This window comes from Capricornis sumatraensis, chromosome 3 (genome assembly GCF_032405125.1).
Source record: "Capricornis sumatraensis isolate serow.1 chromosome 3, serow.2, whole genome shotgun sequence".
Lineage (NCBI taxonomy): Eukaryota > Metazoa > Chordata > Mammalia > Artiodactyla > Bovidae > Capricornis > Capricornis sumatraensis.
In genome coordinates, this window is record NC_091071.1 from 134,467,531 (window position 1) to 134,755,888 (window position 288,358).

General features: G+C 39.0%; 5 protein-coding genes and 1 pseudogene across 5 annotated transcripts in view; 2 read left to right on the forward strand and 4 right to left on the reverse strand.

Moving 5' to 3' along the window:
• The first annotated feature begins 15,998 nt into the window (after positions 1–15,998).
• On the forward strand, positions 15,999–49,755 carry STRADB (STE20 related adaptor beta). Its single transcript, XM_068968181.1, has 12 exons — positions 15,999–16,192; positions 20,070–20,164; positions 23,665–23,745; positions 39,825–39,924; positions 43,449–43,570; positions 44,499–44,607; positions 45,447–45,570; positions 46,622–46,793; positions 47,094–47,198; positions 47,362–47,606; positions 48,568–48,610; positions 49,075–49,755. Exons 2-12 carry the CDS (start codon positions 20,153–20,155, stop codon positions 49,216–49,218), a joined length of 1,257 nt encoding a protein of 418 aa, XP_068824282.1. The 5' UTR covers positions 15,999–16,192; positions 20,070–20,152; the 3' UTR covers positions 49,219–49,755.
• Positions 49,756–56,130: 6,375 nt separating this feature from the next.
• C2CD6 (C2 calcium dependent domain containing 6) lies at positions 56,131–178,442 on the reverse strand. Its single transcript, XM_068969131.1, has 19 exons — positions 178,206–178,442; positions 163,611–163,697; positions 163,014–163,065; positions 161,550–161,695; positions 156,805–156,927; positions 149,606–149,650; positions 148,621–148,689; positions 146,661–146,740; positions 139,015–139,161; positions 129,806–129,911; positions 126,077–126,143; positions 122,526–122,569; positions 120,980–121,273; positions 99,055–99,109; positions 91,710–91,768; positions 63,209–63,283; positions 61,112–62,187; positions 58,585–61,075; positions 56,131–56,421 (listed from the first exon to the last, which is right to left on the reverse strand). Exons 1-19 carry the CDS (start codon positions 178,440–178,442, stop codon positions 56,131–56,133), a joined length of 5,544 nt encoding a protein of 1,847 aa, XP_068825232.1.
• A 2,140-nt stretch (positions 178,443–180,582) lies between these two features.
• On the reverse strand, positions 180,583–212,923 carry TMEM237 (transmembrane protein 237). The gene is made up of 13 exons (XM_068968796.1): positions 212,906–212,923; positions 211,417–211,448; positions 210,815–210,825; positions 209,859–209,915; positions 206,811–206,948; positions 201,079–201,199; positions 199,311–199,468; positions 196,931–197,054; positions 196,456–196,647; positions 195,074–195,147; positions 194,313–194,406; positions 193,767–193,888; positions 180,583–182,161 (listed from the first exon to the last, which is right to left on the reverse strand). The coding sequence occupies exons 1-13, from the start codon at positions 212,921–212,923 to the stop codon at positions 182,100–182,102; spliced, it is 1,203 nt and encodes a 400-aa protein (XP_068824897.1). The 3' UTR covers positions 180,583–182,099.
• Positions 212,924–215,309: 2,386 nt separating this feature from the next.
• Positions 215,310–260,553, reverse strand: MPP4 (MAGUK p55 scaffold protein 4). Its single transcript, XM_068969282.1, has 21 exons — positions 260,466–260,553; positions 259,306–259,427; positions 257,829–257,906; positions 254,666–254,746; positions 252,684–252,815; positions 251,185–251,266; positions 249,562–249,647; positions 247,563–247,634; positions 246,916–247,112; positions 243,718–243,782; positions 241,806–241,823; positions 241,116–241,154; positions 238,997–239,017; positions 235,037–235,051; positions 233,902–233,943; positions 233,227–233,397; positions 231,722–231,802; positions 228,175–228,268; positions 227,683–227,791; positions 226,388–226,522; positions 215,310–215,501 (listed from the first exon to the last, which is right to left on the reverse strand). The coding sequence occupies exons 1-21, from the start codon at positions 260,551–260,553 to the stop codon at positions 215,310–215,312; spliced, it is 1,920 nt and encodes a 639-aa protein (XP_068825383.1).
• Positions 224,569–224,632, forward strand: LOC138077276 (U6 spliceosomal RNA; annotated as a pseudogene).
• A 9,716-nt stretch (positions 260,554–270,269) lies between the features above and the next one.
• The window catches only part of ALS2 (alsin Rho guanine nucleotide exchange factor ALS2), a 59,750-nt gene continuing 41,661 nt past the window's right edge, over positions 270,270–288,358 (reverse strand). Inside the window, exons 18-34 of the mRNA XM_068969245.1 lie at positions 288,199–288,358; positions 288,013–288,078; positions 286,927–287,025; positions 286,004–286,168; positions 284,338–284,449; positions 284,027–284,104; positions 281,782–281,915; positions 280,691–280,855; positions 277,158–277,275; positions 275,819–275,976; positions 274,863–274,985; positions 274,168–274,344; positions 273,414–273,459; positions 273,135–273,196; positions 272,394–272,543; positions 272,208–272,304; positions 270,270–271,558 (exon numbers count right to left, since the gene is read on the reverse strand). The exon at positions 288,199–288,358 is cut by the window's right edge and continues 43 nt beyond it. Of these exons, the coding sequence (XP_068825346.1) occupies positions 271,520–271,558; positions 272,208–272,304; positions 272,394–272,543; positions 273,135–273,196; positions 273,414–273,459; positions 274,168–274,344; positions 274,863–274,985; positions 275,819–275,976; positions 277,158–277,275; positions 280,691–280,855; positions 281,782–281,915; positions 284,027–284,104; positions 284,338–284,449; positions 286,004–286,168; positions 286,927–287,025; positions 288,013–288,078; positions 288,199–288,358 (1,949 nt within the window). The 3' untranslated portion in view covers positions 270,270–271,519. The remainder of the gene's footprint in view (positions 271,559–272,207; positions 272,305–272,393; positions 272,544–273,134; positions 273,197–273,413; positions 273,460–274,167; positions 274,345–274,862; positions 274,986–275,818; positions 275,977–277,157; positions 277,276–280,690; positions 280,856–281,781; positions 281,916–284,026; positions 284,105–284,337; positions 284,450–286,003; positions 286,169–286,926; positions 287,026–288,012; positions 288,079–288,198) is intronic.

A 288,358-nucleotide genomic window follows, 5' to 3' on the forward strand; every position in this document is an offset into this window, starting at 1 on the left:
ATTTGGCAGTAAGGAGTTCATGATCTGAGCCACAGTCAGCTCCTGGACTTGTTTTTGTTGACTGTATAGAGCTTCTCCATCTTTGGCTGCAAAGAATATAATCAATCTGATTTCGGTGTTGTTGACCATCTGGTGATGTCCATGTGTAGAGTTTTCTCCTGTGTTGTTGGAAGAGGGTGTTTGCTATGACCAGTGCATTTTCTTGGCAAAACTCTATTAGTTTTTGTCCTGCTTCATTCTGCATTCCAAGGCCAAATTTGCCTGTTACTCCAGGTGTTTCTTGACTTCCTACTTTTGCATTCCAGTCCCCTATAATGAAAAGGACATTATAGATATGCAGATGACACCACCCTTATGGCAGAAAGTGAAGAGGAGCTAAAAAGCCTCTTGATGAAAGTGAAAGAGGAGAGCGAAAAAGTTGGCTTAAAGCTCAACATTCAGAAAACGAAGATCATGGCATCCGGTCCCATCACTTCATGGGAAATAGATGGGGAAACAGTGGAAACAGTGTCAGACTTTATTTTTTGGGGCTCCAAAATCACTGCAGATGGTGATTGCAGCCATGAAATTAAAACACGCTTACTCCTTGGAAGAAAAGTTATGACCAATCTAGACAGTATATTCAAAAGCAGAGACATTACTTTGCCAATTAAGGTCCATCTAGTCAAGGCTATGGTTTTTCCTGTGGTCATGTATGGATGTGAGAGTTGGACTGTGAAGAAGGCAGAGTGCCGAAGAATTGATGCTTTTGAACTGTGGTGTTGGAGAAGACTCTTGAGAGTCCCTTGGACTGCAAGGAGATCCAAGCAATCCATTCTGAAGGAGATCAGCCCTGGGATTTCTTTGGAAGGAATGATGCTAAAGCTGAAACTCCAGTACTTTGGCCACCTCATGCGAAGAGTTGACTCATTGGAAAAGACTCTGATGCTGGGAGGGATTGGGGGCAGGAGGAGAAGGGGACAACAGAGGATGAGATGGCTGGATGGCATCACGGACTCAATGGATGTGAGTCTAAGTGAACTCCGGGAGATGGTGATGGACAGGGAGGCCTGGCGTGCTGCGATTCATGGGGTCGCAAAGAGTCGGACATGACTGAGCGACTGCACTGAACCGAATGGGCTGTAGTCCGCCAGGCTCCTCTGTCCATGGAGAGGCAAGAATACTTGACTGGCTGGCCATTCCCTTCTCCAGGGGATCTTTCCAACCCAGGGATCAAACCCAGGTCTCCTGCACTGCAGGCAGACTCTTTACCGTTTGAGCCACCAGGGAAGCCCTTTTGACTAAACTAATGGCTATAAAAAGATAAAAAAACAATTATAGGGCTTCAAAGATGGATAATGCAGAGTAAATGGCATGATAGAGTTTGTGGTTTTCCTGTTCTCTTAACCAAAAATGAGGGGAAACACCTCAAGCAGAGGCATTTTATATAATAGATTCTTCAGGGACCAAAAGACGTATGATACTTGGAGAACCAAATAAATCCTTCCTTAACAAATCAGAAAGCATTTTCTTTCAAGGTTGACTGGTAAAATTTAGGTAGTAGATTAAATCAAAAGGTACCATCACCTGAAAATCTACAAACATTTCACATAAGGTTAAGAAATAAACGGAACAGATATAATCATGCTGGCAACTTAAGAATATTCCTGTATAATCTGCTCTTCCAGACTTATCTTCAAATGAAACAGCCAGGAAGACACCTTGAAACAGACTTTCATAGAGCAATGAGGTAAATTCAAACTTTAAACACAGAAATTCAAGGAGAGGTTAAAAAATCTATGTCATTTCTTTTTTAAAGATTTTTACTGGAGTATAGTTGATTTAAAATATTGTGTTAGTTTCAGGTGTACAGTGAAGTCAATCAGTTATACATATACATACATATCCACTCTTTTTAAGATTCTTTTGTGTCCTCATTTCTGTCTCCTCTGACAATAAAATATAAATTTGCTTTTGGTGGCTTTAAGATGATCCTAAATCCTTCAGTTATTTTAAACTTAACTACTTAAAGCCTTTTGAAGTAAAAAGTTTTCAAAAGCTGCCACAAGAAAAACCATAGCCAAGACAGCTCTTCAGATCAATGAAGTAATCAGTGGGATGCACAAGCTTACTTGACCAGGAATAGGGTATAACTTAAAATAGGGGTGAGTGACAGTCAGGACAGAATATTTCTCATAAATATATTTATAAACATATATAATTCTAGAATTCTGCATATCTAAAATGTAACAATTTCAATAATATAATTCTACTGCACAAGAGACATTCAAATTATATTATGGTTTAGACATAACAGTCATTATTTTCCAAATCAGTTGTTACGGTCAACTCCAGGACTTTGAGATAAGATTACCTTTTGAGGGTGAACTGACATGTAGTGGATGATTTTGATTTGCTGTGAAATTCAGGAATCAAATAAGAACAAGTACATTTTTTTGGGGGGTTGACTATTGGCTATCTGCAACACAGATAGACCATTAGATTCTGAGTTTGATGCCTACAGTAACAAGGTGGCTGAGGAAATTCAGGAATTCTCTTCCTCCATCTATCTTTAATAGCTAATAATCCAAGTTCTTCAGGATTTTATCATGGAAAAAACCCTCCTCTCCTTTATCTCCTCGGAAATTGCATCTGTTTCTAGGACTTACCTTCTAATTATACAATAACTGGTCCTGAAGGCCCTATTTTCAGCCCAAATTGACATTTCTTAGCTTTAAACTGAATTTCTAAATATCAACTTATAATCAGCATCATAAATTCACCACAGTGGTGGTTTACATTTGCTTTTAGAAATGAGTCATCTGATCCCAAAGTTGGCTGTATTTACAATGAAGCAAAATGACCTGTGTTTCCAAGTCTATCATGATTTTTTTATTAAGACAACTCCAAATATGAGACTGATTTCGCCTTTAAATGGGCTAGTACACAGTATCAAGAAAAGAACACAAACATGTTACCATAAATTGGGAATACTTCTGTTTCTTATTCTGAGCTGCTAAAGATAGTAAGTGAACAATAGATCAAAATAAATCCTTATTCCAAAAAATTAAGTCCACCTCTATCTTAATATTTTGCAAATGGCAGGCATTCAATAAACGTCTATTAAGTGAATGAATCAATCTGTAGTCAAGGTACATCTCTGCAATCTGCAGTAGGGAGAAAACGGAGCCACACGAGAAACAGAGGACTGGGAGCATTTGAAAACGGAAGGCTTTCTTAGCCCAGTTTACAAAGATCTGCATAGGCCTCTCCTGGGTTTCCGTAAGAAATGTGAGCATTTAAGTAGAGCTTTATCAGTTAAACCCATCAGTTACACTGAAGTTGAAAACATCCCCTAGAGATGGGTTTGACAGCAGTATGGCAAAACACCACAAAACCTTTAATACCTGTATCCCCTGCTTCTTGAAAGTTGACTTTACATCACTTTGCTTTTATGAAGACCTACATAAGTACCTGTTTTCACAAACAAAAAAAATTCAAAGAGGATCTGCTTTTATGAAAAAAGGCATTTGTTTTCCTGAGAACCATTACAGAGGCAGTGGGCATCCCAGGCAGTGAGCGGGGCACCGTCCAGCTCCTTCCCAGGGAACTACATTCAGCATCTCATCATCTAGCCACTATGGCTTTGAACTGTGTTTGTGACCATCTGTGCTTCATCCTGATTTATTCTGTGCATCTGTTAGCAAGATGTGTCCTAAGGTAACTGCTTCACTTTATTCCAGCTTTCTAAAAGGTTTCACACGAGTACTCTACTTTCTGATATCAGGGGACCCTTGTATCCAACTCTCCCACAGCACCCTCATTTTCTTCTCTTAGAAATATTGATAATAAGATGTTTTCCCCCTAAAGTTAATACACAGTAATAAGAAAGGTTCAACAAACTGCAATGGGCCGGGAGAAAAGTCCTTAGACTAGAATAGAATAAAAAGAATTTGATGATGCAGGGGCATAACTATGACCAGCAATTTATGGTGACTATGGTGATATGTGGGCTTCCCAGGTGACAGTGGTGGTAAAGAACCCGCTTGCCAATGCAGGAGACATGAGAGATGTGGGTTCTGTCCCTGGGTTGGGACGATCCTCTGGAGGAGGGCATGACAACCCTCTCCAGTATTCTTGCCTGGAGAATCCCATGGACGGAGGAGCCCAGCGGGCTACAGCTCATAGGGTCACAAAGAGTTGGATACGACTGAAGCGACTTAGCACGCACACACATGGTGATATGCTCCAGGATTACGAGCTTCTAAAGACTTCTTTCTCCCTATGCTAAATGGTCTCAAGTGGCTGATTTTTTTGAGCTATGAAATCCACTTCTAATCTTCTCTTCTCCCTCACTGGGAGGCTATCAACCTTTGCTGCCAGTGTGCCTCTCCCTTTCTAACCTGCTGCTGGCTGAGACACCAGATAACCAGGTTATCAGAGAACCCAGAAGCTGTCTGCTTGAGACTGAACCCTAGGACCTGTTTTTTGACCCTTGGCTCACTCTTCAAGCACCTCTTTTTTCACCCCTCCAGCACTAGGGCTTTAGCTGGCTGGCTTCTCTTCTTTTGACACTGTTGCCAAGTGCTTTTCTCAACCCGGTGCTCTTTTTTCTAGGCTGGCTATGAATATGTTCTGTCTTTAATCTTTACTGTCTCCTCTGAAAAGCATAGGTCTGTCTCTTGTGAGAATTTTACTATGAATCACTACAGAGAAATACAGTGGAAACAAGGAGAAAATGGTTCAGGAAATCTTATAAAATCTCTATTGTGATTTTGCTACTTAATCAGTGTTTACTGACTGCTCTACTTGGATACCCCCAGCAGACTACATGCTCAATTCTTTCCTGACTATACTACAAGCTCCTTGAATGAAGCTATTTTACTTTTGTATGCCCCAAACCAAACTGACACACAGTATTCTTGCAGTACATGCCCAAATATAACTTAATGGTTAAAAATGTCAACACACTGAATTAAAGATGTAATTGAATGAACAAAATTGATTATTGGTACATTTCAATCCAACATCAACTAAATGAATTGCTTGGGAAAGCAAAACCAAGCTAAGATTCAATATTTGAAAGAAAACACTATATTTGCTTTATGAAAAACTCTGTATAAGAGTTTGTTGGTAAACAGATGATTTTTCATCTTCATAGCAATAACACAGTACCCACTTTCCTTGTAATAACTAAAAAGAATGAGTTGTCAGTTTTGTCAGAAAGCTAAACCTGAACCTTTGACTTATTGCTTAGTTTTATCATGTTTTCCACAAATAGCATTTTCAGCTGTTTATGAACACATTTAAAATGAGCCCTGTATCAAACAAGAAATACTGAGTATCTTCTTTAAAAACAGCTACTAATATAAGTCTCATTTGTAATCTTTCAATTTTGTGACTAAAAATAAAACAAAGTCACACTCAGTGCTTTAGCCTGCTGCTAAGTCACTTCAGTCGTGTTCGACTCTGTGCAACCCCGTAGATGGCAGCCCACTAGGCTCCCCCGTCCCTGGGATTCTCCAGGCCAGAACACTGGAGTGGGTTGCCATTTCCTTCTCCACTGCATGAAAGTGAAAAGTGAAAGGGAAGTCACTCAGTCGTGTCCGACTCTTCGCAACCCCATGGACTGCATCCTACCAGGCTCTTCCATCCATGGGATTTTCCAGGCAAGAGTACTGGAGTGGGGTGCCATTGTAGCTAAAAAGAGGAGAATGGTTGAAAGGAAATTTGTTTTTTTTATGGTGTTAAATTATGTGCTTTAGGAACAGTAAGTAGTGCCATCTCAGAGACACTGTAGCTGGTTTCCAGTCTCCTCTTCCTTTCCTTCAGACAGACTGTTCTTTCTTAACCAACAAGCTTTCCTTTGTTTTGATTTATATCACTAGCTGAATAACCCCAAAGCACCACACAACATGGTGTGGTGTGAAATGGAAGACTATGAGTGAAAGCAATTAAGAGCTGAAGGCAGCGTTTTGGCACTCAGAACCCAAACATGTACTTACTTTCCACAAGTGATGGATTTTTGAGAAATCCATTTTCGAAGCTGACATACATTTTGATTGTAAAGAAGAAGTTAAGTTCTGAAAAGATCACAGCACCTTGTGGGGAAAGGCTGTTGCAGGTTCTTCAGCTACAGACATCACACCATAAACATGCCCTCTGTTATCCTGTTAAACAACAATTCCATATCATATCTGTCTCAGTCTTCTCTGAACCCCTATCTGTGTTCCATCTCTTTCTCATTCCTCCCACCAATAAACCCACATAACCTGTAGTAGCTGTCTCTCCAAACTCTGAGAATTTAGTACAAGCACAATGCCAACCATACATTTACACACTTGTTGATGGCAGTGCAAATTAGCAATCCTCTAAGAAGAGGAACTGTGTGGCTGGAGGACAAAAGGGGGAAAGAAACTTATTTTTCATCATTTCCTTCATTTCAACCCATTAAAAAATAATGAAACGTACATTACAAGTCTCTCCTCCTGCGTAAACTGTTCTACTGGTTATCCCTATACTCCATTAGCTTCACCTTCTTCCATGGCCTATTATCATGCCCCAAGTCTTCCATTTCATTAAAAACAGATAAAATAAAAATTTGAAAATCTCCCTTCCCCAAGACTCTGAGGTCCTTTCTAGCTGCTGCCCTCTGTCCTCAGCCAAGTTTCTTTGCAGAGTATTCACTCTCATGTTCTTCCCCTCATCTCTCATTGTTACCTCAACCCCACTACAATCTGATCTTTCCTGAAACCAGTTTCCCTTCAGTTGCCAATAGTCTCTGCTAACCAATCTAATCTACCTTCTTAGGTGTTATCTTGGGTTACCTCTGACTCAATATTACTGACCACTCCCTCCTTGAACTTTCCTCCTGTGGCTCTCCTGGAGCCTACAATTTTACAATGAATGCTCTTTCTCAAATGCCTCCACTGGATCACCCAGCTCCCTTCTTTTGATCCTTAAATGTTGGTATTCCCCAGAATTCCAGTTTTGACCATGTTCTCATTTTTTTTTTTCCATGTATCTTTGTACAAACCATTCACCACCACAGATTAAACCATCTCTTTCATGTTAATAACTCCCAAACAGGCTCTTCAGACCAGACTTCTTCCTGAGTGCCACTCACATTTCTCACAGCTGATCATGATCCAAGAAGTGACCCACGGAACCACAGATACCTCCTTTCTCTAACCTTGCTGCATTAAATCCATTATCAATCCCTGTGTAGTATAATACCTATATATATATATATATATTTATATATTATATATATATACACACACACATATATATATCTCAAGTGCACTCACTTCTCTTCATCCTCTCTTCCACCATCCTAATTCAAGCCATCATCATCTCTTAGAATATGAAGAACCTAACAGACTCTATTCTTAATCTCCTCTGTATTCTCCAAAAGACAAAAGAATAAAGCTTTAAAAATTAAACTCCTTTAAAAAAATATTCAAGGATGTCCATAATCTACAGAATAAAATTCACGCTTCAGATGTCCAAGGTCCAGCCCCGCCTGGCCCCTGACTACTACTGTTCCCTCATCTTGCACCACTCTCCTCCTTGCTCATACTCAGCCACAGGCCTTCTGTCATTTCCTTCCACTTCCTCATCACACTGTCTCCTCTCTTGGGCCTTTGCAATTGTTCACGGTAACCAGAATACTCTTCCCTCTTCTATTAACTACTTTTACCAGTTCACCTGATCTAAAGTAGACTCCCTGCCACCTTTATTTTCTAACTTTGCATTTAATGTTTCTTTCACAACATGTATTCCAATTTACATCCTGGAAGTCCTCTTCCAGACAGGAAGGAGAAAGGTGCTATCTTCTCCTTTTCCTCTCACTTGCTGACCAGGATGGATATATAATAGCAGGAGCTCAAGCAACTCAATAAATATTTGTTGTTGAAATGAACTATTAACTGAACCTGGTGGGTGAATTCTTTCACCACTAACTTGCATAACTATCAACTTCATTGTTATACAACATAGTGTAACACTCTTAAATTAGACTCTATTTTATCTGAACTATTCCTTCATTCTTCATGACTTGTCAGAAAGCTTTCTAAAGAAAAAGAACTCGCAGTTTGGCAAGCTGACAGAGATATATGGATAAGCTTCAAAGACCTCAGTGATCTTTACAGCATGAATTAGTTCCACTTCTATACCACAGGTAGACTTTGTATGCTCATTTTCTAGCATGAATAAGCCATAATACAGAGTGTAATTAATCAGAATGTCCCCAAGGTTATGTGAGTCAGTAATAAAGCTACAATAAAGTCAGAACATTACATATTAAGAAGCCAGTTATAAAAGAAATTTTAATAAAAGGATCACTATTAACAACTGGTCAACAAGCTGCTTATTGGACTGCTTTCAATAAATGCTGCTTGAATTAAACTACAAGTACTGAAAAGAGATAAAAAGTAATATACAACAGTCTCCGTCTTGAAGGGAAGATAAAGATCTAAGAACTCTAATGGGAAGAGTTCTAATGAGCTCCATGATCTAGATTAGATCTAAGATTTGATGATTTAAGAAATCTGAGAATATAAGATAACACCACCAGATAAGAAATAAGTATTTAATGAGTATTGGAACAGAACTGTTATATAGATAGTGAGTGGGGCGAGTTCTTTTCTAGCTGAAGTGGCCTGGCTTCACACAGGAGTAACATTTAGTACAGGGCTACTCAAGGAACACAGGGTTCCTCAAGGATGGAAAGATTTCAGTACCGAGAAAGGGGTTGTCTGGTAGGCAAAGGTTAAAGAAAAGGAGGCCCCAAAGCAAACAGCAGACAGAGCCAATTTGGCAGCAGTGTGAAGACCAACTGAAGTGGGAATGATTATGAAGAAGGTACTTGGAGTTTTAAATTAGACTAGTTCAGATTAGGAAGTGTGAACTTGATCCCTCAGAGAACAAGTTTCTTTCTTTTTTCTTTTTTTCTATTAAAACTTTTTTTTTTTTCCCTACCATGAAACAATATTTTTTGGTCAGTTGGTCACATTTGTGTTCTAACTCTTTTTTTTACACTAATTTTTTATTGACATACAGTTGAATTACAATGTTAATTACTGCTATACAGCAAAGTGACTCAATCATACATATATGTATATTCTTTTTCATATTCTTTTCTGCTATGGTTTATCACAGGATACTGAATATAATTCCCTATTCTATACAGTAGGACCTTTGCTGTTTATCCATTCTATATACATATCAGTTTGCATCTGTTAATTCCAAACTCCCAATCCAAACCCTTCCCACCTCCCTCCGCCTTGGCAACTACCAGTCTATTCTCTATGTCCTTGATTCTATCTGTTTCATAGATAGTTTCATTTGTGTTGAATCCAGATATAAGTGATATCATACGGTATTTGTCTTTCTGACTTAATAGGACAATCTCTAGTTTCATCATGTTGCTGCAAATAGTATTATTTCATTATTTTTTATGGCTGAGTAGTATTCCACTGCATGTATATATCATATCTTCTTTACCCATTCACCTGTCAATAGACATGGTTGTTTCCACACCTTGGCTATTGTGAATAGTGCTGCTATGAACACAGGGGTGCTTTTATCTTTTTGAATTATAGCTTTGTCCAGATGTATGCCCAGAAGTGAGATTGCTGGATCATATGATAATTCTATTTTTAGTTTTCTGAGGAATTTCCATACTGCTTTCCAGAGTGATTGCACCAATTTATATTCCCACCAACAATGCAGGAGGGGGAGCAGGTTTCTAAGTGGAAAATGACATTTGAAAAATAAATTTGGAGTCAGAATATAGGATAAATTTCAGGAATGGAGAGATTAGAGGCAGAAAATTAAGAAATTTTATTATTATGCCTGAGTTATTGTAATAAAGGCATAAACTATGTATATAGAAGCAGTAAGAAGGATGTGTGCAATTTGTGAAATGGTAAAATAGGACTTAACTGTTAAGTAGGGATTAGATTAACTTTATCCTCTCCTAAAAGATTATTACTTCTAATATACACCTCAATCACTTGGTTTAAAAACCTATACAATTTTCCTTGCCCCTCACTCTCTAAGACTTCTCTTTCTCAGACATTTGCTATTGTCTGTCTCCCATCCCCTAAACTGGCCTCTCCAACCACATAATATATTCCAGCCAAAACAAAGGAGTGTATTTATTAGTTCCCTAGACACACCAGGAAATTCCCAAACCAATGACTTTGTTCATGCTATGTCTTCTTTAACGTCCTCTCCCCATTCTATGTATCCAAAGTCTAGACATTATTCACATCTGAGGTCAACGCTACTTTTGCTATCTAGCGCTCTCAGAAGCCCCAGCTCAGAGCAAGCATTGCCTCCCAATACTCTTCATTTTCCTCTAAAACACTTTTTTCAAAAACCTTACACTTGTTCCTTATTTCTTCTGACAAACTGTACTCTCCATGGCAAACATACCCAATTTATTTCCTCCTCCTTTCATACGTAACTGAAGATCTTAATAAATAATACATGGCAACAGTAATGATCTTGATAAATAATATATGGCAATTATATATGGCTAAAAGCACAGACTCTGAAGACAGCCTGTTTGAGTTTGAATCTTAACACTGCCGTTTATTAGCTATGTGACCATGGGTAAGTTACTTAGTCTCTCTGTGTTTCAATATCTTTATGCATAATGTAGAGATAATAACAGTAGATCATGGAGAAGGAAATGCCAACCTACTCCAGCATTCTTGCCTGGGAAATCCCATGGACAAGAAGTCTGGTGGGCTATAGTCCATAGGGTCGCAAGGGTCGGACACGACTTAGCGCCTAAACCACCACAGCAAGAGTAGATATTTCATAAAGCTGTCAGAGGACTTGGCTTAGAATAGAATAAGTACTATAAAAGTGTCTATTAAATACAGTGGAAAAATACTAAATATTCTCTGATAGGTGAGTGAAGCTTTATTTACAGAAAGCAAAATGTCAAAAGCAAAGCCAGTCTCTAGGTACAAAATAGGTATATACAGATTCTTCTTAAATCTTATGTATGCCCTAAGGGTTAGCTGTGCCCTTTTAAATCTTCCTCATGTTAACAATGGTCTTGTTATGTCAAACAACTTAGTTTGACATTTCAATATTCTGAGAAAATATTTAGTTCAGCTTCCTATGACAGTAAGACACCCAGTTGATCTTCTTGCCTCCAGTCTTACCCTCTTTAATCCATCCTTCCATGGCTCACAGAGTATCTTTCTAACATGCAGACTTAATGTTTTCCCATGGCTGCAAATCCCCTCCAGTCTACCTCCCTTAGGATAAAGTTTAAAATCCTTAGAGTCTCATACACATTCATCCAAAATGGCCCCTGCCTCGTCTTCAGAATCATCTCTCAACACTTTTTTACCATGAAATCTAATCACCTGGCCACACCTCAAAGACTTTTTGTATATCATTCCTTTGTTAGAACATCTCTTCATTCATTTGCTAGGACCACCATAACAAAATACCGATGGATAAAGAATCCGCCTGCAAAGCAGGAGATGTGAGTTTGATCCCTGCATCAGGCAGATTCCTTGATGGAGGAAATGGCAACCCACTCGAGTATTCTTGCCTGAAAAATCCCATGGATAGAGGGGCCTGGCGGGCTATATAGTCCACAGGGTCACAAAGAGTCAGACATGACTCAGCAACTAAGCACAAGCACCAGCTAGGTAGCTTTAACAACAGAAGTTTATTTGCTCACAGTTGTGGAGGCTAGAAGTCCAAGATCAAAGTATCAGCAAGACAGGCTTCTCCCGAGGCTTGCATTTGGCTGTCTTCTCGAAGTGTCCTCACGTGGTCTTTTTCCTATGTGCACATGTTCTCAATGTCTCTTTTGTGTCCAAAGTTCCTCTTTTATAAAGATACTGGTAAGAATGAATTATACCCTAAAGGTCTCATTTTAACTTGGTTACCTCTTCAAAGGCCCTATCTCTAAATATAGTCATATTCTGAGGTTATGGGGGCTAGGGCTTCAATTTACAAATTTTGGAGAAACACAACTGAGCCCACAATAAGGCCTTCTTTTCTTTGGTCAGGCTAATTCCTATTTATTTTTCCAAGACTGGCCCAAGTCTTCCTATCCAGGAAGATTTCATTGCCCTGTCTCTGTGTTCCCACAGTACTTCTGTGTGCTGCTCACTCATAAACACACTATCCCAATTGTCTCTTTCCTTCTTCAGATTGTATTCTTTCAGAGCAGAGAATAAATCTCTAGCACTTAGCACAGTATCTGTCCCATTGAAGAGATTTACTAAAGATTTGATTATTTAGGGAACATAGAAGAAAGAATATGAGCTTTGAATAAAGCAGGCATGAGTTCAAATCCTGGTTCTAATATGCACCTATGATTTTAAACAAGTCACTAAATGTTGATCTTCCATTCTATATAAGGTAGTTATAGACATAAATGACTTAATTATAATAAAAGCATCCATTTTTAGGGTTGGTAGATAGTAAGTGAGTGAAGTTGCTCAGTCGTGTCCAACTCTTTGCAACCCCATGGACTGTAGCCTACCAGGCTCTTCTGTCCATGGGATTTTCCAGACAAGAATAGTGGAGTGGGTTGCCATTTCCTTCTCCAGGAGATCTTCCCGACCCAGGGATTGAACCCAGGTCTCCTACATTGTAGGCAGACGCTTTACTGTCTGAGCCACCAGGGAAGCTGGTGGTACATAGTAGGTGCTCACTAAACATTAGAGTACAGATTCTGGGATTGCCTGGGTTTGAGACCCAATTTCCCCACTTAGTAGCTGAGTGACCTCGGGTATGTTAACTTCCCCTCTGCTTCAGTAGCTTATCTAAATAAACATTTCTCACTGCTAATGTGGGGATGTTTACTATTATATGATCACTTAAAATCTGAAAAAATATGGCTGGATATCATGAGTAATTTAGTTCCTTCAATTATAGTTATTTTAAATGTGAATATTACTTAAACGCCTCAGACTTCTTACCAACCACACAAGATAGTAACTAAAGAGGTTTAAAAACTGGTATGGATGATATAAGTAAAGATCAAAATAAACATGAAATAATAAATTTTCATGTGTCTCATTCCTTATTTTGGTGTTTAAACATCTTGGGTATTGAAGTAAAAATCTTAAACAAGTTTTTCTATTCTCTGTGACTATGGATGTTAATCATTTGTAATAGAGAATACTACTTCCTGGCTCAAATTTTCAATTTCAGAACCACTAAACCTTTGAACTAGAAAGGCCAATCCTATCAAGGCTTACCTAAGTAAACAGGTGGATTTGTAATGGGCTCTTAGGGTCTTAATGCAAAGCTCTGCAAAGGACAGGCATTGCAAGCAGAGAGAACACCTGGTTCAAAAGTACTAAAGCAGGGTTCAAGAATTATTCTAGATATTCAAGGTATGTAGTAGGAACTAGTATTAGAAAATAATGCTGGAAAATGCTTTTTAATCATCCAACCTTTGAGGTCAGCAATTTCTGAAGTAGGTAAAGGTTATCTGACCTATAACTTTGAAGTAAGGCAGATCTAGGAATGAATCTCCATTTGTTACATAAGCACAGTTTTAGAGCCTTAGATTATGCAAGGGGGTTATTACAGTGATTAACTGATCAAATGCACATAGAGCTCATAACTGAGATGCCTGGCTGACTGGGAGGTACCTAGCCACACAGTGAACCCATGGACTGTAACCTGCCAGGCTCCTCTGTTCATGGAACTCTCCAGGCAAGAATACTGGAGTGAGTATCCATTCCCTTCTCCAGGGGAATTCTTCCTGATCCAGGAATCAAACCCAGGTCTCCTGCATTGCAGGCAGATTCTTTGCCATCTGAGCCACCAGGGAAGCCCCATTAGTGATTAATGGATCAAATGTATGGAGAGCTTATAACTGATATGCCTGGCTGATTGAGAGTAATCAAATGTTTGTCTTTCTCACACCTGTAATCATATGAATAAACACCTGCAAAATAACTTAAAACCATCTTTCACATAGTATGTACTTGCTGAGTATCTGAGGCTTACTGAAAATGACTTAATTTTAAAAACAGAAAGCTGGCCAGTGCTTTCCCCAGCCACCCAGGCAGCCTTCTAGCTAGAGCCCCCGCCTCCACATCTCCTCCAGAAATTGAGTCCCGATCATCCTGCTCACTCTGCTGCAAGAAATCCAGACTTTCAGGGAGAGGAGGGAACATCAAACAGAAAGTCTGCAAGGACATATTCTCATCAGGAAAAACTCTCCCCAAACTGCAGAGCCTCAGGTCAGGGGGTAGGGAGCGTGGGATGACAGAGGCTCCTCTGGTCAGCTAGGTGAGGTGAAGAAGGTAGGTGGGACTTTCAAGTTTTGGAAACACCTTGGAATCTTCCCCAAGTAGCTGCCAACAGGTCTCCCCTTCACACAGACTGCTGCTGCTGCTGCTAAGTCACTTCAGTTGTGTCCGACTCTGTGCGATCCCATAGATGGCAGCCCACCAGGCTCCCCCGTCCCTGGGATTCTCCAGGCAAGAACACTGGAGTGGATTGCCATTTCTTTCTTCAATGCGTGAAAATGAAGTTGCTCAGTTGTGTCTGACTCTTAGCGACCCCATGGACTGCAGCCTACCAGGCTCCTCTGTCCATGGGATTTTCCAGGCAAGAGTAATGGAGTGGGGTGCCACTGCCTTCTCCATCACATAGACAGAAGTCAACAAAAAAAGAAATCTGCCTGATTAGAAGATAAAACAACAGAAAGCTGGGATAACGGCTGAGATAAACAAGTGTCTTCATCCCTGGCCTTTCTCCTCACCAGTGTCTCACAATTTCTTCCCAAGTATCACCACACCAAGCAGAAACATGCTATTTGGAGATCACTGTAGCTCAGACTTCCAATTCTATAGCAAAGATTAGAAGTCCAGGGGAAAAAAATCACTGAAATAGATAAACAAAACTGGAAGAATTCATTTCCTTTTTTACCCTATAGTCCATTATTGCTTGATGAATTTCCAGTGAAAAGTTAGTTTTCGACGCAGAAACTGCAGGCTTAAATAAAAGGTCCTTGTGCAAGTAACTGAGTTCACGACAATTATAATGACCTAGAAATCTTTTAAGTGTTTAGGAGACTACCTTTACTCTGGTACTAAAAGGACGTAGTCTAATATCCATTACTTACGCTTCAAACTGAAGGCAAGCGTCTTTCTTTTAAAAGACGTGCGGTGTCCGGCTCAAAATCAATTGCAAGAAAAGCCCAACTCAACACAGAAAGAGCTCTTTTCCACACCCTCTCGTCTCGCTCACATCACAGATGGCAACCAAGGCTTGAGATTTAACATCCAGACACTAAAGCGGCTCATCGGTCAACGATGGGGCACCAGGTGGGTGCTGTCCGGCACAGGATGGGATGCTGCCAATCCTGAGAGGTGCACCTCGTGTGAACCCCGAGGCCAGAGCCTAATGCCCATCACTTAGCACTTACACTTGGGAAACCACCCGCTTCCCATCGCGGGGCTGAGACAAGGGGAAGACCCAGTCCTCCGATACCCCAATTCCGGGGTCCGCGCGTGACCTCCGAGAACCGGGAGGAGCGCGGGTAGGGGAAGCTCCTCCGCCTTCAAGGGAAGATGGCAAGGGCAAGTTCGGGTCGTAAACGGAAAGATTACTCACAGGAATGACCCGGCGTCCTCCATCCAGCGCCCAAGCTCCCTCAGGGAAAAGTCTCCAATGAAGCGGCAGCTGGAGAGCAGCAGCCTGGGCGGCCGCCGCTGCCAAAAACTATCTGGGCGTGGCAGGGACGGGCGGGCAACTTCACAACATCATCATTCAGCGACTTCGGTTTTGCAGCGACGCCAGGTCAATGACAGCCCCCACACAATCGGGGAAGAGAGGAGGAGACCCATTCTCCCAGCAGCCTGCACGGCGCCAGCGCACGACCTGCTGGGAATTGTAGTTTAATCTAGGCCACGCCCCTTAACTCGAAGGCCACGCCCCTCCCTGCTGGCCCTGAAGCGGGAGGCGGGAGGCGGGGCAGCAACCCTGGGGCCGAAGTGGGGCGAGTCCAGTCCCGGCGGGCTGCGGGGGTTTGGGGCAGAGTTCCAGGCCCACAACCCCAGTCCGGGTCGCACCGCCTCCTTGGCTCCGCGGCCCGCGCTGGGAGCGGGCCTTGCGCTCTCGCTTTGCCCCTGGGCGGGCCGGGCGCCCAGGCCCCGTACCGCTGGCCGCTTGAGGAGAACCGCTGGCCGTGGTCGCCGCCAGGGTAATGAGGGGAGGCCGGGCAGGGAGGGGAAGGGCTAGGGGCCGGTCGCGAAGTGAGGGAGCGCGGCTGAGTCCGCGCGCGCCTCGGGAAGCTCGAGGCTAGAACTCGCCGTCATACCTCCAGCCGGAGCCCGGGCGGCTGGCGGAGCCGTGGCGGGGATCCGGCTCCGCCTGAAGAGCGGCCCCTGCGCCCCGCGCAGCTCCGGTTCTGTCCTGCGTCCCGGGCCGAGCGGCGGAGAGCACCTGCGTGTGGGTAGGCTGCGCCTGCTGGGGTCGGCGGCGCCAGGTGCGCGGGTCCGGCCGCCCACGGTGCTCTCCCGGTTCCCAGCACCCCCAGCCCTGCTCTCACCTTTGGCCACACTCACCCACGCGTGGCATTCCCAAACACGAGACGCCCTCCGGCCCCGCTCCGTGTGCCACCTTCTCCGAGTTCGCTACAAAGTCCCCCAAAGCAGGACTCGCAAGGAAGCTTTTATATAATTGAATGCAAGCTGTGTTTTCTCCTCGTTAGTTAAGTTCAGGATTGTGTTTTTCCTTCGTGGATTTGTTGTGTCAAGCACCTTTTCCCTCAAAACGCGATTGGAATTTGTGACAGCGCGTACCTAGCAAAAGCCTGGCCCACAGTAGGCGCTTAGTAAATATTTTTTGAAAGCTTGAGTCTCGATGCTAAGTTTGGAAAATTCTACCTAGTTGTGCGTCGCTATAGTTAAGATTTTATGGGTTCCCAGCATCGCTTTGAAAAGTACAGTAATTTTAAGGCTCCACAAAGAGTTGCTACTGCTAGGTCACTTCAGTCGTGTCCGACTCTGTGCGACCCCATAGACGGCAGCCCACCAGGCTCCCCCGTCCCTGGGATTCTCCAGGCAAGAACACTGGAGTGGGTTGCCGTTTCCTTCTCCAGTGCAGGAAAGTGAAAAGTGAAAGTGAAGTCGCTCAGTCGTGTCCGACCCTCAGCGACCCCATGGACTGCAGCCTTCCAGGCTCCTCCGTCCATGGGATTTTCCAGGCAAGAGTACTGGAGTGAAAATCGGGCTTTTTTACATTCCCTGTAACAAGGGCCTCTGTTGGATGATTAAAGTAACTCAAAACCCGAGTTCTGTAATTTGCACATTCTGATTGTTTCAGAAAGTGTTAACCTTTCAGATTAAAGTTTTCAGAGGAACCATTCTTCATTCATTCTTCATTCAGATAAAGTGATTCATTTGATCTGAATCACCTAGAATAAATTTATTTACAAAGCTTTTTCCTGATTAGCTTTTTAGATACAAGTATGAGAGATCACAGTGATGTACGTGTGAATACATTCAGAAATACAAGTCTCAACTATGAATTTTTTTAAAAAGATATTCATACCTAGTGAAAGCATGCAGGAGAAAATTATAACAGCAAATTTGCCCCCTTCCCCCACCCCTTACCGGGGGCAACTGCTGCCTTGACCTCAAAATGTCTTATAAAATTATCTCTTAATAGTCTGTCACATCTGAAGCAAAATCCTCTGGGATTAAGCCCCGTACAGGGGCAACACCTTTAGTACTAACAGTTTTCACAGATTGTGTGTTTCTTCTGAGTTTCCCTGAAAAATAGATAATGTAGTTGGAGAAGGCAATGGCAACCCACTCCAGTACTCTTGCCTGGAAAATCCCATGGACGGAGGAGCCTTGAAGACTGCAGTCCATGGGGTCGCTGACACGACTGAGCGACTTCACTTTCACTTTTCACTTTCCTGCACTGGAGAAGGAAATGGCAGCCTACTCCAGTGTTCTTGCCTGGAGAATCCCAGCGACGGGGGAGCCTGGTGGGCTCCCGTCTCTGGGGTCGCACAGAGTCGGACACGACTGAAGTGACTTAGCAGCAGCAGTAGCAGATAACGTAGTTAAAATTTTTTTTGTTTAAGAAAGAACTTACTATTATTATGTGGAAAAAGTAGGAAACAATCATGAGAACTAGGAAATTCAGTTAATCACCACATCTCTAATCTTGGCTTGTGGGAATGTATGCTGCAAGTGGTCTGGACCTTGTTTGCCTGGGTCACTAGTGAGTGTCTCCAGTGCCCAGCACAGAACCTGACCCATGACAGCCATTCATTAAACACTGTGGTAAAAATACTTGATTGTTTCAGATAGCAGTGTAATTACTTTCTGCATGTGAATGGTTTCTTCATTTACTTAAATATTTTTTTAGATTACTAGAAGTAAGAATTTTATAGAATCAAAAGGTATGAATGTTTTTATGGTTATCAAAACATTGCCAACTTTCTTTCCAAATGAGCCCTACCATTTGGTACTGCCAACAGTAATAACTGTACCTTTCAGAGCATCTTCTTAAGCTTTTATATGGATACAGTATTTGGTAATTCTAACCACTTTCAGATGAAGCATTTCATTTGATCTGAACCACCTGGAAACTGGGCAGGGCAGGTGTTACATTATCCCTTTTGTAACACAACAAATATCAGTGCCTTATATTTATAATGAATGGCAGGAGACAAAAATAATCAAACCCTGTCAGGGCCTCCCCCCAACACACCCATTTTTACCTTTGGTCTGTAGTGAATATCATGAACAAATTGACTTCTTTCCTTAACAATAAAATTAGATGCTGGTCTATAACTTCTGTGGTTTACAAAATCCTTTTCTTTGCCATTTGTTCAGATGTTTGCAGATGCCTTGATCGAACTTGGGAATTTCATTAAAATGAAATAATGAGTCACAATTTAGGTGAAAGAGAAATTGGGTAGGTGTAAGGGAATACCTCTCACTAGGAAGTTTAGAACATTGCCACCCTTTCTATGCAGAAAGATCTGGGAAATTTTGGTGGTGCTTTTGTAGCTTCTTGAATGTAAATCTAGTAAGTTACTAGAGGTTTAAAAACCTGTTTTGTAGCTTCTTGAATGTAAATCTAGTAAGTTACTAGAGGTTTAAAAACCTCTGCATCTGTTGGAGTCTTCATAAACTATTAAGATTAATATGCCATCAGTGAAACTGGACAGGAATTATTTGCATAATAATCAGCATATTTTTCATATCTGTCAATAAATTCCAAGAAGAATGGAAATGAGCACTAAGAATCATAAGGTAAAAAAATTCAACCTACAGAAAATATTTTCACATGAAAACTGAAAAAAAAATTTGTAAACATATGGCAAGAAGAAAATGTTATTAATTCCTAGTCTGTTACTAATCCTGATTCGTTCCCAAATTTGCTAAATTTGGGAAATTTAGTGACCCTAAATGATTTAATAGGTAATGAATTGATAAGGAAGCTTTGGAAGATTCAAAGTTTACTTATAAGTAGAACTATTGGAAATTCTTGGGCATCATTTGTAGTAAAAGTGGGCCCCAAATTGCCTTTTTGTATTGTTTTTACATTTTGCTTAGGGTTCTTGAAAAAAGTAATACAGATAAGGAAGAACAGATGCAGGTAATCAAGGCTTTGGAAATATTCAGAACCTCCTTTCAACTGCACTTTGCCTTTGTGATGGAAATCTGTGAAAGTCAGGCTCTTTGCAACCCCATGGGCTACGCAGTCCATGGAATTCTCCAGGCCAGAATACTGTAGTCGGTAGCCTTTCCCTTCTCCAGGGGATCTTCCCAACCCAGGGATTGAACTCAGGTCTCCTGCATTGCTGGTGGATTCTTTACCAGCTGGGCCACCAGAGATGCCCAAGAATACTGGAGTGGGTAATATCTGATATCTCTTGTGATATCAGGTCCGAAATGGCATTCGGTAAACAGAAACGCTCTTTAAGAACACCTTTCAGAAACGTCGGTAGTCCTTGTGTCAGGGAACAGCTGCCCAAATAGTGGTGGGTTTTGGCAACTAGATCTTTAAGGAATTGTTATGTAAATATGTTATTTTGCTTCTGTTTTTCATACTAGGATATTTCAGTGTCTTGAAGATTAAAGCAGAAATCTTTGGAGTAGATGGATTTTTGTTACTTTCTGTGAACTAAAGCGATTCAATGTCTCTTTTGGTAAGTTTTTATAAATGTGGATCTAATTTTGTATCAACAGAGTAGTTAGATATTAGTGTAAAGCCATAAGAGAAGGAGTAGTCTGATGGAATATTCTTATGCTCTGAGATGTTATTTTGATCTGAATGACTTCTGGTCTTTAAACATAAGTTAAGTTCTCACTGAGTTTTTGTCTCTTTAAAAAAGAGCTTCTCCTATACTTTTCAGATATACTCCCTCTATTCCTTTGTCCCATACACACTTTTTCTCATACATTTACTATCCTTAGTATTCCTCTTCCATCCAGCTTTATTCTTTAAATCTTTCAGAAATCCCTTTTTACAAATTACCATTTGACTAAAGGTGTTCTTGCCTGGAGAATCCCAGGGACGGCGGAGCCTGGTGGGCTGCCGTCTATGGGATCACACAGAGTCGAACACGACTGAAGCGACTTAGCAGCAGCAAGCAAAACAGTATGAAAAATAAGCCCCTTGACTTAGCAAGACAAGATACATTTGGATCAATGTATAATATGATATATAGATACTAACTTGGTTTCTGTTTTGTATGAAGTTCATGGTATCTAGTCTAGATTAAGTAGTTTTAGGACTTCCATTGTGTCTTAATATAGAATATAATACTTTATTTGAATATTTAAATTATTAAAGCAGTGATCTTTTAAAAAGTGGTGGGTGCATATGTAATTTTCAAATACTTTAATATATCTCTCTTAGTCTTCAAAATTGTTAGTGATTGGTGGTATAATCCTCATTTAGAGTTTGGTCTAAGATTGCAAAGAATTAGAGGCAAGGATCAAACTCATATCGGCCAATTCACTCCATCAATTGCCAAATCTGAGAGGCAGGACTATGAAGTTAGGAGACTATATTGTTGGTTATTTGGAAAATATAGAATGCATTCACTTTGTGTTTAAAGTAAAGTTTATGTACCTAAAAGGGGAGCTTTATATATCTGGAAAATATATTGAGGTGAAATATTACCTCATTTTTCTAAAGCAAGATCTGCAGACTTTTTCTTTAGAGGGTCAGGTAGGATTTGTGTGCTATATGATCTCCATTAAATTACCCTTTTGTTACCAAAGCAGCCATAGGCAGTATGCTGCTGCTAAGTCGCTTCAGTCATGTCCGACTCTGTGTGACCCCAGAGACGGCAGCCCACCAGGCTCCCCCGTCCCTGGGATTCTCCAGGCAAGAACACTGGAGTGGGTTGCCATTGCCTTCTCCAATGCATGAAAGTGAAAAGTGAAAGTGAAGTCGCTCAGTTGTGTCCGACTCTTAGCAACCCCATGGACTGCAGCCTTTCAGGCTCCTCCGTCCATGGAATTTTCCAGGCAAGAGTGCTGGAGTGGGGTGCCATTGCCTTCTCCGTAGGCAATATGAGTTAAATGCAAATATCTATGTTTCTGTAAAACTTTACACACTAAAACAGGTGGTGGGTCAGATTTGATTCATGGACCATAGTTTCTGCTCTAAAGGATTATCTAAGATTTAACAATTTTATGTCAATTTGTAAGTTGGATGAGATGTAAAGGGGTATTTGATAGATGAAGATCCTGAGGTTCAAAGGGCTATGTGGTTGCCTAGGTTTCCAAATTTGGGGGGAAAGACATCTTACTTAATCTATTATTTCATAATAATGGATTTTTTTGGAAAAATAGAATTTGATAGTGGGTCATTTATATTTGTTCAGTTTGTTAATAATTTCAGTTTCTATTCTTCTTGCAATGATGAAATATTTAGACTCTTTTGAATCAAAACCTTCATGTTTTCTCCTCAATGAGATATTTGTGCAACTCAGATAAAGTTAAGGAAGGATTCTTCCCTGTTCAAAGTTTACTGTCTGTTTAACAGGTAGGAAATGGTGTTTTCAAAGGAGCAGCAAGTAACAAAATTTCACACTCTTAGAAAAAAAGCAGGCGTTCAGCATAAACCATGTTGTTTGCACAAACAGTTTAGGCACCGTGATCCATTCTTATCAAAGAATGGTGGGAACCCTCCCAAAATCCGAGTTCCTAGATACCAGCCAAGTGTCAGCCTTGCAAGCAGGCCTTTCCAAGGATAGCAGTTTTAGGCCTGCTATGTTAACCCTTTTTCACACAAAATATTAATGATTATTGTGAAAGATTCAGAGTAAATGTTGGAAAATATATTTAAGTACCAAATAACATATAAATGACCTAACTGGTGATTGTTTTTTATATGAACAACAATAGTATCTTCAAAAACTGTTTTATTATAAATTTTATTCATCCTATACAAACCAATAGAACTTTGCAAAGGAAATGATTCTACAGCTATCTAGGTACTCTTAGCTCCTGTTCTTTGAGGGCACATTTAACATAAAATGATGGGGATCTATTTAAGATTATTGTAGTAAGATCAATAATATACATACTATAGGAATTCAATTTAATCAGTAATTTAGGCTAACAGAAAATTATTAATTTGATTAGTGAGATATTATGGCATATTTTTAGAGAAAGGATTTTGGTTTGATTAAGTAACTGAAACCATTAAGTAGACATGGATGGATTTATCTTAAAGACTCAGTTGATATTATACTTTAGTAGTGAAAAGTGAAAGTGTTAGTCACTCAGTCATGTCTGACTCTTTGTGACCGCATGGATGCCCACCAGGCTCCTCTGTCCATGGAATTCTCCAAGGAAGAATCCTGGAGTGGGTAGCCTTTCCCCACTCCAAGGGATCTTCAGGACTCAGGAATCAAACCCAGGTCTCCCGTATTACAGGCATATTCTTTACTGTCTGAGCCACCAGGGACCCAATTATACGTTAATGTTCATATAAAAATGAATGTTCATGAGATGCTTGACATTAATTAAAAATCTCTTTCATATAGCTTGTTTATACTTTTTTGGGGGGCACATTTTCTTCCTAAATAATGTAACATCAGCTTCACATTGCTAACATGTTGAGGTGTTACATTTCTTTATTGACAGTATGTGATAATAAAACCTTGAGTTAAAATGCAGGAAAATGTAAATTGTGATAATGGAACTAAGTTTCTTAATTTGATTTGAGTTGGTTAGAGATCTTTATCACTTTAGAAAACAGCATTGGTTCCAAGTATACTCAATATGTGGTTTAAATATAGATAAACATGGTTACTACACCTGAGGGAAAAAAATCTGAGGATCAAGAAAAATTATATGAGTACAACAAAATAATCTCTAGCTAAACACTCAGAAGAAAACTGCAAAGATGATGAAAAAGTTAAATACTAGCACCTGCAGTAAGAATGAATAGGTATTTCCTCCAGGGTCGAGAGCAAGAATCAGAGGTAGCACCAAGTAACACTACAGCAGGTATGAAGTTTGTCTTCTGCATACCCAGCTGCTTCTCCCTTCTCCCCCAGTATGAATCTTGGCTCCAGTTCAGGCTCCTGCATGTTGCCCCTTCTCTCTGTTCCTCACTTTGTATCCATGTGCCACCCATACAGTGTTTTTGATTTTTCACTTATTTAATATATTTCTGACTTTACAGGATTGTTTCTGCACTTCACGAACACAAGTTGAATCACTCAGACCTGAAAAACAGTCTGAAACCAGTACCCATCAAAATTTGGTAAGAAAATGGTTGAGTACAAATGTTCTTCTTCTGCCTCCTGTAATGCTATTTTATAGAATATAATTTTTAGTTCTCCTTTATCTCTTTTTCTTTTCTTCCTACTCTTTTTCCTACCTCTACTTAAGCTGTTCTCCAACAGTCTATAATTGATCTCTGCTCTTCTGCCTAAACAGACTCTCCCTAAGCAGTCTCACAGGCTCCTGTGGTTTCAGTTGCTCAGATTTCAGATTGTCTACAGGTACCTAAGGCTATCCTTCAGGTTGATAGGGGACCTGGTCATCAGGCAGGACTGATGATTCTCAAATTTTTACTGGCAGCTTTGACTCTTTCCTGGGTATCAGATGTGTCTATAGAATACCTCTGGCTAGAGTTTTGAAAGCTATCTCTATAGCAATTTGAGTAAAACCTTAATCTTCTCTTAGACCTCACTGACCTATTGAATTTCCAGCTTTGGCAAATGAAAATCCATCTGCTAAATCACCCTCACTGGGAACTTTGTAGTTATCCTCACACTGGCTCTTCCTTTGCCCTCACATCTAGTTATATACCAAGTCTTTGAAATGCCCATGAGTCCATCCCCTCCTTCACCTGATCACTGTTAATACTCAGATCTCATCATCTCTCACCTGGACTATTGTAGGTAAACTCATTGCTTGTAGTTTCCTAGTCATACATATAACCTCTTATGATCTCCCACTTAGGTCAGTATTCAACACTGTTGCCTGAACAGGCCTGTTTGTGCCACTTTCCAGCTTTAAAATTGCCATTGATTTCCTAAATCCTGTGGGATAAAGCCTAAATTTCTTAATGTGGTATAAGGACTTTTAATGGTATGGAATATGTCTGATTTTTGAGTTTCATTTATTATTACTGAGTCTTAGCACATACTTTTATTTCTGCTTGAAATACCCTTTTTGATTTTCTGCCTCTAAAATTCTTCCTCTTGCTTAAAGAGTTGGCTCAAATATCACATCTGAAGCCTTTGCTCTTGTATCTTTAATTCTGTTATGCTCCTGCAGATCTTAGACATCCTCATAAAAAGGCATTTACTATATTAATCTCACAGTGATTGATGTATATGTCTCTCCACATGAACCCGCCAAAATAGGCATCCTGTCTTCTTTATCATCCCTGGGTAATAACTGATACATTAAATAATATTTAAAGAAACATGCTAATAAATAAATGTTTCTCTGGGATCTTCCACCTTTAATCTCTAAATCTTTATTATATAATTATTTCTATAAAATAGAACCTGCCTTGCAAATACCTTAGCCCTACAAAATAGAGTGATCTTAATTAGTTTTGTTTATAAATTTATCCTGATCTTATCTTCAGTTGTCATTTTTGTCATTTCACTTTTTACTCACTAATACTTTTAAGTCTTCTAGTTACATACCCTTTTGTACAATAGAATACAGTATGCGGTCCTAGTTTTCATTCAAGTATTACCCTTCAGACTGAGGTAGAGTTTAGAAAGTAAAGTGTCTGTTGTTGACTCTTTGCTGTTACCAAGAGAGATGCCTAGAACTCAGGGAACTTCCAGAAGTGCTGCTTTTTTTTTTAACCATTTTTAAGTATATAGTTCAGTGGCATCAAATAATTCATAATATTGTACAACCATCACTGCTCTTCATCTCCATAACTCCCCACCTCTTGGAAACCACTTTCTGTCTCTGATATTTGACTACTCTAAGTACCAATATAAGTAATGTATTTATTATTTTCTGACTGAGAATTTTCAGTTAGCATAATACCCTCAAGGTTCATTGGTATTGCAGCATATTGCAGAATTTCCTTAATCTTTAAGGTTGAATAATTCTTCATTATATGTGTACACTACATTTTGCTTCTTCATTTATTTGCTGTTGAAAACTTGGGTTGCTTCCACATTGCCGCTCTTGTGAAGAATAATGCTTCTATGAACATGGGTATACAAATCTCTTTGAGATTGTGACTTCAATTCTTTTAGGTACATACCCAGAAGCAGAATTGCTGGATCATATGGTAATTCTATTTAAATTTTTTGAGGAGCCACCATACTGTTTTCCATAGTAGCTGTACCATTTTACCTTCCCACCAGCAGTGCATAAGAGTTCCAGTTTCTCTACATTCTCTCCAAAACTCATTATTTTCTGCTTTTCGATAACAGCCATTGTAAAGGATGGGAGTTGGTATCTCATGGTAGTTTTGATTTGCATTTCCCTAATGATTAGATAGGGCTTCCCTGGTGGCTCAGAGGTTAAAGCGTCTGCCTGCAATGCAGGAGACGTGGGTTCGATCCCTGGGTTGGGAAGATCCCCTGGAGAAGGAAATGGCAACCCACTCCAGTATTCTTGCCTGGAGAATCCCATGGACAGAGGAGCCTGGTGGGCTGCAGTCCATGGGGTCACAAAAAGTCGGACACGACTGAGTGACTTCACTTTCAGTTTTCAGTGATTAGATAAGAAAGGCAATGCCAAAGAATGCTCAAACTACCATACAGTTGCACTCACCTCATGTGCTAGTAAAGTGATGTTTAAAATTCTCCAAGCCAGGCTTCACCAATATGTGAACTGCAAACTTCCAGATGTTCAAGCTGGTTTTAGAAAAGGTGAGGAACCAGACAACAAATTGCCAACGTCCACTGGATCATGGAAAAAGCAAGAGAGTTCCAGAAAAACATCTCTTTCTGCTTTTTTGACTATGCCAAAGCCTTTGACTGTGTGAATCACAAGAAACTGTGGACAATTCTGAAAGAGATGGGAATACCAGACCACCTGACCTGCCTCTTGAGAACCCTATATGCAAGTCAGGAAGCAACAGTTAGAACTGGACATGGCGGGGGGCAGGGCAGGAGGGGGCAGTCCTAAGATGGTGGAGGAATAGGATGGGGAGACCACTTTCTCCCCCACAAATCCATCACAAGAACATTTGAACACTGAGTAAATTCAACAAAACAACTTCTGAATGCCGGCAGAGGACATCAGGCACCCAGAAAAGCAGCCAAAAGAGGTAGGAAAAAATATAAAAGATAAAAAGAGAGACAGAAGAGGTAGGGACAGAGATGCGTCCCAGGAAGAGAGTCTTAAAAAAAGAGAGAAGTTTCCAAACACCAGGAAACACTCTCGCTGGCAAGTCTGTGACGAGCCTTGGGACCTCAGAGGGCAACATAACCGGGAGGAAAAATAAACAAATAATTAAAACCCATAGATTCTGTGTCCAATGGTAACTCCCAACAGAGAAGCAGTGCAGATGCCTGCATCTACCACTAGCTGGGCAGGGAGGTGCGGGCTGCGTTGCTTAGAGTAAGGACTGGGCCTGAATGCCCTGAGGGCAATCTGAGGGAAGTAACTTGAGATAGCAAACCAGACTGGGATAGCTACCCCACGGAAAGCCCTAACCTAAGACACTGCCAGGCCCTACACACAACAAAGGGCTGAGCAGAGCTAGCTGGTTGCGAACCAGCTCATCCCCCGCAAGAGACAGGTGAGGGCAGCCAGAGCCGGAAGTGGGCAATTGCGGCCCCAGAGAGGCGTCATCTACCAAACTGCAAGCAGGCTTCTTTGCTAACCAAGACTTCTTGGGATTCTGGATGGTCAAATCCGCCTGAGAAGGTGCGTTGGTTGTACACCTAGCAAACCGAGCGGCAGGGACAGGGGAGGTGATAAGTTACAGCAACCACGCTCACGAAACACCTGGTCACCTGAGCTGCTCAGACCTGGGAAGGGCACAAAACGCAGGCCCAACTGAGTCTGCACCTTTGAGGAAGTATCTGAGTACCTGAACCTGAGCGGCTTAGACCTGGGAAATGCATACAACCCAGGGCTGGGCTCAGACAGTTCCCAGCAGAGCAACCTAGAGCCTAAGCAGTGTAGACAGGGAAAGCACACACGCCGTGAGCAGGGGCAAACCCAGTGTGGCTGAGACACTGTGAGCACACGCCAGTGATATTTGTTTGCAGTGTTCCTCCCTCCCTACAGCACAGCTGAACAAGGGAGCCTAAAAAAGTGTCCACCACCGTCCCCTTGTGTCAGGGCAGAAATTAGACATTGAAGAGATCAACAAACAGAAGAAGCCAAAACAGAGGGAACTGCCTTGAAAGTGACAGATGGAGAAGTCTTGAGCCTACTATAAGAATAAGACTGAAAACCAGAGACAAGAGGCTTAAGTCCAAATCCCGAGAACACCAGAAAACTCCTGACTCCAGGGAACATTAATCGATAGGAGATCATCAAACGCCTCAATACCTACACTGAAACCAAGCACCACCCAAGGGCCAACAAGTTCCCGAGCAAGACATACCACATAAATTCTCCAAAAACACAGGAACATAGCCCTGAGCTTCAATGTACAGCCTGCCCAAAGTCACTCCAAACCCATTGAGATCAGTCAGTCAGTCAGTCGTGTCCGACTCTTGGCGACCCCGTGAATTGCACCACGCCAGGCCTCCCTGTCCATCACCAACTCCCGGAGTTCACTCAGACTCACGTCCATTGAGTCAGTGATGCCATCCAGCCATCTCATCCTCTGTCGTCCCCTTCTCATCCTGCCCCTAATCCCTCCCAGCATCAGAGTCTTCTCCAATGAGTCAACTCTTCACATGAGGTGGCCAAAGTACTGGAGTTTCAGCTTTAGCATCATTCCTTCCAAAGAAATGCCAGGGCTGATCTCCTTCAGAATGGACTGGCTGGATCTCCTTGCAGTCCAAGGGACTCTCAAGAGTCTTCTCCAGCACCACAGTTCAAAAGCATCAATTCTTCGGCGCTCAGCCTTCTTCACAGTCCAACTCTCACATCCATACATGACCACAGGAGAAACCATAGCCTTGACTAGATGGACCTTAGTCGGCAAAGTAATATCTCTGCTTTTGAATATGCTATCTAGGTTGGTCATAACTTTTCTTCCAAGGAGTAAGCGTGTTTTAATTTCATGGCTGCAGTCACCATCTGCAGTGATTTTGGAGCCCCCCAAAATAAAGTCTGACACTGTTTCCACTGTTTTCCCATCTATTTCCCATGAAGTGATGGGACCAGATGCCATGATCTTCGTTTTCTGAATGTTGAGCTTTAAGCCAACTTTTTCACTCTCCTCTTTCACTTTCATCAAGAGGCTTTTTAGTTCCTCTTCCCTTTCTGCCATAAGGGTGGTGTCATCTGCATATCTGAGGTTACTGATATTTCTCCCGGCAATCTTGATTCCAGCTTGTGTTTCTTCCAGCCCAGCGTTTCTCATGATGTACTCTGCATAAAAGTTAAATAAGCAGGGTGACAATATACAGCCTTGACGTAAACCCATTAACATCTCATAACTGATTACTGGACACTTCATTGCACTCCAGAGAGAAGAAATCCAGCTCCACCCATCAGACACGAACACAAGCTTCCCTAACCAGGAAATCTTGACAAGCCACCTGTCCAACCCCACCCACAGGGAGGAAACTCCACAATAAAGAGAACTCTACAAACTGCCAGAATATGGAAAGTCCACCCCAAACACAGCAATATAAACAAGATGAAGAGGCAGAGAAATACCCAGCAGGTAAAGGAACAGGAAAAATGCCCACCAAACCAAAGAAAAGAGGAAGAGATAGGGAATCTACGTGATAAAGAATTCTGAATAATGATAGTAAAAATGATCCAAAATCTTGAAAACAAAATGGAGTTACAGATAAATAGCCTGGAGACAAGGATTGAGACGATGCAAGAAAGGTTTCACAAGGACCTAGGAGAAGAAAATGGCAACCCACTCCAGTGTTCTTGCCTGGAGAATCCCAGGGACAGGGGAGCCTGGTGGGCTGCTGTCTGTGGGGTCGCACAGAGTCAGACATGACTGAAGCGACTTAGCAGCAGCAGCAGAAGAAATTAAAAAGAGTGAATATATAATGAATAATGCAATAAATGAGTTCAAAAACACTCTGGAGGGAACCAACAGTAGAATAATGGAGGTAGAAGATAGAATGGTAGAAATAAATGAAACAGAGAGGAAAAAAGAAAAACGAATTAAAAGAAATGAGGACAATCTCAGAGACCTCTGGGACAATGTTAAATGCCCCAACATTCGAATCATAGGAGTCCCAGAAGAAGACAAAAAGAAAGACCATGAGAAGATACTTGAGGAGATAATAGTTGAAAACTTCCTAAAATGGGGAAGGACATAATCACCCAAGTCCAAGAAACCCAGAGAGTCCGAAACAGGATATACCCAAGGCAAAACACCCCAAGACACATATTAATCAAATTAACAAAGATCAAACGCAAAGAACAAATATTAAGAGCAGCAAGGGGAAAACAACAAATAACACACAAGGGGATTCCCAGCTCATCTTTCAATAGAAACTCTTCAGGCCAGGAGAGAATGGCAGGACATACTTAAAATGATGAAAGAAAATAACCTACAGCCTAGATTACTGTACCCAGCAAGGATCTTGTTCAAATATGAAGGAGAAATCAAAAGCTTTACAGACAAGCAAAAGCTGAGAGAATTCAGCACCACCAACCCAGCTCTCCAGCAAATGCTAAAGGATCTTCTCTAGACAGGAAACACAGAAAGGGTGTATAAACTCCAACCCAAAACAACAAAGTAAATGGAAACGGGATCATACTTGTCAATAGTTTCCTTAAATGTAAATGGGTTCAATGCCCCAATCAAAAGACAAAGACTGGCTGAATGGATACAAAAACAAGACCCCTATATATGTTGTCCATATATAGGGGACATATATAGGGGTCCATATATATGTTGTCCATATATAGAGGTCTTTCGAGAGACCCACCTGGAAACAAGGGACACATACAGACTGAAAGTGAAGGGCTGGAAAATGATATTCCGCGCAAACAGAGAGCAGAAGAAAGCAGGAGTAGCAATACTATATCAGATAAAATAGAGTTTAAAACAAAGGCTTGAAAAGAGATGAAGAAGGACACTACATAATGATCAAAGGATCAATTCAAGAAGAAGATATAACAATTATATATCCACCCAACATAGGAGTACTGCAATATGTAAGACAAATGCTAACAAGTATAAAAGGGGAAATTAACAATAACACAATAAAGGTGGGAGACTTTAATACCCCACTCACACCTATGGATAGATCAACTAAACAGAAAATTAACAAGAAAACCCAAACTTTAAAGGATACAATAGACCAGTTAGACCTAATTGATATCTATAGGACATTTCACCCCCAAATAATGAATTTCACCTTTTCTCATGTGCATACGGAACCTTCTCCAGGATAGATCACATCCTGGGCCATAAATCTAGCCTTGGTAAATTGAAAAAAATTGAACTCATTCCAAGCATGTTTTCTAACCACAATGCAGTAAGATTAGATCTCAATTACAGGAGAAAAGCTATTAAAAATTCCAACATATGGAGGCTGAACAACACGCTGCTGAATAATCAGCACACAGAAGAAATCAAGATATGCATAGAAACGAATGAAAATGAAAACGCAACAACCCCAAACCTGTGGGACACTGTAAAAGCAGTGCTAAGGGGAAGGTTCATAGCAATACAGGCATACCTCAAGAAACAAGAAAAGAGTCAAATAACCTAACTCTACACCTAAAGCAACTGGAAAAGGAAGAAACGAAGAACCCCAGGGTTAGTAGAAAGAAAGAAATCTTTAAAATCAGGGCAGAAATAAATGCAAAAGAAAGAAAAGAGACCATAGCAAAAATCAACAAAGCCAAAAGCTGGTTCTTTGAGAGGATAAATAAAATTAACAACCATTAGCCAGACTCTTCAAGAAACAAAGGGAAAAAAAATCAAATCAATAAAATTAGAAATGAAAATGGAGAGATCACAACAGACAACACAGAAATACAAAGGATCATGAGAGACTACTATCAGCAATTATATGCCAATAAAATGGACAACTTGGAAGAAATGGACAAATTCTTGGAAAAGAACAACTTTCCAAAACTGAACCAGGAAGAAATGCAAAATCTAAACAGACCCATCACAAGCACAGAAATTGAAACTGTAATCAGAAATCTTCCAGCAAACAAAAGCCCAGGTCCAGACAGCTTAACAGCTGAATTCTACCAAAAATTTAGAGAAGCACTAAAACCTATCCTACTCAAACTCTTCCAGAAAATTGCAGAGGAAGGTAAACTTCCACACTCATTCATGAGGCCACCATCACCCTAATACCAAAACCTGACAAAGATGCCACAAAAAAAGAAAACTACAGGCCAATATCACTGATGAGCATAGATGCAAAAATCCTTAACAAATTCTAGCAATCAGAATCCACCAACACATTAAAAAGTTCATACCTCATGACCAAGTGGGCTTTATCCCAGGGATGCAAGGATTCTTCAGTATCCACAAATCAATGTAATACACCACAGTAACAAACTGAAAAATAAAACCCATATGATTATCTCAGTAGATGCAGAGAAAGCCTTTGACAAAATCCAACCACCATTTGTAATAAAAACCCTCCGGAAAGCAGGAATAGAAGGAACATACCTTAACATAATAAAAGCTACATATGACAAATCCACAGCAAACATTATCCTCAACAGTGAAAATTTGAAAACATTTCCCCTAAAGTCAGGAACAGGACAAGGGTGCCCACTATCACCACTACTATTCAACATAGTTTTGGAAGTTTTGGCCACAGCAATCAAAGCAGAAAAAGAAATGAATCCAAATTGGAAAAGAAGAAGTAAAATTCTCACTGTTTGCAGATGACATGATCCTCTACATAGAAAACCCTAAAGACTCCACCAGAAAATTACTAGAGCCAAGCAATGGATACAGTAAAGTAGTAGGATATAATATCAACACACAGAAATACCTTGCATTCCTATAGAATAATAGTGAGAAAATAGAGAAATTAAGGAAACAATTCCATTCACCATTGTGACGAAAAGAATACTTTGGAATATATCTACCTAAAGAAACAAAAGACGTATATATAGAAAACTGTAAAACACTGGTGAAAGAAATCAAAGAGGACACTAATAGATGGAGAAATATACTGTGTTGATGGATCGGAAGAATCAATATAGTGAAAATGAGTATACTACCCAAAGCAATCTATAGATTCAATGCAATCCCTATCAAGCTACCAATGGTATTTTTTACAGAGCTAGAACAAATAATTTCACAATTTGTATGGAAATGCAAAAAAACTCAAATAGCCAAAGCAATCTTGAGAAAGAAGAATGGAACTGGAGGAATCAACCTGCCTGACTTCAGGCTCTACCACAAAGCCACAGTCATCAAGATAGTATGGTACTGGCACAAAGACAGAATATAGATCCATGGAACAAAATAGAAAGCCCAGAGATAAATCCATGCACCTATGGACACCTTATTTTTGACAAAGGAGGCAAGAATATATAATGGAGAAAAGACAATCTCCTTAACAAGTGGTGCTGGGAAAATTGGTCAACTACTTGTAAAAGAATGAAGCTAGAACACTGTCTAACACCATACACAAAAATAAACTAAATGGATTAAAGATCTAAACATAAGACCAGAAACTATAAGACTCCTAGAGAAAAACATAGGCAAAACACTCTCTGACATAAATCACAGCAGGATCCTCTATGATCCACCTCCCAGAATATTGGAAATAAAAGCAAAAATAAACTAATGGGACCTAATTAAAATCGAAAGCTTCTGCACAACAAAGGAAGCAAGGTGAAAAGACAGCCTTCAAAATGGGAGAAAATAATAGCAACTGAAGCAACTGACAAAGAATTAATCTCAAAAATATACAAGCAACTCCTGCAGCTGAATTCCAGAAAAATAAACAACCCAATCAAAAAATGGGCCGAAGAACTAAACAGACATTTCTCCAAAGGGACATACAGATGGCTAACAAACACTTGAAAAGATGCTCAACATCACTCATTATCAGAGAAATCCAAATTAAAACCACAATGAAGTATCATTTCATGCCAGTCAAAATGGCTACTATCCAAAAGTCTACAAACAATAAATGCTGGAGAGGGTGTGGAGAAAAGGGAACACTCTTACACTATTGGTGGGAATGCAAACTAGTACAGCCACTATGGAGAACAGTGTGGAGATTCCTTAAAAACCTGGAAATAGAACTGCCATATAATCCAGCAATCCCACTGCTGGCATACACACCGAGGAAACCAGAATTGAGAGAGACACGTAAACCCCAATGTTCATCACAGCACTGTTTATAATAGCCAGGACATGGAAGCAGCCTAGATGTCCAAAAACAGACGAATGGATAAGAAAACTGTGGTTCAGTTCAGTTCAGTTCAGTCGCTCAGTCGTGTCCAACTCTCTGTGACCCCATGAATCGCAGCATGCCAGGTCTCCCTGTCCATCACCAACTCCCGGAGTTCACTCAGACTCACGTCCATCGAGTCCATGATGCCATCCAGCCATCTCATCCTCGGTCGTCCCCTTCTCCTCCTGCCCCCAATCCCTCCCAGTATCAGAGTCTTTTCCAATGAGTCAACTCTTTGCATGAGGTGGCCAAAGTACTGGAGTTTCAGCTTTAGCATCATTCCTTCCAAAGAAATCCCAGGGCTGATCTCCTTCAGAATGGACTGGTTGGATCTCCTTGCAGTCCAAGGGACTCTCAAGAGTCTTCTCCAACACCACAGTTCAAAAGCATCAATTCTTCAATGCTCAGCCTTCTTCACAGTCCAACTCTCACATCCATACGTGACCACTGGAAAAACCATAGCCTTGACTAGATGGACCTTAGTCAGCAAAGTAATGTCTCTGCTTTTGAATATACTATCTAGGTTGGTCATAACTTTTCTTCCAAGGAGTAAGCGTCTTTTAATTTCATGGCTGCAGTCACCATCTGCAGTGATTTTGGACCCCAAAAAAATAAAGTCTGACACTGTTTCCACTGTTTCCCCATCTATTTCCCATGAAGTGATGGGACCGGATGCCATGATCTTCATTTTCTGAAGCTTTAAGCCAACTTTTTCACTCTCCTCTTTCACTTTCATCAAGAGGCTTTTTAGTTCCTCTTCACTTTCTGCCACAAGGGTGGTGTCATCTGCATATCTGAGGTTATTGATATTTCTCCTGGCAGTCTTGATTCCAGCTTGTGTTTCTTCCAGTCCAGCATTTCTCATGATGTACTCTGCATAAAAGTTAAATAAGCAGGGTGACAATATACAGCCTTGACGTACTCCTTTTCCTATTTGGAACCAGTCTGTTGTTCCATGTCCAATTCTAACTGTTGCTTCCTGACCTGCATACAGATTTCTCAAGAGGCATGTTAGGTGGTCTGGTATTCCCATCTCTTTCAGAATTTTCCACAGTTTATTGTGATCCACACAGTCAAAGGCTTTGGCATAGTCAATAAAGCAGAAATAGATGTTTTTCTGGAGCTCTCCTGTTTTTTCCATGATCCAGTGCAATTTGATCTCTGGTTCCTCTGCCTTTTCTAAAACCAGTTGAACATCTGGAAGTTCATGGTTCATGTATTCCTGAAACCTCGCTTGGAGAATTTTGAGCAATACTTTACTAGCATGTGAGATGAGTGCGATTGTGTGGTAGTTTGAGCATTCTTTGGCATTGCCTTTCTCTGGGACAGGACCTTTTCCAGTCCTGTGGCCACTGCTGAGTTTTCCAAATTTGCTGGCATATTGAGTGCAGCCGTTTCACAGCAGCATCTTTCAGGATTTGAAACAGCTCTACTGGAATTCCATCACCTCCACTAGCTTTGTTCGTAGTGATGCTTTCTAAGGCCCACTTGACTTCCCATTCCAGGATGTCTGGCTCTAGATTAGTGATCACACCATCATGATTATCTGGGTTGTGAAGATCTTTTTTGTACAGTTCTTCTGTGTATTCTTGCCGCCTCTTCTTAATATCTTCTGCTTCCGTTAGGTCCATACCATTTCTGTCCTTTACACAATGGAGTATTACTTAGCCATTAAAAAGAATACATTTGAATCAGTTTTAATGAGGTGGATGAAACTGGAGCCTATTATACAGATTGAAGTAAGCCAGAAAGAAAAACACCAATACAGTATACTTACGCATATATATGGAATTTAGAAAGATGGTAATGATAACCCTGTATGTGAGACAGCCAAAGAGATACAGAACAGTCTTTTGGACTCTCTGAGAGAGGGTGAGGGTAGAATGATTTGGGAGAATGGCATTGAAACATGTATACTATCATATGTGAAACGAATCACCAGTCCCGGTTCGATGCATGATACAGGGTGCTCGGGGCTAGTGCACTGGGATGACCCAAAGGGATGGTATGGGGAGGGAGGTGGGAGGGGGGTTCAGGATGGGGAACAAATGTACCCCTGGGGCAGATTCATATCAGTGTATGGCAAAACCAATACAATATTGTAAAGTTAAAAAAAAAAAAAGGCTTTGGCATAGTCAACAAAGAAATAGATGTTTTTCTGGAAAAAAAAACATAAAACTGGACAGGGAACAACAGACTGGTTCCAAATAGGAAAAGGAGTACGTCAAGGCTGTATATTGTCACCCTGCTTATTTAACTTATATACAGAGTACATCATGAGAAACGCTGGGCAGGAGGAAGCACAGGCTGGAATCAAGATTGCCAGGAGAAATATCAATAACCTCAGATATGCAGATGACACCACCCTTGTGGCAGAAAGTGAAGAATTAAACAGCCTCTTGATGAAAGTGAAAGAGGAGAGTGAAAAAGTTGGCTTAAAGCTCAACATTAAGAAAACGAAGATCATGGCATCTGGTCCCATCACTTCATGGGAAATAGATGGGAAAACAGTGGAAACAGTGTCAGTTTTATTTTTCTGGGCTCCAAAATCACTGCAGATGGTGATTGCAGCCGTGAAATTTAAAGACGCTTACTCCTTGGAAGGAAAGTTATGACCAACCTCAGTTCAGTTCAGTTCAGTCGCTCAGTCGTGTCCAACTCTTTGTGACCCCATGAATTGCAGCACGCCAGGCCTCCCTGTCCATCACCAACTCTCAGAGTTCACTCAAACTCACATCCATCAAGTCAGTGATGCCATCCAGCCATCTCATCCTCTGTTGTCCCCTTTTCCTCCTGCCCCTAATCCCTCCCAGCATCAGAATCTTTTCCAATGAGTCAACTCTTCGCATGAGGTGGCCAAAGTACTGGACCAACCTAGACAGCATATTAAAAAGCAGAGACATTACTTTGCCAACAAAGGTCCATCTATCAAGGCTATGGTTTTTCCATTGGTCATGTATGGATGTGAGAGTTAGACTATAAAGAAAGCTGAGTGCAGTATTGATGCTTTTGAACTGTGGTGTTGGAGAAGACTCTTGAGAGTCCCTTGGACTGCAAGAAGATCCCACCAGTCCATCCTAAAGGAGATCAGTCCTTGGTGTTCATTGGAAGGACTGATGCTGAAGCTGAAACTCCAATACTTTGGGCACTTGATGCAAAGAACTGACTCATTTGAAAAGACCCTGATGCTGGGAAAAATTGAGGACAGGAGGAGAAGGGGACGACAGAGGATGAGATGGTTGGATGGCATCACCAACTCAAAGGACATGGGTTTGGGTGGACTCCAGGAGTTGGTGATGGACAGGCAGGCCTGGTGTGCTGTGGTTCATGGGGTCGCAAAGAGTCGGACATGACTGAGCAACTAAGTGATTAGTAAATGATTAGTGCTGTTGAACACCTTTTCATGTGTTTATTGACCATATACATGTGTTCTTGGAGAAATGTCTGTTCAGGTTCTTTGCCCTTTTTTGAATTGGGTTGTTGGTGAGTTTTATTTTGTTTTGAGTTTTAGTTCAATTTGTATTCTGATTAACCTCTTATCAGAAATATTACCTGCACATATATTCTTGATCCATCTTGAGTTAGTTTTTTGGTAAGTACGGTCCAGCTCCATTCTTTTGCATCTGGATGTCCAGTGTTCTTAGTAATGTTTGTTGAAAATACTAACCTAACCCTATTAATTGTGTTGGCACACTAGTCAAAGTCATTTGACTATATATATGAGGTTTGATTTCTGAGGTCTCTGTTTTGTTGCCCTATATGTCTGTCTTTTCTGTCATTACCACATTGTTTTAAGTACTGTAGCTTTGTAGTAGATTTTGAAATCAGGAAGAGTGAGTCTTCCAATTTTTTTTCAAGGTGTTTTTGCTATTTGAGGTGCTTTGCATTTTCATAATATTAAATCTTACAGTCTTTGAACATGAGGTATGTTTCCATTCAGTAATGTCTTCTTTAATTTCTTTTGGCAGCATTTTGTAATTTCCATTGTACAGGCCTTTCACTGCCTTGGCTAAGTTAATTTCTAAGTACTTTATTCTTGTTGATGCTATTATAAATGGTATTGTTTTCATCACTTTTTTCTAGACTATTCATTAGCCGAGTCTTGAATTTTTAGGAAATTATTTTAAAAAGTTTGAGAAGGACAAGGACACTGCTATGATTTTTGCTTTTAATTCTCTAACTAGTTATCAAATCAAAAAGAGTGCTGAGGTTAAAAATGATTTACTCTTAGTAAACCTATTTTGTCTTCTTGTGACTGCTAATGTTGTTTTCTTAAGTGTCCATAACTGTGTATGTAGTAATTTGATACCAGACCTTACTGGGCAACAGCATCAAGCTTTCCCTTTTATAATTTTTCCCTTTTCTCAAAATTGAGTTAATGTTTGACTGTTTCCATTCTGGTTTCTCACCTGAGTTCTACTGTATTTGTAGACTTAATATCCTAGATGTAATAGGATATTTGATCTGGAGGTTTGAACCTATTTAAAACAATCTGTTTTGGTCTTCAGCTACTTAATTACAAATTAAGTACATCTTCTAGTTTAAAGAAGACTGTTCCTTAATGGAATTGATGGATGCAAAGTAGAGGTTTATTAGCCTGATTTCAACCCATCATCTGATAATCTGATGCCAAATTTTTTCTAGTAGTGAACTGTAAGTCTCAATTCATTCTGTGCTCTAGCCTTCCTGACAGACTTACAACTTATCACTTTGAATTTTTTTTAAATTGCTATATGCTCTTCATTCTCTCTCTTATAGTGTTCTTTAAATCTGAGTTTAATAAGACTACTATTCTAAAGAAATTGAATTGGTTTTTTAGATTTCTTTCTTCATTGGGATTATTTCCAGTCATATGGTAGAATTTCTTTTTTACAGCCTTTTATCCCTCTTGAAGACTATTCACCTTTATTCACCTTTTGCCAGGCTCTTATAATTATATTCTGCTCTCTTAAAAGTTTAGGGAACATGTAGAATCAAATGTAAAATGTGGTCAGCAGAATTCCTAGTACATAGTAATGTTATTTCTAACTGCTTTCTTCATTCTCTTTACCTTGGAGGTAGTAACAAGATTCCTGCCACCTGCTGGTGCCTATAAAGGCTAAGTGTCTTTTGGAAATCCTCTTGGCTATCATATGACACCAGTGGTGCTAGTCGCTTCTTTCTCCTGCATGCATGTTATTTTACTGCCCCTGGGATCTGGTGCAGACTTAGGACTCTTGACTCCATAGTACCCTGTGAAAGGCCTCAGTAGTACTTGGTCATTAACTCAGGACTTCTATACTCTATTCTTTTCTCCCATCTCTTGAGGTTTATCTTTATTTCTGACCTCCCTTCTGATTCATCTCATCTTGTGAAAAACTTCTTCAGCTTCTTTTAATAAGCCACGGTACAGAAATTGTTCCTTGACTGTTAACATCTCCACTAGTTGAGCAGAATAGCTGTATGTGTAATGATTGTAACTGGCAACCACTTGAAGCAAGAACAGCAAAATAGGATATTTTTCATAGGTCTTTACATCTCTTCCCTTGATATATTTGTTAGATACCCCAAGGGCTCAACAGCCATTCTTAGCAGCTCCTGACAATGCTTCCTGAAAATTGAGCTGAAAAGTGTTCTTCACTACCTATAAATCTGCTTCTCTAGCCCTACCCTGCTTCACAGGCTGATAGGCATAACTTGTTAGCTATTGTGAATACTTTTTGGATCTTAAAATAGTCTCTTAAGCCACCTTTCAGTATCTTCCTAATGAGCCCTTGTATGTTTGAAAAGACAATATCACTATTTTATATTGGAGTAAGGGACTCAGTTGCGGCACCAAAAAAGTTTATACCTATTTTGTTTTCATATTTTCAAAACAATGCAGGTTGATGAGCCAACCCTTTCCTTGCTGCCTTCATCCACTAGAGCCAGTGAAGTGATCTGTTCCACCAATGTTTCTCACTATGAACTCCAAGTGGAAATAGGTAATAATTCTACAGTGCAATTATTTGACTCATCATTAGAAATGAAATTGATGACAAATGATTATTTTGTAAGCAGTCTTTTTCTGTTGTTACCCACAGCATAAAACTAAATGTTAATTGTGTCAGTCAAATGGATCTATTAATTTTATTTGTCCTAAAACAGTAGCCAGATTTTTTTCAAGATTACCTTCTAGAATTTTTACTTTTTCACTGAAGTACTTGTAGAGGAGGAGGACACTGAATAAGTATTTGTTTGTAGGACAAATACTTATTTGTATTATTAGAGGTTTATTTGTACTTATTAAAGGTTTCCTACTTTATTGTAGGAAACCTCTAATCATTTGTCTGAATTAAATCAAATCATGTAAATCTTTTCAGTCACAGTCCTTTAACCAAATTACTTTCTTTTAACTTAAAACCTTACCTAAAATTCCATTTGTAGTAGAAACTTTTTTCAGTTAGGCTTGGAACAGGCTGAGTTATCGTTTATAGTCTTATACATGTGAAAATTTTTTTGACTATTCAGAAACATCTGTTAAGCACTGCAAAGAGGTACTGTGTTAGGTGCCAGGGATATAAAGCCATGTAAAACACTTGAGTTCACATCCTCTCTGGGAAGATAAACATGAAAGACAGCTTTGTCTTATGCACTGGAAAGTACTATAGTAGAGCTATGCTAAGCATTATGGAAACAGAGAAGATGGAGCATCCAACTGTTCATCTTGACTCTTCTAGGAGTCAAGGAAGATAGCAAAAAAGGGGCTGGATCCTGAAGCATGAGGGAAAGTTTACTAAATATTCTAGTCACGGATTTTGTTCAAACAACAGAAAGAAGTCTTGACTACTTAATCAAAGAAGGAATTTTTTGAGCAATATTGCTAACTCACAGAATCATTGGCTAGAAAAATAAACTTGGAAAAAGCCAAGAGAAGCTCTGTGACTAAAACCACAAGAAGGGTCATAGCATAAGAACAGTCTTGCTAATGTATATGAGTAGGTGCTTTTACCACCAGACGTTGGACCCCACTGGGGAGTTCCACACTTAACTGAAAAAAATTTCTACTAAAAATGGCACCCCACTCCAGTACTCTTGCCTGGAAAATCCCATGGACGGAGGAGCCTGGTGGGCTGCAGTCCATGGGGTCACTAAGAGTCAAATACGACTGAGTGACTTCTCTTTCACTTTTCACTTTCATGCATTGGAGAAGGAAATGGCAACCCACTCCAGTGTTCTTGCCTGGAGAATCCCAGTGACGGGGCAGCCTGGTGGGCTGCCGTCTATGGGGTAGCACAGAGTTGGACACGACTGAAGCGACTTAGCAGCAGCAGCAGCAGGTAAGTTTTAAGTGAATTCTGACTGCTCCTGCTTCCTTTGTCGTTCACTTCATCTTCCAGTTGACTAAGCTTAGATCATTGACCCTCACCTGCTAGGGTCAAGGTGACAAAGAATAAGGATTTGACTTTTTCTACAATAAAATAGCACTGGTAGAAAATGCTCCCCAAATTAGAAAGGACTTTCAGATGATGTCAATAAAAAAAGATTAAAAAAATACTCCAGTAGGTGACTGAGGAAGGACTATCAAGGTGGTTGCTCTGTGCCTAGATTCAGGAACAAAGAGAACGTAGGCAGTAAGGAGAGAAATCTGAAAAATAAATGGATACATCTGAAAAAGGAGGTTTGGAACATATTGTGGAAGACCTTATGTGGGGTGTACTCTGTGCTCGAGAGACATTGTGGAATAGTGATGATGATAATAATAGCATCCAGTAGGCATTAGGCTGAACATTTTGTATGAATTTTTTTCATCTCACTTGTTTACTCCTCCCATTTAATAGATGAAGATACTGAGACTCTGAGAATTTAAGTAATTTGAAAGCAGACTTTTGTCCTTGTAAGGTCTGAGCTATCAGCTGCTGCACTGTAGTACCTTTCTTTTGATAAAACATTAAATTTAGGACAACTGGCAGCAGTTCCAGGCAATAACCTGAAAGAGAAGATCAGTGGTTTAAAACCAGAAGTATTATCCTCATCACCTGAGTATGAATCCAGTGTATGAATCCCATCACCAGTGTATGAATCCCATCAGACCTAATGAACCAACATTTCTGGTGAATAGGACCTTGGCACAGGCTTTTGAAGTAGCTCCATCAGTGGTTTTGGTGCAGTGCTGGTTCAGAATGTACAGCAGGTGAGGAAGTCAGTCTATCCGGAGAATAAGGACAGGACTTGGGCAAGTGCTGATACTGGGGAGAAAGGGATGAACCTCAGATTAACTTCACTTCAACAATAAAAGTGGCAGAATTTGGTGACTGGAGAGAGGGAGAAAACTAATATTTATTAGATGTCTGTTAATAGATTACCATTCTAGATGTTTTTAGTTTAAAAACTAATAGCAACAAATGTGATAAGTATGTAAAGCAACTGCAGTTCGTACACATCGCTTGTGGGAATGCAAAGTAGTTCAGCCACTAACACTTTTGGAACTTCTTATAAGGCTAAACATACGTGATCCAGCAATCCTGCTTGAAGGTATTTGCCAAAGAAAAAGGAAAACATGTGTCTACTTAAAGAATGTTTTTGGCAATTTTATTTCTATAGTCACCAAAGACTGAAAACAACCCAAGTATCTTATCAACTTATGAACAGATAAATAAATTGTGGTATGTACATTTGATGGATTATTACTCTGCCAGGCTCCTCTGTCCCTGGGATTTTCCAGGCAAGAATACTGGAGTGGGTTGCCATTTCCTTCTCAAGGGGATCTTCCAGACCCAGGGATCGAATCTGGGTCTCCACACTGCAGGCAGATTCTTTTACCATCTGAATATTGGAGTAGATTGCCATTCCTTTCTCCAGAGGAACTTCCCAACCCAGGGACTGAACCCTGGTCTCCTGCATTGCAAGCAGATTATTTACTGTTTGAGCTACAGGGAAGTCCTATTATTACTCTGCAATAGAAAGAAATTAACTACTGAAATATGGATGAATCCTAAAAGCATTATGCTAAGTGAAAGAAGCCAGACCCTAAAAAACTGTACTCCTTATGATACTATTTACATAACAAACAAATTATATCAGTGGTTGCTGGGGACTGGGAGTAGGGGATTGCTGAGTAACATTCTGTTGTTGGAGTATGTCATGACTTGTTTATCAAGTCACAGTACTAGCCATTACAATAGGTATATAATGGTATACTGTGTTTAATTTGTGCTCCTCTATCTTGAGCATTTTTTCATGTGCTTATTGGCCATTTCTTTTCTACTTTTTTGGCTTGCCTGTTTAATCTTCTGCCTAATTTTTAATTGGGATGTTTGTCATTTATTATAGAACTGTAGGAGTTCTTTATGTGGTACCCTGGATGTGAGTCCTATCAGATACAAATATTGTTAATACTCTGAGTCAGTGGCTTGCCTTCTCATTTTCTTATTAGTGTTTTCTTGAAGAGCGAAAGTTAATTTTGATAAAGTCCAGGTTATCAGTTTCTCTCTTTGGTTTTTAACATGAGTTTTACATCTGATTTTAGGAAGGGGATTTGACAACTTGACTTCTGTCCATCTTGCACGGCATACCCCTACAGGAACACTGGTCACTATAAAAATTACAAATCTGGAAAACTGCACTGAAGAACGCCTAAAAGCTTTACAGGTAACAATACAAAAAAAAAAAAAAAGATACGTCTAATTTAATGTCTATTTGAGGGGATACATTTGTAAGAACTTTTCTTTTTCACAAATTAGTAGTTCTGTTAGAAAAAGGTAGATCTCTTTCTTTTAATAAACATAAAATTACAGAATTGGAAAGAAAGGAAGCCAGATCAATGAAAGAACAAATAAATTCAAACTTTGGTATCTACTGTAAGTTCCTTCAAATGAATGTCATATTTGAAACTCTGGTCTGAAATTAATTTAAATATCCCCCATCAGTCCAGTCACAAATAATAGGAAAATAGAAAAAAACAAAAGCAAACAGTTTCTTTTTCATACAGCTAAGTTAAATTAGCTTCTGAATTGATAAATTTTAACAGATCGCATTTCAGGAATATTATAATACTATTTCCATTGTCACTAATCATTTTTGATATAAAGAGAGAAAGGATTTCATTTTGATATTATCTCAATTTTTAATGTATTTAACATATTTGTGCACATGTACATTGAACAGAAAAAGATTGGAAGAAATTATACTGAAATATTAACAGTGGTTCTATCATTTAGTGTTAGAAGGGACTTTTATCTTCATGTTTTAATGTATTTTTAAAATGTTTCTATCATAAGAACACAGAACAGTTATTGAATATGACCTCTGTAGTCAGACTGTCCTACTTTCGTTAATTATGTGCTCTTGAACAAATTTTCTATCTTGTTTTTAAATATTCTCTTCTATAAAATGGGAATTATAATGCCACATACTCTGTGTAAGTGGCTGTGAGATTGAAAGACATGACAGTACAAGAACAGTGCTTAGTACTAAAAAACTCCATTATTAGTACTAATAAGCTGCCACTGCTGTTATCTTCATCATGAAGAAAAAACCATTGTTTTTAAATGTCTTGTCTCTTGTGTGTCTATACTAGAAAGCAGTGATTCTATCCCACTTTTTCCGGCATCCCAATATTACAACTTACTGGACTGTTTTCACTGTTGGCAGCTGGCTTTGGGTTATTTCTCCTTTTATGGCCTATGGTAAGAAAACTCATTTTAGGTAAAATAACTCATGGTTTAGCCTGGATGATGTAATTATAAGGATGAATGTGATCTTAGATTTATGGTTTACTACTTTTAATTTATAAACCTGGCCAATTCTAGATTTCATGATATATTTCTATATCTGGTTCACGGTGAATTTTAGTCTTCAGAAAAAAAGGTAGAATGGCTCTCATGATCAGTGAAACCACCACTGATTTCTCCAAGAAATCCGTGCCTTTGAACAAGCTGTCTTTTTTCCCTTGTTTCCTTTCTCTCTCTCAATGAAGAACTGCTATTTTTCTTCAAGCAGAGGTAGTTTTCCTACTTGTGTACACCATCCCTGTCTTTGTTTCTCTGCATTTGTAAACTTATTTAACTGCATTGTAAACATCTGTGTATCTGTCTCCCTTCTCTGGATTTGAGCTTCTCAAGGGAAGGATCATGTATGTATTTTTCATTTTGGTGTCCCCAGGTGCTCATAAAATACCTAGCATAAAGTAGTGTTCAGTAGGTGTGTTGAATAAATGGATTTTAGAGGTTTGATTCTTTTAGAATGCTTTTGTGGATTGCCTGTGGGTTTAAAAAAATATATATTCTTACACAGTATGTATTTTTTCACTAATATTGAGTATTATTAATTCACTGTCCTAATCTCTAGCATGTCATTAGAGAAGTCTTTTTAAAGATTCTTGAAGGGAAATTACCTTTGCATAGGAAAATGGTTAGACTCTAAAATGTAGCATGTGTGTATGTGTTGATTGTTGATAAGAACATGTGAAAAATAGAAACAAAGTCACTTTTAGGGTTCATCTGAGGATTTCAGGGGTCTTTTTTAGGTTCAGCAAGTCAACTCTTGAGGACTTACTTTCCTGAAGGAATGAGTGAAACTTTAATAAGGAACATTCTCTTTGGAGCAGTGAGAGGGTTGAACTATCTGCATCAAAATGGCTGTATTCACAGGTATTTATGTATTTGTACTTTACAAAATGAAAGAATTTGAGAGGAAGAAATATTTTAGGGAGCTTTTAGGAAGAAACAGTTGAGTGTTAAAATGAAGGATAGGAAATTTGCAAATGAATATTGGGGGAGGAAAGGACCAGTAGTTAAAGTAGATGCTTACATTTTATGGTTCATTCGCCAGAAGTGTTCAGGCCGCCTCCTCTCTGCCAAGTGCTTTGCTCAGCACTGGGTGGAATGCCTGCCCTCTGTTGAGCTCAGGTCTCAGTGATGAGAGATACAAGAACCTGCCTGTTTCAACTATAAGCTGTGAGGAGTGGGATCCTAGTTAGCTCTTGTGTTTGTTTTTTTCTTAAGCAAATAAAGAGCTTCTTTACCTGCTTTTCAGCTTTATGTCATGTTTATATCGTATACAGGTGTAACTAAACCTTTGATTTCTTAAGTGTTTTTGTATGTAGCACATTGAGATTATCATACTAAATATCAGTTCTCTAGTTGCCAAACTGTAGGTACCGAAGTAATCGGCTGAATGTTGAAAACAGTGCTGCCTCTGAGATATTTGGGAAATTTGTTTTCCTTTTTAATTAAGTTACTTTTAAATAAGCTTGTTTTCTTATTGTTTATTTTACCTCCTTAAAGCTTTTTTTCTTACTGTTTATTGTTTCTTAGCAGCATTCTGGTTAACTGAAGATTTCTAACAGACAGTATTCTAATTAATCAAGCTTTTATTATACTTTACCAGACTATTGGCCATCCTGCTCTATTAGTTTCCAATTTTCCATGTTTCAAATGAAAAACAAGGCTCTTCAGAATTTATTTGACAAAGGAAATTTTTATATTAGACATGCCTTTATAAATTTTGTTAATACCATCAGAGGCTATCTTTTATTAGATAATATTACATTTAACTTTAAATTATAACTTCATGCTTAAATATTATTTTGTAAATAGTATTTAATTTCCAAGGGAATATATGAATTTATTCTGACCATATTTCTATTCTTTCTTTCTTGGCCAATTTCTTAGTATTTAGGATTGTTTCTTTTTGTTCTAGGAGTATTAAAGCCAGCCATATCCTCATTTCTGGTGATGGCCTAGTGACCCTCTCTGGCCTGTTCCACCTGCATAGTTTGGTTAAGCACGGACAGAGGCATAGGGCTGTGTATGATTTCCCACAGTTCAGCACATCAGTGCAGCCGTGGCTGAGTCCAGAACTGCTGAGACAGGTCAGGTGTGGCCATTGCATTGGGTTGTCTATGCGTCTTAAGTGTTTTCTGAGTTTGACAAAAGGACAATTGTGCCCTTATATTCAGACTGATGAAAGGCCTACTGCAAGACTGTTTTATTCTTTCTTGTCAAAATTATTCTGTTAGGAATTTTTAAATGTATACCAAATATTAGGTGTATCTTGATTTCTCATGAGTTTTTTCTATTATTATTCACCATCCTTTGTCAAAAAAGAGCATATGTATATAACTTTTTAAAGGATATTTACACTAAAGGACTTCAAATTAATTGTTCTATAGGATTTACATGGATATAATGTAAAGTCAGATATTTACAGCGTTGGGATTACAGCCTGTGAATTGGCCAGTGGGCAGGTTCCTTTCCAAGACATGCACAGGACACAGGTAAGTGCTGCCAAAATTCCTGAACTACTTTCCCTTCATGAGATCCCTTACAGTCTAGATAATTTCTTTTAAACATCTTTTAAACTCTTAGGATCCTTACTGTCATTGTTATTGTTTTAATATTTTGCCTGAAAAAGGTTGAAGGAAAATTTTCTTCTTTTAGATGTTATTACAGAAACTGAAAGGTCCTCCCTACAGTCCATTGGATGCCAGTATTTTTCCTCAGTCAGAATCCAGAATGAAAAATTCGCGGTCAGGTGTAGACTCTGGGATTGGAGAAAGTGTACATGTCTCCAGTGGAACTCGCACAGTAAATAGTGACAGATTGCAAACACCTTCCTCAAAAACATTCTCTCCTGCCTTCCTCAGCTTGATACAGCTCTGTTTGCAACAGGATCCTGAGAAAAGGTAATACTGGTCAGATCTAAATAGCATAAAACATCCGTGTTTTATAAAAGTTTATGTGATATTTGCTTCATGCCAAATTCAAATCTTCTATCAGTCTTTTTTTCAAAAAACTATAGACTAGTCCAGAAAATACCAGTGCCTAAAGCAAGTAGAAACAGTGAAGAAATGCGAAGAATACTAGGTTTGAAGTCAGAATACTTGGGCTTCAGTCTCCACTGTATCATTTCCTAACCGAATCCCCTTACAAAAATCAGTTAATGTTTTTGGACATTAGTTACTATGCTTATGTTAAGCCATTTTAGAAACTTCCAAGCAGTACAAGAGTGTTAGTTGCTAGTATTAAAGTAATTATTATCATAGATAACTATTAGCATTAATATTTTAGAAATAAGGTATGTGTCATTTTTTTTTTTTTTAGCTCCTTAATGCCTAGGATAGTTTGTTATAATTACTTAGTGCCTAATAAATGTTAAGTCATGGAGTGAAAGTGAAGGTCACTCAGTCATGTCCAACTCTTTCTCCAGACCAGAATACTGGAGAGGATAGCCTTTCCCTTCTCCAGGGGATCTTCCCAACCCAGGGATCGAACCCAGGTCTCCCACATTGCAGGCGGATTCTTTACCAGCTGAGCCACAAGGGAAGCCCAGGAATACTGGCGTGGGCAGCCTATCCCTTCTCCAGCAGATCTTCCCAACCCAGGAATTGAACCGGGGTCTCCTGCATTGCAGGTGGATTCTTTACCAACTGAGCTATGAGGGAAATCATGGAGTAGTTGAAGACAATCTCTAGAATTAATTAGTCAAGGTTGAAGCTAAGAATTGGGCCTCTTTATATATATTCTTTTTCCTTTCAATTTTTGTATATTGAGTTTTATAGCTTTAAACTTATGTTCTAACAGTTTAAAGCAAAATATCTACATTCTAATAGGTTCTTTTTTATAATTTTTTCAAAAAAATTTCAGGCCATCAGCAAGCAGCTTACTGTCCCATGTTTTCTTCAAACAGGTGAGCTGATTTATCTTTGTTGTCTAGATGTTTCTTAATACTATTAAAGTCACATCATTTTGTTAGCTTAATAGGACAGTTTGGTTACTGAGATTCTTAATAATAACTTTCTTACAAGGTATAATTAAAAACAAAACATTTTTGTAGACTTTCTAAAATAAAACAAATGGAATATCATCACGTGTTACTTTATTCTAAGTTTATATTTTGATTAATTTAGAGGTATTTTTCTATATTGGCTAGAAATGATGGAGGGGCAAAATAATTCTGATAAAAATCAGTTTATTTGGTTAGTACTACTTCTTGTTTTCAGATGATCAGAATCAAAGGCATGTTTAAGTGAAAATACCTAAAACGATTTAAACACTTCTAACATGACTTCTTTAAAAGTTATTTATTAATTTTTAAGAAATTAATGTATTGAATTTATGTGCCTTCAACCTTATTTTGAGTTTATTTAACAGATGAAAGAAGAAAACCAGAGTTCACTACTTTCACTATTGCCTCCTCCTTGTCACAAGCCATCAATATCACTGTCTCCAGCATCACCTTGGACTGAGCCAGAATGTGATTTTCCTGATGAAAAAGACTTAAACTGGGAATTCTAGGGCTGCCGGATCCTTTTATGTCCTATATACTTGACACTTTCTCCCTGCTGCTTTTTCTTCTGTATTGCTAGGTACAAATACTAGAATTATACTTGAAAATACAGTTGGTGCACTGGAGAATCTATCATTTGAAACCACTCTGTTCAAAGGAGCAGGAGTTTATAGCCCGTTCGGTTAGCTCAGAGTGCTCTGACAACTCCAGGGAAACTTTGGAATTATTACTGTAACTACATTTAGTATCATCTGTGGATGACAGATGACATGAAAAAAAATTCTTCCCCAAGCTGTGACTAACTCTTTTTCGATCTCTCAGTATGATTTTTGAGCCAGTTAAATTTTTCAGCATTTTGCTGCCCTCAGGGGAATGAGCCCGCAGAGGACAGTGCTTCTAAGTACATTTTTTACTTCCAGATCCTAGCCTTTTTGATCAGCCATTGTTAAAACAACAGGGTTTTATCCTGGCATCAAACCCTTCTCTGTTAGAAGGGAAAATGCTTATACTTTCCCACTTTCTTCTGTTAATATTTCTGTTAATATCAAACTGAGCCTCACTCACATTAAATGATTCACTTGAAATACACACAGAAGTTGTAATTTGCTTTTTTTTAAAGGGGCTAAAGTAACACTTTTCTACTTATGTAAATTATAGGTCCTAAATTCATGCACCCCATAGGAGCTCAATAAAGATTTATTGAATTGAGTTTATACTTAATAACTTTGTGTGGTTTGACAGAGCTAAAACATTCTAATTTGTTTTGCCAAGGAAAGCTCTTACTCAGAGAAATAGATATATAACTCTTGAATTGGGGACAACTTGGTATTTGATTCAGTGGAAGCAGATCTTCCAGACCTTTATATGATTATTCTTGCCCCTGTAGGGGGTACAACATATAAGGACATAGAGAACTTGAGGTTTTACCTTATTAGCCAAAGGGGATATGGTGTCTTAAAGGGAGTATGTATTTTGGACTGTGATAAGTTGGGTTTACCTCAATTAGCAGATTTTACTTGCACACACTTGACATTACATTAAAAATTATTTTTAAATGATTGCTTTAAGACTTGACACTAATGAGATAAATAATATACAAATGAATAGTTAAAAACACAAACCTTTTCATGTTTATTGGCCAGTCTCCCTCAAGAGTGTTTGGGGTGTTACTCCATCAAGAAGGCTCCAAGACTTGCCAACGAGGAGGAGAGAGAGGAGACAAGTACCAACTGAGGCCTTGAGGTGGGGCTGTAGTTGGGGTGGGGAGCTATAGTTCATTTCACTAACCATCTAAATTCCCCTCAGCAAGAGACACAGGAACCATAGAAGAAATTCTCCAAAATCTGTGTGGAGAGTCAATATGTGTACTGCAAAAGGTGACTGGAGGCCAAGGTACAGTGCCTCTCAGTTTCACTGTATTAGGGTTCTCCAGAGAAACAAAGCCAGTGGATTTTTTTTAAGTATTAAATATAGTTGACTTACAATGTGTTAGTTTCAGGTGTATAGCAAAGTGATATATGTAATTCTCTCTCTCATGTTCTTTTTCAGATTCTTGTCTAGTATAGACTAAGAGATATTGGATATAGTTCCCTGTGCTCTACAGTAGACCCTTATTGTTTACTTAGATATAGCAGTGTGTATCTGTTAATCCCAAACTTCTGATTTATCCCTCCACCTACTCTACTTATCCCTTTGGTAACTGTAGGTGTTCTGTGTATTTATAAGGGTTTTTTTTTTTTCATTGGAGGATAATTGCTTTACAATGTTGTTAGTTTCTGCTGTACAATAGTGTGAATCAGCTATATATGTGTGTGTATATAATCTCCTCCCTCCCACCCCAACTCCCCATCCTACTCCTCTAGGTCATCACAGAGCTTAAAAGGAACAAAAAAGGAATGAAATTGAATGAGATTGGGTCAGTTACAGTGATGTGTATGACCCTAGAATCTGTCATACAGAGTGAAGTAAGTCAGAAAAAGAAAAATATTGTATATTAATGCATATATATATATATATATATGGAATCTAGAAAAATGGTATCGATGAACCTATTTGCAGGGCAGAAAAAGAGATGCAGGCATAGAAAATGGACTTGTGGACACATGGTGGGAAAGGAGAGGGTAGGACGAATTGAAAGAGTTATCACTGACATACATAATTACCATGTGTAAAATAGATAGCTAGTGGGAAGTTGCTATGTAACACAGGGAGCTCAGCTCAGTGCTCTGCGATGACCTAGAAGGGTGGGATGGGGCATGGGGTGGGAGGAAGGATCAGGAGGGAGGGGACATACGGATACTTAACAGCTGATTCACGTTGTTGTGCAGCAGAAACTAACACAATATTGTAAAGCCATTATATCCCAATTAAAATAAATTTTTAAAAAATTGCTAACTTTTTTAGTTAATGATTTGGGAGAATAGCATTGACACATGTATATTATCATATGTGAAACAGATCGCCAGTCCAGGTTCAATGCATGGGACAGGTTGCTTGGAGCTTGTGCACTGGGATGAACCTGAGGGATGGGATGGGGAGAGAGGTGGGAGGGGGATTCAGGATGGGGAACACATGTACACCCATTAAAAAGAAAAGAATTTTTAAAAACAAAAAAAAATGGTTAACTTTTTAAAAAAACAAAAAAAACATCCCATAACCAGTTAAAGCTATGGTTTTTTAGTAGTCATGTACAGATGTGATAGTTGGACCACAAAGAAGGCTGAGCACTGATGCTTTCGAACTGTGGTGCTGGGGAAGACTCTGGAGAGTTCCTTGGACTGCAAGGAGATTAAACCAGTCAATCCTAAAGGGAATCAACCCTGAATATTCATTGGAAGGGCTAATGCTGAAGCTGAAACTCCAATACTTTGCTCACCTGATGTGAAGAGCTGACTCATTAGAAGAGACCCTGATGCTGGGCAAGATTAAGGGCCGGAGGAGAAGGAGGCGACAGAAGATGAGATGGTTGCATGGCATCGCTGACTCAGTGGACGTGAGTCTGAGCAAACTCTGGGAGATAGTGAAGGACAGGGTGCCGGGGTCCAGCCCCGGTGGATACAGGGAATTCGAAGGGTGGACGGAGTCGGCGAAGAAAGACATTTATTTATTAATATAAGATTGGATTAGGAAGAAATAGTGTAGTAGGAAGATTAAGTGGAGAGAAGAGGCTGATTAACTTGGGTTACGTGGAAAACCAATAAAGTTCCAGACAAGGATCTTGCACCATCTACGTTAGGCCGCCGGCGCCCCTTTGAATATCGGAGAGTGCCCCGCCTTGGGCTCTCTCTCTTACGGATCTTAGAAGCCGGGACAAGTAAGTAGACATAGTGAGCCTCCACGCCCCAGATGGGAATTCAGCCTGAAATTAGAGTAAAGAGACATGGGGGAAACCAGTCCAGCGACTGGCTCTCCTTCTATTGTCCTTCAAGGCCTTTTATACTTCTGATTATACATGGAGATCAATGGGTAATACAAAATTATGTAGCGTTCGCAGCTCAGACTCTTTCTGTATATCTTTTTGTATACAAAAGGTCTCAGGTGATTTACATTATCTTCTGGCCAAGAGGCTTGTTAACACTTTTTGGCTCTCTTCCTTAATGAATGTTAATTTCGTTTCCCCTGAAGTGTTTTTCTTTTATCTGCATCTCCTTAAAGTGCTAAAGTTAAATCTCTATAGAACAAAGGCAGTGGGTTATAACAAAGAAGATACTTAACTCAAAGATCTAATGTTGCTAATACCAGGTCTAATACTTGTTTTTCTATATACCAACTATATCTAAAAATAAAGGATATGAAAACTTGGCAGCAAGTATTGGCTCAACAAATGAAACTTTTAATCAGTCCTATTCTAATGATTTTGACTCTTCGGAAGCCCCTACATTCCTAGGATGTTTTAAGCTTCCTGTGCCTCCTGCGGTCAGGAGGCCTCTAACGGTCAGGTACGCAGCTGTATGAGTCCTGCAGGCAGGCTAGAAAGCCATCAGAGGGGTTTTTGGATTGAAACACTCTTTCAAATGCAGAAGACTAAAGCCCTGAATTGACTTTTTCCAGAGAATGTCAGAAGAGTGGAAAAGCAGGCAGATTCTTATTTTTTGGGGGGTGGATGCTCAGGAAATTCCAGGGGAAAAACCTGAGGTCTAATTAGCCTTGCCATCAGAGCTCTGCCACATGACCTTGTCACGGGTGGAATTCCTCACGCTGGCTCCCGGTCCATGTGGTCGCGAAGACTCAGACACAACTGAACAACAAAAGAAGTAGATATGGTAATTAACAGCCTCACCCTGAGAGTGAATGCCTTAAATTTTTTTCCTGAGGATCCTGGAATGCTGTATCAGTTTTTTTTTTCATCACTGTTATAACAAATTAACACAAATTTAGTGACTTCAAACAACCACAAGTTTATTATCTTACAGTTCTGGAGGTTAGAATTGTAAAATGATTTGGCAGGGCTACATTCCTTCTGCGAGCTCTCAAGAATTTGCTGCCTTTTCCAGCTTCTAGGATAGCCTATCTCCAGATCATTAATCACAGCTACAGAGTACCTTTTGCCAAGGTAACATGGTCACAGGTTCCTGGGATTAGGTTGTAGATATGTTGTTGACTGGGGGTAAGGGGGGACAGTTATTATTCTGTTTACCATACATGACCTCATCTTGGTATCTGCTTTCTGAAGGATCCAAACTAGCCCAGCCACTTTGGCCAAAATGTCCCCCCATGAATTTCTACAGTACTTTCCCCAACAACACTTGTGACTCTAATTCTGTGTTTATGTCCCCAGTATACTGAGTATGTCTTGAGAACATTGTCTTATTCATGAGTATATAGTGTTTAGCAAAATGTTTGGCATTAGACATTTAATAAATATTTAAGGGATTCTTTGAATAAAGGGCATAGGTCTTCTGCTTTTGCTGTTTTTTAAAAAGACTTGAAAAAAATTTATTTCCATGGTAGGAGATTTTTTATTTATGTCACAGTATTGCCATTAAAAGTTTAATGAGGCAAAGCGATTTGAGATTTCCATCTAGTAAGTTATTTCCTCCTTTACTGCAAGCTAGTAGTAGAGAAAGTCACTCAGTCATGCCCGACTCTGACTGTAGGGACTGTAACCTGCCAGGCTCTTCGTCCATGGAATTCTGCAGCCAAGAATCCTGGAGTGCATAGCTGTTCCCTTTTCCAGGGGATCTTCCCAACCCAGGTCTCCTGCATTGCACTTGGATTCTTTACCGTCTGAGCCATCAGGGAAGCCCAAGAATATTGGAGTGGGTAATCTATCCCTTCTTCAGGGGATCTTCCCAACCCAAGAGTCAAACCAGGGTCTCCTGTACTGCAGGCAGACTCTTTACTGGCTGAGCTACCAGGGAAGGCCTTACTGCAAGCTAGATCAATGGTTTTCTCCATAAGTGTTTAGTTGCCTCTTAGCTGTCAAATACATTTCTCCATGCTTCCCCTGCTCTGCCTCACTGGAAACTACACGTCCCATGCTCCCTCACTCCCAGTTTCCAGGACTTCCCTGATGGCTCAGACAGTAAAGAATCTGCCTGCAACGCGGGAGATCCAGGTTCGATCCCTGTGTTGGGAAGATTCCCTGGAGAAGTGAATGGCAACCCACTCCAGTATTCTTGTCTGGAGAACTCCATGGATGAGGCTACAGCCCATGGGGTCGCAAAGAGTTGAACATGACTGAGCAGCTAACGCTTTCAGAGGGCAGAAAGAGAGAGAACAGTTCTCACTCCTTGCCCCACTCCCCTGTTTCTTGTGGTGTCTCTCACTGGTTGTATCTTCTTTGACTTCTGGCTTTAGGACTTGGGTCATAACACTTCTTCCTGATGTCCTGAGGGTGGTATTTTCTCCTCTTGCCAATCTCTGGATTGCCACATCATCCCTTTTAGTTTCTTAGCCTTGTTTTCCATTACCCATGAAACCAATTCCCTATGTTCCTTCTACTTGGAAGATCCAAGGGTATTTGTGCTTTCCCAGTCATACTCTGATTGATACATGCACTGGCAACTTTGAGAATTGTTAGAAATTCTTGGTCTCCCTCCCAAAATTACTACTTTGATTATGCTATTAAATGAGTGATCAGGGAATTAATGTTTTCTATCAGCAAATTCTATTTGAACTCCATAGACTTTATGATTTATGGTAGAAAATGGAAACTGACAAAAATTCTATAAATTGAAATTCTTACTTTTCAAGAGTAAACCAAAGTTTAACAATATTCAGACATTTTATTTGGTAAGAATAGAACCAGTCTCTTGGTTTAAATCCTATGGTGATTAGCTAGATACTTTAATGCAGTTTCTGTTTTATACAGTTTCTTCCTGAGTTCTGTGTTATCAAAGAGGCCGTTTCATAGTCAAAGTTAGAAAGTCACTCCAGTGTATTAGATGCCTCAGGTCTTAGTACTATTAAACCTGTTTTTTATTATCTTTATAGTATAAAAAGTTGTAGTATCAGATGATATTGAAATTAATAGATGTTCTACAGACCCAGGGATTTGCATATTATTGAATCTAGAGCTCAAGAGTTAAAGTATATTCATACCAAAGGCTAAACTGCAAATAGAGACCCTGAAACTGGGTGATCAGGGATAATTTAGAGCATAGCAAAGATTTGGGAAATAAGAGAATAGTGGAAAGGGGAAAAGCTGGGAAATAAAACTTTACTAATGAATACGTATTTCTGAGTTTGTTCCCTAAGGTTCATAAACAAAAACACATTTACATCAAAAGTGTTTCTTTTTCATTTTAATTAAAACAAAATGGTTCTAACAAGATGAAATTTGGTTACTGATTCCTATCACACAAAAAGGACTGATCTCCAAACCATTTTGCTAATTGGAGAAATGCTATTCTTTTGGCCTCACATATCATTCTGAACTGTTTAACATTTGGATAATATCACAAATGAGCGAACATTTTTCAATATTCTCTTTTAATTTTTTTTTTTGGCCGCATTTTATGGATTTCATACTCTGGGATTGAATCATTTATATGAACTAAGCCTGCTGAAACCATTCGAGGACTTGTAAATTTTCCAGTGTAGCTTTCTCCTCTTTTGTTAACCTCTGGAGCAGTATATGGTCTTGCAAAGCGTTTGAACTGATTATGGCTATCATCTGGGCTCTTTTCTAAAAGCCTTGCTCTTGATTTTGCATTTTCAAGATGCTTAAATGAAGTCACATGTAATTCCTCAAATCTATCCGAACAATCCTAAACATTAAAATAAAAGATCAAGTTGGTGAGTTAGATTTCTTAAGAGTACATTTTAGATTCACAAGGACTAAAGTTTATAATATCAATAATGAATGAGAGCATTCAAATGTTTTATAGATGGTCCCTAAATCCAGACCCTACATTCAACACCTGCCATCAGATACCATAGAAACCATACTTTAAATAATCTTATTGTTTCAAAGAATCTGTTGTTTCAAAAGAGATGCAAGATATGAGCTGGAAACCAGAAATCTTAAAGGAGCTGTCTTCAGGGGTCAGACTCCTAGGCAAAGCCAGCCCTCCTTTAATTCTCTAAATTAGCTCTTCCCCAACCCCAAATATAAATTATGAACTCATTTCACTTTTTAAATCGTCTAAACATTCTTTTAAAATTAACACTTTCTTTGATATATCCATACACACACATGCAGAGCTCAGCATCAATATGGTTACGTTTATTGTGATTTTTGTTGTTATTCAGTGGTTAAGTCGTGTCTGGCTCTTTGCAACCTCATGACTGCAGGATGCCAGGCTTCCCTGTCCTTCACTATCTCCCAGAGTTTGCTCAAACTGATGTCCATTGAGTCTAAAATGTTAAAAATTTTTGTGTATATTCTAAGACTAAACAAATTTTACATTTAAGAAAGTAACTGGAAGGAAATATGCCATAATAATTTTTTTTTAAATGATGGTTGTTTTAGGGTGGTGGGATTATGGTCTTTGTTTTCCTCTTTCTTCAAATCTGTATAATATGATTATATTAAAAATATAATAATCTATAAGTACCCATAGGAGCATATGGAGTTATTAGTCATTTCTCGGATTAGCATAAACTTTGCAGTTTGAGCAGTTTGTCACTTAAAACCTTGCACCCCAAGGGAATGGCCACCCCAAGGGAATAAGCCTGCTTTGATCTGGTGAGAAGGTGGGAGTAGATTAATACAGCTGGCAAGTAAGAATTTAGGCAGGACCAAGAAGAATTAGGGCAACCTAACACAAACGTAAACATAATTTCTTATTTTGTTTGGAAAAGTGATATTAAAGATTCCACTTATCTGAAGGAACTTCAGAAAGTCTTCCCTCTCCAAAAACTATGAACACCTTTTACTTCCTTTTTCCTATACATGCACACACACACTCATTAAATTACTGAATTTAGAAAAGAGAAATCCAAAGTTGAGAGAATAAGCTATGTTGATAATATTTACCCTGCGACTGATTTGCCTTACTATTTACTAAAGCTAATAATTTGCTTTCTATTTTCTCATTCAAAGATAGTTATGCACGTCAAATTATCAATATTATGTCATTTTAGAATTTGTGTTTTCCCAACTGTGGGTCATGCCTATTTATATATACTAACAGAGAAGAGCAATGTTCCAGAAAATTAAAGTAAGTCCCTTCCATTCCTAGATTTTAACTCTGCTTTTGAATGGTTTGTATAAAGTCAGGTAGCAGAGGTACCTTCCTAATTGCTTTATGTTAGTATCAAAAGTAGATTTGAATTCCCATGGTTCTCAGCACAAGGCAGAGGGGTGGTGATGGAAAAAAGAAAAGAGTAGAAGCTAAATTAAACTGTAATTCATAATTCAAGAGACCAAATTCTGCATATCTCTAAGGCTTAGAAGAATAATTGGCATGTAATAGGAGCTTCATATTTGTTTTAAAAACAAAGAAAATTAAGTGATCTGAAAAAAGACTATATACTTATATCTGCATGAAAAGACAATCCCAGCCTTTCTGTAGTATACAGCCACTGCCCGTGGTTGCGCAGGTTGTGGCTGGATAACAGCCCCTGGCTGAGGGGTCAGTCAGGGCTGAAACAGCTGGTCTTCCATACACATAACTGTGTACCCTGCTCAGGCTGTGTTGGCCTGGAGGAAAGAGTACTTTTTTCTAATTCATGATCTGGGGCAAGGGGGTCCCTTTTATCTATTTTATACAAAGGCACTAAGTATGTTAACAGTCCCTTGATTTTCTAACTACCTTTTGAATGAGGCAAGGTGATATCTGAATGTCAGAATTTTTTTAAATTTGAAGGTCTGTATATTTTAGGGCAATTAAGGTTACACACATACTTGCATGAAGACACATACACTCTATGTTATCTAAAGAACTTTGCCAAATAAAGAAATAAAAGACTTAGAAAAATATTATTACATGTGTAGTTTTTCTTGCAGTCCAATGAAGCAATGTCCTTGGAACAGATTTTCTTAGATGGATTCCTGTGCTGGGCGGTATAGTTGGTAATACATTAACTATCTTGTTAAAAGACTTTTTTTGTTTGCTGACACGATCTCTTTCTTTTCGGACCTTGGGCTTTAGATTTTCTTTCTTTAGTACTTCTGGGAAGAGAGATGGTTTTGAGTTTTTCTCAGCTACCAAAATTTTAAGCAATTGTGATTCAGGCACCCAGGCATATTTTTCGTTGCAAAGTTCGTTTGGTTTGGTGTAAAGGGTTTGTATTTCTTCTTTGTAATGTGCAAATATTTCTAAATGTTGTTTTTTATTATTGTTATTATTTCCTTTCAATCTCTGACGATGCTGGTCTTCTAACTTTGATTTCTCTCTAGCCTCTGAAATGAGGCAAGTTAGATTATTATTTTGCCTGGAAGGAAAAGTGCATTTGTTTACATATTCCTCATCTTCATTTGGCATCTTGCAATCAGGAATTCTTTTTGGTGACAATACTGCTTCAGGTTTTTCCTGTACCATCACCTTATAGGTATTATTGTGATCCTTTTTGTCAAGAGACTTCATTTTTAGTGTCTTTTCAAACCAAGCCTTTGATTGAGTTGTTTTTGATTTATCACTCCAATTATGTTGGTCTTGAGTCTCTGTTTTAAATTCAAAATTTTCTTCATGAGGAAACTGCATGAAACCATGTTCTTTCTTTTTTTTATTGGGCACTGTGTCTGTAAGTCTTTCTAAAGACTTATTTAGTGGAATCACCTGAGTGTTTTCGTTGGAACAGGGTTGGACTTTAATTAATCTCAGTGTTTTAGCTTCTTGAGAATGTCTTTTCTGTTCCTGAATAATTGGTGGATTTTCTTTACTATTTTCTAAGGAAAAAACTTCTTTTTCTTCCTTTTTGGTCAACTCTGTTTCTACAAGTCTATCCTCAGGAACTTTTTGTAAAGTGGTTTTCTGAGCAATTTTTGAATATTTATTTTGCTTTTCTGAATGCTCCGCCACAAACTGATTTTCATCTCTTAAAGACAAATCTGGTTTTATACATTTTAGTGGTGTGGAACTAAAATTAACCAAATTTATGTGCTGGCTTATCCCCTCTAATTGCCTTTCTGTGATTAGTCCTGATTTTGACAGTTTTTCTATAAAAAGGCTCTGGAGGTGTTTGCTTAAATCAGCTTTTAGATCTAAGATTTCATTTTCTGATAAAGCTATAAGATAGCTTTGTAGAGATTTATTTAAGGGATATTTCATGTTTATTTCAAGTCTACTGCCAAAACTCCTGCTTAAAGTATCTTGTCCTAACTCCTGGAAAGATACTGAGGCACTTTGAGCTCTTAGAGAAGATACTTTTGAGCACATAGGGTCAGATTCTTTCTCTTTAAATAAACTGTTGTCTGAAAGGTTTTTCAGGAAATAGTTTTGGAGAATTTCATTTAAAAAAGATCTTAGTTTTATTTCCAAATGTTTTTCTATGAAATGATGATTAAAATTATTAACAAAAGACATGATTTCTTTTACAGTTTCTGAATATTTCTCCAGAAAAATATTTTGTCCTTTTGGTTCTACTTTCTCATTCATCAAATACAGATTTTGGTAGATTTTTGGTAAGTCTTCTTTGGTGATATGTCCTGATTCTGAAAGCTTTTCTACCAGGTAATGCTGGACATGTTTACTTAATTCAGATTTTAAATTTTTTATTTCTGACTCTGAGAGTTCTTCTAGAAATATACGCAGCTTTGGATTCAAAACAGGTTTTCTGTCCAATTTATCTGCTTTATCAAAATTCTCTTCAATTTCTTCAAGGTCTTCTGTCTTATTTGGAAAAGGATGTTGAATTAGTCTTTCTAATTCTTTTTCTGGTGGTCTGTTTTCAGATTGATTATATTTGAAAAAAAAGTTAAATATGTTTTTCAAAAAAGACTTTAACATTATTACATCACAGTCATTAAATTTACCCATTAATGAGGTACTTAAGTTTTCTAAAGTAGAACTTGTATCATTTTCTTCTCTATCAAGTCTCTGACCATTACTTGGCAAATCTGATTTTTTATCTGATGTCAACTGGTATTTTGAATCATGTGGGGATGTATTTTGGCCTTTGTCTATGAATTCAACTCTTTTAAAAGAAGAAGTGGTTTCTTGGTGAATGATGGCTGAATTCTGGTCTGAAAGAGGTTCTGCTTTGCCTCTGATTTCTGAATAATACTCTGTGGAATCCTTTGGCTTTTCTTCAGCAAAAGATGCCTCTGTATCCAGCAGAAAACCTTTCTGGTATTCTTTATCTAATTCTATAACTTTGATTATCCCTGATTCTAAAAGAGCATCTACAGGAAATGCCTGTATTATCTGGCTTATAACAGAATTGGCTGGTGGAAACTCTGTTTCATTATTGCTTTCTTCATAGTGGGGAACTAGAACACTGGGAGAGAGCGGACTCTCCCACGCTGTGGGTAACTGCCTCTGCGAATCTGTCTCCCACGCTGGGGATAACTGCCTCTGCGAGTCTATCTGTGTTTCACTCGCTCCTTTCACTCCTCTCGCCAACTCTGAGAAGATCGGTGCAGTGAATATTTGCTTTATAACATAATCATATACAAGGCCATTCAAATCTGGTTTGGAGCTAGATATTTCACTTTTTGAATGTTTCTTTTTGAAACTACTCTTTTTTTTAATTGGAAAATCTATCTCACCAGGCTGTAAGTGTTTTTCAGAGACAGGTTCCTCTTCTGCCTCAGGAGAGTTTCCTGGTCTGCCTTCTGAAAGTGAATCTGGGGGAATATTTTTAATTATTTGACTTAAAAGTGACTTTGAATTTAAAATGCCTCCTTCTGAAAGCCGATTACTTAAATCTTGAATTTTTTCAAATACTTTATCTTCCAAACTACTTGGTTGTTCATCATGGATAACCAGAAGTGGAGAGCTGTAACTTTTCTTTCTTGCTTCATGGTCCATAGAAACACCTGGTGTAGAAAATAATCTATCTGAAAGGTCTTGCAGATTTTTACTTAAAATTGACTTGAGCACCATTGATTGTTTTAAATTTTCTATGTGGGAAGTAAGACTTAATGATTTTGAGAGGCGACATTTATGTACATTTACTTTTCCAGTCACTGATGAGTCTCCCTGAAAGTCTGGTAAAGAAACATGTGGTAGTCTTTCTTGTAACATATTCTTAGTGTCTAAAGTCTTTATTGTGGTGATACTAGGATGATGAGCTAAATTATTCCTAGTGTCTAGAGTCTTTATTGTGATGATACCTGGATCATGGGCCACATTATTCTTAGGGTCTGAAGTCTTTACTGTGGTGATACCAGGATCACCAGCTAACTTATTCTTAGTGTCTAAAGCCTCTATTGAAATGATGTCAAGATTATGGGGCCAGGTTTTACTAGCAGATCTTGCAGTTTTTGAATGTGTTGGGTAAGGAGGATCTTGATCTTCATGCTCTATAATCTCTGCACTGAAAATATTTCTACATTTGAACATATCTTGGTCTTTCCTTTTTTGAACTGACACTTTGTTGTTTATATTCTTTAGAAAAGGATCAAAACCATTCTTGATGTTGAATTTCTGGAATTACAATATTTAAAAAAAGGTAAGAAATTCTGAAACATTTGAAATTTATAATAAAATTTCTACTTAATTGTCTTTGAGCAATCTTCCAATTTATTCATCTTCCTACCTTTTTACCAAGAGAAAACCAACTTTAATTATTTAAAAATATTTAAAGTTGGAATAATAATGGGAATCATAGTGCAAATTTTTCAAATTTCTAATTCTTATACCATGTTGTGTTCAAGAGCTTTTTGCTATCTGAAAGATTTTGAACACTTAAAAGGCACTCATCAATAGTTTTTCTTTAAGAACTCCATTTCCAGTGTTAGCTGAATTTGCTTAGACAAAAGCTAACATAATCTTTGTCCTATCCATATAAATATTTTAGTAGCAATAGGGGTAACTTTATTAAAATGCAAATCAAGTAATAGATATTCCATTAAAAGTATTCTCTAAAGATTGATTTGGGGAGCATAGATCATTTGAGAATTTAAACAATGATGTCCTTAGTATGTTACAGTAGAATCTTGCTGTTTGATTAATATCATATATGCCTCCCTCAGAAATTGTAGAAAACAGTACAAAAAGTTCCAAAGTACAGTGAAATGTCAGTGCAATAGTTACAGGCAATTTTGTAGCTCTGAGATTAGGCTATTCTATTATTGAAATAGCCTTTCAAAATGAAGTCTCTTATTCAAACTCTTTGTTCATACTCCATTATTCAATTTAAAAGGCAAAATGTGAAATAATCAACCTAGTATTTGTTTTAGTTCATATGGTTTTCAAATGTTAATTGATACCTAGGCGACAGCATCAGAATCCCTCTTTTTTTTTTAAAAAAATACAAATTCCAGGCTCCATTTCCAAATTGAGATTTATTAGGTCAGAGGTGGGACCTGGGAATGTGTATTTTTGTAAAGATAGGTGAGTGTTTCCAATGGGTAGTCTGGTTTTGGAACCACTGAATTACACAAAGTATTAGAGAAACCTATTATTAAGTATAATTACTATTGGGATAAGAAAACTCAGGACTCACCTGATATGCTGGTTTGAATTCTGTATACTCTGGTTTAAAACACGGTGAAATGTATTCTTTCGGTGAGAAAACCACCTTATAAAAAGAGAAGTTTTAATTTTAGACTGCTTGTAATGAAAGGATATTTCCCAAGATAATTTTACTCATTCAATAGTTATTAAAGACATTAAACATTTTAAAAAATAAATATTTTCCTCATAACTACTGTAATTTGCTAATAATCAAAAGAAGTTTATATCAGACATATATAATAATCTTCACTTCCCTGACACTACAATACTCTATTGAATCTGTAAAACCAAAATAATGCTCAACAACTTTAAGCAGAAACAAAAGTAGAAAAGAAAACAGAACTGTTAAAACAAATTTAATCTAGTTTTAAAAGGCTGGTGCACTGAGACGACCCAGAGGGATGGTATGGGGAGGGAGGAAGGAGGGGCATTCAGGATGGGGAACACGTGTATACCTGCGGCGGATTCATGTTGATGTATGGCAAAACCAATACAATATTGTAAAGTAATTAACCTCCAATTAAAATAAATAAATTTATATTAAAAAATAAAAGGTTGTGAAATGCTTTAGATAATAAGTGGCATCTGATATTATATTGAGACAACAATTTCAATGACTCTCAACCTGTAATTGTTACATAGGTAACTACTGCCTAAGGAAACACTTTATGCTAAATCAACGTGTTCAAGAAAATTACAGAAACACTGAAGTTTTGGAGATGGAAGACACTTTGGATGTGTGTGTGCTCAGTCACATCCAACTCTTTGTGGCCCCCTGCTCTGTAGCCTGCCAGGCTCCTATGCCCATGGAATTTTCCAGGCTAGAATACTGAAGTAGGGTGTCATTTCCTATTCCAGGGGATCTTCCCAACCCAGAGACTGAACCCACATCTCTTGCATCTCCTGCATTGGTAGGCAGATTCTTAACCACTAGCACCACCTGGGAAGCCCAGAAGACACTTTAGATATAATCAAGACCTACTCTCTGTTTTACACAAGAATCTGCAGTTGAAGTTATTGCCATAAATTACCAGATTAAATCCTAGGCATTCTAAATTTTCATCCGATGTGCCTACTACCGCACAATGAAAACTGCAGTGTAAGACAATGGTGCTTTGAAAATATCATAAGATGCATGTACACTTCCAACTCATTTAGAGAAAATGACACCATCTCTTTGCAGAACACCCAGGGCTGATCTCTTTTAGAATGGACTGGTTGGATCTTCTTGCAGTCCTATGTAATAGGCACATCAAATTTAATGTATACATAATAGGATTCTAGATTACCTCCCTGCTCTCCGCCTCCCTCAAAAAAAAAAAAAAAAAAGGCAAAAAAAACACACAAAACCTTGGCTTTTCTCTATTTTTCCTCATCTCAGGTAATGGTGCCATCTCTACTGAACTGTTAGACCAGAAACCTGTGTCAACCTTTCTTTCTTCCCCTTCATGTGTAAGCCAGCATTAAGTCCTATGGCTACTGCCTTCAAAATATATTAAATATCCAATCATATCCTACCACCACCTACTACCCCTGCAGCACAAGTCACCATCATCTCTTCCCAACAAGAGTCTCTTAACTAGTCTCTTGCTCCCTGTGACACAGACTGAGAGTTACTTTCCCAAAATACATATTATTTCAAGAACCTCAACTTTTTAGGAGCAAAAATGTCCCTTACTCAAAAAGCTACATCTTCCAGCCCCCTTTAAAAGACAGGAGTGGCCATGTAACAAGGTTCTGGCCAACTACATATAACTAAAAACTGTTGGAAGACGCTTTTAAGAGTATATCTTAAAACAGAGGCAGACTGAGCTGACAGGTACTTAGTCAACCTTTATTCCTTTCTTCGTGCTATCTGGAACACATCGTGATTCCTAGAAGTACAGAGTTCATTTAGTGTTACTCTATACTAACATGCATATGCTGACAATAGATTCCAAAAAGAAAGGACATGTGGGTCCAGGATGACATCATGAAAACCACTGCACTACTATTTAAGGCAGTGTTTCTAAATTTTTGTTTATAATTCTTAACTGATTCAACAACTTCCACACATACTGAGTCTATTCATCCACAATGGAATGAAGCTAGAAATCAATAATAGAAGGAAACTGAAAAAATAACAAATATGAAGAAGGTGAACACTTGTAACCATAAGTACACTCAGTGTCCAGAGCTTGATTTACAAATATTCTCTAGTAAAATAACCAGGACTCCATGTAGAAACTATTGATATTATGACTGGGTAAGAAAAATTCAATATAAGCCTGGAACATCATAGAGCACTAAAAACTATGAATATGCTCAAAAAATAAAAGGACAGGGGCATGTCACTGGGACACAGGACACACTGAAAGTCCCAATGGCCAAAGCCGGAAAAATTAATACAACAAAATAAATAATACCATAGATTATAATCCAATGTGTATATGTATGTATGTGTGTATATATATATATATATACGACTATACTCATGAAAATAAATAATATAAATAAATGAGGAAAACAAATCTTTCTCACAGAAGAATTAAGACATGTAGATACTCCCCCATCCAAGAAGTAGAGCTTAATTCTGGCCCACCACCCACCACCCTCACACATACACCCTTGAGGGTAGGCTAGAGTTAGGGACTTACTTCAAAAAATCTGAACAGTGAAAGCAAAAAAAACAGTAACTGCACAGTGGAGAAACCTGGCAATCAAGACCTAAACGAGGTGGGGGGGGAGGGGGCGGTCCTAAGATGGCAGAGGAATAGGACGGGGAGACCAGAAAGGCAGGCACCCAGAAAGGCAACCCATTGTCTTTAAAAGGAGGTAAGGACAAAAGATAAAAAGAGACAAAAGAGTTAGGGATGGAGACCCATCTGGGGTGGGGAAGGAATCTTAAAAGAGGAGAAGTTTCCAAACACCAGGAAATCCTCTCACTGGCGGGTCTGTGGGGAGTTTTGGAATCTCAGAGGGTGACATAACCAGGAGGAAAAAAAATAATAATAAAACCCACAGATTAAACGCCTAACTGCAACTCCCAGCAGAGGAGTAGCCCAGATGCTCACGTCCACCACCAGCAAGCAGGGGCTGAACAGGGAGGCCTGGGCTGCATTGCTTAGGGTAAAGACCGGGCCTGAATGCCCTGAGGGCAATCTGAGGGAGCTAACGTGAGATAGCAACCCAAACCATGGGATAGCCAGAGAGGAAAAAGAGAAAAAGAAAAAGGGGAAAGAGAGAGAGAGTGAACTTTCCCATGAAAAGCTCTAACCTAAGGCACTGCCGGCCCTCTTACAGAACAAAGGACCGAGCGAATACCACAGGAGAGTTAGCTGGCTGCGGACCGGCCCATCCCCCGCCGAAGGCTGGGAGGCAGGCAGGTGACAGCCAGAGCCAGAAGAAAAGGGGCAAACTCGGCTCCAGAGATGGCATCCCCTACCAAACTGCGAGCAGGCTCCCACTTGCTAACCAAGTCTTCCTGGGGTCCTGGACGGTTGACATCCATCAGGAGGGTCGCAGCCAGAGATTAGCAACCCAGAAGAGACACACAACACACCTGTGATCCTGCTGTACACCCAGGAAACCGAGAGGCTGGGACTGGGAGGTGATAAGATGCACCACCCAGCTGGGAAGATTGCGCTTGCCAAGCACCTGGTTGCCTGAGCTGCTCCGACCTGGGAAGGGCACAAAACGCAGGCCCAACTGAGTCTGTGCCTTTGTGGAGTACCTGAGAACCTGAACCTGAGTGGCGTAGATCTGGGAAGTGCACGCAGCCCAGGGCTCGCCTTAGGCAGTTCCCCCACAGAGCAACCTGTAGCCTGAGCAGTGTAGACTGGGAAAGCACACAAGCCGTGAGCGGGAGCAAACCCAATGTGGCCCAGACACTGCGAGCACTCCCCACACACGCCAGTGATATTTGTTTGCAGTGTTCCTCCCTCCCCGCAGCACAACTGAACAAGTGAGCCTAAATAAATGACCACTTTTGCACTCTTGTGTCAGGGTGGAGGTTAGATACTGAAGAGACTTGCAAACAGACAAAGCCAAAATAAACAAAGAAGAGGGAATGGCTTTGGAAGTCACAAGTGCAACAGCTTAAAACCCTATAGTTAGCACTGGCATTGGTGCTACAGACCTTGAAAAGAAGTATAAGGTGGAACAAGGAACTATTTGAAACTGAACTGACCACACACTGCCCTCAACAGCTCCAGAGTAATTCCTAGATATATTTTACTATTATCATTGTTTAATTAAAAAAATTTTTTTTATTTTTAAGTTCTTTATTACTCCTTTAATTTTCATTTTTAAAACCTTCTATTACCTTGAAAAAAAGACCCTATTTTTAAAGAAGATTTCATATTTTTTATATATAACTTTTGCAATTTTCTTTTTTTATCTTTTAATATTGTATTTTTGAGAGTCTAACCTCTACTCTAGATTTTTAATCTTTGCTTTTTGGTATTTGTTATCAATTCTATACCTTTAAGAATCCAATCTTCAGTACCCATTTTTACTTAGATGTGTGATTACTGATTTGATTGCTCTCTCCCCTTTTGACTCTCCTTTTTTCTCCCCCAGGTCACCTCTATCTCCTCCGTCCCCCTTCTCTTCTCCACTTACCTCTGTTAATCTCTTTGCGTGTTCTAAGCTATGGAGAAAACTTAGGGAACTGATCACAGGCTAGACTGGTCTCTCTCCTTTTGACTCCCGCTCCTGGTCACATCTCCTTTCTCCCTCTTCACTTCTCTATGAACTCCATGAAGCTCTCTGAGTGTTCCAGACTGTGGAGAGCAAATAGGGAATTTATTACTGGCTAGACTGCTCTCTTCCCTTTTGATTCCCCCTCTTCTCCTCCTGGTCACCTCTATCTCCCGCCTCCCTCTTCTCTTCTTCATGTAACTCTGTGAACCTCTCTGGGTGTCCCTCACTGTGGAGAATCTTTTCACCATTAACTTAGATGACTTATCATTGAAGCTGTGTGGATGGAGAAGTCTTGAGGCTACTATAAGAATAAGATGGAAAGCCAGAGGCAGGAGGCCTAAATCCAAAACTTGAGAACACCAGAAAACTCCTGACTCCAGGGACTATTAATCGACAAAAGCTCATCCAAAAGCCTCCATACCTACACGGAAACCAAGCTCCACCCAAGAGCCAACAAGTTTCAGAGCAAGACATACCAAGATAATTCTCCAACAAAGAAGGAACATAACCATAAGCACAAAAACACAGGCAGCCAAAAGTGACACCAAACCCATAGACACCTCAAAACTCACTACTGGACACTTCATTGCACTCCAGAGAAAAGAGATCCAGCTCCACCCACCAGAAAACCAACGCAAGCTTCCCTAACCAGGAAACCTTGACAAGTCACTCATCCAACACCATCCACAGGAAGGAACCTCCAGAATAAAGAGGAACCACAAACTTCCAGCATACAGAAATTCTGGCCACCCCAAACACAGCAACCTAAACAAGATGGAAAGGCAGAGAAATATTCATCAGGAAAAGGAACATGATAAAAGCCCACCAATCCAAACAAAAGAGGAGGAGATAGGGAGTCTAACTGAAAAAGAATTCAGAATAATGATAGTAAAAATGATTCAAAATCTTGAAAACAAAATGGAGTTGCAGATAAACAGTCTGGTGACAAGGATTGAGAAGATGCAAGAAAAGTTTAACAAGGGCCTAGATGAAATAAAAAAGAGTCAATCAACAATGAATAACTGAGATCAACAGCACTCTGGAGGGAACCAACAGTAGAATAACTGAGGCAGAAGATAGGATAAGTGAGGTGGAAGATAGAATGGTGGAAATAAATGAAGCAGAGAGGAAAAAAGAATTAAAAGAAATGAGGACAACCTCAGAGACCTCTGGGACAATGTTAAATGCCCCAACATTCGAATCATAGGAGTCCCAGAAGAAGAAGGCAAAAAGAAAGGCCATGAGAAAATACTTGAGGAGGTAATAGTTGAAAACTTCCCTAAAATGGGGAAGGAAATAGCCACCCAAAACCAAGAAGCCCACGGAGTCCCAAACAAGATAAACCCAAGGCAAAACACCCCAAGACACATATTAATCAAATTAATGAAGATCAAACACAGAGAACAAATATTAAAAGCGGCAAGGGAAAAACAACAAATAACACACAAGGGGATCCCCGTCAGGATAACAGCTGATCTTTCAATAGAAACTCTTCAACCCAGAAGGGAATTGCAGGACATACTTAAAGTGATGAAAGAAAAACCTACAGCCCAGCTCAGATTACTGTACCCAGCAAGGATCTCATTCAAATATGAAGGAGAAATCAAAAGCTTTACAGACAAGCAAAAGCTCAGAGAATTCAGCACCACCAAGCCAGCTCTTCAACAAATGCTAAAGGATCTTCTCTCAACAGGAAACACAGAAAGGGTGTATAAACTCGAACCCAAAACAATAAAGTAAATGGCAACGGAATCATACTTATCAATAATTACCTTAAATGCAACTGGGTTGAATGCCCCAACCAAAAGACAGAGACTGGCTGAATGGATACAAAAACAAGATCCTTATATATATTGTCTACAGGAGACCCATCGCAAACCTAGGGACACATACAGACTGAAAGTGAAGGGCTGGAAAAAGATATTTCATGCAAATGGAGACCAAAAGAAAGCAGGAGTAGCAATACACATATCAGATAAAATAGACTTTGAAATAAAGGCCGTGAAAAGATACAAAGAAGGACACTACATAATGATCAAAGGATCAATCCAAGAAGAAGATATAACAATTATAAATATATATGCACCCAACATAGGAGCACAGCAATATGTAAGGCAAATGCTAAAAAATACGAAAGGGGAAATTAACAGTAATAGAATAATAGTGGGACACTTTAATACCCCACTCACACCTATGGATAGATCAACTAAACAGAAAATTAACAAGGAAACACAAACTTTAAATGATACAATGGACCAGTTAGACCTAATTGATATCTATAGGACATTTCACCATAAAACAATGAATTTCACCTTTTTCTCAAGTGCACATAGGACTTTCTCCAGGATAGATCACATCCTGGGCCACAAATCTAGCCTTGATAAATTTAAAAAAAAATTGAAATCATCTCAAGCATCTTTTCTGATCACAATGCAGTAAGATTAGATGTCAAATACAGGGAAAAAAAACTATTAAAAATACAAACATATGGAGGCTAAACAACACACTTCTGAATAACCAACAAATCACAGAAGAAATCAAACTATGCATAGAAACAAATGAAAATGAAAACACAACAACCCCAAACCTATGGGATTCAGTAAAAGCAGTGCTAAAGAAACAGGAGAGAAATCAAATAAATAACCTAATTCTACACCTAAAGCAACTAGAAAAGGAAGAAATGAAGAAGCTCATGGAGAGTAGAAGGAAAGAAATCACAAAAATTAGGGCAGAAATAAATGCAAAAGAAACAAAAGAGACCATAGCAAAAATCAACAAAGCTAAAAGCTGGTTCTTTGAGAAGATAAATAAAATAGACAAACCATTAGCCAGACTCATCAAGAAACAAAGGGAGTAGAATCAAATCAACAAAATTAGAAATGAAAATGGAGAGATCACAACAGACAACACAGAAATACAAAGGATCATGAGAGACTACTATCAGCAATTATATGCCAATAAAATGGACAACTTGGAAGAAATGGATGAAATCTTAGAAAAGTATGCCTTCCCAAAACTGAATCAGGAAGAAATAGAACATCTTAACAGACCCATCACAGGCACAGAAATTGAAACCATAATCAGAAATCTTCCAGCAAGGAAAAACCCAGGACCAGATGGCTTCACAGATGAATTCTACCAAAATTTTAGAGAAGAGCTAGCACCTATCCTACTCAAACTCTTCCATAAAACTGCAGAGGAAAGTAAACTTCCAAACTCATTCTATGAAGCCACCATCACCCTAATACCAAAACCAGACAAAAATACCAAAAAAATGAAAACTACAGACCAATATCACTGATGAACATAGATGCAAAAATCCTTAACCAAATTCTAGCAACCAGAATCCAACAGCATATTAAAAAGATCATATATCATGACCAAGTGGGCTTTATCCCAGGGATGCAAGTTCAGTTCAGTTCAGTCACTCAGTCGTGTCCAACTCTTTGCAACCCCAACAACTGCAGCATGCCAAACTCCCTGTCCATCACCAACTCTCGGAGTACACCCAAACCGATGTCCACTGACTTGGTGATGCCATCCAACCGTCTTATCCTCTTTCGTCCCCTTCTCCTCCTGCCCTCAATCTTTCCCAGCTTCAGGGTCTTTTCCAATGAGTCAGCTCTTCACAACAGGTGGCCAAAGTACTGGAGTTTCAGCTTCAACATCAGTCCTTCCAATGAACAACCAGGACTCATCTCCTTTAGGATGGACTGGTTGGATCTCCTTGCAGTCCAAGGGACTCTCAAGATGCAAGTATTTTTCAATATTCACAAATCAATCAATGTGATCAGATCAGATCAGTTGCTCAGTCGTGTCCAACTCTGCGACCCCATGAATCACAGCACGCCAGGCCTCCCTGTCCATCACCAACTCTCGGAGGTCACTCAAACTCACGTCCATTGAGTCGGTGATGCCATCCAGCCATCTCATCCTCTGTCGTCCCCTTCTCCTCCTGCCCTCAATCCCTCCCAGCATCAGAGTCTTTTCCAATGAGTCAACTCTTCGCATGAGGTGGCCAAAGTACTAGAGCTTCAGCTTTAGCATCATTCCTTCCAAAGAACACCCAGGGCTGATCTCCTTTAGAATGGACTGGTGGGATCTCCTTGCAATCCAAGGGACTCTCAAGAGACTTCTCCAGCACCACAGTTCAAAAGCATCAATTCTTTGGTGCTCAGCTTTTTTCACAGTCCAACTCTTGCATCCATACATGACCACTGGAAAAACCATAGCCTTGACTAGTCGGAACTTTGTTGGCAAAGTAATGTCTCTGCTTTTGAATATGCTATCTAGGTTGGTCATAACTTTCCTTCCAAGGAGTAAGCATCTTTTAATTTCATGGCATCACCATCTGAGGTGATTTTGGAGCCCCCAAAATAAAGTCTGACACTGTTTCCACTGTTTCCCCATCTATTTCCCATGAAGTGATGGGACTGGATGCCATGATCTTTGTTTTCTGAATGTTGAGCTTTAAGCCAACTTTTTCACTCTCCTCTTTCACTCTCATCAAGAGGCTTTTTAGTTCCTCTTCACTTTCTGCCATAAGGGTGGTGTCATCTGCATATCTGAGGTTATTGATATTTCTCCCGGCAATCTTGATTCCAGCTTGTGCTTCTTCCAGCCCAGCGTTTCTCATGATGTACTCTGCATAGAAGTTAAATAAACAGGGTGACAATATACAGCCTTGACGTACTCCTTTTCCTATTTGGAAGCAGTCTGTTGTTCCATGTCCAGTTCTAACTGTTGCTTCCTGGCCACAGGACTGCAAAAGGTCAGTTTTCATTCCAATCCCAAAGAAAGGCAATGCCAAAGAATGCTCAAACTACTGCACAATTGCACTCATCTCACATGCTAGTAAAGTAATGCTGAAAATTCTCCAAGTCAGGCTTGAGGAATATGTGAACCATGAACTTCCAGATGTTCAAGCGGGTTTTAGAAAAGGCAGAGGAACCAGAGATCAAATTGCCAACATCTGCTGGATCATCAAAAAAGCAAGAGAGTTCCAGAAAAACATCTATTTCTGCTTTATTGACTATGCCAAAGCCTTTGACTGTGTGGATCACAATAAACTGTTGCAAATTCTTCAAGAAATGGGAATACCAGAACACCTGCCCTGCCTCTTGATCATGATTAGACGAGCACATATTGGGAGACATTATACAGGATACTTGGCCAGAGCTCATCATGATTTTTGAAGTCATGAAAAGAAACAAAATCAAGGAAAAGCAAAGAAAATGTCGTAGACCCAAGGAGTCTGGGAAGACATGACAACTAAATATAATGTGGTGCTCTGTACTGAAACATGGAACAGAAATAGAATGTTAATGGAAAAAATAGTGAGACCCAAATAAAATCTGGATTTGGGTTATTAGTAATGTACTGATGTTGGTTTCTTAAGTTTTGGCAAATGTACTATGGTAATATAAGATGTTAACAATGGGGAACAATAGTGTTGGTGATACTGTGGAGAAAAAAGAACCCCTATGCACTATTGGTGGGAATGTAAATTGGTGCAGCCATTATGGAAGTCAGTATGAGTTTAACTATTGGGCTTCCCAGGTGACACAATGGTAAAGTATCTGCCTGCTAATGCAGGAGAAGCAAGAGACATGCAATCAATCTCTGGGCTGAGAAATCCCCTGGAGTAGGAAATGGCAACTTGCTCATTTTCATGCCTAGCAAATTCCATGGACAGAGGACCCTGGTTGGCTACAGTCCATGGGGTCATAAAGAGTCACACATGACTCAGTGACTGGGCACATATACACACACACACACATGGATTTAACTATGGGGTGGTTAAAAATAGTTACCATATGATCCATCAATCCCACTTCTGGGCATGTATGTGAAGGAAATGAAAACACTAACTTGAAGAGATATCTGCACTCCACATTCACTGCAGGTTTATTCACATTAGTCAAGACGTGAAAATAACTTACGTGTCCATTGACGAATGGATAAAAAAAAGTAAGAAACTATTGGTTTACATGCATGGACCTAGAAGGCATTATACTAAGTGAAATAAGTCATAGAGAAAGACAGATAGACATTTTCTCACTTACATGTGGATTCTAACTAGTCAAATGGTACAAACTCTATGCTATAAGATGAATAATACGTTCTTGGATCTAATGTACGGTATGGTGACTATAATTAGCATTACTGTACTATATATTTGAAAGTTGTTAAAAGTGTAAATTTTAAATGTTATCACCATACTCACATATGAAGGTAAATATATAAGGGGATGGAGGTGCTAAACTTAATGCGGTAAACATTTTGCAATATATACATGTATCAAATTATCATATTGTACACCTCACACTTACATATGTTATATCAATAATACCTCAATAAAGGGGAAAACAAAATGAGGGAAACAAACCAATGTACATTGGTGCAGCCACTGCGGAAGTCAGTATGCATTTAACTATTGGGCTTCCCAGGTGGCAGAGTGGTAAGGAATCCACCTGCCAATGCAGGAGATGCAAAAGATATGGTTTCAATCTCTGGGCTGGGAAGATCCCACCAGGGAAGTACCTCTAAATATTTTTACATCAAATTACATGGTCATCCTTGTTGCCACAGAGGTGTAGTGTCAAGTTTGCCAAATATACCAACAATTAGAGTTGGGGCAGACAGGATATCCTTAAGAAGGGTTACTGACAGACAAAAACCTGTTAACTATATGGACAATTAATAAATAGCACTGAGACAACTATCTATCCATTTCAGCAAAATTATCAATAGATCCTTACCTCGTACCAGAAACATCAAATATAGATGTATTAAATATTTAAATATAGAAAGTATACACAGAAAATCATCTAGGAAAATGCTGACATAATCTTGGAGAGGGGAAGGATATTCTAAACAATAGAATAGCCATAATAGCCATAAGGAAAAGCTGCCAGATTTGACTACATAAACATTTCAAATTTCTATAAGGACCATGAAGAAGTAAAAACAAATGTAGATAACAAACAGCATAGATAACAAAGTGTTGTTATTCAAAAATAAAAAGCATTTTCACACATAAATAAGCACAGACACAACCCAATTTGTAAATAAGAGCAGAGATTATAAATAGTCAAATAACAGAAATACAAATGGGTAATAAGCACATGAAAACTTCACTCATTAATTCTCAGGAATATGCAAATTAAAATACCAATGAAATATTATTTTTGTGCATCAAATTAACAAAAACAAAAATGACCAGGCTGTGAGATAATGGATATTTTCCTACATTTTGGGTAAATAAGTAAATCTGGTTTAAAGGATACTCTTGCAGTTATCTATCAAAAGTAAATATGCTCATTCACTTTGATCCAACAATTCTGCTTCTCACATTTATCCTATCATATACTTGTACAGGTGAAAAAATAATATATACCATTTAGCAAGTGACTATTATGTTCTAAATCCTTTAAATTCTTTGAAATATTTGATAATATAATCATTTTGCAAGTGAAAACTGAAAGTCAGATGTAAATTGCCTAAATTTATTTGACCATGGTAGTAGAAGAATTTGGGTTTGAACCTAGGTATTTCTTCCTGTAAAATCCAAGCTCTTTTCCCCATATACTAGTTTCTTATTCCTAATTCTCTTACCATCACCAAACACTGCCTTTCATTGGTAGGTAAATTCCCTCCTCCCTGCCCCTACCTTTCTTGAATCCTGACCTTTGGGGAAATGATTTCACATTCTGTCACTGTCAGGGTTTAGATAGAAATTTATTATACTATATTTAAATAATCTTAATTTAGGAAGGGACTCTAAAAATGTGAAGGAACTATTGAAAGACTGTCACCTGAATCAGCTGTGAATTGAAAGAGATGTTAGTCCTTTCCAGTTCAGATAAGCATTCCAGAAGTTTGTCTCAAAATACAGCATTTCTTTAACACATTGTCTACCTTGGTTCATAAAAAACTCTTCTCTGAACTTCAAACTTCAAAGTTTATTTTACCGTAGAATTCTGAAGATTTTGTGACTTGTTGATGAAGCAATTAGCTTAGACTTTAAGGAATTTGTTCTAGAACTCCAGCTTTCAATTTACAATCCTGTTGCCTTAGGTGATAGATTCTTTCAACTTTCTAAGTCTGTTGATTTTATGTAACCTATGTTTTACAGGTTACCCACTGAATTTATCTTGTTTAACTTAATTTAGTTTTATCTCTCATACACAGGTGTGACTATCACCCTTAAGAAAAATATTTAAGGTAAGTTTTTTCTTTTTTAAACATTAAACTTTATTTTGAAATAACTGTAGATTCACACAGTTGTAAGAAATAACACAGAGAGACCATGTACCTTTCATCCAGGTTCCCTCAATAGTAACATCTTGAAAAACTGTATAATGTCAATATCAATCAGGATAGTAACATCTTATACAATTAAGATGTAGAATATTTCCACAAGGATCCCTAATGTCCTTTTATAGTCACAGCCATTTCTTTCCTGCCTCCATCTCCTACTTAAGGCCTGGCAACCACTAACCTGTTCTGTAGTTTTATAATTTCAAGAATGTCATATAAAAGAATTCATATAGTATATATTTGAGGATTGGCTTTTTTTTCACTCAGCATAATTCTCTGGAATTTCATCCAGGTTGTTGTATGTATCAATGTTCCTTTGAATTGTTGAGTATTATTCCATGGCATAGAGGTAGCACAGTTTGTTTAGCCATTCACCAATTAAAGAATATTTGTGTTGTCTCCACTTTTCGGCTACTATGAATAAGGCTCTATGAACATTTTGTTCAGGGTGTTTGTGTGTGTGTGATTGTAAGACTTAATTTTTCTAGGATAAATGCCTAAGAGTATAATTGTTGGGGTACATGGAGGTTGCATAGTTAGTGTTTTTGAGAAACTGCCAAAATGTTTTCAGGAGTTGTTATATAATTTTAGATTCCTATCAGCAATTTCTCCACATTTCACCAGCACTTAATTTTATTACTGTTTTTTATCTTAGGTAAGAGACTTAGGACAAGGTTTGGTTTTGTTTGCCCAGGGATGTCCCAGTAGCTTCAGCACTTCTTCTTGAAAAGGCTATCATTCCTCCATTAAATTGCTTTTGCATCACTGTTGAAAATCAGTTGGGTGTAATTTTGTGGGCCTATTTCAGGGGTGTCTATTCTGGTCCATTGATCTTTGTGTCTCTCTTCTAGTACCACACTATCTTTACTCTTAACTACTGTAGCTTGATTACTATAGCTGCTGCTGCTGCTGCTGCAGCTAAGTTGCGTCAGTCATGTCCGACTCTGTGTGACCCCATAGACGGCAGCCCACCAGGCTCCCCCGTCCCTGGTATTCTCCAGGCAAGAACACTGGAGTGGGTTGCCATTTCCTTCTCCAATGCATGAAAGTGAAAGGTGAAAGTGAAAGTGAAGTTGTGTCCGACTCTTCGCGACCCCAGGGACTGTAGCCTACCAGGCCCCTCCGTCCATGGGATTTTCCAGGCAAGAGCACTGGAGTGGGTTTACTACAGCTAGTAGGCCTTAATATGGGTAAAGTGATTCCTCCCATTTTCTTCTTTTTAAAGATGACTTTAGCTACTCTAGGACCTATGCTTCCTATATAAATTTTAGAATGGTTTTGTCTATATTTACAAAGAACTGGTATTTAGATAAAAATTACATTAAATCTAAAGGTCAATCTGGGAGAACTGACATCTTTACTATGTTGAGTTTTCCAACTCATGAATATGTTATGTCCGCAGGACTGCGGTTTTTGTGCTTCTAATGTCTGCCTCCCAGTGGATGAGGCTTGTCTAGAGACTTGTACAGGTTTCCTGGAAAGAAGGGCTGGTGACTGTTCCCTGGTGAAGCTGGGTCTTGTTCCCTAGTGGGCAGGGTCATGTCTCAGGGCACGTCTAGAGGCAGCTTTGGGTTCAGAAAATCTTTAGGCTGCCTGTCTGTGGATGGGAAGGGCTGTGTCCCTATCCAGTTTGTTGTTTGGCCTGAGACATCACAGCACTGAAGCTTGTGGTCTATTGGGTAAGGCCAGATCATGGGACCAAAATGTCAGCCTGGAAAACTCATGCAAATGAATGTTCTTCGATATATCTACCATCAGTGTCTATATCTCTGTGGTGGGCCACAGCTGCTCCCTTCCTCCCCAGGAGACCCTCTAAGACCAGCAGGTAGGTCTGGCCCAGCCTTGTCCCAAATTACTGCTTTTTCCCTTATTCTTAGTGTGTGTGAGATTTTGTGTGCACCCTTTAAGAATGCAGTCTCTATTCCCTAATCTTATGGAGCTTCAGGAAATCAAGCCCCACTGACCTTCAAAGCCAAATCCTCTGGGGCTTCTCTCCTTGGTTCCAGACCCTGGGCTTGAGGTCCTAACATGGGGCTCAGAACTCTCCTGGGGAGAACTTTTGTAATATGATTATCTCCAGTTTGTGGATCACCCACCTAAGGATATGGGATTTGATTATATCCACAGTCTGCTTCCCCTACCAGTCTCACTGTGGTTCTGCTCTTATGTATTCAGCTGTAGAAGGTTATTTTCTGGTAGGTTTTAGTCTTTTTCAGTGATGATTGTTCTGCAGATTATTTTGACTGGTATATTCATGAGAGGTGGTAAGCTTAGGGCCCTGCTACTCTGCCATCTTGGCTGCTCTCTCCCAACCATGTCTTTTAAATCAGTTATTATTGACATGTTGGGACTCCAGTCTGCCATTTAGTTATTTTTTTCCTGTTTGTTTCCGCTATTTCTCATTCTTTTTTTCTTTTTTCTTACCTCATTGTGGGTTATTCGAATATTTTTTAGGATTCCACACTGATTTATAGTTTTTTAGGGTTTTTTTTTTTTACAGTTTTCTTAGTGATTGTGCTAGGTATTATAACATATTCACTTATTTCAATCTACTGGTATTGATATTTTACCTCTTTGAGTGAAGTATAGAAATCTTACTTCCATTTAGGCATTTTAATCATCCCAACTTTTAAAAAATAATTGTCCTATGTATCTCCCCTACTTACATTTCACATCTGCAGATTATTTTGGTCAGGAGGTCGTGTTATAATCTTTGATTTAATGATTACATATTATTTAAAAACCCATGAGAATTAGAATAGGCTATATTTGCCTATTCTGCTGTTTCTTTGTTTCTATAGCTCCAAGCCTTTTTCTGTTATCATTTTCTTTTCTTTTAAAGAATTTCCTTTAGGTATTCATTAGGGGTATGTTTGCTAGCAACAAATTCTCTTAGTTTTCCTTTGTCTAAGAATATCTTCTTTGCCCCATCACTCGTGAATTATTGCTGGGTATAGAATTTACAGTTGCCACTTCTTTTCTTTTCATACTTGAAAACTATTGGGCCACATCCTCTGGTTTCCATGATTTTAAATGAGAAAATCACTATCATTCAAATAGATATTCCATGGTATGTTTTTATTCCCTATAGATTTCACTGTTTCCCTCTGGCTGCTTTCAAGACATTTTTTCTTTAATTTTTAGAAGTATAATGGTTGTGTGCCTTGAATTTCTTTGGGTTTACCCTCTTTGGGCTTTGGTCAGCTTCTTTAATCCATAGGTTTACGTTTTCCACAAATGCTGGGGTGTTTTCAGCCAATATTTATTTGAATAATTTCACCTTATCCTTCTCTTTCTCCTCCTTCTCCTCCTCTCTCCTTTTCTTCTAGGATTCTAATGAGTATCAATATTGTTATTGACAATATTGACAACTCATATTGCCATATTGCTATTGTTCTACAGATCCCGGAAATTCTGTTTCTTTCTTTTTTTTTTTCAGTTTATCTTCATTCTGTTGTTCAGATTGGTAAATCCTACTGATATTTTTTCAAGCTCACTACTTCTGTCCTCTATTATTTCCACTCCACTACTGACTCGAATTGATGACATTTTAATTTTGCTTATTGTTTTTTTAAAAAAGCCTGGAGTATGTTTTTGGTTTCCTTCTATAAGGCTGTGTTAGGCTCAGATGATGGATTCTCCAGAAGCTAAGAAGACAGAGGCAATAAGAAGCTACACTTCTAGTGAATTTAGAGGATGGATATCTGTTGGTGGTCAACTTCCACGTAATTCAGGTGTAGGAAAAAGACCTGAGTGATAGAAGGCTCAGAAAAAGGCCAGTAAAAATAGAGGACTTCTGAAATAAAAATAAGATTATTTCATATTGAAGTCCTTTTTGAACAACTGGTCTATGGTAGCCTTAGAAAGTGCTTTCTTGGACAACTGTTATACTGTTAAGGTATCAGTTAATAGGCCTAATGATGATAATATTACTGAATTAAAGTGACATCAAGTTACTAGGCCTGTGGTTATTAGAAGCACTGAGAGAGCTCCTGTAAGGGGTCAGAACTGGGACTTACTATGTGATATGGGTTTGAAGGGTCATTGTGTGTTGTCATATAAGCAAAGACTTACTAGAAAGGTGAATATATAAGCTTGAATTAGGGCAATGGCAAATTCAAAGGCAGTAAGTAAAACAAGGATTGTTGTTGTTGTTCAGTCGCTCAGTTGTATCTGACTCTTTGTGGGTCCATGGGCTACACACCAGCTTTCACTATCTCTTGGAGTCTGCTCGAACTCATGTCCATTGAATTGATGATGCCATCCCACCATCTCATCCTCTGTTGCCCTGTTCTCCTCCTACCCTCAATCTTTCCCAGCATCAGGGTTTTTTCCAGTGAGTTGGCTCTTCACATCAGGTGGCCAAAATATTGGGGCTTCAGCTTCAGCATCAGTCATTCCAATGAATATTCAGGGTTGATTTCCTTTAGGATTGACTGGTTTGATCTCCTTGCTGTCCAAGGGACTCTCAAGTGTCTTCTCTAACACCACTGTGTGAAAACATCAATTCTTCAGCACTCAGCCTTCTTTATGGTCCAACTCTCACATCCATACATGACTACTGGAAAAATGATAGCATTGACTATACAGACCTGCCGGCAAAGTGATATCTCTTCTTCTTAATACACTGTCTAGGTCTGTCATAGCTTTTCTTCCAAGGAGGAAGCATCTTTTAATTTAATGGCTGCAGTCACCATCTGCAGTGATTTTGAAACCCAAGAAAATAAAGTCTATCACTGTTTCCATTGTTTCCCCATCTATTTGCCAGGAAGTGATGGGACCAGATGCCATGATTTTTGTTTTTTGAATATTTGACTTTTAAGTCAGCTTTTTCACTATTCTCTCTCACTTTCATCAAGAAGTCCTTTAGTTCCTCTTCACTTTCTGCCATAAGGGTGGTGTCATCTACATATCTGAGGTTATTGATATTTCTCCCAGCAAACTTGATTCCAGCTTGTGCTTCATCCAGCCCAGCATTTCACATGATGTACTCTGCATATAAGTTAAATAAGCGGTGACAATATACAGCCTTGATGTACTTCTTTGCCAATTTTGAACCAGTTTGTTGTTTCATGTCCAGTTTTAACCATTACTTCTTGACCTGCACACAGGTTTCTCAGGAGGCAGGTAAGGTGGTCTGGTATTCCCATCTCTTGAAGAATTTTCCAGTTTGTTGTAATCCACACAGTCAAAGACTTTGACATAATCAATGAAGCAGAAGTAGATGTTTTTCTGGAATTCTCTTGCTTTTTCGATGATCCAGTGGATGTTGCCAATTTGATCTCTGGTTCCTCTACCGCTTGTACATCTGGAAGTCCTCAGTTCATGTACTGGTGAAGCCTAGCTTGAAGGATTTTGAGCATTACCTTGCTAGCTTTTAAAATGAGCGCAACTGTGCAGTAGTTCGAACATTCTTTGGTATTGGCATTATTGGGGATTGGAATGAAAACTGACTTTTCCAGTCCTATGATCACTGCCAAGTTTTCCAAATTCATTGACAAACTGAGTGCAGCACTTTCACAGCATCGTCTTTAAGGATTTGAAATAGCTCAGATGAAATTCCATCACCTCCACTAGCTTTGTGAATAGTGATACTTCCTAAGGCCCACTTGACTTCACACTCCAAGATATCTGGCTCTAGGTGAGTGTTCATACCATTGTGGTTATCCAGGTCATTAAGACCTTTTTTGTACAGTTCCTTTATGTATTCTTGCCACTTTTTAATACCTTCTGCTTCTGTTAGGTCCATATCATTTCTGTCCTATTGTGCCCATCTTTGCATGAAATATTCCCTTGGTGTCTTTCATTTTCTTGAAGAGATCTCTAGTCTTTCCCATTCTATTGTTTTCCTCTATTTCTCTGCAATGTTCACTTAAGAAGGCTTTCTTATTTCTTCTTGCTATTCTTTGGAACTTTGCATTCAGATGAGTATATCTTTCCTTTTCTGCTTAAATATTATGAAGGCTGTGGCATTACTAATATTTGGTAGTGCTAAAGTTGTTCCCCCAATTAAATGAATTAATAGATGACCTGCTATAATATTAGGTGTTAATCATACAGCAAAGCCTATTGGTCAAATAAAAGAGGAACTGGTGTTCCTTGCAGTAAAAAATGGCAGAAATTTTGGGGTTTTGCCATAAATTCTGCCAAAATTCTGCCATAAAATTTTGGTTTTATGGCAGAAATCAGTAATTACATTTCCTGCTCACAGAGGGACTGCTAGATCTAAACTTATTAACAGTTGTATACATGTGTAAATGAATGTGATATGAGTCAATATATCTGTTGATCCAATAAACAATAAATATAAGGATAACTGATATACATATTAGTGTTATACATATTATACTTATACATATATTAGTGTTATATGTATATACATTAGTGTATACATTAGTGTTATATGTATACTAATGATATACATATTATGTTCAGGTCTGTTCTTTGTGGTTGTGAATAGCTATTATTTGTTTCAATGTAAGTTGGACTAATCATTGTTGAATAAAACCATGCAGTGTTGATTAGTGAGTTAGCTGTGGGGAATAAAATACTTGAGAATATAATGATTGATACAACAATAAGAAGTTACATTATTGTTGGGTTAATGAAAGAGGCAAATAAATTTTCATTCATTTTGCTTCTCAAGGGTGAGTTGTTTTTGCATTTTAGTATATTTTTACTTCTTGGTTTGAAGTATATTTTTAAAATTTTTAGTTGGAATGTAATGATTAGGACTAGAATTTTTGATAAAATAGATGTACGGCAAAACCACTATAATATTGTAAAGTAAGTAGCCTCCAATTAAAATAAATAAATTTTAAAAAGAAAACAATAAAAAAATAGAAATAAACCATGGTGATGTGTCTAGTTGTGGCATATCATTAAGGGGAGAGTTAACACCCAGTCTTTAACTTAAAAGTTTAATTAGTTTTTTAATGAATTTATAATATTGATGAAGATCATTTCTCAAAGTATTTCAATGGAACTAATTCAAGGACAACAGTCATGAAACTGTGGTTTGATCTACAAATTTTAGAGCATTGTCCATAATCTAGGGTTGCTTGTTTTACACATCCTGGAGTAGCATCTGTTTTTAGGCTGAAAGAAGGAACAGCTCAATAGTGCAAAACATCTTTGGAGGAAATTAATATTTAGATTGTTATCTCTATGGATAGTACTACTTGGTTATCTATTTCTAATAATTGCAGCTCTCCTGGTTTTAGATCTGACGTATGAATCATATATGAAAGTCTTCACAGTCCGTTTATTCATAACTTCAATATCATTGGTGTCCTATAGTTTTTATAGTCAGAAAGGGATTATTTATTTCATCTGTCATATAAAGAATTCATAGTGATGGCAAGGGAATTAAAATTAGGATAATGACTGCTAAGATTGTTCAAACTTTTTCCACTTCTTGTACATTTATTGTGCCTGTATGTATTAGCTTAGCTGTTAACATGAGTGAAATAATACATAGGACTAAGGAGCTAATTAAAAATATGATTATTAACGTGATCATGGAAGTGCAGAAGTTCCTCTATAACAGGTGACACTGCATCTTGAAAGTCTCGTTGGGAAGGATATGCCATAGAGGTATATACAATTTCACCTACAACTTCGACAAAGTTATGTATATTTTACTAATATTGCATTTATTGAGAAAGACATAATGGTGTTGGCTTGAAACCAGTAAAAGAGGGCTTGATTCCTTCCTTTCTTAGTTGTTTTAAACTAATATAAGTGGGTTCCTCAAATGTGTGATATCATAGACATCTATGTAATCATTCTGTTTGCAGTGGTTAGCTCTCTCATTTTTATACAAATGCTTCTCAGATTATAAAAGTTGTAAGTATCACTGCTGTTAGTGAAATGAATCAGCCTATTGATGAAACAGTATTTCATGTTGTGTATATATTGGAGTAGTAAGAATATCATTGTGATATTCCAGATAGACCAAGGAAGTGTTATGGGAAAAAAGTTATATTTATGCCTACAAATATAATTACAAAATGAATTTTTGCTCATGCTGTGTTAAGTGTGTGGGAATCAATGTCTGAAGCCTCCTATAATGGCGAATACCACTTCTATTGATAGGACATAACGGATTTGTGCAACTACCTAATATGTATCATGAAGAGTGGTTTCTAGGGATGAGTTGGCTAAAGCAATTCCTATTAAACTACCTATTATAAAAAGGAGAGTAAAGCCTAAGGCTTATAATATAGCAGGGGATCATTTGATATTACCCCGTGAAGAGTTGCCAATCAGCTAAATACTTGTAGACTTCCCTGGTAGCTCAGACCGTAAAGCGTCTGCCTACAATGTGGGAGACCTGGGTTCAGTCCCTGGGTTGGGAAGATCTCCTGGAGAAGGAAATGGCAACCCACTCCAGTATTCTTGCCTCGAGAATCCCATGGATGGAAGAGCCTGGTAGGCTACAGTCCATGGGGTCACAAAGAATCAGACACAACTGAGTGACTTCACTTTCACTAAATACTTGTACTCCTACAGGAATAACAATAATTATAGTAGCTGATGTAAAATATGCACATGTATCAACATCTGTGCCTACTATAAACATATGACTCTTAAGAGTCCCTTGGAATATTCATTGGAAGGACTGATACTGAAGCTGCAGCTCCAATACTCTGGCCACCTGATGCGAAGAGCCAACTTGTTAGAAAAGACCCTGATGCTAGGAAACATTGAAAGCAGGAGAAGAGAGGACAGAGGACAAGATGGTTGGATGGCATCACTGACTCAATAGACATAGTTTGAGCAAGCTCTGAGAGATGGTGAAGGACAGGGAAGCCTGGCATGCTACAGTCCATGGGGTTGCAAAGAATCGGACATGATTGAGCACACAACAACAATAAACATATGATTGGCTCATACGATAAACCCTAAGAGATATCATAGCTCATACTATGCCCATATACCCATATATTATGCCTCAAAGGCTCTGTTTTCCTCAATAATAAGTTACAATATGTGAGACTATTCCAAATCCAGGTAAGATAAGAATATAAACTTCAGGGTGACCAAAAAATCAGAACAAGTATTGATAAAGAATGAGGTCTTTTCCTTCTGCAGGGTCAGAAAAGGTTGTTTTTAGATTTTGGTCTGTTTATAGTATAATTCTAGTGCTAGTGTTGGCAATGATAATAATAGTATACAGCTATAATTAGGAGAGATCACACAAATAATAGTGTTTGAGGTATAGGGAGTGCTTTTATGTTTATAATTGTGGTAATAAAATTAATAGCACCTAGAATTGTAGAAACACCTGCTAAATATAAAGGAAGAAAAAGGTAAGATCAACTGAAACTCCTGCATGAGTAAGGTGTTCATCTAGAGGTGGGTATACAGGTCAGCCTGTACCTGCAACCAGCTGCAAATAAGAGTAAGAAAGAGGGTGGAAGTAGTCAGAAGCATATGCTGTTCATATGAGGGAAGGCTATATTGTGTGATCCAATTATCAGTGGAACTAACCAGTTTCCAAAGCCTCCTATTATCACAGGTATAGATGATATACCTATGAAGTCTGTGTGTGTGTGTGTATTAGTTGCTTAGTCGTGTCTGACTCTTTGCAACCCCATAGACTGTAGCCCACCAGGCTCCTCTGTTTATGGAATTCTCCTGGCAAGAATACTGGAGTGGGTTGCCATTTCCTTCTCCAGGGGATACCTATGAAGTATATCATATATAATGAACAAAATTATTACAAATGTGTGGGCTGTTAAAATTACATTGTAAATCTGATCATCCCCAAGTAATGCTCTCAGTTCAGTTCAGTTCAGTCACTCAGTCGTGTCCAACTCTTTGTGACCCTATGAATCGCAGCATGCCAGGCCTCCCTGTCCATCACCAACTCCCAGAGTTCACTCAAACTCACATCCATCGAGTCAGTGATGCCATCCAGCCATCTCATCCTCTGTTGTCCCCTTCTCCTCCTGCCCCCAATCCCTCCCAGCATCAGAGTCTTTTCCAATGAGTCAACTCTTTGCATGAGGTGGCCAAAGTATTGGAGTTTCAGCTTTAGCATCATTCCTTCCAAAGAACACCCAGGACTGATCTCCTTCAGAATGGACTGGTTGGATCTCCTTGCAGTCCAAGGGACTCTCAAGAGACTTCTCCAACACCACAGTTCAAAAGTATCAATTCTTCGGCGCTCAGCTTTCTTCACAGTACAACTCTCACATCCATACATGACCACTGGAAAAACCATAGCCTTGACTAGATAGAACTTTGTTGGCAGAGTAATGTCTCTGCTTTTGAATATACTATCTAGGTTGGTCATAACTTTTCTTCCAAAGAGTAAGCGTCTTTTAATTACATGGCTGCAGTCACCATCTGCAGTGATTTTGGAGCCCCCAAAAATAAAGTCTGACACTCTTTCCACTGTTTCCCCATCTATTTCCCATGAAGTGATGGGGCCAGATGCCATGATCTTTGTTTTCTGAATGTTGAGCTTTAAGCCAACTTTTTCACTCTCCACTTTCACTTTCATCAGGAAGCTTTTTAGTTCCTCTTCACTTTCTGCCATAGGGTGGTGTCATCTGCATATCTGAGGTTACTGATATTTCTCCCAGCAATCTTGATTCCAGCTTGTGCTTCTTCCAGCCCAGCGTTTCTCATGATGTACTCTGCATGGAAGTTAAATAAGCAGGGTGACAAGATACAGCCTTGATGTACTCCTTTTCCTATTTGGAACCAGTCTGTTGTTCCATGTCCAGTTCTAACAGTTGCTTCCAGACCTGCATATAGGTTTCTCAAGAGGCAGGTAGGTGCTCTGGTATTTCCATCTCTTTCAGAATTTTCTGCAGTTTATTGTGATCCACACAGTCAAAGGCTTTGGCATAGTCAATAAAGCAGAAATAGATGTTTTTCTGGAATTCTCTTGCTTTTTCGATGATCCAGTGGATGTTGGCAGTTTGATGTCTGGTTCCTCTGCCTTTTCTAAAACCAGCTTGAACATCTGGAAGTTCGCGGTTCACGTATTGCTGAAGCCTGGCTTGGAGAATTTTGAGCATTACTAGTAATTACTTGGAGAAGGCAATGGCACCCCACTCCAGTACTCTTGCCTGGAAAATCCCATGGATGGAGGAGCCTGGTGGGCTGCAGTCCATGGGGTCGCGAAGAGTCAGACATGACTGAGCGACTTCACTTTCACTTTTCACTTTCATGCATTGGAGAAAGAAATGACAACCCACTCCAGTGTTCTTGCCTGGAGAATCCCAGGGATGGCGGAGCCTGGTGGGCTGCTGTCTATGGGGCCGCACAGAGTCAGACACGACTGAAGTGACTTAACAGCAGCAGCAACAGTAATTACTAGTAATGCTCTAGGTTGACTTAATTCAGCACTAATTAGTAGGTTTTGGCAGTACCCACTGTTCCAGCCCAGGCACCAAATAATAAATACAGGTGGCTGATTTCTTTATGATTGATTGAGAATAATCAGTGGTTTATGAACACATGCAAAAATGGCTGAGTAAGCGTTAGATGGTAAGTCTAAAGACAGAGGTTGAGTCCTCTCTTTGTGAAGTCCTGAACTCCAAATTCAAAGAAACTGCCTCAATTCTGCAGGAGCTTTTCCTGCCTTTTTCCCCCCAAGTGGCAGAAGTAGATAGAAGCCAGTTGACTAGAGTATTTTATTGTTGTTTAGTTGCTAACTTGTGTCCAACTCTTATAACCCTACAGCCTTTTATAACCCTATAGCCTGCCAGGCCCCCCTGTTCACAGAATTTTTCAGGCAAGAATACTGGAACAGATTGCCATTTCTTACTCCAGGGGATCTTCCCAACCCAGGGATCAAACCCATGTCTCCTACATTAGCAGGCAGATTCTTTGCAACTGAGCCACCAAGGAAGCCCCAAGACTATTTAGCTGTTTACTAAAATTTTGTGGGTACATAATCCCAGTAATCTCATGAGGATTTAGCTTAACTAAAGTGTTTGATTTGCATTCAATTGATGTAGGATAGAGCTTTACAAGTCTTACTGTACAGGAATTAAAGAAATTATATGTGGTTATAGCTTTGAAGGCTCTTGGTCTGTATTAACCTAAATTCCTATTCCAGTACTGAAAGGATTGGTGTAAGGGCTAAAAGTAATATAGACATTACAGCTATTCTTGGTAGAAAAGTTGTTTTGTTTTATATATTCAAATGGTCATTTTACTTTTATGTTATTGACTGATGGAACTATGGTTAGTAATGTAGAATATGTAAGTTGTATGTAGAAATGCAGGTAAAGTAGTTCTATGGTGGCTAATAGTGTAGGTAACATAACGTGCTTATGTTTGTTATTTCTTGAATAATTACTCTTTGGGGTATGAATTCTGATAGTGGCAGGATGCCTCCTACTGGTAATAGAATGGTGAGGATAAGACTTGTAATGATGGGTATTTTGTTTCATGTGTGTGATAATGATAATGCAGTGGTGGCTGAGCTGTGAATTAGTAATGTGAATATAATGACTGTTATTATAATGTAAATTAGTAGGCTTAGGGTTATTAGAGTTGGATTATGTGATAGCTGTTATTCTTCCTATGTGAGTGATTGATGAATAAACTATGATATTTTGTAGTTGGGTTTTATTCAGTCTGCTTCATCTTTCAATTATGACTGATAGTGTGGATATGATTAGTAAGCTTAGGTTAATGGATGGTATAATTTGGTATAATGTGGATAATGGTACAAGTTTTGGTTTTATTAATGGAGTTAAGCCTGCTGTTAGTGAAATGTCCTGTGTGATTTTAAGTACTCAGAAGTGGAATGGGGATAGTCCTAATTTATGACTAGAGCTATTGTTATGATTATTGATGCTGTTGGATTAAAAATGTTTACACTGGTTCATTGACCACAATATGGTAGGCTATTTATAAGTAATATTGATCTGATGGCCTGTGTTAAGAGATATTTAGTTGATGCTGCTATGGCTCGTGGGTTAAAGTTTTTATTAGAATAGGAATGACAGCTAATATATTTCGAATCCAGTTCAAATAAGTAATCAGTATGAACTAGTTATTACAATTAGGGTCCTTGAAATAATGGTTAGTAAGAGAATGATAAGATAATGGGATTTATTGGTAAAGGAAGGATATAAACCAACATTTTCAAGGTATGGGTCCAATGGCTTATTCAGTTGACCTTACTATAGAATATAGTGAAGTGTGGTGGCAGGAAGAATTTTGAATTCTTAAGGGTAGGTTCAATTCCTATAATTCTAGAAATAAAATAATTTAAACTTCTATTATTTACTCTGTCAAAGTGACTCTTTTTCAGACATATTTCTTATGTTTGTAGAGGGATGTTTGATGTTATGTTCAGTAGTGAAACGTGTCATATACACAAGGTTAGTGTTAGTTATAGAAAGTTTTTTCAAAGTAGATGTATGAGTTGGGTGTTGAGAATCGTGGGTATTAATAGTAGTGTTTTGATAATAAAATTAATTGTATATAGTTCTGGTGTATGGGGATTATGGAATGTTCCTAGAAATAGGACTGTTGTGAAAATGTTTATTATGATGGATGTTGGCATATTCTAATAGGAAAAATATAATGAATGTGCCTGCTGCATAGTCTATGTTAGAGGCAGATAAAAGCTCTAATTCTCCTTATGTTAGATCAAAGGGATTCAATTAGTTTCTACAGAATAAATACAATTTATTGAAATAAATTATATTATGGCTAGAGGTCATGATGTAAAAATCAATCATAGATGTTCTTGTGATGCAAGTTGAGAGGGTAAAAGATCTATTTACTAAAAGGACTGATAAAAGGATAATTTCTAGTGTTACTTCACACGAAACTGTTTGTGCCACTGCTCCTAGGGATCCAATTAGAGCATATTTTGAATAATAAGCTCATTCACCTCACAGAATAGAATAGATGGCTAGGTTTGACACAGCTAGTAAGAATACCCCTAGATTTTTGTTGATGAGAGGATAACGAATAGGTAGAGGGATTCATATGGCTAAGGCTAAGGTTAGCGTTAAGATGGTAGAATAATAAATATGGAGATAGATGTTGTATCTGTCTCCATGTTTATTAAATGGAGATTTAAATATTTAAATAGAGATTTAAATATTTATTTTAATAAATTAAGTATTTATTAAAATAGCTGGTCATAGTTGTTCTTTAATGAACAGTTTGATTGCATTGGCAATGGGATATAATATACCATATGGTCCAATAATGTTTGGTCCTTTTTGAAGTTACATGAGACCCAAAACTTTTCTTCAATTAATATGAGAAATGCCACAGCTAGAAGAATTGGGCCAGTGAGTATTACGATGTAAGTTACAAACATTTAGTTAGGGAGAGGAGTTGAACCGTGGTTATAAAGGTTTAAGTTTTATGCAGATCCCTAAAAAATCTTGGTTTTGGGTAGTACATTTATAAAATAATTAAATTAAGATTATATCATTAATAGATTTTAAGATACTTTTGTAAAGTAGAGCTTGTTTCTCTTGTCCTTTCCTACTAGAAGAAATATATAATAGAAATCCAGAAATTAATCTGGATTTACTACAGTCTGAACTGAAACTATGTAGGTAGCTGGGCAGAGATGGTCTATGCTTTCCTGGTGCTACTGTGAGTTGCCTAGTAAAACAATTTGGGAGAGGCAGAATTAAACAGTATAACTTGTTAAAATTAATGTTATATTTATTTATATTGCTTTATAATAATTTATAAGTTTATAATAAACCATGACATAAGTAAACTTTACTTATAATAAGGTAGTAAATTCATAGCGATAGAGTATATGCTTTCTTTTTTTATTTGAATGATTTTCACCAATAGACAGCTTTAATGAAAATATTTTACTCATAGAATGCTAAAATCTTTCCATAAGATGTAAGTAAACTTTAGGTTATTTAGGTGGAAAGAACTTTTAATATAATGAATTAAGTGCAATTATTCATATAAATGAACACTTTTTCTCTTGTCTGTACTCAATTCTTCCTGAGATGATTGTGTTAATATCTTGATTAATTTAGTGAGTCTTTTATCTAGTTAATCCTATGGTTACCATGGTATTATATACTTTTCCATTTCTCTGCCTAATAATTGTCTATTTAAAGGTATTTATTTTATTTTTTTAACATAATTAAGATTTATACAATTTTCACAAAACTAGGATACAAATTCTATTCAAGTTCCCAAGACTTTATCAAGACTCTGATGCTGGGAGGGATTGGGGGCCGGAGGAGAAGGGGACGACAGAGGATGAGATGGCTGGATGGCATCACTGACTCGATGGACGTGAATCTGAGTGAACTCCGGGAGTTGGTGATGGACAGGGAGGCATGGCGTGCTGCGATTCATGGGGTCGCAAAGAGTCGGAGACGACTGAGCGACTGAACTATACTGATAATAGTATATGCCTTTTGATGACAGGATACACAGTAAATATTAATTAATTCAAAATAATATAAAATGTTAACAATGAGTTTTAAAGGATATATCAATATGCTTACTGATTTTCCTTTTCTATTTGTATTTTTTTGTCCACAGGCTTTGTCTTGCATTAACTCATCTGAAAAAGAATGAAAAAAATCATATAATTAAGTCAGCACTTGTGGTATTTGATAAACATGTTATTCACACACGTCTCTAGTGACTGTGTAGTACAACAGTTAAGGGAACAGGCTCTAAGCCGGATTGCCTAGACTCAGCCTCTGCAACTAACCAACCACCTAAATTTGGACATGTTATCCTGCTTCACTCTTTCTCAGTTTCCTCATCTGTCAAAGGGTGATGATCCTCTCTCACAGGGTTGTGTCATTTAAAGGCTAAAGCATCTAACACTGTGTCTGGAACATAATAAGCACAAATGAATGTAAGTTTTGCTGTTAATTTTACCATCATTGTTGTTGTTGTTCAGTCACTAAGTGGTGTCCGACTCTTTGAAACCACACAGACCGCCCAACACCAGGCTTCCCTGTCTTTTACTGTCTCCCAGAGTTTGCTCAGACTCATGTCCATTGAGTTGGTGATGCTCTCTAACCATCTCATCCTCTGCTGCCCACTTCTCCTTTTGCCTTCAATATTTCCCAGCATCAGGGTCTTTTCCAATGAGTCAGTTTTTTGCATCAGGTGGCCCAAGTATTTGAGCTACAGCATCAGTCCTTCCAATAAGGGTAATTTCCTTTAGGATCGACTGGTTTGATCTTCCTGCAATCCAAGGGACTGTTGAGGGTCTTCTTCAGCACCACAATTCAAAAGCATCAATTCTTCAGTGCTCAGACTTCTTTATGGCCCAACTCTTATATCCTTACATGACCACAGGAAAAACCATAGTTTTAACTAGATGCACCTCTGTCGGCAAAGTGATGTCTCTGCTTTTTAATATATTGTCTAGGATTGTCACAGCTTTCCTTCCAAAGAGCAAGTATTTTTTCATTTCATGGCTGCAGTCACCTTCTACAGTGATTTTGGAGCCCAAGGAAATAAAATCTGTCACTGTTTCCACTTTCTCCCCTTCTATTTGCCAGAAAGTGATGGGACTGGATGCCATGATCTTCATTTCATGAATGTTGAGTTTCAAACCAGCTTTTTCACGCTCTTCTTTCAACGTCAAGAGGCTCTTTAGTTCCTCTTCACTTTCTGCCATTAGAGTGGTATATCATCTGTATATCTGAGGTTGCTGATATTTCTCCCAGCAATCTTGATTCCAGGTTGAGATTCATCCAGTCTGGCATTCCACACGATGTACTCTGCTTATAAGTTAAATAAACAGGGTGACAATATACAGCCTTGTTGTACTCCTTTCCAAGTTTTGAATCAGTCGGTTGTTCTATGTCTGGTTCTAATTGTTGCTTTTTGACCCCGCATACAGGTTTCTCAGGAGACAGGTAAGCTGGTCTGGTAGTCCCATCTTTTTAAGAATTTTCCAGTTTGTCGTGATCCACAAAGTCAAAGGCTTAAGTGTAGTCAATGAAGCAGAAGTAGTTTCTCTGAAATTCCCTTGTTTTCTCTATGATCCAACAGACATTGGCAATTTGATCTCTGGTTCCTCTGCCTTTTCTAAACCCCATTTATACACTTGGAATTTCTCAGTTCATGTACTTCTGAAGCCTAGCTTGAAGAATTTTGAGCATAACCTTACTTACATGTAAAATGAGCACAACTGTACAGCGGTTTGAACATTCTCTAGCAGTGCCCTTCTTTGTGACTGGAATGAAAAATGACCATTACTCTTTCTATTCTAACCCCTGACACACCGCACCCTTAAGTTTGTCACTTAGTAACTCTACTAATTTGAATAGAATTGTTAAAATGCATGCATTGTTTTTAAACTTAAATGTCAACATACACTGTACTTGCACTGTACTTTATGTACGTAAAAGATTGTTTTGTAATCACATTGTAGTCAATATATTGAATACTTCTACTTTTCTGGATCTTAATGCCAGTTCAAAACATGAAGTAAAAACTAAAAAAAAAAATCACTTTACTCTAGGTGATTCTGAATATTTTCTGGCTGTTATGCACCTTATCACATATATGCCTGCTGCTGCTGCTAAGTCGCTTCAGTTGTGTCCGACTCTGTGCGACCCCAGAGATGGCAGCCCACCAGGCTCCCCAGTCCCTGGGATTCTCCAGGCAAGAACACTGGAGTGGGTTGCCATTTCCTTCTCCAATGCATGAAAGTGAAAAGTCAAAGTGAAGTCACTCAGTCGTGTCTGACTCTTTGCAACCCCATGGACTGCAGCCTACCAGGCTCCTCCATCCATGGGATTTTCCAGGCAAGACTACTGCAGTGGGGTGCCATCGCCTTCTTCCCATAAGTGCTTGACAATGTTTAAAAGATCACTTTTATTAATCCTTCTTGGAGCCTCACTTTACCCTATCCTCTGGCAGTCATTTGGGTGATCTTCCATCATACATTTGCTATACAAACCCAATTCTGTAAAGCTGTGTGGACACACCCTACATTCTAGATACCTTTCATGAATAGGTCTGTATTTCCTCAATTCATGACACTAGAGAAGATTCTTACATAATAAACTTAAAGAGCTTATAAAAGCATGGAGTGGAACAATCACGTTCTTCTAACTTGTGGTAGTATGCTGAAATATATGTACATACATATCAGTAGCCAGAGGGTATCAATGAAAGCAGCTGCAAAGGAACTGGGCTAGCATATGTCTCTAATTTGCTTAAAGATAATGATCATGCAAGGAATTTATTAGCAAGAGGGCTATGTGAACTTACTAAATAAACTCTTTAATATATATTGCATTTTATTTTATATAATGTATCCATAGAAGAATTAGGTTAATTATATAAGACTAATCTACATGAATAAACTGAAAAGTGTAAAGCAAAGTATAACAAAATCATATAATATGTATTTAGGAATTGAATCATTTTTAAAAGACACTATTCACATATAAACTTAGAAATATAGAATTTTAGAAAAATTGGAGACTCAATAGTCTTAAAACCATTTTTCTCATTTTAAAAATGAGAAAAATCCAGAAAAGTTAACAACCTACTCAAGAGCAAACTGGAGTGAACAATACGAAAATAAGCCCTGTTTTGCTCCCTAAGCATTTACTTTTTAAAAGATATACCATAGATGCGCTTTCTAATTCTGTTTGTTCTTTCCAATTGACTTGGCACTGCTTATAAAGACTCTTCACTCCTCAGGAGATTGGACCACTGGCTTCTTTCACAGACTTCTATTCCAGAATTGTCAAATGACTCAGCGATTCAATGCCTCAGTTGCTTCATCTATAAAACTAGGATAATAATGTCAACCTAACAAGGTTGTATGAAGACTAAATAAATATATGTGAAATGTCTACAAAGTTATGAAGATTATAAGGCAATATAAGGTAACTGCAAGGGGGTGGTATCTAGTTTCGTTCTTTCACTTTTAAAATGGAAAAATCAAGTCTTTTATAAGATAAACGGTTGCCTAAGTTTCCAGTAGTCATTTATGGATGTGAGAGTTGGACTGTGAAGAAGGCTGAGCGCCGAAGAATTGATGCTTTTGAACTGTGGTGTTGGAGAAGACTCTTGAGAGTCCCTTGGACTGCAAGGAGATCCGACCAGTCCACTCTGAAGGAGATCAACCCTGGGATTTCTTTGGAAGGAATGATGCTAAAGCTGAAACTCCAGTACTTTGGCCACCTCATGCGAAGAGTTGACTCATTGGAAAAGACTTTGATGCTGGGAGAGATTGGGGGCAGGAGGAGAAGGGGACGACCGAGGATGAGATGGCTGGATGGCATCACTGACTCGATGAACATGAGTCTGAGTGAACTCCGAGAGTTGGGGATGGACAGGGAGGCCTGGCATGCTGCGATTCATAGGGTCGCAGAGTTGGACACGACTGAGCGACTGAACTGAACTGAAGTTTCAGAGCAGATGGTGACTGCAGCCATGAAATTAAAAGATGCTTGCTCCTTGGAAGAAAAGCTATGACCAAGCTAGACAGCATATTAAAAAGCAGAGACATTACTTTGCCAACAAAGGTCCATCTAGTCAAAGCTATGATTTTTTCCAGTAGTCATGTATGGATGTGAGAGTTGGACTGTGAAGAAAGCTGAGCACCAAAGAATTGATGCCTTTGAGCTGTAGTGTGGGAGAAGACTCTTGAGAGTCCCTTGAACTGCAAAGAGATCAAACCAGTCAATCCTAAGTGAAATCAGTCCTGAATATTCATTGAAAGGACTGATGCTGAAGCTGAAGCTCCAATTCTTTGGCCACCTGATAGGAAGAACTGACTCATTGGAAAAGGCCCTGATGCTGGGAAAGATTGAAAGCAGGAGGAGAAGGGAACGACAGAGGATGAGATGGTAGGATGGCATCATTGACTTGATGGACATGAACTTGAGCAAGCTCCAGGATTTGATGATGGACAGGGAAGCCTGGCGTGCTGCAGTCTATGGGGTTGCAAAGAGTAGGACACGACTGAGCAACTGAACTGAACTGAAGTTCCATAGCTAATCAGTTTACCCCCTCATCAATATTTTCTATTACTTGATACATTATTTCTCCCTTTGAAGAAATAGTTGGAAGTATTAATAATGAAATAAAGAGCTTGCTTTGCTGTTCTATCAGATTTACTCCAAAAGTTATTTTATGATTAAAATATTCCAAAGGATATTAGAATTAAAGTTTTGGAGGAATCACATTATGGGTTTCCAAATATCCTAATCTTCCAGGATGTTTTATTACTCCTGAATGTTATTCCAAATGGTCATTTTTTCTTCTAGGATAAATAATAATTTAGGTGTACTTTAAAATTTTCCTGACGTTTAAAGTATTCCAGACACTGACATACTATGTTCTAAAGTAGTTACCTGTACCACAATATATGTTCTTAGAATTGTTATTATTGTGTAGAACATATATACGCATGCATATGTATTCATATGGATAAATGCAAAAACATATATGGCTAAAACATTAATTTGTAATAATTTTCATTTCACCACATCAACCACTCAGGTAAGTCAAATTTCCACTTTGGAAACTTTCTTCTAAAATTATACTTCTTAATCACAATTTCATCTGGTATTTTCCCTGTCTTTTTTAAAATACATTTTTTCATCTTCTATTTCTCCATAAGTTCCTAATTGGTGAACACTCTCTACAACTCAAGGATGCTTTCATGTTACAATAAAATGTTCTTGCTTGCTCATCTTCTGTCAAGTGTTTGAGTTATATTCTTATTCTCTCTTTATTTTAATTAGATTTCTACAGTCTCCTCTGGACATATATTCAGTTATTACACAGTCATATAACTGTCCCAATTGTTAAATATTAAAACATTTCTGTTGTTATTGTTGTTCAGTTGCCAAGTTGTGTCTGACTGTTTGTGACCTCATGAACTGCTGCACACCAGGCTCCTCTGTTTTCCACTAAATCCCAAAGTTTGCTCAAATTCATGTCCATTGAGTCAGTGATGTTATCTAACCATCTCATTCTCTGCCACCCTCTCTTCTTTTGCCTTCAATCTCTCCCAATATCAGGGTATTTTTCAATGAGTCAGTTCTTCACATTAGGTGGCCAAAGTATAGGAATTTCCCATTTCCTTCAACCCCAGTATGGCACAGCAGGGGACTTCCAGAACTTTGATCCAACAGCATTGTCTAATCTAGTTGTTCCATGCTTATGCTGTACTGGTTGTTAAGTATTTTGATTATTCAGTTCAGTTCAGTTCAGTCACTCAGTCATGTCTGACTCTCTGCAATGCCATGAACCACAGCACACCAGGCCTCCCTGTCCATCACCAACTCCCAGAGTCCACCCAAACCCATGTCCATCGAGTCGATGATGCCATCCAACCATCTCATCCTCTGTCGTCCCTTTCTCCTCCTGCCCTCAATCTTTCCCAGCATCAGGGTCTTTTCCAATGAGTCAGCACTTCATCAAGTGGCCAAAGTACTGGAGTTTCAACTTCAGCATCAGTCTTTCCAATGAACACCCAGGACTCATCTCTTTAGGATGGACTGGTTGGGTCTCCTTGCTGTCCTAGGGACTCTCAAGAGTCTTTTCCAACACCACAGTTCAAAAGCATCAACTCTTCAGTGCTCAGCTTTCTTTATAGTCCAACTCTCACATCCATACATGACCACTGGAAAAACCATAGCCTTGACTAGATAGACCTTTGTTGGCAAAGTAATATTTCTGTTTTTTAATATGCTGTCTAGGTTGGTCATAATTTTTCTTCCAAGGAGTAAGCGTCTTTTAATTTCATGGCTGCCGTCACCATCTGCAGTGATTTTGGAGCCCAGAAAAATAAAGTCAGCCACTGTTTCTACCGTTTCCCCATCTATCTACCATGAAGTGAAGGGGCCAGATGCCATGATCTTTGTTTTCTGAATGTTGAGCTTTAAGCCAACTTTTCCACTCTCCTCTTTCACTTTCATCAAGAGGCTTTTTAGTTCTTCACTTTCTGCCATAAGGGTGGTGTCATCTGCATATCTGAGGTTATTGATAATTCTCCTGGTAATCTTAATTCCAGCTTGTGCTTCTTCCAGCCCAGCATTTCTCATGAGGTACTCTGCATAGAATTTAAAAAAGCAGGGTGATAATATACACCCTTGACATACTCCTTTTCCTATTTGGAACCAGTCTGTTGTTCCATGTCCAGTTCTAACTGTTGCTTCCTGACTTGCATACAGATTTCTCAAGAGGCAGGTCAGGTGGTCTGATATGTGCCTATCTCTTTCAGAATTTTCCACAATTTATTGTGATCCACACAGTCAAAGGCTTTGGCATAGTCAATAAAGCAGAAATAGATGTGTTTCTGGAACTCTCTTGCTTTTTCCATGATCCAGCGGATGTTGGCAATTTGTTCTCTGGTTCCTCTGCCTTTTCTAAAACCAGCTTGAACATCTGGAAGTTCACGGTTCACGTATTGCTGAAGCCTGGCTTGGAGAATTTTGAGCATTACTTTACTAGTGTATGAGATGAATGCAATTTTGATTATTACCTTCTCATTTACTGATATGTCAAGTATGTCTTCATAATGATATCACAGAACAATTCGTTGAATTAGAAAAGCTTCTTCATTAGGTGTATAGCCAGAATGTAAACACAGAGAAATGTAATAAATGGCTTAGCAATATTATAATGCGTGTAAAATAAATATTATCTAGGATCTTTCAGCCATTTGTATTTTGCTTTGCTTGATTTCCCACTATACTGTAATTCCATATTTTTGTCATGTCAGTAATCACAAACATCATAATGTAATTAATATTTTGAAAAAAATTATTGATAATTGTTTTACATGAGTTTATGTTCTCAATTTCACTAAATATTTGAAAATTACAAGTATATATACAAATAATAACTTACCTAAACTACAAGGTCTACTTAAATTTTCCTTTGTGCAACAGTAAGAAGATGAACTCTGAAGTAAAAACAGACCAGAGAAGGTGAACAGAAAAAATAAGTATCAATATAATGTTTAAACTTAGCATTATTGATAGCTATAAATAATAATAAAATGAGATCTAGTGTTACCATTTGGCTTTATCGTAAATAAGCAAAATAATTCATTGATAATTTAACAAGTACAATAGAGGTAGTGAGAGAACTTGAAACATGGTAATAATAGTTTATTGAGATAGGAAATGGCAAACATCACAAAAAGTACATGATACTACTTTGTATATTATTGACCTCTTTTTATTCCCCTAAGCCCCAGGAAACAAAAACAATAACTTAAAATAAAAATCAGTTCAGTTTAGTTCAGTTGCTCAGTCGTGTCCGACTCTTTGTGACCCCATGAATTGCAGCACGCCAGGCCTCCCTGTCCATCAGCAACTCCCAGAGTTCACCCAAACTCCTGTGCATCAAGTCAGGCATGCCATCCAGCCATCTCATCCTCTGTCGTCCCCCAATCCCTGCCAGCATCAGGGTCTTTCCCAATGAGTCAACTCATAGGATTAGCATAAAATAAAGCATATATTAGAAGAGAATGCAAAAGTGATATCATAGAAAATGGTAGATTGCTCAAAGAATTAGTCCGTTCACTGAAACAAATATAATAAACTGTCAAAAGGTTGAAAGATGAACTAATTCAAACTTCATAATTCAATACAAAACTTAAAGCAACCAGGGACTGGTTAATGAAAAAAAAAAGGGCAGTTAAATTTTGGTGTTTTAAGAAATCAGTCAGGTCATTAACTGGATGCTGAGATACTGGAAGAAAGACTTTGATGACTGACCACAAATGACAAGGAATACAGTGTTTGCAAAAAAAAAAAAAAAATTTGGATGGTCATTAAAGAAACATGTGACCAAAGCCCCCAAAAGAAGAAAACAAAAAACAAAACAGGACTTCTCTGGTGGTACAGTGTTACAGGCAGAGAAAGTCTGCCTGTCAATGCAGGGGTCATGGGTTCTATCCCTGCTCTGGGAAGATTCCACATGCTGTGGAGCAAGTAAGCTCATGTGCCACAACTACTGAGCCTGAGTTCTGCAATTACTGCAGCCCATGTGCCATAGAGCATGTGCTCTGTGACAAGAGAAGCCACTGCAATAAGAAGCCTGCACGTTGCAACTAGAGGGTAGCCTCTGTTCGCTGCAACGAGAGAAAGCCCACACAGAGCAAGAAGACACAGAGCAGCCAAAAACCAATCAATCATCAATACCCTAGAGAAAGAGGAGAATTTCTAGCTACAATATAATATTTAGCTCAATTTTCAACAAAAAATTACATAGCATACTAACGTATAGGAAATTACAGCCCATTCATAGGAAAAAATTTAATAGAAATGTCCTGTGAAGAAGCCCAGATATTGGACTTAATAGACAAAGATTTTAAAAGCAAACTTTCTTGAATATGCTCAAAAAGCAAAAGGAAAACATGGGCAAACAACTAAAGGAAATTGATAAAAAAAATATGAACAAAATGTAAATAAAGAGATAGATATTATAAAAAGGAACCAAATAAAAATTCTGGATCAGAAAGTACAATAACTGAAATGAAAAACTCTTGAGAAGTTCAACAGCATATTGTGCAGATAGAAGAAGGAATCACTGAATTGAAGATAGGATAATAAAACAGTTGAGCCTGAAAAGCAGGAAGAAAAAAAGAATGAAAAAAATGACAGAACCTAAAGGACCCTGGGGACAACAGTCAAGTGTACCAGCATACACATGGGAGTCAAAGAAGAGAGAGAAAGAGTCAGGGAGAATGTTTGAAGAAATAATGGTCAAATATTTCCCAAATTTAGTAAAAGTCATGAATATACACGTGCAAAAAGCTCAACACATTTCAAGGATAAACTCAAAGACATATATATACTAAGACACAGTAAAACTCTGAAAAGACAAAGAGGGAACTTGAAAACAGTAAGAAAAAAACTGACTCATCATGTTGTAAAAACTCTTCAGTTTTTGGCTGTAAAATTAACAGCCAAATTCTTGTCAACAAACCACATTAGTAGAAAGTGGAGAGAAAAAGACCATCAACCAAGAATTATATAACAAGCGAAACCATCCTTCAAAAATGAAGAATTAAGACATTCCTGGATCAACAAAAGTTAGAGGAGTTTGTCACTATTATTTCTTTGTTACAGGAAATCATAACGGAGTCTCTCAGGATAAGAGGAAAAGACACTAGACAGTAACTCAAGCTTATATTAACAAAGAACTCTGGAAAAGGTATCTATGTAGGTAAATATAAAAGCCATCATTATCATACTTTTGGTTTGTAACTGCTAATATTTCCTACATGCTGGTTACAACACTGTATTAGTTTTAAGTATACATAATGCTTTTATATATGTATATATTATAGAATGATTACATAATTTTAGTTTACATCCATCACCACATATTTATAATTTTTTTCCTGTGATGAGAACTTTTAAGATTTATTCTCTGCCACTTTGAAATATACTCATTGTATTGTTAACCATAGTATACATCACAAACCAAGGACTTATTTATCTTATAACTGGGAAGTTTGTACTTTCTGACCACCTTCACCCATTTGACCCACCTCCCAAAATGCACCTCTGGCAACCACCAATCTGTGATATCAAAAATAATATACTTATGAATAAATTTAATCAAGGAGGTGAAAGTCCTTTACACTGAAAACTGTAAAACACTGAAAGAAAGAAACTGACAAAGACACAAGTAAATGGAAAGATAGCTAATGTTCATGGATTGAAAAATCACTATGGCTAAAATGTCCAACTAACCAAAGTGATCTATGGAGTCAATTAAATCCCTGTATACTCCAATGACATTTTTCAGAAAAACAGAAAAAAAAAATCCTAAAATAATGTATGAACTCCAAAGGACCCTGAACAGCCAAAGCAATCTTGAAAAAGAAAAATAAAATTGGAGGTCTCACAATTTCTGATTTGGAACTGTATTACAAAGCTATTTTGTAAGCAAAACAGTATGGTACTGGCATAAAAAAAGACCAATAAAACAGAATAGAGAGCCCAGAAATAAACTGCCACGTATCTGGCCAACTACTATTTGATAGGATAGCCACAAAGTCTCAGTGGGTAAAGTATAGTCTCCTCAATAAATGGAGTTGGGAAAACTGTATATCTCCATGCAAAAGAATAAAACTGAACACCTATCTGATATCACTCACAAAAAATTAGCTCAAAATGGATTAAAGGTTAAAATATATGATTTGAAAACATAACACTCCTAAAAGAAAACTTAGGGAAAAAACTCCTTGAATTGATCTTGGCAATGATATTTTTAAAAAATATGACCCCAGAAGCAAATGCAATGAAATAAAAAATAAACAAGTGAGTCTAAGTTAAACTGAAAGCTTCTGCACAGTAGGGAAACAGTCAACAAATGAAAAGGCAATCTAGTAATGGGAGAAAATATTGCAAACCATACATCCCTAAGGGGACTAATAGTCAAACTGTATAAAGAACTTATACAACTCAATAGCAAACAAACAAATAACCAGATTTTTAAAAGGGGCAAAGGAAGATGGTGGAGCAGAAGGACATACGTGCCTCTCCTCCTGAGAAAGCACCAAAACTGCAACTAGCTGTTGACCATCGACAGGAGAATGCTGGAATCCACCAAAAAAAGATATCTCACATCCAGAGACAAAGAAGAAGCCACAGTGAGATGGTAGGAGGGGCGCAATCATGATAAAATCAAATCCCATACCCACCAGGTGGGTGGCCCACAAACTAGAGAACAGTAATAGCAAAGAAGTTCTCCCACTATTGTAAAAGTTCTGAACCCTACATCAGGCTTCTCAGGCTGGGGATCCAACAAAAAGAACTGGGAATCCCCAGGGAATCTGAACTTAAAGGCCAGCAGGATTTGATTACAGGACTTCCACAGGACTGGGGAGAAACTGAGACTCCAACCTTGGAGGGCACAAACAAAATGTTGTGTGCACCAAGACCCTGAGGAAAGAAGCAGTGACCCCACAGAAGACTGAACCAAAACTGAACCAAAACCTGCTGGTGCTGGAGGGTCTTCTGTACAGCTGTGGATTGGCAGGGGCTCACACCAGGGACAGTGGCACTGGCAGCAGCAGTCCTGGAAAGTCCCCTTTGGTGTAAGTCCTTTTGAAGGTCACCATTAACCCTACCAGAGAGCCAGTAAACCCCATGGCTGGGTTGCCCCAGGCCAAACAACTAACAAGATTGGCCCTGCCAACCAGAGCAAGACCCAATTTTTCCCACCATCAGTCCCTCGCACTGGGACACTTACAAAAGCCTCTTAGCCAAAAATCACAACCCCACAGCGGCTAGAACAAAAACCACATTATGGAAAGTTAATCAGGATATTGCTGCTGTTGTTCAGTCACTCAGTCATGTCCTATTCTTTGTGATCCCATGGACTGCAGCAGGCGAGGCTTTGCTGTCCTTCACCATCTCCTGGAGCTTGCTCAAACTCATGTCCATTGAGTCAGTGATGCCATCCAACCATCTCATCCTCTGTCATCCCTTTCTTGAGCCTTCAATCTTTTTCCAGCATGAAGGTCTTTTCAGGATGAAAAAGCAGACAGTTATGTCTCAGATAAAGGGAAAAGATAAAATCCTAGAAAAACAACTAAATGAAGCAGATATAGGCAACCTTCCAGAAAAAGAACTGAGAACGATGATAGTGAAGATGATCCAGGATCTCAGGAAAACAGTGGAGAAGATGCAAAAAATGTTTACTACAAACCTGCTTTTGAACTGTGGTGTTGGAGAAGACTCTTGAGAGTCCCTTGGACTGCAAGGAGATCCAACCAGTCCATCCTAAAGGAGATGAGTCCTGGGTGTTCATTGGAAGGACTGATGTTGAAGCTGAAACTCCAATACTTTGGCCACCTGATACGAAGAGCTGACTCATTGGAAAAGACCCTGATGCTGGGAAAGATTGAGGGCAGGAGGAGAAAGGGATGACAGAGGATGAGATGGTTGGATGGCATCACCGACTCAATGGACATGGGTTTAGGTGGACTCCAGGAGTTGGTGATGGACAGGGAGGCCTGGCGTGCTGTGGTTCACGGGGTCACAAAGAAACTGACATAACTGAGCAACTGAACTGAACTGAACCAAAAGAACTAAAGAACAAACAAACATAGATGAATAATACACTAGAAGGAATCAACAGCAGAATAACTGAGGCAGAAGAATGGGTAAATGATCTCGAGGACAGAAAGGTGGAAATCACTGCTGCAGAACAGAAAATAGAAAACAGATTGAAAAGAAATGAAGACAGCCCAAGAGACCTCTGGGACAACATTAAATGCACCAACATTTGCATTATAGGGGTCCCAGAAGAAGAAGAAAGAGAGAGAGGACCTGAGAAAATGTTTGAAGAGGTAATAGCTGAAAACTTCCCTAACATGGGGAAGGACATACTCAACCAAGTACAGAAAGCACAGAGTTCCAGGCAGGAAAACTTCAAGGAGGAACACATGGAGACACACGGTAATCAAACTGACAAAAATTAAAGACACAAATAAAAGTATTAAAAGCAGCAAGGGAAAAACAACAACATACAAGGAAACTCTCATCAGGTTATCAACTGATTTCTCAACAGAATACTCAAGCCAGAAGGAAATGACATGATATATTTAAAGTGATGAAAAGGAAGAAACTTACAACCAAGAATACTCTACCCAGCAGGACTCTCATTCAGATTTGAGGGAGAAATCAAAAATTTTCCAGACAAGCAAAAGTTAAGAGAATTCAGTAGGTATTGCTTTTTCTCTCCAAAGCTCCAGATGTGTTTCTGATGAGCAGTCATGTTTAAAAACCACTGGACTATATGATGATCTTTTACTTTTATCCAGTTTGTTTCACTTTTTCTATTTCACATTCAGTGCTCCCATTTCATTTAGTTTGTTTTCCAACTTCTCCATCTCTTCTTTTTTCTTTTTGATGTCCTTTATCAAGGCTTTATCAAATGTATTAGAAAAGCTTTTGCATACATATATATAAATAGTATGTGTAATATATATATATATTTTAGAAAACTTACCAACTTTTGCCTAACTAAAAAATTTATGACATTTTGATTCCACTTGTTTGACGGGTATGAATAGAATGCTAGATTTCTAATTTAAAAAGTTAGATATGCAACAAGCAACAGAGGTTTACTGTATATCACAGGGAACTATAGTCAGTATCTTGTAATAACCTATAATGGAAAATAATCTAAAAAATAATATATATGTGTGTGTAATATATATATATGTATAGTATATACATATATATAATATATACATGTGTATGTGTATAAAACTGAATCACCTTGCTGTACACCTGAAACATTGTTAGTCAACTATACTTCAATAAAATATACATTAAGAAAAAAAATAAAAGGGGGCAAAGGACCTGAATAGACATTCTTTCAAAGAAGACATCCACAGTCAACAGGGGAAGTGCTCCAATTACTAATTTCATGCTCCAACATGAAAAAGTGCTCCCATTACTAACTAATTACAAATCATCAAGGAAATGCAAATCAAAACCACAAGATCACCTCATAACTGTTCAGTTCAGTTTAGTTGTGTCCAACTCTCTGTGACCCCATGGACTGCAGCATGGTAGGCCTCCCTGTCCATAACCAACTCCCAGAGTTTACTCAAACTCATGTCCATTGAGTCAGTGATGCCATCCAACCACCTCATCCTCTGTTGTCCCCTTCTCCTCCTGCCTTCAATCTTTCCCAGCATCAGGGTCTTTTCCAATGAGTCAGTTCTTCACATCAGGTGGCCAAACTATTGGAGCTTCAGCTTCAACATCAGTCCTTCCAATGAACACCCAGGGCTCATCTCCTTTAGGATGGACTGGTTGGATCCTTGCAGTCCAAGGGACTCTCAAGAGTTTCTCCAACACCACAGTTCAAAAGCATCAACTCTTCGGTGCTCAGCTTTCTTTATAGTCCAACTCTCACATCCATACATGACTACTGGAAAAACCATAGCCTTGACTAGATGGACCTTTGTTGGGAAAGTAATGTCTCTGCTTTTTAATATGCTGTCTAGGTTGGTCATAACTTTCCTTCCAAGGAGTAAGCGTTTTTTAATTTCATAGCTGCAGTCACCATCTGCAGTCCTTTTGGAGCCCCCCCAAAATAAAGTCTGCCACTGTTTCCACTGTTTCCCCATCTATTTGCCATGAAGTGATGGGACCAGATGCCATGATTTTTGTTTCCTGAAAGTTGAGCTTTAAACCAACTTTTTAACTCTCCTCTTTCACTTTCATCAAGAGGCTCTTTAGCTCTTTGCTTTCTGCCATAAGGGTGGTGTCATCTGCATATCTGAGGTTATTGATATTTCTCCCAGCAATCTTGATTCCAGCTTGTGCTTCATCCAGCCCAGCATTTCTCATGATATACTCTGCATATAAGTTAAATAAGCAGGGTGACAATTACAGCCTTGATGTACTCCTTTTCCTATTTGGAAGCAGTCTGTTGTTCCATGTCCAGTTCTAACTGTTGCTTCCTGAACTGCATACAGATTTGTGCACATCAGGATCCAGGGACCCCACAGAGACTGAGACAGAACTGTGTCTGAGCATCTCCTGTGGAGGTGTGGGTGGGCAGTGGACTGCCACAGGGACAGGGGCTCTGGGTGCAGCAGATTTGGGTATGGCATAAGCCCTTTTGGAAGTGGTCACCATTAACCCCACCATAGAGCTACCAGAACTTACATAGGACTGGGAAATAGACACTTGAAGGGCACAAACAGAAACCTGTGTGCACCAGGACCCAGGAGAAAGGAGCAGTGACCTCACTAGAGACTGACCCAGACTTGCCTGTGAGGGTCTAGGAGGCATGGGTTGGTAGCGGGCTGCTGCAGGGTTGGGGGCATTGAGTGTAGCAGGACATGCATGGGATCTTTTGAAGGAGGTTGCTGTTATCTTCATTACCTCCACCAGGTAAATAGCAGGGAGGGAACACAGGTCCATCCATCAACAGAAAATTGGATTAAAGATTTAATGAGCATGTCCCTGCCCATCAGAACAAGACCCAGTTTCCCCCTCAGTCAGTTTCTCCCATCAGGAATCTTCTATAAGCCTCTTATCCTTCTCGATCAGAGGGCAGATAGACTGAAAACCACAATCATAACTGTTAGACTGTCTCTTATTAAAAAGACAAGAGTTCACACATTTTTCAAGGAGGTAAAGAAAAGGGATTCCTTATGCAGTGTTGGTGAGAATGTAAATTGATAACAACTACTATGAAAAACAGTATGGATGTTCCTCAAGAAATTAAAAGTAGAGTTACATGATCCAGCATTCCCACTGCTGGCCATATACCAGAGTTTATAACAATAGATCAAAGAAATATGTGCACTTTAATGATCATTGCAGCATTATTCACAACAGCCAAGGTATGGAAACTACCTATATGTCTATAGAAAGATGAATGTGTGAAAATGCGGTATCTGTCTCAAAAGAATATTATACAGCTGTGAAAAATAAGGATATAATGCCACTTGTGACAACATGGATGAAATCTGAAGGCATTATGTTAAGTGAAATAAGTCAGATAGAGAAAAATACTGTAGATCTTATTTGTACTGTAATCTTAAAAAAAAAAAAAAAAAGGCCAAGGTTGCAGAAACAGAAAGTAGAATGGTAGTTACCAGCAGCTAGGGTTTAAGGGATAGGGAAATGCTGGTCAAAGGGTTCAAGACTGTAGTTATAAGATGGAAAATGTTCTAGAGTATAGCACATAATTCTGCATACAGCATAGTTACTATAGTTATTAACAGTAATATTGCATTTTATACTTGGCATTTGCTAAAAGAGTAAATCTTAAGTTTTCCCACTACACACACATGCAGGTAACTCTGGAAGGTGATGGATATGTTAATTAACCTGATGATGATAATTATTTCACAAGGTATCCTTATATCAAATCATCACATTGTATACACATTGTGCTGTGCTTAGTTGCTTAGTCATGTCCAACTTTTTGGACCCTTTGGACGGTAGCCCACCAGCCTCCTCTGTCCATGGGGATTCTCCAGGCAAGAATAATGGAGTGGGTTGCCATGCCCTCTTCCAGGGGATCTTCCCAACACAGAGATCAAACACAGGTCTCCGTCATTGAAGGCAGATTCTTTACCATCTAAGCCACCCAGGAAGCTTGTATACATGTTAAATATATACAATTTCGTTTGTTAATGAAATCTCAGTAAACCTGGAGGAAAAATTATCATACTTAATGGTGTAGTGATGAAAATATTCTAGATCTTCATATAGTGAAATATACATGATCAAAACTCATTGATTTGTCCATATAAAATTGGTTATATTTCATGGTATGTAAATGTTATGGGTTGACTTAGTCTCTAAAAAAGATTTGAGATACAAAGTCCCTCAAAAAAGTTCAAAGCCCCAATAGCTAGAATGTACCCTTACTTGAAAATAGAATTATTGCAAATATAATAAATTAAGATGAGGTCCTATCAAAATAGGCTGGATTGAACATTGAACATAAGGCTATTGAACATAAAATAGCCTTAATTGAACATTTTTGATATCTTCATAAAAGGAGAGACACACACAAAGAGAAGATGACCATGTGATAACAGAGGCAGAGAGTGGCATGATATGGTTATAAGCCAAGGAATGCCGAAGATTACTGGCCAGTACCAGAAGCTAGAAACAGCAAGGAAGCATTCTCCCCTATAGGGTTCAGAGAGAGCCAGACCTTGCTAACACCTTCGTTTCAAACTTGTAGTCTCCGTAACTGTGGGACAATGTATTTCTGTTGTTTTAAGGTATCTATTAGTTTGTGGATCATGACAAACTGTGCAAAGCTCTTAGAGAGATGGGAATACCAGACCATCTTACCTGTCTCCTGAGAAACCTGTATGTGAGTCAGGAAACAACAGTTAGAACACTGTATGGAACAACTGACTGGCTCAAGATCAAGAAAGGAGTATGACAGGGCTGTCTTCTGTCACCCTATTTGTTTAATCTATATGCTGAGTGCATGATGAGAAATACCGGGCTGGATGAGTCACAAGCCGGAATCAAGACAGGTGGGAGAAACAACAACCGCAGATATGCGGATGTTACCACTCTAATCACTACTACTACTCTGGCAGAAAAGGAAGAGGAACTAAAGAACCTCTTAATGAGGGTGAAGGATGAGAGTGAAAGAGCTGGCTTAAGACTAAATATTAGAACAAACTAAGATCATGGCATCTGGTCCCATTACTTCATGGCAAATAGAAGGGGGGAAGGTGGAAGTAGTGATAGATTCTCTCTTTGGGGGCTCCAAAATCACTGTAGACAGTGACTGCAGTCATGAAATCAGAAGACGGCTGCTTCTTGGCAGGAAAGATATGACAAACCTAAACAACGTACTGAAAAGCAGAGACATTACTCTGCTGACAAAGGTCTGTATAGTGAAGGCTATGGTCTTCACAGTGATCACGTACGCTTGTGAGAGCTGGACTGTAAAGAAGGCAGAATGCCAGGAATTGATGCCTTTGGACTGTGGTGCTAGAGAAGACGCCTGAAAATCCCCTGGACAGCAAGGACATCAAACCAGTCAATCTTAAGGGGGATCAACCCTGAATATTCACTGGAAGGATGCTGAAGCTCCAGTATTTTGGTCATTTGAGGCAAACAGACTCATTGGAAGAGTCCCTGATGCTGGGAAAGATTGAGGACAGAAGGAGAAGAGGGCATCAAGGGATGAGATGGCTGGATGGCATCACTGATGCAATGTATGTGAACTTGAGCAAACTCCAGGAAATGGTGAGGGACAGGAAGGCCTGGCATGCCGCAGTCCATGGGGCTGCAAAGAGTTGGACATGACTGCGCAACTGAACAACAACAACTACAATGGCATCCCTGGGAAAATAAGAAGAATTGATGCTTTTGAACTGTGGTGTTGGAGAAGACTCTTGAGAGTCCCTTGGACTGCAAGGAGATCCAATCAGTCCATTCTGAAGGAGATCAGCCCTGGGATTTCTTTGGAGGGAACGATGCTGAAGCTGAAACTCCAGTACTTCGGCCACCTCATGTGAAGAGTTGACTCATTGGAAAAGACTCTGATGCTGGGAGGGATTGGAGGCAGGAGGAGAAGGGGACGACAGAGGATGAGATGGCTGGATGGCATCACCGACTTGATGGATGTGAGTCTGAGTGAACTCCGGGAGTTGGTAATGGACAGGGAGGCCTGGCGTGCTGCGATTCATGGGGTCACAAAGAGTTGGACACAACTGAGCGACTGAACTGAACTGAGGAAAATAACAGAAATTAATGTTATAATTAGTAAAATCATAATTAGGAAATCATTATAGTAATACCTCAATAAAGTTTATAGAAAACAAAAGAAAAAGAAAAGTACCATAAGATTTCACATTGATAAAATTAATAGTCCAAGAGTATCAACATGATATTCAGGAAATATTATAGGAAAACTTACACACTATAGGTAAGAGGTAAACTGGTACCACCATCTTAACATTGTACAGCAAGTGATGACCAAAACCATCCCCAAGAAAGGAAATGCAAATAGGCAAAGTGGTTGTCTGAGGAGGCCTTACAAATAGCTGAGAAAAGAGAAGCAAAAAGCAAAGGAGAAAGGGAAAGATATACCCAACTGAATGCAGAGCACCAGAGAACAGCAAAGAGAGATAAGAAAGCTTTCTTAAGTGAACAATGCAGAGAAATAGAGGGAAACAATAGAATGGGAAAGACTAGAGATCTCTTCAAGAAAACTGGAGATACCAAGGGAATATTTCATGAAACGATGACTATGATAAAGGACAGAAATGGCAAAGATATAACAGAAGCATCAGAGATAAAGAAGACGTGGCAAGAATACACAGAATAATAATACAAAAAAGGTCTTAATCACCCAGATAACCATGATGGTGTGGTGACTCAGTTAGAGCCAGACATCCTCAAATGTGAAGTCAAGTGGGCCTTTTAGGAAGCATTACTATGAACAAAGCTAGTGGAGGTGATGGAATTTCAGCTGAGCTATTTCAAACCCTAAAAGATGATGTTGTTAAACTGCTGCACTCAATATGCCAGCAAATTTGGAAAACTCAGCAGTGGCCAGGACTGGAAAAGTCCGTTTTCATTCCAATCCCAAAGAATGGCAATGTCAAAGAACATTGAAACTACCATACAACTGTGCTCATTTCACACGTGAGCAAGGTAATGCTCCAAGTCCTCCAAGCTAGGTTTCAACAGTATGTGAACTGAGAAATTCCAGATGTACAAGCTGTATTTAGAAAAGGCAGAGGAACCAGAGATCAAATTGTCAACATATGCTGGATCATCGAAAAAGCAAGGGAATTAAAAAAAAATCTATTTCTGCTTCACTAACTACACTAAAGCATTTGACTGTGTGGATCACAACAAACTGGAAAATTCTTAGAGATGGGAACACCAGAACACCTTACCTGTCTCCTGAAAACCCTATATGCAGGCCAAGGAGCAACAGAATGGGACATGGAGCAACAAAGTAGTTCAAAATTTGGAAAGGAGTACATCATGGCTGTATACTGTCACTCTGCTTATCCAACTGATATGCAGAGTACATCACACGAAATAATGAGCTGGTTGGTTCACAAGCTGTAATCAAGATTGCTGGGAGAAATATCAACAACCTCAGATATACAGATGATACCACTCTAACGGCAGAAAGTGAAGAGGAACTAAAGAGCCTCTTGATGAGGATGAAAGAGGGAAGTGTGTTCAGGATGGGAAACACATGTATACCTGTGGTGGATTCATGTTGATGTATGACAAAACCAATACAATACTGTGAAGTAATTAACCTCCAATTAAAATAAATAAATGTATATAAAAAAAGATTTTTAAAAAAGCTGTCTTAAAACTCAACATTCAAAAAATGAAAATCATGACATCCAGTCTCATCATTTCCTGGCAAATAGAAGGGGAAAAAGTAGAAACAGTGACAGATTTTATTTTTTTGGGCTCCAAAATCACTGCAGATGGTGACTGCAGCCATGGAATTAAAAGACTCTCCTTGGAAGAAAAGCTATGACACACATAGACAGCACAAAAAAAGCAGAGACATTACTTTGTCGACAAAGGTCAGTCTAGTTGAAGCTATGGTTTTTGCAGTAGTCATGTACAGATATGAGAGTTGAACCGTAAAGAAGGCTGAGCACTGAAGAATTGATGCTTTTGAATTACAGTGCTGGAGAAGACTCTTGAGAATCTCTTGGACAGCAAGGAGATCAAAATAGTCAATCCTAAAGGAAATCAACCTTGAATATTCACTGGAAGGACTGATGCTGAAGCTGAAGCTCCAATAGTTTGGCCACCTGATGTGAAGAGCCGACTCACTGGATAAGACCCTGATAGTAGGAAAGATTGAAGGCAAAGGAGAAGGGGGCAGCAGAGGATGAGATGGTTGGATGGCATCACCAACTCAGTGGACGTGAGTCTGAGCAAACTCTGGGAGACAGTAAAGGACAGGGAAGCCTGGCATGCTGCAGTCAATGCAGCTGCAAAGAGTCAGACATGACTTAGCGTCTGAACAACAAGAACAACCATCTTGGTAAACAATGTGGCTAACTGGGTATATTATCTATTTAGGAATCAGCAATTTCAACTCTATGTATACACCCTAGAAAGTTGCATGCTACAATAATGTTTATATTAATAACAGCATGTTTATAACAGATGACTGACTGAGCAAGCACACACACACAATAAATAACATTCAAACAACATTTAAATTGTGTTTCAGTCAACTGACTATTTTATAGCAAGGAAAATTACTTAGCTACATCCATACAAAAATATGATTGAATCTCACAAATTCAATGTTAAAAATAATAAGCAATAATGTAATAAGTTTTTGCATAACTTTGTCATTTGGGAATGTAAAAATAATCAGTAAAACTACAAAGGAGGGAAATGTTATCATGACAGTCAAGACAGCGCTTATCTCTGGAGAGGATGTAAGGGGACTGTCGTCAGGAAAGAGCACGCGGTTGAGGAAGTACTTTTCATGTAACTGCACTGTTTTATTTCTTGACCTAGGTAGAGATTACTGGCACCCCACTCCAGTACTCTTGCCTGGAAAATCCCATGGACGGAGGAGCCTGGAAGGCTGCAGTCCATGGGGTCGCTGAGGGTCGGACACGACTGAGCGACTTCACTTTCACTTTTCACTTTCATGCATTAGAGAAGGAAATGGCAACCTACTCCAGTTTTCTTGCCTGGAGAATCCCAGGGACGGGGGAGCCTGGTGGGCTGCCGTCTGTGGGGTCGCACAGAGTCGGACACGACGGAAGTGACTTAGCAGTAGCAGCAGGTAGAGATTACAACGGTTGTTGCTTTATAATTACTCATTAAAATGCTCACATTTTATGTACTTTTCTGTATGTGTACTTCAGTATAAGACAAATATATTGTAAAGGGAGTGCTGAAAAAGTATAATGGGTTCTTAGAAGAGATTAATAACAAGTATTAGGACACTGACAGTACTAATTTTAGAAGCAGCAGTAAGTTTAGGAAGTTTTTTTTTTCCCCCATTCAGGAAGGAAAGTGATTTAGTTGAACTTAGGGAAGTGTCTAGCAGTCGCTGAAAAGAATTTTACTAATATTTCATTAAAACCCAGAAATTATTTATTGAAGCTGCATTTGAACTACAGAAACTTCCAGGTAAAATGGGAGAATAAGCCTTTGCACTAATATCTAATGAAACAAAATACATAAACTATGACGCAGTACCACCTCACACTGGTCAGAATGGCCATCGTTAAAAAGCCTACAAAGAACAAATGCTGGAGAGGATGTGGTAAAAAGGAAACCTTCCTACATTGTTGGTGGGAATGTAAATTGGTGCAGCCACTATGGAGAACAGTATGGGGGTTCCTTAAAAAAACAAAAATAAAAATTACACTTGACACAGGAATCCCACTCCTGAGCATACACCTGAGGAAACAATAATTCCAAAAGATACATGCACCCCCATGCTCATTACAGCACCATTTACAATAGCCAGGACACAGAGGCAGCCTAAATGTCCATCAGCAGAGGAATGGATGCAGAAGTGGCACTTACATACAAGGGAATATCACTCAGCCACTAAAAGGAATGAAACCGTGCCGTGTTCAGAGATGCGGATGGACCTAAAGACTGTCAGACAGAGGGAAGTCAGTCAGAAAAAGAAAGATATTGCATATTAATGCATACATGTGGAATCTATAAAAATGGAACAGATGAACCTATTTGCAAAGCAGAAATAGAGACACAGACATAGAGAACAAATGTATGGACTCCAATGGGGAGAGAGGGAAGGTGGGATGAGTTGGGAGACTGGAATTGACACTATAATGAGAACCTACTGTATAGCACAGAAAATTCTACTCAATGCACTGTGGTGACCTAAATGGGAAGGAAATCCAAAAAACAGTGGATATATGTATACACTCAGCTGATTCACTCTTCTGTACACCTGAAACTAACACAACATTGTAAAGAAACTATATGCCAATAAAAATTTTTTTGAAAGAAAGAAATAACATACAACTTAAAAAATTGTTTTTTCCACTGAGATAACCTCTCAGGTTTTCCTTTGAATTTAGATTTTGCTATTGCTGTTATACTTTCAATTGAATTTTATACCAACCCATGAGACTAGTTGGGCCCCACCATATGGCCCCACCATAAGAGCCACCAAGCAGATGACCCACAAACTGCAGAAAAATTATACCAAAGAAATTCTCGCACTGTTAAGAAAGTTCTAGAATCCACAACAGATTTTCCAACCTGGGGATCTGGCAAAGGGATGGAGAACCCCCAGGAACTTGACTTTGGAGGCCAGTGGGATTTCATTACAAAACTTGCACAAGACTAGGGAAATAGACTCTTAGGGGACACAAACAAAATCTTATGTGCACCAGGGCCCAGGAGAAAGAAGCAATGCTCCCATAAGAGACTGAGCCAGACTTGCTTATAAGTGTCCAGGAGCCTCTGGCGAAGGTGTGGGTCAATAATGGCCTGCTGCAGAGTTAGGGGCACTGAATACAATCCTGTAGCCATAAGTCATTTTGAAGAAGGCATTGCTGGCATTACTCCTACAAAGTTTGGCCTCAGACCAAACACCCACCCATCAACAGAAAATTGGATTACAGATTTACTGAGTATAGCCTAGTAAACTAAGACCATGGCATCCGGCCCCATTACTTCATAGCAAATAGTTGGGGAAACAATGGAAACCAAGAGACCTTATTTTGGGGGGCTCCAAAATCACTGCAGATGGTGACTGCAGCCAGGAAATTAAAAGACACTTACTCCTTGGAAGAAAAGTTATGACCAACCTAGACAGCATATCAAAAAGCAGAGACATTACTTTGCCATCAAAGGTCCATCTAGTCAAAGCTAAGGTTTTTCCAGTAGTCATGTACAGATGTGAGAGTCGGACTATAAAGAAATATGAGCACTGAAGAATTGATGCTTTTAAACTGTGGTGTTGGAGAAGATTCTTGAGAGTCTCTTGGACTGCAAGGAGATCCAACCAGTCCATCCTAAAGGAAATCAGTTCAGAATATTCATTGGAAGGACTGATGCTGAAGCTGAAATTGTGAAGAACTGATTCACTGGAAAAGACCCTGATGCTGGCAAAGATGGAAGGCAAGAAGAGGAGGGGACAACAGAGGATGAGAATGTTGGATGGCATTGACATGAGTTTGAGTAAGCTCCGGGAGTTAGAGATGGACAAGGAAGCCTGGCATGCTGCAGTCCACAGGGTTGCAAAGAGTCGGACATGACTGAGAGACTGAACTGAACTGAGCATGGCCCCACCCATCAGAACTACACCCAGATTCCCCCACAGTCAGTCTCTCCTATCAGGAAGCTTCCACAAGCCTCTTATCATTATCCATCACAGGGCAGACAGAATGAAAACCACAAACACAGAAAACTAACCAACTGATTACATGGATTACAGCCCTATCAAACTCAGTGAAACTATGAGCCATGCCGTGTAGGGCCACCCAAGACGGATGGGTCATGATGGAGAGTTCTGACAAACCACTTCAGTATTCTTGCCTTGAGAACCCCATGAACACTATGAAAAGGCAAAAATATATCACACTGAAAGATGAACTCTGTAAGTTGGTAGGTGCCCAGTATGCTACTGGAGAACAGTGGAGAAATAACTCCAGAAAGAATGGTGTGATGGAGCCAAAGCAAAAACACCACCGAGCTGTGGATGTGACTGGTGGTGGAAGTAAAGTGCAATGCTGTAAAGAGCAATATGCATAGGAAACTGGTATGTTAGGTCCATGAATCAAAATTAGAAATGGTCAAATAGGAGATGGCAAGAGTGAGCATTAACATTTTAGGAATCAGTGAACTAAAATGGACTGGAATGGGTGAATTTAATTCAGATGACCATTATATCTACTACTGTGGGCAAGAATCCCTTAGAAGAAATAGAGTATGCCTTCTTAGTCAACAATGGAGTCCAAATTGCAGTACTTGGGTGCAGTCTCAAAAATGACAGAATGTGCCGGAAGCCAGTGTGAGGAATCCCGCCCGTGACAAGGTCATGAGGAAGGAAGCTGACATACGCAAGGCGTGCTCAGACTTCAGGGACCCCTCTGGAAATTCCTAAGCATGTACCCCAACAAAAATCTGCTGGATTTTGTGCTCTGCTTTTCCACTCTTCTGACATTTTCTGGAAAAAGTCAATTCAGGGCTTTAGTCTTCTACATTTGAAAGAGTGTTTCAATCCAAAAAACCCCTCTGATGGCTTTCTAGCCTGCCTGCAGGACTCGTACAGCTGCGCATGTGATTGTTTGAGGCCTCCTGACCGCAGGAGGCACAGGAAGCTTAAAACATCCTAGGAATGTAGGGGCTTCCGAAGAGTCAAAATCTTTAGAATAGGACTGATTAAAAGTTTCATTTGTTGAGTCAATGCTTGCTGCCAAATTTTCATATCCTTTATTTTTAGATATAGTTGGTATATAAAAAAACAAGTAGTAGACCTGGTATTAGCAACATTAGATCTTTGAGTTAAGTACCTTCTTTGTTATAACCCACTGTGCCTTTGTTCTATAGAGATGTAACTTTAGCACTTTTAAGGAGATGCAGATTAAAGAAAAACACTTCAGGAGAAACAAAATTAACATTCATTAAGGAAGAGAGCCAAAAAGTGTTAACAAGCCTCTTGGCCAGAAGATAATGTAAATCACCTGAGACCTTTTGTATACAAAATGATGTATAGAAAGAGTCTGGGCTGCGAACGCTACATAATTTTGTGTTGCCCATTGATCTCCATGTTTTATCAAAAGTATAAAAGGCCTTCTGAACAATAAAGGACGGGACCAGGTTCTCAGACCAGCTTCTCGGACCAGTTTCTCGGACCAGCTTCTCGGACCAGTTTCTCGAACTAGTCTCTCGGCCTGGTTTCTGGGGAATCTGGCTCCCCCCGTGTCTCTCTCTCTCTCTCATTTTCTCTCCCTTTCCCTCTCTCTGCTCTTTACTTTAATTTCAGGCTGAATTTCCATCTGGGGCGCGGAGGCTCTCCAGGTCTACTTATTTGCCCTGGTTATTAAGATCCGCGCGAAAGGGAGCTTAAGGCGAGGCACCCTTAGATATTCAAGCGGGCACCGGTGGCCCAACGTAGATGGTGCAAATTCCTTGTCTGGAATTTTATTGGTCTTCCGCGTAAACCAAGCTATTCAGCCTTCTTCCTCCACTTAATCTTCCTACTACACTATAGTTTCTTAATCTAATCTTATATTAATAAATAAACGAGTTTTTCCACGCCAACGCCGTCCACCCTTCGAATTCCCTGGATCCACCGGGGCTGGACCCCGGCAAGAATGATCTCTGTTTCCAAGGCAAACCATTCAATATCACAGTAATCCAAGTCTATGCCCCAACCACAAATGTCGAAGAATCAAAGCTGAACAGTTTTATGATGACATACAAGACCATCTAAAACTAACACCAAATAACGTTCCTTTCATTGTAGGGTACTGGAATGCAAAAGTAGGAACTCAGGAGATACCTGGAGTAACAGGCAAGTTTGGCTTTGGAGTACAAAATGAAGCAGGGCAAAGGCTAATAGTTTTGCCAAGAGAACGCACTGGTCATAGCAAACACCCACTTTAAGCAACACAAAAGATGACTCTACACATACACATCACCGATATCTACGTGTATTGATGGTCAATACCAAAATCAGATTAATTATATTCTTTGCAGCCAAAGATGGAGAAGCTCTATGCAGTCAGCAACAACAAGACTGGGAGGTGACTGTGGCTCAGATCATGAATTCCTTATTGCCAAATTCAGACTTAAATTGAAGAAAGTAGGGAAAACCACTAGACCATTCAGGTATGACCTAAATCAAATCCCTTATGACTATACAGAGAAAGTGATAAATAGATTCAAGGGATTAGATCTGATAGACAGAGTGCCTGAAGAACCATGGATGGAGGTTCGTGACATTGTACAGGAGGCAGTGACCAAGACCATCCCCAAGAAAAAGAAAGGCAAGAAGGCAAAATGGTTGTCTGAAGAGGCCTTAAAATAGCTGAGAAAAGAACAGAAGTGAAAGGTAAAGGAGAAAAGGAAAGATATACCCACCTGAATGCAGAGTTCCAAAGAATAGCAAGGAGGGATAAGAAAACCTTCCTAAGTGATCAATGCAAAGAAATACAGGAAAATGACAGAATGGGAAAGACCTCTTCAAGAAAATGAGAGATACCAAGTGACTATTTTATGCAAAGATGGGCACAATAAAGGACAGAAATGGTATGGACCTAACAGAAGCAGAAGATATTAAGAAGAGGTGGCAGGAATACACAGAAGAACTATACAAAAAAGATCTTTACAACCCAGATAACCACGATGGTGTGGTCACTCACCTAGAGCCAGACATCTTGGAATGCAAAGTCAAGTGGGCCTTAGGAAGTGTCACTACAAACAAAGCTAGTGGAGGGGATGGAATGCCCACTGAGCTATTTCAAATCCTAAAAGATGATGCTGTTAAAGTGCTGCACTCTATATGCCAGCAAATTTGGAAAACTCAGCAGTGGCCACAGGACTGGAAAAGGTCAATTTTCATTCCAATCCCAAAGAAAGGTAATGCCAAAGAATGTTAAAAGTACTGCACAATTGCACTCATCTCACAGGCTAGCACAGTAATGCTCAAAATTCTTCACCAGTACGTGAACCAAGAGCTTTCAGATGTTCAAGCTGGATTGAGAAAAGACAGAAAAAACAGAGATCAAGTTGCCAATATCCATTGGATCATTGAAAAAGCAAGAGAGTTCCAGAAAAACATCTACTTCTGTTTTACAGACTACGCCAAAGTCTTTGACTGTGTGGATCGAAACAAACTGTGGAAAATTCTTAAAGAGATGGGAACACCAGACCACCTTACTTGCCTCCTGAGTGTTCTGTATGCAGGTCAAGAAGCAACAGTTAGTACTGGACATGGAATAGCAGACTGGTTCCAAATTGGGAAAGAAGTAAATCAAAGCTGTATATTGCCACCCTGCTTATTTAACTTCTATGCAGAGTACATCATGTGAAATGCCAGACTGGATGAAGCACAAGCTGGAATCAAGATCACCAGGAGAAACAGCAATAACCTCAGATATGCAGATGACACCACCCTCATGGCAGAAAGCGAAGACCTAAAGAGCCTCTTGATGGAAGGAAAAGAGGAGAGTGAAAAAGCTCGCTTAAAACTCAACATACAAAGGACAAAGATCATGGCATCTGGTCCTATCAATTCAAGACAAAATGATGAGAAAACAATAGAAACAGTGTCAGACTTTATTTTACTGGGCTTCAAAATAACTGTAGATGGTGGCTGCAGCCATGAAATTAAAAGACGCTTGCTCCTTGGAAGAAAAGCTATGATCAACCTAGACAGACTATTAAAAAGCAGAGATGTTACTTTACTGACAAAAGTCTGTTTAATCAAAGCTATGGATTTTCCAGTAGTCATGTATGGATGTGAGAGTCGGACCATAAAGAATGCTGAGTGCCAAAGAATTGATGCTTTTGAACTGTGGTGTTAGAGAAGACTCTTGAGACTCCCTTGGACAACAAGGAGATCCAACCTGTCCATCCTAAAGGAAATCAGTCCTGAATGTCCATTGGAAGGACTGATGCTGAAGCTGAAGCTCCAATTCTTTGGCCACCTGATGCGAAGAACTGACTTACAGGAAAAGACCCTGATTCTGAAAAAGATTGAAGGAAGGAGGAGAAGGGGATGACAGAGGATGAGATGGTTGGATGGCATCACCAACCTGACGGATATGAGTCCAAGCAAGCTCCGGGAGTTGGTGATGAACAGGGAAGCGTGGCATGATGCAGTCCATGGGGTCACAAAGAGTCAGACACAACTGAGCAACTGAACTGAATTGAACTGAACTGATGAGACTAGTTTGTATTACTGGTTTCTCACATCAGTTTTCCTTCAGGGGCTTTTTCTCCTTTACTTGATGATTATAAGTATGGTAGTAATATTTAATATACTTAGACACACTTCTACTTGGAGACATCTGAATGCATTTCCAATTTATTTGTATTTAATTTTTATTAATGAATTTTTGTTTTTCCTAGTCTTATACTTCTAATGATGGCAGATACCTTCATTCAGAGTCTTTCTTTGCATCCCTGCCTTGAAAGCTACCTTTTGATTTTGAATCTGGGGAAACTAAGCTTGTGTTCTTTCAAGCTAAGCTTAGACTTTTGCTATGCCTCTGAATTTCTGTTGGAGATAAATCCAAGTTCCTCCTTTTTATTCTACTTGGATTCATATGGATATTTTTCAACTTTACCTCTGATGGATATAAGTCACTTTTCAAAAGGCTTGGGTATCTATCTTTTAATTTTTCTTCTGGTAGAAAGAAGAGATTTTTCATTTTTTTCACTGGCATGGCTTCTTGTCGGTGTTCCTCTAAAGGTGGTATTTGGTTCTCCTCTGTTATTGACAGCCTAGGAATAGTGGACAGTGGAATATCTGTTTCCTTTGATGGCAAGTCAATTTTAGGAGCAACAACACTTGAATCATCTTTACTTGACTGGTTCAAAGTTGGTAGAGTCAGGCCTTTCCTATCATCATTATCCAGTAACTGGAAAATATGTCAATAAGACAAGCTACCAATTAATCATTACCAATTAAAAATATTTAAAAGTAACAAAACTGGACTTAAAATCATTTATACTTTTATTTTTTATTATAAAAGTTACCATCAATATTTGTAAATTATTACATTCCTTAAGAGTTGAGAAATTCTCTACTTGCCTGCCACCATGGACTACAGAGATTATCCATAAAATGATCATATTGCATTATAAAGTAGTAGTTCTCATATATTCATGTTTTATAAATCAACAACATCTCAAAGAAGGAAAATCAAGGTGTCTGATATTTTACTGTTACTATACTATCACCAATATATCATAACAAAAGAAATTTTAATAGCAAAATAATACAAATAACAATATCATAAAAATCACAATTATATAATAAAAGAAATTTTAATAGTAAAATATTACAAGTAATAGTATCATAAAAGAAAGGATAAAAGTCTGTTAAGACAAGTAAATTTAGCTGTATGAGAAGTTCCCTATATTGCCTTTTTTGTCTCTTCTTGGACTATGGAAAACAGTGTATATTGACTCTTCAACTGGTATTTGGGGAGCCAGTGGCCCAAGAATAGAAATCATTAAATCCTATTTGTCAAGGAGTACAAAAGAACCTTTTATATTTATTGGTTTCCATAGGGGTCCACTGGCTTTTGGAATTGATACCTTCTGTAAAATTAGCTAAAAGTAAATAATACTCGATGGACGTGAGTCTGAGTGAACTCCAGGAGATGGTGATGGACAGGGAGGCCTGGCGTGCTGCGATTCATGGGGTCGGAAAGAGTCGGACACGACTGAGCGACTGAACTGAACTGAACTGAAATATATTATAAAATATAGACTATTATTATGGAGATTGCATATTACAAGGAGTATATAGTTACAGAGAAAAAGTACAGAATGTAGTTAGGTCTGTGGCATCCATATCTGAGATATAGAACTTCATGTGTTTTTTTTTTAAACTTGTTTCCCCCTGGTTTATAAACACCTTTTGTCCCCTATAGTCATATATACTTAAAAGTGTTACAATTTAATGCTGAAACTTCCCCTTTAACAGTATAATTTAACTTAAATGAATCACATAACTGTACAAATATTGCTTATCAGAAATAACCATGAAGACTAAATAACTTCTTGAGTGCTTTTTTCCTTCCATCTATAAATATTTTCTGTTTGTAAATATTTCACCTCTTTATAAACAGTAACTATTAGAAGTTCTCTTTCAAGGTTCCTTACCTCACTTGGAATAGTCTCAGCTTCCTCCTTTATAAGAGAGATACCTGTTAAGAAATTTATAGAAGTATTTTATTACATATAAAATAACATTATGGATTAATAAAACATCATTACAATTTTTCTCACCAAGAATAAGAGCAATTTAAATCAAAGCAGCTATTCAAACATAGACGCTACATAGTCATAAAAACAGGCTGATGAATCTCTAGGAAGATGGAGGAGTAAAGGAACAAGTATAAAGTGAAAAAGTATAATATGATAACACTTCAGATACATCAATATAAGACATTGAAACAGGCATATAATATTGGTTGTTCAGTCACTCAGTCATGTCCAACTATTTGCAAACCCATGGACTGCAGCCTGCCAGGCTTCCCAGTCCTTCACCACCTCTCAGAACTTGCTCAAACTCATGTCCATTGAGTTGGTGATGCCATCCAACCATTTCATCCTTAGTCATTTCCTTCTCCTCCTGCCTTCAATCTTTCCCAGCATCAGGGTCTTTTCTAATGAGTCAGCCGTTTGCATCACGTAGACAAAGTACTGGGGCTTCAGCTTCAGCATCAGTCCTTCCAATGAATATTTAGGACTGATTTCCTTTCAGATTGATTGGTTTGATCTCCTTGAAGAACGACACCACAGTTCAAAGTCGGAGAAGAGTTTTCTCTGACACCACAGTTCAAAAGCATCAATTCTTTTGGTGCTCAGCCTTTTTTATGGTCCAACTCTCACATCCATACATGACTACTGGAAAATCCATAGATTTGACTAGATGGATCTTTGTCAGTAAAATAATATCTCTGCTTTTTAAAATGCTGTCTAAGTATGTCATAGCTTTTCTTCCAAGGAGCAAGTGTCTTTTAATTTCAGGGCTGCAATCACCATCTGCAGTGATTTTGGAGCCCAAGAAAATAAAGTCTGACACTGTTTCCATTGTTTCCCCATCTATTTCCCATGAAGTGATGGGACCAGATGCCATGATCTTTGTTTTTTGAATGTTGAGCTTTAAGCCAACTTTTTCACTCTCCTCCTTCACTTTCATCAAGAGGCTCTTTAGTTCTTCTTTGCTTTCTTCTATGAGTGTGGTATCATCTGCATATCTGAGGTTATTGCTATTTCTCCTGGCAATCTTGATTCCAGCTCGTGCTTCATCCCGCCCAGCATTTCACATGATGTACTCTGCATAAAAGTTAAATAAGCAGGGTGACAATGTACAGCCTTGATGCACTCCTTTCCCAATTTGGAACCAGTCTGTTGTTCCATGTCCAGTTCTAACTGTTGCTTCTTGACCTGCATACAAGTTTCTCAGGAGGCAGGTAAGGTGGTCTGGTGTTCCAGTCTCTTTAAGAATTTTCTAAAGTTTGTTGTGATCCACACAGTCAAAGGCTTTAGCACAGTCAAGGAAGCAGAAGTAGAGGTTTTCCTGGAACTCTCTTGCTTTTTCTATGATCCAATGGATGTTGGCAATTTGATCTCTGGTTCTTCTGCCTTTCTAAATCCAGCCTGAACATCTGAAAGTTCTCGGTTCATGTACTATTGAAGACTAGCTTGGAGAATTTTGAGCATTACTTTGCTAGCATGTGAAATGTGTGTAATTGTGCGGTAGTATGAACATTCTTTTGGATTGCCTTTCTTTGGGATTGGAATGAAAACTGAGTATATCTTGGTAAAAATTAAGAGGAAATAAAATAAATCCCAGATGGTTAGTGATATGGTTGGGACTGGAAAAAGAGATTAGATTAAGGCTGTATATAACCAAAAAACTAGGACCTTTCAACAGAGGCTAACTGAAGCACTTACAAAATCTTCCTAGAAACATAAAATATTCCTAGAAATACACAGGCCTTCCCTGGTGACTCAGTCAGTAAAGAGTCTGCCTGCAGTGCGGGAGACCCAGGTTCAGTTCCTGGGTTGGGAAGATTCCCCTGGAGAAGGAAATAGCAACCCACTCCAGTATTCTTGCCTGGAAAATTCCATGGACAGAGAAGCCTGGTGGACTGCAAGTCTATGGGGTCACAAAGAGTCAGACACAACTGAGTGACTAACACTTTCACTTTTACTTTAGAGATAGAAACAATACATATTTAGCAAAGAAAAAAAGTCCAAAAGGGAAAGGGATTAAATACAGAGATAAAATGGAATGCCCAAGTCTAATAAAAACAGAATGTATTAAGGTCACTATTAGCTGCATGACTACTGTCAGCTCATTTTTCTGAGCCTTGGTTTTCTCACAAGTAAATCAGACTAGAGACAGTTTTTCTTATAGGAATGGTACAAGTATACATAACGTGGGCAACAACGTGGCTTAAAGCTTGAGCTCTTGGATCAGACAAGGTTCAAATAAATGGCTATGTGATCTCTCACTGACTTGATCTTCAGTTTTCTCATCTGTAAAAATGTGGATAAATAATAATAGCATCCTCAGTTGACTGCTGTGAGGACTGATTTATATAATCCAAGTAACATGCCTGGAACATAGTGATCAGTAAATCACTTAGCTGTAACTACAGGAAACTATTGGAATGCCAAAAGGAAAGAAGTCACCAGAGGATCCAATGGGACCTGAAATAAACTCCTAGGATAATTGAAAAAAAATAAAGAAAAATAAAGATAGCAACCACTAGTGAGTGAGAAAGGTTAACCTCCAATATGCAACAGTGATATTAAAGAGGGAAACTATGATTCTGCTACAACCTAAAACTTGAGTTAAAGGGCAGATTAAAGATGAAATAGCTCTGCTAGGCTGGTTGATTCTCAGAGGTTAGGAAACGAATATACCAAAGTCTGAGGTAGCTGGAGAAGCAGAATTAGATAAATAACCTGTGGCAAAAACTTATAACAATAAATCATTAATCCACATCAGCAGAATCCAAGATTTTAAAGATAGAGTATCATGCATCTATTTTAACTTACTAAGTGAATCTTTTAATAGATTTGTCTTAAAGCTGCATGAACAGTATCTTTTATTAATTAAATATATTACTGATAATTTGTGGAGAAGGAAATGGCAATCCACTCCAATGTTCTTGCTTAGAGAGTCCCATGGACAGAGGAGCCTGGTGGGCTGCAGTCCATGGGGTCCCACAGGGTCAGGCACGACTGAAGCAACTTAGCATGCACACATGCACTGATAATTTGTATGACATTCCCAGATTTAATGCTAACTTTATTTCCTGTCCAACTTTTTCCCTTTTCCCTTTCTCTTACACACACACACACACCCTCCACATAAAAGAAATCAGTAGGTCTACAGTTAACAATGTTCAACAACATACCTTTTCATAGACTATAGATAAGATTTAACTTTTTTCTTGTCCTTAAAGGAGGAAAGGAGTATCAAAAATAAAAATAATTCTTTATTGGGTCTAATTCTTTTCTTTGGAGTGTTACAAAATAAATACTATATACCAAGACTATAATGAAATGTATTTTTATTCCCTAGCAAAAAATGAAATCTACTTAAAGCAGATTACTGGTTTTCTTTTTTGTGATATAACCACCCTGTTTTAATTATCTTAATAATAAATACAGAAGTAAATTAGTTATATAACCTGATGTTACAGTATCTGTAGGTCTCTCTTCCAATTGACTTTCTAGTATCTCATTGATATTACTTTCCTAGAAGGAAAAAAAAAAAAAGAAAACATATTGGTGAAATGTTTAAAGAGCTAAAACATTTTTCTCTGCCTTCATAACTTCTTTTAACACTTAAAAAATTATAGAAGACAAGAAGACTATGGGCTTGTGAGAAAAGCAAACAGTACTATTTTAAATAGTACTGTTTAATAGTACTGTTTAAATAGTACTAACACCCTGGCTAGGAGTTGATGTTCCAGGGAGAGGAGAGCCAAGAATTGATAGGGTTTCTGAATGCTGAATGCATGAGAGAAAAAGATTACAAGACAAATGACATCATGTTTAATTTCAGGGGGTGTAAGAGGATATCCCCAGAAAATAGATCAGTTGTTTACTGGAATTCATTATAGTCTATCAACTGCAAAGTGCTATGGATCTTTAAAAAATTTTAAGGAGAATTATAAAGTGGAGTGACCACTGGCTCTAATAAAATACTGACTTTTCAATGAGAACCCAAAGTCCAAAGTCCCTTAACCGAAAAGTCTCCCTATTTCCCTAAAATGCAAATTCTGTATTAGCAAATGCTAACTGATTCATCTTATAGCACAATCCTGCCCAATTATCTCAGAGGCTTTGAAAAACATGAATATGTTTTAAAAAATATGTTTAATTACCATTTCAAGGCTGTGATTTTAGTTAACATTTTCTTTATTCACTGAAATCCCCATGAATCCTTTACAGCCAGATCAAAATGTATATATTAGATTGTACTTCTAAATATTAAGCCTTACTTATCTATCTGATAAGGGTCTAGTATCCAAAATGTATAAATAACTCTTACAACTCAAAAATAAAAATACAAATAGCTAAATTTAAAAAATAACCAAAAATATAAATAAAAATTTATTCAGAGAAGATATACAAATGGCCAGTATTCACATGAAAAGTTGCTCTCATCATGGGTCATTAAAGAAATACAAATGAAAACTACAATGAGATACTACTTCAAACCCACCAGGATGGCTATAATTAAATAAAAAAAAAATAACAAGTTTTGTAGAAGACATGGACCTCTCATACATTGCTGGTTAAATGTAAAATTATGAAGCTGCTGTGGAAAAGTTTGTCAGTTTCTGAAAAAGTTAAACAGAATTATGATACGATTTAGCAATTGCACTCTTAAGTATATACACAAAAGAATTAAAAGCATACATTTACACAAAAAGCTGCACATGACTGTTCATAGCAGCATTATACATAATAGCTAAAAAGTGAAAACAACCAAATGTCCATTAACTAATGAGTGGATAAAAAATGAGGTATATCCATACAATGAAATATTTGGCAATGAAATGAAGTATTAATACACGCTACAATAGGAATAAAACTTGAAAACACTATACTAAGTGAAAGGAGTAAGTCACAAAGGACCATATATTGTATGGTTCCATTTGTATGAAATATCTACAACAAGCAAATCTATAGAGACATAAAGTACATTAGTTACTGTTAGGGCTGGTGGGGCATGGAGGATTTGGAGGTTATAGGCCAAGAGGTATGGGGTTTCTTTAAGGGGTAATAGTAATACCCTCAAATTTATTACAACAATGGATGTACAACTGTATGAGTATACTTAGTGTCACTGAATTGTACACTTAAAATGGGTGAATGGTATAGTATCTGAATTATATCTCAACAAAGCTGTTAAAAACTAAACCTTATAAGTAATCAATATTTACTGAATGTCACACTATCAGAATATGAAAGTATAGAAACTATGCTCAAAATCCTTCAAGCTAGGTTGCAGCAGTGTGTGAACTGAGAACTTCCAGATGTAACAGCTGGATCCAGAGATCAAATTGCCAACATACACTGCTGCTAAGTCACTTCAGTCATGTCCGACTCTGTGCGACCCCATAGACGGCAGCCCACCAGGCTCTCCTGTCTCTGGGATTCTCTAGGCAAGAACACCAAGAGTGGGTTGCCATTTCCTTCTCCAGCGCGTGAAAGTGAAAAGAGAAAGTCACTCAGTCGTGTCCGACTCTTAGCGACCCCATGGACTGCAGCCTACCAGGCTCCTCTGTCCATGGGATTTTCCAGGCAAGAGGACTGGAGTGGGGTGCCATTGCCTTCTCCGCAACATACACTAGACCAGAGAAAAAATAAGAGAATTCTAAAGAAAAACATCTGCTCCATTGACTGTGCTAAAGCCTTTGACTGCATGGATTACAACAAACTGTGGAATATTCTTAAAGAGATGGGAATACTAGACCACATTACCTGCCTCCTGAGAAACCTGTATGCAGGTCAAGAGGCAACAGTTGGTATTGGACATAGAACAATGGACTGGTTCCAAATTAGGACAGAAGTACGTCAAGGCTGTATATTGTCACCCTGCTTCTTTAATTTATATGCACAGTACATCATGTGAAATGCTGGGCTGGATGAAGCACAAGCTGGAATCAAGATTGCCGGGAGAAATATCAATAACCTCAGATATGCAGATGACACCACCCTTATGGCAGAAAGTGAACAGCCTCTTGATGAAAGTGAAAGAGGAGAGAGAAAAAGCTGGCTTAAAACTCAACATTCAAAAAACAAAGATCATGGCATCTGGTCCCATCACTTCAAGGCAAATGGATGGGGAAACAATGGAAACAGTGAGAGACTTTATTTTCTTGGGTTTCAAAATCACTGCAGATGGTAACTGTAGCCATGAAATTAAAAGACGCTTGCTCCTTGGAAGAAAAGCTATATCTACATCTAGACAGCATGTTAAAAAGCATATTAAAAAAGAAGAGACATTACTTTGCCAACCAAGGTCTGTATAGTCAAAGCTATGGTTTTTCCCAGTAGTCATGTATGGGTGTGAGAGCTGGACCACAAAGAAAGCTGAGTACCAAAGAAGTGATGCTTTTGAATTGTGGTGATGAAGAAAACTTTTGAGAGTCCCTTGGACAGCAAGGAGATCAATCCAGTCAATCCTAAAAGAAATCAACCCTGAATATTCATTGGAAGGATTGATGCTAAAGCTGAAGCTCCAACACTTTGGCCACCTCATGCAAAGAGCCCACTCATTGGAAAAAATCCTGATGTTGGGAAAGACTGAGGGCAGGAGGAGAAGGGGATGACAGAGGATGAAATGGTTGGATGGCATCACTGATTTAGTGAACAAGAGTTTGAGCAAACTCTGGGAGATGGAGAAGGACAGGGAAGCCTGATGTGCTGCAGTTCATGGAGTTGTAAAGAGTCAGACATAGCAACTGAACAACAAGAGAGGGAAAAATAAGCAGTGTCTGATCATTATTTATTTAATTGGAGAAGAATTGCTTTACAATATTGTGATGGTTTTACATCAATATGAATCAGCCGTGGTATACTTGTGCCCCGCTATCCTGAACTCCCCTCCTCCCTCCCTCCCTACACTATCCCTCAATGTTGTCACAGAGCACTGGCTTCGGGTGCCCTGCTTCATGCACTAGTTATCTGTTTTACATATAGTAATGTATGTGTCTCAGCGCTCTTCCATCAAGTCATCTCTCCCTCTCCTCCTCCCACTGAGTCCAAAGTCTGTTCTTTCCATCTGTGAGTACAGGGCAGCAAAGGAGACACAGACATAAAGAACAGGCTTTTGATCATTATTCTTAACTATCATAATTTTAAAATAAAACTCTATATATGAAACAATGCAGTACGTTAATTACCTTAGGTTCCTTATGTTCTAATCCTGGGGTAAGAAGTCCTTCTAAATAGCTAGCTTTTTCTGCCCATGTACTTAGATGTCTATATTCTTTTTTCATTTTTTCCAGCCTAAAGAAAGAGATCAGTCACAGACTTAAAAAGTGACAGGAGAATATATATGGTATGAATCAAAGAACAACATATACAGTATGATACATTTATATAAAGTTCTTAAAGAAAAAATCAACAATATATTGTTTAAGGCTACAAAGGAAAAAGAATGATTACAATAAAATTCATAGTAGTAGTTTCCTGGAGAGGGATGTAATCATATAAGGGCATATAAAACACATTATAATATTGGTAATGTTGTATTTCTTAACCCTATATTGTAGATATCTAGGCAATGGTCTTATTATTTTTAAGTTATACACATGTATTTTAGAAATTATTCTATATATATATTGGTTTCATTATGTAAACGATATATACATATTTTTTAAATTATTCAGTACATATATATCTTCAGTAATAAAATAAATAAAAAGACAAGAATTTTGTTTCTAATCCAAGAAATTTATAATCGTCAAGAATTAAATGGAAAAGAGGAACTGTTTCTCAATTTATTTCATGAGGACACTGATCTTGATAATAAAGCATAACAAGGACATTACAAAACAGGAAAATTAGTTTAATCTCACTCACAAACATAGATGCAAATCTTACAAATAAAATACAATTTTAGTACAAAAAATCTAGTGGTATAAGGAAAAGATAATATACCATGAACAAGGTGGCTTTATTCCAGGAATATAGGGATATTTTGACATTAACAATAAAACATATAATTTACATACAATTTAGCTGATTAAAAGAGAAAACTAATTTGACAAAATCCCATGGCCATTTATGATTAAAATAAAAAACTCACAGAAAGCAAAGAAGAGAAGGAAATGATTTACTTTATTTGGTATAAGACATCAGCAAAAAAAACTACATAAATAATGTGTTTGGCTTTTTAATGCTATGAGCTTTGCCATGAAAGATCCTAAACAAAATAAAGATATCCACTATTTATAACAGACATTAACTGGAGCTTCTAGCCAGCACAGAATGACAAGAAAACAAAGTTACGGATTAAGGATTGGGAACAAAGAAACAGCTGTTATTACTTACAGATGATTGTTTAAATAAATCTCCCCAAATGATACCACAATAAAGTATTATGAATATAAAAGTTTTATAAAACAAGGAAAATTCCAAGATGATGACAGAAGCAGTGACAGTATAGTTTTTGAATCTTCCCAAATATCTACATAAAAACTCACAGTATCTGGCCAGCATACCCCAAAACTTACAGGCAACATTTACAACAAAATCATGTGACAAGGTTTTCCTATTAACCCCATACACATAAGACTTCCATGGTATCAGTGAATATCTGGGAGAAAGCAACAGGTATAACAGGGCATCTGATGAACGTGAGAATAAGTCATCCCCAAACAGCCAACAGGCAGTCACAAGAAAGCCCAGCCAGCCAGTTTGAGAATAGCAGTTGAAACTGGGAGGGTTTTGCTCATTCCGTTAGTGGATGAGTACAAAGGATTCATGATGAGAACTAAGAGGACTGGAGTAGTCTAACCACTGAGAATAATCAAAACTGACCAGCCAGGTCTCTGCTTTGATACAGGGCTTGCAGAAACCTGGGTTTCCTGCAATGTAGGCACATTCTTTAGCATCTGAACCACCAGGGAAGCCCCACTGTATTTTTAAACACCAAATAAAAACTTCAGAAGTGGGAGCTCTGTGAAACTAGAAGAGTTTTCTAAACCAAGTCTTCTACAAAAAATTCAGGAAAATAATTTCATATAAGACAAGCAATAGAGAATTAACAGGGCCGAAGTATTGGGTTGACCAAAAGGTTTGTTCATTTTTTCCCATAAGATGGCTCAAGCAGCACTTAGTGGTTCAGTTCAGTTCAGTTCAGTCACTCAGTCATGTCTGACTCTTTGCGACCCCATGAACTGCAGCACGCCAGGCCTCCCTGTCCATCACCAACTCTCAGAGTTCACTCAAACTCACGTCCATCGAGTCAGTGATGCCATCCAGCCATCTCATCCTGTCATCCCCTTCTCCTCCTGCCCCCAATCCCTTCCAGCATCAGAGTCTTCTCCAATGAGTCAACTCTTCACATGAGGTGGCCAAAGTACTGGAGTTTCAGCCTTAGCATCATTCCTTCCAAAGAAATGCCAGGGTTGATCTCCTTCAGAATGGACTGGTTGGATCTCCTTGCAGTCCAAGGGACTCTCAAGAGTCTTCTCCAACACCACAGTTCAAAAGCACCAATTCTTTGGCGCTCAGCTTTCTTCACAGTCCAACTCTCACATCCATACATGACCACAGGAAAAACGATAGCCTTGAATAGACGGAACTTTGTTGGCAAAGTAATGTCCCTGCTTTTGAATATGCTATCTAGGTTGGTCATAACTTTTCTTCCAAGGAGTAAGCGTCTTTTAATTTCTTGGCTGCAGTCACCATCTGCAGTGATTTTGGAGCCCAAAAAAATAAAGTCTGACACTGTTTCCACTGTTTCCCCATCTATTTCCCATGAAGTGATGGGACCAGATGCCATGATCTTAGTTTTCTAAATGTTGACTTCTAAGGCAACTTCTTCACTCTCCTCTTTCACTTTCATCAAGAGGCTTTTTAGCTCCTCTTCACTTTCTGCCATAAGGGTGGTGTCATCTGCATATCTGAGGTTATTGATATTTCTCCTAGCAATCTTGATTCCAGCTGTGCTTCTTCCAGGCCAGCGTTTCTCATGATGTACTCTGCATATAAGTTAAATAAGCAGGGTGACAATATACAGCCTTGACGTACTCCTTTTCCTATTTGGAACCAGTCTGTTGTTCCATGTCCTGTTCTAACTGTTGCTTCCTGACCTGCATACAGATTTCTCAAGAGGCAGGTCAGGTGGTCTGGTATTCCCACCTCTTTCAGAATTTTCCACAGTTTATTGTGATCCACACAGTCAAAGGCTTTGGTTACCTTCACTCAAAACAATTTTGTTAGACTGTATTGTGACAGTTGCTAAATAAGTATGCATTTAAACAATTATCAAAATTGGTGAACTTTTGTGTAGCCACTTTAATATTGAGGACAGAAGAAAAGAAGCAACATTTTCGGCATATTCTGCTTCATTATTTCAAGAAAGGTAAAAACGCAACAGAAACACAAAGATTTGTGCAGTATACGGAGAAGGTGCTGTGACTGATTGAACATGTCAAAAGCAGCTTGAGAAATTTTGTGCTAGAGATTTCTTGCCGATGATGCGCCACAGCTGGGTAGACAAGTTGGAGTAGATAGTAATCAAATTAAGACATAAATTAATCAATATTATATCATGTGGGAGGTAGCTGACATACTCAAAACATCCAAATCAAGCATTGAAAATCCACACGTTTAGTTATGTTCATCATTTTGATGTTTGGATTCCACATAAGTTAAGTGAAAAAATCCTAGACTGTATTTCCACACACAATTCCCTACTTAAAACACATCAAAAACATTCCATTTTTAAAACAAACTGTGATGGGCAATGAAAAGTCAATACTGCATAATAATATGGAATAGAAAAAAGATCATGGGGCAAGCAAAATGAACCACCACCAACCAACCACCAAAGGCCAGTCTTCATTCAAAGAAGGTGATGTTTTGTATATGGTGGGTTTGGAAGGAAGTTCCCTATTATGAGCTCCTTTTGGAAAACCAAATGATGAATTTTAATAAGTACCTCTCCAATTAGATCAACTGATGGCAGCATTCAACAGAAAGCATTTAGAATTAATCAACAGAACCACATAATCTTCCATCAGGATAATGTAAGACCACATGTTTCTTTGATGACAAGGAAAATACTGTCACGGCTTGGCTGAGAAGTTCTGGTTCATCCTCTGTATTCACCAAACATCGCACCTTCGAATGTCCATTTATTTCAGTTTACAAAATTCTCTTAATGGAAAAAATTTCAATTCCTTAGAAGACTGTAAAAGGCACCTGGAACAGTTCTTTGCTCAAAAAGATAAAAGAGTTGGGAAGATGGAATTATGAAGTCGTCTAAAAAATTGGAGAAGGTAGTAGAACAAAATGGTGAATACATTGTTCAATAAACTTCTTGGTAAAAATGAAAAATATGTCTCTTATTTTTTACATTAAAAAAAAAACAAAGGAATTTTTTTGCCAATCCAATAGTTATAAGAAGAAGATAATACAGAGCAAAATAACATTCTTAGATTGCCAAAATACACAAGAAAGATATCTGGGAGTCAGTGAGCAGAGGGGGGACCCATTCTTCTAGAAAGAAGGGGGTTGGGTGGTACTGCCATTCAAGAGAAGACAGAGCAACAGCCATCCATGTCACTGGAATCCAAACAAGCTGAGGTTCAGCAGGTGGCGCTCAGGGAGCCACTCTGAGTGGAGAAGCTGTTATGATGATCTAGCTGTGTTTTTAAGCCAAGAATTGAAGAAATTTGTGCATTTCTGTCCAAGATGGTGAAAAAGCCTCTGAACTCATTCATCTCCTCCCAAAGATGCACCTAATCTACAGCTATGCAAGAAAGAAATCCAGAAATAGAAATCCTGCTGAAAGAAATCTAGAAATAGCTGAGCAACTCTGAAACACTGGACAAATGAAAGAAAACTCACAACAAAATGGGTAAGAGAGGCTGAGACACTTTCATCATAAACCCAACCCTGACACAATGCCATACAATTGGGAAGGAATTACTTGAGGACAGAAAAGTTTGGACTCTACATCTAGTGCTCCAAGTTCAAGACTGCCACTTTAAAGACAGGCCCTGAAAACACCTTGCTAGGTCACACCTTGTGACCAGGAGACACACAAGGTTAAAAAATAAATAAATAGTTCTTACTGGGTTCACTGAGGGCTTGCCATACCTGTTTCCCCAAGGCTCAGCACAGTACAGGCAAATTTGTACATCTCCCAGTCCGTCCCCAAAAAAAGCCTGCTTGAATTCTGTAAAAGCTGCTGCTTGAGGGTCAGGCCTCTAATTTAGTATGCTTCTAGGAGAAGGCAATGGCACCCCACTCCAGTACTCTTGCCTGGAAAATCCCATGGGTGGTGGAGCCTGGTAGGCTGCAGTCCATGGGGTCACTAAGAATCAGACACAACTGAGCGACTTCACTTTCACTTTTCACTTTCATGCATTGGAGAAGGAAATGGCACCCCACTCCAGTACTCTTGCCTGGAGAATCCCAGGGATGGGGGAGCCTGGTTGGCTTACATCTACGGGATTGCACAGAGCTGGACACGACTGAAGCGACTTAGCAGCAGCAGCAGGAAACCAGGGAAGCCAGCAGACTCCGTATCTCCCTTCTCTCCTAGCCTGACCCAGATCACCAGTATCTCCAAGGAAAGAGCTTGTACACACAGTTGGCACCCCAGATTTTGGGGCTGCCATTGGAGGCACAGGTCCCCAGATTGCCTGACGTCATAGTCAACAGGGTTTGCATTTTCCGGTCCACAGGACTACAGCACACAAAGAAGAAGTTCTTAATGGGTACAAGAGCTACCAACCCTGTGCATATACACACAGACCCAGCACAGAGAGAACTGGAAAAAAAAGTCTTACCAGTTTCTCCTTGGAAGGGTTCTAACTACATACTTTTCCAGCATCTACCTGGGGGTTCAGCCTTCCAATCAGCCTGAATGTAGGTGCTGACTGAAGTCCTCCCGTTTGGGACACTGACAAGTCTTGACACACCCTCAAGTCTTGGGAGGGTCACTAAAAACAAAGAAGGTGACTGGGATAGTCGCAAAGGTGTGAGGGACAACCAAGAACTTGGACTAGGCTGATAATAAGGTTCATTTCCTACTTGAGCCCACAATACCAAAACTAACAGAGGTGGTTGTTTTATCTAATGTTCAGGAACCAATATGGAGAGTTAGGAAAATGAAGTAAGAGAGGAGTAAGTCCTAAACAAAAGAATAAAACTCCAGAAACATAAGTTCCAAACAAAAGAACAAGATAAAACTCTAGAAACAGACATAAATGAAACAGAGATCAGTGACTTGCCTGATAAAGAAATCAAAATAATGCTCATAAAGATGTTCATCAAGGTCAGAAGAAAAATTCATGAACAAAGTGAGAATTTCACATAGAAGCAGAAAATACTAGAAAGTATCAAACAGAAATCACAGAGCTGAAGAATACAATAACTGAACAAAAATTCAACAGAGAGATTAAGAACAAACCAGATGATTCAGAAGAAAGGGTCAGGGAATGTGAAGACAATGTAATGAAATTCATCCAATCAGAGAAGCAGAAAAGGATGAAAAAGAGAGACGATAGCTTAAGGAACTTACAATAAACCATCAAGTAGACCAATATATTTATTACAGGGGAACTAGAAGGAGAGAGAAAGTAAAGGACAGATGCTTACTCAAAGAAATAATAACTGAAAACTTCCCCAACCAGAGGAAAGAGACACCAGATCAAGGAAGTCCAGACGGTTCCAAATAAAAGTAATTCAAAGAACTCACACTGAGACACATTAAAATTAAATTGCTAAAAATGAAAGACAAGGAGAGAATCTTAAAAGCAGCAAGAGAAAAACAACTGCTATGTACAAAAAAGCCACCATAAGACTATGAACAAATCTTTTAGCAGAAACTTTGTAGGCCGGAAGAAAGTGGCAATCTTACACTCAAAGTGCTAAAAGAATAAAATGGACAACTAAATAAATCAGCCAAAGACCATAACAAGAGACAAAAATGTCATGTTTACTAACAAGACATTGTAAATCAGTTCAGTTCAGTCACTCATTCGTGTCCGACTCTTTGCAACCCTATGAACCGCAGCATGCCAGGCCTCCCTGTCCATCACCAACTGCTGGAGTCTACCCAAACCCATGTCCATTGAGTCGGTGATGCCATCCAACCATCTCATCCTCCGTCGTCACCCTCTCCTCCTGCCCTCAATTTTTCCCAGCATCAGGGTCTTTTCCAATGAGTCAGCTCTTCACATCAGGTGGCCAAAGTATTGGAGTTTCAGCTTCAACATCACTCCTTCCAATGAACATCCAGGACTGATCTCCTTTAGGAGGGACTGGTTGGATCTCCTTGAAGTCCAAGGGACTCCCAAGAGTCTTCTCCAACACCACAGTTCAAAAGGATCAATTCAACGGCACTTGGCTTTCTTTACAGTCCAACTCTAACATCCATACACGACTACTGGAAAAACCATAGCCTTGACTAGACGGACCTTTGTTGACAATCAATTTACAATTGTAAATCAACCATATTCCAATAAAAATTATAAATAAATAAACTTTATTGAGGGCTTCCCAGATGGCATAAGTGGTAAAGAATCCACCTACATGCAGGAGACATAAGAGATGCGAGTTTGATCCCTGAGTGGGGAAGAACCCCTGGCAACTCACTCCAGTATTTCTGCCTTCAGAATCCCATGGACAGATGGGCTTGGAAGGCTGCAGTCCATAGGTTTGGAGAGTCAGACACAACTGAAGCAACCGAGCACACATGCACAAACGTTATTAAAAGAATAAAACATATGACTAGGGGGAAAAGGGGTTTCTTGATGACTCAACTCAATGTTTGTGAATTAATTTATATGTCTAGTAAGCTATGCATATGCATAAACACTATTTTTAAAATATTCAAGAGTTCTATTTCTGGCAATGATAGAATAGGTTATTTCAGACAAACCATCTCACTGGACAACTGAAAAAAACTGGACAAAATATTTAAAAATTTTGTTTGGAAGCATCAGTCAGTTATAAAGGCAGCAAGGATTTTCAGATCCAAGACTGCAGACAGAAAAGAAGTCTGGAGACTTTGAGCCCATAATTTGGAGCCATTTTACTTCAAGGTATTTGTGGTGATGAAGAGTTCAGAGCTCTGAGATAAATATGTAAGAATGAGGGAAAACCAGAGTTCAGACCCTGCTAAGGATGAGAAGCCATGGTGAACACCTAGGTTTTCAGTTGGGACCCTAAAGGGTTCTTCCCCAAGAATAAATGCCTCCTTAAATAGTGTACCCTAGTTGCCTCACACTAGTGTCACTCTTTTTTTTTTTTAATTAGAGGAAAATTGCTTTACAATGCTGTGTTGATTTCTGCCATACAACAACACAAATCAGCCATAATTACACATATATCTGCTCCTTCTTGAGCCTCCCTCCCCTCTCCCTATCCAACAACTCTAGGTGATCACAGAGTGCCAGGCTGGGCTCTCTGTGCTTTATAGCAACTTCTCACCAGCTATCTATAGTAAACCATAAAAAGACTAATGTTCTTTTGTACTTTCTTCCTTATAATGAATTCTCACCCCTTTTCTTCCCATGTCAATGACTTTCTACCACAAACCCTTAAAAGGAATGAAAGCCCAAATCACTTCATTCTCAACTGAATTAAGATGATCTAGGATTGCTTAGTGTTCCTAGGCTAGTTGGCAACCCGATGCAAATGTATTTATATATTATCTGTAAAGAATATATAATCAAGATCCTCAAAGAAGTTCTACAGATTTTCAAATAGAATCTTTGGCACTTGATAAAAACAACTAGACATGTGAGAACAGAAAATATGACTAAAAACTATGAGAAGATAAACCAACAACAGAAACAGACTTTTAGGAAATCCAAATAATCAAGTTATCAGGGATGAACTTGGAAATAACAATGATTATTATGTTCAAAGAACTAAAAGATAAGATTGAGGATTTTGGCAGAAAAGTGGCACTATGAAATAAATTATGAAAATTCCATAACTGAAAAGCAAATAACTGAAATTAAGAATTCAGTTGGCTTAACAACAGATAAAGAACACAGGTTCAATGATTATAAGATAATCAGAAGAAATATCTAAAGCATAGAGAAAGAAAGATAGGAAATGTAGAAAAGACCATAAGAGACCTATAAAATATATTGTTGAGTGAAGAGGCAGAGCAAATATTGTACTTTCTCCCTTATAATAAATTCTCACCCCTTTTCTTCCCATGTCAATGACTTTTTATCACAAACCCTTAAATATGCTAAAGCAAAACTCTGGAATAACCTCTGGGCATATGAAATATCACCATGATGAAGTTTTCTGGACCAATAGCAAGCCCATGTCTCAAAGGAAAAAATTAATATATACATAATACATAAATAAGATGAAAATTTTGTTTTGTTATGGTCTGATTTTTTACCTTTCCCGGGGTTGTTGCTGAAGTTTTTCAAGTTGCACGACAGCTGGCTGGTTGGACTGGGATGTGGTAGTTGGCGCCCCAACAGTAACATTCAGGTCTGGGGATAAGAATGCTGGATATGCTATTGGCTGTGGTATAATAACATTTCTGGAAAATGGTAATAAAATTAAATATCAAAATTATACAAAAGTACTCTTCTAAAATAAATGTTAGCTACTACTTTTGAATCATTCTCTGTTTTAAACTGTAAGCTCACATATCCACATTGGACCGCTGGAGAACAGAGCTAGGAAAGAGGAAGTCAGAAATACTGAGAGAGTGGCCTTTTGAGTACTCCTACTACTAAGATTTCGGAGAAGGCAATGGCACCCCACTCCAGTATTCTTGCCTGGAAAATCCCATGGACGGAGGAGCCTGGTAGGCTGCAGTCCATGGGGTCGCCAAGAGTCGGACATGACTAAGCGACTTCACTTTCACTTTTCACTTTCATGCATTGGAGAAGGAAATGGCAACCCACTCCAGTATTCTTGCCTGGAGAATCCTAGGGACGGGAGAACCTGGTGGGCTGCCGTCTATGGGGTCGCACAGAGTCAGATACGACTGAAGCGACTTAGCAGCAGCAGCAGCAACTACTAAGATTATGGATAGCAATGATGAGAAAGGAGAGAAGGATCTGAAGTTCTAAGGAGATGTAGAAAGTATTTGAGCCCAAATTTCTCTCCTTATCTCTAGGTTCAAATCTTTATGTCATGGCCCAGTCAAGTGGACACAAATATTAACCATCACAAGTTCATCCCCTTGTCAACTTGGCACCCATAAACATCTCCTTACAGCATGCTTTATTTACAAATGAGAAAATAAAAAGGTCATAATTCACCTTACATGATACAACTCTCCTTCATACATATAGCCAAAAACTCTAGCTCCTTCCCTGTAAGAGGACATAAAGTCCTTGGGTGATGTTTACTCTCTGCTTAATATCCTGAAACTTAAATAACTATGACATAAGGTTAACAATACTTAAGTATTATGATATAAAGTGAATACATGTTATGTTACATGATAAGGAAATGAGAGGATAAGAAATTTATATATATATATATATATATATATATATATACACATAAATTTTCTTCCCAGGTTACTGAGTAAATTGGCCAGAGCAGCATACCCAAAGGAATATGTTGTCTCCAAAACTCAAGAATCCCAATAGGTGGTATGTCTCTTTTTTGGTTGTAGGAGAGCCCAGACACAATAACTTACCCTTCACCTCAGCAGGAATATCTTAACAAGCCACATGTCTGGATCCCTAAAATTTCGCTTTAGTAGTAAAAATGTGTCAGAGTCGCTCAATAGTGTTCAACTCTTTGCAACCCCATGGACTTGTAGCCCACCAGGCTCCTCTGTCCATGGAATTCTCCAGCCAAGATTACTGGAGTGGGTAGCCACACCCTTCTCCAGGGGATCTTTCCAACCCACAGACTGAACCCAGGTCTCCTGCATCACAGGTAGATTTTTTTAGCATCTGAGCCACCAGGGAGCTAGAAAGTCTTCAAATTTTATCAGACTTACATTGAGGTAGAAAGCCCTCGAATTTGATTAACATTTCCCATCTTCTGATATGCAAATATCTTTCCAATAGGTCTACAGTATTGCTGCTCACTAGGTCAAATCAGCATGTCATCACTGGAAGGGACAGTGTATACCTTATATAAGAGAAAGTAATCAAGAGTCTTGTCTACTAAATTATAGAGTTGGGAAGAGATATATCTCTGAGGTAGGACAGTGAAGGTGTACTACTGGTCTTGCCTGTAAAAAGAAAACTGTTATGGATGGTCTTTATTAGCAAATATGGAGAAAAAAAGCATTTGTCAAATCAAGAGTTGCAGGCCAGGTACTGAAGATGTGTTAATTTACTCAAGCAATAAAACCACATCTGGTACAGCAGTTGCATTTGGAGTCACCACCTGGTTAAGCTTACAAGCTACTGCCATTCTCCAAGATACATCTGTCTCAGCACAGGCAAGATAAGTGAGTTGAATGGGGATGTGATGGGAACCACCATCTCTGCATCTTTCAAATCCCTATGGTGGCACAAATCTCTGCCATCCCTCCAGTAATATGGTATTACTTTTGGTTTACCATTGGAACCTCTAGTGACTTCCATTTGGTCTCTCCCACTGTAACATCCCTCATTTCAAGCGAGGTATTCACCAACTGCTGAATATGTCTATTTATGCATTCTAGAACTGAGGAAATAACTACAGGATGGATTTGGGGACCAACTGGGCCCCCTGTGAGATGAATCAGAGTTAAAACTTCCTTGACCACCTGATCTCCCTAAGCCACTATTCTAAGTGGTGGACAACAGTGACATTTTGTTGTTCAGCTGGTCAGTTGTGTCTGACTCTTTGCGACCCCGTGGACTGCAACATGCCAAGCCTCCGTGTCTTTCACCATCTATCAGAGCTTGCTCAAATTCATGTCCATTGAGTCAGTGATGCCATTCAACAATCTTGTCCTCTGTTGTCCCCTTCTCCTCCTGCTTTCAATCTTTCCCAGTATCAGGGTCTTTTCCAATGAGTCAGTTCTTCACATCTGGTGGCCAGAGTACTGGGGTTTCAGCTTCAGCATCAGTCCTTATAATGAACATTCAGGATTGATTTCCTCTAGAATTGACTGGTTTGATCTCTTTGCAGTCCAAGAGACTCTCAAGAATCTTCCCCAATACCACAGTTCAAAAGCATAAATTCTTCGGCACTCAGCTTTCTTTATGGTCCAACTCTCACATCCATACATGACTACTGAAAAACCATAGCTTTGACTAGATGGACATTTGTGGGCAAAGTGATGTCTCTGCTTTTTAATATGCTGTCTAGGTTGGTGGTAGCTTTTCTTCCAAGGAGCAAGAGTCTTTTAATTTCATGACTGCAGCCACCATCTGCAGAGATTTTGGAGCCCAAGAAAATAAATTCTCTCCATTGTTTCCCCATCTATTTGTCATGAAGTGATGGGACTGGATGCCATGATCTTCATTTTTCGAATGTTGAGTTTTAAGCCAGCTTTTTCACTCTCCTCTTTTACTTTCATCAAGAAGCTCTTTAGTTCCTCTTCACTTTCTGCCATAAGGGTGGTGTCATCTGCATTTCTGAGGTTACTGATATTTCTCCTGGCAATCTTGATTCCAGCTTGTGCTTCATCCAGCCCGACATTTCACATGATATATTTTGCATATAAGTTAAATAAGCAGGGTGACAATATACAGCCTTGACATACTCTTTTCCCAATTTGGAACCAGTCTGTTGTTCCATGTCTGGTTCTAACTGTTGCTTCTTGGCCTGCATACAGGTTTGTCAGGAGGGAGGTAAGGTGGTGTGGTAGTCCCATTTCTTGAATAATTTTCCAGTTTGTTGTGATCCACACAGTCAAAGGCTTTAAATGAAGCAGATGTTTTTCTGGAATTCTCTTGCTTTTTCTATGATCCAATGGATGTTGGCAATTTGATCTTTGGTTCTTCTGCCTTTTCTAAATCCAGCTTGAACATCTGGAAGTTCTTGGTTCACGTATTGTTGAAGCCTAGCATGGAAAATTTTGAATATTACTTTGCTAGCGTGTGAGATGAAGGCAACTGTGTGGCAATTTGAACATTATTTGGCATTGCCTTTCTTTGGGATTGGAATGAAAACTGACCTTTCCCAGTATTGGGGCCACTGCAGAGTTTTCCAAATTTCCTGGCATATTGGGTGTGGCATTTTCACGGTATCATCTTTTATGATTCAGGTTACTTTTGTTCACTTGACCTAGAACTTCAGTGCTAATACAGATCAAGCAAGAATTTAGTAGACTTCCTGTATATTCTGTTTCCAGGAATATCATGATCGACTATCCAGTGCCGTGGTTCTGCATGAGACAGACTACTCTGCTGCTTCGACTCTGCTGTCCAGCACTGTACCCACACCTACCTTGTGACTCTGGGATCCAATTCCTCCCAATTCATTTAGGTTTTTCATTCTAGTGACTGCAGTTCCCACTGCAAGGTCTACTCAGAGAAGAGCAATCACAGGGATCTTCAAGGGTGGGGATTCCCTCACAAACTTTTTTCTCAGCTTCATAAAAATCAGTATGCCTTCTGCAGCCTCTCAGAATAAGTAGGTCTTAAATGACAAATCCTCTCTAACACTATAATCTCCCTAAACCTCTGAATCCCTTCCTCTACATTAAACTAAACTAGGTCTGGTTTTTCAATTCACTCATAGTGGGTTATCATTTGGTCCATGTTTCAGTAACCAACACACTGTAAGGAGTTCCATGTAACCCCTCAAGCTGCAAATTAAACACACAATCTCTACTTAGTTAGCCCATGTCAGTAAATTTTTTATATGACCCAACTTAATGGTCCTGCCGCCATTATACCATACCTTAAATATCCTTACCCCTACACATCCCCTGGATTTTTGTATATATAAATGAGAAAACTCAGGCATTTCTTTTTAGAATGTAATGTACTTCCTCATGGGTCACACTTTGAACCTCACCTTTAGGAGCTTGCTGGGACTTGCATCTAGTTATAAGCCTAAAAGTAAAGAGGGGTTGCGAGGGTGAGTCTTAAGGAGAATCAACATCATCTTGCATGGCAACTGCCTCAGAAGAGGAGATTACTATTTCCACAAGCAATACGAGTTAATCTTCTGAGATGGAGGCAGAAAGCCCACCTTCACTTTGCTAAGGATAGAGACGTCACTGGCAAAGGAGGTATATCAGAATTTATGGGCTCAGTGTCCCCAGTTTCATCAAGATTTTCTCCTATTTTCCCATTCTAACTTGAAGATCCCACTTAGTCCCAATCAATATTCTCACTTTAAAAGCTGACACCTTCTGAAGCTGGGAGCTCAATTTGCCTTGTAATTCAGCCAGCTGCAAGATGAAATTCTGCCTTTGATTCTTAGTAATCTTAGTATTATGGCTACAGGAGATCAGGGTCTCCTTCAGAACACACATGGAAGATTTCAGGTCATTTACACAAGGCTTGAGCTGGGAATTTGAATCCTTGAGCAAACTCATTATGTTCACTAGTTTGACAAAAATGTTTGAGAGTATCAAATATATAGTCACTCATATCTTTGCTTATAAATTGTTGATTAAGGATATCCAATGGTGATATTTTTCACATCACTATTGCCAGGTCACGCTGAGGAGTATCAGGGTCTTTTTACCACTAGAAATGGAGTCATTAGAGTCTTTAAATCTAATCAGATTAGAGAGATAACTTCAGAAAACTCAGAACCAATTCAGAAAACTCATCCTTAATCTTCTGTTTCTCTCAAGCCACTCTCAGTATCAAAATCTGTATTAGTGAGAGGTATTCAGAAAAACAAAACAAGTAAGCTGGGGGAAGGCAGTGGGGGGTGGGGGTGGGGGGTGGAGAAAGAGAGAGAGAAGTTCAGACTCCAGATCCAGGAAGATCTGATGTTTCCATTCAAGTCCAAAGCCAGGAAAAAGCCAACATTTCAGTCAAAGGCTATTATTCAGAAGGAGGAATTCTCTCCTACATGAGGAAAGGGCAGATTTCTTTGTTCTATTCAGGCTTTCAACTGATTGGATGAAGCCTACCCAATGAGGGCAATCTGCTTTACTCAGTCTACTGATTTAAATGTTAATCTCATTCAAAACTCTCTTACAAAAACATCCAGAATAATGTTTGACCAAATATCTGGGAACCCCATGGCCCAGTCAACCTAACACACAGAATTAACTGTCATACCCATCTAGCCATTGCCTTCATTCAGACTGTCAGTACCTCTCATGTAGACTACTGCAACAGCTTCCTCCAGTCCTTGATCTCCAATACTAAACTAATTCTGTCTATATTCAATCCTATTGACTCCCTCACTTAAAATTCTTCAACAGCTCTACATCTGAAGTATTTCCAAATTTTCCCAATAAAGAACTCCTGTGGGTAGACAGTGAAGGTATCTGGAAGTGTAGTTTAATGCAATCAGACACAAACCACATCATTTCCTGGAATCGTTTTGCTATCTTGAAAATTTATGTGACGTTTAAATTCTACTATATAATATGTAGATGTTAATTTTAAAATAACATTTTCCCTTTCAAAATCTTTGAGCAAAGTAATACTCCAGAAAGATGCACCATATTTTCCAGTGCCTTTCTGTTCCCTGCCACACATGGGAGGACTCAAAACAGTAAAATCTACTCACGTTTGAGAAGTATAAACTTACAATGATGATGATAGTGATGATAAAACATTTATTACTTCAGTAAGTAGTTAACAACTGAGAATTTTGTTATTTGCTACCATGTTCCAAGTGCTTTATACATAACTTATTTAATATTACAATAACTCACCTGAGTAGTTGTTATTTTTATTCCATTCAATAGATGAAGCACAAACAGCTGAAGTAACTTGCTCAAGGCTGCACAGCTAGTATGTGGGAGAGCCCACATGGTCTGGTTCTAGAGCCTGACCTCCTGACTGCTACATCTTGCCCTGACTGCTGCTCCAGCTCATCTCCTACTGCTCCCCTCCTTATTCCTGTGTACTTTGCAACCCACAACTCACCACTCACTGTTCCCCATCATAACATAGCCTCTTATGGCTCCCATCACCCTTACAAAATCAGCCTGGTGCACCACTACTCATGTTTCAAGCCTTACATCCAGCGCTTTTTCTTTTGCGGATCCTTTCTTCATACTTTCCTCCTAACTCCCCTAAAAAGTATAGGAAGCTTCCTGGCTGTGTCCCACAGACCTCGTGTGTATCTCTAGGAGGGCTCCATCTCATTCATATTACCATATTTTTTACATGCTACCTTTGCATTAAACCTGGGGTACAGTAAACATTCAGTAAGTGTCTATTGAATCAATGGGTGGATACGAAATAACAATCAGTAAACATAAGAAAAACATTAAACTTTACCATTTCAACAAATCACCAATATCAAATGAACAAAATTTATTTTTAATGATAATGCTCAGTGTTGACAGGACAATCAGCTCTTCAGAATATAATTTCCTATTCTATACCTAATTTCCTCAATCCCATTTCAAGTATTTTCTATTCCTTATTCTTGCATAGCACCATAAATTAAATATCTCTCTCAGGTGCTCATTTTTCTTTGATCTATCTTTACTGCTGAAATTTCAAGACTAATTTACATACTATATTTTAAGTTACTTTTTGGCCCACTAATGGCATTTTTTGACCATAAGCTTTTTGCTGAAAATTTAGAAGTAACCAACGGAGTGTGTGGAAATGGGCGTAATGCTACCATACTGCAGAACAGAAAATGCAACTATTAGGCACCTTGATCTTAAAAATTCCTCACCTCTTTCTGCAAAAGGAATATTGCACTGGCCAACTTCCTCATTAGGGTTCCACTCCTTTCCCTCCTTTAGTCACAAAGTTGGCAACGCTTCTCTTCTTTTTCTTATCTCCAGACCTCCTCAACTACTCTCTCCAGGGCTACATCCAGAAACTCAAAATATCTTCCACCTGAGGCAAAACAATTCACTGCTTTCTTTACCTTGGAGACTAGCTCATTCTGGACATGTCTTAAGACAATAAAGATGTTCCACCAAATGGATTACATGTTTTAAATGACTGTTAATAAGACTTTAATACTCACGTCACAGGGTCTGTTCTTTCTGGAGGTGGTGCAATATCCATAAACATAGATGGCTTAATAATTTTCTGAAGCGGTTTTAACTGAAGAAAGTAATAAGTACATATTAACACTGTTTAGTCACAATTTCAGTTCATCCTAATATGACTATTTCCTGGACTTATATGATATATATATATAATTATTTATATAATGAAATGAGGAAATGAATTAAGAGAAGAAGAAAGAATTAACATTGAGCACTGAGTATACAGTCCATGGAATTCTCCAGGCCAGAACACTGGAGTGGGTAGCCTTTCCCTTCTCCAAGGGATGTTCCCAATCCAGGGATCAAACCCAGGTTTCCCACATTGCAGGCGGATTCTTTACCAGCTGAGCCACAAGGGAAGCCCATATATATAAAAGGAGGAAATTAATTAAGAGAGAAAGAAAGAATTAACTTTGAGCACTAAGTGTCTGCCAAGAATTTTACATCTTCAATATTCTTTAATCCTCTCAATAATTCTATGAGGTAGATAAGTATCTCTATTGTACAGGTAATACTAACGATCAGTAATTTGTTCAAGGGCTACCCAATAGGCATGAAAGCCAGGGTTTGAATGTAACTTCATCTTGCCAGTGCAAGTACTCTTTATACATTACCATGGTAGGTAAGCAGGGGATATGCAACTGAAAAGTTCATAGGCATAAAATCAAATAGAACTTTTATTAAACTTCCCACTCTTTTCCTTATAACGCCTTCGTTCCTAGTTTTTAGTAGAATCCACCTAAATAAAATGCAATACCTGCCCAGTTTATTTGAAAAGGATTTATCTCTGGGATTGTTACACGTTATATTCACACAATACCTACCTCAGAAGTTAGTGCTCATGAACTGTGACTGTAACAAAAGGACTAAACAATTAAGGATCCCTATAAGGCCCAATTCATGATGAGAAAATAGGCAGAATGAACAGAAGAAAAATCAAAGGAGAAAAGAAAAAAAGCTTGTGTCTAGCGGCTTTCATCATTACATATTTGTGATCCAAAATGTATTTAAAAAATTATGATATACCATAGGTAAAATTTTAAAATGCATTTTATAGGGATTTCTGAGTTAACCAGCAGTAGACTTATTTAATCAAACTGATCTACTGACTCTAAATTCCTAATTTAAAAAACCAAGAGTATAAAAAGTAGTAAAAGCTGAAAATTAAAGATTATATGTAAAGTATAGGGGTTCTTTCTTCTATAAAACAGAAGTACTAATGAGACTGGATTTATAAATGCCCCAAAGCTGTGACAATACCCAGAGATATCAATAGTTCTTTCAAGTACTTAATGAGAATATATGTTGGTAGATTATTGGGTAGATTTTTCTAGACCAATTCCTTGAAAAGGTCATTACTGACAATAATTTCCACTATAGGAATCCAGCCTAAGGACAAAATGAAAGAAAAGGATAAAGGTTAATGTATAAAAATCTTCACTGCAACTTTGGATATACACAGTAAATTTAAAGAGGTAGGCTTAAGTTAAAAAGATATCTTCGTTGGGCATATTACTTTCTTGATGAATCAAGAAGAGTTGACACTGAAACAATCATGGTGAGAAAGGACTCTATGTGATTAGAGTACAAAATATCTCAATAACATAAATGACTCCATTCTAATGATTTTTAGATATAAAAATACACTCACTTCTTGAATATTTAATTTTGTTTTCAATCACATAAGTATGTTTGTACACAGACACTAACACACAAAAGTTTTAAAATAAAGACATCCTGAATAGATTATCATTGTTTAAAAATGTATAAACAAACAATGGTGAAGTTTCATTTTTCTTTAGACTAGAGAAAAATGTCATTCTTTTTAAAAATATTTATTTTAAAGAACATATCAAACTGGAAAGGGAAGAGGCTCAGGAGGATTATATGACTAAAGAGCTGCAATAGAATTATTTTTAAAAGAGGGAAACTAACCTGATGTGAAAATCCATAACCAAAGTTTCCATAGGAGAACATAAATTCCACCTCCACCCTGCAGATAAACTAAACGTGCCAAATTTATTTTATTATTTGATCAGAAAGATATTTGAATGGAGAGTTATAGCAAGTGATATTTTTACTTCACAAATCTTTAAATTAGAAAAAACCAAAGCATGAATCACTTCATTAAAAAAATTTTTACAGAAGCAATTCCTAGGTAGGAATCTATGGTGTTCTGGAAATATTAAAAAAAAACAACAACAACTTAAGGAATATTATATAATTAAGATATGAAAAATATCAATTTAAAATTGCTAACAATTATGCTGAGATACATACATACATATGTATTCATAGCCATGAATATATGTTTTAAGTATTTATTCACACTTTTCCCATCTCCACTTTCATTTTAAGATAAATTTTTTATTTAGAAAAAGTGAGTTCATCTCTCTGACACTCAGCTTGCTCATATGTGAAATGAAGGAAGGAATCAGAGGTTATGACTTCAAATGTTCTTCATTCTTTCTTTAATGTTCCTTGTCCTCAATTTGGCTTTTGGGAGGAGAAGCCTCTCCAAGTAGATGATCAGTTAATCAAGATAATTTTTAAGTACTTAAAAAGAAATTCAGTAAGAACTGTAAATACCAATTTAGAGATTGCTCAAGGAGGAAAATAATTCTTCCTCAATTCACCAAGTGAGGATCCTGAGGCTATACAGTCAAAGCAGCAACGAGAGGCATTTTACTCTCTTACCCAATGATTTCTAATTTTTGTGTTCACCATTTAGCAGTAAGATAGCAGCATTTTTTTTTAAAGTAGAGATGAAGTTTTTTGAGCAAATATTATACTTTCTCTTTAATATGTTTACATTAACTCAAACAGTGACTGGAAGTGTACGAAAAAATAAAAACAATATCAGAGCAAAATTACACGAAATGTGCACACAAGGCTTTGGAAGTTTCAGTAAAGTTCTTACTGTGTTTTTATTCAACATTTGGAGTTCTCCAGTAAAGCACCCTTTCTAGAAAAAAGAAACAAGAAAATTATTAAATATAGAATTACTGATATAGTCACGGTGTCACTTGTAAATTTCTAAATCATTTCATAAATTCAAAAAAATCAGGTAAGGATTTTTAATGCATATATGATCTAATAGCTAAAATACAAAAATAATGAATGTTTGGAAAAAATAAAACTTCCAGGTTGTACCAGAAATAAATGTTAATATTTACATTTATGTTTTAAAGAAAAATGTCCCTACTACTTCTACTTAGAGGAACTGCCAGGTCTATACTCCTTTTGAGGGGTAAACATGGATCTATATGATAGGCTGACTCATGACAGAACTGAATGCTTCTCTCATCTCTTGGGGACTGTTGGGATCTTTTTACCCAAGAAAACCTTTGGTATTGAGAGGATAACAGGCAGGAAGGCCAGGAGTCTCCAAACGGAGGAAATAGGCTGCAAGTGTCAGACATTTTTTCTCTCACTCGTAAGCGGTAGGATGAAACAAACTAGTGGTACATTTTTTCCCCTTCTCTACACAAATTTAAAAAGAGGTTTCTCATAAAATTCTATGCTGCCATAGTGATACCTGGTTCCACCTGAACTTAACTTTTCTCAAACCTTGAGCTAACCAATGCATTTTTCTTATGGAAATGTTTGTCTTAAGCTATGTTAATGTGCTATGTATTTACCCCAAACTCTGCCTTCAAGTAGATTCTGCCTAAAGGCTCAGAACCGATTTGACAAACCAGTACGTTACACTCATACATAGTTCATCAGACACTGTCTATCAGATCTAGTCCCTTATATCTATTTCTCATTTGCACTGTATAGTCATAAGGGATTTGATTTAGGTCATACCTGAATGGTCTAGTGGTTTTCTCCATTTTCATCAATTTCAGTCTGAATATGGCAATAAGGAGTTCGAACAATAGTAAAGCTTAATAAAACTAAAAGCTGGTTCTTTGAGAAGATAAAATTGACATAGCCAGATTCATCAAGAAAAAAGGAGAGAAATATCAAATCAACAAAATTAGAAATGAAAAAGGAGAGGTTACACCAGACAAGGCAGAAATACAAAGGATTATGAGACTATTGTGAACAAGGTAAGGAGCAGTGGCTGTTCTTTGCTAGAGCAGCCATGAAGAGATACCCCATTCCAAGGTAAGAGAAAACCAAGTAAGACGGTAGGCACTGAGTGAAACGCAAAGGAGAAAAGGAAAGATATCAGCATCTGAATGCAGAGTTCCAAAGAATAGCAAGGAGAGATAAGAAAGCCTTCCTCAGCGATCAATGCAAGAGAGGAAAACAATAAAATGGGAAAGACTAGAGATCTCTTCAAGAAAATTAGAGATACGAAGGGAACATTTCATACAAAGATGGGCTCAATAAAGGACAGAAATGGTATGGACCTAACAGAAGCAGAAGATATTAAGAAGAGGTGGCAAGAATACCCAGGAGAACTGTACAAAAAAGATCTTCACAATGATCACTCACCTAGAGACAGAAATCCTGGAATGTGAAGTCAGGTAGGCCTTAGAAAGCATCACTATGAACAAAGCTAGTGGAGGTGATGGAATTCCAGTTGAGCTATTTCAAATCCTGAAAGATGATGCTGTGAAAGTGCTGCACTCAATATGCCAGGAAATTTGGAAAACTCAGCAGTGGCCACAGGACTGAAAAAGGTTAGCTTCCATTCCAATTCCAAAGAAAGGCAATGCCAAAGAATGCTCAAACTACCACACAATTGCACTCATCTCACACTAGTAAAGTAATGCTCAAAATTCTCCAAGCCAGGCTTCAGCAATACATGAGCCAGGAACTTCCAGATATTCAAGCTGGTTTCAGAAAAGGCTTAGAGGAACCAGAGATCAAATTAGCAACATCCGCTGGATCATGGAAAAAAGCAAGAGAGTTCCAGAAAAACATCTATTTCTGCTTTATTGACTATGCCAAAGCCTTTGACTGTGTGGATCACAAGAAACTGTGGAAAATTCTGAAAGAGATGGGAATACCAGAGCACCTGACCTGTCTCTTGAGAAACCTATAGGCATGTCAGGAAGCAACAGTTAGAACTGGACATGGAACAACAGACTGGTTTCAAGTAGGAAAAGGAGTACGTCAAGGCTGTATATTGTCACCCTGCTTATTTAACTTCTATACAGTGTACAGCATGAGAATTGCTGGGCAAAGTTGGCTTAAAACTCAACATTCAGAAAACAAAGATCATGGCATCCAGTCCTATCACTTCATGGCAAGTAGATGGGGAAACAGTGGAAACAGTGTCAGACTTTATTTTTCTGGGCTCCAAAATCACTGCAGATGGTGACTGCAGCCATGAAATTAAAGATGCTTACTCCTTGGAAGAAAAGTTATGACCAACCTAGACAGCATATTCAAAAGCAGAGACATTACTTTGCTGACTAAGGTCCATCTAGTCAAGGCTATGGTTTTTCCAGTGGTCATGTATGATGTGAGAGTTGGACTGTGAAGAAGGCTGAGTGCCGGAGAATTGATGCTTTTCAACTGTGGTGTTGGAGAAGACTCTTGGGAGTCCCTTGGACTGCAAGGAGATCCAACCAGTCCATTCTGAAGGAGATCAGCCCTGGGATTTCTTTGGAAGGAATGATGCTAAAGCTGAAACTCCAGTACTTTGGCCATCTCATGTGAAGAGCTGACTCATTGGAAAAGACCCTGACACTGGGAGGGATAGGGGGCAGGAAGAGAAGGGGATGACAGAGGATGAGATGGCTGGATGGCATCACTGACTCAATGGATGTGAGTCTGAGTGAACTCCGGGAGTTGGTGATGGACAGGGAGGCCTGGCGTGCTGCGATTCATGGGGTCGCAAAAAGTTGGACAAAACTGAGAGACTGAACTGAACTGAACTGGAAGAAATATCAATAACCTCAGATATGCAGATGACACCACCCTTATAGCAGAAAGTGAAGAGGAACTAAAAAGCCTCTTGATGAAAGTGAAAGAGGAGAGTGAAAAAGTTGGCTTAAAGCTCAACATTCAGAAAACGAAGATCATGGCATCTGGTCCCATCATCTCATGGGAAATAGATGGGGAAACAGTGGAAACGGTGGCTGACTTTATTTTTCTGAGCTCCAAAAACTGCAGATGGTGATTGCAGCCATGAAATTAAAAGATGCTTACTCCTTGGAAAGAAAGTTATGACCAATCTAGATAGCATATTGAAAAGCAGAGACATTACTTTGTCAACAAAGGTCCGTCTAGTCAAAGCTATGGTTTTTCCAGTGGTCATGTATGGATGTAAAAGTTGAACTATAAAGAAAGCTGAGTGCCGAAGAATTGATGTTTGAACTGTGGTGTTGGATAAGACTCTTGAGAGTCCCTTGGACTGCAAGGAGATCCAACCAGTCCATCCTAAAGGAAATCAGTCCTGAATATTCATTGGTAGGACTGATACTGAAGCTGAAATTCCAATACTTTGGCCACCTGATGCAAAAAGCTGACTCACTGGAAAAGACCCTGATGCTGGGAACGATTGAAGGTGGGAGAAGGGGATGACAGAGGATGAGATGGCTCGATGGCATCACCGACTCAATGGACATGGGTTTGGGTGGACTCTGGTAGTTGGTGATGGACAGGGAGGCCTGGCGTGTTGCGGTTCATGGGGTCGCAAAGAGTTGGATACGACTGAGCGACTGAATTCAACTGACTGATTGTGAACAAGTGTATGGCAATAAAATGGATAACCTGGAAGCAATGGACAGATTCTAGAAAAGTTCAATCTTCCAAGAGTGAACCAGAAGAAATAGAAATTATGAATAACCCAATTACAAGCACTGAAATTAAAGCTGTGATTAAAAAAAAAAAAATCTCGCAAAAAAACAAAAGCCCATAACCTGATGGCTTCTCAGGAGAATTCTATCAAACATTTAGAGTACAGCTCTTGCCTATCCTTCTAAAACTCTTTCAGAAAATTGCAGAAGAAGGAACTCTTCTAAAGTCATTCTACAAGTCCACCATCACCCTGATACCAAAATCAGAGAAAGACAATACAAAAAAAGAAAACTACAGGCCAGTATCACTGATGAACATAGATGCAAAAATCCTCAACAAAATCTTAGCAAATAGAATTCAGCAACACATCAGAAAGCTCATATACCATGATCAAGTTGGGTTTATTCCAGGGATGCAAGGATTCTTCAATATACATGAATCAATCAACCAGATACACCATATTAAAAAATTGAAAGATAAAAACCATATGATAATCTCAATAGAAGCAGAAAAAGCTTTTGACACAATTCAGCACCCATTTATGATTAAAACTCTTCAAAAACTGGGCACAGAAGGAATCTACCTCAGCACAGTAAAGGCCATATATGATAAGCCTACAGCAAACATTATTCTCAATGGTGAAAAACTGAAAGCATTCACCTTAAGATCAGGAACAAGACAGGGGTGTCCACTTTCACCACTATTACTCAACATAGTTCCGGAAGTCCTAGCTACAGAAATCAGAGAAGAAAAAGAAATAAAAGGAATCCAGATCAGAAAAGAAGAAGTAAATCTGTCACTGTTTGCAGACGACATGATATTGTACGTAGAAAACCCTAAAGATACTATCAGAAAATTACTAGAGCTAATCACTGAATTTAGCAAAGTTGCAAGATACAAAATCAATACACAGAAATCACTTTCATTTTTATATACTAACAATGAAAAATCAGAAAGAAAAATTAAGTAATCAATCCCATTCACCACTGTAACAAAAAGAATTAAATATCTAGGAATAAACTTACTTGAGGAAACGAACTGTACACAGAGAGTTATAAGACACTGAAGAAAGAAATCAAAGATGATATAAACAAATGGAGAGAACTCCATGTTCCTGGGTAGGAAGAATCAATATTGTGAAAATGACTATACTACCATATGCAATCTACAGATTCAATGCAATCCCTATCAAATTATCGATGACATTTTTCACAGAACTAGAACAGAAAATTTCACAATTCATAGGGAAATACAAAAGACCCCAAATAGCAGAAGCAGTCTTGAGGAAGAACAGAGCTGGAGAAATCAACGTTCCTGACTTCGGATTATACTACAAAGCTACAGTCATCAAGACAGTGTGGTACTGGCACAAAAACAGAAATATAGACCAATGGAACAAGATAGAAAGCCCAGAAATAAGCCCATGCACCTATGGGTACCTTATTTTTGACAAAGGAGGCAAGAATATATAATGGGGCAAAGACAGCCTCTTCAATAAGTGGTGCTGGGAAAACTGGACTGCTACATGTAAAAGAATGAAATTAGAACACTTCCTAACACCATGTACAAAGATAAACTCAAAATGGATTAAAGATCTAAATGTAAAACTAGAAACTATAAAACTCTTAGAGGAAAACATAGGCAGAACACTCGATGACATAAATCAAAGCAAGATCCTCTATGACCCATCTCCTAGAGTAATGGAAATAAAAACAAAAGTAAACAAGTGGGACCTGATTAAATTAAAAAGCTTTTACACAGCAAAGGAAACTATAAGCAAGCTGAAAAAACAACCCTCAGAATGGAAGAAAATAATAGCAAATGAAACAACTGACAAAAGATTAATTTCCAAAATATATAAGCAGCTCATACAACTCAATACCAGAAAAACAAACAACCCAACCAAAAAGTGGGAAAAAGATCTAAGCAGACATTTTCCAAAGACATACAGATGGCTAACAAACACATGAAAAGATGCTCAACATTGCTCATTATTAGAGAAATGCAAATCAAAACTGCAGTGAGATATCACCTCACACTGGTCAGAATGGCCATCACCATAAAGTCTACAAACCATAAATGCCGGAGAAGGTGTGGAGAAAAGGGAACACTCTTGCACTGTTGGTGGGAATATAAATTTATACAGCCACTATGGAAGATGGTATGGAGAGTCCTTAAAAAAAAAAAAAAACTAGGAATAAAACAACCATATGACCCAGCAATCTCACTCCTATGCATATACCTTGAGGAAACCAAAATTGAAAAAGACACATGTATCCCACTGTTCACTGCAGCACTATTTACAATGGCTAGAACATGGAAGCAACCTAGATGTCCATCGACAGATGAATGGATAAAGAAGTTGTGGTACATATACATAATGGAATATTAAAAAGGAATCAGTTCCTAGTGAGGTGGATGAACCTAGAACCTATTATACAGAGTGAAGTAAGTCAGAAAGAGAAAAATAAGTGTTGTATTCTAACGCATATATATGGAATCAAGAAAAATGGGACTGAAGAATTTACTTACAGAAGAGCAATGGAGAAACAGACATAGAGAATAGACTTACGGGGAGGGGAGGAGAGGGTGAGATGTATGAAAAGAGTAACATGGAAACTTACATTACCATATGTAAAATAGATAGCCACAGGAATTTGCTGTATGGCTCAGGAAACTCAAACAGGGGCTCTGTATCAACCTAGAGGGATGGGATGGGCAGGGAGATGGGAGGGAGCTTCAGAAGGAAGAGGCTGTATGTATACCTATGGCTGATTCATGTTGAGGTTTGACAGAAAACAAACAAATTCTGTAAAGTAATTATCCTTCAATAAAAAATAAATAAATTAGGGAAAAAAAGAACTGAACTGAAACTGGAACTGACAAGAGAGTTTGTGGTCTGAGTCTTGTTTTGAAACATTTCAGAAAACAAAATAAAGCAAAAAGCATGCTTAGTCTTTTAGGTTGTATCATTACCCTTCAGGGCTTCTCTGGTGGCTCAGATGGTAAAGAATTTGCCTGCAATGCCTGAGACCCAGGTGTGAGCCCTGGGTGGGGAAGATCCCCTGGAGAAAGAAATGTCTACCCATTCCAGTATTTTTGCCTGGAGAATCCTCAAGGACATAAGAGACTGGCAGGCTACAGTCCATGGGGTCACAAAGAGTCGGACACAACTGAACAACTTTCACTTACTTATTGCCCTCCAGGAAATAAAATTAAAAAAACATTATGCTGTTACAAACTAACCTTTTTTTTTTTTTTGAGCCAGAGGGAAATATTGTTTACTACACATGTGAATTTACTAAGCATATCAGACAGATAATAAGCAAAAGAAGTCCATTAAGTACAGATAAATCTTGAAAACAAACACCAACTGGACAATGTGATACCAAGGTGAAAAAATGATTTGATACATACCTGAATCACTTCATAAAGATGTACCTGAACACTCCCTAACAAGAGAAGATACTTTTTTGTACTGTCATGTTGCATTAGTTCTAAGCGAATATTATTCTTCTCATCATCTTGACGTCTGGGAACCTTAACACAAAATACATATGAAAAGAAAAAATAAATTTTCAGTCTGAATTTCAGACATAATTTCTGAATAAAAACACCCATAAAATATAATTTTTGAAGCATCCATTTTTTGAAACACCCATTTCAAGTACCACGGACAGAGGAGACTGACGACTTACAGACCCATGGGGTTGCAAAGAGTTGGACACGACTGAGTGACTGATCACACGTGTTGTTAACGACAGTCACCATCCTACTCATTAGATCCCAAGGACTTACTCATCTTATAACTGGAAGTTTGCACCTTTTGATTACCTTCATTCATGTTGCTCACCCCCAAACCCCACCTCTAGCAACCACCAATCAGTTCTCTATGAGTTCATTTCCCTTTTTTTCTTCTGGCTGTGCTACATGGCTTGTAAGATCTTAGTTCCCTGATCAGAGATTGAATCCACACCCTGGGCAGTGAAAGTACAGGATTCTAACCACTGGACCATCATGGAATTTCCTCATTTTTTGGATTGCACATATAAATAATCACACAGCGTTTGTCTTTCCCTGACTTATTTTACTTAGCATGATGCCCTCAAAATCCATCCATGTTGCTGCAAACAGCAGGGCATATTTGTTTATTTACTTTGGCTGGGTCTTCACTGCTGCACGAGCGCATTCTCTAGTTGAGGAGAGCATGGGTTACTCTCTAGTTGTAGTGTGAGGGCTTCTTGCTGCGGTGGCTTCTCCTGCAGAGCATGGGCTCTAGGTGTGTGGGCTCCAACGTTTGTGGCACATGGGTTCAGTTGCTACGTGAGCATGTAGGATCTTCTCAGACCAGGGATCAAACCCATGGTTGATCCTGCACTGGCAGGTGTATTTTTAACCAGTGGACCACCAGGAAGTCTCAGATGTGTAATATACAATGTACAATATACTGATTCATAATTTTTAAGGGTTGTACTCCATTTGTAGTTCTATAAAATATCTGCTATCTTCTCCATGTGTACAATATATCCATGTAGCTTACTTTATACCTAATAGTTGGTACCTCTTAATTCTCTATCCCTGTTTTGCTCCTCCTCCTTCCATCTCCCCACAGGTAACTATTATTTTTGTCTTCTCTGTATCTGTAAATCTTCTTTTTTCTTATATTCACTAATCTGTTGTATATTTTAGATGCCACATATAAGTGATATCATACAGTATTTGTCTCTCCTTCTGACATATTTCACTGGGCATAATGCCCTCCAAGTCCATCCATGTTGCTGCAAATGGTAAAATTTCATTTTTTTTATGGCTGAGTAGTATTCTGTTGTGTATATATATATATGTATTATATCTTCTTTTTCCATTTATCTTTTGATGGACACTTAGGTTGCATCCATATCTTGGCACTATAAATAATGCTACTATGAACACTGACATCATATAGATACAATCTATTGACTGCTTATTGTGGAAGAAAAATATCAGCTGTCAAGAGCCTCATCCCACAGTTTTCACATTTCTTTTCCCATTAGTCCTCCAATATTTTTCATAGTTTTTTGTTAAACTAACACTTAGTATTTATAATATGTACATGTAACTATTTTTAGGATTTAATAATACACTTACAATGATTATGTTTCTAGTCCTGTAAAATTTTTTTAATTTCCCTGGAATTAATGTCTTGCTTTTTATTCACATTTCTTTTTTTGCTTGTCCAATTTTCTATGTTAATATTACTAGATAATTCCAAAACTTTCCATTAGAGTTCCACTAAAACTCTCCTCTTATTATGATCAAACTAATATCTCCTATTAAACATAGGAAAAATATTTTGATTATCTAATGAAAATAAGCACTCTATTAATTTATATTTTTCCAGTATTACTTGCAAGTTTTATTTAAATGAACATATATCTACAAAATTCCTAAAAATTTGGCAATAAAGCATAGGAAAATTATTTGCAAAGTAAAAGAAATAGTATGGATTCCATCTAGGAAAATAATGCTTTTTTAAACACATTTAAAGAAATATTTTCAATACTCAACACTTAAGCAAAATGAAGTTTGAAATATATATATATATACACACACATATGTATACACACACACATATATACATATATATGACATAGAGAAAATGTTTTAGGATTTCACTAAAATTCAACAGATGTAATAAAACTATCAGGAAACAATTGGACTAATCAAGGAATCCTGCAGCTAAATGAAATAGTATCTCTCATTTTAAAGACAGCTCTGAGATACATTTGGATTCTAGAAAGCTTAACTGTAAACAGAAGTAAACTCAGCAGAGCAAGCCCTGGTGTAAGAGACAGTTTAATGAAGCCAGTTGAAGCCAGACTGACTGCATTCTCAGGTCCACCATTACTAGTTCTATAACCTTAAGAAATTTCTTTAAACCTTACAGAACCTATTTCTTCATCTGCAAAACAAAGATGATAATAAGACTATATATATAAGAGTATAGCAAAGGGTTGTTATAAAGACTAAATAAGCTAATCCGTGCAAAAGGAATGAGAGAGAGTCTACATAAGAAGAAAGCAGACAGGTAAAGAAAAAGGAGATTAAAAAAAAAGGTGTGCTTATGGCCTGAACATTTGGGTCCTCTCAAAAGTCATGTTGTAGCCTAAATCTCCAATGCAACGGTATTTGTTCATGGGATGTCCGGGAGGTAACTAGGTCATGAGAATTGGAGCCTTCTGAATTCTGATAGTGTCCTTCTAAGGAGCCAGACCTCCTGGAATGTGAAGTCAAGTGGGCCTTAGAAAGCATCACTATGAACAAAGCTAGTGGAGGTGGTAGAATCCCAGTTGAATTATTTCAAATCCTAAAAGATGATGCTGTGAAACTGCTGCACTCAATATGCCAGCAAAATTGGAAAACTCAGCAGTGGCCACAGGACTGGAAAAGGTCAGTTTCCATTCCAATTTCAAAGAAAGGCAATGCCAAAGAATGCTCAAACTACCACACAATTGCACTCATCTCACACGCTAGTAAAGTAATGCTCAAAATTCTCCAAGCCAGGCTTCAGTAATATGTGAACCATGAACTTCCAGATATTCAAGCTGGTTTTAGAAAAGGCAGAGGAACCAGAGATCAAATTGCCAACATCCACTGGATCATGGAAAAAAGCAAGAGAGTTCCAGAAAAACATCGATTTCTGCTTTATTGACTATGCCAAAGCCTTTGACTGTGTGGATCACAAGAAACTGTGGAAAATTCTGAAAGAGAAAGGAATACTAGACCACCTGACCTACCTCTTGAGAAACCTATACACAGGTCAGGAAGCAACAGTTAGAACAGGACATGGAACAACAGACTGGTTCCAAATAAGAAAAGGAGTACATAAAGGCTGTATATTGTCATCCTGCTTATTTAACTTCTATGCAGAGTACATCATGAGAAACTCTGGGCTGGAGGAAGCACAAGCTGGAATCAAGATTGCTGGGAGAAATATCAATAACTTCAGATATGCAGATGACACCACCCTTATGGCAGAAAATGAAAACGAACTAAAAGGCCTCTTGATGAAAGTGAAGAGGAGATTGAAAAAGTTGGCTTAAAGCTCAACATTCAGAAAACGAAGATCATGGCATCTGGTCCCATCACTTCATGGCAAATAGATGGGGAAACAGTGGAAACAGTGTCAGACTTTATTTTGGGGGGCTCCAAAATCACTGCAGATGGTGATTGCAGCCCTGAAATTAAAAGACGCTTACTCCTTGGAAGAAAATTGATGAGCAACCTAGATAGCATATTCAAAAGCAGAGACATTACTTTGCCAACAAAGGTCCATCTAGTCAAGCCTATGGTTTTTCCAGTGGTCATGTATGGATGTGAGAGTTGTACTGTGAAGAAAGCTGAGTGCCGAAGAATTGATGCTTTTGAACTGTGGTGTTGGAGAAGACTCTTGAGAGTCCCTTGGACTGCAAGGAGATCCAACCAGTCCATTCTAAAGGAGATCAGTCCTGGGTGTTCAATGGAGGGACTGATGCTAAAGCTGACACTCCAGTACTTTGGCCACCTCATGCGAAGAGTTGACTCATTGGAAAAGACCCTGATGCTGGGAGGGATTGGGGGCAGGAGGAGAAGGGGATGACAGAGGATGAGATGGCTGTATGGCATCACTGACTCGATGGACATGAGTTTGGGTGAACTCTGGGAGTTGGTGATGGACAGAGAGGCCTGGCATGCTGCAATTCACGGGGTCTCAAAGAGTCGGACACGACTAAGCTACTGAACTGAACTGAAGGAACTTGCTACCTTCCAGAAAAGCAAGAAATAAAGGTCTGTTTTTTAAGCCACCCAGTCTGTGGTAATTTGCCATTAAAGCCCACCCTAAGACAGGTGGAAGAGGGCAGATGGGAGGGAAAGCGTGAGATAGAGAAGAATGCATGCATGTGTGATAAACACTGAGAATCACCAACAACAAGCTCTCAGAGAACACCACAATTATACATTTTACAGTAAGCTGCAAAAACATCAATATAGCCCATAATATAGAAATAAATACTGTAAAATATCAAATAAAAGAACACTGCTTTTGTATTTTTCCTATCCTCTGAGGAAAAAACATATTAGTGTAGAATATTTCAAATTATAAAAAATACATTACTTTTTCTAGAAGAGAAATTTATCGTTACCTGTACAGAAAAATACTTCACTTCATCAAATGTAATCATAAAGTCCTTTTCAGTGTTTTGGGATAGCAAGCTACAAGTTTTTGTACATTTCACCACATTGTTAATAGAGATGCGAATGAACAAATTACTGTAATGCTGGGAAATGACTGAAAACACATATTTAGGAAGCAAATTTTGTTGTAATTGACAGTAACACATTGTTAAAATTAACCAATTAAACAATTCAGGCCAAAACCTAAGACTCAATCAAATAAAGAAAGAAGTTATAGAGCATATTAAACAATAAGGAAAGCATTTTAAAATAGTATTTTTCCCCATTGGTGGTAGGCACAATCAGGAAAAGATGGTTGATTCTTCATTAGATTACTTCTCATATTTTTATCCTCACATTCTCATTATAATTATTTTGAAAATGTTCCTATATATTATTTTTAAGGTAACCAAACATTCACAACACATACTTGAAAACTTTTTCTAATAATTATGTGGAAATTCAAAAAATATAATAATTCAGAATAATCTATTCTTAATTTTAGAATTATTTAAAATTTAAAGCAGCACTCTATCTTGTAATTCACTTCACTATCTACTTCACATATACTATATTGGTCAGTATTTTTATCTTTCATAGCACTCCATGAATTAAAACAATTTTGTTTTTATGTTTTATCTTTAAAACTCTGCTTATATAGACTTCTCTTCAATAATTCACTTTATACAAAAAAGAACCATCAAGCCTTCATAATGAGGCTGGTTTTATGCCACAATAAATCCAATGATAAGCATTCAACTTACTTAAAGTCACCGAGAAAAATAAATTCTTTAAACAATGTTTAAGAGACACAGAAATAAATTAGTACTATCATCCAAGAAGATAAATATTTTTTCTTAAACTTACACGATGATTGAGGTGGATTACAGATAGTTAAAAATCTTTTGTCACTCCTCGCCTCAAAAAGTGAACTTAATATTCTCCTCTGCTCTTGAATCTGGCCTCGTCCTGTGACAATTTTAACATGCAATGGACACGACCATGGCTGAGACGAGGACAAGGTGAGAGAGGCACCACCCAGGGTACAAAGTTAAGTGGACACCAGAAACTTCAGTAATCAAGATAGAATTTTAATATTTTAAAATAAAAATTAATGATGAAAGACATGACCCTGGGACTACTTGGGAAGAAAGGTCCAGCCTCTCAGCTAAGTCCAGTCTTTCAGGCATTCTCATTAAGGCACCAGACACTTAAATGAGTTCTTTTGGACATACCAGCCCTTTTGAACTACAGCCCCAGCTGTGAAAATGTGAAGCAGAAGAAGCACTTAGTGAACACACAGATAACGATTGGTAGTAAAATGGTAAATGTTTCAAGCGACTGAGTCTTTGAGTGTTTTGTAAGGCAGCAGTATATAACTGAAACAGTGACATATGATCATAGTATGATCGTTAAATCAAAAGAAAGGATACTCTTAGGCGTAAAATGTTTGCAGTTTCTTACATGAATGGCCAGGCAGCCGACCTATAACAATCAAAATAAAAACACAGAGAATGTCTTTTTTAAAGTTAATTTTTCTTTCATTTTACTGTCACCAAACTATATTTTTTAAAGTTTCAATTTTTTAATTTTTTTCATTAGAAATTTTTTATTAGCAATATCTAGTCACAGATATAATGCAGAAATACAGAAGAAAAATAGGCAAGATTTGTTCAAAGTTAACCTAAAATAAACAAGAATACAAAGCCAAAATGGTTCATTTATTAACTTCAATACAGCTGTCACTCTCTGAATAATTTTCATTTTACATTAGGTGAGGACTGATAAAACATAACATCTTGGGAATCCCTAGTACAGATAACAGCTTTTCTGCCAATCAGAATGTTTTCTATAATTTTAGTGATTATTAGAATGCTTATCTGACTCATAAAAATGAAAAATTCATGAATATGGTTATCAGAGACAGCCATTTTTTATTCATGCTTTTTGATACCATGTAATAAACATTAAATTGTCTTCATATGAAATAAATAATTTATATGGGTTTATTGAGACTTAGTCATACATACCACATCCCCAAATGGCACCAAACTTGGTGCCTCATGTGTTACTTCTGGCTCTTTATTTTCAGACCCTTTAAGAGTTTTTCTCAGCATCTACAATGTAAATAAGTTGAGACTTTAGAAGGCAAAGAAGAATATAATTAGATAAAATATCACTTCAATTCAACAAGTATTTTATGAGTGTCTAGTATCAGATACTATATATTTTAGTATTATATATTTTATGACTTGAAAACTCATCTCTACCCCAAGTTTATTATTAAGTTAGCAGAGAAACAAAATGTGTTGTGAGATAGGAGAGAAGTACATAACAGCATGAACAGTGAGTTCTCCTTGATAACAAAAAATGATCATCTCAATCTAATGTGGACTAGATCCTGTATCTCACAAACAACAGTAATCCTGGTGCAAATTATTTCAATATTCTTTCAGTTATCAGCCACTGCAGGGACTGCAATTACATCCTTTGGAATAGTAGGTACCCTGGAAAGGACTAATAAATAGATGGCTTTTGGTTTTTGGTTGTGTGATTTCATCCATAATAACTCAATCAATTGATATCTGTGGGTTGATATTTAATTTTGTTTTTAAAAGCTCTAGTCACTACACATAATGGTTAGCATTTAAAAATTACAAGACATTTTAATGTAGATTTTTAAAGTAAAGAGCAAGGGATGGGAAGGGGAAAGAGAGGAAAGGTGAGGGGAATAGTGAACAAATGGTCTATTAAAAGTCTAACCTGAAAAAAGGAGAATTATATTTATTCTCAACCATTGCTGAACTTCAATCAACATGGTCTTATCTATAAGGAAAAATTTCCCCAAAGATTTGTTGTTATGTGTCTTTTAAGAATCACTTGTTTAATTCTTATAATATGCATAAATCCTTAGTCATGTTGAAATTTTTGTTTTAAAGGACAGAACAAATACTTGAGGTGTACTGAAAACATTTTTTTAATATTTATCTTGGATCATTTTGTTATTGTTGCATCTGTCTGGTTTAATGTGCTTTTTATATATGATTAATTCATAGGTTAAGCTAACTGAATGACAATTACTGTATTGTTACAAAAATATCCATCTGTGTACAGTCTATGTGTATTTAATATGGAACACCATACTTTCTGTTTTAATGATCTTCTTATGGAAGTCTACTTTGAAAGTGCATCTTAATAACTACAAAATAATTAGGAAAAACTTCTTTAGAATACTAATACTCAATTTAGGCTTAACAACTTGGCATTTTACTTAACAATCCCTCATTTTATCTTTTTTACTTTTCCTTCCTCATATGAGCAGAGCTCTCTTCAATGGCAGCAGCATGAGCAAAACAACTCTTTGCCAAAATTCTATTTAGAACCTTGAACAAAACTTCTAAACACTAGTCTCATAAAGCCTCTGACACCACATAGAATTTCTCCTGAACCTGCAGAGAATTTTAATTCCAATTAATTCCACTTGCCTTTTATCTCTGCCGCCTTTGGCCCCACCTTGAACAGAAGTCCCTCCTGGCACTCCTGTTTAAAAGCCTCTACATTCACTTACATTGCTCTGCACTTTGTTTCCAATGGCCTTTCTGGACCATTCTCCCTCATTCCACAGTTTTCTTTGAAAACCCACCAGCCTACAGGTTTACCTTCTCCTAGCATTCTCCCCCTCCTAGCGCGAATGGCAACCTCACTATCCTTACATCAATTAGCATTCACTAGTGTACTGGCAGGATTATATGCCTGGCATTGTGCTGATTTCAGCTTGTAATGTTCCTGCCCTTGAGAAGTTCAGGCCAGTGTTGAAGACAAGTGATAAAACAATGACAGTTTCACTATAAGATAAACAAATGCTGAGAAGAGGGAGTTTATCTTTACTTATTCTCTGCACATATCTTATACATGGAAAAACAATAATTTATTCAATTGGTCAGATACTGTCATTCATTGTACAAGCGACAGGTACATGGAATTCTTTAAAACAGTTTGGGTATTGCGTTTGCTAGTTAAGTAGGTCAATCAATTACATTACCTTGAGTAGTAGAATATTTAGTTTACTTTGCAAATAGATAAACATTGATCACAAGAAATTTCATGGCAAAGCCCTTTTAAAAAGTTGGTAAACATAAAGATGCATCATACACTTTGGTTTTACAAAAAGAAATGTTTCAACTTCTAAACTTTTCTTCAATGGCTGTCAGTAGTACACAAACTAGCAAATATTTTAAAATATATACTTAATCTGTCCTTTCAGAGTAAGGTGGTGACATTTTAATGAGTATGAAAATAACTATCTTTTTGAAATAAACTCATGTTAAGATGAGAACATTTTAAAAACTACTGGAAATATTTCCTTCTAATGTTACTTTATGTGTATGCAAATGTGTTATGAGCACCCTAGAAGCTTACAGTATCACATTTTAAAAATTTAGAAATACTTTTGTTTAAAAAATTCACAAATGGAGAGTTTCAGCAGGTTGTGTGCTGTGTGCTGTGTGCTGTGCTTAGTCACTCAGTTGTGTCTGACTCTTTGCGACCCCATGGACTCCTTTGTTCATGAGAAGTCTCCAGATCTTTACCCGCTGAGCTACCAGGGAAGCCCACCAGCAGCTTGAGACCATTTTTCCTTTTAAATGTAAAAAAATGAAAGCCCTTCCCAGAGTTTACCAGAACTAATTAAGCAGAGAAGTAACATTTTATGCAAAACATGTGAGCTAAAAACTTGAATAACATGCCAGAAATGAAAAATGAATACTGTGATTTAACAGGCTCAAGAAAAAACCGTTGCTTCCAATTGGAATTTAGAATATTTAAAGGTATCTTTTCTAAATATAACAGCATTAAAAACCAAATACTGAAATACATTTGCCTCAAACCAGACCTTCAAACCACTACATCACTAAGTATTAAATCATGTTTTTCAAAAATAGTGATACTTATTGAGTTCTGTACTACTAATAAACAAAATGAATTAAAAATCATTTTAGAAATACTGCTTATTTATAATTTTTAATTTTTGTATATTGTAGAATCTATAAAGTAAATTGCATTACATTTTATAAAGTATAAATAAATATTCAAAATATTGGTTAAAGATGTTCACATATTTTTATTGATAATATTGTGCAGTCAAAGAAATTTGGAGAATACTGCTAAGAAGTCACATCTAGATGCCTATATCTCTCTTTCCAAATCTATCTTTCTGGAGGTTTTAAGCTGCCAGTTCCCACATGTATGCCCACCTCGGCACAGTCTGCTCAGAATGAACAACTTCTTCATCTGATATGCCCATTGCCTTCAATATGATATGGAGGTAAGAATTCCATAATAGTTTTCAACTGTGACTCATCACCAGAATGCCTTGGATGAAGGTAATACTTAGTTCCCTATTTGCTTGTCCCCTTTTCTGAAAGTACTAACGGTCACAACTCTGGAGCTAAAGAGAAGCAAGGGTTATGAATCCAGTTCCAAACCCCATTCAGGATGCCTATAAACCACTGCATAAACACAGGAGGTGACAATGTTTCAAGCGGGTCTGAAGAAGTAAAAAAGACTAGGGGAAGAGGAGTGTAGACAAAATAAATGAGTGTAAAAGCATAAAGAAGTTATATTATATATATTTATATATATATTTATATTATATAATATGTATATATTATACATAAGTATGTTATATACATGCATATATAAAAATAAATATACATATCTACATATATTATTTTATATTATATATATCTATATAAATATATGTAATTCATTTCCTCAAATTGAGCTATAGTTTTAGACAATCAAAATCAAAGTTCCAACATGTCTTCCTGTGGAAACTGATGAGCTTTTCCAAGACAATCTTGAAGAAAAACAGGTTGACATACTTAAAAATTAAAGAAATAAAGACATTATTTATTAATGTCTAACAGCATTAGCATAAAGCGAAGTGAAGTGAAATTTGCTCAGTCGTGTCCAACTCTTGGCGACCCCAAGAACTATACAGTCCATGGAATTCTCCAGGCCAGAATACTGGAGTGGGGGTAGCCTTTCCCTTCTCCAGGGGATCTTCCCAACCCAGGGATCGAAGCCAGGTCTCTGGCATTGCAGGCGTATTGGTCACCAGCTGAGCCACAAGGGAAGCCCTTGGAGAATGGAATTAGTATTAGCATAACAATAGATAAATGCACCAAATAAACTCATTAGAGAGTCCAGAAACAAACATTTATGCAAACCACTTGTGACAAAGACAGAACTAAAGAATAGTGGGGAAAAAAACACTCTCAAAGGAGTAAGTAGAAATTGCCACACAGAAGAAAGAGAGAGAAAGAAGAAAAAGCAGAAAGAGAGAGAGAAAGGAAAGAAGAGAAAAGAATGAAGAACAAAAGGGGAAAAAAGAGAGAAAAAAAGAACAGAAAACCTGACTCATACCTCACATAAACACACAGAATCAGGTACAGTGATTTGTAGATCTCAATGTGAAAGGAAAAACAATTAAAAGATAATACAGAAGAAGATTTTCATGACGTTTTCATGATATAAACAATTAGAAGATGATATAGGTAGATTTCTAAAACAGAACACAGAGCAATAACCACAAAAAAAGTTTGGAATATTAAACTACATTAAATTTAATAACTTTTATTAAATGACACCATTAGGAAGGTGAAGGGGCTCCCCAGGTGGCGCAGTGGTAAAGAATCCACCTGTCAATGTAGGAAATGCAGGAAGCACGGGTTCCAATCCCTGGAGGAGGAAATGGCAACCCACTCCAGTATTACTGCCAGCAAAATTCCATGAACAGAGGTGCCTGGCGAGCTGCAGTCCATGGGGTTACAAAGAGTCAGACACCACTGAGAACACACATACACACACAGAGGAAAGTGAAAAGATAAGACACTGGAAGATTTTTGCAATATGTTTAGTATAACTGACAAAGGGCCTATAACTAGAATGGATACACAAAAGTATACAAACTAGTAAGAAAAAGTTAGACAATCCAACAGAAAAATGGGGAACAAGCACTTCACAAAACAGTTTATAAGATCACTCATAATCATTTGGAAGGGAACTCACCCTCATTAGTCATCAGGGAAATGAAAGCTAACACCACAAAGAGATACCACTACACTTTCCTGAGATGTCCAACCATTAAAAGATGGGCAGTATGAAATGGAAGGATGGAGATTATTTAGAACTCTAACACACTGCCAGTGGGAATATAAATTGGTATATTCTCTTTGAAAAACATTTGGTATTTGGTTGAATATATACATAATAATGACCCAGAAATTCCATTCTTAGATATATCCCCAACAGAATGTAAAAACATGTGTATCAAAAGACATATACAAGAACAGTTACAGCTGTATTATTCACCATAGCCAAAAAATAGAAACAACCCAAATATTCATTAACAATGGAATAGATAAATATAATGTGTTATGTTCATACAATGGAATATTACAAAGCAAGGAAAATGAGTAACTACATGTACACACAGCATGAATGAATCTCACAAACAAAATATTGAACAAAACCCCCCAAAATACATATCCTTATCTGCACATAGGACATTCTGTAAGATGTACCATATGCTAGCCCATAAAACCAGATTCAATAAAATTTGGCAAAATTGAAATCAAACAAAGAATGTTCTCCTACTTCAACAGAATAAATTATAAGAACACAAGGAAATGTGGGAAATACACAAATCCTGGAAATTAAAAACATCTGTAAATAAGCTCTGAGCCAAAGAAGAAAAACAACAGAAGTCAGATGTATTATGAGCTGAATAAAAATGAAACACAACACAAAATTCATGAAGTCCCCTAAAGCAGTGCTCAGCTAAAAATGAGCATTAAACATACTTAGAAAAATAAGAGCAATCTCAACTCAAAGCAAGGAAGAGGAAGAAAATAAAGGTTAGAATAGAAATTATTAAGATTAAAACAAAAAAAAAAAACAGAAAATCAATGAAACTAAAGGTAGGTTCTTGAAAAGATCACCAAAACTGCCAAATTTTTAGCTATACTGATGAAGATAAAAGATAGAGGTTACAAATTACCAAAACCAAAAAAGAAAGGGGTATACCACCGATCTTACAAAATTAAAAGGATTATAAAGAAATAGCATTGTATTAGTTCTTGTAGCTGCTATACAAATTGCTACAAACTTAGTGACCTAAAACAACAAAATTTTGTTTTTTCACAGTTGTGTAGACCAGAAGTCTAATATCAGTACCCTTGGGCCAGAATTTTAAGGAAAAATCCAGTCTTATGCCTTATAGCTTCTGACAACAAGCCAGCATTCCTTAGTTTGTGGTCACATCACTCTAACCTCTGCCTGTGTGATCACATTGCCTTCTCTTCTGAGTGTGTCCAAATATCCCTCTATCTCTCTCTTATAAGGACATTTGTGATTACACATAGGACCCATGAGATAATCCAGGATAATGGCCTCCATCACAAATCCTAAACTTCACTGCATCTGCAAAAGTTTATTGCCATACAAGGTAACTACTTACAACCTCAAACAATTTTATGTTAACCAATTAGAAATGTAGATGAAATGGAAAAATTCCTATCAAGGCACACATTATCAAAACTGAAGCAGAGACATTACTTTGCCAACAAAGGTCTGTCTAGTCAAGGCTATGGTTTTTCCAGTGGTCATGTGTGGATGTGAGAGTTGGACTGTGAAGAAAGCCGAGCGTTGAAGAACTGATGCTTTTGAACTGTGGTGTTGGAGAAGACTCTTGAGAGTCCCTTGGAATGCAAGGAGATCCAACCAGTCCATTCTGAAGGAGATCAACCCTGGGATTTCTTTGGAAGGAATGATGCTAAAGCTGAAACTCCAGTACTTTGGCCACCTCATTCGAAGAGTTGACTCATTGGAAAAGACTCTGATGCTGGGAGGGATTGGGGGCAGGAGGAGAAGGGGACGACCAAGGATGAGATGGCTGGATGGCATCACTGACTTGATGGGCGTGAGTCTGAGTGAACTCCGGGAGTTGGTGATGGACAGGGAGGCCTGGAGTGCTGGGACTCATGGGGTCGAAAAGAGTCGGACACGACTGAGCAACTGAACTGAACTGAAGAAGAATATCTAGAGAGACTTATAACAAGTAAAGAAATTAAATAACTTATTGAAGCTCTTCCTACCAAACCAAACAAAAACAACTTAGGCCCAAACTGTTTCACTGGTGAATTCTATCAAATACTTATCAAATACAATCTTTAACAAACTCAAGGAAAAAGAAAAAAAAGAAGGGGAAAGTACACATCCCAAGTTATTCTATGAGGTCAGTATTACATTAATACCAAAGCCAGACAGGCATCACAAGATGAAAAAACAATAAATCACTATTCCTTACAAATACAGAGGCAAAAATCTTCCACAAGCTATTAGTAAATTAAATTCAACAACATATTAAAAAGAACCATACACCATGACAAAGTGGGATTTTTTTCATCTGAAAAATCAATGTAATAAAATAAATATAATAAGTTATATGAGTAAGTTTGTCCAATAAAGGACAAAATGACATAATTTAGCTAGATGCAGAAAATGTATTTGACAAAATCAAGATATATTCTTTTTTTAAAAAATATTTACTTATTTATTTGGCTGCACTGGATCTCAGTTGTAACATGTAGGATAGTTCCCCAATCAGGGATTGAACCTGGGCCCCCTGCAATGGTAGTGCAGAGCCTCAACCACTGGACCACCAGGGAAGTTCTGAAATGTATTCTAAATAAAAACTTTGAACAGACGAGGAATAGAGAGGAAATTCTCCAACATCACACTCAATGGTGAAAGACTGAATATTTTCCATTTTAAGATTCAGTTCAGTTCAGTTGTCAGTCATATCTGACTGTTTGCGACCCCATGAATCACAGCACGCCAGGCCTCCCTGTCCATCACCAACTCCCGGAGTTCACTCAAACTCATGTCCATTGAGTTGGTGATGCCATCCAGCCATCTCATCCTCGGTCGTCCCCTTCTCCTCCTGCCCCCAATCCCTCCCAGCATCAGAGTCTTTTCCAATGAGTCAACTCTTGGCATGAGGGGGCCAAAGTACTGGAGCTTCAGCTTTAGCATCATTCTTTCCAAAGAAATCCCAGGGTTGATCTCCTTCAGAATGGACTGGTTGGATCTCCTTGCAGTCCAAGGGACTTTCAAGAGTCTTCTCCAACACCACAGTTCAAAAGGATCAATTCTTCGGCCCTCAGCTTTCTTCACAGTCCAACTCTCACATCTACACATGACCACTGGAAAAACCATAGCCTTGACTAGATAGAACTTTCTTGGCAAAGTAATGTCCCTGCTTTCCAATATGCTATCTAGGTTGGTCATAACTTTTCTTCCAAGGAGTAAGCATCTTTTAATTTCATGGCTGCAATCACCATCTTCGGTGATTTTGGAGCCCAGAAAAATAAAGTCTGACACTGTTTCCACTGTTTCCCCATCTATTTCCCATGAAGTAATGGGACCGGATGCCATGATCTTCATTTTCTAAATGTTGAGCTTTAAGCCAACTTTTTCACTCTCCTCTTTCACTTTCATCAAGAGGCTTTTTAGTTCCTCTTCACTTTCTGCCATAAGGGTGGTGTCATCTGCATATCTGAAGTTACTGATATTTCTCCAGGCAATCCTGATTCCAGCTTGTGCTTCTTCCAGCCCAGCGTTTCTCATGATGTACTCTGCATAGAAATTAAATAAGCAGGGTGACAATATACAACCTTGACGTACTCCTTTTCCTATTTGGAAGCAGTCTGTTGTTCCATGTCCAGTTCTAACTGTTGCTTCCTGACCTGCATATAGGTTTCTCAAGAGGCAGGTCAGGTGGTCTGGAATTCCCATCTCTTTCAGAATTTTCCACAGTTGATTGTGATCCACACAGTCAAATGCTTTGGCATAGTCAATAAAGCAGAAATAGATGTTTTTCTGGAACTCTCTTGCTTTTTTCCATGATCCAGTGGATGTTGGCAATTTGATCTCTGGTTCCTCTGCCTTTTCTAAAATCAGCTTGAACATCTGGAATTTCACAGTTCATGTATTGCTGAAGCCTGGCTTGGAGAATTTTGAGCATTACTTTACATTTCTGGTTCACTCTATTTTTTATCAACATCGTACTACAGGTTCTATTCAGGGCAATCAGACGAGAAAAAGGAAGTAAAGGTATCCACATTTGATAAAAAGAACTAGAACTATCTTTATTTGCAGGTGACATAGTTCTGTATACAGAAATTCCTTAAAAATCCACCAAAAAAAGAAGAGGAAGGAGAGAAACTACTAGAATTAACAACTTAGTTCAGCAAAGTCTTAGGCTACAAGAACAAAATATAAAAATGAACTGCATTTCTATATACTAGCAATGAAAAATCTGGAAATAAAAAGAAAACAATTACATTAGAAATAGCATCAAAATAATAAAATAGGAGTAAATTTAAAAGAAGAAATGTAAGACTAGTACAATGAAAACTATAAAACATTCCTGAGTGAAATTAAAGATTTAAATGAATGGAAAACATTCCATGTTTATGACTGGAAAGATTCAATACTGTTAAAGAATCGATTCTCAAACTGATCTATGACTGTGTGTGTGCTCAGTTGCTCAGCCGAGTCCGACTCTTTGAGACCCTATGGACTGTAGCCTGCCAGGCTCCTATTTCCATGGAATATTCCCAGCAAGAATATTAGAGTGGGTTGCCACTTCCTTCTCCAAAGGATCTTCCCAATCCAGGGATTGAACCCAGGTCTCCTGCATCGGCAGGCGGGTTCTTTACCACTGAGCTGCTAGGAGGCCCAAATTGATCTACAGAGCCAACAAAATATACAAACCACTAGCTAGCTTAATCACTATACAAGGATAAAACACAAACAAGAAATAAGATTTTCGAAAAACCATAAAAGACTACTTTGCAGACCTCCAAATGTATTTTAAAACCTAAATATAATGTATATCTCCTGCTGCTGCTGCTAAGTTGCTTCAGTCACATCCGACTTTGTGCAACCCGATAGACAGCAGCCCATCACGCTCCCACATGCCTGGGATTCTCCAGGTAAGAACACTGGAGTGGGTTGCCATTTCCTTCTCCAGTGCATGAAAGTGAAAAGTGAAAGTGAAGTAGCTCAGTCATGTCCGACTCTTAGCAACCCCATGGGCTGTAGCCCACCAGGCTCCTCCATCCATGGGATTTTCCAGGCAAGAGTACTGGAGCGGGGTGCCATTGCCTTCTCCAATGGTGCCATGGGATACTTAATTTTTGAATTTGGTAGAATTTCCTGTGAAATTATCTGGGCCTGGTGCTTTTCATTGGTGATAGCTCATTGCTAGCTCTCTCTCTCTCTCTCTTTTTAAAATAGAAAATGATCTGTTCAAACTGTTTACCACCAACAGCATCAATTTTGCTGGGCTGCAGTCCATGGGGTTGCTAAGTCAGACATGACTGAGTGATTTCACTTTCACCTTTTGCTTTCATGCATTGGAGAAGGAAATGGCAACCCACTCCAGTGTTCTTGCCTGGAGAATCCAGAGACGGGGGAGCATGGTGGGCTGCTGTCTATGGGGTCGCACAGAGTCGGACATGACTGAAGTGACTTAGCAACAGCAATAGCAATGGCACCATTAACGCAAATTTTCTTATTCTTTTTACAAAGCAAGCATAGCATTGATACCTAAACCCATGAAGAAAATTAGAGATGAATGCGAAGGCACTTCAGTTCAGTTCAGCTCAGCTCAGTCGCTCAGTCGTTTCCGACTCTTTGCGACCCAATGAATTGCAGCACGCCAGGCCTCCCTGTCCATCACCAACACCCGGAGTTCACTCAGACTCACGTCCATCGAGTCGGTGATGCCATCCAGCCATCTCATCCTCTGTCGTCCCCTTCTCCTCCTGCCCCCAATCCCTCCCAGGATCAGAGTCTTTTCCAATGAGTCAACTCTTGGCATGAGGGGGCCAAAGTACTGGAGTTTCAGCTTCAGCATCAGTCCTTTCAATGAACACCCAGGACTGATCTCCTTCAGGATGGACTGGTTGGATCTCCTTGCAGTCCAAGGGACTCTCAAGAGTCTTCTCCAACACCACAGTTCAAAAGCATCAATTCTTTGGCACTCAGCTTTCTTCACAGTCCAACTCTCACATCCATACAGACCACTGGAAAAATCATAGCCTTGACTGGATGGACCTTTGTTGGCAAAGTAATGTCTCTGCTTTTCAATATGCTATCTAAGTTGGTCATAACTTTCCTTCCAAGGAGTAAGTGTCTTTTAATTTCATGGGTGCAATCACCATCTGCAGTGATTTTGGAGCCCCCAAAGAATAGTCTGACACAGTTTCCACTGTTTCCCCATCTATTTGCCATGAAGCGATGGGACCAGATACCATGATCTTCGTTTTCTGAATGTTGAGCTTTAAGCCAACTTTTTCACTATCTTCTTTCACTTTCATCAACAGGTTTTTTGTGTCCAACTCTATGCGACCCCACGGACTGTAGCCCACCAGGCTCCTCTGTTCATGCGATTCTCCAGGCAAGAATACTGGATTAGGTTGCCATTTCCTTCTCCAATAGATGAATATAACAAAAATATTGATATAAAGATACTAAATAATAAAAACAGAATCTAATACCACAAAGAAAATAATATGCAAAAATCAAGTGAGACTAATTCTAGGAATGCAATAAGTTGGTTCAATAATAGGAAATTCACTAATAATGAATTTCTCCTTAAGATATAAGGAGAAAAATTATGCAATTATCTCCATATATCTTTATTAATAAATGGTCCCTGGCAAAATTCAACAACTTTTCCTGTTAAAACACTCAAAAAAATAGCAATTAAGCCAGTATTTGAAGTTTGAAGCTTCAAATATTTCATTTGGTGGGGAAATAGTGGAAACATTTACTAAGATCAGGAACAAGCAAAGTTGTCTACTGTCTCTACTATGACTCAACATGTTACTAACTGGTAGCATTAGTCCATTCAGTTAGGTAAGAAAAATCAAATAGAGGCAAGAGAACTGAAAGAAAAGAAGTAACACTATCTCTATTTGAAGATGGTCTGATAGTATATCTGAAACCTAGAGAATTAATAATACTACTAACTCAAATATTTTAAAAATTCAATAAGGAAGCAGGACATGAAATTAACATACAGAAATCTATAGCCTTAATATAGATAAATAATTGAAGTATATAAAGTAGAAGAAGCCCCACCTGAGGAATAATCTTAACAAGAAGTGTGCAAAACTCTTAAGAGGAAAACTTAAAAACACTTCTGAAAGACACAAAAGTAGAGTTGAATAATGAAAAAACATCTCTGGATAGGACAGACCAACATCATAAAGATGTCAGTTCTACTTAATTTATCAATGTAATGCAATCTTTAGTTTTTTAAAAGGCTTTTATTATGAGATCAACAAGTTAACAAAGTTTTTATAAAGAGTGAGAATAGTCAGGAAGTTACAGGAAAAGAAAACTACAAGAGGGAAGGGGACCAGCCCTACCAGACTTCAAAACATACTTTAAGTCTTTAAATAAAAGAGCATGGTCTTAAGGACTTTTCCCAAGGTAGAGTCATGAAATATATGGGAAATGCCTACTAAATATGATTGACCTTGGGAAATGCTGCATTTCATATTCCCTTCTTGAATATTCACAAGGCATTTAGCATGTTAAAGATTGCTGCAACAAAGGACTTATCTTTTCTTAAAAAAAAATTGTAAGGTCTTGGCACTTGAATTGATAAACACCAATGGAATAGAATAGAAGTCCAGAAAAAAAAAAAAAACATATATGGAAGCTTAAATCTTATGCATAAACATGGCATCTCAAAACTCTAGGGCAAAGATAGATTTTTTTTTAAATAAATGGTGTTGGGACATCTATTTGGGAAAAGAATAAATTAAATCCAGACTGCATACCACACATTACAAATAAATCAGTAATCTGAATATAAAAATGATATACAAGCATTAGAAGGCAAATTCAATTCCTTAAATTTGTATACCATTTGTTTCCTGATAGGACAATATCTTTATGTATACAAATTGTTTCCTGATAAATACTGTACTTTTTTTTAATAACTTAAGAACAACAAAGAACGGAAAATTTCCTAATAACACTCTAACAAACTTTGAAAATGTGAGTTTCAGTTTGATTCCCCTTTTCCATTTCCTCTATGTTTCGGCAGTACCCCTGCTGCTGCTGCTGCTGCTGCTGCTGCTAAGTTGCTTCAGCCCTGTCCGACCCTGTGTGACCCCATAGATGGCAGCCCACCAGGCTCCCCCGTCCCTGGGATTCTCCAGGCAAGAACACTGGAGTGGGTTGCCATTTCCTTCTCCAATGCATGAAAGTGAAACGTGAAAGTGAAGTTGCTCAGTTGTGTTAAACTCTTAGCGACCCCATGGACTGCAGCCTACCAGGCTCCTCTGTCCATGGGATTTTCCAGGCAAGAGTACAGGAGCGGGTTGCCATTGCCTTCTCTAAATGGAAATTAAACTCGAGTTTCACATACTTCAGGTACAAATTTAGCTAATTAAGAACAGGGCACCAATAATTCATTTTGCAGACATGATACAGTTTTGCTCCTGCAGGTCCATGTATAAGAACCTCAGGCATTGAAAGGAGAGCTAACTGATGTTTCTGGAGCTGAGCCCTTTAGACAAATGATTCCCAGTGATGATTATGATGATGTTAGCAGCTAACATCTATTAATGCTTTACTTCACACTGCATTAAGTGTTTTATATTATTACCTCTTTTAGTTCTTCAGACAACCCTTCAGGGTAGGCAGTAATTAAATGGGACTCTAACAAGTTAAATAACTGTCAGTGCCCCACAAGAAAACTCTTCCTCAGGTGTTCAGTTCAGTTCAGTCGCTCAGTCGTGTGACTCTTTGCGACCCCATGAACTGTAGTACGCCAGGCCTCCCTGTCCATCACCAACTTTTGGAGTTCACCCAAACCCATGTCCATTGTGTTGGTGATGCCATCCAACCATCTCATCCTCTGTCATCCCCTTCTCCTCCTGCCCTCAATACTTCCCAGCATCAGGGTCTTTTCAAATGAGTCAGCTCTCGACATCAGGTGGCCAAAGTACTGGAGTTTCAGCTTCAACATCAGTCCCTCCAATGAACACCCGGGACTGATCTCCTTTAGGATGGACTGGTTGGATCTCCTTGCAGTCCAAGGGACTCTCAAGAGTCTTCTCCAACACCACAGTTCAAAAGCATCAATTCTTCGGCGCTCAGCCTTCTTCACAGTCCAACTCTCACATCCATACATGACCACAGGAAAACCCATAGCCTTGACTAGACAGACCTTAGTCGGCAAAGTAATGTCTCTGCTTTTCAATATGCTATCTAGGTTGGTCATAACTTTTCTTCCAAGGAGTAAGCGTCTTTTAATTTCAGGGCTGCAGTCACCATCTGCAGTGATTTTGGAGCCCCCCAAAATAAAGTCAGCCACTGTTTCCACTGTTTCCCCATCTATTTCCCATGAAGTGATACAACTCTCTAACTGAGGGCAGGTTTCCCTCCCTCCCACTGGCACACTGAGCCCTTGGTCCTGCCTGATCCTCGACGGGGTCAGGGGACAGACTCCACCCCCCAGACCCCCCACTTACATTCAGCAGCCGGTACCCAGGACCCTCCTTAGACTCGACTTTGGACAGATTAGGGGTCTTGTCCCGCCCCTGGACGTTCCAGGCTGTAGAAGAGAATTCCAATCCCCTTGCTTGCCTATTTTCCAAGTTGGTTTGGGAAATTCTCTGAAATAACGGTGCTGTGTACCGGGAATGGATCCGCCTGTTGTGATTATCTTCTGTGTTGGAAACCTTAGCCATGTCTTGGGGCGGCTCCATCCCTCCATCCTCGGCTGGGCAGGTCTGCGCACTAACCGACTGCCTGCTACTGCGCAAGCGCAGCCCTCTCACCACCTTTCCCGCACTTTTCCTGTGCACGCGCACACACCACGTGACTTGCACATTCAGGCTGGCCTCTGCCCCAGGCTGGAACAGGGCCTGTGCTAGTTCCAACTGCCGTTTCAGCCTCCCTTTGAAGGAAGTCTGAGCTTGCTGCCTGACAGCAAAGCTCCTCAGCACGGTGACTGAATTTAGTTCGTTTCCTGTCTGCCATTTAATCCATCATAAACCTTCTCTCTTCTCCGTACACCTCCGAATACTATCCCGAGTTCCAGATGCTATATTTTTAACAGTTTACTTGGATACTTTTACTCGACTGTCCCACAGATTCATAACCCAACACGTTAATATTCATCTTCCTTCTCAGACGTCTATGTTCCAAACACATTTCGTGTAGCAATGTCATATCCACAAAATCTTAAAACTTCTGTTTTGAATTCAAACCCTAAATATTTGAACCCGATTCTTCCTCTTTATGGCTCCTCATTTAGGGTATCTCACATAGACGGCTGCAGTGCTTTACTGCAGGGGTCCCTGGCCTACCATCATCCACTCTTCCCACTGCCCCAGTGTTCATGCAGCTTACCTTTTAAAGCACACAAAATCAGAAATGTTCAGAGTTTCTTTAATCAGCCACAAAATATTCTTCAATACAGAAAACAAGAGACTCCAAAATGCTCTATACCACCTCAGGATCATTTCTTATGGATATTCTATATGGAATCAGGTTTTCTTTTATTCAACGGCCACCTCAGAGTTTAGCCTTTAGTAAAGTTTTATAACCCCATACACATACCCCCAAAGCAGAATTAACTGCTATCTCCAAGCTTCTACTTGGCATATTCCTATTAGTGGACTCACACTATTAGAATTAGTTGTTAATTTCAAAAAAAAAAATAGAGTTCTTGGAGGTAAAAATCTGATCCTCACTCTTCACTCTTCAGGGCTCACCACACAATAGCTCCACATCCTTGACATGTTTGTTGTCATTTTGAGTCATGTTTAATGACTGTTCAGAGACTTGCTGTCCTCCAGCACATTCCAACTTCCTTAGGGTTCATGTGATGCAACAAAAATCTAACCTAAATCTAACCAAATCTCTAGCCTTAACTTCTGGGCTATAGGAAATTCAGGAGATACAAATTGGATGATACCTTCAGAAGAAAAAATTAAATAAAAATAAAGGTGGGACATTAAAAAAATTGACTTGGATTCTTCATACACATACAAAATGTCGCCAGAATGTGTAGAATGGTATGGTCACCCTAGAAAAAGACTTTGGCAACTTCTTAACAAACTAAACATAAAACTACCATACAACCCAGTGGTTGTACTCCTGGGTGTTTTTGTTGCTGTTCAGTTACTAAGTCTTGTCCGACTCTTTGTGACCCCATGGGCTGGAGCGCACCAGACTTCCCTGTCCTTCACTATTTCCTGGAGTTTGCTCAAACTCATGTCCATTGAGTCAGTGATGCCATCCAACCATCTTATCCTCTGTTGTCCCCTTCCTCTCCTGCCCTCAATCTTTCCCAGCATCAGGGTCTTTTTCAATGAGTTGGCTCTTTGCATCAGGTAGCTAAGTATTAGAGCTTCAACTTCAGCATCAGTCCTTCCAATGAATATTCTCAGTTGATTTCCTTTAGGATGGATTGGTTTGACCTTGTGAGAAGACTCACAAGAGTCTTCTCCAGCCCTTCAATTCAAAAGCATCAGTTCTTTGGTGCTGAGCCTTCTTTATGGTCCAACTCTCACATCCGTATATGACTACTGAAAAAACCATAGCTTTGACTATATGGACGTTTGCTGGCAAAGCGATGTCTCTGCTTTTTAATAGGCTGTCTTAGTTTGTCATTGCTTTTCTTCCACAGAGCAAGCATCTTTTAATTTTGTGGCTGCAGTCTCCATCTGCATTGATTTTGGAGCCCAAGAAAATAAAATCTGTAAAACTCACATTCATTCAAAAACCTATACACAAATTTTTGTAGTAGTTTTATTCATAAATAAAAGTGGAATCAGCTCAGATGTTCTTTGACAGGTAAATGGTTAAACTTCAATAACTTGCAATGTGACTTTGCAATAAAAAGGAATGAACTATAGCCTTACAACATGGGTGAATCTCCAGGGAATACACTGAGCAGAAAAAAGCTAATCCCCAAAGATTACATATTGTATAATTCAACTTATTATTGAAATTATAAGATTTAAGAAATAGAAGACATTAGTAATTGCCAGGGCTTGGGGTTAGGGGTACAGGGAAAGGATGTAGGAAGGATATTGTCTGTTTATAAAAGGGCAACATGAGAGATTCTTACAGCTTTTAGACTTGGTAGATACACAACCATACACAATTGATAAAACTGTATAGAACTTAATATATACATAGAGATACACATGTAACAGTAGGGGGGATTCCCTTTTCAGCAGCTCCTGACAGCTGGAGAATACGTTATAGACAAGCAAGATATTCCTAGTATGGCATGTGTATCAAATTTAGACCTATTCTCAGCACCATCCAACTCCATCATCAACTTATCAATCCTCTTCTGTTCCACAACATTCAGTAGGTTGCTAATCAGAGCAGGTTCAGTTTTACTGAGGTGCTCAAGAGACTCTGAGACATCTTTCCCCACAGTAAGCCTTCATGTCTTGAGCTCTAAGTCTCATATCAGTTGAGGCACCAATAGATACAGCTCTGAAGAGATCTCCTCCATGGCAGGACCCACATGAAGAGTGGGATTTCCGTGAAGGTCAAAGATCTCTCTGACAAAGAACTTGGGAACAGGTATGGTGAATTTCTACTCATACTTCCTGTCGTTTAAAAAAAGAGGCAGGGGAAAAGGTCTGCAAAGGTCAAATGAGTGTTAACTTAATAAGCGCACAGGCCTCTCCTTTACTCTCCCGAACTCTTGGCCAGCTTGGCTTCTCTTTTGCTGTATATGTTTCTTAAAGGTCCCTAAATGATTCTGATGTGCAACCAGATATGGGAACTACTGGTATAGGTCTTTAAAAAAATAAACTTCTACAATTATATAACTTCTCAAATGAAAGTTACATTTCCTTTTTATTAGCCATCTTTCAAGCTAAATTATATTTTACTTATTACGTGATACACAACCACTGAACCAGTTTCAAAAATGACAAAATTCATATTTCAATTTATTCAGTCAGGAAACACGAAAAATAAATAATGAAGGTCCTTTTCCTCCCCTTCTTCTCTATTCTCTAAATTTATGTTTAAACTTGATAGATATTTTGTAACACTAAAGTTATGGCTTTTTTAAAAGCACTGTATTACTGCTTTTAACGATAATGATTATAAATGCAACTAATCTGAAAAATCAGGAAATAAACACTTTCACCGGTTGGTTTCTAGTTCATTATCTTCTTCATCATAAAGATGATAATGCTATAGAAATTAATGTTTGGGTATAAATTGCAGATACAATTTTAACATTTTCCATAATCCTGAGAAATTTTTCAGTATTATATAATCAAAAATCAATTCCAAATACATCTGTACATATATAAAAATACATTTAAAAACAAGAATGGGAAAAATTCTAAATACTAGGTCGTTACTCAGAAGGTGAGTTGGCACTATGAAGAGGCTTTGATTCCTTTATCAGGATATTCTTCCACATCCGAAGAGAACATCAACTCTGGGAGAGAAAATGAACAAATCATACTTAAAATGATTTCCCAGCAACTCAGAAAGAATTTAACTTACTAATAGTCTTAAAATATTGACATATTATATAATAGAATTATAATTCTTTATGTTATAAAGAATTATTATAAATTCTTTGTATTCTATAATTCTTACTTGAGTACAAGCAAGATTTCTTGATAGTGAACTCTGAGTTTTAAAAGATGAGCTATTGACAAATGTACGAGTTTTGCATTTTGAGACGTACAAGTTTTTAATGCATTGTAAACTCCTGAAAAATAAAATATATATAGTAGAGACAACATAATAACTCATACCAGGAAGTTTAAGTCACTTAGAGAATCCAGGATCATTAAACGGCTAAAGAAGTCTAATTCTATAGTGATCATGATAACCTAAAATATAGGACACAGACATAGCAGAGGATCTGGAACTAAGATTAGGTGTGTGCCAGGAAAGTTTAAATATGTGACCCCATTTAATCACCATAAACTCCCTTTAAGTGAGTATTATCTTCCTCATTTTATATTTCCATTTTTTTATCCATATGAAAATGTTATTTGACTCACATAACCCTAAAAGAGAGCAGGATTCTGGAAATATAAGTAACATATACTGTGTGATTAAGACTGAATACTGGAGAGGAGCATAAAGATGGCGGAGGAATAGGACGGGAAGACCACTTTCTCCCTCACAATTTCCTCAAAAGAACATTTCAACGCTGAGCAAACTCCACAAAACAACCTCTGTAGGCTGGCAGAGGACAGCAGGCAACCAGAAAAGCAGACCATTGTCTTCAAAAACAGGTAGGAAAAAATATAAACGACGAAAAAGGAGACAAAGGAGGTGGGGAGGGAACTCCGTCCCGGGAAGGGAATTTTAAGAAGAGAGGTTTCCAAACACCAGGAAACACTCTCCCTGCCGAGTCTGTGGCGAGTCTTGGAAACCCAGAGGGCAACATAACAGGAAGGAAAAGTAAAGAAATAATTAAAACCAAGAGATTTCAAGCCCAACAGTAACTCCCCCAGCGGAAAAGCAGCACAGACGCCTGCATCCGCCACTGGGAAGTGGGGGCAGGGCAGGGACGCGCGGGAGGCGCGGGCTGCAGTGCTTTGTAAGAATCGGGCAGGAACGCCCCACGCGCAACCAGAACGATCTAACTTGCGCTAGCAAACCAGACTGTGTGATAGCTACAGCACGAAAAGCTCGAACATAAGACACCGCCAGGACCGAGCACAGAACAAAGGACGGAACGGAAAAAGCCGGCTGCAGACCATCCCCCGCCGGGGACAGGCAGCCAGAGCCGTAAGGACTGGAAAGGGGCAATTGCAGACCCGGAGAGACTTTACTTACCTAACTGCAAGCAGGCTTCTTTGCTAAGACTTCTGGGGGTGCTGGACAGTCACAATCTGCCTCACGGGGGACGCCAGCGGTCCACCCAGAAAGTTGAGCAGCAGCGACAGAAAAGGTGACAAGCCGCGGCGATCACGCTCGCCAAACTCCTGAGCTACTCGGACCTGGGAAGGGCACAAAGCGCAGTCCCAGCCGAATCTGTGCCTCTGAGGGCTGCCTGAGCGCCAAACATGAGCGGCTTGGACCGGGAAGTGCACGCAGCCTAGGGCCGGCCCCAGACGGTTCCCGGCTGTGCATCGTAGAGCCGGAGCGGTTTGTGCGCCGCGAGAAGGGACAGGTCAAGCGGGGCTGTGACACTGTGAGCACACGACAGCGCTATTTGTTTGCGGCATCCCCCCTCCCCACAGCGCGACTGAACTAGTGAGCCTGAAAAACCAGCAAACGGAAGAAGTTAAACAGAGGGAACCACCTTGGAAGTGATCCCACACGGCCCAAAACATCAGAGAAGAGCCAGATATATTTTTACTATTTTAAAAATCATTCCTTTTTTTTTTTTCTTTTTTTTTCTAACCTTTTTTTAAAATTGTTAAGTCTTCTATTTCTCCTCTAATTTTTATTACTATAACCTATTATTACTATTTTTTTAAAAAAAGACTTTTTTTTTTTTTTTTTTAAGGCAAACACCATATATAGCCTTTGGATGGTTGTTGGTGGGGTTTTTTTTGTTTGTTTGTTTTGTTTTTTTTGTTTGCTTGTTTTTTTTAATAATTCTTGGTTTTTTTTCTTTCTTTCTTTCCTGCTTTTTCCTTCTGCTTCTTTTCTTTAATATTGTATTTTTGAAAATCCAACCTCTACTCTAGATTTTTAACCTTTGCTCTTAGGTTTTTGTTGTCAATTATGTTCATTTAAAAACCCAAACTTCACTACCCAAGTTTACCTGAGAGCGAGATTACTGGCTTGACCACTCTCTTCTCCTATGGACTCTCCTTTTTCTCCACCAGGTGGCCTCTGTCTCTTTTCTCCCCCATCTCTTCTCTATCCAACTCTGTGAATCTCTGTGTGTTCCAGACAGTGGAGAACACCTAAGGAACTGGTTACTGGCAGGATTTGTCTCTCTCCTTCTCATTCCTCTCTCTTATCCTCCTGGTCACCTCTGTCTACTTCCTCCCTCTCCTCTTCCCTGTATAACTCCGTAAATACCTGAGCGGGCCAGACTATAGAGCGCACATAAGGAAGTGACTACTGCCTAGCTTGCTCTCTCCTCTTTTGATCTCACCGCATCTCATTCCACTTACCTCTAACTACCCCCTCCATCTTCTCTTCTCCTTGTAACTCAGTGAACTTCTCTGAGTGTCCCTCAATGTGGAGAAACTTTTCATCTTTAACCTAGATGTTTTATCATCGGTGCTGTATAGATGGAGAAGTCTAGAGGCTACTGTAAAAACTGAAGACCAGAAGCAGGAGGCTTAAATACAAAGCCTGAAAACATTAGAGAACTCTTGAATTCAGGGAACATTAAGCAATAGGAGCTCATCAAATGCCTTCATACTTACACTGAAACCAAGCTCCACCCAAGGGCCAACAAGTTCCAAAACAAGACATATCACTCAAATTCTCCAGCAACACAGGAACACTCCCCTGAGCTTGAATATACAGGCAGCTCAAAATTATTCCAAAACCTTTGATGTCTCATAACCCATCACTGGTCACTCCACTGCACTCCAGAGAGAAGAAACCCAGCTCCACCCACCAGAACTCCAACACAAGCCTCCCTAACCAGGAAACCTTGACAAGCCACTGATAGAACCCCACCCACAGTGAGGAAGCTCCATAATAAAGAGAACTCCACAAATTACCAGAATATAAAAAGACCACCCCAAACGCAGCAATATAACCAAGATGAAGAGACAGAGGAATACTCAGCAGGTAAAGGAACAGGAGAGTTGCCCACCAAACCAAGCAAAAGAGGAAGAAGTAGGGAATCTACCTGAGAAGGAATTCCGAATATTGATAGTGAAAATGATCCAAAATCTTGAAATCAAAATGGAATCACAGATAAATAACCTAGAGACAAGGATTGAGAAGATGCAAGAAAGGTTTACCAAGGACCTAGAAGAAATAAAAAAGAGTCAAAATATAATGAATAACGCAATAAATGAGATCAGAAACACTCTGGAGGCAACAAATAGTAGAATAACGGAGGCAGAAGATAGGATTAGTGAAATAGAAGATAGAATGGTAGAAATAAATGAATCAGAGAGGAAACAAGAAAAACGAATTAAAAGAAACGAGGACAATCTCAGAGACCTCCAGGACAATATGAAATGCTCCAACATTCGAATTATAGGAGTCCCAGAAGAAGAAGACAGAAAGAAAGATCATGAGAAAATCCTTGAGGAGATAATAGTTGAAAACTTCCCTAAAATGGGGAAGGAAATAATCACCCAAGTCCAAGAAACACAGAGAGTTCCAAATAGGATAAACCCAAGGCGAAACACCCCAAGACACATATTAATTAAATTAACAAAGGTCAAACACAAAGAACAAATATTAAAAGCAGCAAGGGAAAAACAACAAATAACACACAAGGGGATTCCCATAAGGATAACAGCTGATCTTTCAATAGAAACTCTTCAGGCCAGGAGGGAATGGCAAGACATACTTAAAGTGATGAAAGACAATAACCTACAGCCCAGATTACTGTACCCAGCAAGGATCTCATTCAAATACGAAGGAGAAATCAAAAGCTTTACAGACAAGCAAAAGCTGAGAGAATTCAGCACCACCAAACCAGCTCTCCAACAAATTCTAAAGGATATTCTCTAGACAGGAAACCGAAAAGGGTGTATAAACCCGAACCCAAAACAATAAAGTAAATGGTAACGGGATCATACTTATCAATAATTACCTTAAACGTAAATGGGTCGAACGCCCCAACCAAAAGGCAAAGACTGGCCGAATGGATACAAAAACAAGACCCCTCTATATGCTGCTTACAAGAGACCCACCTCAAAACAAGGGACACATATAGACTGAAAGTGAAGGGCTGGAATAAGATATACCACGCAAATAGAGACCAAAAGAAAGCAGGAGTGGCAATACTCATATCTGATAAAATAGACTTTAAAACAAAGGCTGTGAAAAGAGACAAAGAAGGCCACTACATAATGATCAAAGGATCAATCCAAGAAGAAGATATAACAATTATAAATATATATGCACCCAATATAGGAGCACCGCAATATGTAAGACAAATGCTAACAAGTATGAAAGGGGAAATCAACAATAACACAATAATAGTGGGAGACTTTAATACCCCACTCACACCTATGGACAGATCAACTAAACAGAAAATTAACAAAGAAACGCAAACTTTAAATGATACATTAGATCAATTAGACCTAATTGATATCTATAGGACATTTCACCCCAAAACAATGAATTTCACCTTTTTTTCAAGTGCTCATGGAACCTTCTCCAGGATAGATCACATCCTGGGCCATAAATCTAAACTTGATAAATTCAAAAAAATCGAAATCATTCCAAGCATCTTTTCTGACCATAATGCATTAAGATTAGATCTCAATTACAGGAGAAAAACTACTAAAAATTCCAACATATGGAGGTTGAACAACACACTTCTGAATAACCAACAAATCACAGAAGAAATCAAAAAAGAAATCAAAATATGCATAGAAACTAATGAAAATGAAAACACAACAACCCAAAACCTGTGGGACACTATAAAAGCAGTGCTAAGAGGAAAGTTCATAGCAATACAGGCATACCTCAAGAAACAAGAAAAAAGTCAAATAAATAACCTAACTCTACAACTAAAGCAACTAGAAAAGGAAGAATTGGAGAACCCCAGAGTTAGTAGAAGGAAAGAAATCTTAAAAATTAGGGCAGAGATAAATGCTAAAGAAACAAAAGAGACCATAGCAAAAATCAACAAGGCCAAAAGCTGGTTCTTTGAAAGGATAAATAAAATTGACAAACCACTAGCCAGACTCATCAAGAAGCAAAGAGAGAAAAATCAAATCAATAAAATTAGAAATGAAAATGGAGAGATCACAACAGACAACACAGAAATACAAAAGATCATAAGAGACTACTATCAGCAGTTGTATGCCAATAAAATGGACAATGTGGAAGAAATGGACAAATTCTTAGAAAAGTACAATTTTCCAAAACTGAACCAGGAAGAAATAGAAAATCTTAACAGACCCATCACCAGCACGGAAATTGAAACTGTAATCAGAAATCTTCCAGCAAACAAAAGCCCAGGTCCAGACGGCTTCACAGCTGAATTCTACCAAAAATTTCGAGAAGAGCTAACACCTATCCTACTCAAACTCTTCCAGAAAATTGCAGAGGAAGGTAAATTTCCAAACTCATTCTATGAGGCCACCATCACCCTAATACCAAAACCTGACAAAGATGTCACAAAAAAAGAAAACTACAGGCCAATATCACTGATGAACATAGATGCAAAAATCCTCAACAAAATTCTAGCAATCAGAATCCAACAACATATTAAAAAGATCATACACCATGACCAAGTGGGCTTTATCCCAGGGATGCAAGGATTCTTCAATATCCGCAAATCAATCAATGTAATTCACCACATTAACAAATTGAAAAATAAAAACCATATGATTATCTCAATAGATGCAGAGAAGGCCTTTGACAAAATTCAACATCCATTTATGATAAAAACTCTCCAGAAAGCAGGAATAGAAGGAACATACCTCAACATAATAAAAGCTATATATGACAAACCCACAGCAAACATTATCCTTAATGGTGAAAAATTGAAAGCATTTCCCCTAAAGTCAGGAACAAGACAAGGGTGTCCACTTTCACCACTACTATTCAACATAGTTCTGGAAGTTTTGGCCACAGCAATCAGAGCAGAAAAAGAAATAAAAGGAATCCAAATTGGAAAAGAAGAAGTAAAACTCTCACTGTTTGCAGATGACATGATCCTCTACATGGAAAACCCTAAAGACTCCACCAGAAAATTACTAGAGCTCATCAATGAATATAGTAAAGTTGCAGGATATAAAATCAACACACAGAAATCCCTTGCATTCCTATACACTAATAATAAGAAAGTAGAAAAAGAAATTAAGGAAACAATTCCATTCACCATTGCAACAAAAAGAATAAAATACTTAGGAATATATCTACCCAAAGAAACTAAAGACCTATATATAGAAAACTATAAAACACTGATGAAAGAAATCAAAGAGGACACTAATAGATGGAGAAATATACCATGTTCATGGGTTGGAAGAATCAATATAGTGAAAATGAGTATACTACCCAAAGCAATTTACAAATTCAACGCAATCCCTATCAAGCTACCAGCCATATTTTTCACAGAACTAGAACAAATAATTTCAAGATTTGTATGGAAATACAAAAAACCTCGAATAGCCAAAGCAATCTTGAGAAAGAAGAATGGAACTGGAGGAATCAACTTGCCTGACTTCAGGCTCTACTACAAAGCCACAGTCATCAAAACAGTATGGTACTGGCACAAAGACAGACATATAGATCAATGGAACAAAATAGAAAGCCCAGAGATAAATCCACACACATATGGACACCTTATCTTTGACAAAGGAGGCAAGAATATACAATGGAGTAAAGACAATCTCTTTAACAAGTGGTGCTGGGAAAACTGGTCAACCACTTGTAAAAGAATGAAACTAGATCACTTTCTAACACCGCACACAAAAATAAACTCAAAATGGATTAAAGATCTAAATGTAAGACCAGAAACTATAAAACTCCTAGAGGAGAATATAGGCAAAACACTCTCAGACATAAATCACAGCAGGATCCTCTATGATCCACCTCCCAGAATTCTGGAAATAAAAGCAAAAATAAACAAATGGGATCTAATTAAAATTAAAAGCTTCTGCACAACAAAGGAAAATATACGCAAGGTGAAAAGACAGCCTTCTGAATGGGAGAAAATAATAGCAAATGAAGCAACTGACAAACAACTAATCTCAAAAATATACAAGCAACTTATGCAGCTCAATTCCAGAAAAATAAACGACCCAATCAAAAAATGGGCCAAAGAACTAAATAGACATTTCTCCAAAGAAGACATACGGATGGCTAACAAACACATGAAAAGATGCTCAACATCACTCATTATCAGAGAAATGCAAATCAAAACCACAATGAGGTACCACTTCACACCAGTCAGAATGGTTGCAATCCAAAAATCTGCAAGCAATAAATGCTGGAGAGGGTGTGGAGAAAAGGGAACCCTCCTACACTGTTGGTGGGAATGCAAACTAGTACAGCCACTATGGAGAACAGTGTGGAGATTCCTTAAAAAATTGCAAATAGAACTACCTTATGACCCAGCAATCCCACTGCTGGGTATACACACCGAGGAAACCAGAATTGAAAGAGACACATGTACCCCAATGTTCATCGCAGCACTGTTTATAATAGCCAGGACATGGAAACAACCTAGATGTCCATCAGCAGACGAATGGATAAGAAAGCTTTGGTACATGTACACAATGGAGTATTACTCAGCCGTTAAAAAGAATTCATTTGAATCAATTCTGATGAGATGGATGAAACTGGAGCCGATTATACAGAGTGAAGTAAGCCAGAAAGAAAAACACCAATACAGTATACTAACACATATATATGGAATTTAGAAAGATGGCAATGATGACCCTGTATGCAAGACAGGAAAAAAGACACAGCTGTGTATAACGGACTTTTGGACTCAGAGAGAGAGGGAGAGGGCGGGATGATTTGGGAGAATGGCATTCTATCATGTATACTATCATGTAAGAATTGAATCGCCAGTCTATGTCTGACGCAGGATACAGCATGCTTGGGGCTGGTGCATGGGGATCACCCACAGAGATGTTATGGGGAGGGAGGTGGGAGGGGGTTTCATGTTTGGGAACACATGTAAGAATTAAAGATTTTAAAATTTAATAAAAAAAAAACATGAAAGAAAAAAAAAATAAAATAAAATTAGTTATTACAATAAATCAAAAAAAAAAAAAAAAAGAAAACTATAAAACACTGATGAAAGAAATCAAAGAGGACACTAATAGATGGAGAAATATACCATGTTCATGGGTTGGAAGAATCAATATAGTGAAAATGAGTATACTACCCAAAGCAATTTACAAATTCAACGCAATCCCTATCAAGCTACCAGCCATATTTTTCACAGAACTAGAACAAATAATTTCAAGATTTGTATGGAAATACAAAAAACCTCGAATAGCCAAAGCAATCTTGAGAAAGAAGAATGGAACTGGAGGAATCAACTTGCCTGACTTCAGGCTCTACTACAAAGCCACAGTCATCAAAACAGTATGGTACTGGCACAAAGACAGACATATAGATCAATGGAACAAAATGGAAAGCCCAGAGATAAATCCACACACATATGGACACCTTATCTTTGACAAAGGAGGCAAGAATATACAATGGAGTAAAGACAATCTCTTTAACAAGTGGTGCTGGGAAAACTGGTCAACCACTTGTAAAAGAATGAAACTAGATCACTTTCTAACACCGCACACAAAAATAAACTCAAAATGGATTAAAGATCTAAATGTAAGACCAGAAACTATAAAACTCCTAGAGGAGAATATAGGCAAAACACTCTCAGACATAAATCACAGCAGGATCCTCTATGATCCACCTCCCAGAATTCTGGAAATAAAAGCAAGAATAAACAAATGGGATCTAATTAAAATTAAAAGCTTCTGCACAACAAAGGAAAATATAAGCAAGGTGAAAAGACAGCCTTCTGAATGGGAGAAAATAATAGCAAATGAAGCAACTGACAAACAACTAATCTCAAAAATATACAAGCAACTTATGCAGCTCAATTCCAGAAAAATAAACGACCCAATCAAAAAATGGGCCAAAGAACTAAATAGACATTTCTCCAAAGAAGACATACGGATGGCTGACAAACACATGAAAAGATGCTCAACATCACTCATTATCAGAGAAATGCAAATCAAAACCACAATGAGGTACCACTTCACACCAGTCAGAATGGCTGCGATCCAAAAATCTGCAAGCAATAAATGCTGGAGAGGGTGTGGAGAAAAGGGAACCCTCCTACACTGTTGGTGGGAATGCAAACTAGTACAGCCACTATGGAGAACAGTGTGGAGATTCCTTAAAAAATTGCAAATAGAACTACCTTATGACCCAGCAATCCCACTGCTGGGTATACACACCGAGGAAACCAGAATTGAAAGAGACACATGTACCCCAATGTTCATCGCAGCACTGTTTATAATAGCCAGGACATGGAAACAACCTAGATGTCCATCAGCAGATGAATGGATAAGAAAGCTTTGGTACATGTACACAATGGAGTATTACTCAGCCGTTAAAAAGAATTCATTTGAATCAGTTCTGATGAGATGGATGAAACTGGAGCCGATTATACAGAGTGAAGTAAGCCAGAAAGAAAAACACCAATACAGTATACTAACACATATATATGGAATTTAGAAAGATGGCAATGACGACCCTGTATGCAAGACAGGAAAAAAGACACAGCTGTGTATAATGGACTTTTGGACTCAGAGAGAGAGGGAGAGGGCGGGATGATTTGGGAGAATGGCATTCTATCATGTATACTATCATGTAAGAATTGAATCGCCAGTCTATGTCTGACACAGGATACAGCATGCTTGGGGCTGGTGCATGGGGATGACCCACAGAGATGTTATGGGGAGGGAGGTGGGAGGGGGTTTCATGTTTGGGAACACATGTAAGAATTAAAGATTTTAAAATTTAATAAAAAAAAAAAGGAAAAAAAAAAAAAAAAGACTGAATACTGCATTAGCCAGTTGAATTAGCTTCAATCCCAGTGGAGAATGTTATTAATTGGCATTTTGACATTTAAACTATCACTAAGCATAGTCCCATAATTTACTAAAATACCAAGAAATATTAAAAAAAGAAAACCTTAGGAATTTAGTAAAATAAAGTCCCCTGATATAAACATTAGATGAAAAATAAAATCTTTGAATGATGAAAAACTACAACCAAGTTAATGAAAAACTGTGAACTACCTAAAGCCTAAGAAGATTTTTAAAATATTTTAAATATATCTAAAAGGAATAATTAGTGAATAACACAAGAAAAGATACATTCATGAATGAAAACACACAAGATTATTACATTTTTTGTCTTGGTTTTTACAAATGGAAATGTTGGAAAGAGTCTCAGTTCCAAGATTTCTGAGACACAGGCTGTAATCAGTTGATCAAATTGTGGTTAAATGTTTTGCTTAACAAATCAAGAATAAAAATAATAGCCAAAGTCCAGAAAACAGCAAATAGATTCAAGGATGAAACTGCGGAACATCTACCAGGAAACACAACTTACAATACAAACACTAAGCTGTTCTCAGAGCAATGCTGAAAGACTAGCAGTTTGCAAATGTGATTCTTCTTCAGGTGTTCCAAAAGGGGTCTGAGACTACCGATTAGTAAATCTCACTTTACTCTGGGCACACTAAAGATTGCTAAACACTTCATTAGACAATGAAGGGTTAAGAATTTGTGCCAGGTAGAGGAGGAGGTAAGAGTAAATTCACTTGAATATGTATCTAGCAGAGGCTAACAGATGAAGCATATCATTTATTTCAAATTTATGGGCTTCCCCAGAGGCTCAGCGGTAAAGAATCTGCCTGCAATGCAGGAAGCACTGCAGGAACGGCAGGTTCAATCCCTGGGTCGGGAAGATCCCCTGGAGGAGGAAATGGCAACCCACTCCATTACTCTTGCTGGGAAAAGCCCATGGACAGAGGAGACTGGAGGGCTATAGTCTACAGGTTCTCAAAGGGTCAGACACAACTTAGCGACTGAGTAGCAAGAGATACTTTGATCAGAAAGAGACTAAGAGAAAAGAAGAGCAAAGACTTTCTATACAATACCTGAAAGGGTCCAAGAAAAGAAATATCTCCAAAATATGTGCAAACCCTCATTAAGTGCTCCAAGACTCCAGCTCTCCTAACACTCCTGTTTTTTGCAGCATTCAGTTTCACCACTTTATTGTAATACTTCTTGGGTTATTTTAAATGCATCTTTGTTATTGAAATGTTATAATACTATAAAGTATAAATGACATAATGCTATATCCATTAAAAGAAGATTTATGAAGTCATTATAGAAGATTTTATGATGTATTTATACTATTTTTTTCTTTAATACCTTCACTAAGATCCATGCCTGGCCTGTAAGACAAAAAAAGCCAAGATAACCCAACCAGAATGGCCACCACCAGATTCACCACAATCCATGGCTGAAGAACCTGCTCCTCAATTCCTTCTGCCCTAGAGGTAAAGAAATACTCATCAGAAATGTCTTCATTGTGATCCAAATATCCAGATATATCTATTTTATAAGCTTAAAAAAAAATGAGCCATCCTTATCTAGAGGAATAACAAGCATAAAATATAACTTCCCTATGAAATACACTATATATATCATGAGAATTTTAAAACCATAACTTAAAAGATTTAAAACATTGTTTACAAAACATTTTCATTAAAAATCCAAGAGTATATAACAATAGTTATCCATTAACCAATGGAACAGGGGGCTTTTTTGGCCACAATTTTAGAAACAAAAACAAGGCCCTCATTACTATTTATAGGTGAAAACAAGTAAAGGAGTGAAAAGACAAGAATAGCACCATTCCGCCCACTGTTGCTATTATTACGATCAACAATTACTAGTGCTACTATGAATTCTTACCAGAGGCTACCGTTAACAGAAGAAGGTGTGTAAAGGTGGATTCTGTCACTTGTCATTTGTTGACTCAGAGATAATATAAGAGCAGTAAAGTACACTGAGAAAAGACAAATGAATTACTAATAATGTATTTTTAACAACCCCAGTTTGTTTGGAATTTATAAATAACTTAAAGGTCAAAAATAATCTGAGCTTTGGGAAATGATGACATAAAAAATTTCCATTTGGTCAATTTCAATAGGCTGGATAGTCTTACATTATTTTTCAATACAGGTAGAGAAGGGGCTTTAGATACTCACTATTTTATCATTAGACTGACAAGAATCTAGAAGATCATTTAAGAAATTAAATGATTCAAAGTTATAAAATTAGTTTTATTAATATTCTCATAATTAGAACAAAATTTACTCCAAATTACCAAAAAGGTAAAAACAAATAGTATTTGTTACTAAAATGCCCTATCAGCCCTATTTGTTTAATGTCAAGTAGAAAATACAAAAGTTAAATATTAATACAGAACAATAAACTTTAAAAAGTTAGATAACCTCTACTGAAAAATAATTCTAAACCTCTACTGAAAAATAATTCTAAACCTCCACTGAAAAATAATTCTATTAAAATTATACCTACCATAGTTTAATTACAAATTCCACTGAATATTGATATGAATTGTTTTAGGTAGCAATAATATAAAATCATTTTTAAAATAAAATTATACTTTTTTTCTGATTCAAATTTACACAGTTATCAAATTATTTACTTACAGAAAGACGCTAAAGCTCTTGGATCCAGAGCAAGAAAATTTCGGATTGCTACTGACGTTTTAGCAAAGTCAATCCTAGAAAATACAAAAGCCTCTTGTCACAGTGTAGTTGTAAACGTCTTACAAAACTGTACAAAACTGTAGTCTCTAGACAACATTTTCTTTCTTCTCTATTTTAATGCTACCACATTATTATGAAGCTTTAAGTAGCTACAGTTTATACTTAACACACATGAAAAAATCTTATCTACAAAGGCCACATAAAACATTTAACTAAAGACTATTTTAGTTATCATTCCTTTAGCATTAAGAAGAAACAAACGTGATCAGCCATTTTATTAGATTCTACTTCCTTTTATTACTCATACTATTGAGTGATAAGCCGTTGTTTTCTTAGTGGGTTAAATTGTGTTCCTAGAAAGACATATTGAACTTCTAAACCCTGGAACCTGTGAATGTGACCCTCTTTGGAAACAGAATCTTTACTGATGTAGTCAACTTAAGATGAGGCCATTACAAGGGGCCCTAATCCAGGAAGACTGGTGTCTTTACAAGAAGAGACACAGATCCGTGGACACACAAGTAAGACTGCCATCTGATAACGGAGGGAGAGGCTGGAGTAACGCATCTACAAGCCAAGGGACAGCAAGGACTGCCAGAAACCACTGGAAGCTAAGGGACAGGCAGGAACAGACTCTCCATGGATCCCTCTAAAATGGAACCAACCTTGCCAACACCTTGGTTTTAGACTTTCAGATTCCAAAACTGTGAGAGAACACGTTCCTGTTGTTTCAAGCTACCCAGTTTGTGGTACTTTTGTTACAGCAGCCCTAGGAAACTGGGGTACCCAGAGTCTTGACTATACCTGATTCAGTGCATTGGAAGATATTTGGGCCTTTTTTAAAATTAAGTTTTTATTTTGTATTGCAGTATAGCCAATTAACAATGTTGTGATGGTTTCAGGTGAATAGAGAAGGGACCCAGCCATACATATACATGTATCCATTCTTCCCTAAACCCCTCTCCCATCCAGGCTGCCACATAACACTGTGCAGAGTCCCACGGTCTATACAATAGGTCCCTTTTGGTTATAGATACAGCAGTGTGTATGTTTGAGACTTTTTGAGTTGATTATATTTGGATAAAATTTTGGATTTAGAGTTGACGCTGAACGGGTTAAGACTTCGGGGTATGTTTTTGCTCACAATAGTCCCATCTCCTCCCCTCAAAAAGAACAGAAACAGAATGGCTCTTTAAAAAGTCAGAATAATATTAATATCCTGTAATTCCATTTTGAAAATGTCATAGTTTTTCAGGGACACATTTTGCTCAACACTTCCTTCTGAAGAAAGTTAGAGGGGCCTACGGTCACAACAGTCTTACCTGTCAAAGGCTGAAACTGTACTCAGAGCCAAAAGCAAGTAGAGAAGACTCTGGAATGGATATGCTAATGTCTTGTATTGTTGCAGAAGGTTTGAGAGGTCAGAAAGCTCATCTCCTGCCAGAACATAGATCACAACAATGTTCCACACAGCACAGCCAGCCAGGAACCCATGGGAGAAGACACCAATCATCCTGAATGGAAAACGGTTTTGTTAACATACACCAAAGACTAAAGCAAAAAGCGCATTCTTCGAATCTATTCATGTGTAAGAACAAAGTTCAACATTTCACAAAAGGTAAAAACAAGCTTTTCTTTTCTCTATACTAATAGGCAGATCATTTAACTCTAATTGAATGTTTGAAAAATATATGCACCCACCATTTTAAGTTGTCAATTTTTTAACAGTATTGAACAATCAATACTTAAAAAATTGTGGAACATTTGTCTTTAGAAAAGTCCAACAAAATCAGTCACCGGAAAGCCCGATGCACCGACAGTGCAACATCTCTGGTCGTCCAGGAAGGTTTCATGTCCATTGACACATCAATCTTTTCTGTGGTCTTGATCAACTCTGAACGATCAGCAGCCTGGAATCGCCCTAAGAACACAACACACAATTAAAAACAACTCACAACAGAGAACTCTGAGGATCTTTCTTGTTATTGCACATTTAAGAACCCTCATGTTGAGATTGAAATTTTACTGTTTTCTTGTCTAAAAATTCTCCCTGATTCAGCTCCTACTTCAGAAGTCTCTTTTCTCTCAGTTGCTAAAAACATACAATGTTTTAATCTTGAAGAGAAGTAAATGATGTCCATGTACTTTCTTCTCAACCCGAAAGAGATGTTAAAGTAGCAGTCTTGGAAATCAATTTATTTAGTGAAATACAACAATGAACTTGTAATTCAGAATGAAGTCTGTAAACCTTTTAACATGATATAGTCTAAAATATTCTCATTTAGAGATTTTTACAAGTATTAAAGTATAAATCCTACTACTATAAAGGTAAGTCAATATTTGAAAACACTTCAAATTTCTCAGGAAAAGATGCCAGCATATGTAATATGGCACTCTGTGATGACAGAAAAGAAACAGATTGTTTCATACACTGGTCTTAAGAAGATTCCCATGGAAACCGTCAGTTCAAAGGTCAGAACTCAATACTGTGAGCAGAGCTTTGTGCTTCCTCTGCAGACAAGAAGCCTCCTTCTCCTTCATCAGTCAATCCACAAATGGACCTCAGGAAACTGGAAAGGTTCCCTTATCTTTGGCAAACCTGGCTGTCATGCACTTTGGAGAAGGGAAGACAGAAGTGAGATACCTAATGTTCCCAAAGAAAAAGCAACTGCTGGGCAAATCACTGGTACGTTCCATGGTCAGTTACTTTACTAAGGGAAGTTTCTGTGCTACAGGAAGCAAGAATAAAAATGAGGATTGAGTGATATTGCTTGAAAATCAGTTCAGCTTAGTTCAGTCTCTCACTCATGTCCGACTCTTTGCAACCCCATGAACCGCAGCATGCCAGGCCTCCCTGTCCATCACCAACTCCCAGAGTCTATCCAAACCCATGTCCATTGTGTTGGTGATGCCATCCAACCATCTCATCCTGTTGTCCCCTTCTCCTCCTGCCCTCAATCTCTCCCAGCATCAGGGTCTTTTCAAATGAGTCAGCTCTCCACATCAGGTGGCCAAAGTATTGGAGTTTCAGCTTCAACATCAGGCCCTCCAATGCTTGAAAATAGACTGAAGCAAATTAAATGGCCACATGGTATACTAGTCCTGCTGCTTGCTGCGTGCATGCTCAGTTGTGTCTGACTCTTGGCAACCCCATGGACTGGAGCCTGCCAGCCTCCTCTAACAGCCCTTAACTAGAAGTCATGAAACTTTGTTTCGAGTCCCAATTTTGTACTAATCAACTGTGAGACCCTGGGTGACTCCGCCTCTCTGGGTCACAGGTTTCTCATTGGCCAACAATGCCAAGATCCCTAAAGTGGGCTCTTAAGGAATCAGAATTCTAAAACAATTTATGCAAAATCTAAGTTATAAATTTTAAGGGTTAATCTTTATGTTTTAGATGAGTTCTTTAGGGAGCATGTTCACAGCATATCCATGGGACTAATATATGGTTATGATCATGCTTTCAGTAGGTTTTTCTTAAACACCACAAATGTAGTGTTATAACCAACACTACATACAATGTGCTATATACAATGTCAGAACTATTTTTCTAAAAAAAATATAGCTATAATGTTGTATTTCTCATTTAATATGGCAATACTATCCTGTATTTTCTCTTATTTATTTTTAATGATAGAATTTATATCATTACTTGCTCCACCACCAATATCACCACCAATTGCAGAAAACTGGTAAAAGTACAACAGGGAATAAAGAAATGGGTGGGGGGAGAGGGAGGTTTTTTTAAGTTACCAATCATCTCATAACCTACAAACAACCAGCATTAACATTTTAACGTATTTTCTTCTAGTCTTTTGTCCTATGCATTTCTCTATAGTTCAACTCTAACTACAAGCATGTATGTTTACTTTTCATTAGCATCTTAACATGAAGTGAAAAATTCTCCCTAGGCATTATTTTTAGTGGTGCAGAAGACTTCATTGTATAGATATGCCATAAACTGTCTGAAATCACCCACTTTCTGTTTTACATTTAGGTTTTTTCCAGTTTTTTGCTCTCATTAATAACAATATGATGATTACCTTTATGTATAAATTTTTATCCATATTTTTACTTATTTCCTTAATTCAGATTTCCAGAAGTATAATTACTAGGTCAAAGGATATCCTTATATAATTCTTAAATGGTTCATGTTCCAAAATAAGGACCTACTTACTGCTTTTTTCCACAAACACTTTGCCTACAGGCTGGCTAATGCCCGTGGGTGCAGTGAATACAGACTGTTGTTCTGGACTACTTTGCTCGTCAGTAATTATGTCTTCATCTTCAACTCCTAGTTCATTGGCATAATGTAATTCTGCTGGCTGGGTTTTCCTGTAATCAAGGAGAATGTAAGAAAAATGGATGATTTCTGACCTTTTATAGACCCAAATAAGGAGGTTCTTGCGAGTCTAATGGAAAGAACCCTGGATTTGGAGCCAGAAAATTTAGTTTTTACTCAAATGGATCAGTTATTAACTGTTATGTACAGCAAGTCACTTACCTTTCTGCGGGCCTCAGTTTTCTCATCTGGAAAATGAAGTAACTGAACTAGATTTGAAAGGTTCTTTATAGACTCAAAATTATATGATTCTATATAGATACTGATCACTATGTGCAGGGTCATTTCCAAATATAAACAATAGCGTTATATAACTTCCAGTATACTTCTTTAAAGTATACCATTCTATTTTACCTGGGACTTAATTTCCTATGAAATAAACATTTTATGTATTGTTAGAATAATCATAATTTGAATTCTATTAATACGAGAAAATAAATAATAGCTACCTTATTATATCACCTTTAATTCTTAATATCAACTGGAAGAAGCACAAGCTGGAGTCAAGATCGCCGGGAGAAATATCAATAACCTCAGATATGCAGATGACACCACCCTTATGGCAGAAAGTGAAGAGGAGCTAAGGAGCCTCTTGATGAAAGTGAAAGAGGAGAGTGAAAAAGTTGGCTTAAAGCTCAACATTCAGAAAACGAAGATCATAGCATCTGGTCCCATCACTTCATAGGAAATAGATGGGGAAACAGTAGAAACAATGTCAGACTTTATTTTTGGGGCTCCAAAATCACTGCGGATGGTGACTGCAGCCATGAAATTAAAAGATGCTTACTCCTTGGAAGAAAAGTGATGACCAACCTAGATAGTATATTTAAAAGCAGAGACATTACTTTGCCGACTAAGGTCCGTCTAGTCAAGGCTATGGTTTTTCCTGTGGTCATGTATGGATGTGAGAGTTGGACTGTGAAGAAGGCTGAGCACCAAAGAATTGATGCTTTTGAACTGTGGTGTTGCAGAAGACTCTTGAGAGTCCCTTGGACTGCAAGGAGATACAACCAGTCCATTCTGAAGGAGATCAGCCCTGAGATTTCTTTGGAAGGAATGATGCTAAAGCTGAAGCTCCAGTACTTTGGACACCTCATGCGAAGAGCTCATTGGAAAAGACTCTGATGCTGGGAGGGATTGGGGGCAGGAGGAGAAGGGGACGACAGAGAATGAGATGGCTGGATGGCATCACGGACTCGATGGACGTGAGTCTGAGTGGACTCTGGGAGATGGTGATGGACAGGGAGGCCTGGCGTGCTGCGATTCATGGGGTCCCAAAGAGTCGGACACGACTGAGCGACTGAACTGAACTGATGTAATACTTTTACTACTTATATAAAATCTTCTATTTGTGTTTCTCTTCTTTAGATTCAGCTCCTAAAATATTTTATTTATTTAAATATAATATTTTACTTTTCTCAGTGGGCTTACTCTTTTCAAAGTTATCCTTAGATTAGTTTAACTAATACATTTGTAATACTACTTATCCTAGAGATACACAACTACAAGTATTTAATAAGACTTAGAAGCTGCTGTTTGGGAGCTCCAAATTAAGCATCAGGGTGTCTCTGCAGAATATTTAGAAGGACAAATAAATCCTTACTTCGTCTTCCTTCGAGGTTTCTGAATAACTGGCTCCTCATCTGGCTCCACATTGATACCATTTTCATTTGGTAATAAAGATGGACTAGCTGTCTTCTTCTGGGTAAAGGCAGTCTCCAATTCTGAAAACAAAGCAGATTAAGTTTTTAAATAACTATGATGCAAAAAAGAAAAGTAGCATGTAAGACTTCTATAAGACAAAAGAACTTTAAGAATTCTAATTGGCCCCCAATTTTTTTCACCATCTTATTAATCTTTAAAATTTTACACCTCTAAACACTCAACAGACAATTTGAAATCATGATGCCAAACAACATAAAAAAAGAAAAATCAAGTCATCCAATATCGAGGGTGTGTCAGAGCTCCAAGATTACCTCCAAGTTCTATGATTCACTCAACGGACTCACAAGTCATTTACACTCACAGTTACAGTTTATTACAGGAAAAAGACACAAAACAAAATCAGAACAAGGAAAAAGCTCATGGAACAAAGTCCCAAAGAAACCAAGTCCAAGTTTCCAAGAGTCCTCTATCAATGAAGTCACACAGGATGTGCTAATTCTTCCAGCAACAAGTTGTAACGACATATGTGTTCCTTTCTCTTCCAGGGAAGCTCATCAGTCACTTAGCAGCCAGGAATTTTACTGGGGAGTGATCACAGAGGCACCTCGTGACAAACACATACCAAAATTCTAGACTCCCAGAAGAAAAGCAGGTGCTCAGCATAAATCTCACTGTGTGCATAGTGCACAGTGAGCCACCCTGACAGTTTATAGAGAAAGCTTTGTATCAGTGTAGACAACTGTTGCATAGGAAGCTGGAATGTCAGGTCCATGAATCAAGGAAAATTGGAAGTGGTCAAACAGGAGATAGCAAGAGTGAATATTGACATTTTAGGAATTGTGATCTAAAATGGACTGGAATGGGTGAATTTAACTCAGATGACCATTATATTTACTACCGTGGGCAAGAATCCCTTAAAAGAAATGGAACAGCCCTCACAGTCAACAAGAGAGTCCAAAATGCAGTACTTGGATGCAATCTCAAAAACGACAGAATGATCTCTGTTCATTTCCAAGGCAAATCATTCAATATCACAGTAATCCAAGTCTATGCCCCAACCAGTAATGCTGAAGAAGCTGAAGTTGAATGGTTCTATGAAGATCTACAAGACCTTTTAGAACTAACACCCAAAAGAGATGTCCTCTTCATTATAGAGGACTGAAATTCAAAAGTAGGAAGTCAAGAAACATCTGGAGTAACAGGCAAATTTGGCCTTGGAGTACAAAATGAAGCAGGTCAAAGGCTAACAGAGTTTCGCCAAGAGAACACACTGGTCATAGCCAATACCCTCTTCCAACTACACAGGAGAAGACTCTTCACATGGACATGACCAGATGGTCAATACCGAAATCAGACTGATTATATTCTTTGCAGCCAAAGATGGAGAAGCTCTATACAGTCAGCAAACACAAGACAGGGAGCTGACTGTGGCTCAGATCATGAACTCCCCATTGCCAAATTCAGACTTAAATTGAAGAAAGTAGGGAAAACAACTAGACCATTCAGGTATGACCTAAATCAAATCCCTTACGATTACACAGTGGAAGTAAAAAATAGATTCAAGGAAATAGATCTGATAGACAGAGTGCCTAAAGAACTACGTGACATTGTATCGGAGGCATTGATCAAGACGATCCCCAAGAAAAAGAAATGCACAAAGGCAAAATGGTTGTCTGAGGAGGGCTTACAAATAACTGAGAAAAGAAGAGAAGCTAAAGGCAAACGAGAGAAAGATATAAGCATCTGAATGCAGAGTTCCAAAAAATGGCAAGGAGAGATAAGCCTTCCTCAGTTATCAACGTAAAGAATAGAGGAAAACAATAGAATGGGAAAGACTAGAGATCTCATCAAGAAAATTAAGACATACCAAGGGAACATTTCATGCAACGATGGGCACAATAAAGGACAGAAATAGTATGGACCTAACAGAAGCAGAAGATATTAAGAGGTGGCAAGAATACACAGAAGAACTATACAAAAAAGATCTTCATGATCCAGATAACCATGATGGTGTGATCACTCACCTAGAGCCCGACATCCTGGAATGTGAAGTCAAGTAGGCCTTAGGAAGCATCACAACGAACAAAGCTAGTAGGTGATGGAATGCCAGTTGAGCCATTTCAAATCCTGAAAGATGATGCTATGAAAGGGCTGCACTCAATATGCCAGCAAATTTGGAAAACTCAGCAGTGGCCACAGGACTGGAAAACGTTACTTTTCATTCAAATCCCAAAGAAAGGCAAGCCAAACAATGTTAAAACCACCGCACAATTGCACTCATCTTACATGCTAGTAAAGTAATGCTCAAAATTCTCCAAGCCAGGCTTCAACAGTACGTGAACCATGAACTTCCTGACGTTCAAACTGGATTTAGAAAAGGCAGTGGAACCAGAGATCAAATTGCCAACATCCACTGGATCATCAAAAAAGCAAGAGAGTCCCAGAAAAACATCTAATTCTCTTTTATGCCAAAGCCTTTGACTGTGTGGATCACAACAAAGTATGGAAAATTCTTAAAGAGATGGGAATACCAGACCACCTGACCTGCCTCTTGAGAAATATGTATGCAGGTCAGGAAGCAACAGTTAGAACTGGACATGGAACAACAGATTGGTTCCAAATGGAGCAAGGAGTATGTCAAGTCTGCATACTGTCACCCTCCTTATTTAACTTATATGCAGAGCACATCATGAGAAATGCCAGGCTAGATGAAGCACAAGCTGGAATCAAGATTGCTGGGAGAAATATCAATAACCTCAGATATGCAGATGACACCACGCTTATGGCAGAAAGTGAAGAAGAACTAAAGAGCATCTTGATTTAAGTAAAAGAGGAGAGTGAAAAGGTTGGCTTAAAGCTCAACATTCAGAACTAAGATCATGGCATCCGGTCCCATCACTTCATGGGAAATGGGGAAATAATGGAAACAGTGATAGACTTTATTTTTGGGGGGCTCCAAAATCACTGCAGATGGTGACTGCAGCCATGAAATTAAAAAACGCTTGCTCCGTGGGAGAAAAGTTATGACCAACCTAGACAGCGTATTAAAAAGCAGAGACTTTACCTTGCCAGCAAAAGTCCATCTAGTCAAAGCTATGGTTTTTCCAGTAGTTATGTATGGATGTGAGAATTGAACTATAAAAAAAGCTGAATGCCAAAGAATTGATGCTTTTGAACTGTGGTGTTGGAGAAGACTCTTGAGAGTCACTTGGACTGAAAGGAGATCCAACCAGTCCATCTTAAAGGAAATCAGTCCTGAATATTCATTGGAAGGACTGATGCTGAAGCTGAAACTCCAATACTTTGGCCACCTGATGTGAAGAATTGACTCATTTGAAAAGACCCTGATGCTGGGAAAGATTGAAGGCCCTGATGCTGGAGGAGAAGGGGATGACAGAAGATGAGATGGTTGGATGGCATCACTGACTTGATGGACATGAGTCTGAGTAAGCTCTGGGAGTTGGAGATGGACATGGAAGCCTGGCGTGCTGCAGTCTATCAGGTTTCAAAGAGTCGGACACGACTGAGCAACTGAACTGAACTGAACCGAACTGAGAAAACTGTTTATCTGCCAAGTTCCCAGATTCCAGTCAAGCGGCCCTAGAGCAAGTAGGCCTGTCCAGTCCTGCAAGTTAACTCTTTTCTAAACACAAAGCATTAAATTCAGGCAAGTCAATGGAGCCTTCTAACCCATTAGCAACCCTTCCTATCTGGAAATACAGGAAATGGCTCCCTGGAATGCCCACAAAGACCCTAGAAATCTATTTTTAAAAGCACTTATAGCCTGGGCTGGACATAGAAGCAGTACAGCCAACCACAGATGTGCTGGACAAAACAAAAATGAAACAAACGTAGGAAGCTAGGCCTTGTAGTGGCAGGTGCATTCTAGAATGGCAGTAAAGGTACTCTTTGGCCCAGGACTTAGGTGCGATCTTAATTTTCTAAAAACTATCACTTCTATAAATAAATTTTCTCCTGAATTATAAAACTAGGTATTTTGGTATCCATCTTGATTTTCAACTTTGTACCCTAAGTGAATTACTGAGAGAGTAGTTTTAATTCAACTGTCCTTGAATTAAAGGAAATAAACTGTTGGTAAAACTGTCTGAGGATCATTTCTGCCTCTTTCCCCCTCTTCCGCCCTCTGCTTCTCCTCTTACTGCTCCCCGGCACTGTGGCATCCCACTTCGACTTGCCTCTCAAAACTGTGTTCCACTCTCCTGACTTTTCTGGTTCCTGCTCTCTACTCCTGTAAGCTCTTCATCTAATAAGAATCTACTGTTTTCTAAGAAAACAAATAGTCTTGGGAACTATTTTGTAATAAACCATTCATTGGGGCTAATGTTAATGGGAGAAAGCTAATCTTACAATATTTGGTCCTTTCTTTTTTTACTCTAATAAAATCTATTGTCATTTTCTAATTATTATAAAAGTTACACATACAATATGTGAAAATTTAGTAAACATAAAGAAAGAAAATTTTTTAAAATCATCCCTAATTCTGCCTTCTAAAAATCCTACCACTGTTGACACTTTGCCATATCCTTCCATTCTTTTTACTGTATGTGTGTGTATGTACATATGTTCTGGATTGAATTGTGTCTCCTGAAAAAGATATATGCAAGTCCTAATCCCCAATAGCTGTGAATGAGACTTTAGAAATAGGGTCTTTGCAGATGTGATCACGTTAATATGAGGTCATGCTGGATGAGGATGGGCCCTAAATTCAATGGCTGGTGTCCTTATAAGAAAGGCCAAATTTGGACACAGAAACACAGGGAAAAAAGTGAAGATGGGGACACAGAATGGAGTTATGCTGTTACAAGCCAAAGAATGCCAAGAACTACAAACCACCACCAGAATCTGGAAGAGGCTAGGGTGGATTCTTTCCTACAAACTTTAGAGGAAACATGGCCCTGTGGACACCTTGATTTTGGACTTCTAGCCTCCAGAACTGTCAAGAGACATTGTCCATCGGAAGGCACGCTGAGATCTAAACTTTCTATTTTGCTTCTGAAATTGCATCCCTTCTCTCATAATCTGTACATATATTCCCTCATAGCTCAGTTGGTGGCAGCTTCCCTGGTGGCTCAGAGGGTAAAAGCACCTGCCTGCAATGTGGGAGACCCAGGTTCGATCCATGGGTCAGAAAGATCTCGTGGAGAAGGAAATGGCAACCCACTCCAGTATTCTTGCCTGGTAAATCCCATGGACGGAGAAGCCTGATAGGCTATAGTCCAAGGGGTCGCAGAGTCGGACACAACTGAGTGACTTCACTTTCACTTTTCAGCTCAGTTGGTAAAGAATCTGCCTGCAATGCAGAAGACCCCAGTTCGATACCTGGGTTGGGAAGATCCCCTGGAGAAGGAATAGGCTACCCACTCTAGTATTTGGCCTGGAGAATTCCATGGACTGTATAGTCCATGGGGTCACAAGGAGTCAGACACCACTAAGCAACTTTCACTTCACTTCACTTCATGATCAAAAGAGATCCTCTAAAATATTCCTGACTTAACCCTCTGGAGTTACCCTAGTGATAAAAATTTTAAGCAAAAAAAAAAAAAAAGAAAGAACTGGATATGAGTGGGGAAAAATAGAAACAGACAGGTTTTAATCACATCCCTCAAACCACAACTGTTGTCACAACCTAACCTTGGTTTCTTTACATACCAAGAGGTAGCCTTGCTTTCTTCTGCCTCCGTTGAACAGGAGCTTCTTGATGTTCTATGGAGTCTTTGGTTGGTGGCTCGCTGCCCTCAGGTGGCCTGTCAACAGCAGTCTGAACAAGACCTTCCGAAGAAGTACTAGCTACAGAGAAACAGAGTAGGGGGATATGGGGATAACTTGAGCAGAGACTGCTAACTCTCAAAAATATGGGGAAAGGGGAACTGGAACGTTTCCTATCTAATATCCTCTTCTCTCACAAAACTAATTGTGCCCCAAGTCTTGATTTCCTACCCCCTTACCTGTAACTTTGGGCTTCAAGTTGAAAAAACAAAGAAATGAGGCAGCAAGGAAGACTGAGGAAGAAAGAAACCTGGGACTAGAAAGAAGAACAAAAGACAGGGAGGAGGAAAACCGCTTCTGACTGTCAAAAAAGTGAAAACATTACAGAAACCATCACCACAGGGAACTCTCTTACGCCTTGAGGATTACCAGCCTCTAAATATCAAGTTTAGTCCTTCATTTATAAATTAACACATGATAAAGTCATCATGGATAGCTGGAGTTAACAGAGAACTTATAAATCTCTCCCCTCATTAAATCTTTGAACAGATTTTGACACATTTTGGCAGATCTGAATTCTGCTTCATACATTCCCTTGCCAGTTTCTTCACAAAAGAATACAAATGAGTGAACAAATGAACAGACGTATTAGTATATTAGTATTATCAATAGTATTTAGCGAAATGGAAACACTAAAGCTACTTTTTATCCACTAGGTTAACAAAAAAAATTTTTTTAAGTTGATATTTTCCAGCTTTCTCAAGGACTTAGCAAATGTGACATTCAAACTCTGTTGCTGGTACTAAGATAACTAAAGCTCTGTTAAAGGCAATTTAGTAGAAACATATTAATAATGCACAGGTCCTTTCATCAGTCTCACTGCTAGCAATCCATCTTATAGAAATATCTCTTCTTCCCCATCATCCACTATTTTATGTAGAAGAACTGCAAATTGTTGGAGTGAAAAATTTGAAATAACCTAATTGAACAACAATTTTAACAAAAGCCAGCAATATATCCCTTTTGTCGAGAGCACTGATTTTTTCTTTTTTACAAGAAAAATAGTTGGTAGCTGGGATAGAGCTGTACCTCTGTTCCCACAATTCAGTCTTTATTACATTTTTCACCAGTGACCATTTTAAGTCCATAGGTAAGACATGTCTGTACTTAACTGTGAGTACACTTTTAGAGCCTAGCATTTCAGCGAGTATCTTTGTGAATCTAAGTCTCTCTGCCTCTCTTTTCTTTTTGTTCCATGTCTATATGTCTTTCTGTACACATCCATCTCCATTTTTCTCTTTTCTTACACTCACCATGTATTACTCCATTTATTAGGCAATGATAAGCTAATATAAGTTTCCGACCAGGCATAAGGTAGGACCAGCTATGAGCTTCAGGACGTTCATCCAGCAGTGGTGGACAGGACAAAGTAGGGTGAAAGGAAGCTAGAAGTACACAGCAATGTTGGAGGCAACCCCAATACTTCAGGTGAGAGGAAGAAAGGTGCTAGACTAACCATAGTTGTGGCAGTGGAAATGACAGCAGGAAAAATACATTAAATCTACTATATGAAAAGCAAGCTTGAGCTTCCCTGGTGGTCTAGTGGTTAAGAACCTACCTTGCAATGCAGGGAACATGGGTTCAATCCCTGGTCCAGAAAGATCCTACATGCTGCGGACCACAGCCCATGGACCACAACTACTGAGCTGGTGCTCTAGAGCCCACAAGCCGCAATTACTGAGCCCATGTGCTGCAGTTACTGAAGCCTATGTACCTAAAGCCTGTGCTCCAAGACAAGAGAAGCCACTGCAACGAGAAGCCCACGCACAGCAATGAAGAGTAGTCCCTGCTCACGGCAATGAGAGACAGCCCATGCACAGCAACAAAAACCCAGCAGAGCCAACAATAACTAAATAAATAAAAAGGAAGAAAGAAGCAGCAGCAGGTTTGTGAGAGGCAGAAAGTAGAGTGAAAATGACAAAATTCAAAGGGGTCTCTGAGGTTTCCAGCCCTAGTCCCTGGGAGAGCAGGGGCGTCCATGAACAAATCTTGTAAGTAAAAAAGTAAAGTAAGTAAGAAGTAAAACTTGAACTTCCCCAGTGGCTCAGTGGTAAAGAATCTGCCCGCCAATGCAGGGGACACAGGTTCGATCCCTGCTCCAGAAGATTTCACACGCTGCGGGGCAGTTAAGCCCGTGCACCACACCTACTGAGTCTGTGTGCTCTAGAGCCCGTGCTCCACCAGAGAAGCCACAGCAGTGAGAAGCCTACACACTGCACCTGGCAAGTAGCCCCTATTTGCCACAACTCGAGAAAGTCCACATGGAGTAACAAGGACCCAGCAGAGTCAAAAACTGAGATCCCATATGCCACAACTAAGACCCAGTGCAGTCAAATAAACTAATAAAATTAAAAAAAAAAAAAAAAAAGAAGTAAAACTTACTGTTGGAAGTAATAATAAATACTGAACATGCTGAGTTCAAGTTACCGGCAGAACATCCAAGATTATCAGTGAATAAGACAAAAAAAAGTTCATTTGCTCATTATGGGAGTTTTAGTACCTGGATGATATGGCCCTGACTTCGGACTCATATTTTAATGTAGATTCTCTGACTGGAATGAGGGATACAAGAACCTTGTGTCTCTAAATCCAGTATCCTGTTCAAGGGTCTGGAACTGATCACAGCTTAAGACAACTTACGTTATCTGGGGATAAAAGACCTCAAAGAGTCCAAGAAAGTTGTGGAAGTTAAGGTTTGGGGCAGCTCTACCCTTTATTCCACAAATGTTTCTAGATCCTCTTCAGCCTGCCCATTGCCTTATCCCTCATTACCACCAGGATCCCACTGCTTCAGAGTGAACTTGATCCTGTCTTTAACACAGCAGTGACTTAGGACTGTTAGGGCCTTGCCTCTTCCTGATCTGTGATGTTTATCATGTCCGAGGTCCTGGAAAAACTTGTGATCCCACACAACAAAGAACAACTTCTTACCAAGCGGAGTTTTCGTTCTGGGCTTCTTTTTCTTAGGACGACTAAGTGGGATATCATCTATAAAAGAGAAAGAACATCAGAAAAGGCTGCCTAAAAGCCAATGCAAGGAAGGGTGAAAAGGGAACTTTTAGTGGGGAAGACCTTTCCCTTCTCTTCCCTGGGTCCAGTCAACTTCTATACATTAGGGGAAGAAGGTGAGAAATTGACAAAGTTAAAGGAAGCCCATAGTGTAATACAAGTAGCTCACGGCTGGTCGGTAAAGTTATAAACTGTGACAGAAAGTGGGCTCATCAAATATTCATCTGATCCCCTACATTTCCCCGCCCCTTTGCACTGGGGCCTATGACTGGTCCTGACCAAGAGGCTGTGAGCAGAAGTGTTCTGTGCCATTTGGGGGCCAAGACATTGAAAGAGCCAGTGAGTAACCCTCCAGCTTCCCCACCCCTTGCTGTGGCAACTGAGGGGGCCTCACGTTAAGATGGCAGAACTTCAGCATGGAAGTAGCTGAGATCATTGCATCATTAGTGAAGAGGCAGAGGAAGGTAACTGTCCTGGATTGTTCCTACGATGGACTTTGCATTAACCAGAAAAACCCCTTATGATATTAAGTACTGAGATTTGGGGGTTAGCGTGACATAACCCACTCTATCCTGATGAAATGAGACAAAAGAAGATGTAGTCCCTATCACAGAACTACATGCAAGACAACAGTTATATTCTAGGTGACTCCTTTCAAGGATGAACGCTTTTTAACTTCTAAGGTCAAATATCAACCATATAACTAGTGTCACATAGTATCAGCAGTCATAGGAGATTAATATGATAAAAAAAATTGTGACATTATAAAGTATACTATTTAGATTTAAATTTAAGGGAAAATTAAGGGGGAAAAAACTAACTTTCAAACATCAAATACTGTATTTAGAAAATTTTACATTAACAGAAAACTAACTCACCTTGAATAGCACTTTACATGACACCAACAAATTTAATCAGGACAGAGACAAAAAGAGAAACTCTTTTAATTAGAAATCTATTAAACTGTCAGACTGTAAATTGACTTATATCATTACAAACTTAAAATAAAATTAGCTTTCACAGAAAATCAGCTAGTTTACAAACGAGCTTATTATTTATAAGTAATAAGCTGTTTAATAAGACTAACAAAATAACCCCAATATTTTCTGAACCTACATATACATACTCCCTGTCTATTAATAAAGTGGATTAAACAGATTAAGAACTCTTATGCTGCCACTGATTAAAATCAGCTTAAACTCTGAGGAAACTATTCTCGCAAACAAAAGAGGATCAGAATTCTGATCAAGTCATTAAAACATTCAGAACAGACCCAGGATAATAATATGTGAACATTCAGTCTTTGAAACAGAATGTTTAATTACAACTGTTATCTTAATGATTCAAGGATTTTTCATCTTTAAACTTGAAGTCTTTTCTGAATTATTATAATTGTGCAATGGTACTAGTCAAATTTTTTCACTTTATTCATTTTGCATTTTTTAAACTAGATAATAAAATTAATGTAAATTATTTTTACCTTGGCACAGGTGGAAGGGCTCGTGGAGGACGCTATGGGAAAAAGACAGAAAACTGCTTGTAAGTAAAGGCCTGGGAGCATCTTTACTTCCTGTATTTCAAATTTTTGATAAACCTGTTCATCAAATGAAACCCAAGAGATACAGATGAGAATCAGATGGGCAATTTTAATTTTTTCCATCACTTCTAAATTTCACATAAAATTCCTTCCTTCCTATATTCCTATCTTCAGGCCAGGCACTGCACTAAGCGTTAGGGATACATTCATTAATAAACAGAACCGAGAGATCCTTGCTTTATGCAAAGTACATCCTAATGGTTATGTATTAGAAGATAACATTAAGCATATATATTTATATATATATGAATGAAGAATGCTGCTTTAGTTAGGAAAAGTCTCTCTGAGGTATTTGAACTGAGACCTGAATAAGAAAGGAGCCAAAGGGGAGCAAATACAAAATCTTTTACTGGAGATTGGAGTTGGAGAGTTTCAGATAAAAGAAGGCCAATAAAGGTGAAGCAGGGTTATCAAGGCATGGGCAAATTAATTAGGAAGACCAACAGAAAGAACTTAGATTTTGCTTTAATTCAATGGGAAGCCAATGGAGGTTTTAAATCACAGAGTAAAATACTAACATTTATATAGTAACGTTTTTAAAATGTTACTAACAGGATGAGATGGCTGGATGGCATCACAGACTCGATGGACGTGAGTCTGGGTGAACTCCGGGAGATGGTGATGGATAGGGAGGCCTGGCGTGCTGCGATTCATGGGGTCGCAAAGAGTCGGACACGACTGAGCGACTGAACTGAACTGAACTGAACACAACATAGTAACCTTTTAAAAAATATATTCTGAATACAATGTGAAACACCCAATTTAGGGCAGAAAGAAAAAAATTCTAAATGTACTATAAATTTCCTACTTTACATGAACAAGGAAAGTGTTCAGAACATTAATTGGCTATAGGCCAATATAAAATAACACGTTTTTTAAGAAGTGCTTGTAGGTCACAGAAATTACAGTTAAGCAGCACTCTGGAATCTTTCAAAATAAAACACTAACAAATATGTCTAGTAATCAGTTTAATATTCCAAGTATCTCAAGCTGCTAGCAGAAGACATTGATTTTGAAGGGTTAAATTTTAAACAACTCATTGCTTGTTCCACAACTGTCCCATTTAGCTATCCATTCGTTCAAAAAGTGTGTTAATAAAAACGCTACAAGACTAAGACATCGCCGGCTGTCTTAGCACTATGCGGTACCCAGAACTGAACTGGCAAAGGATAGGTACTGTTCCATCAGTCTACAAACAGTATTGTTCTAAAGATGCTATGGACCGTGTTCTAACCAAAGATACAGTTCAGACGACAACTCCTCATTTCAAAAGTCCCGCAAAAATGACGTGTCGTTCATCCAAAACTCAACCTCTACGTTCCTCAAAAGTAGAACGGCTCAACTGAACTTAAAGTAACTAAGGCTCGCTTACCACCTGCTTCTTCCCCATTGCGTCTAAAGCTGGGCTCTCCGGCAGCCGCCGGCTCCCGAGCGCGGGTAACTCACACCCCTCCGAGGTTCACACCCGCCTAGTGGGCCGCGCGCGCAGGCGCAATGCGTCATCAAGCTGCGCCGCACAGGCCGTTCTGACCCCCAACCTCCACGCAGCAGGGTGGGAGTGAGTGGGGGCATGGAGACGCTGTGTGGCTTTTCCGGGCTACTCTTGCGGGAAAGTGGGCGTTGGAGTCGGAGCCCCGGGAGGGGAGACTCCAGCGGATGCGGAGTAGCAATCACGATTTTTCCCATGGTTTCCCAAGTGGTTGCAGTGATTTGTTCGAGAGAAGTGAGAGAAGACCAGGATTAAAAATCCCTGCTGGCAAACATCTCTTTCCTGAGCAGCTAAAATGCTCTCTAGGAGTCGATAAAAAGGGCCTCGCTGGCAACCCCCGTACCCGCAGGGGCGGGGTCGGAGTGAGTGAGGCGTCGTCATGGCAACACCCTCAGCCCCCCGGAGACTTCACGCCTGGCTCTCCTCCCGGCTTTTGAAGTTCGGGTCCGGCCCTGGGAAGAACTTCTAGGCCCGGCTCCCAAACCCTATCCTGTGAGCGCAGAAGGGGCGGATGCGCGAGCTTCCAGACTGGGGTTCGCCCCTTCTTGTCCCCAGCAGATCGGTGTCGGTCCCGCCCCAGAGGTAGCGGCCGCGTTAAGGCAGCGGCCGACACGCCCCTCACCGCTCACCCGATGGTCCTCTTCCACCCCGAGCCTGGAGTCGGCCCTCATGGCGCTGTGCCCGCCTGGGCTCCCTCGACGCAACTGCTGCCGGCGGGAGCCTGGTTCCCCGCAACGCTGCAGCCTTCGGGACCAGCGGGAGGCGGGGGCTCTGCAGTGCCGGACTAGGCCGCCGCCCCCGGGCCACGTCTCCGCCCGCCTCCGCTTTGGCAGCCTTCGAGTTCCGAGGCTTCGGGGTTGAGACGCAAGCGTTTAAGCCACCAGACCTAATGTTTAGGTTCGGGTATGAGTGAGTGTATGTTGAAACAGGCAATTCTCAGATTTTCTCCAGTTGCTTACCCTCCATCCAAAGACGCACGACATAAAATCTGGGCTCACTTAAGTGTTAAAAAATGACAGTTTTGTTCGTTTTGTTTGGTTGGGTTTCTGAGAAAAATAATGCTTGGTCACTTTAAATAAAAAACTACAGATATTTTGAAGCATACACTCAATTTGCTCAATGGTTAAGGAAGAGCAGATGAATGGCACGGGTATGGGAAAAGTTAGGGAATGATCCAGTAGTCCTGTATGGATGTGAGAGCTGGACCATAAAAGAAGGCTGAGCACCAAAGAATTGATGGTTTTGAACTGTGATGTTGGAGAACACTCTTGAGAGTCACTTGGGCTTCAAGGAGCTCAAACCAGTCAGTCCTAAAGTAAATCAATTCATTGAAAGGACTGATGCTGAAGTGGAAGCTCCAATGCTTTGGCCACCTGATGACAAGGGCAGACTCATTGGAAAAGACCCTGGGAAAGACTGAAGGCAGGAGAAGGGGGCCACAGAGGATGTAATGGTTGGATGGCATCACCGGCTCAGTGGACAAGAGTTTGAGGAAATTCCAGGAGATAGTGAAGGACAGGGGAACCTGGCTGTCCTTGGGGTCCACATGACCGAGTGACTGAACAACAAGGGAGTGATCCAGAGGGTGAACATATATAAAGGCAGGAAGAGCGACTGGAAGTCTCGAGTTGGTGGAATAACATCCTTATCCCCTTGTTTCTCAGACGTTGGTGTTTAGCACTAAAATTCATTGCTCTTTCCTAATTTAGGCATAAATGTAGATACTGGCTTTTGGGGAAATTAATGATTGCTACAGCCCTGATCAAAAGAATAATTTTTCCTTGTAGCTTAATGTGTAAAATGAGAACAGTGCTGTTTCAGTAAGTTTTGATGTTAGAGGTGATTTGTATATTAATCCTTCCTTCTTGCAGTTAAACTGTGTACTTTTTGAAAAATCCATGGTTATAAAACAAGTTTCATAAGGTAAAATACAGTTTCTGAAATTAAATACAACATATTTTATTTAGGAAAGCTTTTTTATCTGAATCACACAAAGGCCACGTGAAATCTATGAAAGGTCCTCATATTCAGTGACTTAACACTGTTCCCTACCAATTGCTGCATATAAGGTAAAGAAAAACATTTTTTTCCCCTGAAATCCAAAGAGATAACTCTACATAACCATACAGATTTCTTTCAAATAAGATGAACAAACTGCAGCACTTTTGCAGTTGCACATATTATAACAGAGCAAATATGACACTGATGTTTTAGATTACAGCTGTTTTTCCAGCTCTAGGGAACAGGTGAACATTGTTAAAACTCCAGTATTAAGCAGAAGGCCTCTTTAAGATTTTGTATCAGAGGAAACCCACGTTGCTGGTACCCACTGAGACTCCTCCTGAGCCTTCTGAACTGCAGACAACAACTGGGCACATGCCTCTTGCAAGTTGTCATTCACAATCACATGATCAAAAAACTGGCCAAACTGAGTCTCCATTTTTTGGGCTAAATCCTCCATCTCTTGTAGATCTTCATCCTTTAGGAAAAATAGAAAAATACAAATAGCAAACTTAATGAGATGAATAGAAATAACAGGCAGTTATGTTGTTATACTCAGAACTGTAGCTGTTTATAAAAACAGGTCTTGTAAATGTTCTCCACTCTAAACTACAAAACTTATGTTTCTGTGTTTAGTCTTACTTACTGTCTCCCACACCAAGTTTTCATAAAGTTGAGTTAATAGTTTGTAGCCAACCAATCCTCTCAACTTCCTATTTGGACTTAAATTATCTTATTCTATTATCTAAACACTTGGAGCTCTCAAACCACATACAACATAAAACCAAGGAAATTTTATCAGTTAAATATAAATAAAAATTAAACATAAATTTCAAATGAACATTAATCTGATAAGAATGACATTATTTTGTAGACACAAATGGCCACTTTGAACATGATGGTACGACATGGTTCTTCAAATGAGGCATTTCTAAATTACTCTTCATGATGACTGACTTCACCTATAATATTGTCTGTTTCTACGACTGTGAAAGTTTATTTAGTCAAGATCATTTGGCCTTCACTTGGCACTAATACATTAAATTCATTGCTATTATTTTCTTATTTGTCTACAATAATTAGTACAACTTATCATAAATACAAATATAAATATGGGCACTGAGATCTTGTGGCAGTACTCCTTTGCAAGGTGACCATACACAAGACCTAGAAACAATCTTGTTAACTTTTCAGATCGCCATAAAACTGAGAACAAAATTTAATTAAGACTCAGAGAACATATCCATAGACTCCACTGTTTGAAATGCTAACTGGAGAATCAAACTTCCATACAGTAGCCTTTGAAAAAATAATGAAGATAAAAATAATGAGAGGTAAAGGATAATACAAAGATAACTCATGCTCACTTCAGCAACACATATACTAAAATTGGAATGATGTAGAAGATTAGCATTGGAGAAGGCAATGGTACCCCACTCCAGTACTCTTGCCTGGAAAATCCCATGGATGGAGGAGCCTGGTAGGCTGCAGTCCATGGGGTCGCTAAGAGTTGAACACAGAGGAGCATAAAGATGGCGGAGGAATAGGACGGGAAGACCACTCTCTCCCTCACTAATTCCTCAAAAGAACATTTCAACGCTGAGCAAACTCCACAAAACAACCTCTGTAGGCTGGCAGAGGACAGCAGGCAACCAGAAAAGCAGACCATTGTCTTCAAAAACAGGTAGGGAAAAATATAAACGACGAAAAAGGAGACAAAGGAGGTGGGGAGGGAACTCCGTCCCGGGAAGGGAAGCCCGTCCCGGGAAGGGAAGCCCGTCCCGGGAAGGGAATTTTAAGAAGAGAGGTTTCCAAACACCAGGAAACACTCTCCCTGCCGAGTCTGTGGCGAGTCTTGGAAACCCAGAGGGCAACATAACAGGAAGGAAAAATAAAGAAATAATTAAAACCAAGAGATTACAAGCCCAACAGTAACTCCCCCAGCGGAAAAGCAGCACAGACGCCTGCATCCGCCATTGGGAAGTGGGGGCAGGGCAGGGACGCGCGGGAGGCGCGGGCTGCAGTGCTTTGTAAGAATCGGGCAGGAACGCCCCACGCGCAACCAGAACGATCTAACTTGCGCTAGCAATCCAGACTGTGGGATAGCTACCGCACGAAAAGCTCGAACATAAGACGCCGCCAGGACCGAGCACAGAACAAAGGACGGAACGGAAAAAGCCGGCTGCAGACCATCCCCCGCCGGGGACAGGCAGCCAGAGCCGTAAGGACTGGAAAGGGGCAATTGCAGACCCGGAGAGACTTTACTTACCTAACTGCAAGCGGGCTTCTTTGCTAAGACTTCTGGGGGTGCTGGACAGTCACAATCTGCCTCACGGGGGACGCCAGCGGTCCACCCAGAAAGTTGAGCAGCAGCGACAGAAAAGGTGACAAGCCGCGGCGATCACGCTCGCCAAACTCCTGAGCTACTCGGACTTGGGAAGGGCACAAAGCGCAGTCCCAGCCGAATCTGTGCCTCTGAGGGCTGCCTGAGCGCCAAATATGAGCGGCTTGGACCGGGAAGTGCACGCAGCCTAGGGCCAGCCCCAGACGGTTCCCGGCTGTGCATCGTAGAGCCGGAGCGGTTTGTGCGCCGCGAGAAGGGACAGGTCAAGCGGGGCTGTGACACTGAGAGCACACGACAGCGCTATTAGTTTGCGGCATTCCCCCTCCCCACAGCGCGACTGAACTAGTGAGCCTGAAAAACCAGCAAACGGAAGAAGTTAAACAGAGGGAACCACCTTGGAAGTGATCCCACACGGCCCAAAACATCAGAGAAGAGCCAGATATATTTTTACTATTTTAAAAATCATTCCTTTTTTTTTTTTTTTTTTCTTTCTTTTTTTTTTCTCTTTTTTTTTTCCTAACCTTTTTTTTTAATTGTTAAATCTTCTATTTCTCCTCTAATTTTTATTACTATAACCTATTATTACTATTTTTTAAAAAAAAAAGACTTTTTTTTTTTTTTCTTTTTTAAGGCAAACACCATATATAGCCTTTGGATGGTTGTTGGTGGGGTTTTTGTTTGTTTGTTTGTTTTGTTTTTTTTGTTTGCTTGTTTTTTTTTTAATAATTCTTGGTTTTGTTTTTGTTTTTGTTTTTGTTTTTTTTTTCTTTCTTTCTTTCCTGCGTTTTCCTTCTGCTTCTTTTCTTTAATATTGTATTTTTGAAAATCCAACCTCTACTCTAGATTTTTAACCTTTGCTCTTAGGTTTTTGTTGTCAATTATGTTCATTTAAAAACCCAAACTTCACGACCCAAGTTTACCTGAGAGTGAGATTACTGGCTTGACCACTCTTTTCTCCTATAGACTCTCCTTTTTCTCCACCAGGTGGCCTCTGTCTCTTTTCTCCCCCATCTCTTCTCTATCCAACTCTGTGAATCTCTGTGTGTTCCAGACAGTGGAGAACACCTAAGGAACTGGTTACTGGCAGGATTTGTCTCTCTCCTTCTCATTCCTCTCTCTTATCCTCCTGGTCACCTCTGTCTACTTCCTCCCTCTCCTCTTCCCTGTATAACTCCGTAAATACCTGAGCGGGCCAGACTATAGAGCGCACATAAGGAAGTGACTACTGCCTAGCTTGCTCTCTCCTCTTTTGATCTCACCGCATCTCATTCCAGTTACCTCTAACTACCCCCTCCATCTTCTCTTCTCCTTGTAACTCAGTGAACCTCTCTGAGTGTCCCTCAATGTGGAGAAACTTTTCATCTTTAACCTAGATGTTTTATCATCGGTGCTGTATAGATGGAGAAGTCTAGAGGCTACTGTAAAAACTGAAGACCAGAAGCAGGAGGCTTAAATACAAAACCTGAAAACACTAGAGAACTCTTGAATTCAGGGAACATTAAGCAATAGGAGCTCATCAAATGCCTTCATACTTACACTGAAACCAAGCTCCACCCAAGGGCCAACAAGTTCCAAAACAAGACATATCACTCAAATTCTCCAGCAACATAGGAACACTCCCCTGAGCTTGAATATACAGGCAGCTCAAAATTATTCCAAAACCTTTGATGTCTCATAACCCATCACTGGTCACTCCACTGCACTCCAGAGAGAAGAAACCCAGCTCCACCCACCGGAACTCCAAGATAAGCCTCCCTAACCAGGAAACCTTGACAAGCCACTGATAGAACCCCACCCACAGTGAGGAAGCTCCATAATAAAGAGAACTCCACAAATCACCAGAATATAAAAAGACCACCCCAAACGCAGCAATATAACCAAGATGAAGAGACAGAGGAATACTCAGCAGGTAAAGGAACAGGAGAGTTGCCCACCAAACCAAACAAAAGAGGAAGAAGTAGGGAATCTACCTGAGAAGGAATTCCGAATATTGATAGTGAAAATGATCCAAAATCTTGAAATCAAAATGGAATCACAGATAAATAGCCTAGAGACAAGGATTGAGAAGATGCAAGAAAGGTTTAACAAGGACCTAGAAGAAATAAAAAAGAGTCAAAATATAATGAATAATGCAATAAATGAGATCAGAAACACTCTGGAGGCAACAAATAGTAGAATAACGGAGGCAGAAGATAGGATTAGTGAAATAGAAGATAGAATGGTAGAAATAAATGAATCAGAGAGGAAACAAGAAATACAAATTAAAAGAAACGAGGACAATCTCAGAGACCTCCAGGACAATATGAAACGCTCCAACATTCGAATTATAGGAGTCCCAGAAGAAGAAGACAGAAAGAAAGATCATGAGAAAATCCTTGAGGAGATAATAGTTGAAAACTTCCCTAAAATGGGGAAGGAAATAATCACCCAAGTCCAAGAAACACAGAGAGTTCCAAATAGGATAAACCCAAGGCGAAACACCCCAAGACACATATTAATTAAATTAACAAAGGTCAAACACAAAGAACAAATATTAAAAGCAGCAAGGGAAAAACAACAAATAACACACAAGGGGATTCCCATAAGGATAACAGCTGATCTTTCAATAGAAACTCTTCAGGCCAGGAGGGAATGGCAAGACATACTTAAAGTGATGAAAGACAATAACCTACAGCCCAGATTACTGTACCCAGCAAGGATCTCATTCAAATACGAAGGAGAAATCAAAAGCTTTACAGACAAGCAAAAGCTGAGAGAATTCAGCACCACCAAACCAGCTCTCCAACAAATTCTAAAGGATATTCTCTAGACAGGAAACCGAAAAGGGTGTATAAACCCGAACCCAAAACAATAAAGTAAATGGTAACGGGATCATACTTATCAATATTTACCTTAAACGTAAATGGGTTGAACGCCCCAACCAAAAGGCAAAGACTGGCCGAATGGATACAAAAACAAGACCCCTCTATATGTTGCTTACAAGAGACCCACCTCAAAACAAGGGACACATATAGACTGAAAGTGAAGGGCTGGAATAAGATATACCACGCAAATAGAGACCAAAAGAAAGCAGGAGTGGCAATACTCATATCTGATAAAATAGACTTTAAAACAAAGGCTGTGAAAAGAGACAAAGAAGGCCACTACATAATGATCAAAGGATCAATCCAAGAAGAAGATATAACAATTATAAATATATATGCACCCAATATAGGAGCACCGCAATATGTAAGACAAATGCTAACAAGTATGAAAGGGGAAATCAACAATAACACAATAATAGTGGGAGACTTTAATACCCCACTCACACCTATGGACAGATCAACTAAACAGAAAATTAACAAAGAAACGCAAACTTTAAATGATACATTAGATCAATTAGACCTAATTGATATCTATAGGACATTTCACCCCAAAACAATGAATTTCACCTTTTTTTCAAGTGCTCATGGAACCTTCTCCAGGATAGATCACATCCTGGGCCATAAATCTAAACTTGATAAATTTAAAAAAATCGAAATCATTCCAAGCATCTTTTCTGACCATAATGCATTAAGATTAGATCTCAATTACAGGAGAAAAACTACTAAAAATTCCAACATATGGAGGTTGAACAACACACTTCTGAATAACCAACAAATCACAGAAGAAATCAAAAAAGAAATCAAAATATGCATAGAAACTAATGAAAATGAAAACACAACAACCCAAAACCTGTGGGACACTATAAAAGCAGTGCTAAGAGGAAAGTTCATAGCAATACAGGCATACCTCAAGAAACAAGAAAAAAGTCAAATAAATAACCTAACTCTACAACTAAAGCAACTAGAAAAGGAAGAATTGGAGAACCCCAGAGTTAGTAGAAGGAAAGAAATCTTAAAAATTAGGGCAGAAATAAATGCTAAAGAAACAAAAGAGACCATAGCAAAAATCAACAAGGCCAAAAGCTGGTTCTTTGAAAGGATAAATAAAATTGACAAACCACTAGCCAGACTCATCAAGAAGCAAAGAGAGAAAAATCAAATCAATAAAATTAGAAATGAAAATGGAGAGATCACAACAGACGACACAGAAATACAAAAGATCATAAGAGACTACTATCAGCAGTTGTATGCCAATAAAATGGACAATGTGGAAGAAATGGACAAATTCTTAGAAAAGTACAATTTTCCAAAACTGAACCAGGAAGAAATAGAAAATCTTAACAGACCCATCACCAGCACGGAAATTGAAACTGTAATCAGAAATCTTCCAGCAAACAAAAGCCCAGGTCCAGACGGCTTCACAGCTGAATTCTACCAAAAATTTCGAGAAGAGCTAACACCTATCCTACTCAAACTCTTCCAGAAAATTGCAGAGGAAGGTAAACTTCCAAACTCATTCTATGAGGCCACCATCACCCTAATACCAAAACCTGACAAAGATGTCACAAAAAAAGAAAACTACAGGCCAATATCACTGATGAACATAGATGCAAAAATCCTCAACAAAATTCTAGCAATCAGAATCCAACAACATATTAAAAAGATCATACACCATGACCAAGTGGGCTTTATCCCAGGGATGCAAGGATTCTTCAATATCCGCAAATCAATCAATGTAATTCACCACATTAACAAATTGAAAAATAAAAACCATATGATTATCTCAATAGATGCAGAGAAGGCCTTTGACAAAATTCAACACCCATTTATGATAAAAACTCTCCAGAAAGCAGGAATAGAAGGAACATACCTCAACATAATAAAAGCTATATATGACAAACCCACAGCAAACATTATCCTTAATGGTGAAAAATTGAAAGCATTTCCCCTAAAGTCAGGAACAAGACAAGGGTGTCCACTTTCACCGCTACTATTCAACATAGTTCTGGAAGTTTTGGCCACAGCAATCAGAGCAGAAAAAGAAATAAAAGGAATCCAAATTGGAAAAGAAGAAGTAAAACTCTCACTGTTTGCAGATGACATGATCCTCTACATGGAAAACCCTAAAGACTCCACCAGAAAATTACTAGAGCTCATCAATGAATATAGTAAAGTTGCAGGATATAAAATCAACACACAGAAATCCCTTGCATTCCTATACACTAATAATGAGAAAGTAGAAAAAGAAATTAAGGAAACAATTCCATTCACCATTGCAACAAAAAGAATAAAATACTTAGGAATATATCTACCCAAAGAAACTAAAGACCTATATATAGAAAACTATAAAACACTGATGAAAGAAATCAAAGAGGACACTAATAGATGGAGAAATATACCATGTTCATGGATTGGAAGAATCAATATAGTGAAAATGAGTATACTACCCAAAGCAATTTACAAATTCAACGCAATCCCTATCAAGCTACCAGCCATATTTTTCACAGAACTAGAACAAATAATTTCAAGATTTGTATGGAAATACAAAAAACCTCGAATAGCCAAAGCAATCTTGAGAAAGAAGAATGGAACTGGAGGAATCAACTTGCCTGACTTCAGGCTCTACTACAAAGCCACAGTCATCAAAACAGTATGGTACTGGCACAAAGACAGACATATAGATCAATGGAACAAAATAGAAAGCCCAGAGATAAATCCACACACATATGGACACCTTATCTTTGACAAAGGAGGCAAGAATATACAATGGAGTAAAGACAATCTCTTTAACAAGTGGTGCTGGGAAAACTGGTCAACCACCTGTAAAAGAATGAAACTAGATCACTTTCTAACACCGCACACAAAAATAAACTCAAAATGGATTAAAGATCTAAATGTAAGACCAGAAACTATAAAACTCCTAGAGGAGAATATAGGCAAAACACTCTCAGACATAAATCACAGCAGGATCCTCTATGATCCACCTCCCAGAATTCTGGAAATAAAAGCAAAAATAAACAAATGGGATCTAATTAAAATTAAAAGCTTCTGCACAACAAAGGAAACTATAAGCAAGGTGAAAAGACAACCTTCTGAATGGGAGAAAGTAATAGCAAATGAAGCAACTGACAAACAACTAATCTCAAAAATATACAAGCAACTTATGCAGCTCAATTCCAGAAAAATAAACGACCCAATCGAGAAATGGGCCAAAGAACTAAATAGACATTTCTCCAAAGAAGACATACGGAAGGCTAACAAACACATGAAAAGATGCTCAACATCACTCATTATCAGAGAAATGCAAATCAAAACCACAATGAGGTACCACTTCACACCAGTCAGAATGGCTGCGATCCAAAAATCTGCAAGCAACAAATGCTGGAGAGGGTGTGGAGAAAAGGGAACCCTCCTACACTGTTGGTGGGAATGCAAACTAGTACAGCCACTATGGAGAACAGTGTGGAGATTCCTTAAAAAATTGCAAATAGAACTACCTTATGACCCAGCAATCCCACTGCTGGGTATACACACCGAGGAAACCAGAATTGAAAGAGACACATGTACCCCAATGTTCATCGCAGCACTGTTTATAATAGCCAGGACATGGAAACAACCTAGATGTCCATCAGCAGATGAATGGATAAGGAAGCTTTGGTACATATACACGATGGAGTATTACTCAGCCGTTAAAAAGAATTCATTTGAATCAGTTCTGATGAGATGGATGAAACTGGAACCGATTATACAGAGTGAAGTAAGCCAGAAAGAAAAACACCAATACAGTATACTAACACATATATATGGAATTTAGAAAGATGGCAATGACGACCCTGTATGCAAGACAGGAAAAAAGACACAGCTGTGTATAACGGACTTTTGGACTCAGAGAGAGAGGGAGAGGGCGGGATGATTTGGGAGAATGGCATTCTATCATGTATACTATCATGTAAGAATTGAATCGCCAGTCTATGTCTGACGCAGGATACAGCATGATTGGGGCTGGTGCATGGGGATCACCCACAGAGATGTTATGGGGAGGGAGGTGGGAGGGGGTTTCATGTTTGGGAACACATGTAAGAATTAAAGATTTTAAAATTTAATAAAAAAAATAAAATAAAATAAAATAAAAAAAATTTAAAAAAAAAAAAAAAAGAGTTGAACACAACTGAGCGACTTCACTTTCACTTTTCACTTTCACGCATTGGAGAAGGAAATGGCAGCCCACTCCAGTGTTCTTGCCTGGAGAATCCCAGGGACGGGGGAGCCTGGTGGGCTGCCGTCTATGGAGTCACACAGAGTCAGACACGACTGAAGTGACTTAGCAGCAGCAGCAGCAGAAGATTAGCATGGCCCCTTCTCAAGGATGACATGCAAATTCATGAAGTAATCCATATATTTTACTCGTTTTACAAGACTAAAAAGTTCTGGAGATCTCCCTCACTATATGAACAGAATTAACATAACTGTACACTTAAAATGAGCAAGATGGTAAGTCTTATTTTATGTTATATGCTTTTTACCACACCACACACACACACACACACACACACACACACACACACACACACACACACGAGCACGTGCATGCACACCCAAGTGGATATAATGTCTTGATCTAGACGATGGTTACCTGGGTGCATACACACTGTAAAAGATTCTTTGAACTGTACACTTAAGATTTATACACCTTACTGAATGTATGTTATGACTTAAAATATTTGAAGTATATTTTATTAAAACTATACATATATATATGGGAAAATCACTGATTAATCCCACCTGGCCTGGCCCCTCTATTATTACTATAATTATTAATAAACATCTTTTATGATTTAATATATTTATAAAGAGATCTCATATAATAGATGATATAATCAATTATTTTATTTTTTCAGATTTACTTTTTTAAATATAAATTTATTTATTTTAATTGGAGGCTAATTACTTTACAATATTCTAGTGGTTTTGCCATACATTGACATGAATCTGCCATGGGGGTACATGTGTTCCCCATCCTGAACCCCACTTCCCACCTCCCTCCCCATCTCATCCCTCTGGGTCATCCAGTGCACCACCCCCGAGCACCCTGTCTCATGCATCAAACCTGGACTGTCAATCTATTTCACATATGATAATATACATGTTTCAATGCTATTCTCCCAAATCATCCCACCCTCACCCTCTCCCACAGAATCCAAAAGACTATTCTATACATCAGTGTCTCTTTTGCTGTCTCATATATAGGGTTATCATTACCATCTTTCTAAATTCCATATATATGTGTTTGTATATTGTATTGGTGTTTTTCTTTCTGGCTTACTTCACTCTGCATAATAGGCTACAGTTTCATCCACCTCATTAGAACTGATTCAAATGTATTCTTTTTAATGGCTGAGTAATGTTCCATTGTGTATATGTACCACAGCTTTCTTATCCATTCGTCTGCTGATGGACATCTAGGTTGCTTCCATGTCCTGGCTATTATAAACAGTGTTACGATGAACATTGGGGTACATGTGTCTCTTTCATTTCTGGTTTCCTCGGTGTGTATGCCCAGCAGTGGGATTGCTGGGTCATAAGGCAGTTCTATTTCCAGTTTTTTAAGGAATCTCCACACTGTTCTCCATAGTGGCTGTACTAGTTTGTATTCCCACCAACAGTGTAAGAGGGTTCCCTTTTCTCCACACCCTCTCCAGCATTTATTGTTTGTAGACTTTTGGATAGCAGCCATTCTGACTGGCGTGAAATGGTACCTCATTGTGGTTTTGATTTGCATTTCTCTGATAATGAGTGATGTTGAGCATCTTTTCATGTGTTTGTTAGCCATCTGTATGTATTTTAAAGTAAATTCAAATGCTTTGCAAAATAAATAATCCATTCTAAGTACACACACCCAATTTCTGTGTGGTTTTGCAAAATGTGACTTGAGGGCCTTTTCTTTTAAAGCTAGACCCAAAAAGAGGAGAAAAATAAGAGTAGTTATTAAACTTTATTTTAATATCTATAAATGACATTCAATAAGGATAACTCTAAGGGTAATATTCATTAGAAACAAAAATTACATTCCTTAATATAGGGATACTGTGGAATAATACAGTAATTTTCTGACTGGGGAAAAAAACAATATACTCATCTATCTCCTCTGTATCTTACCTTGAACTTCATGTCCACAAAGTAGTCTGTAATAATCTTGGCATTTTTCCGAGATCGCTTCATACAACTCATGTTAGATGGCTTTATAAATATGACATAGGGCTTCAGTTCTTGGGTTCGAGCCACTTGAATACCCTACACAGAAAAATTAAATACACATTTAAAACAGAAGTCCTTACATAGATATGTATGGCTGAGTGCCTTCCTTGTCCATCTGAAACTACCACAACATTGCTAATCAGCTCTACCCCAGTACAAAATAAGAAGTAAAGTTTGGGAAAAACAATAACGAAGAAAAAAATGAGAAAAAAAGAAGCCCTAGTAGCTGAAATATCTCAAGAGAATATTAAACTGAGAATCTAAAAACATAAGTCCTAATTTTCTAGAGTCAACATGAATGTTCTCAAAATTTCTAAGACCATAAATGAGCAGTTATTTTTAGCCAGAGTATATTCTCATGTGCTCCCAAGTCCTCAACTCTAAAAAACATTTTAATAATTAAGAGATGGAGTTCTGGAATCAAAATTAAGTTCAAATCCTGGCTCTTCCTCTTACTAGCCACCCTTATTGAAACCTGAGAATAGGATTCTACACATGATCTCATGGGCAAAAGACAAAGACAGACTCAACTCTCAAGGCCAATCAGGGCCCTCACTTCCCTTTCCTCTTGCCACTGTCTCATAATAGATCATACTGACATCTTCATGCTGACCACAGCTTCAATCCAAGAGAGAACAACTCTCTTGTCCTCTGATTAACATAAAAGGTATTATTTTTACATGACTACAGAAAACATAAAGTAAACACAAGGTTCATAAAAATTTTGACAACACATTGTATGTTCTTTATCTCACCTCAACTCACTCACTCCTGCTCTACTCCACATATGGTCTCAGGGAGACAGCTATTGATAGAACATAGGAACCTCATCCCCTTACATAAAGCAACATTTTATTCCCTCCACAAGAAGTTACCTTTAAAAAAAAAAAAAAAGATCCTCAGTTTTCTTTATGGTTGTCTGCTCATTTCTGGGGGTTTTTCACTTTGTTTTTTTTTTAATTTTATTTTCTTTTGTTGCTGTTGGGTTTTTTTTTGGGGGGGGGGCAGGTCTGAGAAACTAGATTTTTTTCCCCCCAACTAAAAAGACAAGATAATGACAATTGATTTTTCAAGTAAGATCCTGGTCCTTATATATGCGAAGTAGTCTTATCCTAACAGAAGAAAGCATGTGCAAAAAATGGATGGCATGCATTCATTACTTTGGGGAGAAGGGAAATATTCCACCACAGACCCACCTGAGGCTCTAGGTCCATAACACAGATCTTTCCATCATCAAGGACTGCTTGAACAGCATCCACACTCGTGCCATACAAGTGGCCTTTGTACTCACCATACTCGAGCATTCTGCGAGGGTGAGATAAAGACAACAAGAACTGTTTGTACAGGTAAAATTATGATTAGCAATAACACAGAGATAAATTCCAACAGAAGAGAGTAAAATATGTGGATCTTGATAAATGAATTAGTGGATATTCAACAGGGAAAATATATATTAGGAGATCTAAGACTTAACTACACCAAATTCTCTGAAATTTGCAACTCAGTTCAGCTCCTTCTCCAAACTCAATGAGTTAGTGTACTAGTAAATCAATATACATTTTCTTACTTAATTTTTCAGAATTAAAAAAATGTGTCCCAGAAGTTTGGGACAAAGCATGAAAATAAGAGATCTATTTTAAGTATAAAACAACGAGAGGAGAGAACCAGATTCAGAATGTCTAGCTCACCTGTGACTGTACACGAGGCTTTCAAATGTTTCCTTTGACACATAGTGATACTCACGACCATCCATTTCATAACTCTTTTTGGAACGAGTAGTATCTGTCAAAATAGGGAATTTTTAAGATTTTAGAATCTACAAAATGTTTGGACTTATTGCCCATATGCATTTGGATAAAGATGATCAAAATAAATATATTAATACATAAGCAGATAAATAAAATGCTAGAACAAAAAAAGGGAGCCTGATTGGTGATAAGAAAGTAGAAGTTCCCATATCAAAATGAGCTAATCATAAACCTTTGTTAAGTGTTTGTGGTGTAGACTAGACCAGAACGTATCGTATTTAAGCCAAGATAAAGAAGCTGTAAAGGAACTCTTGCTGTTACGTCAGGACAGGAAGTGGTAAGTTATTTGTGAGCCCCATGGTGCCTAAGGGCTTCCCAGGTGGCCCAGTGGTAAAGAATGCACCTGCAGTGCAGGAGACACAGGAGACGTGGGCTCAATCCCTGAGTTGGGAAGATCCCCTGGAAGAGGAAATGTCGACCTACTCCAGTATTCTTGACTGGAATATCCCATGAACAGGAAACCCTGGTGGGCTATTGTCCATGGGACCACAAAGAGTCAGACATGACTGAGCATGCACACACAAGGTGCCTAAAGGCCCTCAGGTGGCGAAACCAGCAATATCTTACGTTTAGATAATGCATCTCCCAAGATCTCATTTCATCCTTCATATTCCTAGCTAGGTGAAATGCTGTTATCTGTAGCTTACTGATAAGTAACTAAAGATTTCAGAGAGTAACTAACTTGCTCATGTGAATAAAACTAATGAAAACCAAAGTTGTAAATAAGCACCTAGGTGTCCTGACTCTTCCCAAACTAATTTCTTCTACCACAGCAGATTGTGTCAGATTTGAAATAAAGCCCTGACACTCTGTAGTCTTGCTCAGATGCATTAACATCCAAGTAAGCTGGTGATCAGTTTTAGGGATCTCCAGAAAGAAAAGATTGGTAGAGTCTAGATTCAATCTGATGCTTTGATATGACCACGTTGTTCATAGATTCTTCAACCTAAATAGTACCTGGTATAGAACACAGGAGTTCACTGACTACCTAAAAGTGATTCTAGTCTGCTTACCCATTTGTTCAGCTAACATATACTGAGTGCCTATATTCCAGCTATCATATTAATTTCTTAGAACACAAAAATGAATAAGACATGGTTCTAGCTCTGTGACCTGTATAAACTATAAAGCTGCTAGTCCCTTAACCTGCATTACAATAAATTCTCCTTGTTCATAAAAAATGTGTATTTACATTTGATAAAGTTTAAAGATGATAACATCTGATGATACCAACACATGAAAATGACCAAAAAGGAACTTGAAATAGACCCTAAATGATGAAAGGAGTTCCCAACATTTCAAGATACAATACTTTGGCCACCTGATGCGAAGAACTGACTCATTTAAAAAGACCCTGATTCTGGGAAAGATTGAAGGCAGGAAGAGAAGGGGACGACAGAGGATGAGATGGTTGGATGGCATCACCGACTCAATGGACGTCAATTTGAGTAAACTCTGGGAGTTGGCAGTGGACAAGGAGGCCTGGCGTGCTGCAGTCCATGGGGTTGCAAAGAGTCGGACATGACTGAGCTACTGAACTGAATTAACTGAACATTTCAAGAAGCTCAAAAAGCAAAATTTTTTTCTTTATTCAAGTCTCTCTTTAGTTCCTCAGAGTTCCTACAGTTATGCTACCCTCCTATAGCTTTGTACTGAAAAAAAATCTAATTCTCAGGTGATAGAAAATTATGTTACTATCAGCCCAAGATAACCCCTTCTCCTTGGCTTCTATCCTACTATGTTATATATGGTAGGCTAAGGTCTGAGAATTGGTGCATGACTTGAGGTGTTCATTCTGAGCTTAAAACTGTTCACTCAATTTAAAGAGCAAAATATGGGCAACATATTCCCATTTTGAATGATGGTTATCCAGACAACATACAATTCTACATTCTGTGGGCATTTTATTTTTATCCAGATTATTGCAAGTGGTGATTTCTTTATTAGTTTTTGCTTTGTAGTGCCCATTCTTACATAGGTAAACAGTACTTGGAAAGCACAGGTTGTGATCATAAAACAACTTCATTTATTCGGCCCTGGATAGAATTCTCAAATTCATCTGATTACTCTTAGGTTTGTTTGTTTTTAAAAAAAGGTTAATATCATTTATGCCTGAAACTCAGTCTCAATAATTTAAATTCTGTTTCCATGTAATAATCAAAATTACGAACTTTATTTATATTTCAGGCTTCTTCTCCCCACAGCTGGCTCAGACTTGCTACACCAAGGGAAGCCTGACATCAGAGAAGTCAGAAATCAGGAGAGGGAGCGTGATTCTCTTCTCTTCCCTTTCATTGCATTCCTACTGCTCCTCCAGTTTTATAACTCTCCAAGCCTAAGCGCAGAGAGAGAGGAGGAGCAAGCAGGGCAGGAAAACTCTTACTTAATTGATGCTGATGCAGGCTTCTCATGGCTCCTTTTAGACTTAGCAGATGTTTAAATCTGGCTCTTAATCTCCCAGAGGATTCAGTGGATTATTTTGCAAAGCCTACCCCTCTACCACCACTACTGGGTATCTCAAATCCATCTCTATTCCACCTAGTCATTTGTGATTTCTTCCATACCCTCAGGTACCCAGGGCTTCAGGTTTGGTCTCCTTTCATTGACGCTTCCTCTTAGGCAGGAACCAAGACAACACCCAGGCAGACTTTCTTCCACATTATCCACCCAGATCTGGTCTTTGGGGGAAAAAAAATCCCAGCTCTTTTGCAGTGACAGACTCTAAAATGGCAGCTACCTCCCCCAAACAGCCTTTGGCCACTTCTTCTAAACTCTCATGCTTTAGATATTTCAGATATAATTCTGATTCCAGTCTTCTGTGTCTCCCCAAAAGCACGAAACACATATTAAGCTCTTTAAGTGGTTTTCCTAACTTCTTCTCTCTTGCCCTGAGGTAAAGGGGAAGCACCCACATCCACAGGCTCCTTCACCTTGGATGGTATAATAGTTATCGTTCTTGTTGGTCAGTCGCTAAGTCGTGTCCAACTCTTTGCGATCCCATGAACTGCAGCACACCAGACTTGCCTGTCTATAGTTGATTTAAAATTATATGTGCATATATTAAAAAAATTTGATAAAGCTTTCAAAGAGCCAAGCACACTGCTGGGAGGATTATAAATATTGAATGAATGCTAGCCATTATTATTAAATATTTAGTTTTCCTAAAAGGTTATGTATATGATTGCTAAGCAATGGAAAAAAAAGATTCACTTTTCAAAAGCCTAGCTAGCTAGCTACATGCTAGTAAGTCAATTTCCTCTATTAAAATAAGTTTAGTTAGAAATACTGAGGACTATCTGTGTCTTACATTCTTACAACAAAGATGGTATAAAATAGTTGAGATCAGTACATGTGCAGATCTTTTTGCACCTCTAAAAAGAAAATCTTATTCGAGTATGAACCCCTATGAAAGAAAAAGTAAACGTACGTGGCACAGCACTTTGAAAACGGTCAGGATTAAGTTCAATAAGTTGTCTCCTCAGTTCATTTACTCCAACACCAGAAGGTCCTAAACAAAACATCATATATGGAAATGATTAGAAGCGGATAAGCAGAGGTACGTGGTGAAACCATCACTTTGATCCTTCCGCTGAAGACACTTGAGAGCACATGTTTTTGCAGGGAAAATAACATAACCTCCATTCTCATGAATTGAAATAACCCCGGAAAATTCTTGGGAATCTTCCTGATGACCTGTGAAGTAACCCACACTTCACCTGATGACCTGTGGAGAAACCCACACTTTCAGAAAAGAAGTAGGGAATTGCAGGAACGTGTCACCCAGGAACACTGCCTAATGTTGGCTACTCTGAGAAGTCTCTAGCCTCATGTCAGATCATTCGAGACAAGCTGCCTTTCCTCTTCCCATGAAGTTCCTATCACAGCACAACCCAGAAACTGGCTTCCACAATGATAGAGTTCAGGGACACGTCCCTGACCACAAGTGGAGAAGTCAACACCCCCATGTGCAAGTGAAGGCAGGGCTGGCTTCATGGGCAGAGAACTGTGCAAGCCACAAGCCCACGCTTAGGCTGCTGCACTTGGCTTAATGCTCTTCTTTTGCCACACATATAGTCTTCATTTTTGAATAAGGGGCTTTTGGATTTTTATTTTGCTCTGTGTCCTGAAAATTCTGTAGCTGGTCCTGGCTGTGAGGTATGTTGTTCTGCTTCAAAGGGGCCTGCCTTCACCACAACTGGGATACACAGAGAAGACGGCAGCAAGAGGGAAGTTACTGCTACTGAGGGCAGGAGGAGAAGGGGACCCAGGGGAAGAGATGGCTGGATGGCATCGCTGATTCAATGGACATGAGTTTGAGTAAGCTCCAGGAGATGGTGAAGGACAGGGAAACCTGGCGTGCTGCAGTCCATGGGGTCACAAAGAGGTGGACACAACTGAGTGACTGAACAGCAACTGCTATGGCAGGGACCAGCTTTGTAGACATCTGGGTCACAACGCGGGTGGTCCCAGTGCTATATTTGCCCTGTTCTTTAGCACCAAAGATACAGTCCAGAAGCTTTTTAGAAACTCTCCTAAAGAGGACAGTTACACATTTCTTAGAGAAATGGATCTTAAGCATTTTTGTTCCTAATATAGACTAATGATGGTGGGTGGGGGATGGGAAACATCTCATCCATGCTTCTAAAAGAAATTCTAAACAGGACAAAAAAAAATCGTAGTTATAGCCTCATCATATCACACCTTGTTGTTACACAGGTTCATATACACCTTGGCATACCACATTCAACTGTAGACATTAAAAGCATAATTAATAACGTTCTATTTATAAACACACATTAAAAAACGGTTTTGTCTTTAAAAAAAAAAAAAATGCAGGCCCACAGAGTCCTACTTTTACTACTACGCCCAATGCAAGACTAGTGAAGGCAGGGGAACCTCGCCGCGGATGGGGAGACTGCCCTCGGGACATACCCACGAGCACGATGAGGCGGTGCTTGTCCGTGGGGCGTCGCTGGTATCTCACCACCTCCTCGTACGGGGCGCCTACCGCGCCGGCGCAGCTGCTGGCACCGCATCCCGGGGCGCGCAGCTGGCTTCGGTGGGCCCTGCGGCGGCACAAGCGCATGCTGCGGCGGAAACCCGCTGCCAGGGTGGAAACGAAGGGACAGTAAGATCCAGGGCCAGGGAGCTCGCTTCCTGCCTCTCGCCTGGAGAAACAGGCAGTGACTGTGATTCGAAACAGTCCATTTTATTTTTTCACGTGGGACCTTAGTTCTCCGAGCAGGGATGGAATACGTGCCCCCCTGCAGAGGAAGGGCAGAGTCTTAACAGAGGGACCTCCAGGGAAGTCCCGGAAAGAGTTGACATATGTGTGTCTGAAGGTAAAAGATAGGAAGCAATAGAAAGGCTGCAGGGTCTGGAAAGCAGAATGTTGGTCCCCAGGCCTGGATGCATACTGGAATCATCTGGGAGCTTTTAAAATAAAAAAAATGGGGCCACTGACTAGTTAAAAAAAAACAAATATAGAAACCAGTTTGAGAACGCCCATCAGCAAAAGAAGCTTTCATAAGAGCCAGGCTTATCCATAATGGTATGAATATAACTTAGCAAGTGACAAAGAACCACCTTTTATTAATCATTACCTACCAATGTAGAACTTCTGACCATAGCCAACAAATTCCTCCTTGTCTGGAACACAGCAAATGGCAGGAACAGAATATGTGAAGGAGAAAGAGAAGTTTATTTAGAAGGGGTACATGAAATAAATCTTTAAATAAATAAATCTTTGAATCTTCAAGTGACACTATTTCAGGAGTGAAAACTGTCCTAAGCACTTTCCATTTTATCACATCCACTAAACTATATAGAGACATGCTCCAGAAATTTAGCAACACACTGGATATATTCTGTCTAGTATAGCTGGAAAAAAAGTCTATTATAGGCTTCTTTAAAGTTATAAGAAATACTGAGTCATAGTGAAAACATCTATTTGGGTATACATTTTTGAATGTTCCCAAGGAAAACTGATTTTTTAAAAAGGAAACATATAAACTGGTTTTGGCTTTAACTCATAAATATGGTGTTCTGTAGGCCCAATAATTAATTTCTTTGTTAGAAATGGGATGTTATTTCTTCCCTTATGAAATGGTTCATTCTGTAGAAAATTAGTATTTGCTTTATAGATGCAAATTCTTTCTGACTCTGAGAGACAAAAGAGTGGGAAACTGTGCCTACTAGTAACATCTAGAGCTAGTTTAAACTTCTGGCTCTGCTTCCACTGGGGTCTCAGAAAAATTATCCAAAACTATGGTGAAAAATGTTATAAAACTGTCATTTGAAATTACTTCTTACTAACGTATTCCTTTTCACTTATACAACTCTGTTCTGATCATTGAAATAATATAGAAAGAGCATTTATTCATAGAATGAAATGACATAGATCTTTCTTAACTTTGGTGTTTAAACACACATTTTAAAATACAAAGAAAACACACAAGTATCAATTCCATCTTCTGGTAAGTAAGCACATTTTCCTAACTTAAAATTGGCAATAAGTTTGAAAGAAAATGTTTACTTAGGGATATAGTCATAAAACCAACTACTTTCATTGTTCATTTAAATATATTTTCTATGACATTGATTATGTCATAATTGATTTCATCCTTAAAATATCATATCTTAAAACATTTCCAGTGAAGTATTCATGTTGAGGCATGTTTGAAAGATCTCAAACATAGCTCTATTTGGCGTACCAAGGACATAAAAATGAATAGTTAGTTACCTTCTGAAAGTTCCTCTGGATGTTTCGGTGAGTTAAGAAACAGACATGAAAAAGTTAAGCCTTTGAGGAGATCAAGTTGGCAAACTAAAGACAAATAACAAATAAATGACACAAGTGAGGCATTCGTGTTACCCTTAGAGAAAGCTGTGAGCTGGGCAAAATGAACAGCACACAAACCAGACTCAGAAACTCCCTGGACCTGTGTCTGCTGCCCAGCAGATTCTAACTTCCTGAAAGCTGCTTATCTCAGCTCTCCTCGAAGGCCCCCTATCCATGCAGACTTCCCTCCACCCGGCTGGCACAGATGGGGATTGAAAGAGAGAAACTATAAGAAGTCAACTGATGCGAGCCTTCTCTCCCTTTCTCTGCCAGAGGCCATCTGCCTGCAGCCCTGTGATGTGGAGGAAGTGGTGGAAGGGGCACTGGCGGCCTTGAGCCACACCATCCTCATTCCTTACCCATCCCAGGCCCAGTTACATATTCCACCTCCAGCTGGCCCCTTGAAGACAGGTGTAACTAAACACAGAGCGTACTCTTTTCTTTGTTTTCTAGACATCTTGAAACATCTATCATCCCTGTTTTTGTTTGTTTGTTTTTGGCCGGGGGGAGTGTGTGTGTGTGTGTGTGTGTGTGTGTGTGTGTGTGTGTGTGTGTTTGTAAATTGAATTCCTAATTAGACTATACCATCCAGAGGTATTCAAAGAGGTCACATGATACTTCATTCAGAGACAAGTTGGGGACAAAACAAGAAACTTAACTGCCCATTAAGTGCTCAAGGAACAGAATTAAGCATCTTAGAAAGAAATGCCAGCCTGGAGCCAACTGTTCCTTAATTGAGCTCCTAAGTGAGGAGGATTCAGAATGTACTTGAGAGTTCTCACTCTTTCAAGCAAGAGGAGTCCAGAAAGAGTGCTCTACCGTAACAAAGGGCAGCTGCATGCTTTCCTCTGCAGTTCTAGCAGAGAACTAACTGCTGACTGCCCCTATATTTCTTTGTAATAATTCTGGCTAACCTTCATGCACTTATGTTCAATTTTTCCCACTTTAGACATGGGGCACCTGAAGGATAAACTGTGGAAAATTCTTAAAGAGATGGGAATGCCAGATCACCTTACCTGTCTCTTGAGAAACCTATATGTGGGTCAAGAAGCAACAGTTAGAACCAGACATGGAACAATGGACTGGTTCAAAATTGGGAAAGGAGTATGTCGAAGCTGTATATTGTCACCCTGCTTATTTAACTTACATGCAGAGTACATCATGTGAAATGCTGGGCTGGATGAATCACAAGCTGGAATCAGGATTGCTGGGAGAAATATCAACAACCTTAAATATGCATATGATACCCCTCTAATGCCAGAAAATGAAGAAAAACTAAAGAGCTTCTTGATGAGGGTGAAAGTGGAGAGTGAAAAACTAGCTTAGAACTCAACATTAAAAAAACTAAGATTATGGCATACAGTCCCATCACTTCATGGCAAATAGAAAGGGAAAAAGTGTAAGCAGTGACAGATTTTATTTTCTTGGGTTCCAAAATCACTGCAGACAGTGACTGCAGCCTTGAAATTAAAAGACGCTTGCTCCTTGAAAGAAAAACTGACCAATCTAGACAGCATATTAAAAAGCAGAGACATTACTGACAAAGGTCCGTCGAGTCAAAACTATGGTTTTTCATTAGTCATGTACAGATGTGAGAGCTGGACCATAAAGAAGGCTTTTGAGCTGCGGTGTTGGAGAAGACTCTCGAGAGTCCCTTGGATTGAAAGGAGATCAAATCAGTCAATCCTAAAGAAAATCAGTCCTGAATATTCATTGGAAGGACTGTTGCCAAAGCTGAAACTCCAATACTTTGGCCACTTGATGCGAAAAGCCATCTCATTAGAAAAGACCTTGATGCCTGGAAAGATGGAAGGCAAAAGGAGAAGAGGGCGACAGAGGATGAGATAGTTAGATGGCATCACCAACTCAATGGACATGAGTCTGAGCAAACTTTGGGAGACAGTGGAGGACAGAGGAGCCTGACACGCTACAGTCCATGGGGTTGCAAAGAGCTGGACATGACTTAGCTACTGAACAATAACAACAATAACCTGAAGGGCAGAGAGGTTAAGTGACAGAGGAGCCTCGCAGTTAGAGAGTAATGGGCCAGAATTCATGCTTGGACATTCAGCCTCCAGTCCATGGGTTTGACCACTGCAACACTGCCTTTCCTTTCACAGATGTCTCAAGTGCCTCTAAGCCTCAGCTGCAACTTTGGCATGCAGAGTGTCTCCAGCAAAATGACGAGCTGAACAGAACAAAGAAGGATGACTATAATCCAGAGGAATTAAGCATTAAACCAGTCCCAAGCACTGAACCAAGTGTAGATCATTAAATCACCCCTAACAGGCCAATTATCTAGTTGAAAACAGGAAAGTTAGAAAGAACATAAATGGTAAATAATTTAGGTGAGGAGTTTCCAAGCTCCATCTGCCTCAATGCTATCTCTTTCATAACTAATATATATACAGCAATCTCTCTCCTCTTATAAAGTGAAATCCATAGATATAATCTAACACATATAACTTTTAAAAACCAGTGCAATGCTCTGCATGCGTGTGTGCTGTCACTTCAGCCATGTCCGACTCTTTGAGATCCTAAGGGCTCCTCTGTCTGTGGGGTTCTCCAGGCAAGAATACTGGAGTGGGTTACGCAACGCTCAAGCTGGAATATAAAGAAAGTAAAAGGAAGTGATTTATAGTTTAAAAGTCTGTATTTTTTAAAAGTATATGTTTCAAAATATAAATCTTTGGGAATGACTTCTCTATTAGACATGAGAAACTATTAGTTGCCTATACCTACCTATATGGAGGGCTCCCCTAGTGGCTCAGTTGTTAAAGAATCTGCCTGCAATGTAGGAGACCCAGGTTCGATCCCTGGGTAGGGAAGATCCCCTGGAGAAGGAAATGGCAACCCACTCCAGTACTCTTATGATGCTTATACCTACCTATACTGAAGAAGCATGGCTTTAAAGGAAGTAAGAAGATCAGAAAATAGTCCTACTATGAAGTAGAGAAAAATAGAGGAGCAAAGTCATAAGTGGACACTAAAAAAAACATGTTCTGATAAATAGTAACAGATTAGATTTATTTGTATATATGGGAAAGGGGGAACTTGACATAAGTGAAGTGATATAACGTATGCCAAAGTAATTATAGGCTGATGAAGTGAAGAAAATGAGACATCATACACCAGAAGAGGGTGAGTAAGGTTAACACGCTCCCAAAGGTTGCCAATGCCTAAATATTCTGTGGGATTTCTTTTTTTTTACTAACAAGGTCAACAGTACTTTGAGGACCAGATACTGGATGAAACCATGTGTCATCAATAATGACAATAACATGTTAAAGCAAATAATTGATTTAGTATAGATACCTCACTTTCCAATTTATTTTCTATCAGTATAGCTTAGACAGCATGTGTGGAATAAATTATCCAACACTTTCAAGGTAATATCTTTATTCTGTTTAAACATCTGTCTCCATAATGACACTCTTCTAAACCAATGAGCTTTTCATATTACATCTTGTGAAACTTTATATCACTATTGTGTATTAAAGAATTACTTACTCAGATTTGCAATGAATTTTGTCCAGCAGGACATTCAGTAGATGGTGCAGGATGGTCTCACACTCAGCAGCTCACCTGGCATTCCCAACTCCCAGCAGTTGAAGGCCAGTAGTGCCCCCAATCAATATGAAAACCAAAACAGTGATCCCAGAGGGTTCCAAAATGTCCCTAATGAGAAGTGCCTCTTAAGGTGAAGTTTACTATATCTCACAACCATACCATTGATGTATTTATTCACATCCCTAAAAAGTGTTTAATGTATACCAAAATTTGGATAATACATTTATAAACCAGTACCAAATATTCACATCTTCAGTTCAGTTCAGTTCAGTTAAGTCGCATCTTACTTACCAGATTCAAATGTTTCTTCATCTGTTGTTTTTCCATGGAGGCAAAACAAAAGTGTAGTTATGTTACTATCCATAGCAAGTCTATAGTTCAACAGTCTAATTCCCTGACCCTATGTTTCTGCACGCATAACACTTTTAAAATGCTTTTCCTAAACCAAGGCCAACTCAGGGGTGTGTCTGTGGCAATAAAGCCTTAAATGAGATATATAAGCAGCTGGGCTGTGATGACAAGCAGGGATACAAGCAGGAGCTTAAAATAAATAAAATCATAAAATAAAAAACGATAAATAAGATTAAAAAGAGACTCAGAGGGAAGGGAAAGGTGGAATGTCATGGTAAACTCCATTATCTGGTTGGATGTTATACAGCTTTGGTGCTAGAGGCTTGCCGGAAGCTTTGGAGGTCCACAAGCAAGGGGAGCAGAATGAGGGGAAGGAGTATACAAATAGCTTGACAGGTTAGGGTTGTTTAGGGTGACTGAAAAATACCTGAGATAAAGCAAATGCCTCATCAGTTAAAATGATTATTGTTAGTGTTTTAAAGAGCCCTGGTTGCTCAGAGGTTAAAGCGTCTGCCTGGAATGCAAGAGACCCGGGTTCGATCCCTGCATTGGGAAGATCCCCTGGAGAAGGAAATGGCAACCCACTCCAGTACTCTTGCCTGGAGAATCCCATGGAGGGAGGAGCCTGGTGGGCTACAGTCCATCGGGTTGCAAAGAGTCAGACATGATTGAGCGACTTCACTTTCACTTTCAAGCATTAAGAAACTAGAATTTATATACAGAGCAATATTATTAATACATCCTTGAATCTGGTGATGCTACATCTAAGGTCTACTCATGTGTGAAATTGTTTATAATAGAAAAGATTGGACATAATTCAAATGTCTACCTGTAAGTGATTATATAAATGCACAACAACTTACTTAATCAATAAGCTGTTTAAAAAAATATGAGGAGGCTTTTTATATATTATGATGGAATCATCTCCAAAGATACAATTTTAAGTAAAAAAAAAAAAACAAAAAAAAAAACGGGAACAGAACAGTGTATATAGCATACCATCAAAGAGTACATGCAATTGTGTTTTAAAAAGAGGTAAGAAAAAAAAAAAAGAGGTGAGAATGAGGTGTGCGGGAGAGGAGGAAAAAACATATATCATTGCACAGTATATGTCTAGAGGGATGCCAAAGAAACAGAGCATTTATTGCCTCAAGAAAGAAAACTGAGTAGGGAAACAGGAAGAGAGAAGGAATTTTACTGAATATACTTTTGTAGTTTTTTGAACTTGAAAGATGTGACTGGTTAACCAAATAAAAACTTTTCATTAAAATTATAGAAAGGAAATGAATATTACTGCTAGTTAAAAAACACATACCCATAATGTATACTTGGAAGAATAAATATAATGTCAACATTATTCTGTAGTTGTTCCGGGAAATATATGTAACTCTTTGAAATACTCCGTATTTAAACATTTCATGTCATTCTTTAATTTCTAAAACAACCCGTAAAGCCAAGATGCATTCACTTATCAGACTAAAGACTCTCCATTTAGTCTTCCAACAAAATCCTAGTGATTCTTGAGTCAATCTTAGTTTTGCCACTAAATTTGAAACATCTTTTCCCAATTTTCAAAACGTGTAAGCATAGAAATGTGAAGAGTTTTAATATATCTCTCAGAAATTTGGAACCCATGACTATTGATATGTACTAGAATCTACCAGAAGATGATATCAAACAATAATATTTTGCTTTTTAAAATTTTGATATCTCAGGATTCCATAGTATTTCACAAAGAGCATGTGGGTTCTAGATATTTCTCCTGAGTGTTACTGAATGTAACACTAGAGCACTACTGTGTGTTTCTGTGATCATTTCCAAAATACTGCTTTCTAGAACACTTTCTAAAAGGTTGGTCTGGAGCATGGAGACATCCTTCCAGCTGTGCTTCCCTTCTGAGTGTCAGAACCACAGAAAAATGCTGGGGTGGGGACTTATTTTATTTACACATTTCTTCCAGAGAAAAAGGCCCATGGGTCCTTTGACTGACTGCTTCAGAAAATCTACAGTTGAGCTGCTTTGTATCTCTCCTAGTAGTAAATCTATCAAGAAATGCTACCTGCTTCCACACATTTCTCATCAATCTTCATGTCATCATCTATAAAAGAGCATAGAGAGGGAAAAAATGAAATTAAAACCTGTTACTATCACAACAAAAATCCCCTATGTATAGGCTTATGGCAGTGAAACTCAAACCATCCTATATCATGTTATTCTTACAACAATCACTCACTCGGACAGATAAAAAGGACTCTATTGTACTAAATGAAAATATATATTATGGGAGGCTACAGGACACCACATGGTTAAAATTATAAAAGCATAGGCTTTTGAAAGCTGGACAAATGATTTTACCTCTATTTTCTATCTATAAATGAGGGTAGTAACAATGCATACTGTATAGGATAAGATTGAGATAATGCAGGAAAAGCTCATACACATGGTATGTGCTCAATAAGATTAACTATTTTGACCTTTAGTTGGGATATATACATATATGAGAATAAAAGAATATAACTTTCAAAATTGTTCAACTCAAAACTCTTTACAGTGTAACCCAAACCCTGTATGTTTTCTTTTGACTGACATCTTTTTATAAATTAGGGTATTAGTGATTAGTACACTATTAGGCACACAGAAAGAGCTTATTAAATAGCTGAATTGAAATGAAGTGAATTAAGAAAGCTACAGGAAATTTCTAGGTGGCTTTGGAAATGAAGCTTTTTTCCCCACAAATACTGTTTCCTACCTTCTTCCATAGAAATCGCTGGGTACAGATGATTGAAGCACGGGGGAGAAGAGAGAAAGCACAATATGTTATGCTATAATTTATCAGATGAATTTACCTACATTAATAAAAGTGAAGTGCCAAAATTATTCTCTAAAAATTCCGTGGAGACTTAATAACAAAATGCTAAGTGAATATCCTATAGAAACCAATACATTCATGACCCTTGCTGGAAACGGAATCTGTTTGTTTCTGGCAAATCCTATTCCCTTCTATCCTAATAAACGCTGCAAGAGTTGCATTCTACTCGTTTTGAATTAAGGCACTTATTATTCATTCATTATATTTTTAGTACTCAAACCTTGAATGAAAAGAAAGAAAGAGAAATGAAGAGAGAAAGAGGAAGAAAACATGGAAGGAAGAGAGAGAAAGGAGGGAGGGAAAGAGATGACAACTACAGTGCATCTGCAGTAAATAACTCTTTAGTAACTGTCTATAAACTAACATATGCTTGGAATTTTTCAATAACTCTTGAGTAATAAAGTTGTGTACACCTTCTGAATCAGTATCCTTTCCTGAGATTTTTTTTTTCCTGTAGTAACTTTCAAGCAGAACAGAATGATATGAAATAATATTTCATTTTGATATTTCATATTTACAAATATTTATTTGTTACATCATCTCCAAAAACTAAAAAGAAATGACTTGACAGTTCAGATAATGATGTCCTCCATCAAAAACATCTCTGTGAGAAATGACCCTTTAGGTCAGTGGGTTCCATACCTGGGGTTCTTAGACTCAGAAATATGTGAGGATAATAATACAGAGCTGCAAACTCTTTTCAAGATGGACTTTGCAGAAGTCTAACAGAAGTGGCACATAGCCTGTGCAAGCAAATTAAATGTGAACAAGTGGTCCTACTGGTTATCAGATACTGATTAAAGCTGAGTTTGAATTTTCATATGCCTTTGATAAACAAAATAGGAAAATGAGTTAAAGAAGTCCTTCAATCTGGTTTGGTAAACAAACTTTTTTTCAAAGCACAGGGGAAATAACTAGAATATCACCATAAAGATGATATCATGACAAATGTTTCTGATAAAATGTTACACTAGAGAAAAAAGATAAAAGGTAGTATTGCAGCTGTTACTATAACCATGTCAAATATGGTTCCATAACTGGAAGGTAGTATGAAAATATTGCAAGTGTAAAGGAATTCTAAGAATTTATTTCCCAAAAATGTCTTTATAGTTGTCATGTTTTCAAGAGGAAAAAAATAGGAATTTTTGGCTTAGAGAGCTGAGAAATAAAGTGGGTGAGAACTCTCTATGGGCAAATCTATGTCCATGCCCCTCTCCCTCCTCGGGGTGCCTCCTCCCCTTCTATAACTGCTGCCAGAGAGCATATCAGAGGGGCCTTGATCAGTAGGTTCTAGCTGCACTCTACAAGCTAACATCCCTCATTAAGGCAGTAAGTTGTTCACAAGCGTTTGCCACCGTGGATGCCTTTGCTGACCATTGCCCCACTGCCATCTGAAAATACTGTGTAGTGAACAAGCTACACTCATTGAATAGTAATTCAGTCCCACGTTTACTTGTCAAAGGCACATGCACTACGCCACCACGCAGCCTTGCTTGCCAGTAGATGTACAATGCATGGACTAGCCATAGACATCTCAGGGGACTTCAAGCTGGGGAGTGAACCCTGAAAGTGTCAGACACAAGAACATTTGCATTTTTACAAACTGAGAACTGAAAAGTCTTCTAAATCCCAAGGAATGAATGTTTACGGTAGGATTTCAGATGGCTGCCAGGAGGCCATTGGGCCATGGGACGTTTAAAGATCCTCCGTTGGGCGGGAAGCCAGTCCTGGGAGAGACGGAGCTGGCTTCCCTGTGAGGCACACGCTGGATGTGAGATGTCAGCATACTCACAGATGGTGGATCTGAGGTGTTTGTAAGGCTGGTATGGCTGAGACCACCAGAACTCCCGTTGCTTCCTGTGCAAAAACAAATACACCGTTAGAAAAAAAAAAAAGGAAGAAGCCAGGTTAACCCAGGTGAGATAGACCCAGGACAGAAAGTTTTCTAGAATTCTGTTGCCTCCAACCAAGTGAACAAGATTCCACCTCCAAAGTGTCAGTTGCTCAGTCAAGTCCGACTCTTTGCGACCCCATGGACTGTAACCCACCAGGCTCCTCTGTCCATGGAATTCTCCAGACAAGAATACTGGAGTGGATAGCCATTCCCTTCTCCAGGGGACCTTCCTGATCCAGGGGTCGAACCTAGGTCTCTTGCATTGCAGGCAGATTCTTCACCATCTGAGCCACCAGGGAAGCCTCCACACACATTGTCAAATACGTTCTCCAAAAGTACAGTCTTTCTTATTTTGTCCTGCCTCATAGCAAACTCAGAGCCAAACTGAGTTAGAGTTAACACCTAGCCCATGACCCTAGTTCACATGCCCAGGGCTTCAGCGTGTGAGCCCTGGCACCCCTGTCTCCGGTGTGTTAGCCTGCTCCAGCAGGTCTCAGAATATTCACCGCATGTTCTGGTTTTCCTCCCAAGCTGTGAGGCTCTCCACAGTCCCTTTAGAGCCACATGGATTTCAACTCCTTCTGTTGCCCTTTATTTCTGCACTAATCCAATAAGCCTGTCATTTCTGTGTGCTCCTTGCAAGATCCCCACCAGAGCCTCCACACCACTCCCTGCTCTGAGACCATGAAGACTAATCTCATTAGGCCTTTATCCCTGTGTGTGTCCTCAGCCCCCAAATTCGGGTCATTCCTTATCCTCCGCACTTTAATCCCTGTTCCATCTACCACCCACCACTCCCTGACACCCTTTCACACACCCTCTGGAACTGGTAGCAAAGCTTTAATGAAGCCTCTCACAACACTTTACCTTCTTGGAGCTTCCCTGGTGGCTCAGATGGTAAAGAATCTGCCTGCAGTGCAGGAGACCTGGGTTCAATCCCTGGGTCAGGAAGATTCCCTGGAGAAGTATTACCTGGAGAATTCCATGGACAGAGGAGCCTGGCAGGCTACAGTTCATGGGGGTCTCAAAGAGTCAGGCATGATTGAGTGACTAGTACTTGCACTTTCACTTTCTGTCTTCTTGCCCTCACTAAACCCAGGTCCCTGGAGGTCCCTGCTCCCCTTTCGTCTCCTGCTCCCAGGTGTGTGTGGGTAACCAGCCCAGACTCGAGGGGGAGGGGAATCCTGATGCACAGCTTAGCTGACTTTGGTCGTGTCAACATTCCCACTGTGACTGATTTCCAGCTGCCACCCCTGACGTCACTGACCATGAGGAAGGGTGCACATGGGCTCTGAGGGCCGGCTCCAGCATACCACGAGGCCCTCACCCCACAGGGCCTGGAGGTGGGGGTTCTCTGCCCTGTCATCTCCAGACCATTCTCCCTCTTCCCTAGAAGAGGCTCTCATTTTGAATACCCTCCTCCTGACTCTTCTGGAAGCCATTCTCAGATGATTCCTGCTCACTCCCATATTCTTAACACTGCTCCATCATAATTCATGATGATTTTATTTGGCACATTAATGCCTCTTCCAACACCCTGGCCTGTTGGTTCCTTGATCTCCTCTCTTCCAATGACCTTAGCTACTGCCTCCCACTGTCATCCCCTAGACCTTTCAGTTCCAAAAACTACAATCTCTATTATTTCGATTTTTAGCATCCCTTTCTTCTACCAGCAATTTCTGTCTTCCCACTCCAATCATCTATCAACCTCATAGGAACCTATAATCCACTGACCTGACTTCCTTTCCGCTGATCCTACACTGTCACCTCCCTCCTTAACATAAATGTCATGATACTTCATGAAAATACTCTTCTCCCTCTCTTGATTTACTGCTAAGTCTGACTCTCTGTTTAGTCTGGACCTGTCCTCCCAGGAAGCTGACCAAATTTATGTAAATTTGACTGTAAATTTATGAACTTGAAGCCTAAGTGGGCCCTTAATGCTGATGATACTGCATTTACTCAATCAATTTCTCTCCCGTTCTCATAGAAACTTTTCAAGCTTTCTCCTCTTTCCTTCCCAAAACCTTCCACCCACTTTACTCTCAGCTATGACATTGGTTGATAAGAAAACAAGAGCAGATGGAAGAGACTTTGCATAAGCTCACACCATATCCCTCATCCTCAGCTGTGCCCACACTCTGCACTCTCTACTACTGTGAGTACTGTGGGTAAACTCTTCAGAATCCTGTACAAGCCCAGCCCCTCTACTTAGAGACTTCATCACCTCTCCATCTGCCTCCTCAAGGACTGATAACAGCAGCAATTCTCTCCTCTTTCTCCTGTATCAGAAAAGTTTCCCTCTCACTGGATTTCCCCCATTAGCATTATCTACCCCACCTAAAAACTCTCATACCACTCTACTTTCTCCTCTAGCTATTTTCCCACTGCTCTGCTCTGCCTTATACAAAATGTTGCAAAGACTTTTCCGTGCTCAGGTGTCAATGTCTTCAAATCCCCTTTTACTCAGATTTTGGCCCACCCCTCCACTGAAACTGCTTTTGTCAAGATCACCAATGACCTCCTTTGCTAAATCCAGTGGTCAATTCTCAGTCTCCACAGCAGTGGTGAACATAGTTGATCAGGACACTCTACCATCTCGATTTTCATCCTGTCTCATTGGCAAATCCTTCTCAGTCTCTTTTCCTGGCTCCATTTTCTTCTTTGTGATCTCTTAACATTGGCTGAGTCTTGGGCCTCTTATTCTATCTTCTTTCTGTCTCTAATCACTTCCTTGGACTTCAGTAGCACCAAGGCGATGGTGATGAGTTGAGATTCAGTAACTGAGCTTTCAACTCAGCCTTGAAAGGTTAATAGAGGGAGTCAGAACTACCTTTTAAACTTTAGTTTCCCAAGTACTATTCTCTCTTTTCTAGTTGATATGCTTATCCTGGTCCCTTTGGTATTTAAGATGTTTAGGGCATATTGACAAGTTGACATTTGGATTTACAGACCAGTGTGTGTTCATCTATCTGCTTGTCTCTCCTCTTATCTTAACTGCAGTAACACTGCTTATCTCCCTTAATTGCAAAAACCGGAGAAATGTTTTATTTCCTGATGACTTGTCTTGGGTCCAGGAATGATGGCTTTTCTTACCTCTTCAGAAGTTGGTTAGAAGGGATTAGCCCAGCACAGGTATCAAGGTCAGAGATTTTCCGGGCCTGCCACCAGAGAGCATCATTCTGGTCCACAATCTGGAGGATGTCTCCCTTCTGGAAAGGCAGCCCGGCATCCATGCAAGGGATGGTGGGGTCCTCCTGGGGCCAGTACTCGATCATGGCACGAACATACACCTAATGGTAGGCACATGACGACATCATCAGAAGAATCCTTACCTCCAGGTTGTTAAGACTTAAAATCATCTCTCTCACTCTTCTACCTACTGGTGCTATCTTTCCTCTCCATCTTCACCAAGAAGAAGAAATCCCTTCTTGAACTGAGCCTAAGAGCCATGAAAAAAAAAAGTGACTTTGGGAATAAAATCTTTTAGCTCTGCGAAGTCTCTGCTCAAATGTTCACCAGTCCTGACGTTACTTCTGAACTTCTCAATACCCCATCTCCTCTTACTGTGTTCCTTTACTAATTTGCATCTCATGTCATCAGTGTTGAAAAATATGCAATGCAATATTGAACAAATGATCAACACATTACAGAGGATAGTAGTAAAATATAAAGTTTTTTTTTTTTGCTGTTGTTGTGGAGGATTTACTGTGTGTGCGTCTGAAGGTTCAGTTCATTCTTACCGTCTTCTGGCTGTTAACAGGAGGGTCAGAAACTGGAACCACCTTGAACATGATTGTGCCACGAGACATGGCCTAGAAAATGTCAGAGGAGAGAATGGCAAATCTCAGACTTTACTGGGTTATCAGGGGTTGGCAGGTGAAAGTTAAAAGCAATGTGTGCAGGTCAAATGGTGACATCTCCCACAGGGGCTTTTACAAGGACTCAGCAGCTAAATATCACCACCCAGAAATGGACATTAGAAGAACTTTAGCTTCATTTCTGTCCTGCTGTGGGGGGTCCAGGGTCCTGAGGCTGGACTCTCCTAGTACCCTCCACCTTGCTCTCATCAGGACACCACACTCAGCAAGCTCTTTTTTCCCCCAAGGCATGAGGAGGGAGAGGAACTCTTGATCTGACTTTCATTCCTCATGTCTCTGTCAGGAAGTCTTTCCTGAACACTTGTTTCTGTATCAGGCAGTCTCATCTGATGGGGAAGAAGATAAAGGGCTCCCAAGTCTTCTCGAGGGTTACTGACAAGCCTCTAAACTAATAGTGGAGGAGACAGAGAACCTCCTAGCTTGATAAGGGAGGTAGGAACACCCCCCTCCACCCACCCACCCTCCTTGAGACACACACCATGCCACACACTGGAGATCCAGAGATGAACAAGAAAGATCTCATTCTCACTCAGGAATCTTATGATCCCACTGTCGTGGTAACTCCACAGCTGGTACCAAAAGGACTGTGGTGGACACATGTGTATCTGTGATCAACAGTCCTTTAAGCTCTTTTGGCAGTACATTTTAAACCACAAAGAATCTTGCATGACTGAGTGAGTGAGTGAGTGAAGTCGCTCAGTCGTGTCCGACTCTTTGTGACCCCATGGACTGCAGCCTACCAGGCTCCTCTGGGATTTTCCAGGCAAGAGTACTGGAGTGGATTGCCATTTCCTTCTCCAGGGGATCTTCCTGACCCAGGGACCGAACCCGGGTCTCCCGCATTGTAGACAGACGCTTTACCGTCTGAGCCCTTTGCAAAATATTTAGGTTCTTGATATACTCCTTACTGGGGGCTTCCCAGGGAGCGCTAGTAGTAAAGAACCCGCCTGCCAATGCAGGGGATGCAAGAGACTCAGGTTCAATCCTTGGGTTAGGAAGATGCCCTGGGAGAAGGAAATGGTAGTCTGCTCCAGTATTCTTACCTGGAGAATCCCCATGGACAGAGGAGCCTGGTGGGCTACAGTCCATAGGGTTGCACAGAGTCGGACACGACTGAAGTGACACTTACTCTTTATTATACCACTTCTCATCTCAGTCCCTAAGGCACATCTATGAAAATCTAGAGTTCCCACAAGAACCCAGTGTGAGAACCACTAGTACATGTAATATATAATAATCGACCTCAGGCCCCACAGTGGGGGTGTGCATGGGGAGAGGTGGGCAGGGCATGACGCTATGGTTATATTGACAGCTGAACAGTGACCCCAGCAATGGTTTGAAGGATGGAAATGAGAACTGAAAAGAAACCAAAAGCTCATATAATCAGGTCATAAATCCCCATCTCAACCACAAGGACTGGCAGGGCCAGCAAAGATGTCCCCCTCCCCATATGCTGCCCTCTGGGGACTTCTTTTCTACCTCAAAGCTGCCTCAAAGAAACTGCATAAAAATGCTAGGGGAGCAAGGGGTGGTTTGCTCAAGTTCAGACTCTCCTCCACAGTCTCACTCTGCCCACCCTGGGCTCAGTTTCCAGCAGAGCAACCCAGGTGATGAGGACCTGGGCCGTCTTCCTGAGGCTGAAAGAACAGCTTGGGAAGGGACTTCTCCAGCAGGGTCCAGATCAACTGGGGAAAGGGAGCAGGTGAGGGGGACAAGATGCATAGAAACAGACAAGTTCTAGGGCCTGGAGAGAGTAGGCTGCCGGGAGGGACTCGAATCCCCCTCCAGTTACGGCGCACACGCCAGGGGCTGGATGCAACATGGCCGTGAGTCATGGATAAGGCGAGGAGGAGACTGTTACCAGAATGTGGATCACTTGCTCAGGGTCCAGTCCTTCAACTGAAACTCCATTCACTTCCACCAGTTTGTCTCCGGCGTATAACAGCCCTAGGCAAACCGGAACACAAAACAAAGAGGGATGCCAAACAACTCGCAAAAATGGCGGTAGCCATCCCAGCACTACTTAACAAACTCACTAACCTAAGCATGCTCTGACATCTTAAATTTTACTGTGAAATAATAGTAATAATAAAGCAAACTGGTTAGTTGAATTTACAGCACCACCAAAGTACATGAGAATTGCATTTTTCTACCTTTTCACCAACAGTGGGCATTAACTATAGGTGATATTTTTATTTTCACTAATTGATGTTGTAAAATGGAACTGGAACATTGGTAAGAAGATAACACTAAAAGTAAAGACGTCTATAATTTCCTTTGCTGTGGAAAAGCTTTTAAGTTTAATTAGGTCTCACTTATTTATTTTTTAATTTCCATTACTCTAGAAGGTGGGTCACAGAAGATATTGCTATGATTTATGTCATCAAGTGTTCTACCTATGTTTTCCTCTAAGAGTTTTATAGTTTCTGGTCTTACATTTAGTTCTTTAATCCATTTTGAGTTTATCTTTGTGTATGGTATGAGGAAGTGTTCTAATTTCATTCTTTTACAGGTAGCTGTCCAGTTTTCTCAGCACCACTTAAATTTAAAAAATAAAAATAAAGATGTCACGGTCGTGAGTAAATGTTAAATGAAAAGGAAATGGGGTGGGGGTATTCTTCAAAAGAGAAAGTGTAGAGAAACTTGGGGGTTAAGATTAAGCCTTGAGAATTATGAGGTAAGACAGTGGAGACAAGAAGCATCTTGAAAATTTCAAGAAAGCTATCTTCAACAACATCAAATGTGCTGCTGCTGCTAAGTCACTTCAGTCATGTCCGACTCTATGTGACCCCATAGACGGCAGCCCACCAGGCTCCCCTGTCCCTGGGATTCTCCAGACAAGAACACTGGAGTGGGTATAGAACTGAGGCTGAAGGGAGGGCCAGTGGACGTAGCCACTAGGAAGTCTCTGGGTAATTTCTCTAAGAACGTTGGTGTACGAATTCCACACCAGGTTTCTGGGGTCATGAGCAGTGAGGACAAAAGACAGCAAGTACAGACCTGCTGGTTTCAGAAGCGCAGCGGTGAAAAGAAGGAAACTCGGCTCCCAGATAGAAAAGGCAAGCAGTGATGGTCTGAAGATGTGGAAGAGCTGTGCCTTTTAGAAAGCAGAAGGACCAAGTGGAGAGCGAAAGTTGGCAATAGAGAGAGAGGCAGGCCTAGACGTGAACCCTAACTCAAACTGTGAAACCTCAAGCAAGTTAGGTGGTTAATCTTTGTGAGGTTCAGTCTCCTCATCTATACAGTGGCATGATGATACTCAGCTTGTTAGGTTTATGTGGGAATGTAAAGTGAAAGAAAATTAATTTAAAGCATAGGATGGAGGGACTTGGTGAGGAAGGGCAATAGGGTTGGTTTCTCTGGAATATTTCTGTCTTCCTTCTTAGTAACCAAGCAATGGAACTTATTAAAGGCTTGATCTCACACAGGAGACAGGGGTCCCCTGTCTTCCCGGTCATGCTTGCACGCCGCTGCTCCAGCTTACCACTCCTCTCGGCCAGCCCACCATGGATGACTCTGGCCACCAGGATGTCCCCTGTCATCTCGTGGCGCTTGATGGTAGCTCCCTAGGAAGAGAGCACAGTGGAACCCACTTTTTACCTAACTTGACCATTTTCCTGGGGGCTTCCCTCAAGGTCGTTCTGGTCTTTCAAACAAAGGAATTCATACCAACCAGGGTCAAACATGGAGAAGGAGATGACAACCCGCTCCAGTATTCTTGCCTGGAGAATTCTGTGGACAAAGGTGCCTACAGGTAGGCTACAGTCCATAGGGTCTCAAAGAGTCAGACACGACTGAGTGACTATCACTCACTCACGCTCAGGGCCATATGTATACCATGTCATCAAAAAGGAAAGGCCATTTCGCTCAGGTCTGCCAGAGTCTCTATCCAACCACATAGACATCAAATAATATTGAGATCCTTCCAGAGATAAACAGAACTTCCATGATTCCAACCTAATCAAAGGAAATACGCTTAGAAAATCAAATTAATGCCTTACTTGCTGCTGCTGCTGCTGCTGCTGCTAAGTTGCTTCAGTCGTGTCCGACTCTGTGCAACCCCATAGACGGCAGCCCACCAGGCTCTGCCATCCCTGGGATTCTCCAGGCAAGAACACTGGAGTGGGTTGCCATTTTCTTCTCTAATGCATGACTTAGCTTCCCCTTAACAGAGGAAAAAACTTAGGCAAATACATTACAACTAGGTGAAATATATGTACATGTCACAGAGCCAAATAATAAAATAATTTCTTTTTTCTCACAGCTGTTAAAAAAGAAAAACCTTAAGAAGAAATCTTTCCTGGTGAAAACATTACAACCTGTAAAGTGTTTGAAATCACAGGCAAAACTGATTAAGATATATTTTAGCCATTATTATCATGGATTCCCTCATGTTGCCTAAGTGCCTTACACTATAAGCGATCATAGACAAGAATATTGCCCAACAGTTATTTCAAGCTGCCTACCACACTAAATTTCAAGAATTCTAAGATGAAGCTCTGATCTCTTCTAGAATCATGTGAGGAGAGAGTACAGCAGCACTGATTTTGACTGCTTTCCTCTGGCCAACTGAAGAAACAGGACAGACAAGCATTACAAAATTCTGTTGGCAACCATGCTTAGCTGGGATTAGGATTGCTATGATAAAGTCAGAAAGACAGGTAGGTAATCAGCAAATCAGCAGAAAAGGGGAAACACATAACCCTCACCAAAAGGGAGAAGAATTTGTAGCTCAAATATATCCTTGATTGGGTGGGGGAAGTTAATAGTTGAATAAAGAGAAATTATTATTTTAAATAACACATGCATAAGGAAAACTGCTAGTGGTTCTGTGTATGGCCTTTGAAATATTTTGCTTATTTTAAATTAAAGAAAATTTTTATTAAAAACATATTGCCCAAGTAACTACTAGAGATAACTTAGCTCCCAATTTGCCCTGGTGTAATCCTAAATGAAAAGATAGTAGTAAGAAGATTTCCTTACCAGGGGCTGCTGGTTCTTCACCAAGCAAACAATCCTCATTGCTTCCTCACTCTCAGGGATGTTGTCTGGCAGCGGGGGAAGAAGGGGCTCAAAGTCCTTCTGAGCTACCGTGTCATGGGCGCTGAGCAAGGCCTGGAAACAGAGAAGGAAAAGGCAAATGAACCTCACGCATAGGATGCAACCACCTAGAAGATGCCGACTCAGTACTGTGTGAGACACATAACAACAACCAACACGTACGTGCCAGGCACAGTTCTAAGTGTTTTACGTGGATTAACTCAATCGTCACAGTAACTCTGAGGCAGGTATACATATACTTTTAACTTTTAAAATTTATTTTTATATAATTTTAAAGTTTACTTTCCGTTTTCGGTTATTACAAAATAATGGCTCTATTCCCTGTTTGCACAGTACATCCCTGCAGCCTCTCTTACACACAGTAGCCGATACTTCCCACTCCCTCACTCCTGTATTGCTCCTCCCCACTCGCACTCTGCTGGTAGCTCCTAGCTTGTTCTCTGTGAGTTTGCTCCTTTTTTGTTACATTAGATTGTTGTATTTTTTAGGTTCCCCATATAAGTGCTATCATACAGTATGTCTTTCTCTGTCTGACTTATTTCATTTAGCGTAATTCTCTCAAACTGTCCATCCATGTTGCTGCAAATTGCAAAATCTCATTCACTTTTATGGCTGAATGGTATTCCATTGTGTGTGTGTGTGTGTGTGTGTGTGTGTGTGTGTGTGTGTGTGTGTATCACATCGTCTTTATCCATTTGTCTGTTGATGGACACTTATGTTGCTTTCATACCTTGGCAACTGTAAATAGTGCTGCTATGTATGTTGGAGTGCATGGATTTTTTTCAAATTAGTGTTTTGGGGCGGTATATACCCAGGAGTGGAATTGCTGAGTCAGATGGTAGCGCTATTTTTAGTTTTATGAAAAACCTCCATACAGTTTTCCAGAGGGGCTGCATTAATTTTCTAGGGTTCCCTTTTCTACACATCTTCATGAGGCAAGTATATTTATTGTCCCCATGTTACAGATAAGGAAACAAGGAGCAGAGAGGGTAAGCAACACACAATTTATTCTTTCATTTCTGATAAAATGTGTTCTGTCATGGTCTGATTTCCTGGAAACCCATGTAATCCATGGTGCTCCTGTAGACTTGAACTACAAAATAGTTATTGTAATAGTTTCCCCAGGCAAGGTAGAATGAGAGGAATGAGAGGCAGTAATCAAAACATCTTGCTGGTTTAATTTGTCAGTAACACCCAAGATCCCATGTGAAACAGGATGAGAAAAAGCAGTCCCCTGGTTTAGGGTATGATCAAATAGTTCTGGTATGTTAAAATTTCATTTCATGGGGTGGGGAAGTAGTCTTTCTACAACTCTGCCTGAGATTGGTGGACAGAACTCTGTTGGAACTCAGAGAAAATTCTGTAGGTTTATCTTGTGAAATAAAACTTTTTGACTCAAAAATTCCATTGCTCCAGATGCAGATATTCTCCTAAAGTTCTAATCTGTTAATAAATTGGTCTCAAAACCTGTAAGGTAGGGTTCTGTTCTGCAATCAAATGTTCTTTATATACCCCCTCATAGAGCTATTCATTATTATACTGTTTTTTCCAAATACCTTCATGCACTTTATCTCTGAAACTTAAAATATTTCCCAGTTGAAAAGGATGTATGCTGCCTTAATTGTCCCCCAGAATTTTAGAGGAATGGTGGCTTTTCAGGAGGTAAACAAGATGCCATGGGAAATCCTGAATGCCTCCATATAAATAGAGCCGGCTTGGCTCCATGACCGATGAGATTAAGTCACCCATCAGTCAGATCTGAGTCCCATATCTTTTGGCATAATCTGTTGGTTACCCACATACAGTAAAAGAACATCTATTCAGAGAGCACATCTTTATTTCTTCTTCCCAACTCTATCAATGTGCTGAATGGTTATACCTTGTCAATTTTAGCAAGCACTTGCCTTAAAGTGTGGAGCCTGGAGGATCTGTCTTAGCTCTTGGATCTCAGGGGACTTGGGGGTTTCGCGTAGTATCTTCACTACCTAGTTGGTGGGAAAACATACATGTGAATTTTTAATAATCTTTATCACCTAGTTAACATTACTCAGGTTGGATAACAAGTATATTGACATGATATTTACCTAAAGAAAAGCTGTTACTAAAGCTTTCTTCTTCACCTTTAAAGTCAGGTGAAATTAGCATTTTTTCCTTATTCACTAAACTTCATTACAGCAGGTAGAATCCAAGACTGGGGATAGATCTAAACCACAGAGCCCTTGTCCTGGCACCTCACAGACTTGGAAGAAGGACTAACTTAATTTTGTAAGATCAGATGTGCCAAGGCAGTGTCCCTCAGTGCCTCTGAAGTGACTGTTTGCTCACGTGAATGCTTTATGGGCAAGTTAAGGTATCTGAGTTCTCCAGGTACAGGCTCAGTTACTTGGAAAATCAAGTAGCTTTAATCCCATGGGATGTTCCATTTTTCAACTAAAAAATGAAATGATCATTTGTATTTTAAGGCTTTTATTTGATTAGTAATTTTAATGTTTGTTGCAACAAAAAAAAGTGTTAGAATAAATTTGGATCCCTTTGCTTTGGTTTAAGTGTAGACCTGGCTTCTGATAGAACATAAGAGCTTTCAAGAATTTAACTCTGTAAATGCTCACCAGTCAAGCAACATCACATCCAGTCAAATGAAAACAAGAGGTTTAGCAAACTTCACCTCCACTCACTAGGGTTCAGTTCAGTTTAGTTCAGTCACTCAGTCGTGTCCGACTTTTTGCGACCCCATGAATTGCAGCACGCCAGGCCTCCCTGTCCATCACCAACTCCTGGAGTTCACTCAGATTCACGTCCATCGAGTCAGTGATGCCATCCAGCCATCTCATCCTCTGTCGTCCCCTTCTCCTCTTGCCCCCAATGCTTCCAGCATCAGAGTCTTTTCCAATGAGTCAACTCTTCGCATAAGGTGGCCAAAGTACTGGAGTCTCAGCTTCAGCATCATTCCCTCCAAAGAAATCCCAGGGCTGATCTCCTTCAGAATGGACTGGTTGGATAAAATCACATGTGTGTGTTTCCCCATGGATAGCTAAGAACAATTTGAGTTGTTGATTACTGGAGTTTCAGCTGTAAGGTTTTATTGTTTTTTTCTTTTTAAAAGTTTCTATTAATGTGGTGTGGACAATAAATAAAAATAAAATGGATTATATTTATACATCCAAATATTGGGCTTCCCTGGTGGCTCAGACAGTAAAGAATCTACTTGCAAGGCAGGAGACCTGGGTTTGATCCCTGGGTGGGGAAGTTCCCCCTGGAGGAGGGCATGGCAACTCCAGTATTCTTGCCTGGAGAATCCCCATGAACACAGGAGCCAGGCGGGCTACGGTACATGGGGTCGCAAAGAGTCAGACATGACTGAGTGATTTTCATTTTTCAGCAAATATGTATTGAACATTTTCTATGTGCTAGGTATTGTTTTTTTGTTTGTTTGTTTTTAAATATGTATGTATTTATTTACTTGGTTGTGCTGGGTCTCAGTCGTAGCACTTGAAATCTTTGATTTTTTTCTGACATGCAGGGTCTAGTTCCCTGACCAGAGATCGAACCCTGGTCCCCTGCATTGGGAGGGCAGAGTCTTAGCCACTGGACCACCAGGGAAGTCCCTAGACACTGTTTTAAGTGATGCAAATACAGCTGTGAATAGGCAGACACAAACCCCCACACTCATAGAATTTACATTTTTATTAGGAGCCACAGATAATAAGTAAAAAGTGTAAGTAAAAAAAAAAAAGTTTTATTTGATCATGAAAAGAATTAAGAAGAAAAATAAAACAAGGAAGGTGGATAGGGAGTGCTATGAGGGGATTGCAATTTTAGATGGGGTGACCAGAGAAAGTCTCTGTGAGAAGCTGACATTTCAGTGGAAACTGGAAGGAGATGAAGAAGCATATCATGTGGATATATAGGCAAGAGCATTACTGACGTAATAGCAAACGCAAAGGGCCTGCGGCAGGAGCATGTGTGATTCAAACATCCACAAGTGGCTCATGAGGCTGAAGCAGAGTGAATAAGGGAGAGGGTGGTAAGTCAGCATCAAAGAGAGGTAACGCTATGTTTGCCTATATGATAACTTTGATGTTTACTCTGAGATGAGAAGTTGTAGGAAGAGTTTGAGCAGGGAAGGGACACATTCTGACTCATCTTTAATTCAGACTGTCTTAATGGCTGCCATGACAGGAATAGATAGTTAGGGAGCAAGAGTAGAAGGAGACGGCCAGGCAGGATGCTACACTGCAGTTATCCATGTAAGAGACAATGATGGCTATACGCAGTGACACAGTAGAGGTGGCGTATTTCAACATATTTTGAAACCAGAGCTGAAGGACTGGGTGTGGGTATGAGAGAAAGAGAAAGTCAAAGATGATCCCAAAGATGCTGGTTTAAGCACCACAAAAACAAAAATTGTGCTCAGCCATGTCTGACTCTTTGCAACCCCATGGACTGCAGACCACCAGGCTTCTCTGTCGATGGAATGTTTCCAGGCAAGAATACTGGAGAGGGTTGCATTTCCTACTCCAGACGATCCTCCCAACCAGGGATCGAACCTACAACTTTGTCCCTCTTGCATTGGCAGGAGGCTTCTTTACCACTAGCGCCACCCGGGAAGCTCCATGCAAGAAAAAAATAGATAGAAAAGGCTGGAGGAGGAGTAGCTTTGGGGTGGGGATGATCAGGAGCTCAGTTTGGGACCTGTTAAATTGGAGGGGTCCATTAAACAGTAAAATGGGCAGGAGACAGTGGATATGAGTATAATTTATCGGAGAAGTGCAGACTAGAGAAGTAAAATTGGAGATCATTAGTAGAAAAACATTATCCTGTTTTCATAGCATAACTGAGTCGAATTTTTAGGGAAAAAGAGAAATGGACACATTTCTCTAGAAATGTGTTTTGTTTTAATTTGGGGAGGCAGGAGGCCAATTGTCTTTCTTCTTTTAAAGCTCAGTTAGAAGCAAGGATTAGATGCATAGTCACCAATTAAACATTTAGAGCATTTAAACTAGCACTATGAGTAAAATGGCATCATGTTAAAACTACTATTCTCTGGATGAAAAATAAACACCTCACCTCACAGGATAACGCCTGTGCATGGGGTGTGGCTGGAACGAGCTTCTTCTCTTTGAATTCCTGGAGGCTGTCATAAACCTGCAGAGGGGCAGCGAGGAGAGAATGATGTACTGAGCAAAGGCTTGCCAAGGGGAGAAGCAGCCTGGGCAATGGTGCCAGCATGTGGGCAGCCTGTGTGCCAGCCTTTAATAAGGTTTGTTAGGTTGCCAGAACTTTTTCACCTTATAATTAGAAGCTTGTACCTTTTGACCAACATCTCCCCATTTCCTCCATCCCCCAGCTCCTGGCAACCACTAATTTCTCTCCACATTTTTAGATTCCACATACAAGTGAGATGACATGGTATTTGTCTTTCTCTGACTTATTTCACTTAACATAATGCCTTGAGATCCTCCATGCTGTCCCCCAAAAGGAGGATTTCCTCCCTTTATGGGTGAATAATATTCCATTGGACGTCCCATTTCCGAGGATATAGTAAAATGAAATCACTATCTCAAAAACATATCTGCACCCCATGTTCACTGAGGCTTTATTTGTAATAGTCAAGGGCTCTCCAAGTGGCACTAGTGGTAAAGAACTCACCTGCCAGTGCAGGAGATATGAGACCTGGGTTCGATCTCTGGGTTGGGAAGATGCCCTGGAAAAGGAATGGCAACCCACTCCAGGATTCTTGCCTGAAGAATCCCATGGATAGAGGAGCTTGGCAGGCTACAGCCCATGGGGTCACAAAGAGCTGGACATAACTGAGTAACTCAGCAGGTACACAAAAGCCAAAACATGGGAGAAAAAATCTGTGTCCAACAATGGATAAAGAAATCAGGTATTTTAAAGCCAGTGCTGTGAGGAGTACTTCTGTGTTCACACTAAATACATTGACACCTCTTTAAAAAATATAATATTAATATGCACCATAAGGCTGACCACATTTCACACCTAAGTGAAGGAAACACATCCTCCAAAGATAACTTCAAAAGGATCTTTCTTGATAATAACATTTGTTTAGAAGAACAAAATTATAGTCAGATAGTAAACGCTATTATATAGTGTGAAATTTCAGCCAACTTATAAAAGAAAGCCTCAGAGTAAGAAAAACTTAAGATACCTAAACACAACTGTGGACATTTCATTTTCAAATTTATGAAAACAAAGAGGAATGATATTTTAAAGACTTTTTATTTGTCCTGAGTTGACCTCAAGGACAAAGGGTCGTGGACAGCTGCTTATAGGGTTGCCGATAGCCATTTTCAGTGGCTGCTTTGTGACCCTGGGGCCCCTGGAAGAGAGGAAGGTGGGGGCAGAAAAGAGAGGAGCTGCTGAATTCTTTTCCACTCAAGTAACTTCCTTCCTGAACTTGGGGTTGTGTAGGTCTTCCTTGAACTTTTTCCCTGTTGAGCTTTCCTGCCATGTGACAGGCGACGCTGCCGGATGAGCAGGTGCCGCTCCCAAGGCCACGGCTTCAGAGCAGCGGTGCGCTCACCTTGAGCAGAGCCTGCAGCCACGGGGAGTGGAGGAGGTCATACAGGAGACGCACTCCGTTCACGTCTCGGCTGTAGAACAGGTTCAGCTCCTGTAACACGAGCCTCAGGAGGTGCGAGATCCCTAGGAACAGGACAGGGCAGAGATGGGGTGGCAGATGAGGGCGGAAAGAAGGGCAGGCGTAACGTGAAGGACAATTCAGACCATGAGGAGGCTCCAGGGCTCAAAAGGAGAGGAGTGGACACTGCATTTAAAGCCGAAAGATCTACCTTCTGGCTCTATTATCACTGTGTGTGCTTCAGAAAACCGTCCAACTCTCTGGGAACTAGTTCCTTATAGAAAATGAGGGTATGTTTGCTTTGCTATAGAGTTCTTGCTAACATTAGATGAGCTAATAGATCACAATATACAGATGAAAACTTTTATGAGAGCTGTATCGCTTTCCCCTCCGCAGTCCTAACAGCCTCTGGTTTATTCCAAAATTATATAGTTGTTTTCTGGATCCTTCAAAAATGCGGTCATCTGTATTTACCCTTTATGAAAATTCTTATTGAAAAACTCTCCCAGCAGGCTGTTAGAAAATACTTACTCATGTCTGTGTCTGCACTGGGTCTTAGTTGTGACACACAGGCTCTTCCAGTTGCAGCTTGCAGAGTCTTTAGCTGCAGCATGTGAGAGTTCCCCGACTAGGGATCGAACCTAGGCCTCTTGCTTTGGGAGTGAGGAGTCTTAGCAACTGTAGTACCAGGGAAGTCTCTCCCAATAAATAGGCTTTTAATACAAACCTCAGGGTTCCACTATTAAAGGGACTGGACAGATTTTAGCAAATGCTTGTTTTTATAAGTGTTTTCAGAGAAATCCTATTTGTTGCAATGGTATTCTGAATGTGAACAGGTTGCAAAGTTCTAAATAGAAGTAAAACATTGTGGGATAGGAAAAAAAGAGATTCTTAATCTGCTGTATCGATTTCTTTTCTTTCTGCCTTAAAAATTGCTTGGACGTATCACTTATAGATGCAACAGGACACTTCAAAGTGTATAACAAGTTCCATATAGAAATCAGAATAAATCTATCAGAATTTCTGCCCCTAAATTGGATCACATTGTTAGAGTGACATTGAAAGGCCTTTCTGGTCTAGAAAAGGAACTTGGCACCACATACCATTCTCTGGATTAGTTCTCGTAGAGAGTTTCTCGTCCTTCTTGTCTTTTTCATCTGGAAGATCTGATCCTTTGTCTGACTGTATCATCCTCCTTGCCCAAGATTTCAGACAGGATTCAGAGCTAGGGAACAGATCAACAAAGAGCACACAGCTCATTCAGTCACGCTGGCCCCACAGCCCTTGGACTCTGTGCTACATATACACCAGGATCCACATCAGATAAAATGATCCTGCCCAGTGGTGCGTCCTCTCTAAATTCACCACCACCAGCTGTGTGGACAAGGAAACTCACAAAGCATTCCTTCTATCCCTTCTTTTTTTATTTTCATTCATTTTTAAATAAATACTTTGATACTTTATTTTTTAATGTGTTAATTTATTTATTTGGCTGTGCTGGGTCTTAGTTGCAGCATGTGGGATCTAGTTCCCTGACCAGGGATTGAACCTGGGTCACTTGCATTGGGAGCATGGAGGCTTAGCCACTGGACCACCAGGGAAGGCCCTGTTCCCCTCTTTTTTTAAACAAGTGACCAAGCTATATTTGTTTATTTTCCACCTCTTTGCCTTGTTGATTTTGCCACCATTCTGAGCTTGGAAGGGCCTTCTAGACTCCATCTAGCCTCTCCATCTGGCCCTGTTCCCTCTCATTGCACCAATGACACTGGTCACAGTTGCAAAAGTTATGGATTGCTGCTGAAAATACCATTAGAGTTTATTTTATATATTGCTATAAGTAGGTTTAAAGAAACCCCAAACAGTAGTGGCTGAACAGAGTAGCTCATATCTTGCTCGTGTAAGAGCCCAGAGGCAGAGCCAACCCAGGGCTAGTAGGGCTGCCCCACTCCTGAAATTGTGAGGGAATAGGCTCCTTCCAGCCCACCGCTCTGCATCCTCAGGATGCAGTGCGATTCCTATCTTCCTGCTCTAAGACGGTGGCTGGAGCTCCAGCCATCACGCCTACATTTCAGCCAGTAGGACGAGAATCAAGGAAACGAGGGCAAAGGAGACATGCTCCCTGCTCTTTGAGTTAGTTTGACAGTGAGAAGTTGCCCTACATGATGGGAAGTCACTTCAGGCCCTAAACTTTCAAATGTCCCATTGGACTCTCATGTTACTGAGAAAAACAAAACAGAAAACTTATAATTATCTGACCCCAGTGGTGCTAGTGGTAAAGAACCCACCTGCAAATGTAGGAGACATAAGAGACCTGGGTTCAATCCCTAGGTCGGGAAGATCCCCTGGAGAAGGAAATGGCACCCCACTCCAGTACTCTTGCCTGGAGAATCCCATGGACAGAGGAGCCTGGAGGGCTATAGTCCACAGGGTCACAAAGAGTCAGACACGGCTAAGGTGACTTAGCACACACACACCAAAACTCAACTTCTCCTTATGTATAAACACAAAGTATTTTTGCACAGTGTTAATGTACATTGAATTTTCTGGAATGTTACTACCATAACTGAAGAATGAATTTACTTTGTTTTGCTTGGACTTTATCAAGTCCATTATTTCAGAAGAACCATGTCATTAATGGTAAAGCTGCTTACAGTATATAGTACACACTACAACACACCAGGCTGTGGCTGTGGCTATCTGCATTCAAAGCCACTGATTCCCTAGAGAATTCTTTTATAGGTGCAAACGTGTTACTTCATTATATCTTTTGGTATAATGATATCCCATTTTATACATTGTAATAGTATCTTACCAGCCACATTTACTTAATTTCTCTTTCTCATTATTACTAGGATTTGTTTGTTTGTTTGTTTCATGTAAGTAAGTGCATTAGTCTGGGTTCCCCCAGAATCAAACACCAAGCAAGGCTTCTAATGAGGTGATTTGCTTGGAAGTTGATCCAGAACATTAGCAGGGGAGTGGGGTATTAAGACAGGGCAAGGGGGGAAAGACAGTAAAAGGTGTTATCAAGCAAGAAGCTGCTCTGGGTACTATGGTGCTTAACCCATGGAGAGACAAGGGTCAGGGAGTGGGGTTATTTATACCCCAATGCTGCCAGATACGGGTTGAGGGTTTTCCCCAGAAAACGTTACTTCTGGGCCTTCCAGCCTGCTTCCTGTGTGCATTCAGAGAGTGTAGATGCAGAATGCATCAAAAGGGATAAGTGTAGGGCACTGCCAGTACTTGTTACAGGAGGATAATAATGAATAAATTGGGATTTTTTTTTAAAAAGGAGCATTTCACATTAGTTGTTAAAGATGTGGGTATTGAATCAGATGAGGCTGAGAACCACTGTCTAGAATCCAGAGAGACTGTGGGGTTGACTCAGGGAGGATGTCTAGGAAAAGACAGATCATCGTGTAGTCTCTCAATTCTAAGGCAGTGAGAAGAGCAAAGCAGAAAGCTGTTATGAAATCTTAGACAGACTTGCCATACACATTCTTGCCCAGTCACACTGAAGTTTTCTAGTTTGCTAGATTCTGCCAAAACTTGACATCATAAACTTTTGCCTTGCTCAGCACCACCCGCCCTACCCAGCCCCAATTCGGTTTAAATCCTGCCTTGTTCTGCATTCCAATTTTTGAGCCTCTATTGAATCATTTAGCACAAAAGTTGCTTATACGACTCATCTTTCTCCCTGGAGGGGAGCACTTCCAAGGTAGGGTTTGAAAAGGGAGATGAGGTGCCTGCCAGACAAAATTCAGAGCAAAGAGATGAGTCTAACACCAAGCCATCATATTTGGGCAACTTCTTAAAATGCTTCTCACAAATTGTATGTTCTTGGTAAGGCAGTGTGAATTAGACAATGATGCTATGTGTGCACTGTGGGTGAGCCATAATTCTTCCATATTTAATGCCCAGATGACAGTGTGCCCAACCAGGCCTATCCATGCAGCATATGGGGACACTGGAGACTGCAGACTCCTGAGATGAAACTGAGAGGAACTTACAGACAGACTGTGGTTTCTGTGTGCCTGTGTGCCAAGCCCCATCAGTCATGTCTGACTCCGTGCAACCCCATGGCCTGTAGGCCACCAGGTTCCTCTGTGTGTGGGATTGTCCAGGCAAGGATACTGAAGGGGTTGCCATGCCCTCCTCCAGGGTATCTTCCTGACCCAGGGGCGAACCTGAGTCTCTTTTGTCTCCCACATTGGCAGGCAGGTTCTTTACCACTAGTGCCACCTGGGAAGCCCAAACATTCTCTGACACTGTTGTTTAGTTGCTAAGTCATGTCTGACTCCTTTGTGACCCCATGGACTGTAGCCCACCAAGCTCCTCTGTTCATGGGATTTCCCAGGCAAGAGTATTGGAGTGGGTTGCCATTTCCTTCTCCAGGGGATCTTCCTGACCCAGGGTTCAAACTCACGTCTCTTGCATTGGCAGGCAGATTCTTTACCACTGAGCCACCTGAGAAGCCTTTATAGAAGGTTTCTACAGTGAGTTCTAATTACTGAAGTGTGTGTGTGCTCAGTCACTCAGTCGCATCTGACTCTTGGCAACCCCAAGGACTGCAGTCTGCCAGGCTCCTCTGTCCATGGGATTTTCCCTGCAAGAATACTGCCTTCAGCCTCATTCCTTGTCAAGACCTGGATCGAGGATGACAGATCCTTGAGGCAAACAAATGCAATCTTACAGATAAGGAATCTGACACCCAGTGGGGTATTCAGAAGATTTCACAAGTAGTAAAGACAAATGTTTTCCTCCTTTTTTCCCCCCATATTTAGTCCTGAAACATGCTAGTCCCTGGCAAAAGATTGTGATGTCCTTTCCTTGCCTGCCTTTTTATGACCATCAGCTGAGACTTAATCTATTTCTGTCTTGAGGAAGAGAATTCTTGATTGAGACTGTAATAGCCAACCATAGGCAGTCCTGAGCTAAGTAACACAGGAAGCATGGCCAGTTCTTATCATTAACTTAGAAGCTGCATTAGTATTATTGACACCTAAGAAATTCGCCCTAATGTTACTTTAAAAATCAATATATGTGAACTTTAAAAAATATAGTGATTATTATTAAATGCCACAATTCTTACCCATATTATGCTTATTTTTCAAAACAATGCTTTCTACTAGACAAAGCTGAAAAAAGCACCTGAAACTTAACAATGAGAAACGGCCTGTACAAAAATGGCTGGCTTCCTCTGGGTCAAAAGGCTACTGACTGGGACTAAGACAAATGTTCAGCTTTACTTAGTCTCCACAGCAATTCATTATTCCATATTTAAGAAAGGGTTTCTCAAAGCAAAACCTGCTCTTTCAAAATCAAAAAATTCTCCATAGACTTTAGGATATGATGCAACTAAAGCATTCAATTATCACTCAGAATTTTTAGCTCTTAAAAATTGACAGACAGACAGACATTTGTATTAATAGATCTCTTCCGGTAACTGGGGGTCATCTGGCTGGGTCTCTTACCTGCAAGACTGCAAACATGTAACGCTGCTCCTATGCAGAGAAAAGCTTTAGCAGGAAATACCAGTGGGCTATTAGGTGCCAAAGTCACCTCACTGTTCTAGATAAAACCTCGGTGCATCCTCTTTGATCTAATCCATGGAAGCCTAACCCCACCTCACCACTAAATTACTCTTAAGCCTCCCGTTACAAATCTTCTACGTGTTCCGAGCACTGGTTTCTTGCATTGAAAAATCCAACATATCATTTTAAAACCTTCACTTTAGTATTTTCTGATGGCCAGCACATAGCTAACCAAAAAAAGATGAATATTTTTGTTGACTATTTCAGGAAAAGACACCCCATGATAGACAATAGCATCTTTATTGAAATCTAAGGAAAAACTGATACTTGAAAGTAAAAGCTGCCTTATTAATCTTCTCACATTATGGTGAGGAAAAAAATGGAAGACTCTTCATCCAGTAATAATGAGACTGATAGATGATTTCCTTCTGGAAGTTCAGTTCACTCACTCAGTCACTGAGTTCAGTTCAGTCACTCCAACTTTTTGCAACCCCATGGACTGCAGCACACCAGGTCTCCCTGTCCATTACCAACTCCTATAGCTGCTCAAACTCATGTCCATTGAGTCCGTGATGCCATCCAACCATCTCATCTTCTGTCGTCCCCTTCTCCTCACGCCTTCAATCTCTCCCAGCATCAGGGTCTTTTCCAAGGAGTCAGTTCTTCGAATCAGGTAGCCAAAAGTATTGGAGCTTCAGCTTCATCATCAGTCCTTCCAATGAATATTCAGGGCTGATTTCCTTTAGGAGTGACTGGTTTGATCTCATGGTAGTCCCAGGGACTCTCAAGAGTCTTCTCCAACACCACAGTTCAAAAGCATCAATTCTTTGGCACTCAGCTTTCTTTATAGTCCAGCTCTCACATCCATACATGACTACTGGAAAAACCGTAGACTTGACTAGACAGATCTTTGTTGGCAAAGTAATGCCTCTGCTTTTTAATATGCTATCTAGGTTGGTTCTTTTCTTCCAAGGAGCAAGGGTCTTTTAATTTCATGGCTGCAGTCACCATCTGCAGTGATTTTGGAGCCCCCAAAAATAAAGTCTGTCACTGTTTCCATTGTTTCCCCATTTGCCATGAAGTGATGGGACCAGATGCCATGATCTTAGTTTTCTGAAGGTTGACTTCTAAGCCAACTTTTTCACTCTTCTCTTTCACTTTCATCAAGAAGCTGTTTAGTTCTTCATTTTCTGCCACAAGGGCGTCTGCATATATGAGGTTATTGATATTTCTCCCATATATCTTGATTCCAGCTTGTGCTTCATCCAGACTAGCATTTTGTATGATGTACTCTGCATATACATTAAATAAGCAGGGTGACGACATACAGCCCTGATGTACTCCTTTCTTGACTTGGAACCAGTTTCTTGTTCCATGCCCAGTTCTAACTGTAGCTTCCTGACCTGCATACAGGTTTTTCAGGAGGCAGGTCAGGTGGTCTGGTAGTCCCATCTCTTTCAGAATTTTCCAGTTTGTTGTGATCCACACAGTCAAAGGCTTTGGCATAGTCAATAAAGTAGATGTTTTTCTGGAACTCTTGCTTTTTCAATAATCCAACAGATATTGGCAATTTGATCTCTGGTTTCTCTTCCTTTTCTAAATCCAGCTTGAACATCTGGAAGGTCACAGTTCATGTACTGTTGAAGCCTGGCTTGGAAAATTCTGAGCATTACTTTCCTAGCTTGCGAGATGAGTGCTATTGTGCAATAGTTTGAACATTCTTTGGCATTGCTTTTGGGAGTGGAATGAAAACTGACTTTTTCCAGTCCCGTGGCCACTGCTGAGTTTTCCAAATTTGCTGGCATATTGAGTGCAGTGCTTTCACAGCATCATCTTTTAGGATTTGAAATAGCTCAACTGAAATTCCATCACTTCCACTAGCTTTGTTCATAGTGATGTTTCCTAAAGCCCACTTGACTTCACATTCCAGGATGTATGGCTCTAGGTAAGTGATCACAAAATCATGGTTACCTGGGTCATGAAGATCTTTTGCATAATTCTTCTGTGTATCCTTGCCATCTCTTCTTAATATCTTCTGCTTCTGTTAGGCCCATAACATTTCTGTCCTTTATCCAGCCCATCTTGGCATGAAATGTTCCCTTGGTATCTCTAATTTTCTTGAAGAGGTCTCTAGTCCCTTCCCTTTCTATTGTTTTCCTCTATTTCTTTGCATTGATCACTGAAGAAGGCTCTCATCTCTCCTTGCTATTCTTTGGATTTCTGCATTCAGATGCTTTTATTTTTCCTTTTCTCCTTTGCCTTTAGCTTCTCTTCTTTTCTCAGCTATTTGTAAGGCCTCCTCAGACAACCACTTTGCCTTTTTGCATTTCTTTTTCTTGGGGATGTTCTTGATCACTGCCTCCTCTACAATGTCACAAACCTCTGTCCATAGTTCTTCAGGCACTCTATCAGATCTATTCCCTTGAATCTATTTGTCACTTCCACTGTGTAATCGTTAAGGAATTTGATTTAGGCCATACCTGCATGGTCTAGTGGTTTTCCCTGCTTTCTTCAATTTGAGTCTGAATTTGGCCATAAGGAGTTCATGATCTGAGCCAGTCAGCTCCCAGTCTTGTTTTTGCTAACTGTATAGAGCTTCTTCATCTTTGGCTGCAAAGAATATATGAATCTGATTTTGGTGTTGACCATCTAGTGATGTCCATGTGTAGAGTTGTCTCTTGTGTTATTGGAAGAGGGTGTTTGCCATGACCAGTGTGTTCTCTTGGCAAAACTCTGCCTTTGACCTGCTTCGCTCTGTACTCCAAGGCCAAATTTGCCTGTTACTCCAGGTATTTCTTGACTTCCTACTTTTGTATTCCAGTCCCCTATAATGAAAAGGACATCATTTTGGGGTGTTAGTTCTAGGTCTTGTAGGTCTTCATAGAACCGTTCAACTTCAGCTTCTTCAGCATTACTGGTTGGGTCATAGACTTGGATTACTGTGATATAGAATGGTTTGCCTTGGAAATGAACAGAGATCATTCTGTTGTTTTTGAGATTGCACCCAAGTACTACATTTCAGACTCTGCTGACTATGAGAGTACTCCATTTTTCTAAGGGATTCTTACAGTAGTAGATATAATGGTCATTTGACTTAAGTTTGCCCATTCCGGTCCATTTTAGTTCACTGAGTCCTAAAATGTCAATGTTCACTCTTGCCATCTCCTGTTTGACCACTTCCAATTCACCTTAATTCATGGACATAACATTCCAGCTTCCTATGCAATATTGTTCTTTACAGCATTGGACTTTACTTCCATCACCAGTCACATCCACAACTGGGCATTGTTTTTGCTTTGGCTGTTTCTTTGTTCTTCCTGGAGTTATTTCTCCACTCTTCTCCAGAAAATACTGGGCACCTACTGACCTGGGTTGTTCATCTTTCAGTGTGATATCTTTTTGCCTTTTCAAACTGTTCATGGAAGGTCCCTACTAAGTGACTGTTCTGATCCTAACAGCCCATTCTCTATCTCAGGTGGGAGCTACCTCTTTTTTGAAAAATTTTCAGGGCGATGACAGCAGGAAGAATATTTGGAAGCAGGATGAGCGAGGGTACATACCCCTGGCAGCCAGGCAGAGTTAAGACCAAATGGCAGCTGTTAAAGGTTTACCAAAGGTCCATCTAGTCAAGGCTATGGTTTTTCCAATAGTCATGTATGGATGGGAGAGTTGGACTGTGAAGAAGGCTGAGCGCCAAAGAATTGATGCTTTTGAACTGTGGTTTTGGAGAAGACTCAAGAGTCCCTTGGACTGCAAGGAGAGCCAACCAGACCATTCTAAAGGAGATCAGTCCTGGGTGTTCTTTGGATGGAATGATGCTAAAGCTGAAACTCCAGTACTTTGGCCACCTCACGCGAAGAGTTGACTCATTGGAAAAGACTCTGATGCTGGGAGGGATTGGGGGCAGGAGAAGGGGACGACAGAGGATGAGATGGCTGGATGGCATCACCAACTCGATGGATGTGAGTTTGAATGAACTCTGGGAGATGGTGATGGACAGGGAGGCCTGGCGTGCTGCGATTCATGGGGTCGCAAAGAGTCAGACATGACTGAGTGACTGAAATGAACTGAACTGAACTGAAAGGTTTACCAGCCCTTTCATCCTAAATTAGACAGATGGCATTCCTTTACTCTCTGTTTCAGATGGAAGCTCAAACTAGGAATGTGATACATTTGTGACTGTTTGAGCACAGTGTATTTTATCAAAAGCACTTAACTTTATTAAAAATTTGCAACTGCTTTTCTACTTAGGAGTAGCCCAGCTATGAAATGACATCTCTGGCACCTGCAGTAGGAAAAAGCACTGGAATTAAGAGTAGGGAAATTCCAGTTTGGAGTCCCAGTTCGGATAGTCAGAAAATTCCAGCCTCTGCTTGTCTACAAGATCCAGGGGTTAACACCTGCCCCACGGGGCTGTGGGCAGACAGCACACACGTGTCAGACCTACGTAGGGTGCTGCATCAAGGCTAGGTATCTCTACGTGCAGGCGTTGGCCTGGCGACTTATCCTTGAGGTTTTCCCCTCAAGGGGACTGAAAACTTAAAAGTTTTAATATGCTTTCTGAAAAGTATAAATACAGAGTCAAATAATGGAATAACTGACTTTCAAGATTCCCAATAAAAGAATGAACTGTAACTCTTCTCTTAGAATTAAGATAGCCTACGATCATTTGAGAACTTCAGTAGCAGGTTTCAAGTCTGTCAGTTTCTAGAATTATCCCTCTCTCTCCCTCTAAAGGGGTCATTCAGTAAATCTGTCTTTACAAGCCAAATGTGAAACTTGTGCATTTTTATCCCAAAATCAAAACAATTGTTAATGGAAACGTAAAGTGCTTAACATAAACTTTAAGCGTTGGTCTCTTTCCAATAATGAGGCCCATCCTGGTAAATGCTACCCGGGAAGACATTACAACTGGTATATAATTAACTAATGCCTAATACTTTTAGCCAGAATTTTAAATCCTCCATTTTCCCTTCTCTGAATCTGTTTAGGAAGGGAAAAAATTTACCTTGTAACTATCAAAATATATCTTATTCAAAGAAATAATAGTACCATTTCTCTTAAGACCCTTGTCCTCAGTTTATTAGGGTCAGAAATTTAATTTGTTCTTTGTCAGCAAAGGTGCTATAAATTTATGTCTATTTTAAAGAAAGAGAGCACTAAAACTCCGTGGGATCTCTGAGGCCTGTACAAAGAGGCATGGATTACAACGCAGCAGGCAAAGCCCCCACCCCCAAATAACTAGACTTGGATTTCTTTTAAATTTTTAGGTGGCCCAGTGTCATTTCTTTCACAATCATAAAACCACCTCATAAATATGAATGTCTTTTATTATGAAAATTGCTGTTACATTACAGCCAACATTCCAAAACAGTATTTTAATAAACACTTGTCTTGATTATAAAGTAGAGCAGAAACCATAATCCTTTTTCAAAATCGATTAACATCTGCAGATGTTAACATGAAGAAGGAGGAGGACACTCCAAACGCTCACCCTGGTGTAGAGGAGATGAGATGGGGAAGAGCACCTATGTTATCCAGAATAGCTACTAGTGTTATTTGTACAGTGTAAACCAACCACTTACAATAGGACATTTAAAAATGGTGAAAAGCAAAACAATAAAAGGCTGAGGTGTCACAATACTTTTGAGATGGGAAAAGCCAAAGTGAGTTTCCTTCTCCTTCCCCTCCGTGAGTTCAGTGCAAGGTACAGGGAGGAACCGCAACACCAGGTCAAGGATGGACGCAGTTCTTTGCTTCCATATTTCCCAGTCTCTAGTCCTATTTTAAAAAACAGCTTGCATGTAAAAGCCTTTCAGGCTTTCACAGGTCCTGGAACACAGCGTTTGCACGTGGATGAATGAGGTTCCACAGCAGCTCAGAGTCAGTGTCTGAATTCCAGTGTATCCACTCTGGAGCATTGTAAGGAATCCAAGAACACAATTCCTATGTTCTTTCTCATCGGGAAGCAGCAGACTCCTATTTGGGTGTGCTCCATGTTTAGGGTCAGGGTGTAGAAGTAGTAACCTCACAGAACCTTTCCATCACGAATAAATGCCCTGGTGGAAAAGCTTAGAAAAAGTTAAAATTGCAGTTTAAAAGTTCCTCTTTCCCCTTCCCTCAGCAAAGAAGCATGGTGCACACATGATTGCAAGGAATTCTGGAAGGCATGGTGTGGCTACTATAGTTCAAGTACAAAGTGTTCCTTGCAAAGGGGTCTGGGGTGACTGCAGGCAAACCAGAAACTCAAAAATATTCATCAACCTCTTTAATGTAAGAAGCCACACTGAGAATTTTATCCTACAAGTTCATGAGCTGATATACTCTTTACCATAGGAAGGGATAGCCTCGTTTTTCCAACAGCAGATGTATGATACTTGGGAAACAACACAGGCCAGGGGCTGGTCTAACCTGATTTCTACCTCCTTTTCTGCCCTCCCTTTCCACCATACAGTCTTTTATTCTGGGCTCAGAGCTCCAATCACTAGCAAGGCTCAGAAATAACAACCAAAATAAGACAACGTCCTAATTTCAACACTGTTCTTTTTTGTTGCTACAGGAAGACACCAGATGGTGCTGAAACACTCTGAATAGATAATCCAGTTGTCAAGCTGTTATGCAGCCTAGTTAAGCTTCTCACGCTGGATCTGATAGTAACATGCCTGAAAGAAAAGTTTAAAACCATTTAAAATTTACTTTAAAAGAAATTACATAAACATAATAATGCACATGGGACTAAGAAAGGAACTCCTTTATGAATACTGACTGCTCAACAAAATCAGCTGCTTTCATATTTTCCCCTGTTTTCTTCCAGTCCCCCTATCCTATCCCATGTCTACTTTGCCTAGGTATAATTAATAGAAAGAAAACTTTGTAAAATTCTGATTCTAGAACAGACAAAAAAATTTTTTTCAAGCTGTTTAACATCTGTCATTGAGCAGAAATATCTTAATTTGCTAAGCTACTATTAACTGGACATTTAGAATATGTTGATGATCAATATAAGATACACAAACAAGTGTAATCAGAATCACCAACATGTTTGATAAACACACAGGTTGAGATTAAGCATCATTCTAGACCTACTGAGTCAGAGGATTGGATAACTTGCTTTAGTATTTTGAGACTGACCGATTCTACTTTTCTTTAATATAGTATATATTTTAAATATTAACAATATGTGCTCTAAAGGCACTTAATGTTTGCATTAAAGTTTTATATAAAAGAAGGTGGTTAATAAAAGATTCACAATATGGTAAATGAAGGAGAGACTCTAACATAATAAAATATTAAATAATATCTATACTTTACCTTCAAAGTAGTGAACATTATACCCTGTTCTCCATGCTGAAGATATGGGTCCATTAGATCCTCGATGAGGTGTACCTCAGAGCCTAAATTCCTAATCCTGCCCCAACGAGAAAGAGATATTGAGTTACTTCTGCTTATATGTACGTCCTACTTCTGAATGTATCTAAGTTAGAAGAGATTGGTCACCTAGCCCGGAGCACCACATATAAGAAAACAGGGAATAAGTCATCCATGGACCACAGGAAGTCTTCCTGAAGTGATGCCAGGACACTCTGAGAGATCTCTTCAAAAGTCTGCTGGATGACTTTTAGTTTGTCTGATGGGGTAAACGTTGTGCTGTTGTAAACAAACAAACAACAACAACAAAAAAAACAATTAAAAACTAGAAAGAAATGACAAAATATAGCCTATGGTTGTTTTCTTAGTAGAGCCATTTGACATTGTTTGACAATATACTCTAAGGGCTCATGTGCCTTAAGCTGGACACATAAGGCAAAAGGAGTCACTGGAAGGGATGACATCTGTATGCCTATGATTCTTTGAGGAAAGAAGCCTCCAACCATCAATGGTTCACATGAAAGAATTCACTAAGTCATAGATCACCTCCTTTTATCCACATGGAACTTTACTGTCCTAATACATGCTCTTCTCCGAGTAAGAAGCTTAATTTCCCTTTGGCTAAAGATATGATTATGTAGATAATTGCTGGGTAGGCTCTCCACCACTTCTGAAAATGCAAGGGGCTTGTAGAGTAAAAGGTAACCCAAATGTCTCAAGAGTCTTTCTGATAGCCAGGCTCAGTTTGACACCATCTTGGGGGGTTGGGTGTGGGGGGACTAGAGTTTAGGTAAATATAAGATTTCATCAATATCTTAATAAACTAACCACTCTTTTGATTTATGTAACTTTCAACAAAGCAGAGATCACCTGATCTGTTGCAGACATTCCACAGCTGAAGCAAAACAAGCATCTTTCGTGGTTGGCAAAACCTGCAAAAAAAAAAAGGACTGATAAAGGTCAAAGAAGAAAGCTGTCTTTTGCAGTGACAATAAACATAAACGACACCAATCACAGAATGCACGTCTTAAGTGAATAACTTATGCTTGTATACTATACTATCAAAGTAAAATGGAAATTTTTTTGCTATCTCTAATCCCCCACAACAAACAAAAGCATATTTGCTAAGGAAACCATAATCTACTATACCTTTTTACTCTCTCCAAGGACTGACAAGGTCACTGGCCAAAATTTCCTACAATGGAATCCATACGTTGTTAATATGTGTTTGTGTCTGATGGTAGGTTAAGTCCCATAAAAACAGTTAATGACTAGATTGACTTTCCTGTCCCCACTTTAAATAACTATCTCAGTTACTTAGTTTTTACTATTAAACCAGTCCACTGAAAACATTTACTTTCCAGTTAAGGCTCAATCACTTTTTTCTAATAGCACAAATCTATAATCATTGGGTGCTGGGGTAATCAGCTTTATCATAACACTTCTAGAAAGTATAATTACTGACTGTTTCCTTGGATTATAGGAAACAACGCCTTACAATAAAAAAGGGCACTTCTAAACTTTTAATTAGAAATTGTAGATGGGAAGGGAGGGAGGGAAGAGAAGAGGAAAGAAGGGAAAGAAGAATGCCAGAGACTGAATACAATCAACCTTTTCTGAAAATGTGAATACATGTACTTGGCTTTGAAGAACTGCCAAAATATCAGTCAGGAAAAACTCAAATTATTTACATATATTCAGAAGAATAATCAGATTTCAAACTCACATCTAAAGATTCTCAGAAATAAAGATTTTTAAATATCACTATTTTGGTAAAAACAGGCAATAAAGTAATAACTGCAAATCATATATTTAATTAAATATCAAAGTACCAAATTCCTGATAATGCTGTTTGCATTTTGAGTTAAAACCACTAGATCCCATTCATCATTACTGTACTGACCTCTGCACCCCAAGGAAGCCCAAAAGAGCAAGGTCTGCCTGCTTATTTAGCCGGAGAACACATTCCCAGTAAACGTCCTCCTCACGATCATTATCCAGGGCGTACAGCATGAACAGTGGTGGGTAGAGCCGAGGTAGGAGGACAGGAAGCAGTAACCCAGAACCTGTTACCACATAGCTACAAAACATCACAGGGAGACGGAGAACCCTTAATATTAAAACTGAATATAGAATCAAACATGGAGCTTCATTTTCTCGAAGTGGAAAGTAAAAGTGGGAAATTTTGAGTAAAGAAGCAGTTATATTACTTCTTTTATGTAAGGAGTTAACATGAGAAGTTTACCTATGGCCTCAGAGTTTTGTCTTGGGTCACCTGTGAATTCTTTTCATAGGCTCAAAATCTAAATGAAAGCCCGGTGTGTTTCCATTTTAAGGCTGACTTCTCTGTTGAACTGGGGCAAAATGATCTACTTTGCTCATCAGCCTTTGTGCCTAGTCATCTGTGGTCATAGCTTCATGGCATTTGGCTAACAGAACTTGAGATCTAAAAGAAACCTCAGAGATCACCTAATCCAACCAAACTATTTTAAAAAGAAGGAAACAGATCTAGAGAAAAGAATTTTTCCTGGGATTCTCTGCGTAAGATCACTTGGTTCCCATCCTCTTTCTTCACCATCTCCACCCAGCTCTACTCACCCTGGCTCTGGTGATTCAGATCTGGAATCTGACTTCCCAGTACAGAAGGATTTCCTTTCGGTCGGCAGAGGGGCAGAGAGAGGAATTGTGCTGCCCTCTTCAGGAAGCTCAGGAAATAAGAACCTAAGGAAGAATAAAAAAAATCATCATACAGTTACATCTCTAGAGCGAATAAAAAGAGTAAAAACAGATTTCCATTATTTAATCCTCTTAAGGACCAATTAAATCAAACTTCATATCAATTATTAATGAAAATGCCGATTCCCTTAAGAGTCTTAACTAATGCTTTTTACAGGATAAAATTAACAATGTAGCTAACGAATGCATGTGTGCTCAGTCGTGTCCCACTCTTTGTGACCCTACGGACTATAGCCTGCCAGGGTCCTCTGTCCATGGGGTTCTCCAGACAAGAATACTGGAATAGGTTGCCAATTCCTCCTCCAGGGTATCTGCCTGACCCAGGGATTGAACCTGCGTCTCTTGCATCTCCTATACTGGGAGGCAGGTTCTTTATCACTGCACCACCTGGGAAGCCTGACAGAACATAAATACTCAGGGATAAAACTTCCTATTAGACTTTGTTTTCTTCAGGTTTTAGGTTAGGCTAGGTTTTAGAGACACAACTTTGCCTAGAGATTAACTCCAAATAAGACTCCTATATGTCATACCAAAATTGGTATTAAAAATTTATTTTTAGCCTTTTATTATACTTAATGAGTAAGAAAGGCATAGAGGAAATAAGTTACAATGGCTATGAACACAAAGTAAAAATGTTTTCACTAATCTACTGAAGGATCTGTGGCATAAAACCATTTTCCTGATGAATAATTTCTGCAGTAAAGCGGAACATTCGTGACTCCTCGCAAAGCTGTAATCTCTAGATTCAGGGTGAAGCCACCCAAGCATGAGTGTAAACTAGTATTTCCACACCCTGCTGACATGAAAAGCTCTCTCACCTCACCAGCTGGAAAATTCGCTTAAGGTAGGACTTAATCTCCTTCACAGCCTCCTGCAGTAGCCGACGGTTGGCTCCCACACCCACATATGTCATTCTATACACTGCAACCAGAGTCTCCACAAGCCTGCCTAGCGGGTGCAGAGGAGTGTCGCAGGCCTGAGCAGGAAGAGAACCAGTGCAGCCAGTCAGTGTGCACCAACAGCGGAAACAATCAAAATAAACAATTTCATAAGTGATAAACAATTTTCAAAGCATCAACAGTCTACTTTTTGGACCAGGAATATTTAAATACTTCAACTTCTCTGAAAGCGTTAATTCTACCCAAATTATATGGAGTAGGAATCCTTAATCAAAGAATCCTATTAACATTTTGGAAAAATAGCTTTGGATATACTGATATAGAATAACATCATTAAAAGAAAGGTTCTAAGGGAATTCCCTGGCAGTCCAGTGGCTAAGACTCTGCACTTGCACTGTATAAGTTCAATCTCTGGTTGGAAAATTGAGATCCCACATGCCATGTGGCCCAGTCAAAGGGAAAAAGAAAAGAAAGATAACATACCTTAAATGTCAAGAAAAATACATGAAATGTTACCTTGCAGAAAACTGAATAATAAGAGTTGAAACAGTCACTGTTCAGTTCCCTTGATTTCTCCTAATACTCCTTCCTGCACCCCTACATCAACGCATGTCATACTTTAAACTGTGGTCTGATTTCACAGGGTTGGAGAAGGAAGCAAAGAGAGCATAACCATCGGGTGAGGGTGGAGTGCCTTCTTTATATAACTTTTAGTTTGCTAATGGCACCCCACTCCAGTACTCTTGCCTGGAAAATCCCATGGACAGAGGAGCCTGGTGGGCTGCAGTCCATGGGGTTGCTAAGAGTCAGACATGACTGAGCGACTTCACTTTCACTTTTCACTTTCATGCATTGGAGAAGGAAATGGCAACCCACTCCAGTGTTCTTGCCTGGAGAATCCCAGGGATGGGGGAGCCTGGTGGGCTGCCGTCTCTGGGGTTGCACAGAGTCGGACACGACTGAAGCGACTTAGCAGCAGCAGCAGCAGCAATGTTACAAACAGAAAGTCATTTTAAACTCTGACCCTAGATGTCCAGAATCCCCTTGAACATTTACAAAACTTATAAATTTCTACCATCATAATCAGCCAATCTTTAGGTGGAAATGTGCTCTTAGCAGTCAGAGAATTAACAAAAGATATATTAAGAAAACAAAAACAGGATATGAGTAACAATAAGCTGTGAGTACATCTGAATGATATACTGTGTTAGTTGTATCATTAATTAACAAGACCAGTATGGTTCCGATTCTCATTTACCTTTATTAAATATTTCTTAATGTCATCGTATTTCTCCACCGAGAAGGCACCAACATGCTGAGGAATGAATTCCAAACTCTCTAGTGTCTGAGTCTGAGAACGACTTAGTATCTCTGGACTACAAAAAGGGAAAAGAAAGCCTATCATATATTTTAAGAAAGCAAGATAATTTTAAGCGCACATGAAGCTCTATTAAGGATGAAATGGAGCAACCATCACAGTGTTCAGGCAAATGTGCTTATAACTTGTAATTGTCCTGTATTAGATTTATATAAGTTATTCAATATAGCACTTAATGTTACTCCACACAAACCACAATAAATTAATGAAAATGTTGTGCCAATATAAACCCTGGTGTTGAAAAATACTGTAATACTGCTGTAAAATACGGTAATGTAGTATGTGTAATAGCCTGAAGAGAAAACCGGTGACAGACTTGTTAGTGAGGATAGAAATGGAATAAAGGGGAGAGGGAGAGCTAAAGGACGAAGGAAAACAAATCAAAGGGCAAAGGATGAAATGGAAATGAGCTCAAGATGGACACTGCAACAGGTGGTGGGATACGCACACAATGGGTAAAGGGAAGCTTCGGATGAAGAGGTTAAGACAAAACACACACTAGTCATCCACTGATATTTTTCATATTGGCACTCTATCATTAGATTACAATCAATGAGAAATTAGAAACAGTGCACAATTAACATTGATACTATTTTAATAGTATCAATGAACAAATAAGATCTTTGTGGCAGCAATGTGGTTTTATACAAAAGTTCATTCATTCTCACTTCTTGGCAATACCCAACAAAAGTTAACCAAGGTTAACTGGAGGACTCAAGTCTCAATGCCTTGGCCCAGGGGCTCTATTAGCGAAGGCTGACCAGCTACATCCCATAAGGACATATCCACAGCTTTAATCAATCCTGGGAGTTTCCATTTCCTTCACTGATACAGCAGGAGATAAAAATCATAAACGTCATGAATGAAACACCATAATCAATTTCCACTGATCCCCAATACAGGAAAAAACAAAACCAAACCTTCTTCCTATACTGCAGGGATTAGCAAGTTCTTTAGAGTCAAATGCTAATCAGTGCTTGTAGAAGTGACTGGCTAAGTTACATACAGAAATATGAAGAATGGCAGATGGAAAAGAAAAGCAGGAAAAAGGAAGAAAATAAGAAAAAGAAAGAAATGAAAAGTACACCTGTAATTTTTCTTTCAGCACTTCCAAATCATTGTGCCACTTCCTTTTGGCCACCAAGGTTTATGACAACAAAGATGCAGCCATTTGAACTGTTACTGCCATATATATGCGATGCATAATTCTTCTGTAGCTGCTTTCAAGATTTTTTCTTCCAGTTTGAATATGACATGTCTGTGCACAGCTATCTGGTTTTTTCTAGGATGAAGTTTGTTCGGCTTCTCGAATGTGCAGGTTTATGTGTTGGCCTTTCACCAAACTTGGGAGTTTTCAATCACTATTTATTCGAATATTTTTCAGCTCTGCAATTTTTCTCCTTTCCTTCTGGGATTCCAAGGACACAAATATTAGACTCTCAGGTCCTTAGAGCTCTGTTCACTTTTTTTTTCACACTCTGCTGTTCAGCTTAAACAATTTCTATTAGTCTATTTTCGAGTTTACTGACTCTTCTGCTGCCGTTTCCTATCTGCTACTGAATCCACCCAGTGATTCTTTAAATTTTGCTTACTGTATTTTTCATTTCAAAATTTTTGATTTGGTTCTTCTTTATATCCTCTATTTCTTTTCAGGTACTTACAATTTTAACATTTGTTTCAAGGATATTTACAATTGCTCACATGAATGTTTTTGTAACAGCTCCTTTAAAGTTCTTGTCATATAATTCCAAAATCTAGATTGGTGGGTCATGGGTATCTGTTGATTATCTTTCCCTGAATGAGTTGAGATTTTCATGGTTCTTTGATTGCCAAGTAACTCTGGTTTATTTTCTGGACATTTTGAGTATTATACTATGAGATTCTGGGTCCTGTTTATATCCTATTGAGGATGTTGAGATCCAAAAGATAGTAAACATAGAATTGAAACTTGTCTTTACAAGGACCTGCTTATGAAGCTGGCCCTTGGGTGGCACCTGGGAACTAAATCCCCTATACGAATATGAAGCATTTCCTAACGTAAGGGTATTGTGGCGCTGCCTGTAAACTGTATTAACAAATTGATTTACGGTGAACATGTGCTTCATTCTGAGACTGTGGGATTTTGGTAGCTGGTAGGCTTAAGATGCCTATGTGACCAGTCCCCATAAAAACCTGGGGCAGGTCATCTCCAATGGGCTTCACTGAGCAGAAATACTGTGTTTGTGTGGCTGCATTTTACTGCCTGGGGGAGAGTGTGCTGTGTGTGACCCCTCAGAGAAGAGGCAGAGCACGGGAAGCTTGCACATGGATTCCTCCAGACTCTGCTTGTGTCTTCTTCCCTTACGGTCGGCTGTGGAGCCTTACTGTGTTGCTGGAACAACTCTTACCTGTGAGTACAACTATATGCTGAGTCATATTATGAGTCCCTCTAGTGAATCGCTGAATGTGTAGGTGACCTTAGGAGTCTCTCAAACAGCTGGTATTTTTGTTTCTGCTGTCTGTGGGCTGTGGTTCCAGTGTTAGCCCACTTCCCACAGACTATGCAGGCCTATCTGGGTCTGTTCCATGCGTACCACTCAAGTGTCAGTCTGGGACCTAGGTGGAAACTGCTTAGCTAATTAGAATCAAATCCACACATGAACAGGTATGGGGTGAGTCCAGGAGTTCATAAACAACTTATCAGGGTTGCTTTCCAAAGTTCCTCTCTCTCCCTGACCTTCCCAGCATTTTCTGATTCCCCTTGTAGGTAAGTCTTTCAGCCTGAAATTACCCACTTCCATGAAGTAGTGGGAAGAGAGAGAGGGAAACCAACACAGCAGTAAGGTTTGGCCCTGACTCCTGGACCTGATGATCCATCGAGGGAGAAGGGTCCACACCGTAAGAGCCCTGGCTCCTCCAAGTACTCCTGGCTGCTCCAGCTGGCGCATCGCTGTCCTGCCACAGAAGTGCATGTAGGCTGAGGCATGAGAAAGTGGAGAAGGAGAGAGAGAAAACCCAGTGTTCCTCCTCCACTCTTTCTGAGCTCTAGGAGTCTCTGGCATCTTGAGCCAGAAATAGAGGGGTTTTTCTGGATCCCTACACCACAGTGTGTGCTTCTAGTTTCAAGTTATACCAAGTTCAAGCTGAGGAACATGGAGGTTAAAAACTTGTAAACTCTCCACTGGTTGGGTGGCGCTTTGAATTCAGGTGTTCTCCAATAATCTGCTGACATGTGCTCTTCAGAGTTTTGAATAGCTCACCATGTATTCTGCCTGCATTTCATATTAATAGTTGAGTTCGGGAGAAGACACAGGGAGGCGTGTTTTATCCACCCTTACCCAGAAGTACATCACTGTATGTGGAAATCCTTAACAACCTACTCGCTTTAGGTTTCGTCTTCCACCAGGCGCTATGCAGGGCAGGCATCCACGTACCTGTCTCTGTGTTGGCGCCGGTTGGTGGTCAGGGCCACAGCGATATTGTCCCATGCTTTCCAAACTTCCCCTTGGCCTGGGTTCTCACAGCCGAGCTGATGCCAACATTCATCAAACACGGCTTTCCACTTCTCATCAGCCGGCACCGCCAGGTTTCCAAGCTTCCTGCTAATAAGGTTATGTCAACCTTTTACTGATCACTTATTTTTGTGCAAATATCCTAAGGAACAGAAACTTTCTAATAATATACGAACTATAAATACTTCTGTGACAAAAGCTGCCTAAGTTGATAGTGGCTCCGTTGTTTAAAGACGGAATAAAAAGTGTAAAGGGATGGTTTTTAGCTACTTAGTGTTTATTAGATAGTGAAGTGTATGGACTGTTAAGTATGAAGCACGTCAGACTTGTCTCCTTTGCTTTCAACATTTCTACAGAATTGATTTTGAAAAACTGATTCCTGCTAAAAAAAGAAGTTGCTGTGCCTTGCATATCTCACAATGAGAACTGTAAAATACATTATGCAGTGGGTTCTAAAAATACTCTTTAAGAATAAACATGCTACAGAAGGTATATCACGCTCCCATGAAAACAAAGAATCTGAGATGCTATCAAAATACAAGAAAACAAAGCAGAAGCTGGAATCAGTAAAGGAAAATAAACGTGCCAAAAATCTAGAGAAAGAACACAATACACTTAGAGACTTTGATTTTTCCCCAGATAGGCAGCATATACTATTCCACTACTGTATTTATAGGGCTGATCTTTACTTCTCAAAATCAAGTTGTGCAGGGCTTCCATTTTAAAAGGTTCTCTTTTGATCAATTTGGATACCTATACCATTAATAGTAAGATTTTTCCTGCACACAGAACTTCCATCAGTTTAAACATTTATGCTCTGAGGTTATAATCTAAGACAAGACTATAGATTTAGCTATCTGTAGCAGCGTCAGTTTACAATTCAGCGCTATACACGGCTTACAAAAACAGACTTTAAAAACTTGTTCTGTATTTGAAATATTAACCAGTTTTTACAAAAGCAAGACAACACAAAACATTCGATAATTAATCCATAATTAATATTCATTACTCACAAAGCTTTAGGTCTGTCTTTATCACTCTCATACAGACTAGGCTTGAAGTATGTTCCAGTGATTTTGATCCCAGATCCCCATTCTCCACTAAAATAACCTTCAATGTAATCTCCATTTGGCATAGTCAGTGTTCCCTAGGTAATGGTAGAGAAAATGTGGAATTACAAGAAGTATTTCCAGTCTTAAAAATCAAGGGAGGGGTATAAAAAAAAAAGAAAAAGCACTACATGGTTGGCATTTTCACTTTTAACTAGTCCCTAATTCTTAAAAAAAAGTGTATGTACATGTATGTGCAAAAAGAGTATATGAAAATAACCCATGGGTTAAAGAAAAAAATAACAAGAAAAATTGTTAAAATACTTTGAGCTGTATAAAATAAATACACAACTTATCTAAATTGATGCAATGCTACAAAAGCAGTGCTTAGAGGCAAATTTAAAGCTGTAAATGTCTATATTATTAAAAAAAATCAATAATCTAAAATCTGAATCAATAATCTAAAATTCCACCTCACAAAATTAGAAAAAAGCAAACTAAACCCAAGGCAAGACGATACTAAAGATTAGAGTAAAAATCAATGAGAAAGAAAATAAGAGATAAAAAAACAATGAAACCAAAAGTTGCTTCTTTGAAAAGATACAAAAACTTGACACACATTTAACTGGATTGACTAAGAAAAAAAGACCAATACTTGACTGATCAAGAAAGAGAAGACATAAAATTAGAAAATCAAAAAACAGAGGATATTAACATTCAATAAGCTATAAACAAGTAAATTCTTAAAATGTCAAAATATTTGAATATATACATTTCACCAAAGAAGACAGATGAATTGCTAGTAAATACTTGAAGATATGCTCTATAATAAGACTATTAGTCACTAGGGAAATGTTAATTAAAACCATAAGGTTTTAGTTCATATCCACTAGAATGACGAAGAGGAAAAAAAGAAAATAAAAAATACTGGCGAAGGAGTGAAGAAATTAGAATCCTTATACATTGACTATAGGAACATAACATGATGCAGCCACTGTGGAAAATAGTTTGGCCATTTCTTAATGTTAAACATCAATTTTCCATACAACCCAGCATCTGCACTCCTAGGTGTCCAACCGAGAGAAATGAGAACACATGTTCACACAGGAAGTTTTAGGTGGAAATGGAAAACAGAAACAAACTCAGAGAGACAGAAAACAAACCTGCAGTGTTCAAATGGGAATGGATAGGGTATGGACAAATTAGGGGTATGGGATTAACAGACACAAAGTACTATGTACACAGTAGATAAGCAACAAGGATATACTGTATAGCACAGGGAATTATACCCATTACCTTGCAATAACCTATAATAGGGGCAAAATCTGCAAAAATACTGAGTAGTCATGCTGTACACCTGAAACTAACACAATATTATAGATCAATCATATTTCAATTTAAAAAAAGAAGAAAAGAAGTTGTAGTTAACTTCACTATACACAGTAGCCTAAAGTTGAAAACAGTCTGAAGCTGAAAATAATCCAATGCCCATCAACTGGTGAAAGGACAAACGAAATGTGGTTTTGGGATGCTGTTCAGCAATAAAAAGGAATAAAGTATTGCACATGCCACAATATGTAAAAATCTCACAAACATGCTAAGTGTGAGAAGCCACACAAAAGAAAACCCTTGTTGCATGATTCCAACTACATGAAAGGACCTGAAAGGGCAAATCTATAAAGTTTATCAGAGGTCATCTGGGACTGGAAGTAGAACAAGGGAATGACTATAACTGGGCAGGAGATGGTGACAGAAATGATCTCAAACGGGATCATGGTAAGAGATCAGTCCTGGGAATTCACTGGAAGGACTGATGTTGAAGCTGAAACTCCAATACTTTGGGCACCTGATGTGAGAGCTGACTCATTGGAAAAGACCCTGATGCTGGGAAAGATTGAGGGCAGGAGGAGAAGGGGACAACAGAGGATGAGACGGTTGGATGGCATCACCGACTCAACGGACATGGGTTTGGGTGGACTTGGTGATGGACAGGGAGGCCTGGCGTGCTGTGGTTCATGGGTCACAAAGAATAGGACACAACTGAGCGACTGAACTGAACTGAACTGAATGGTTGTACAACTCTGCATATGTACTAAAAAGTCACTAAAATGCACACTTGAAACAGGTAAATTTTATTGGAGGTTAGCTTTTTAAAGATAAAGAAAAAAATCAGTAAAAGATTATTAAGAGAGAGAAAGAAGTTTCCAACCTTTCCACTGAGGGTCCAGTCATCTGAAAATTCCCCTTCATAGATAGTATCATCTTCAGACAGTAAAACCCCATTTCCCTATGTGAAGAAACAAAACAAAAATCACAATACATAAAACATAGGGCAACTTAGGGTAACACATAACTTAGGGTATCTGTAGCCACATCCTCCAAAGCCTTACATAATCTTAAAAAAAGAGAGATAAGAAAAATCGTATTAGGGAAGGTGGAACATTAATAAAAAGATGACTTAAAAATTAAGCAGGAGTTTTAAAAAGTCAACTGTAACTATATGCAAAGCATTCCACTCACCATCATTTTATTAAGATGGAAGTTGCCTTCATAGTATAAACCAAACTGGGTAACTACTACACCATTGCCTTGGCATACATCATCTTGCCACAGTCCCATATACTTCTCCCCTCTGCAGAGAAATAGAAAAAAAAATTAAAAATAGAAATTTAAAAAAAGACATGAAATTAAAAAATCAATGATGATAAAGATGAGGTAGGGAAAAAACAAGGATCACATGGAAGATACCAAGCATCACCCCGAGGTTAGTATCTGTCCCATTTCACTAATTAAAGTGTTAACGCTGTCTCCTCCAACATGGGAGAATGTGACTGCAAAACACATCCCACTCTGAGCACTATCCTCTCAGGAACTGGTGGCTCAGATGATAAAGAATCCGCCTGCAATGCGGGAGATCTGGGTTCAAACCCTGGGTTGGGAAGACCCCCTGGAGAAGGGAATGGCTACCCACTCCTGTATTCTGGCCTGGAGAATTCCACAGACAGAGGAGCATGGTGGGCTACAGTCCATGGGGTTGTAAAGAGTCAGACACAACTGAGTGATTAACACACACATACTATCAGACATAGATCTGTATATACTTTCAGGGCTTCCTTGATAATTTTAAAATATTTAATTAATGCCAGAATTCAACTCGAAACAATGTCACTCAAGAGGTGAACTTAAACCTATGCACAATTTTTCTCATCCAAAGTTTATTGACTTAAATGGGGTTTATCAAAAAAGAAGTCTCATTCTTCCACCTACTCAAACTCAGAGAAATCTTACTAATCTCCACTAAAAAAATCAAATGAGTACAAACTACCTGTTAAATAACCGTGGATTTTAGTAACTAAAGCAAACAGTTTTCAAACCCACATTAGGACAATAACATGTGTGTGCTAAGTTGCTTCAGTCGTGTCCGACTCTGTGGGACCCTGTGGACTACAGCTCACCAGGCTCCTCTGTCCATGGAATTCTCCAGACAAGAATACTGGAGTGGATTGCCATGCCCTCCTCCAGGGAACCTTCCCAACCCAGAGATCAAACCCACGTCTCTTACATCTCCTGCACTTGAAGGCGGGTTCTTTACCACCAGCAACACCTGGGAAGCCTCCACAATAACATGCGGGGGAGATTATACATTCAGTCTAAAAGCGTATCAGGCCAAACCAGATACAGAGGCAAAAGAACTATATTCCTCCCCAAAGTTTAGTTCACTGAATTTAACCAAGTTTGATTCCTGGATGGCTGGCATGGTAACAAGTCAGAGGCTTGACAGGAACAACTACATAGAAAAGTGTTTAGATCCTATTTCATAATCCTAAAAGGGAATTTCCACTGATCTTCCTAACTTTTTATTCCTATTATCTACTGACCATATTAAAGGTTTCTCTTTGTAGAATAGTCATAGATTTGGTGGCCCCTTGGAGACACGAAAAGCTTTGTATAGGTGAAGCTTTAAGGAAAATCACACCAATGTTAATTCTGAATGATTCAGATCTTGTACAGAAGTAACCTGCTGTCTGGTTCACTAGTGAATGAAAGACACCTGACAACTCTGTTTTCTTATTAAAAATGTTCTCCAATTAATACACTTAGCCTTCATAAAATCATCTTTTTTTAGAGACGAATAGGAACCTTATCCTCTCAACTAAACTGTGAGAGTAGGAGCAGAATACTGTACCTCGTGATATCATCAAAGACACCATATCCTGCTTTCTTATCCATTACCCACTGACCAATGAACATACTGGGAGAAGAGGAAGTCAGCTTTCCGCTTCGCAGGAGACCATGACCGTGACGCATATTATCTTGAAAACAGCCTTCAAACACTTCGCCAGAGGCATAACTGTGGTTAGAAAGAATGGATAGAGATCACAAGCATACTGAATTCTGATGCTCATTTTTACAAAGTTTAGGAAATTCAAAATTACATTCATGTCTCACTGGTAGCTGTATTTGTTTATTTATATGACTATTTTTCACCAATCAAAAATCTCATTTTTGAATGACTGAGTTTAAAAAGTTGAAGATGTTATGGGGGGAATTTTATGCTAACATGGAGGAAAATGTGTCCCTTATGGGAAAATGAAATAATGAGTGATCTCTGGAAGAATGACAGGGTTTATCTGTACTAGAGCTATGCAATAAATATTACATAAATTCACAAGCAAGGTATCTAGGAGATTCTATGAGAAAGTTATGGTTTACAATGATTCTACAGTTTTAAAAACTAAATAATAAGCTAATATCTTCATCCTGTGATAGATGAGAGGCTGATATTTCAAAGAAGAGTCAACACATTTTCAGTCATTAAGGATAATTAAAATTTACTGCTTGCAAACAGAAAATTCAGGTTTACATGATTTTTCTTTTAAATTTATTTTTAATTGGAAGATAATGGCTTCATGATATTGTACTGGCTTCTGCCATACAACAATGTAAACCAGCCCTAAGTATGCATATGTGCCCTCCCTCTTGAACCTCTTTCCCACCTCCCCGCCCATCCCACCCCTCTAGGTTGTCATAGAGTACTGCTGTGAGCTCCCTGTGTTAAACAGCCACTTCTCATTAGGAACCAGTCAGCAACCTTTCCAATGCTATTACCTATAGACTCCTTGACCACACATTTTTCCTTCTTTCCAATGGCCCACATAATGGTCTTCTTTGTTCAGTGCTTTGTTTGGGATTCTATATTCTCCATATCTGCCAAGGAAAATAAAAACATTTTAAGATGCATATATGACATACTCACTTTTGCTATGAATATGTTGGTAAATATAACAAGAACAGAGAAAAGATCTACCTAGAAGAGTAAATGGGTTATTGGTTTATGTGGTTTTCTATTACCTAAGCTATTTGGCAAGTCTTAGAGGAATGGGACATCAACATCATTACAGAGTAATTAGGTGTTTTATCCCAAGTCCAATGAAAAACAGAAAATCTGTGTCCTAGGCCTATTTTTGCCCCTAGTTAGTTGCATCACCTTGGGTAACTCTAAGTACCCAGCTCCCTCATCTGTGTAACAAGACAGGTAAATCAAGAGTATCTCAAGTCTCTTCTCATTCTGAAATTCTATGAAATAGAGATGAAAAGACATCAAAATTTATATTTTCACACACACAAAAATCACCTACCCAATTTATATAATAATCTTTTTATATAGTAAAACAAATTAGTTCTCTAACATGAAACAAACACTTCATTGCCATACATTTATCATGTAAACACATTTATAGTGTTAGAAAACATGACTTGTTTATATAAAAATAACATCATTTGAATATCATTAAGATAAATATCATTTAGAAGATTTCCCCTTCAACAGATCACAGAAATTAAAGATGAATTAAAATTACTGAAGGGAAAATTTCTCTATGTCCTTTGTGTAAAGGGGGCACTTGACCTCAACAGTCTCAACATCAACATTACCCAAGGTTCTCAATCCTTACAACTGAGAAATGGATAGAAAAAAGCAGTCCTATGTCAATAGAAGCTGTGTAATTTAAGGTCATCAACTGTTAAAGCAAATGATTCATTCTAGGTAAAACAAGGCTGCAGTCTGGATTCCTAGCTCTCATGTTCATACCCGTGCATGATAAGTCCTAATCTATTTCCAAAAACATAAAATTCTACTGTCTTGACAATAACTGTGAGCACAAAATAACACACTTATGTTCACAATGTCCTTACCCATCTTCCAAGCCATTCCTGAACATGCCAGAATACATCTTTCCATCTGGCCACTTCAAAACCCCTCTGGAAATACATAAGCAAAGAACAATACGTGTCAACTAAAGTTTCTGGTAATCAGTACTTTTTCAGTAGTTAGACTACCATCCTGACTCCAGACATAAATGAAATCATGAACATGCTAACCTGCCATGAGGCTTCCCTGAAAGCCAGCGTCCATCATAGGTTGCATCCTTTAGGCGAGGATCCTTGTAGAAAGTGTATTTGGCACTGCGTGAAATTGGCGGTTCCTGCCTCTGAATACTGCTGCCACTTCCATAAGGTGGAAGATCAGACAACCCCCTCA

Coding starts and splice junctions, on each gene's coding strand:
- STRADB (XM_068968181.1), top strand. Junction 39,925..43,448: donor TGAACTCCAAGTGGAAATAG/GTAATAATTCTA, acceptor ATCTGATTTTAG/GAAGGGGATTTGACAACTTG. Junction 48,611..49,074: donor CCCATGTTTTCTTCAAACAG/GTGAGCTGATTT, acceptor TTTATTTAACAG/ATGAAAGAAGAAAACCAGAG.
- C2CD6 (XM_068969131.1), bottom strand. CDS start 178,442: ATGGAGCCGCCCCAAGACATGGCTAAGGTTTCCAACACAGAAGATAAT. Junction 161,696..163,013: donor CAAACATTTTACGCCTAAGA/GTATCCTTTCTT, acceptor ATGTGTTTTCAG/TCATTTCCCAGCATTACAGT. Junction 126,144..129,805: donor TAGAACATAAGGAACCTAAG/GTAATTAACGTA, acceptor TTTTCCTTCTAG/GAAAGTAATATCAATGAGAT.
- TMEM237 (XM_068968796.1), bottom strand. Junction 196,648..196,930: donor TCGGTGCATCGGGCTTTCCG/GTGACTGATTTT, acceptor TTTTCCATTCAG/GATGATTGGTGTCTTCTCCC. Junction 193,889..194,312: donor TCTGTTAACGGTAGCCTCTG/GTAAGAATTCAT, acceptor CTTTACCTCTAG/GGCAGAAGGAATTGAGGAGC.
- MPP4 (XM_068969282.1), bottom strand. CDS start 260,553: ATGATACAGTCAGACAAAGGATCAGATCTTCCAGATGAAAAAGACAAG. Junction 252,816..254,665: donor TCCAGGCTCCACACTTTAAG/GCAAGTGCTTGC, acceptor CTCTGTTTCCAG/GCCTTGCTCAGCGCCCATGA. Junction 231,803..233,226: donor CCGCCTCATCGTGCTCGTGG/GTATGTCCCGAG, acceptor TGTTTTGTTTAG/GACCTTCTGGTGTTGGAGTA.